At 39.8% G+C, this 243,793-nt stretch overlaps 2 protein-coding genes and 1 pseudogene across 2 annotated transcripts in view; 2 read left to right on the forward strand and 1 right to left on the reverse strand.

The window, feature by feature from the left end:
- The window catches only part of FJX1 (four-jointed box kinase 1), a 71,319-nt gene extending 62,783 nt beyond the window's left edge, over positions 1-8,536 (forward strand). Inside the window, exons 2-3 of the mRNA XM_031943567.1 lie at positions 5,664-5,737; positions 5,930-8,536. Of these exons, the coding sequence (XP_031799427.1) occupies positions 5,664-5,737; positions 5,930-7,585 (1,730 nt within the window). The 3' untranslated portion in view covers positions 7,586-8,536. The remainder of the gene's footprint in view (positions 1-5,663; positions 5,738-5,929) is intronic.
- Positions 8,537-68,280: 59,744 nt separating this feature from the next.
- TRIM44 (tripartite motif containing 44) lies at positions 68,281-242,922 on the forward strand. The gene is made up of 6 exons (XM_012552572.2): positions 68,281-68,967; positions 91,346-91,423; positions 132,748-132,987; positions 147,090-147,109; positions 229,285-229,417; positions 241,531-242,922. The coding sequence occupies exons 1-5, from the start codon at positions 68,602-68,604 to the stop codon at positions 229,370-229,372; spliced, it is 792 nt and encodes a 263-aa protein (XP_012408026.1). The 5' UTR covers positions 68,281-68,601; the 3' UTR covers positions 229,373-229,417; positions 241,531-242,922.
- Positions 120,853-121,652, reverse strand: LOC105750946 (annotated as a pseudogene).
- Positions 242,923-243,793: the final 871 nt, after the last annotated feature.

The following is a 243,793-nucleotide window of genomic DNA, read 5'->3' on the forward strand; positions in this document are numbered from 1 at the left end:
AGCATTTACTTGCTGTGGGCCCATAGGAGCTGCCTCCCTGCGCTTTCATTACTGCTTTGATAAATGTAGTTCCCACACCAGTTTTTTCCAATCAATATCAAGAGATCTTTGCTTATTTGCATGATCATCATCAAAACAATAACAGCAAATTATTTTCATAATGATTTATTATTTACAAAATGCTTGTAAACAATATTCCACCTCACCAAAAAAAAAAACTGAAGCAGCTAATATAAATACCATTACTCTTATTTTACAGATGAGGAAATTGAGTTTTATAGATATTAAGTGACTTGGGCCAGTTAAGAAAAATTACAGAGACTGGAACAATTCAGGGACCAAACACATGAAGCTGTAATGTCTCCCCATCTCCTCTCTCTGGGGGAATAGGGTTGGTCAGATCAGACTGCATTGGTACGGACGCCACAACAATATGAAACAAGGCAGAATCGGAGACAAGTCAATGGGAATTATTTAGTGCTTACTCGGTGTCAAGAACAACTTGACTGAGCTCTGGGGATACAAAGGAAAGAAAGAAGTAAACAAAATCCTGCTCTCAAGGAATTAACTGTCTAATGGCAGACAAATGAAGGAGCAAAATGATCAATTAGAAGAGAAAAAGAATCCATTTGGAGGCAGCTAGGTGCTACAATGGTTAGGTCACTCAGCCTAGAATGAGGAAGATCTGAGTTCAAATTCAACCTTGGATAGTTACTGGGCAAAGATACCAGAGAAATTTGCCATTTCCTTCCCATTTTACAGGTAAGGAACTGAGGCAACAGAATTAAGAGACTTGCTCAGGATCATGCAATTAGTAAGTGTCTGGGGTTGGATTTGAACTCCAGTTGGTACCAACTACCTGCCCCATGGGGGAGGGAAAGTGCACTCATGATTAAAAGACCTTCTGTAAGTGGTGTCTACTTGAGCTGTGCTTTTAGGGGAATTCCACATTCTAAGGCACAGCAATAAATACAAAAATGGAATGTTGTATAGAACAAATAGGAAAATTTGAGCAAGTCACTCTTCATAATGTCTAATAAACCTGGAACGTGAACGAAGGGAGTTTACATACAAGGAGTTCCCTTCACTGCAGAAATCCCAAGCCCACCCACACCCTCATCCCCTGGCTCCCCAGCACTATACATATATTTGAACTGTTATAATTAAGTAAAAGGCAAGACAGCAAGATCCAAAAAATAAAATAAAACGTCCTCTCTTGACCTGTAGCAATGTATTTTTTTTAATGAGGACAACAATGAAATCAATCTGGCTAATCTCATTGAAATGGGAGCAGCAGATAACTAGAAGGCAGAGAAGTGGAATCAGGCTTTAAATGGTATTTAAGTTTTCTATTAGCATCCCTTGCTCTGACATATGGCGACCCCATGGCTATAGGCAGAAGATGGCTTTTAAGAAATATCATTAAAAACTTCTAGGATTCATTATGCAAATGTTTTCCTGCTTTCAACCAAAACAAGATTTGAAAGGGTGCCCTTCAAAGGAAAGATCATTGACGGGGGAAGATGTTAGTGTTGCTTGACCTCCGGTGGGCATCCTCAATGTGTTTCAGAAAAGTGTTTAAGTCCTCTGGAGATCTCACCAACTATGACTCTCCTACTCAACCAAGTCCACTGGCTTCCTATTGCCCCTAGGAGATAATAGAATTTTTTTGTTTAGATTTGAATACCCTGCACAAGTTTACCCCAACTTATTTTTCCAAGAGGGATATTATTCCCCCTCTCCCACTATTCCAGCCAGCCAGGATGGCCTGCTCTCTGTTCCTTGTCCATGACACTCCATTCTGCCTTCCTTCTTGCCTAGAATGTACTTCCCTGAGGGTCCTCCTTTAAAGTGCATCTCAATCGCCATCTTTCCTTTTTCTTCCAAACTACCTTGTATTTAAGTATAATTCTTGTAAACATTGGGATTTAAAAAATTTTTGTTGACACTATATATGTATGGGAGAGAGAGAGAGAGAGAGAGAGAGAGAGAGAGAGAGAGAGAGATGGAAGAAGGGGGAGAGAGAAAGGAAGGAAGGAGGGAGGGAAAGAAGGAAGGAGAGAGAGAGAGAGAGAGAGAGAGAGAGAGAGAGAGAGAGAGAGAGGAGAGAGAGATGGAAGAAGGGGGGAGAGAGAGAGAGAGAGAAGGAAGGAAGGAAGGAAGGAAGGAAGGAAGGAAGGAAGGAAGGAAGGAAGGAAGGAAGGAAAGAAGAAGGAAGGAGAGAGACAGAGACAGAGACAGAGAGAGAGAGAGAATGTGTATGTATGTGTGTGCAAACATGTACTCAAACACACACTAAGGAAGATCAGTCTTCCTGACTCCAGGCATTGCGCCACCTAGCTGCTCTATATATGTGTACAACTGTATGTATGTGTATCTGTGTGTAAATATGTGTATTATATATGTATGTGTGTATGTATATATAGGGCAGTTAGGTGGCACAACAGATAAGAGTGCCAGGCCTGGAGTCAGGAAGACTCAACTTCCTGAGTTCAAAGCTGGCCTCAAACACTAGCTGCATGACCATTGACCTGTCACATAATCTTGTTTACCTTAGTTTTGTTATAAAATGCAAAATAGGGATATAATGAGTTGGACACAATTGAAAAAATAATTAAACACACACACATATACATATATATATATATACTTTTTTAAAAACAGGTGCTGGTGGCTTCCTCCATTGCAATGTGAGTTCCTTTGGAGTAGGGATCATTTATCTTTGCCCTTCTCTCCATAGCCGGGGTCTGGAACATAGAAGGCATCAAAAGTAACTTTCTTTTTTAAAATTAATATATTTATTTTTAATGCACATTGCTTCATGAATCATGTTGGGAGAGAAAAATCCAAACAAAAAAGAAAAACTATGGTGGGGAGAGAAAAACAAACAGAAAAAAGAAGTGAGCAAAGGATGTGTTGATTTACATTCAGTCTCCTTAGGTCTTTTTCTGGATGCAGATGACATTTTCTATCCAAAGTCTATTGGGATTGCCTTGGATCACTGATCCACTAAGAAGAAGCAAGCCTTTCATAGCTGACCATCGCTCATTCTTGCTATTACTGTGTACAATGTATTCCTGGTTCTACTTCTTTTGCATAGCATCAGTTCACGTAAATCTTCCCAGGCCTTTCTAAAATCAGTTTGCTCATCATTTTTAATAGAACAATAATGGTCCATTACCTTCATATACCACATGTTGTTCAACCATTCCCCAATTGGGCATCTGCTCATTTTCCTGTTGTTAGCTGCCACAAAAAGAGCTGCATATGGGGGTCCTCTCCCCTTTTTTATAAGAGTAATTTACTTTACCTTAGAGCAAATCTGGAATCCAGACCGACCCTTCTGCTTCAATCCCCCTTACTAGAAGTATAATTGTGGATGATTTTAGAACTGGAAAAGCCTTCAAAACGCATTCTAGTTTAACACCATTTTAGAGCCAAGGAAACTGAGACCCACAACAGGATCATATGAGTGAGAAGTTAGGATTTGAGCCCACCACTGCCTGACACCAAATCCGTTGCTCTTTCTGCAGCACTCAGTTGTTGAAATGGATTGAATCAGTAGTAGAACTCAGACAAGAAACCATACCTTCTAACGAGCTGTGAGGTGACTCTGGATCTCAGTTTCCTTCACTGTAAAAGGGGAGGGACTAAATTATCTCAGGTGGTTTTCAGCTCTGACATGCTTTGAATTCATTGAATTAGCTGAGGAATGTCTCCATTTGGAAGCAGGAGGAAATCCTGCGGACGGCCACAAGGTGGACACCTTGCTTACAGTTTGCCTAAGTTAAAAGAAAAACTCATCAAAATTTAACCTAACAAAAAGTGAAATTAAACCGCCAAAAGGAATAGCCAGAGAAGAGACAAGCCTAGACTTCTTAGTGTTCAAAATGTCTGAGTCTGGAAATCTGAGGGATGCCATCTAAAATTAAAAAAAAAAAAAGTTCCACGGAAGACTTAATGGGTCAGATTGAGAGACTCTCCACCCAATAAGGAGAAACTATAATTTATTGAAGCATCATATGAACCAAATGTTGATTGGCCCTGATTAGGACCAGAAGGCTACGAAGGGACTTATTTTGAAGTGCTTCCCCAAAGGCATAACCCCTAGAAGAAACTGAACCATCAGGAGCTGGTTTTAAAACTGGCAAATCATTCTAATATAATCAGATGAAGAGTATATATAGAGAAATACAATATGTGTATGTATCTTACCACGAAGAAAAGCTGCCCTTGGCTCTGATTTAGGGGGAAAAACCAACCCAAGAAAGGAGAAAGATGACAAATTCAAATCTGGGTGATTGAGTTCTCTAGGGACCCACTGGGGTGCAGGGAAGGAAAAGGGGAGATAGAGCTTTGATTTTTATTCACGAAGTGTCAGAAACATCTCGATTTTCCGGGAGGCCAGCAGGGGATTTTGTTGTTCTAGTTTTCTCCTTTTAAAAATAAAAGAAAATCTAGTGAGGCGATATTGAAAAAAAAAAAAAAAAAACCCAGCTTTTTTTAAGGCACTTTCTAAGGGTAGTGCAGTGTTGGATTTGAAAGCAGAAGACTTGGGAGATCTCTGACAAGCTATTTAACTTTTCTAAATTACCTTTTTCCACAATCTATAATCCTAAATTTCTTCAATTTCCTGTCCCTCAGTTTCCTCATCTGTAAAGAAGAGGATGGATTAGATAAACAATCCCTGAAATCCCTTCCAGATCTAAACGTAGAATCGAAGTCCCGATTTTATTGGCGCATCCTTCCAATTAGTTTCCATTAATTTATTCCCCTATAACAGTAACAGTTCACATATAGGTCTGTGAAGCCTTCATACCGACTCTCTCACTTGAAAGCTCTAACAGGCCTGTAAGGCAGACGCTATTATAACCTCCGTTTTATCTAAATGATGAAATGGGAGTTCGGAGCGGTAACATAATCGGCCGGGGTCATCAATCTAAGTGTCTAGAAGAATAATTTGAAATCAAGCCTTCCTTACTAGCCGGTCCAACCCTCTGCTTGTTGGATTGCTTCAAGGAAATGGAACTCCTTGAGGGCAAAAGCAGTTTGAGCGGTGTCTATACGTTCTGGGAGTTCTGGGCTTGGTGTCGGGACACAATGGACGCTTACTAAACGTTTGGTAGAATTGAAGCAAATCACAAATTAGATTTCGAGACGACGATAGTTAAGTGTGGGGGGAGGGAGGAGGGGGATGTGGTGTGGTGTGTGTGTGTGTGACTTTCCAGAACTGGGGATGGTCCCTGGCTGCGGGATGATGAGGTGGGGTGGGGGAGGGCTTTTCCGACGTCCACACGAGAGCCACAGCTCGCCCTTGCTCACTCACTCGCCCAAAGTTCTTTACGATACAGCAGGCTCCGCCACTGGACGCTCCTCATCCTCAGTGGTTCTGGGAGGATTCCCAGCCAGTTATATAAGGAAGGGAGCGTGATTCACTCATCAGAAACTGGAGGGGGAAATGGGAGCCGTCGGGAGGACAGGGGCCGGCCGTGCACTTTAAACCTGCCTTGGGAAGGGGAACCAGAAGCACCAACGTTTCCCTCAGCGACAGGGGCAGGACTGGAGGACAAAGCCATCTGTCGCCCGGGAGAGAGAGTCGGAGAGGGAGGGGTCGGCCGGCCCCCTCCCTTCGGCCTCTGGCTACTGTCTCCGGCCCCGCGCAGCCCGGTTGAGCCGGGAGCCTCCCCACCCGGAGTCCCTGCGCCAACGGCATGTGCCCCCGGTCCCCGAGCTGGGCGTGGGACCCGCCGATCTCGGCTGAGAGGAGAGAGTCATCGCCGCTTTAAGGAAAAGGGGAGAAGGGAGGAGGGCGGTGAGGGGCGGGAGAAGCAGGAGGAGGAGGAGAAGGAGGAGAAGGAGGGGGGGGATATCCCCGCTCTCCCACGTGGTCCCGGTGCCTGTGAATCGCGCCTGCCGGAGGGTCTCACAGCGAAATACAAAAGCGGCTGCGAAGCGGCTGGGAGGAGAGTTCCCAGCGCTCGGCCCAGTCGGAGCGGGAGCCGGAGCGGGGCCAAGCACCGCCGCGGCGGCAACAGTAGCAGCCTCAACCTCGGCAACAGCAGCAGCCTCAGCCTCGGCAACAGTAGCAGCCTCAGCCTCGGCGGCGGCGGCGGCGGCAGCGGCAGCGGCAGCGGCGCCGGAGCCCCGCAGCCACCATGGGGCACAGGCGCCGCGGGCCCGGCAGCTCCCCGGCTGCTGGGGAGGCGTCCCCGCCGGGGCCCCGGCCCCGGGGCTCGGCTTGAAGCCGCGGCACCAGCCCGCCCCCGGAGCCCCTACAGGCTGGAGGATGCGGGGGCCCGGCCGCGTCGCCGCCACAATCGGGCTCTGGCTCTTGGCGCTGGGTTCGCTCCTGGCGCTGTGGACCGGGCTCGCTCAGCGGGCGGAGCAGCGCCCCTTCCCCGGGCTGGGGCTTCTGCGCTCCGGGCGGAGCAGCGCGGATCAGGCGGCGTCGCCGGCTCTGCACCTCCCGCGTCCACGGCTGAGGGACGCCCCCGGCGGCCCCGCGAAAACTTTCCGGGCGCTGCTCACCGTGCCGGCCGCCGGGGAGAGTCCGCCCCGGCGCCTCCCGGAGCCGGCGGAGCGCGGGCAGCCGGGGCACGTGGAGGAGCCCCGGCGGGGCGGCCCAGCCGCCGTGCAGGGGGGCATCTTCTGGAGCCGGGGCCTAGAGGAGCAGGTGCCCCGCGGCTTCTCGGAGGGGCAGGCGGCGTCCTGGCTGGAGGCGGCACGCGGGGCCCGGGTGGTGGCCCTGGAGCGCGGGGGCTGCGGGCGCAGCTCCAACCGGCTGGCCCGCTTCGCCGACGGCACCCGCGCCTGCGTACGCTACGGCATCAACCCGGAGCAGATCCAGGGCGAGGCCCTGTCCTACTACCTGGCCCGGCTGCTGGGCCTCCAGCGCCACGTGCCCCCGCTGGCGCTGGCGCGGGTGGAGCCGCGGGGCGCGCAGTGGGCGCAGGTGCAGGACGAGCTGCGCGGCGCGCACTGGGCCGAGGGCAGCGTGGTGAGCCTGACCCGCTGGCTGCCCAACCTCACCGACGTGGTAGCGCCCGCGCCCTGGCGCTCGGAGGACGGGCGCCTGCGGCCCCTGCGCGGCGGCGGGGGCGAGCTGGCCAACCGCAGCGAGCCCGAGCTGGTGGAGCTGGTGCAGTGGACGGACCTGATTCTCTTCGACTACCTGACGGCCAACTTCGACCGCCTGGTCAGCAACCTCTTCAGCCTCCAGTGGGACCCGAGGGTCATGCAGCGGGCCACCAGCAACCTGCACCGCGGCCCCGAAGGGGGACTGGTCTTCATAGACAACGAGGCCGGCCTGGTGCACGGCTACCGGGTGGCCGGCATGTGGGACAAGTACAACGAGCCGCTGCTCAAGTCCGTCTGCGTCTTCCGCCAGCGCACCGCCCAGCTGGTCCTGGAGCTGCACCGGGGCCAGGATGCCGCCGCGCGGCTGCTGCGCCTGTACCGGCGGCACGAGCCGCGCTTCCCCGAGCTGGGCGCCCTGGCCGAGCCCCACGCGCAGCTGCTGCAGCGCCGCCTCGACTTCCTTTCCAAGCACATTTTGCACTGCAAGGCCAAGTACGGCGGACCGTGACTTGGGACCCGAGCTGTGGGGGGGGCGGGCCCGGGAGGGAAAGGTGCCGGACAGCTGCGCTCTGGATTGATGCTTGGATGGGCCGTCTGGGAGCTTTTGAGCCAACGCCCACTGAGTGACCCGAGCCGGGAGGCTTTCAAAGATCTCTCCCGGTCCAACTTCATCTCGCTGTTTCTCTGTCTCTGTCTCCTCTCTTTTTCTCTTCCTCTCTCCGTCCTTCCCTGTGTTCTCCCCTCCTCGACCTCCCCAGTGCCACACTTTCTCCTTTAAAAGTTCTCCACGAGTGGACTGTGGCTAAAAACCTTCTCTTCTCCCTGCTCCGTTCGGGACCTTAGGCTCTTCCCGTTTCCCATCTGCAGATCGGGGTTAGCCACTGAGTACGGGGGATGGATCGAACTTCGACCTCAATTTGGGAGCACGAACCCCCGAAGGGCTCCGTTGGGGTGATCGGGATTTGTATTTGGTTTTCTTTTTCTTGTGTCCTCCCCCTCCCCACCTTTTACTAAAAACGGGGGCGGGGGCTGGACGGGGCATTTCCTCCCAAATCGAATTCTGTCATTCACGTAGCACCAAGGAGGCGCTTGCTACTGGTCTCTGGAGTAACCGACATGCCATTACACGATGCAGTTCTGTTCATGTGTGCATTCTTTGTTCTAAGGATGTAACCGCTGTTAATGGCAAGGCTTGGCGGATGTGGAGAACAGAGATCCCAGTAACTCAGAACAGCCTCCCGAACAGATTCCGTTCCTTCCACCCATTTGTTAAAGCGTCGTTTGGCCCGAAAACGACAATACCGAACGGACCGGATAAACCCAATCAAAGATAATGGATTTTCCTCCCTCTTGGCCCCCACCCCTCTTACCCCCAGCAAACCTGCCGAGATGTTGACAGTGACCAGTCTCAAAGAAAAGAAAAAGGGGGAGGGGGGAGAAAAACCCAGTTTCATGCACTTTACTTTGCTTTTTTTTTTTAATTTTTTATTAAAATAATTTTTTTAATTTGACAGATTCTGCCTTCTCTGTATATATGTGCATAAAACGTTGTGTAAATATACTAAACAAACTTATATTTCAATAAAAGGGGATTTAAAGTTTAGAATTTGGACAGCTTTAACTGTTTGAGGCACCTGATCTCCCCTCACCCACCCTGAGTTGAGTAGGTAGCTGAGCTGAATTCCTTCTGATAAACATCCAGTTCTGTAGAAATCTGTCACAGTGACCTCAAATGCTTGTAAAAACAAAGGGATTTCCAGCAATGTAGGTCATTTTAGGGAGAATTACTGAGAATTTGTCTTTTCTTTGTTCAGCTCTTACCCATTCTTCATTCAGGACTGAGAAACAAGTTCTCCAAGTTCAGCCTGGGGAGTAAAGGGGAGAAGGAAAGAAAGCTTTCTATTTCCTGACAAAGAAAACTTCAATAAAAAGGATTTGAGTGGAATATATACCTGTTTTAATCATGTGACAGCCGTGACTGAACCAGACTTTCAGGTTTAAAATTTGATAGATTCCCTTAAAAAATAATGATGATGTGTTAAAAGACTGTTTTCAGTTTTCCAGTTCTCTTCCCATGGAAACACACAGATAATACAATCAGCACATACTGTAAATGTGAGGAGGGAAGAACTAATAGGAGCCATAAATAAATCCTCTTTAATCTCTCGGTATGAATTCTAAATTCACCAAGCCAGATCATAGTTTCTTCATCATCCGCCTAAATCCTGCTCTCTTGAAGGGACAGGAAGTGCTGTTATTGAGCATAATCTTGTCTTCTCAGGGAAGCAATGCTGACTCTTGAGCTTGAGAAGCTAGAAATCGGCCACAAAAGGCAACATGGCAATACTTTCCTCAGATCTCCAAGCTTGCAAAGCCTTTTTTAGGGTTTGGTATTCAGCTTTTGTCTTGTTTTGGTTTTTAATCAAAAGTAGAGTGTTATAATCATTTTGTTCTTTATATTTTTGGCTGGAAAGCTTCTTGGAGTAGTTATAGAGGTCTGGTCTTAATTTTAAGACTTCTGACTCAAACTGACTGATGACCCTGGTCAAGTCATGTAACCCCTCCAATGCTCTAGACTACTTTATGAGACTTTTAAGATGCAGAAAAGGTGTCAATCTGCCTTCCGCCCTCTCAGCAGGGATTTCCCTGCATCTGGGAAATTGTAGCTCTAGTATTGATCCCTGAGTTTTGAAATGCAAGGAAAGATAATTATCCCAACTACTTTTTACAGAAGGATCTTTGCTCAGAGATAATTTTCAGTCGATGAATTGTTTTAAAGTCTTATTTTGGGCTTGTATTTCGAACTCAAAAGTTTTATCAGAGCTTGGTGGGACTGAATTCCCTCCCAGTTCTCTCCCACTGGGACTCATGTACAGGTGGTATATATGTTCTAGGCCCCATTGTCTGGAGAATATTGGCCAGGATGGTAAAGCTGACAGAAACCATGTGTGGCCATATGAAAATTCATGAAAGTGAGGAGATTTAACTTGGAAAGAAGAGATTCAGAATAGACTGGTATCATATGGCTCCTTGGGGATAGGGATCATTTCATTGTGGGCTTTCCTATCCTTATTGCCCAAGACAGTCATGTTGATAACCACTGGCCACTAGAAAATAAAAGGCACGTTCAATTAACAATAAGCATTTAATAAACGTTTGTTGATTGATTTATTATTTTTGCTTGACAGTGAAGTGTATCCTTCAGTGAATAAAAGTTAACAGGGAGTCATATTTGGAGGTAATTCAGATTTGACCAGTAAGGATGCTTGAAACTGCTCAAATCCCAGTACTGAAAACCTGAGTGACCTCAGACAAATCCCTTTACCTCTCTGGGTTTCTGTCTTTCTCTGTAAAATGTGGAACTTGGATTAGTTAATTTGTAAACCCCTCGCCCCTCCCTGATCTAAGATAAGTAACTAGATGATACAAGGGATAAAGCATTGGACTAGAATCAAGGAGATGTGAGTTGAAATTTGACTCCAGAGCTTGGGCAAATCACTCAACTTCTGCCTTGATTTCCTCATCTGTAAAATGGGCATGATAATAATTCTTCCCTCCCAAGGTTGTCGTGAGGATAAAACGAGACAGTATTTGTAAAGCTGAAAGTGTTACCTAAATGCTAGCTATTAGCCTATGAACTATTTCAAATGTTACCTAATGAAATGCTGCAGCTAAGCCATCAAGCCCACTGGCACAAGTGTGAAATCCACTCATGTTGAAAGAATATAAGTGGGGTTTTCCTCTTCAGTAAATATCTCCACATCAGCCCAATCACAACAGCCTTTACAAATGGCCAATATGTCTTCTTCAAGACCTATTTAGAGTCAGACCTCAGATGATATATATTTTTTAATTCTCCACCATCAGTGATGAAAAAAAAAATCTTTCCCTAGACCTCATCTTCAGAAAAGTAGTGCCAGGCAACGATGTCTTCTCTAAGGGGATTTATTCTAAGAGCAGGAAGTCCACCCAACCCTACTGATGTCCAGATTTTCTTAAGTAATTGCTGGAGGATCTTTTACTGGGTATCTTTTGCAAGACACACACTGTAAAATCTCCGCCTGAATTCCCCTCCCTCTACCTAGGAAACCCTCAATCCGGGCGGCGGAGACTGGTGAATTCTGGGCTGGCAACATTCTTGGCATTCCTTGCAAACTTGTGACCCAAGTTCAGACTCGAGTCTCTCCAAAGATACTGTTCGCTTTGTAGCTTTGGAATCTCTTGCTTCAGCTCCTGCAATTCAACAAACAATAACCAAGCTACAGTTTCTATGTGTCTTTACACATAAAATCTGGGGAGACAAAGGAAAAGACCAAGCTGTTCTTTACTTTCAATCCACCAGTCAATGGCCATTGATTAATTACTCATTATGGACCTACTATTGGTCGAGGAAAAAAATATATATAGCATGTTTGGCAGAGAATTAGAAAGGCTCTTAGAGATCCTATAGTCTTTTGCAGATAAAGAAACATATTTACTTTGGGGAAAAAAGTGATTTGCCCAGGGTCTCAAAAGGCAAAAGTGAGGTAACAAATGGAGTCTTCTAACTACAAATCCAGTGCTCTTCCCACTGAACCACATTGTGGTTGATCTAAATTTGCACCCACCGATCTGGAGAAGATTAATAAGCAAGATTAACCAATTAATTGATCAGAAACATGAGCTGCATCTCTCTGATTATCCAAGGAGTTTATCAGGCTGATTCTTCTCATAATTAAAAACCTTTTCCACATAGAAAACATGTTATTCAATATTTGGCAATCAAATCCTGACTCTCCCAACTACATCTGAAATTGGGTGAATTATTTTATCCCTTTGAGCCTCAGTTTCTTCATTTGTGAAAAGGAGGAAGTTGGATTAGATGGCTTCTGAGGTACCTTCCTTCCCTAAAGCCATGATTCTGTGAGTCTCAAAAGCAGAATTCCTTAAGTAGATACTCTACCCCTTTGGCCTTGTTGGAATGAGTTAGCCAAGAGATAAATCTGACCTTCACAATTAACTGCTGGAAGTGATGATAACCAAGTCTAGTTGAAAGATCTAAGGATGATCTCCCCACTAGCAGAAAGAAATGTGAGACTTTGGGTTTGGAACATTGCATATTAGGCCCAATTTGGTCAATACCTATATTACTCTGGCTAAATTGTAGTTTTTTTGTTCTTTATCAGAAGAGATGACTCTGGGGGGGGGGGGGGGAAAGAAGGAAAAATTCATTGGGAAATGTAGGTGTTAAAAAAAAGAGAGAGATACCCAATAAAAAGGGCAAAGAAAAAACTCACATTAAGAGAGGGAAATGGTATTCTTGAAAAAGAACTCTATTTTGAAATCAAAAGATCTAAATTTGAACACTTAGTGTGTTACTTCTATGCTATTTAAAAAGTGAGAGACATAGTTTCTGGATAATTAATCGTTTTATTAATATTGCTAGCATATTATTAATAGAAGGATGGTCGTTGACACTCCTGAATACAGAGAAAATCATAGTGATGGGCTCTGTTTACTTAATAATGAGAGAATGACTATTACAGTAGGACTTGGGCTCATTCTAATGAGGGTTTTGGGGGTAGGTGACTTGGATCACCCAAGTCTTGGTTAAAGAGACATATCAATATACATATTAAAGAAAGGAATCCACTTTTACCCCAGACTTGTCTGACCAAAACAATGAATGAGAATTGGCAATTCTCTCAGCCCGGTTTTCCCAATTTCCTACAATGTCTGATTTCTAGATAAGGGAAGTGGAAAACCCACTTCCCTTTCTTTATTCTAATTCAATAACTGGTTATTAATGTAAGAAACAACGATCATTTTCTCTCATTATTTCTGTGAACTTGAGTGGATCAAGTTCTCTTTGTATCCACTTCCTAATTAAGCCATATGGATTTTGGCTTCCTATCTGTAGAAGGAGGAAAGTTGGAAGCAGCTCCAAACCAAGTGGCTTCTAGGGCTCCTTCTAGACCTAAATCTATGACTCTGTCATCTTTAAATCAACCCAAAGGTGTTAATTAAGTACTATGTTTGAGACACTGTGTTAAACAATGAGGATACAAAGACAACACTGAAATAAATTATTCCTGCCCTCAAGGAGTTTACATAAGGAGTTGTAAAACAAGATGACTGGACAAGACAATCTCTAAAGTCCTTTCCATACTGAAATTCTGTGATCAGAGCTGGGTCAGTTTCGTCTCCCTGCCTGTGTCTGTCTCATAAATGTGTGTGTGTGTGTGTGTGTGTGTGTGTGTGTGTGTATACAGAGAGAGAGAGAGAGAGAGAGAGAGAGAGAGAGAGAGAGATAGTATTGTATAATACCAACATAGTTCATTTTTAATACCAGATTAATTCAGACTTCTTCTGTGGTGAGAAGAGAGAACCAAAAATCTTTATTCTGATTTTCTAGCTAATGGGACGGACTACCCATCACCCCTGAGATGTAGACAATGATTAGTGGATTGTGAATCGTTAGAATCTTAGTACTCAAGTACAATGTCCCTTCCTCTAAACCTGTCTATTCCAGGAAATCATAATTAGGGAAGCTGACACACATACAGCTCTTTAAAGTTTGCAAAGCACTTTGCAATGATCTCTAGTACACATTACATGACATCCCTTTAAACAATCTAAGACAGTTACTTAGTATCTTATTCTTGCTCAATTTTGAGGCCCAAAATTCTGTGAAAGTGGCTTATTTCTCTCTCATTAAGAGAAAAATGTGATACTCACAATATCTGTTAGAAATCAGTGTTATTACTATACCCATTTTATAGGTGAAAAAACTGAGACTGAAAAAAAGTTGTGGCTTATCAGCCCAGCATCCCGCAGCTAATGTCTCCTTTGAGATTGGCTCTAAATCCAGCACTTTTTACCAAACTACCTAGATTTAACCATTTACTGAATTGAACCCATCTCCTTCATCCAAGATTGTTATCCATTTAGCAATCAGTACTTACTAAATTAGGGAATAAAATGACTTAAATGTTTAATATTGGAGAGGCACCCAGAGTTTCCTGACCCAGTGCAGAGATTCTACATCTTTATGTGTTTAGGTTGTGGACCTTCTGGTAAAGACAATGAACTTCTTTTCAGATTTTTAAATATATGTACACACATACATGTGCACACACATATACATATACACATGATATATACATACACATGTATACAAACATGTGTATGCACACATAAATGCGTAGTTACATAAATTCACATGTATACATACACATGTATATATACATATGAACATATATGCATTTATATACATATTATCAAATTTTATATATATATAAAATATACATTGAGACTAGAACCCAAGTCTTCCAGCTTTGTGACCCAGAGCAAGGCACTTGGATTCCTAATCAATAAAAATATTTAAAGTTGATGACAGTGGAAATGATGCTACTTCTTGACACTTTCCTCACAGCTTTGTCCAGAAGATCAAAAGAGATCTTTGGAGTGAAAGAGTTTGGAATAGAATCTAAGGGTTTTTTCCCACAGCAGCTATATATACATACGCAAAAAAAAAATACTTTTCCCCTTTACTTGCCTCTTTTTCCCAGAGGACCCTGGGATGGAAATGACCCAATACATCACAGCACCTAAGAGATTGAGTCTCTCCAACAGCCTTGTTCCAGTCTCATTTTAGGCTGTTTTTTAGGCTACATTTGCATTGGAGTCAGGGCATGCACTGGTACCTCCTGCCTGGTGTTCTTAAAATGCCTGCTGGGAAGTCCAAAAAAGCAGCAGCAGAGTTAGGTATTAGGCAGTCCCTGCCCAGGCTCAGCAGGAGCTTTCTGTCTCAGTCGGTTTAATTGCTTCTGAATGGGCAGAAGAGAATCACAGGACCACGGATTCTCAGAGTGAGAAGGGATTTCAAACCAACCTGTACCTGAACAGGATTTTCCTCAACAAGTAGTCATTGGCCTTTGTAAGAGGGCCTCAGGCAGGAAGGATCCTCTGTATTTATAGCCACCCAAAACTGCTTTCCTGGAGTTTTATAACCACTTTTCCTAGTGATGCTACTCCCTGGAGCCAAACAGAATCAAACCCTCTTCTACATGACAGCCCTCCCACTACCGGCCATTCCATCTTGAATCTACTCTAGTTTCCTTTCTCCTGATATTTTCCATCTTGAGTCTTCTCTTCTCCAGGTAAGAGATACCCAACTCCTTCACCTGACCCTCAGTTACACAATTGGGGTTTTTGCCTGGGCCTTCAGGCTTGTTATTCATCCTTCTTTCTCCAGGAGGATCAGTGACATCAGGAGGGTGATGTCTTGCCAGTGAATTGGGTTTAAGTGAGGCAAGGCTAAGCAAAGTCATCAGCTTTTTTCTTTTCTTCAGAGTCATTGGAATCTAGGGGCAAGACATAGGTCAGGATGCTCACTGTGCCTTCCATCTCTGGGAAAGGATCAAGAAAGGTTTCCTGTAAGAGAGAGCACCTGAGTTGAGGGACTCCAAGAGTCAGGGAAGATGAAGATGAATAGAATAGAATAGAATCTGTGAAAAGACAAAGAGATGGAATGGAGATGGAACAGCATCTTCAATAAACAGGTGCATCAGCTGGCCTCCAGTGTAGACCATGTTAGGGAAGCCATGTGAAATCAGTCCAAAGACAGACTGGACAACAGGTGGAAAAGCACTTTAAATAACAAAAAGAAATGTTTGTGATGTTATCTGGGGAGTCTCTGAAGATTCTTGAGCAATGAAACTCCTTTTTGGTCTATCAGGTTGGCTTGTGAGCTCCTTGAGAGCTAAGATATTTTATATTTGTGTCCCTAGATACATAGTCCCTATCTATCCACCTCAGGGCTCCTCAAACTTTTTAAATAGGGGGCCAGTTCATTGTCCCTCAGACTGTTGGAGGGCTGGACTATAGTAAAAACAAAAACTTTGTTCTGTGGGCCTTTAAATGAAGAAACTTCATAGCCCTGGGTGAAGGGGCTAAACGTCCTCAGCTGCTGCTGCATCTGGCCCGTGGGCTGTAGTTTAAGGACCCCTGCAGGGACTGGGCTTGGAGCTAGGAAGACTCATCTTCCTGAGTTCAAATTCAACCTCAGACACTAGCTATGTGATTCTGAATAAATCACTTCATCCTGCTTGCCTTGGTTTCCTTATCTGTAAAAATGAGCTGGAACATGAAGATCCACTCCTGGATCTTCAAGGAAAAAAGTGAGGAGTGATATAAAATTCAGACATAACTGAAATGATTAAACACACAGTAGGTGTTTAATAAATGTTTGTTGATTGATTGGTAACTGGACAACAGAGATATCAAACAGAAATGAAAACAGGGGCCACTAAACCCTATACAACTTAACTTTAAAAAGCACATGAGCATTCTGTTAATTCTATTCTATTTGTACTTACTTTATGAGATATTTCCCAATCACATTTTAATCTGGTATTATAGACCACAGGATACTTCCTTTGCAAGAGATCACGGAGGTAATTTTGTCCACCTTTACATAAAGGGTACATCACTGCTTTTTCTGTGATGACCCTTGGGCAACTGGCTGGGAAAACCCAAGAACCTCTTCTCAGAGTCCTGTTTTTAAAAGCATAAAATAAGATACACAGACTTGCAAAAGAAATCAATTTTCCGATAGCAGATTAAAAATTTGAATTTAACAATATGTTGCTTTCAGGAAACACTATAAAAATGAGAGATACACAGAGATAAAATAAAAGGCAGGAATATAATTTATTATGTAAAAAAACAACAACAAGCGTGATCATAGACAAAGTTAAAGCTAAAATAGATTTAATCAAAAGAGAAAAATGGGGAAAGTATGCTATCTGTCAGCAATATTATTCAATATTGTTTTAGACCATTTAAAATAACTAGACAGTGTAAAATACTCGAGTGTATAACTGCCAAAAAAGACACAAGAACTATATGAGCATAAGCATAAAATTTTTTATGCCGATAAAAAGGTCTAAAAAATTGAAATAATATTTATTGTTCATAGGTAGGGAAAGTCAATATAATAAAAAATGACAACTGTACCTAATCAATCTATTCAATGCCATCCCAATAAAATTGCTAAAATTATCTTGCTGGATTAGAAAAATAATAACAAAGTTCATTTTGAACTTTGAAGAAACCAGGGGGGAAGTAAAGGAAATCGATTCAGCAGTATGAGATCTTAAACTATATTATAAGTTGAAAGCATTGCTGATTTTGATTATTTAATACAATATTCAACAATTTAATATTCAAAACATACAATAATTTAAATTAAAATTTTCTTACGTAAAAGAAACCTCTAAAGCCAAGAATTAAAAGAGTGCAGAAAATTGGGGGGGGGGAGGGACTTTCGTAGACAATCTCTCAGGTAGGATGTGATTGGGTTGGAATATTTCTGTGGTGTAGGAAATGATGAGCTGGTTTATTTAGTAAAACGTGGAAAGACTTGGACCTGTTAAGGAAGATGCTATCCACCTTCAGAGAAACAGATGATAGAAGGAAATAAGCATAGTATGCTCTTACATATATATATGTATGAGTATATGTGTAAATTTTCTACATTTGTGTGTGTATGTGTGTGTGTGTGTGTGTGTGTGTGTGCACTTAATGGTGGTAAAAGAGGACAAAGGGAAATAAAGTAAAAAAAAAAGTGTACAGCAAAGAAAAAGAAACATACAAGGAAATAAAGGAAAGCTGGGCATCTTTGAAAACAATAGCAGCATTTATATACACATGAGGGGAAAGGTCCATGACACAACTACTGCCTATGGTCCTCCTGGGTCTCTGGGGAGTATCTGCAGGTCCCTGTCCTTGGCATAGTTTGAGTTTTCTTTCTTTTTTATTAAATCTTTTTATTTTAGAAATATATGCTTGGATAATTTTTCAACACTGATCTTATAAATCTTGTGTTCTGAATTTTCTTGAAATGGGCATTTATTGTTTGTATTGAATTGACATTTTTTCTTATTTTGTATTTAAGTTTAAAATCAACAAAAAATTTACAATTTTTAAAAGAAATAATTATCAAAATGTTTTTAAAGCAAGTTTGTGGACCCTAAGTTAAGAACTCCGAAGTCAGAAATCGATTCAGAGCATGAATCTCTCCTTAATGACCCTCCAGAGTGATATAAACCACCATGGATACAAACATGTATGTACACACATGTACACACACCCTTTCTTAGGAAGGGGACAGCAGGACTGACAATTGAGACATTTCTTTCTTTGAAAATAGGCATTCAAGTTCTGATGGAACACTTCCAATGATGAGGGACACCCTGCTTCATGTGGGAGCTGAAACTCACTTCCTTGTAATGGCCCATCCTATTGTTGCTTCAGAGACTCAGAGAAGAGTATTTTTATTCCTTCAAGGCTCAATCCAAGAGCCACTTTCTCCCTCTGTCCTACGGGATGCCTCCCACTCTCCCCTCCACAGACACTTGCCAGTCACTTTGGGCCACCTGAACAAATTTCATATATATATGCATATATATATATATATATATGCTTTTTGTTTTTCAAAATACATGCAAAGATCATTTTCAACATTCACCCTTGCAAAATTTATGCTGAACAAATTTTTTTCTTTACTTTGTCTATTTTTGTAGCATTATCTGTCTCTTTCTAAACCCATCTTCACATCCCCACAAATTGAACAAAAATTTCTTGAGGACAGGGATGGCTTTCTTTTTTATATTTTTGTTCCCAAAGAAGCATGATGTTTAGCATGGAGTAATTGCAATTTACTAGTGTTATTTACAGTAGAAGGATGAGAAATTAAGAATAACTTAGTTTGACTAAACTGTGTCAGTTCATGAAGGACATTTTTAACCCACAAGGCAAAGGAAATAGAGATATGATTAAACTTCTATTTCAAAGTAAAATTATAATTAAATTCTTATATCAATTGAAGGGACTGGTCCTTCAAGTTTAATTAAAAATTACTTGGATTCACCATCAGAATTCAAATTCCTAATGAATAAATGATTGAATGGCTAATCTTTATCCCAAATAACAGCCCTTTAAATATTCCAGGAAACAACCCTTCAATATTTCACTCTTGTTCTTGCTTGAACAAAAGCTTTTGCAAACTGGTCTTCTTTTCTTGTATCATGTTCAAGTTTTCCAACAGGAATATATTTACCAAAGTACTTTATTTTGAAATGAAAGTACTTGGGGCTTATGGGGAAATAGAGGAAAGAGACTATTAACATTCCCAAGTCAGATCCTATAGACCCACCAGAAAAATCTCTTGGCCTTTTTCAGTCCTAAAATTAAGCCTAAAAGAAGCCTCTCTTTCTTCTTCTTCTTCCTTCTTCTTCTTTTTCTTCTTCTTTTTTCTTCTTGTTCTTCATCTTTCTTGTTGTTGTTGTTGTTGTTGTTGTTGTTGTTGTTGTTGTTGTTCTTCTTCTTCTTCTTCTTCTTCTTCTTCTTCTTCTTCTTCTTCTTCTTCTTCTTCTTCTTCTTCCTTCTCTTGCTCTTTCTTTCCCCCATCTCCTCTTGTCTTATTTCTTCCTTCTCTCTCTCTTCTTTCTCTCTCTCTCTTCTAGCCTATTAGCATGACTCCCTATTTAGTTAGTACAAGGAAGGCTTTCAGAGGATACAACTTTAAATGACTTTATGTTCCTACTGCAGACCGAGGACGACTTTTAGGAAGGCCATTTATCTTCAGGTGAACTCAGGAAGATCAGAGAGAAGAGTCATAATTTTTTAATGAGACTGTTTTTACCGGTTTCTCCTCTTTTGGTCCTGCTGTGGGGAAAAGTGCACTAATAAACTCTCTCCCCACTGCCAAGGTAGAATTTTCTTCTCTGTGTGATTCCTACCGAGCCACGCTGAATGCCTGCTCATTTTATTTATTTCTCTCCAAAGTTTTTTGCTTTATCTTCTTAACATTTCTGAAAATTCTTAATAGCACCTTATTTTTTTTGCAAAGAATGGGGAATCAATCTAGAAAAGCCCATTGTCTGTGCAGTTGCCATCTATCCAATGGAGACTCAAGCATTTGCTGAACTGTGGGTCAATGTGGGATTACTAATGAAGAAAGGTTCCATTATTTGGGAAAGAATTGGGCTCTACATTAGGTCTCCACCCTCATGAAGATAGTTCATGGTGAGGACTACTTTCTGTTATTGTTAGTTTAAGCTACTGCTTAAAACTTCCTGTCTGGTGGTTGTGAAGAGCTGAAAAGAAATGTCACTGAAGGGACTACTTGTGGAAAAGACTTCAGGGGTGGAATGCCATGGACCCTAAGAGAAATGACATTTATAGGCAAATAAGCAGAACTTGAACCCAGATCTAATTTTCTCTATATACCTGGAGAGACAGCATTGTGAAAAAGAACATGGAAAGAGGAGGAAGTCTCTGACTCTGGTCAAGTGTTTAATATCTGTTAGCCTCAGTTTCCTCATCTGTAAAATGGAAATAATAGTACCTACCACATACTTAGCAGTGTCTGACATAATAGGCACCATATAAATATTTATCATTTGTCTCTGTCTCTTTCCTTCTCTTTTCTTCTCCCTCTCCCTTTCCCTCCCCCTCTCCTCTTCTCTTCCTTTTCTTGTTCTTCTTCTTGTTGTTCTTATTGTTCTTGTTCTTCTTCTCCTTCTCTTCCTCCTCCTCCTCCTCCTCCTCTTTCTTCTTCTCTTCCTCCTCCTTCTCCTCTTCTTCCTCCTCCTCCTCCTCCTTCTCCTCCTCCTCTTTCTCCTTCTCCTCCTCTTCCTCCTCCTCCTCCTTTACCTTCTCCTCCTTCTCCTCCTCCTCCTCCTTTTTCTCCTCCTTCTTCTTCTCCTCCTCCTCTTCTTCCTCCTCCTCCTCCTCCTCCTCCTTTTCCTCCTTTTCTTGCTCTTCATTCAGGAGAGAGTGCACTAGCAGTGAAGAGGATCAGGATTCTCTGTGGACTTCTCCAGAGTCCTTGTCCTTGGAACAATTTGAGACTCCCCTTTGCCCTCTCCTATCCCACCCTTCTATGTCACAGTACTCTATAGTCTCCCTTAATGCTATCTACAAATCAGCAAACACCTTTCTTGATCCTCTTCACTGCTCGTGCCCTCTCTCCTGAATGATTTTGAATTTATTTTGAATATATTTATTTTGTATATGCCTAAGATTCATTGGAGCAATCAGAGCTGTAGCCCTCTAGTAAATGGATCCACTTGTGGTGTTCTCAGTAGTTATGGCAGTTGACAATGCTCGAAGGAGCTGAGAGACACACTACAAGAAAAGCAGTTTCAAGATTCTAAAAGGGCTCTGACCCTCAGAGCTCAAAGAAGAGCCCTAAAGGGAATCTCCCAAGATTTCTACAAAAGGAGAAAAATAACTTCCAATAAATAGAAGGTATAAGTTTATCCTTTGGCCACAAATGCTTTCTAAGTTTAATTCCACTTTCCCCAGGGATGTTTCTTATATAAAAAGAGAGTACGCCCCTAGTTTGAAAAGATTTTTTTCTATAACAACTGTCCTTGTTATATCGACTTAATAAACACCCTTTCTAAAAGCTAATTACCTCTGACTGATAATCAATGGGAAGTATATTGGATGGGGGATCATGAGCTATATCTTTGGGGTTAGTTCTAGAATCCTTCTGGGAGAAGTAAGCTTTTTGTAAACCCAGCTCAAAAATGCAAGTCGGACTTGAATAGGTGCTACATTTATATGTTAATATATTTTTTTCACCCAATAGAATATAGGGCAAGGGTTATTTCATTTTTGTCTTATTGTCAACAGAAGAGCACAGTTCCTATAACAGTTTGAGTTTAATGCTCATTGACTGAGGATCCAAGGAATCCAAGTAATTTCGATTTATGAGCCTAAATATTTTTGCACTTTCTGACAATCTCAACAGCCAATTAGCTATAATACTATTAAAGTACTTGCTACCCTGGGTTCTCCTCTGAGCCACACCTGTATTTGACCTTGTGCTAGCCACTTATGCTGTCTGCCATTTACAATCCTGTTAATGACCTTGTTCCATCCTAACTCGTTAAAAAAAAAAAAAAGTCTTCTTGATGTCTTTTGTATATTACTTTCATTGTTGGATATAGTTCCCCTTCCCTTCTCTCCAACTATGCACTGGCTAACCAGTTAAGCATTTATTAAGCACTTATTGAACTAAATGGCAGAAAGACCAAAATACAGTCCATGCCTTCCAGGAGTTCCCATAAGGATTCTCCCATGTTACCCAAACAACAGCAACAACAACAACATAATAATCATGTCTGATAAGAGTATGGAAAAGCCCTTTCCCCCCACCTTTCTACGGAAATGAGGCAGGTGTTCTTTAATCTCTTCCCCTGGCTGAGAGTGGTCATTAACTCACTTACTTAGCATTCAGAATTGCTTTAGTGTCCTGCTTTCTGATTTAATTTGCAAGGTATTAGAACCAAGCCATTCAAGAATCAGATAAAACGGGTTCAATCAGGTGGGTCCTTACCAGCACAAGTGACAAAAAGAGCAGTCAGACCATTATGGACTCTTCCATCAGGAGACAGAACTATTGTCCTGGAGTGTCATCTCCCTCTTGAATTTCATGTTGCGTAGTTTCCTCCCTTTTGCAGTGACAAGTATCGGTTCTCTCCCTCCCGCCCTAAAGAAAAGTCATTAAGAGCTCCTGTATTCAGGGAGATGGTCCCGACGATGCCAGAGAAATGAGGTAATCACCCACAGGACTGTGAAAAAAAAATCACCTTGGCTGAAATCTCTCAAAACTCGGAAGCAGAGGAAGGAAAATGTCTGTTCTTGTCACATTTTCTAAAGCCCCCACAAGCATTTTTGGCAGGTTCATAAAAGACTTTACTGAGTGCTTAGCTGATGTCCTTTAGAAAGTGAGCAAGACCTAAGAGGAAGAGTGGATGGGTCTCTAGACTGATACAAATCAACTCCTGATGCTGTCCCCAGATTATAGAGCCCTGGGGATATGCCGGAGCTATCATTCCATTAATCAGCCTGCCTAGGAGCCACGGAAATTTGAGATGAAAAGGGCCTATTAAGTTATTAAAATCCTTCCCCAGAGATCACCCAAGCACAGATTACTCCCTGCAGTCAATCCTTATGGATTCAATACACTTTTGAATCAGTCAAGCCAAGAGATACAGAGCACTTCCCTGGAGGAAATTCTTCCAGAGGGTGTTGGGCTGAGTAACCTCCTCAGATCCAGAGGTCAGCTCCCCTCCCGGATCTCGAGAAATACCAAGGACAGCTCTCCAATCTCTAAAGGAGCCAGGGCCTGCAGACGTGAGGTACTTAGCTAATCAAAGATACTTAGTAAGTGTTTAAGGAGTGTCTTAGATACAGGGGACACAAGTACAAAAAAAGAGAAACAATTCCTCCTTGGAATGAGTTTACATTCTAATGGGGCAGGCAACAAGTGCTTATTAAAGTAGAATGAATATGAAATTAAATAGGTACACACTTTATATAGACGCACACATGCATACAAAGTAGTTATAAAGGTAAGTAGGTTTAATGAGGTTATTTAGAAAGGAGAACACTGGCATTTGGGGATCAAGAAAAGTTTCATGCAAACAACAATGTTTTTAAACTCTTTTATTTTATTATAGATTTTTATTTACAAAACATATGTATGGGTGATTTTTCAACATTGACCCTTGCAAAACCTTCTGTTCCAAATTTTCCCCTCCTTCCCCCCATCCCCTCCCCTAGATGGCAGGTAGTCCAATACATGTTAAATATTTTAAAATATATGTTAAATCCAATATATGTATACATATTTAAACTGACTCTTGAAGGAAAAGAAAGCTGCAATAAGGAAGGAGTAAAGAAAGAGTGCATTTCATGCTTGGGGGAGGGCAGCTCCAAAGGCACAGATAAGGGGCTTGGAATTCAGGGAGTGGGAAAGAGAGACAAGCCAGGGGAGGAGTAATGTCTAAGAAAGCTCGAAAGAGAGGGTGGGGCTTTGGAAACTCGACAGAGTCGTTTATTGATTTTTTTTTTTTAATACACAAGGCAATAGGAAACTACTGGATTTCGTTGAGCAGGAGAATTACATGGTCAAATCTGTGCTTAAGAAAAATTGCTTGGACCAAAGTATGTGGGGAGACTTGAGGCAGGGAACCCAATGAGGAAGCTGTTGCAGTAATCCAAGTGAGAGATGATGATGAACACCTAAACTAAGAGGGTAGATCTAAGAATAGAGAAGAAGGTTGATGGGAGAAGAGCACCAGGTCTAAGAAAAGGAAAAGAAATTAAACATCAGATAGACTCTCAGGCTGAGAGCTGGAAGGAATCTCAAGAGCCATTCAGTTCAACTGCCTCTTTTTGTACATAGAGAAACTGAGGCTCAGAGGGAAGAAATTTCACCTTCCATCACAGAAACAGAGCCAAGAGTAGTTGTGAGAATCAAAAGATAGAAAATTTGTAGAGGACTCATAATAATGCTCAATACATAGTAGGTATTTAATTATTTAATTAATGCCTGTTTTCTTTCTTCCCTTCCTTATATGTAACTAATTATATAGCTATTGGTCATTCAATTAAAATATGAGTTCCTTGAGGGTAGAGACTAAAAAAAAAAACTTTCTTTCCATCCTCAGTGCTTAGCACAATATCTGGCACAAATTAAATGCTTAAGAAAAAGCTTGTCAACTGATTGTAAATGCTAAATGTAAAGTGCAAGATAAATTCTATTTAATGTTATTCCTCTTAAAACCATTGTGCATTATGGTGTAAACACTTAATATTTCCACCTTTTCATGGAGCTTTTCCTGAACTCTCCCAGCTGCTCATGCCCTCTCTGCTTCCCCTATCAAACCGCACTTTATCTTGAAATTTGCTGATATTTGACATATATTGTTTTATGCACCTATTGTAAACCCAGTAGTATTTAAACTCCTCAAGAGTGGGCTTTGTTTCTTTTTTGTCATTATATCCACAGGGTCTCATGTGATTCAGAGCACACTGTAGAATTAATAAGTGCTTATAGTTTGGTTGATTGATTTGTGCATTTGTATGCCTTCTTTATGACCCCAAATAAATATAAAACCTTAAAGTCAAGAACTTATCTTTTTATGTCTTTGTATACCTAGCTCAGTTCTGTGTCTAACACATATTAAGAGTTTAGCAAATATGTCTTGAGTGGAATTAAATAAATTAGAATGTAACAGAATGGATAGAACAGGAGAGACTGAGATGGGCTGGTTAGAATAAGATAGAACAGGCTAATGGATAGGATAGGGTAGAGTGGGATGGATAGGATGGGATAGTATGGGATACAGTGGAATGGGATAGTTTAGGTTGAGATAAGATGGAATGGGATAGGATAGGATGGAATAGAATGGGATACAATGGAATGGGATAGGATAGGATGGAATAGAATGGGATGGGTTAAAATGAAATGGGATGAGATGGGATAGGATGAAGTGAGATGGAAGAGGATAAAATAGACCTTCCCTTTATTTTAAATAGTATTCATAAAACACAAAGGCTTTAGAGAGTGAGCACCTGGGGAAAATTACCCTAGGGCAAGGATTGATTCCTCTAAATTCATTCTCTGGGGGTGATAAAGTCTTGAGGCAAGGAACTCTCCCTCATTCAAACAGGTCTTGGGTGGTAGAGATACACAAAGGAGGTACTTATTTTCTTGAATTAGGAAATTAGATGAAGCAGAGACTAAGCTGTCCTACTAGTTTAACAAGTATGGTAAGAGTTTCTTTTTCCATCTGATCTAGTGGGAGTGCACCATTCAACACAGCATTGGACCTATATTTCAACTTGGCTTTGGAGCCCTAAAGCCAGGGATAATAGTACTCCAGACTATTCTCTGACTAGAATATCTGGTTCTCTTGCAATCCCGACAGTAACTGCTTTTCTACATCCTTTTTGAAGTACCCCTTACAAGGGATGTGTCTTATTGCTATGACTTCTACAACCCCTATCCAAGGGAGCCAATCAGACCATAAACGGCTCATTGCTTTTGCCCTCCAGTGTGTCAAGAGGGAAATAGAAACCCATCAGAGTCGAGATTTCCTGAGAAGTTATCATTGTTCCTGTCTAACATCAGCTTTATCTGGACAGAGCAGTATATATCCAGAGGCCAACTTTAGCCCCTTTCCCTGCTCCTTGCAAAAGATAAAACCTAATCTTTCTGCTCATTCTGTTGGCCCTGTGGTGTAATGGAAAATGAACTGGAATCAGAAAGCCTGAGTAGGTGTCCCATATTTGTCATAATAATGACAGTGACAATTACTCCAATTCACATCTAGTAAAGTTTTATAGGTACAATATCATTTACATATATTGTCGTCATAATAGCTGTGATGTTAGATGGGTAGCCTGGTGTAGAGGTAATAGTGCCAACTTTCAAATCAGAATCCCGGGTTCAAATTCTGACTGCCATTGTAGTTTTATGAGTTTAGGGAGTTTATTGCACAGAATTGGAAGTGATATCACTGATTCCACCTGGACATGAATAAAAATACTTCTGCAACCTACCTGATCAATACCTATCCAGCCTTTGTAAGAGAGAAATCACTATCTCCCAATCAGCCCAATCCAGTTTGTATTCCAGCTCTTTGTATTAGGACATTTCTCAAACCTAAATCTGCCCCTTTGCAACTTTTACCAATTGGCTCTAGTTTTACTTTCTGAGGTCAAGCAGGACAAATTTATTTCTTCTGCTTGACCACTCTTCAAATACTTGGGATACTAAGTTGTTAAATGACTTGGAAAGATAAGTATCATGAGCATTGTGACTCTGCTAAATCTTCCTTTCTTATGAGTCTTCAATTCCCACCTGAGTATGCTCTTCTCCATCTTTCCATGCTCCCCGAGCTTCTTCCTCCTTCACTTTAGCTCTGGAACTCAGACATCATCATTGTTACTATTTTCATCAGTCCCCTTGGCTCCTGGCACTCTCCTTCCCTCTCATTGAAGGATGGAGAGCAGAGAGCTTCCAGAACCTCCATTTAAGGAGGGCTCCCAGATCATCAATCTCTTCATTTCCCATAATCCTGTGGACTTTCCCATTTTATCTAGCAACAAACATTTCCCCTGTATTCCCCATCCCTCTTTTCTGTTTCTTTTTATTTGTTGTTCCCTCCCCCCCCCAATAGATTGTAAATACCTTGAAGGCAGGGACAATTTTTCCTCTCTTTGTTATCTCCAAGGCTTAGTACTTTACAGGGATACAAAGTAGATCCATTATGTTGATTAACTTATCAAGTCTTCTTCTGGATAAATATCCCAAGGTCCTTTCAATTGATTCCCTTATGGCATGAACTCAAGAGTTTTTATCACCCTTCTCTGTCACTTCTCAGTTTGTGGGCACAATGGGATATTTCTCTAGTCGTGATCTAAGTAAGGAAGTTAATTAGAAGGTGCTATCATCCCCATAGCATTAGACACTGTGCTCCTCTCTATGTAAACAAAGAATATATTAGATTTCTTGGCTACCATGTCATGCTACAAAATTTTCATATTGAAATTATAGTACACTGTACTCTATATCTTTTCATATAAATTACTCTCTAACCTTAGCTTCCCTATCTTTTCCTTGTTAAATTGAAAATTTGCAATCTAAGCATAGGAATAACCATTTATCTATATTAAGTTTCATGTTACATTTAGCCCAGTGTTCTAGCATGTCAAACGAAAATTAACAAACATTTATTAAGTACCTTCCATGCACCAGGTACCATGTGGTGCTAAGTGCTGGAAATACAAAAAGAAGCAAAAGGTAATAAAGCAAGATTTTTTTTTTGGAATCATAACTTTCTCATGCAGTATATTAGCTATCCCTTCAAACTTTGTGTCAACTGCATAACTGAAAAATCCATCTCATTATCTAAGTCACCGATGAAAGTGTTCAATGGCACAGAACCAAGCACAGATTCCTGAAGCACTCCACTGGAGACTTCTTGCCAAGTTGATATAAAATCATTACTGCCTGATTACTCTTGAAGTCCAGCCATTCAACCAGCTCTAAATGTACCTAATTGTGTTATTGTCTAGTGCACATCTCTTCTTATCTTTCCCACAGGGACAGAATTAGAGATTTTGTCAAATGTTCTCCTAGAATCTAGGTCAATTATACCTATGGTGACTAGTGGAAAGAAGTAATGGATTTGAAGGCGAAGGAACTGGGTTCAAATCCCAGGTCTCTTGCTTAATAGCTACATGAACTTGGGCCAATCCTTTCACCTCTCTGTGCATCAGTCTCCTTATTTCTAAAATTCAAGTAGTAGGGGGGAAGTTGGATCATTTCTAAGGTCCCTTTGGAGTCTAAATACTCTAATGATAATCCAGTGATTCTGCCCATCAATATCAACCAATGGAATTAACTTCTGCCTTTCAGAAACACTCTCCCTCTCTCTTCTAAGGATTGTCTATCGACTCCAACACTTTTTGCCAGATGTAGCTGAAGCTCCCCCCCCCCTCCATCCTTTACCTCCTGCGCTAAGGGGAGGAACAGATCACATAAACCCACAGGTAGCAGTATCTGATCTCCTGATTGGGCTCTACCTCTGTCCTTTTTCCTGTTACTACTCTGGGGGTACAAGACTACCTAGGTGAGCTCCCTTATGGCCCTGGAGGTTTCTTGTTGTGTCTGATGCCTTCTCATCACAGAGTTGCTTTACACCTGATATACTGGGATTTCTTGACAGGTGTGATATGGAAAACGCATCCTTGTCACTGATGATAATAACGCTCATCACTGTCTGTCAGCTGCTCAACAATTGATGTCAGAGGATGACTGGCAGCTTTCACACTAGCTCAGAGCTTAGAGCAGGCTGCTGAAATTGCAAAACCTCCCTGGGAAAGCAATTTCTGGTAGACTCAACAAGGGTTAACACTCGAAATCCACACTCCTTAGCAATCTCTGGGCTTCATATGGAGAGGAGGGGGTGGGTTGGGGGTGGAAGATGTGTCATATTCAGACACATATCTATAGCAAGATGGTAGAGAAACAATTTTAAACCTTATTGTTCCCATTTCTGGTTTGCATACTAATATTCTTTGGGATTACTTATCCTGATTTTGGCATCTATCAAATGTAACAAAGAATGGGAGGGAGAAATCTGAGTCTAGTAGCAAATACATGCTGGATGGTATGGGACTGTTTTTCTCAGTCTCAGTTTCTTCATCTATAAAATGGGGATAATAATAACACATTATTATTATAGGGTTATTGTGATGTAATTGATAAAGCTCTTTGCAAACACTTTGCAGATGATAGTTATTATTAGCCTTCCTAGATGACAGGAGAGAGAATGGAATTGCTGATTTCTCAACATTGCTTCTACCCTAACAATGACATCATTTCCCCACCATTGGGAAGCATTTTTATATGCTCTTCAGATTGGGGAATGACTGGACAAATTGTGGTCTGTAACAGTATCATAGCATCATAAGAAAAATGAATGTAAAGAACACGAGAAACTAAGAAAGATTTATGACAACAAACAATTAAAGCCTCTCATTGGAGATACAAAAATAAAAAAGAAAACATCCTCTGTCCTCAAGGGACATATATTCCAATTAAGAGCAGGGGTGGTATAAAGAAACATGAAGCATGCATATGATAATTCGAGAAAGAATAGGGGAAGTAGGAGTCCCCCCTCCCGATTTTCTGCATTTCTTCTATTCTCAGGTACATAGACTTTATTTATACAAGAAATTTTGTATTTAAAATAATTGAAATGATCATTTTTTTATACTTCAACAATGCTCTCATCTTATAAAAAAGTTTAAGGTTGGATACTGCTGAATTTACTTCCTTTAAATCTTTTCTCTCTTGTTTCTTTGAAGCTCTTGAACTTTTGTTCTTCCAAATGAACTTTGTTATTATTTTTTTCTAACTCAGTAGCTAAGACTATCAAGAAAAAATTTTCTAAGAGACAGGACTGAACTGATCCTTGAAGGATGCTGGGGGTTAGAATAACTCGAGGGAAGAAGGAGAAGACATTTCAGGTGGAATTCAGAAATATTATGCTGAACACTGGAAATGCCCAAGTGAGACCAGTATGGCTGGAACCTCGAGTGTGTGAAGGAAAGGAACATGTAGTATACCAAGGAAGGTAGGTTGGAGCCCGATGGTGAAGGTCTTTGATCACCAAGATGAAGAATTTGTAGTTTCTCTTAGGAGTAAAAGGGAACCAAATGAAGATTCTTAAACCAAAAGATGACATTGCAAGACTTGTACTTTAAACGAATTAGTTGGACAGCTGTATGGAGGATGGATTAAAGAAAGGAAAGACTGCAGGCCAGGAGGCTATTGGGAATAGTCCACAGGAAAGGTAATGAGGACGTCCACTCTCATGGTAGTTCTAAGAGAAAGGAAAAGGGGACAGATGTGAACTATAGTTTGACAGGAAAATCAACAAGATTTAACAGCTAATGATATATGGAGAGGGGAGATGGAATATACAGGCTAACTATAAAAATGCAAATGAAAACATACCTAAAAAGTAATAAAATTGAGGATTAGTGTAATGTCTAATGATGATTCCTAATAACTAATCATGGATTTATAGATCTAGAAGAGAAGTCAAAGACCATTTACTTCAACATCCTCATTTTGCAGACGAGAAAACTGAGGTTTAGTGAAATTTAAGTGATTTGTTTGAAGTTCTACAGAAAGGTTTGAACCATAGTGTTGTGACTCCCAATCCATCACCCTTTTCCCAATATCACTCTGTCTCCTTTCTTTTCTTTTTTTTTTGGGGGGGGTATTTATTTTATTTTCAGAAAGGACTTTTATACTTTTTGTAATTTTTTAAAAAACTTAAATACAAAATGAGAAAAGAAAAAAAATTGCCATGTACACAGAAGATTGTAAGAAAGTATTTAACATGATAATAAATTTTCAAGAAAACCTGTATAATAGCTATTAAACATTGTTATGTGTATGAAAGCTACCCAGCTTTTCTTTGCTTCCTATTAAGTTTTCTTTTGTTCTCTCCTATACACTTTTTATTTTACTATTCCTTTCTCCCTCTCTCTACCACTTTAAAGAAGGCTACAATTTAGCATCAAATACATAGATATCTACAAAAATATATCTATATATACACTCATGCACATGTATATAAAATTGTACCATGCTTATTTCCACCTGTCATTTGTTTCTCTGAAGGTGGATACGTCTTCCTTCATAGGATAGGTTCAAGTTTTTCCATGCTTTTCTAAATAAATCAGCTCATTATTTCCTATATCACAGCAATATTTCAATCCAATCACATCCTATCTATCTGAGAGATTGTCTCTTAAAGTTCCCTTCCCCCCAATTTTTTGCATTCCTCCTATTCTTGGTTACATATTTATACAAGAAAAATTTTTATTTAAAATAATTGAAATTATTATTTTTACACTTCAACAATACTCTCACCTTATAATATAGTTGGATACTGCTGAATCTTTATATATATATATATATATATATATATATATATATATATATGTATTTTTTTTTTTTTTTTGCTGAGGCAATTGGGGTTAAGTGGCTTGCTCAGGTTCACACAGCTAGGAAGTATTAAGTATCTGAGACTAAAATTTGAACTCGGGTCCTCCTGACTTCAAGGGTGGTGCTCTATCCACTGTGTCACCCCTCTTTATATCTTTTCCCCCTTATTTCTTTGAAGTTCCTGACCTTTTGTTCTTCCAAATAAACTTTGTTATTTTTTTTAACTCAGTAAAAATATTTTTAGTAATTTAATTGAGATGATACCGAGTAAATAGATAGTTACATAAGATTGTCATTTAAAAATTATATTGGCTTTACCTACCTATGAACAATAAATATTACTTCAATTATTTAGATCTAAGTTTATTCACATAAAAAGTGTTTTATGTTTATATTCATGTTCATATAGTTCTTTTTTTTGGCAATTATACACAGGTATTTTATACTTTCAAATTATTTTAAATGGTCTATAACAATAGTGAATAATATTTTTGACACATTGTCTTCTTTTTCTATTTTTCACTTTTGATTAAATATATTTTAACTTTAGCTTTGTCTGAGATTATGATTATTATTCCAGTTTTTCCTATTAAATTCTGTGTCTGCTATTTATCTTTGTATCTCTCGATTTTATAATTTCCTCCTTTATTTTCCAGAGAAAGAACTGATAAATAAATGTATATATAGAATGAATTTGTGAGTCTGTGTGTGTGTTTGTGTGTTTGTCAATGCATGTATAGTACTCATCTCTAAGGCATAGTGGAAGGAAGGAGGAATAAAAGGGGACAAAAAGAAAACTACATGATAATTTGATCATATATCTAAAAGGAATAGAAAGTTGTACATAATAGATTTGCTATAATCTTTTTTTCTATTCTATGATGTTGTTTTACTTCTTAAGTCCAGAATAAAATAAATATATATGTAAAAAAAGAAATGGGAAATTATGGTCAATAAGAGTGCTATATTAAAATGATTTTTAATGCAAAGGTGTTATAAGTAAAAGGTTGTTTAATAGAAAATGATTTATGAATCAAATTCATTGCAGAACAAAACAGTACCAAGAAAATTCTCTTAAAGGTTTCATAAAGATGGTAGGGGTCCACTTTGAGGCTCATAACAAGTTTCTGTGTAAGGAAAAAGAGGCTTAAGGCCAGTCATTGAAGGAAAGCTGATTTTGGATCATAGATAGCAATCTGTCACTTCTGGTGTTATCCTGACCTCTGTCATGTGAATTATTGCTCTGGCAGTTTTCACCTCAGCTCATTCTTGATTTGTTATATCCAATGAATTTCTCTTCTCACTATCTAGTCTATCATCCATGCTTTGAGGCAGTTCTAATTGTGAGGAAGGCTTTCTTTGCATTGAGATGAACTTTTCCTCTCTAAATTCTACCCTTTGCTTCTGGGACCACACCAAAGCAAATCTTTGACCTCTTCCACATGATAGTCCTTCAAATAATCTGAGATAGACCACCATCATCCCTCACCATCTTGAAAATGTACAAAACATCACTCTATTGTTGTTCCATTATATCCAAGTCTTTGTGACCTCATTTGGGATTTCCTTGACAAAGAGAGTGGAGTGGTTTGCCATTTCATTCTCCAGCTCATTTTACAGATGAGGAACTGAGTTAAACAAGGTTAACTGACTTGCCCAAGAGTGTCTGAATTCAAGTCTTCAGATTCCTCTAACCACTGGACCGCCTTGCTGCCTGGAATCACCACTTTACTAATATGTTTTTGCCCCAGACTCCACTCAGGGTTATAGATCCAGTAGGGACCTCAGAGATTGTTTAGTCTAATCTCTCATTTTCAGATGAGGAAATGGAAGTAGAGAAGATAAGCTCCTGAAGAACCTTAGTGAGTATCAGGGGACCCATTTGATTCCTCAAAGCTCTCATTTGATGAACTTTGCATCCAATATCCTTTTTATTATGCCATATACAAATTCTCCATCCCTCCCAATATGCCCTTTCAAACATAGGAGAACCAAACTTTACAATGCTAATGACATGCTTAAGTTGGAAAAGTTAAATTCCTACAAGGAACTAAAACATCCAGATTTCTCTGATCATGGTCAAATTAAGTCAACATTAAATAAACTCCTAATCAAGATCTAGCTATTCATTTCATTTCTCCCCCCCTCTTGCTTCTCCATGGCCCTCAGGAAAGACTTCTTCTTTGTACTTAACGACACCAGAAATTAGAAATCTATCTTACTTCCCTTACTAGAATGAGTCTGACTTCATCTTTAAATCTTACTCCCTCCTCCAGTATCTGGTATATACAACTGATACCTCTTAAATGCTTGTTCAGTTGAATCAAATGTAACATTTGGTTTATAGGATTTGAATAATAGTATCTGAATCATTCTGTCTTGATAAAGAGCTCCTACGAGGCATGAATTGTTCAGGTAATCTCACAAACCATACGTTATTCCTCCCACTACCAATGAAATCACATGTTGTTGATAGCCATTTTATCTCTCTTCATAGATGTTTATATATTTGTATATGTTTATATGTTTGCACATATACACATGTTGTTCAGGCATTTTCAGTCATGTTCATTTCTTAATGATGCCATTTGAGATTTTCTTAACATAGACACTGGAGTGATTTCCATTTCCTTCTCCAGCTCATTTGACAGAGGAGAAAATTAAGACAGAGTTAAGTGACTTGTCCAGGATCACATAGCTAGTAGGTGAGCTCAGAAAGGTGAATCTTCCTGACTTCAAGCCTGGCTTTTTACCCACTATACCACCAAGCTGCCCTATATACACATATATGAGTGTATATTATTTGTAAATTTGAATATCTTATATATCTTTCTAAAGGGAAAGTCCAGAGTCATATATATACACATATTATATAAACATATGTGATGTTACCATGTATGGTTCCCTTTGCAATGGGAGCATCATATGGTCCCCACTACACTTTCCTTCATGTTTCTGGATTCCCCCTTTGCAATGGGAGCATCATATGGTCCCCACTATGCTTTCCTTCATGTTTCTGAACTCCCCCTTTGCAATGGGAGCATCATATGGTCCCCACTATACTTTCCTTCATGTTTCTGGATTCCCCTTTTGCAATGGGAGCATCATATGGTCCCCATGACGCTTTCCTTCATGTTTCTGGACTTTCCTTTGCAATGGGAGCATCATATGGTCCCCACTATGCTTTCCTTCATGTTTCTGGACTCTCCCTTTGCAATGGGAGCATCATATGGTTCCCACTACACTTTCCTTCATGTTTCTGGACTCCCCTTTTGCAATGGGAACATCATATGGTCCCCATGACACTTTCCTTCATGTTTCTGGACATCTCCTTTGCAATGGGAGCATCATATGGTCCCCACTACATTTTTTTAATAGATCTTTCAAGCTCAGAGTCGAATATATTCCACACCCAGCACTGGCTCTATCAGCCTGATATTAGCACGTAGATGCGACAGAAAGCACCACATACCTTCAAGATATACATCACGGCAGCTGATTTTTCCAAACTCAATTGAGATGTGGAACAATGCCCAGGTCCCACCTCCCTCCATGTAGACCTGTTTCTCCTTGAGGAGAGAAAGGGGGACTGGAGAGAAGGCAAGGAGTGGGAGGTGAACAAAGGTGGCTTGGCTCCACATGTAAGCATCAAGCGTCCTCCTCTGGTACCAATTACTGTGATAAATTGAAGGTGACAAGTTATTTTATGACATAAATGCAAATCAGTGCACACTTCACTGTTATTTTCCAATGCACTGGCATTTTAATGGTCCCCATAAGTTTGCTTCACTTGCAGCAAGTATAGGTCTGGTTGGAGTCAGCGAGCGAATTTATTTTTAGGTGGGGAGTGCAATGAACTGAGCCCACTGGGCTGACTTAGAAAAATGGTCACATCCCCCTCCACAAATTATTCACGAGGCTAGTTAGCATTTTAGCCTTTGTTGGTGAAATAACACAATAAATATAGATTTGCCAGAAGGAAGCATTTCTGCTTCTAAGCCTCGGATCTCTAAATATTTAGCATTTATATGATATTCTTGGTGATCCAAGACCAACACCTGTCCAACAAAACAACGAGCAAATGTTAATGGGTGGAGCCATTAACTCAGTGTCCCATATAAGGGGATGGAGAGAGCTCTCCTTGAGCGGTGAGTGTTTTCCAGAAGTCTGGAGTTTAGTCCCTATGATACCAGAGGTTGTGACATAAGGAGAGGTAAAAGGGGAGAAGTAAAATTCAAATCTTACTTGTTGTTATTTAAAATTCAATCAACTTCTATTGAGCATCTGCACTATACAAGCCACTAGACCGGCCAGTGGAAATGCTCTGTTACTCTAATGTGTCTGTTGTCTTATTGATACTAATTATTATCAAATAGGGTATTCGATTTGTCAATGAACAAGCATTTGTTAAATACTTACAAAGTGCCAAGCATTAAACCAAGTAATATAAATACAAACATGAAATAGCCCCTGCCTTCAAGGAGTTTACTTCTATTCAGGAAACTTGTGTATGTATATATGTATATATATGCACATAATATATACACATATTACCACATGTTTTGTATCCATATCTATATATATAATTTATGTGTTCATATATCCATGTGAAATATATTCCAAATCAATCTAAGGTAATTCATAGGAGGGTGGAAAGACACTTGTGTATGTGTATATATATATATATATATATGTACATATATATATATGCATGTAATATATGCTTATATTACCACATATTTTATATACATATCTCTATATATAATGCATATGTCCATATGTCCATGTGAATATATTCCAAATCAATCTAAGGTAATTCATAGGAGGGTGGAAAGACATTTGTGTATGTGTGTATATATATATATATATATATGCATATAATTTATACTTATATTACCACATGTTTTATATACATATCTATATGTATAATGCATGTGTCCATATATATATGTGAAATATATTCCAAATCAATCTAATGTAATTTATAGGAGGATGGAAAGACACTTGTGTATGTGTATATATATATATATATATATATATATATGCATGTAATATATACTTATATTACCATATGTTTTATACATATGCATGTATTCATTTATCCATATGAAATATATTCCAAATCAATTTAAGGTAATTCATGGGAGGGTAGAAGGACACTTAGCTGTTGATGGGCAAAGGTCTCATGAAGATGTTGATCAAAGGAGATGCTTGAGCTGAGCTTTGAAGGAGGCTAGATATTTAAAGAAATAGAAGATAGGAGGGAATGCATTCTGGGTATGGAGGATAGTCTGTTTAAGGCATTGGCGATGGGGAAGCAATGTGTGAAAAGTAATAAATATGTCAATTTGGCTGGAACATAGATAGCATGAAGCTGAATAAAGTCCAATAAGCCTGAAAGATAGACAGGAGCCAGGTAATGACGGATTGTAAATGAAATCACAGGGGATAAGCCAATCAAACATAATGCTAGGATTTCTAATTTGCAAGAATGGTAGCATGGATGGTTAGAAATAGGGAAGTTGTGAAGGGGTTCTATTTCTGTGATGACTCCTATCCGTCAACAACTCTATGTCTCTTGTAAAGAAAGTAAGCTCATTTTAAAAAAGATTTTACCTTTTAAAAAATAGTGTAATAGCAGACTTGCACTGACCAATGGAGTCTGAAAATGCCCTTTTCTACTAAAAGGCTCTGGCTCTGGGCTGCTTCAAACTCAGGGGACCCTGGCTTCTAAAAAGAAGAATCAGCTTCTTTTCTCATTGTCTCTGGCTCTTTAAGACCTGACCCTGATGTTCTAGGGAAAAACCATTTAAAGCTTAGATTTGTCTCATATCTAATCAAAGAGGATCAAAAAAGCACTCATTGTATGATGCTGACTAGGCAAAGGAGAGTCATTTATTTTGTCCACTACAAAATAAATTCTCAAAACATACACGTACACACACTCATAATAGTGCTTTGACAAGGACTGCAAACATCAAAGACTTTAAGTCCTATAATATTCTACCAAAAGGTTAGTAAATAAAACATAATAGCGTGAGTCATTTTGTGGTGTTTTCAAACAGTCATTTCGTCTTTACCTTGGCTCTGAACTTTGCAAACAATTCTTTCTTTGTGTACATCTTCTAGGAAGTCGGGCTTGTCTTTAGCCACTTCCTGGAAGTGGTTTTTTTTTTTTTCAAAGAAAGGTATAGTTACAGAAAGTTCTTGCTACCAATCAGGTCTGACTAAAAAAGCCAAGAATTCTGGACTCTACAACTCATGAGGTTGGAATATGGATATTGAAATCTATCTTACCCTGAAAGAAAATAGGGGGGGGAAGGTGATATGCGAAAGGGGGAGATTGAAGAGAGGACATTGGAGGAAGGGGTAGTCAGAAGCAAAACACTTTTGAGAAGGGACCAGGTGAAAGAAGAGAGAGAATAGCATAAATTTGGGGAGGATTAGGAGCAGTCATTGTGAAAAGAATTTGGAAGCAAGTTTTTCTGATTCTCATTTCTCAAATGTAGAGGGCACTGAGTTAAATTTATTTTAAAAAAGAGCTATTCCCCAATTGATAAATGATCAAAAGATATGTTTTCTGTCAAGGGGCTATAAAAGCATGCGTACCCTTTGACCTAACAATATCACTACTAGGCATATATATCAAAAGAGATTTGTTTTAAGTCAAAGGATCTATGTACAAAAATATATTTTAGCAACTCTTTTCTCATGACAAAGAAATCGAGGGGATGCCCATCAATTGGGACGCGAGTGAGTAAATTGTGGTATGGTATTATGATGCAATACTATTGTTCTATAGGAAATGATGAGCAGGATGCTCAGAAAAATCTGTAAAGTCCTCCATGGAGTTCATGAAAAGTGAAGTGACTGTGTACAAAGTAATAGTAATGTCGTGGGATGATCAGTTGTGAATGACTTTGCTATTCTCAGCACTACAGTGATCCAAGATTACACTGAAGGACTTATGATGAAAAATGCTCTCCATTCCCAGAGAAAGAACTGATTGTGTTTGAATACATATTGAAGCCTCCTTTTTTCCCTTGAATTTTTTTTGGGAGAAATTTATGTTTTCTTTCACAAGACATTTATAGAAATGTTTTGCATAACTTTACATGTGTCTTCTCAATGGTGGGGGAAGAAGGAAGGGAAAGAATCTGGAATTCAGTTTTTAAACTGGGAATTAGGAAAATAAAATACTAAAAAGGTAGAGGGGAAAAGAGCTCATGGGGTGGTCTCCAAAGCTAAAAATGTCTGTCTCAAGATCACTGTTCAATGACCTATGCTCAGGTAAAGAAACAGGATAGAAGAGGCAGCCAGGGTCCTGAAGTTCAGATTGGGCTTTCCTAGGGGTACATGTACCTTCTACCATGTGTGAGCACTCAACATAGCTGCCAGACAGAAAGGATCAACTCCTCACTCCCCACAGTGGAGGTCGAAGATGTGATCTCACAAAGTCCTCCATACCCTTTGCAGATAGAAAAAGAGACCAGATACCCTTTGATCCAGCAGTGTTACTACTGGGATTATATCCCAAAGAGATTATAAAGAAGGGAAAGGGACCTGTATGTGCACGAATGTTTGTGGCAGCCCTTTTTGTAGTGGCTAGAAACTGGAAACTGAATGGATGTCCATCAGTTGGAGAATGGCTGAATAAATTGTGGTATATGAAAATTATGGAATATTACTGTTCTGTAAGAAATGACCAACAGGATGATTTCAGAAAGGCCTGGAGAGACTTACACGAACTGATGCTGAGTGAAATGAGCAGGACCAGGAGATCATTATATACTTCAACAACAATACTAGATGATGACCAGTTCTGATGGATCAGGCCATCCTCAGCAACGAGATCAACCAAATCATTTCTAATGGAGCAGTAATGAACTGAACTAGCTATACCAGAAAAAGAACTCTGGGAGATGACTAAAACCATTACATTGAATTCTAATCCCTATATTTATGCACACCTGCATTTTTGATTTCCTTCACAAGCTAATTGTACAATAATTCAGAGTCTGATTCTTTTGTACAGCAAAATAATGTTTTGGTCATGTATACTTATTGTGTATCTAAGTTATATTTTAATATATTTAACATCTACTGGTCATCCTGCCATTTAGGGAGGGGGGGGGGTAAGAGGTGAAAAATTGGAACAAGAGGTTTGGCAATTGTTAATGCTGTAAAGTTACCCATGTATATATCCTGTAAATAAAAGGCTATTAAATAAAAAAAAAAGAGACCAGAAAGAGAGAAACAGAAGGCAGAGCCATTAGTTTTAAAATCGCCTGAGTGAGTGGCTCTTCCTATTAAGGATCCAGTCCTCTCAGAACAGTGTTTGTCAAGTCTGGATCAGTGATGCTCATGAGTTTTCGCATATACTTTAGCAAGCAGCTGAATTCCCTTTCCCATTCCCTACAAGACTACATGATCTCATGGGATTTCTTCTTCTCTGTAAAATGGAAGGATAATGGCATCTAACTCAAGTCACATCAAACAAGAATTTTCTAAGACCTACTATGTTACAGGTACTACACTAAGTGCAGGGTTCTTATTACATGTGTATCCCATGGACTTAGAATGGTGGTTGGCACATAGTCAGTGCTTAATGAATACTTGAGGATTGATTTATATTTGAGTTATGTGTTTATAGAAAAAGTAACTTTTAAAAAAGAAAAGGAAGAAAAAGGAGGAAGGGAAAAAGAAGGAAGGAAGGAAGGAAGGAGAGAGGGACAGATGGAAGGAGAAAGGGAGAGAGGAAGGAAAGGAGAAAAGGAGAAAGGAAGGAGAGAGAGAAAAAAGGAAAGGTAAAAAGGAAGGAATGAAGGAGAAAGGGAGGGAAGAAGGGTCATAAAAAGCAGAAATAATCACTCAGGACAGCGATTTCACACCAAAATGCCAACTTGACCTTAGAGAATCTCGAAGGGGATTTAAAATCATGTCGTTTTATTCTCTCATTTTATAGAACACAACATTGAGGACGGGTTTAGTGACACCTACAAATTCATTTCCAAATCTCCCACTGTTTCCACTGCAGCATGTTATCTCAGACCTGAAAGCACCCTTAAAGAACATCTGGTCTAATGACCTCATTTTACCAAGGAGGACACTGGGATGAAAGAAGGGCAGAGTCTTGTTCAAATTTTCATAACCAGCCAGTTGTAGATCAGGTACTTGAACCCGGTTCCCCTGACTTTGACTCCATGGCTCCCAAAGTCAACATATAGTTTTATTCCCTCCATCAGCTGACTGAGCATCTTTAGCTCTCCTCAGGCTGCTCAAATCAAAAAGGGGTCAGCCTAGAGTGCCACTGCAAAGGGCACCCCCCCACACATAAATGTTAACATTAATAGGCAGCTGATGCTATTAAATACACGATCAAATTAATTGAAAATACAGCTTCAGAGAGACAACTCCTAATTGTTTAAAAGGGCTTTTATTAGGGCATAAAGATAATCACAAAATTAAGTCATTACAGGTAATAATGAAGCAGGTAAACCTGGGAAGGGGAGGGAGTTAGCGGGGATCTCCAGACTAACAAATGGAGTTCATTCTTAAATGTCACCTTTCCAAGATGGATAGTTTCATCTCCCAAATAAAGCCCCATATGTGTTTTTCCTTTTTGAGCACATGTAGACTATTTTGCCTTCTGAATTTTGCTTTGTTTCTCTGTTTTTTCTCTGGGATTGCTTACTGGAAATGCTTGAAGTTTTGTTATTGTTGTTGTTTGTTTGCTCAGTATTCCTGGATGCGGGCAGAAATCAAGGGTGGCAAAGGTGGCAAAGGTGGCCTGGGCAGCAGCTAACCAAGCCCTTCCCCAACGCCCAAGAGCTCTCTGTCCTTTGGCCAGAATGAGGCACTTTTTACTGACACACTCTATTTGAAGGCAAATTCTCCCTTTCTCCAGCCCCCAACTAGGAACCTGACATCTCTTCACATCAAGTATTAATTTTCTTTGTTGGAAATAAATTGGTATGTAAAATATGTGTTACCATGGATGCGAAACCCATGGAGCATATGGGGGGTTCATAGAGTGATACATTTGAAGGCGCCCAGCTGACATGTTATAGGTTCAGACAGAGGAGGGGCTGGAAGCCTCCTACATAGCATCTTCTCTCAAGGGAAATGTTTTCTTCCAGAGGAACCAGAGGAAGGCTGAATCATGGTTAGCGATCCTGCCTTCGAGTCAGGGAAGACACACCTTTGACCAATCCAGACTGTGTGACTCTGGTCAAGTCAGTCCCCTGAAACCAGGGGTCAAAGTTATAAACAATTCCTGGTCCACATTGGGAGAGAGAATTTCCTCTATGAGAGTTCCCTAGACACGGGAGTGTCTGACTTTGAAGTTGAGAGCTGAATTGGAATCCCAGCTCTGCTACTTATGAAATGTGTAGCTTTTCCTCATCTATAAAAAGAGGTAATTGAACTTGGGGCAGCTAGTCAGCCCTGAAGTCAGGAGGACCTGAGTTCAAATCTGACCTCAGACACTTAACACTTCTAGCTGTGTGACCCGGAGTAAGTCACTTGAGCCCAATTGCCTCAGAAAAAAAAATAGGTAATTGAACCAGAAGTCACTTCTACCTAGGGGATGTTAGTAAATATTTAACAACTGGCTTTTGGAGGGGGAAAGAAAAGGGTAAGAGGCACACTTTTTAGGTTAATATATATTATTAACACTTTAAAATTGTAGACAATTGAGAAAATAATGATAATATAAAATAAATAATAATAAATCAAACTGTTAACATTTGAGCATTTCTGAGGTATAAATGATCACAATGGAAATTTAACAATCAACTCTTGCCAAATTCAAGCTGGCTCTAGCATATTACTGTTTTTAGACCTATCTCTGTGATCTTCAATTCTAGTTGGGTCAAATAAATAAATAAAAGGAATACACACCATTAATAAGGTATTGCCAGAAATCATCCAAAACTAGGTGTATTTGGGCTTCAAGTAAAGTCAGACTAAGCTATTGGTGCATTAGCTCTCTCATTTGTGAAATGGGGGTCTGGGTTAAACTAAAAGAGGTTGAAGATCTTTTCCAGAAGAGGCAGGATGGTAAAGTATCCAGCTTCTTAAACTATATGTTGCGATCCCATATTGGGTCTTGTAACTGAATGTGGGGGGTGTGAAATTATGGTTTGTTATCAGCAAACATCTGATTTATATACTGGATATATATATATATACACATATATATATATAAAGATATATATACACACACATACATACACACACAGTATAAATATATATATATACATACATATACATGCTATATAAATATAATATATATATATATTTCTCTCTATATGTATATTCAAGGATATGTAAAAATTTCTTGACTGAAAAGAGGTTGCAAACAGAAAAAGTTTAAGAAACCTTGGGATAGTAAACAGAGGGCCAGAATTAATGTTGGGAAAATTTGAGTTCACATCCTGCCTTGGTGAATACCTTACTTAACCTTTCGGTGCCCTCATAGCTGTGATCTAAAATTATCAATGAAAGGGGAGTTGCCAATCTGCCTAAGTGGGGAGAATTTCCATATCAGGAGTCCTCTGAACTGATGAAATGGGAGGTTGAGACCCAACATTTCTGGGATTGCTGCTTGGGGGTGGACCATCTGAGGCACCTCCCACTCTGAGATTCTAGGGTTCCAAACTCCCAGAAGGCAGTTTGCCCTGTCAGCTATGACATAATCTGCCTGTTTTTTTTTTACTTTTCTGAGGAATAATTGGTTGGAAGCAGCAATCAGTTAATCAACAAGTATTTATTAAACACCTAGAGTGTGGTAGGCACTGGGAATCCAAGTGCACAGAATGAAGCCATCCCTGCTCACAATCACTTTATGAGCTAATATAATGAGCTCCTAGAAAGCTACATGACAAGCCTGCTCTGGCGAGCTAGTCCAAACCTGCCAACAAGATGTCGGAGGCACGGGGCCAGTTGTCTTTGCAAAAACTGGCAGAGAAAGTCAACAGCAAAAAGCCAATTGGGGGAGAGCTGGGCATTAATTGAGTGTCTTCACTAACTGTTCCTATTTTCATTGCCTATGGGGAAAGATATTTGGAGGGTAGGATGACAGCAGAAGTGACCCAGGAGAAGCCAGAGTAACTTAGCAACCTTCGTAGCCTCGGGAGGCCTTCTTCTCATTATTACTCCCAGAAAATAGCATTTCAGATCCACAAGGTGAAGAAAAGGGCCCATTTCCCCCTCCGAGACCTTGCCTGATATTGAGAGGATGCCTTGACCCTTTTTGAAAAGTTAATTTTCTCCACTTAATCAGTCATTTGTGTCAATGCCACGAGTGGTCAGAAAAGGGGCACAGGAGTTTCATTGTGAGAGGGGGTATTATGATGCAATCAGGGGGAAATAACCCAGCGCCTGCTCCCGGAGAGGATGCTTGGCTAGCCTATTCCGTCTTTCTAGGTTCAGTGTGGGAATCTAGAAATATTTATTTAGGTCTAGCCCCTAAGGATCTGATAGTCACAAAAATAAAGATGGAAGAATCCATCAAAGACAGAAAGCCCAGCTCTGTCTGGCAGATGAGGAAACTGAGTCAGAAAGGGATAATAGCCTGCCCAAGGTCACACAGCTAAGAAATGATTGAGTTATAGAAGAGAGTGGGAGTGCTGCCCCAAACTCCAACAACGGGCTTTTTCTGACTCATGCTGAAGCTTGCTGGGAATCCTCCATGGTCCCAGAGGATGCAAAGAATTCCATGACTCAGCCCATGGTGGGCAAATATTTGTGTTTGAGCCAGGCAGCAAAAGCCCTTGGTTCTAACTCCATACTGAACCAGTCATTGATTTTTCCCTAGTTCTTTGGGACTTGAGATCTCTCTCTGTCTCTCCATCTCTCTGTCACTGTCTCTGTCTCTGTCTCTGTCTCTCTCTGTGTGTCTCTCTAATCTTTGTCTCTCTCCTCTCTTCTTCTTCCTTTCTCTCTCTTTTTGTCTTTCTCTGTTTCTATCTCTCTCTGTTTCTGTCTCTCTCTCTTTCTCTCTCTCTCTCTCTCTCTCTCTCTCTCTCTCTCTCTCTCACACACACACACACACACACACACACACATACATATACACACAACATTTTGACTATTGTGGCTATTTTGATTGCTGTCCTAATATTTACAAAAAGGAACCTCCAAATATAAATCAATTCCAATCCTGCCTCAGACATTTACTAGTTATATCTGGGCAAATCACTTAACACTTTTTGCCTCAGTTTCTCCATCTGTAAAATAGAGAAATAGCAAACTTTATTGTTGTTGCTCAGACATGACCAACCCTTTGTGATCATTTGGACCTTTTTTTTGTGGCAAAGACTCAGAGTCCAACCTTCTACAAGGAGCTTTCTCCAGTCTTCCTTAATCTTAGTGCCTTACCTCTAATACTACTCCAATGTATCCTGCCTCCCTCTTCTTTGTACCTAATTTATTCATGATCTTCTTAGAGAATTAATTCCTCCAGATTGTTGCCTTTCTTTCATTCTTAGCACTAGCATAGTGCCTGTCACATAGTAGGGGCTTAATAAATACCAGTTAACTGACTGACTTAGTGAAGAACAGAGAAAATGCCAATTTTTCTGACTACAGAAAGTAGGAAGCAGTCTAACATGTAATAAGCTTCAAAAGACAGTTGACTAGATAGTGAAACCTTTAATGGCCAAACAGAAGAATATGATCTGAAAGGTAATTGAGACCCACTGGAGTCTTTTGAGAAAAAGAGTGACATGGTCAGATCTGTACTGGAAATTAAAATTCAAGCAATAACGAGGTTCTCCTTTCCACCTATCAGATCGGCAAATATGACAAAAGAGGAAAATGACGAATATTGGAGGGGATTCGGGAAAAGTCACATCAATGCACTGTTGGTGCAGCTATGAATTGGTCCAGTCATTCTGGAAAGCAATTTGGAATGGTGCCCTAAATGCTATTAAATTGTTCATATCTCGTGACCCAGTTATACCATTACTAGACATATATATGCACACACATATTCCCACAGAAATCAGAGAAAGAAGAAAAGAATTTACTTGCACAAAAGTGTTTATAGCTATTTTTCATAACAAAAATAGAAACAAAGGGATTGTTCTATTGTGGAATGGCTAAACAAATTATGATATATAAATATCATGTAAATATTATTATAGAAATTGAATAATCTCAGAAAAACTGAGAAGACACCTATGAATTGATAGAAAGTAGAATGAGCAAAATAAGGGGAACAATTTCTACATTGATAATAAAACTTTTTTTTCTTTAAAAAAACTTTAGAAAGCTGATCAATACTATGGTAAATTATGAGTTGAGAGAATTGAAAATGAAACACAAAGTCTATCTCCTACCAGAAAAGGTGAGGCTTGAAATACAGAATGAAATATCTGTTTTTGGACATGGCAAATGCATATCTTATATGAAGATTTGTTTTTCTTTTTATTGTTCAATTGGGAAGAGGATGGTAGGAGGGAGAGAGAATAAATGCTTGTATAAATAAAATGGTACTTGAGGTTTTTTTATAGAATGGTAATACTCAAGAGAAAGAGAAAAGTTCAGATGAGGGGGGAGTTTGGAAGGAAAGATGAGGAATTTTGTTTAAGAAATGTTGAGTAGGAATTATCCACTCTGCTATGGCTAAATATATAAAATTGATTGTCATCCTCTCCAGATATCCAGCTGTCACATGGGCCATCTCACTAAATACCTGCTCTACCCAGCCCCTCCTATCACCACAACCTCTTCCTCCACATCTCCTCCAGCATTGGACCCAAAAACTGGACTTGAATTCATGTGCCATTCTTGAGGAAGCCAATCAATTAATGTTTGGAACTGTCACCTCAGAACCCAACTCAGTCAACTGAGTGTGTGACAACTAGCCTGTTCAGGCCCCTATATTTATCTATTGACTGTGCTCACCCACAAATTCATGCTCCAGGTTTGAAAGCCATCCAGATCATTTACAACTGGTTCTACCAAGAATATAATTATGATCCTTGGTTATCTCTCACCTATATCTATTATTTTGTTCTTTTAAGATGTAAATTCCTTCAGAGCAAAGTGTCTTTTTTTTTTTAAATAATTGCATTCCTGGTGTTTAGCACTGTGTCTGATACATTATCATGTGCACTTAATTTTTTTTTTCATTTATTTATAGAGATAATTAAAAACCCTTGAGAGCTGATTAAATCACTAAGAGTGGGGAAGATGAATTGTGGTTTGTCCATTCTGGAAGAGGACCAGGACATCAGGAAAGTGATGTCATGAGTTGCAAGTGACTTGGATTTAAGTGTAGGAGGGCTGTGAAAAGTCACCAGCCTCATTCTCTCCTCCAGAGTCATCTGGGCTCAGTGGCAAGATATAGCTATAGAACGGAACAACTAGAAATGGCCCCAGAAAGACCATTTGAAGTCATCCAGCCCATCCTTCTTTGTTTCACAAAGACCCAGGGGAAGGAAGTATCCTTCCCAAGATCATGGTTAGTTGTCAAGGTAAAACTAGAATCCAAGTTTCCTGATATCTGGTCTAGTATGCTTTCCAATATATTAAATTTTAAGACATGGTAGCAATCATTAAAGCTCTAGAGAAAGGTAACTAAGTTTATCAAAGGAATGGAGAGATATCATCACAAACAAACTAATTTAAAAAAATCCATCTTCTTGAACTGAAGAGACCCAAGAAAGAGTATGTAATGCTACCTATCATTAAAAGGGATTTGTATGCTAAATCCCAATTACTGTGTAACACATTGTTAGACCCACAAAAGAATATTTGCTCTGAAACAAGGAGAGTTAGATCTGCATGCAATATATCCCTGCCCTCACTCTCTCTGAGTATTTTTTCTTTGTTTCTCAACTAGATGAATCCTCACACTCAAAGACCCTCAATGGGAATTCAAAAAGCACCTATTAAGCATCAAATATGTACAAATCACAGTGCTAGACCCAATAGATTTTTGTTTTTTTAAAAAAGGAAAGTAGTCTCTGCCCTTATGAGGCTTATATTCAATTGAAGAAGGAAAAAACCTTTACTAAATAAATGTATAAGATAGTTTAAGGAGGGAAAGATCAAAATAACTAGAATAGGAATTCTAAAGTTGAAGTTAATTAAGGAATCTGTAAACAAACTTTAGGGGATCTATGAACTTGGATAAGAAAAACATGTAAGCACACACACACACACACACACACACATATATATATATATATATATATATATATATATATATATATATATGTCTTTCACTAGCCTTTAACTGAAATTTATTGTTTCCTTCCATTTTGGATGTAAACAACCAACCATTATTTGGAGTAGTGGATGCTTTGCTACCAAAAAGATCCATGACTAAAATAAATAAATAATAAGTCTGAACTAGGGGAAAAACTAGAGTGGGAAAAAAGGAAAGATTTTCTTAGAAAAGAATTGAACCTTAAGGGAAGCTTAAGTTTCTAAGAGGTGATAGAGGAGGGAGTGTCTTCCAATGACAGGGAACAATCTGTGCCCAAACACAACAACAGATGACAAAATTAAGAATTTAGGGAATGGAAAGTAAGGTTTCTAGAATGTAGAGTCCATGAAAAATGGCTAATGAGGCTGGAAAGGGAGGCTAGGGTTAGACCAAGAAGGGATTTTGTGAGGAATCGGTATTTTGTCATACAGGCACTGGGGAGCCACCAAAGACTATTGAGCAGGCGAATGACACAGTCCAATTTGTATTTTAGTACAATGGTTTTGGCAGCTGTGTGGAAGATAGATTGAAGAGGTGAGAAATTTTCCAGCATCTCCTTCTTTATGAAGCCCCAAAGTCACCTTTACCTGGCAGGCACTCAATAAATATCCCCTGATTAGTTCATGCTCCTTTCAGAAAAAATATAGCATAGAAGAGAAGGTAGATATGAACAGCACAGTGCTTCTTAACATCCATCTAAGGTTCATGAAGGGCAATAGGAAGCCTTTTGAGCATGTAAGGCCTGAGTTCAGGTCCCATTGTGACATTTTGTACTAGATGTTGTGACTGATCAAGTCTCCTAAACTTTCAGAGCTCCAGTGTTCCTAAAACAGGTATAATAGACATCCACAGGTGTAACTTAAGTACCTTATATACTATGTCTATATACTCACACAGATCTTTCTGTCTCTATCTCTGCCTCTGTCTCTGTCTCTGTCTCTCTGTCTCTCTCTCTCTCTTATTCTCTCTGTCTGTGTCTCTCTCTTATTCTCTCTGTCTCTCTCTCTGTGTCTCTCTCTCTCTCAGTCTCTGTCTCTATCTCTGTCTCTGTCTCTCTCTCTCTCTGTCTCTCTGTCTCTCTCTGTGAGACAGAGCATTAGTGAGAAAGAATCACACTGCAGAAGAAACAGCATTGGATTTAAAGTGAAAGATTTGGCTGCCAGCCCAGTGTTACCATACACTCCCTGTGTGATCCTGGGACTCAGTTTCCATTTCTGTGAAACGAAGGACCTGTATTAGATTATGTCCAAGGGTCCTATTACTTCTAATCCATAGTCCTGCCATTATGAAAATTATATCTTGAGTGTTCCACTACACAAGCCTGGAGATATCCTGCCACAGAGAAAACATAATCCTGTAGGTCGGGAGGCTGACTAATAATTTTTGCCTCAGCTACTAGTTAGTTCTGTCACCTTCAGCCAAGTCACAATGACTCTGGACCTCAGTTTCCTCATCTCTCAAAAAGGGGGTTGGTTTTGATGATCTCAAAGGCCTTTTCAAGCCCTAAATCTACCCTCCTGTGCAGAGCTTTAATTAGAAAGTTTTGCACGAAGGGCGAGCAGAATGAAACACACTGGGGGAAACCAATGGTGTGGCCACGCTAGGGAGAGTCTCACCTAATATAGGGCTGGGAAATTCTGGGGAAAACATGAGCCATTTTCCACTGTTAACTTCTTCTTGCTAAAGAGGCATCTAAAGCCATAGAGAGTCAGCAGGACTTGTGTTCAAGTCACGTACATACTAGATAGAATTAACCCAAAGAGGGTGGGATGGGTCCCCAAAGGGATGACCCGGCTCAGTTTGGAAATAGAGCAAATTCCCAGCATATTAGAGGAATTGGAGCCCTGGGTAACCTCTGCATTTCCATACAAGGCAAGATACACAGCCTAGATAGACAGATAAGATAAAAAAGAGAAGGAGAGAGACAGAGACAGAGACACACAGAGAGATAGAGAGAGACAGAGAAAGAGACAGAGATACAGAGACACAGAGAGAAACAGAGAGACAGAGAGAGACAGAGAAAGAGAGGAGAAAGAGAGAGAAGAAGAAAGAGGGGAGAGAGACGGAGACAGAGACAGAAACAGAGAGACAGAGACAAACACAGAGAAAGAGACAGAGATACAGAGACACAGAGACACAGAGAGAAATAGAGAGACAGAGATACACAGAGAGAGACAGAGAAAAAGAGAAGAAGAGAGAGAAGGAGAAAGAGAGGGGAGAGAGAGAACTAGAGAGTTATAGGTAGTGAGTAAAAAGATAACCAGATAGAGAGGTAAGCAGGAGATAAATAAGATAGGTAGGCAGTATTTAGATAACAAGAGAGAGCTAGTAGGTCAATAGATAACTGGATAGATCTGATAGAAACTTAGTTGATAGATAAACAGATAAATAATACCTATTTGGATGAATGGCTCAACAAATGAATCCACTAAAAGTTGCAGAATGGTTGTGAATCTCCATTGTTAGAGTAAGTTTCCTCATAAGGAGCTCCTTCTACCAATGAAGTTTCACATCTATAACTCTCCTCCAAAAAAAATCTCCAAAACAAAAAAATTAGTTTCTAAGTTTTGTTGTTTTTGCCATTTTGGAAGACTGGAGTCTGTGTCCTCTGGGGCAAAATCCTGCTTTCCCTGCCCTCTTTATGGCTCTGATCCTGGCTCTAAGATCTCTAAGGCTCATTCCTACACTAGAGTATGGAGAGGGGATTCTTTTACTCAATAGTAGCTATTCTTCCTATTTAATGCTGCTCATATGACTAACAAAAGCCCCAGAAATTCTCAGTTAATTTCCCTGTGAGTCATGTGGAGGCCCTTTGTCCGGGCATAATGTATTGCGTGGCCCCTTGGCAAGGCAAGTTCTGTCTGTTTGCCTCAATGAGCCATGGTGACAGCCCTGACCTCCATCCTCCACTGATCTCCCTGGAACTTATATCCTTTCCCTCCCCCTGAAGAATGAAGGCTAGCTCTCTCAGACCCCCACGAAAGCCATTTCAGTCCCCTGAAAATTATCTCTTCCACCAAAATGGGGTGATTTGTTGTGAGCCATGGGTCCTTTCTCACAAAATCCTCCCCCTTCCCTTCCTCCACCCAGCCGGCTTTAATTCAGTGTCCATCTCTTTGTGAATGGGTTGGGGGGATTTCGGATCAGTGCCTCCTAAAAAGATATGTGAGGATCAGGAAGGGAGGAGGAGACATCAAGGGCTTTGTCCAGAGTTCTTTTGGATGAACAGAGAGAAGGGTCATTATCTGTTTCCAATGACTGGGGAACTAAGGAGCTCCTGGGACTGAATTAGCAGAGTATTGAAGCAGACTTGGTTCCTGGAGTGAGGGGAGAACAGAGCAGGGTGGGGGTACAAGGGCAGCCCGTCACCCTGTTTTCTTTGTGAAGGAGTCTTTTTTTTTCCAATGGGGCCCCTTAGCCTCTCATCTCCCTCTCCCCCCTTCCCCTCCCGGCTCTGGTGGCAGTCTAATTCATCTTTCCCTCTAAGTGAATCACAGTTTTAATAAAGCTATTGTATTTGACCACAGGCTTAGCAAATGGTAATAAACCATGGTAAGGGAAGATCATTAAGGTTCTCCAATGCCGGCATTCAGTTCCTTCATCTCCAGGGTTCCCAGGTCTTTGATAAGAAGTAAACTCTCTTTCTCTTTTCTTAAAATTAAAATCTAAATAACAGTAAAGTTCACTTTTCATTTGGTTTCCAGTATGTTGCCTGGGAAGCAGGCAGGCGGGGCTTTCTAATTTCCTGTCTCCATTACAAGGGACTAAGGCAATGGATTTTTATGCTTGCAGCGGGCTATCCTAGCTGCGGTCCAGGATGGATCTGTAGGGTTTGTTCATTAGAAGGAGGGGACTGGTTGGGGAAGAGGATGGTCAGAGGAGGGTATCAGAAATGATTATAATTATAGAGATGGATTCATAAAAGACAAGAACAAAATGAGTTCATAGAAAGGGAAAAGCACTGACTAGAAAAAATGACTATAAATATACAGTACAGAAGAGAGAGGACAGGCTCTCTAACAAGGAAATATGGGTTCCACTCCCCTCACTAATACTTCCTATCTGTATGACTTGGGACAAATCACTTTACTCCTATGGCCGCGGGTTCCCTAGATGTAAAATGTAAGAGTTGAAATCTTTTTGAAGTCTGTCCAACTTCTGGATCTATGACTTGATGCTTTTGTACAACTCAGAAGCAAATCCCTTCCCCTTTTTGAGTCTTAGTTTCTTCATTTGTAAGATATAGGGACTGGACTAGATGACCTTTTAGATCCCTTCCAGGACTTATTATTTACATGATCCAAAGGCAAACCATTTCCTCTCTTTATACTCCCATATGTAACACAAAGTCATGGAATTAAATGATTTCTAAAGAAGTTTCCAGCTCTAAATCTGCTATTATTACTTACTAATCATATGAGTCAGAGACAAGTGACTTCTCTTTTCTGGGACTCAGTTTCTTCATTTGTAAAATGGGGACTGGGCTAGATGGTCTCTTAGGTCCCTTCCATTCTGGATCTATAAGTTTATAACCTCTGGATATAGAAGAAAAACAGAAAGGAAACAATTAGTTTGAAGAACATCCAGGGAGGATGAAAGGAAGACCACTGGACCAGGCAATCTGCTTTGGATAGAAGAGACGTCTCCAAAGCAGATGTCAAGAATACACAAGACAAAAAACCCTTCTCTTTATCACCATTTCCCCATCAGGACCACTTGGGTAGAAATCATGGATCTCTAGGACCTCCAGGGAATATCAGAATAGCATTTATATAGCTCTTTAGAGTTTGCAATGACCTAAGGAGAGCCATGATGGTGCAATGAAAAGAGCCTTGAATCTGGAGTCAGAGACTTGCTATCTGCATGATCCTGAGGGAATGATTTCCTCTCACTGGGTTTCCTCCTCTGTAAAATGTTCCCTGAACATCTCTCTGCCTCATTCTGAGATCTCATGTGATCCTTACTACAAGTCAATAAAGTATTATATACATCTTAGATAGGAAGAAATAGAGATTCAGATAGGTCAGGTTCTTATTCAGGTTCACATCATGTTTGAGGCAATATTTTAATCAAGGTCTTTAAAATGACAAGTAACCTACTTGTTTTTCTTGTGTTCTCTATTGGGAGCATGGGAGTGGGATTGTGATGGGAGGGTGAGAAGACAGACCTTGGATGATTAAAACAAATAAAATATTCAGAAGAAGACATAACAAACAATCCAAATGAAAATAGAAAGATTCATGAGAGGGTAAATCATGCTATTAAAAGATGGCTTATGTAAGTAGCATTGATAGAGATCTGCAAAGAAATAGGACCAGGAAAGTAATGAAGATGAGGTATAACAGATTCTGAATGACACCCTGAAATATTATAAGAACTATTGGAGAGTATCCATCATACCTTCATGCTTCCATATTTAGATGGATCATCAATCTCATCATTGTGGGTAGCTCCCACCAATAATGCAGCTCCGACATCTGTCTTTATTGAAGAAATGATGAACGCTGATAACATTCTAAGAAAATATTAAGAAATAGAATTAAAATTACAGAAAATCCCATGTGATATACCATAACATGGCATATATATACATATATATATATATATATATATATATATATATATATATATATACTGCAATATGTCATGAAAATAAGGAAACCTACCCGGGAGTTAAAGATAAACATGTGTTGATCACCAGGAAATTCATCTTATTCAAATATTATTGAAAACCAAAGGGCTCCAATCAAGGCAATTCTTAGGAAAATCTACTGTTCCTCAAAGATACTTAATATCTTCAATATCCAATGTGATAAAAGAATGGTTTCTCAGTGAAGAATTAAAGAATATGTGGAATATGTAATTGATATTTTAATGTTATCACAGAAGGTCAAGACATCTCAATAGAACCAATTAGTAAATCTTAAGGAATTTTTCTTAAAATGTGGAAACATCTTCAATCAATTGGGAAGGATTATGATGTTTTATCCATAAGATTAAGGAAGATGACACAGCACAGGAAACATCTTGCAATTGGCTAAAGAAATCAGATTATTTCTAGGTCCATGTATAAGAATAATAATTAGTTCGGTGATGAACCAAGCTATCAGAAACCAAGTTTGGGAACTGAAGTTTCCACTTTGAGAACTGGAGCCATGACTTTAAGAGAAAATCATTCTTGAGGGAAGGAGGGAGTTTGTCATTTTTCTCCCTTCTTTTATTCATCATGTTGTTATAGAGATTGTACTAATACAAAACAACATATCCAGCCAAGAGTAGAATTACACATTGAAAACAAAAGATGGATAAACATAGTCATTCAAGGGAGGAGATAGTTTCAATAAAAGATTTAGAGGCTATAAAATATAAAGAATTATAAATTTCCCCTTTGCTACATGTGTATCACATACATTTGATTCATACCATTGAATTCAAACTTTTAGCCCATTCTTCTCATAGACTCATGTATGTTTGTGAGAAAATATGTGCCTCAGGCATTTTTGTTAATCCATTGCATTATCCATTCTTATTACATCACCTTAAGAAAGCCTTTCTTTAAAAAAAATTCCAATGGAAGTTACTGGATTTTTGTTGAGGGGAAACACACTAGTGGGGGCTCATGATAGTATTAAAATGATAAGCTCCCCAGGATTGCCCCTAGAATTCTGAGTGGAGTAGTAATTGCCCCTTGGGAGCACTGTATCTTAATTACCAATGCATGCTAAGGGAGTGACTCCAGAGAAGATGCTACATGAGTCAAAATCTTGTGAATTCAATGCCAAATTATGTGATATAAGTGACTGTAGCAAAAGGAGGACATATTGACTATACATATCAAATAGTCAGAATTTTAAATCACAACTTAATTCCAAGTAATTTGCATACCACCATATTCTTTGTATACCTACACATGCAAATGTTTATCTCTTCTGACAGAATGTAAGCTCCTTGGGAAGAGGAGCTTTTTAATTTAACTATTTTTGTCTTTGTATCTCTGGCATCTAAAATAATGTCTGGCACTCAGCAAACAGTAAATGCAGGCTGATTGATAGATTTATATCTATAAAATACATTACACATATGATATGATTTAATTCCCACAATAACCCTGTGAGGAAGATAGTGCATGTATTATTATACTTGTTTTATATTTACCAGTTGTGTGATCTTTGGTAAAAAGCTTTGCCAATCTGGGGGATCAGTTCCCCCATTCTCATGATTCTATTCTATATAGTATAAAGAACATAATTACTGGAACTATAGTTTGGGTTCTTTTTACTTTTCATTTTTTATTAAAGCTTTTTTATTTTCAAAACATATGCATGGATAATTTTTTAACATTAACCCTGGCAAAACCTTGTGTTCCAATTTTCTCCCCTTTATACAATTATCTTGCTGCATAAGAAAAATCAAATCAAACAGAAAAAAAATGAGAAAGAAAATAAAATGCAAGGAAACAACAGCAAAAAGAGTGAAAATGCTATGATATGTATCACAACTCAGGAGTTGGAAGACTAGAATTTAAACTTGACCTCAGATCCTTAACCCCTAACTTAAACACTTAACTTCTGTTTTCCTCAGTTTCCTCATCAAGAAAATGGGAATAATAATAGTACCATTTCCCAGGGAAGGTGAAATAGTATTTGTAAGGCATTTCCCAACCTTAAACTGCTACATAAATCCCAGTTATAATTAACATTATTATTATTATTATTATTATTCCTATTGCTACTATCCCTAAGCTAATACTGAAATAGAAAATTCACTCTATACATGTGGCACAAAAGTATTTATTCTCTACTTCATTCTCTGTTAATTTTCAATGACATCACTGAAGGGATGAAAAGAGTTTTCCTTTCTTTTTAGAGCTAAACTATAGATTTACTGCCCTGTGTCTCCTTCCTGGACAGTATCACTTCCCAGAATCCAAATCACACATTTCTTCAGCAAAAGGGCAGAATATATTTGACACTAGTGTGAAGAATCTCAGGGCATATTAGACTGGGAAGCAAATTAAAGATACCCAGCACAAACAGCAGGACCAAGTTCAGCTTTGTATACAGTTTCACATTGTCGTCTGACTTTTTTCTTGAGATTCATCCTGCTTCATACCTAGGTTCTCTCTTGCAACTTTCAATCTCTGAAGAGGCAAGTTCTTTTCTGGTTCTTCTGGATAACCTTCAGGTTTAAGCTGGTTTGGTTGTTATTCCCTCAGAAGTATCTGGACTTGACCTAAAATGATGACCAAAGAAAAAGAAAGACTTGGATATATGGATCTTCCTCTTGTTGACTCCAGATTCTTTCTTTCTTACAAGATTTCACAACAATCTTCAAATGACAGAACCCCTTGTACAGCATTCCCAACAATTGTTCATCCAGCCTGTACTTGAAGACCTCCAAAGAAGGGGAACCAACCAACTTCTAAAGTAGCCTACTACTTTGGGGCAGCAAATATTGCAAATTTACTCCTGAATCAACCCCAAATCTGCCTCTCTGAGACTTTCACTCATTAGTTCTAATTCTGCTAATTCTGTAGAAGTTGAGGGAAATTATATGTAATACACTCCTGTAATGTAGTAATCTTGCAAACTTCTGCCCTAAGGCCTTGTGCCTTGCTCTACTAAATGAGTCTTTAGACCCAATCACCATTTTTCTAATTAATTTTTTTCAGTTATCATCTATTTCTTTTTCAAATATTTTTTTTCTATTTGTCACATCCCTCCTTAGTAACAATAAACATAGGTAAATTGATAAATTATGAAAATTTATGAAATGAGGGCAGATACATCCAAGTCTTTGGGTACTCTCTGGGAAAGGCCATTACTGGGATCAGGGAACAAGGTGGAAATCACATTTTAATTAAGCACAGAAGGTATAAAGACCAAAATTACATGAAAGGAGAGACAAGCAGTGAAAGGAATAAAAAGGCAGAGAGTATAAGAATAGAGGATGAGATGATGAAGGGAGTGTGGGGAAGAGGGGAGAGACTGATAATATCATTCATATAATCATGGATTCAAGTTGGGAACATGGACCCAATGGGGAAGAAAGAGTGTTGCCAGGCAGCAAATTGTGGTATCTCATTTTATAGGGTTATTTTTTTTTGGGGGGGGGAGAAGGGAAGAACTGTTATCTATGTCACCTTGAGATTAGTTCATTAACACATACAAATCAAGAGACAGAGCCAAGATGGTGAAGAAAAGGTAAAAAAATGGGGAAATGGGCAAGCAACAGAAAAAAATTCTGATTATAGAAGATTATTACAATGATAAGATCAAAACATACACACTCAGAAAAAGAAAACAAAGTCAAGGTCCCCTTGTCCAAAGCCTTCTAGAAAAACATGAATAAATTGGTCTCAGAACATAGAAGGGATCAAAAAGGATTTTGAAAGTCAAAAGAGATAGAGGAAAACATGTGAAGAGAAATGAGAGTGATGCAAGAAAATCACGAAAAAAAAGTCACAGCTTGGTAAAGGAGATCCCAAAATAGTAAAGAAAATAACATCTTAAGAAACAGATTAGGTCAAATAGTAAAAGAGATACAAAAAGCCAATGAGGAGAAGAATACACTGAAAAGCAGAACTGACCAAATGGAAGGAAGGTACAAAAGCTTAATGAAATAAATAATTCCTTAAAAATTAGAATTGAACAAGTGAAAGCTAATGACTTTATAAGAAAACAAAAACAAATGAATGAAAAAATAGAAGATGATGTGAAATATGTAACTGTAAAAATAAATGATCTGGAAAATAGATCTAGGAGAGATAATTTGAAAATTATTGGACTACCTGAAAGTCATAATAAAAAAGAGCCTAGAAATCATCTTTCAAGAAATTATCAAGGAAAACCCCTGATATTCTAGAATCAGAGGATAAAATAGAAATGGACCTTGTATCCCAAAAGAGATTTTTTAAAAAATGATAAAGGATCTATATGTTCAAAAAAGTATGTATGACATCTCTTTTCTGATGGCAAAAAATTGGAAATTGAGGGTATATCCAGTGATTGAGGAATGGCTAAACAAATTATGGTATGTGATTATGATGTTATATTATTGTGCCATATAGTGATGACCAGGATGCTCTCAGAAAAACCTTAAAAGACTTACAGAAGCTGATGCAAAGTGATGTTGTACTGTGATAATTGTAAAATGATCAGTTGTGAATGACTATTCTCATCAATACAATAGTCCAAGACAACCCTGAAAAACATGATAAAATATAAGAAAGAACTGATGTCTGATTACAGACTGAAGCATATTTTTTATTTTATTTTTCTTGAGGTTTTTTTGGGGGCATTTATGTTTTTTCCCCATGCATTGTGTAACTACACATGTATAACCTAGATAGAATTGTTTGCAATACTAATGAGGGAATGGGGAAAAAGAAAGTGAGGGAATTTGGAATTCAGAGTTTTTAAAATGAATGTTAAAATTGTTTTTAATGTAATTGGGGAAAAACAATAATTAACAAATAAACAAATGAAATCATGCAACAACAAAATAACCCATAATGAAATTATTTCAGAGTTGTCAATAAAACTTTAAATTCAAAATTATTCCACACCATATGGTGTTCTGCTACTCTTATCACAAATGCTTGAAACTGTCCCAATACATGGGCACCCAATGGGTGCCCAATACATAGAGACATATAGATAGACAGGCAGATATATAGAGATACATAGATAGACATATAAATAAATACATGGATAGACATATAGATAGAGAAATAGATACATAGATAGACATATAAATAAATACATAGACATATATAGATAGATAAATAGATTGACATAAATAGAGATAGGCATATAGATAGATAGATAAACATATAGATAGATAAGCATACATATAGATAGACATATAGGTAGATAAATAGATATATAGGCAGAAAGACATATAGATAAATAAATATTAATTTAGATAGATAGACACATAGACAGATCAACAAATAGATAGACAGATATAAATAGACAGACGGATAAACATGTAGACAGATAAATGGACAGACAGGTAGATTTAGATCAATAGATAGATTATATATTTAAATCTATATATATCTTTACAAATATATATACACACATATATTTCTCAGGACCTTTTCCTTTCCTTGTTGAGGTATAGGCTGGGTCAGTAGACATTCACAGTCTAGTGGCTTTGAGGGTACAGTGCTGACTTGTTTTTTGAGAGTGGCTATACAAATTCATAACTTCAATGACTTAAAAAAATTCCTGCCACATTTCTTCTAGGATTTCTGATTAATCTTGTGGGCAGGCTTTGCTTTTCTGTAAGGTTTTGTCTGTAGGTATTTGAGAATTATTCTCTTCTGGGTTTGTATCTTGAGCATCCCTAGCATTGTGATTGCTCTGTATCTTTTTCTTTGATTGACATATTTTTCCAGTGGCCAGCTCTGAACATCCCAGGGTTGCCAGCATAGCTGAGAGCTCTGGGTGCTCGACTTGGGATTGCAGACCCTCTGGGAATGCTGTCCTGAGTCAGGGATGGAGTCCTCTGTCCTCTCTGTTGTCCTAGCTTAGAGTTCTGGATTCTGAATCTGTGCTCTTGCTTTCTCCCTCTACCCCCTAGGTCTAGGTCTGGCCTAGGTCAGAGTTCTAGGTACTAAGTCTAGGAGCCTGGCCCAATCCTGTTCCATAGTTCCTGCCCTGATTACTTGTCTGCACATCAAATGTGTGATCGTGGGCTGGAGAGGTGATCTATTGTTGCTTCTCCCTTGATTTCCTGGTCATTTCTGATCTATTCTTCTTAGATCTTTTGTTAGGGAAAATATAATGGAAATTGGACTGCCATCTTTCTCCTACCATTTTGGCTCAGTCTTCCCTGAATGCATTTCATGAGGGTCCTCAACTTTTACTTCCCCTGTTCACTTCCCTCTTATCTCCCCTCACTCTTATACTCCTCCATCTCCTTACTAGCCACATTATTTGGGCCTGGCTTCCCTGCCTCCTTTCCGATGTTAAGAGTTATTAAGAATTTCTTTGAACTTGTCTTTTTGAGTTGCTCTATTTAACACTGAACCCAAAGCATGCAGGAGGGCCTATGTCAGGGACTAAGCCCCTCCTCTTCAGCCCTTTCTAATTCCTTTTTAGTAAGATTTTCAGTTGCTCATCAGTCATTTGGGTTTTTGGTTCAGGATTGGGATTTTTGGTTTTGGGGGGATTTTTTGGTTTTGGGTTTTTTTGTTTTTGTTTTGGCAAAAATTCTAGAGTAGTTTGCCATTCCCTTATCTAGCTCATTTTACAGATGAGGAAACTGAGGCAAACAGGGTTAAACTTGGTACCAAAAGTCACCTAGCTAGTATCTGAGGTCAGATTTGAACTCAGGAAGATACGGCTTTCTGGCTCCAGGCCTGGCACACCATATGAAATGGCACCTCTTATTTTTACTATAAGAAATGTAAACTCTTTGAGGAAAGGGACTGTCTTTTTTCCATGTATTTATATGACCAGAATATAGCACAGTACCTGGTCCATGCTAAGTGCTTGTCATTTTATTTATTTACCTACCTACCTATCTATTTTTTTAATCAGAAATAAATAAAGGAGCTTGGTCTGGCTTGACCTGTTCTTGACAAAGCCATACCAATTCATTGCAATCATCACTTCTGTTTTGAAATGTTTGGGTAGCCATCCTGAAATTCTTCTGAAATTTTAACCAGGAAGTAAAGTCAGCCTCATCAGCTTACACTTTCCAGATTTCGCTCTCTTAACTTGGAGGGGGAAAATGAGGTTTTTTCTTTCTTTCTTTTAATTTAATAAGATTTTTTCAATTACATAAAAATACAATTTTCAACATTCATTTTTTGGAAAGATTTTGAGCTTCAATTTTTTTCTCTCTTCCTCCTTCTTTCCTCCTTCTTCCCCAAGACAGGAAGGGATCTGATATAGGTTATACATGTGCAATCATGTGAAACATTTCCATATTAGTCATGTTGTAAAGGAAGAAACAGAACAAAAGGAAAAAACCATGAAAAAAATTGAGAAAATTATGCTTTGATCTACATTCAGGCTGCATCAATTCTTTTTCTGGATTCAGATGGCATTTTCATGAGTCTTTTGGACTTGTCTTGGATCATTGTAGAAGAACTAAATCAATCATGGCTGATCATTGCCTCACATTACGTTACTTTGTACAATATTCCCCTGGTTCTGCTCACTTCATTCAGCCTCAATTCATATAAGTCTTCCCAGCTTTTTTCTGAAATCTTCCTGTTCATCTCCTTATAGCCAATAGTATTTCATTACAATCATATACTACAATTTGCTGGTTATTCCCCAATTGATGACATCCCCATAATTTCCAATTCTTTGCTACTACAAAAAGAACTGCTATAAATATTTTTGTAGCTGTAGGTCCTTTTCCCTGTTTTACTATCTTTTTGAGATACAGACTCTGTAGTAGCACTGCTGGATCAAAGGATATGAACACTTTAAAGCTCATTAGACATAATTTCAAATTGTTCTCCAGAATGGTTGGATCAGTTTTCATTTCCACCAACAATGCATTAGTGTCCCAATTTTCCCATGAAAGATAAGTTCAAATCCTGACTCAGACATTTACTAGCTCTGTGATCCTGAGAAAACCCTCCCTGACTTTTTTCCCTGAGCCTCAGTTTTCCCATCTGCATGAGAGTTTTTGGACTTGATGGCCTCTAAGATTCCTCTAACTCTAAATCTAGATCCTTTGGGGAAAATTAGGATGATGCTCTAGTCCTGTGACCCACTCCCATTCTTCATGATCTTTCAAAGCTCAGTAAACTAATTGACTGATTCTTTTAGTCACCTAAGTTATGAGTCATAGAGCCAGCTGATCCAAACTCACTTGTTCCTTCTTTATTGCTGAAAGGAAATCAGAGTTCATCAAGACCAACCTTCCCCTTTTATAGGTGAGGCAATTGGGGTCCAGAGGGAGTGATGACTGATCCAGAATCACATTTTTAGTAAGTGATTGAGATGAGATTTGAAATTAGATCTTCTGGGACTTCTTCCCAATATACCACAGACTGCCAAGTTCTCTCATTATCTCCTCACTTCTTATGAGTTTCAGCTTTTCTATTGGTCTTTCTTGTTCCATTTTATCATTTCAAACTTGTTGTCCTTGGAAGAGAATATAAATCAAGATCTTCCTTCTGTAATTATCCCAACTATTCTGAGTAGTTGTGTATTCCTTAGTTGTGCCTCCTATGTATCTACATTGAATCTCTTTGGACAAATACTTTTTTCTGCTGGTCAGAATTCCTTAACTTTTTAACACATCCAAACCCAGAATTCAGTCTCACTGAATCTTAGAGCTGGGAGGAAACTCAGGGACCCAATAATTAAATTCATGCATGAACAAAAATTCTCCTTTGAGAATGGGGACCACTTGGGTTTTGAATGCTTGTAATATTTCATTTGTTTTTCAGGCATCTATGGCTCTCCCTGACCTCATTTGGGGTTTTCTTGGCAAAGATCCCGGAGTGGTTTCCCATTTCCTTTTTTTACAGGTGAGGAAACCGAGGCAAATAGGACTAAGTGACTTGTTCAGGGTCAAATAGCTAGTAAATGTCTGAGGTCAAATTTAAACTCACAAAGATGAATCTTCCCGACTCCTGGGCCAATGCTCTATCCACTTTGCTATCCAGCTGCCTTGCTTGTCACATAATAAGCACTTGATTAATGTTTGTTAATTAATTTATAAAGGGACACCTATTCCCTTTACAGCAAAAACAGTCAAGTGGACAACTTCTTTCTTGAATTAGGTCTATCAAGATGCTCACTCTACTTTGTAATTGTTAGAAAGTTATCTGGAGTACCTCTCCTCTATCCCCAACAAGGCTAAAGTTGCCTTTTTGTAACATCTACCCATGGATCCTATTTCTTCTTCCTGGAACCAAATCAAGTCGAACAAGTCCATGCAAACAAAACCCTGTCTTACCATCACTTCCACTTGATTAGCCTTTAAATTCTTAAAGACAATTGCTATACCCTACTCCAAAGCTTTCTTTTTGTTTATTCTTTTCTAGGCCTGTGACACCTCTGTGATATAATCTTTTTATTTCATCCCATTAAACCCCTGGCTCATTATGAAGTTATCTCAGGTGTATATGGTATAACTGTGATGTTTTCATGAAAGCTATTTCTTAACAAAATTATGGGGGAATGATGAAAAGCATGATTTTATTATCCTGAATGGTAAGTGTTTCAGTGACTAGAGAATTAGGTAAAAGAATCATATATTTTTGAAAGGGATAAAACTTTTAACTTTTAAAAGAAAGGAATTATAGGTTTACAGGAACAGATCTAGGAAAATTTTAGTGGACCCCAATTTCAGAATAAATTGTAAACCTGGTAGTGTTATATGGCAACCTAAAAAAGCTAATTGGATTAAGAAAGGCAGAATATGCATAATATTAGAAGGGATAATCACTTGGTCAGCTCATATCTGTAGTCTTGTGCTTTCCTCTGGGTAGCAGATTTTTGGAGGAATATTGACAAACTTAAGTGTCCAGAGGAGGGTAACCAGGTTGTTGCAGGGCCTTGAGACTATGTCCTATGCAGAATGACTGGAGATATTGGGTCTGAAGGAAAAAAGGAGTGGGGGAACATGATCACTGTCTAAATATTTGAAGGATTGTCACATGGATGGGGGATTAGGCTTATAGAATTAGCTCCTTGAGCACAGGAACTACTTTTTTTTTATCTTTGTCTTTCTGTCCCTAGCATATAGTACAGTATCTGACTCATAATATTTTGTTTATAGTAAATCATATAGACTCCTTGATTCCAGTGTTGTTTCCTTCTTTGTATCTTCAATCTAGCATAGTACCCAGCACATAGTAGGTACTTAATAAATGGTTGTTGACTGATAAATCATTCTTGAATTGACCTGACTGAATTCTGTTTGATCCCATGGAACAGAATCAGGAACAAGGGATAGAAGTTGTAGAGAGATAGATTTAGACTTGACGTCAGGGGCAACTTCCTAGTCCAAGAATGGAATGGAATGGATTGGGGAGTAATGAGTTTCCACTCCCTGAAAATCTTCAAGGCTGATCATTTGTCAGGAATGTTTTAGAGAGAATTCTTGCACGTGTAACTGTTAGACCAGATGGTCTCTGAGATCCTTTCCTATTCACAAATTCTGTGGTTTTATGAAATACCACATCCTCTCTGAAACCTTCATTAACTCTCCAGCTGAAAGTTATCTCTACCTCATCTGAAAACTTTTTTTTATAAAGAAACTATCTCACGGTGTTTATCATGTTTTAACTTGCATTATAGTTATTCGTGTTTATCTTCTCTTCCCTAGATGATTAAATACACCTGGAAAGTAGGGGACTTTCAATTTCCTCCTAGTGCTGAACACAAGGCACAGAAAATGTTGTGTTTGAATGAATGTCTGGGTAACTGGATGAATGGATAGATGGATGGATGAATGGATGAATGATGAATATTGCCGGCTTCTTCTGGGAAGCTTAAGCAAAAGGAAGGGTAGAAAGATAAGTACATAGCCATCAATTGGGTAATGGCTGGATAAATTGTGGTATGGAGATATAATGAAATTGGGCTGTGAGTCTGAGAAAAAAAATAGTTTCAAAGATACATGGAAAGACTTCTTTGAACTGATGAAGATTAAAATAGGCAGAACTGGGAGAACAAATTATATACTATGACATTAATATTATAAAAAACGAGCAATTTACAAACCAGCAATTCTGACTTTGACAGAATTATACTTTTGGAAGGAAGATGAATCTGGCTGTATAGAATAGATTGGAGGAACTAGAAGGGAAATGAATAAGAAGACAGATGATTACCTAGGCTAGAGGTAATGAGAGCTTGTACTAGGGCAGTAATAGAAATGGAAAGGGAAGGAACAGGAGGGATATTTTGAAGGTAAAATAAGTAGGATTTGGTGAGTGATTAATCATATAGATTTGGAAAAGAGAAGATACAAAGATGATTCTGGAGTTTTGAATATGAATGATTGGAATAACGGTGGCACTATTGAAAGGAAATGAAAAGTTTCGGAGGAAGAAAATGCTATGTTTTGGTCATGGATAATTTTGAGCCGGGTTAGAAGTTAGAGATGAAAAATTAAAATTTTGATTCTTTCCCCTTGTGATCTCAAGTCAAATCCAGTTGAGTTAACAACATTAATGTTGTCACTATACTAAGTGTTTGGGATACACAAAAAAAGAAAAAATTAATTTTGGTCTCCAAAAAGTATATACCATAATATGGAAGAAAACACGAGAACGGTTATGTACAACTAAGACATATGGGATAAATTGAAGGAAATCTAAGGGAAGGTTTTAGTCTTAGCTTTTGTTTTTTGTTCCTATTCTTACCTACCATATAGAATAGGTATAAGAACTAGACTTGTTATGTTATTGATCCAGGGAATTAACTCCCTCTCCCTTCTTTGCCATTTAGAGGGTTTTTTAGACCACAGAGATTAAATGACTGACTCAGGGTCATACAAACAATAGGTAAATTAAAACCGAGTATTTTGGACTCCCAAGCCAGCTATCTAACCATTGCATCATGATTTTGTGTCTCCCACCTGGGAGACCAAGCAGTATTCAATCAATTTAATTTAAGAATCATTTATTCATGAATCATTTGGCTTCTCTTGGCCTTAATCTCTTTAGCTATAAAAATAGGTGTTCCATCACAGAACCTCAGGGGTCCCCCTTGGTCTCTAAATCCCTTTCTTTGTTCCTCTGCGTAGGAGGCTGAATATCTGAAATGTGGAGGAATGAGAATCATGTTCTCTACTCCAGCTTTACTGGTCCCTCAGGAATGCTGATCCCAGGACAGATCATAAATAACTTGGCTTTCATTCCCTGCATCCCTTCCCCATTAACTGTCCGAGCCTTGCCTAATAAAAGCATCTCCAAATATAGAAACTTCAGAAATATGGCTTTGCCAAGAGTCCGAGTTCTTCAGCTCATCAGAAGAGAGGGAATCTCTGGTCTCCTTTTACTCTGCTCTCTTTGATTCTAACGACCTTCCCTCTTCCCAGCCACGTACCCATATAGGCCAGGGCTCCCAGGAACTGGGTAGGGATTTTATGAAGACAAATTGAACCAAAAACCTGGATGCATTGGGAGTGAGGGAAACGGTAGATATGTGAACACAAGGTACATTGATTGCCGCTATAAGTCAACATCCACGACAAATCCCGGAAATTTTTTAGGGAGAGCAGGATGAAATGAATATAATTCACAGAACCTGAAAAATGGTCTATTTGGTGTATAAATTTTTGTTTGGAGTCTGTTTCTTTCTTTTTCTTTCTTTTTTTTTTTTTTGGTTCTGTTTTAAGGAACATTAAAAATTCACCAACAATCAGAGCCCTGAGTTGATATAAATAAACAGCTACCCTTTATTTAGGCTTTGTTTGTTACTAAGGTCCCCCCCCCAAAAAGTCACTGGGGTGTTAGGAAGGCCTTAAGAACATGAAAAACAGCTGAGTGCAAAGTACTCTTTATTCTCTTTGATAGACTGGAGGGTACCAGGGATGTCATATTTCACTGTATTGATTCTAATTGGATAAGATGTTGGCTAATAAAGGAACATCATGAAATGAGATGTAGGTGATCTCATGGGCCTGTGGAGGAGAAAATGAAATCAGTCACAAAAGTGAACGTGTAATTATTGGGAAATGTATCCCTCTGGCAACTGAGTTCAATTCAAGAGGCATTCTTATGCCTTGTAATCGAAGTGACAAGACTTGAGTTTGAATCCTACCTTTCCTGACTTACTACTGTGCTCAATTTGCTTAAACTTTCTCCAGACCTCAGTTTCCTTATCTATAAAATGAGGAGCTTGGATATATGGCCTTTAAGATCTCTTTCAGCCCTGGATCCATGGTTCCCAAACCCCCCAAATCTGATGTCAGCAGCAAAGTTTTTGACTGGGGGGAGAAGAGGGAGAGAAAACGGGGTGTTCAGAAGTAAGAAGGAGATTGGCTGAAATCAATTTCCCACATGGAACAAATGTATAAATTCAGGGGTAGAGGTAAAAAGGTCAGATGGACAGTAGGGTTCTCCCCTCTGTGGCAAGAACAAAATTAATTCCCCTGGAAACCCTATTTGTATTCCTGAGTAGTCTGTTGTTAGAGAAAGAAAATGATTTGCATGCTGGTGCTACTGGGAGTCCCTGAGACTAACAGATCTCTCTCCTTTTCCTTCCCCACCTTTCCTTCTCCCTAGTTCAACCACTGTCATGGTGCCTGAGGGCAGGTGAGGACACAGGTAAAGTCAGGGACCTCAGGGAGCAAAAGATGCAAATGGTGTGTGTGTGTGTGTGTGTGTGTGTGTGTATTATTATTAGATAGTTGTTCAAGAGCCTCAGTATGGAGCTTCAAGGAAAAAACACAAATGCTGTGTGCTGAAGGTTTTAATCAATTCTGGGCTTTTCTTTCTTTCTTTCTTCCCTTCCTTCCTTCTTCCATTTTTCTTCCTTCCTTCCTCTTTTTTTCCTTCCTTCCTTCCTTTTTTCCTTTTTTCTTCCTTCTTTCTTTCTTTTCTTTCCTCCCTCCCTCTCTCTCCCCCCTCTTTCTCCAGCCCACTTGTCCTGGCTTCCATTGTAGAGTCCTGAATAACAGACAACACTGCTAGGAGATCAAGCCATACAAAAAACAACAGCCTTAGGGGCTTTCAGAAAGAGTGTCCTCAAAACCTCCTGCAAAACTAAACAATCAGCCTCCAGAAATCCCTTCGTGTGAATTGTGGAGTGTTAATCCACTTTGCTCCTTCACCGGAATAAAAATCTAGGTCTTCGGGGAGGGGGTTGGCAAGGAGCTACCCAGTCCCGGCCTCCTTGGGTTCTTGGGTGGGGGGAGAAGGAGAAAGGGGGAGAGCAGCAGCAAAGAGGAAGGGGAAGGGAGAGAAGAGGACCATTGCCTTTTTAAAGGATTTAGTGGAAGTCTAATCTGACTTGAAAAGTGAAAGTAGAACATGTCCACGGTTCTGGGGGCTGTGAGGCATCCTAACCCCCAAATTAAACTGGGGGTCGAAATTAAAGTTGGGAGTATTTGGGGTTTTTGAAGAAAAACAATTGAAAGGAAGTAGGGGAAAGGTTGAGAGAGAGAGGGAGAAAGGCAGACAGACAAAAGATAGCTAGAAAGAGAGGGAGGTGGAGAGAAAAGGTAAGTGACAGAGACTCAGAGGGAGAGGAGAGAGATAGAGAAAGGAAGAAAGAGGAAGAGGGGAAAGAGGGAAAGAAACAGAAAAAGAAGGGAGGGAAAAAAAATATATATATATATATATATAAAGAGAGAGAGAGAGAGAGAGAGAGAGAGAGAGAGAGAGAGAGAGAGAGAGAGAGAGAGAGAGAGAGAGAAAGAGAGAGAGTCTCCAGGCTCGAAATAGAGCCGGGCGGGCAGAGGCAAGGACAAAGGCAGGAGCTGCAACGCAGGAGGGAGGAGAGGAGGGAGGGAGACACCCAGATAGAAGGAGGGGGTGCCGGGCCGGCGGCCGAGCCAGGAGGCCAAGACCACGGGGCCCTGTTGGGGGAACGGAGCGGGCAGCGGAGCGAGGGGCTGCCGAGCCTTGGGGCGCTGGGGGCCGGGGCAGCCTCGGGGCGGGGAGCAGCAGCCGCAGTCGCAGCCGCAGCAGCAGCAGCTGAAACGTTGCTGCATGGGAGCCCGGGAGGAAGGCTTCCCCCGGCAGGAAGCGGCCCAGCAGGGGGGAAGGGGGTGTCGGGGGGAAGTGGAGCCTCTGTAGAGGCTCTCATCCCGGGGCTGGGAAGGGAGAGTCTCGCCAGGGCCTGCAGGCTTCCTCCCCGGCTCCGGCCCGCGGCTGGGGGTGGGGTGGGGTGGTCATGGACAGAGCTCGCGCGGGCTGGCTCCAGTGATGCTCTTCTAGGTCGGCCCGGCCCCCGAGCCTCCATCTGGCTCCCAGGCCACGGGCGGCATGGCCTCGGGAGCCGGCCCGGCCCTCGAAGACCTCCCCCACGACGGCACGTGCGACGCCTGTGAGCCCGACGAGGCCGAGCGGGCGGTGCAGCTCTGCGACAGCTGCGGCTTCTGCTACTGCCAGCCCCACGCCCGCGAGCACCGCCAGAGGTACCGCAGCCACCGGCTGTGGGACTACGGGGGTCCCGACGGCGGCCGCGAGGAGCCCGAGAAGCTGGAGAGGAAGAAGTGCTCCGAGCACGGCCAGGAGCTGAGCCTCTACTGCAAGGAAGACGAGCAGATCATCTGCACGCTGTGCGCAGTGGCGGGCGCCCACCAGCAGCACCCCCTCAGCACCTTGGACGAAGCCTACGAGATCATGAGGGTGAGGATGGGGCGCTCTGGGGAGCAGCTCGGGGCCAGTCGGGGGTGGGACCCCAACCTTGCCCCTTTCTCCCCCATCCCCCCAACTGAGAGGTCAGGCCTGGTGGGGACCCCTTCCCCAAGCTTAGAGAGGACCTTGAAACCATGGGGGGTAAATATGGGGTCCTGGGGGAGGAGGAGGATCTCAGGCCAGACAAGGGTTGGGGACCCCATCCTCATCCCCCTATTCCTCCAGTCTACATAGAAGCAAACTTCCTGTGATACTGTCACCCTGTTATCATGAGGATGCAGACAGGATCCTAGCTAGGAGGTATCAGGGCGCCCAGAGGCCCGTGTTTAGCTCTGGTACCCATCAGGCGTTTGGGCACCAAGTTCATCCCTTCCCGCTCAATCCATTCTTCATATCCAAAGAAGCTATGGCTTTCTAGCTTGTTTCAGGGACTCATTTAGATCAAGAGCAGTAGGATGGAAGATCCTTCATTTAGAGCCAGAGAGGAGACTCCAGGGATTACTTAGCCAGCCCTATTTTAAGGATGAGGAAACCCAAGTCAAGAGAGACTTAAGTGACTGAGGATTCAAGGTCTAGAACTGTACTGACCTTAGATGCCAGTCAGTTTTATTGTTACAGATGAGGAAACTGAGTCTCAAGTGACTTAGGATGCTAGATTTAGAGAATCTTAAAGGCCGATTAGCCCAGACCCCTCATATCTGAAGCTGGAATAAATGATGTCATATCACACAAATATCAAGCCCACAAGACAATGGAAGAAGAAAAGGGTTGACTTGTTCCTCACCTCAAAGAACCTTCTCCTAAGGTCCTACACCAGTGATTTATGATGATCTTTATTTAGAAAAGAAATCATCCCAGTTTTGGCTTTGAGTCCCCAAAACCTAGAGCACATAGTAGAGGCTTGATCTGTGCTTGCCTGTTGTTGATTGAGTCCTTCATTATAGAGATGAATCCTCCCTCTAGATGAATACAGGGAGAAGACCTACCTTGCTTTTTGTAGCTGGTTCTATGAGCCAGACCTTTTATGGATTTGAAGCTGGACGGCACCTTTGAGATTAACTGATCCACCCTCACTTTTACAGATGAAGAAATTGTTATTAAATTTGTGATCACCCATACTTGAGGTCTTTTCCAATTATTAGGGGACTTTTAGAGTTTATGTTCCCATGGTATTAGCCTTTGAGAACCCAGCATCAGCTCCCAGCTATGATAAATAATGGTGTAAGGCTGTAGGAGAGAGAACCTAGAATTGAGGGAGTTAGAAGCAGAAACAATTTAATCCCTTTTGTGAGCTTGGCTTATGTGTGATTTGACTCAAGAATCAAATGCTCCTAGCTGGATGATCCTGGGAAAGTCATTTAACTTCTGCCTGCCTCAGGTTCCTTCTCTGTAAAATCTTAAAAGCAGCTAATTATAGGGTGATTGTGAACATCAAATGAGATAATGTTTATAACGCTCTTTGCAAACCTTAAAACTTGGTAAAGATCGTAGCTGTTGTTGTTGTTGTTATTTTTATTATTCCTGGGGAAATAAAAATTAATAAAGAAACAGGCTTTGCCCCCATGTAGTTTCCATTCTAGTAAGGAGGATAATACCTGTGCAAAAGTAAATCTGATTTGAAGTGTAATGTGATGTAGATAAAGGCACAAGTGTGGTGAGAAGTTTAAGAAGGGAAAGGTCTTCTAGTTGAAATCTCACTTTTTATAGTTAGAAATTAAGACTCAGAGTGATTGGTAAAGGCAAAGACCAGGGTAGCCAGAGAGATTCAATGAATGCCAAAGGAAATTGATAAAGTATATGTGGAGCTCAAAGTGCAAAAAAGAAAAAGATGCCCATGGTCCAAGTGGTTTAGGAGTCTGCCTCTGAGCAAATAGAAAGGAAGAGAGAGAATGCAGAAAACCAGAAAGATTCTCCAAGAGTACATCAGTCAAAATGGGTCTTCTACCACCTAAAGGTGGTCACGAATCCAAAGGTTGAAAGGAATTGGGCCAACATCCACATCTTCTAATAACTGAACTGTGGATATCTCAGGACCGTGAAACATAGGGTTATTCATAGTTTTAAAGCTGAAAGGAACCATCTGATTCAAACTCCTCATTTTAAATTGGCGTAAACTGAGATCTAGAAGATCATCAGAGGCAGGATTTGAATTCAGTTTTTCTGATTCAAGAGCTGCTATTTCCAGAGTATCTCACTGCCACTGCTGTTCATTTGCTCATGTCATATTTCTGATTGGCATTAGGCATGAAAACTGTGGGGTTTTTTTCTTGAAAACAAGATTGTGTGTACAACTTCAACCTAGTGTCTTCTCTTCCTCTCTTTCTGTACTCCCCAACCCCAAAAGGAAAAGGAATACATTGAAAAAACATGAGAACTGAAGGAAAACTTAGGTAATTGAGAAAATGGCTCAAGTAGTCAAAAATGTTTAATGAACACATCTACCAAATGCCCAGTGCTTATACCAGGCCCTGGGAGGGAAGTGAAGAAGAAAAAAAGATGCATTTGACCAACCAACATAAACTTGTTTTTATTTTCATCTTGAGGGCATCCTTGAAGGATAAGAGTGGGAGGGAAGAGCTGCCTTGGTGGAAACAAGATGGGGGCGGGGGGCATCTTGAAAGTAGGTGGCAAATATGCTGGGAACATTTGTGATTTGGAAGGAGGTGGAAGAATTTTAAGTGTGCCAGAGGAAATCCCTACTTCAGGTGCAATTTTGACTCCTCTCAGAAGGCAGGGAAGGGAACCCAGTTCTCAAAGGCTTTGCCAACAGAGAACATAAGTTCTTGGGGTGGTCTGAACGCCCTATTAAAGTGGGAAGATTTTCAGGTGTCTGTTCTTCGAGTTCCAATAAAACCTAAGTTTCATGAGGGCAGGATCTCTGCTATTCTGTTTTTATATCTCCAGTGCACTTTGGCATAGTGCGTTTCGTGTAGAAGGTACCTTATAAATGCTTGTGGATTAATTGACTAGCGTACCTTAAAGCAAAGCATGCACCTCTCCAAAATGGCTTTAGAGCAATAAATTTTTTGGTTGGACAATTCTTTTTTTTTTTTTAATAGCCTTTTATTTACAGGATATATGCATGGGTAACTTTACAGCATTAACAATTGCCAAACCTCTTGTTCCAATTTTTCACCTCTTACCCCCCCCTCACCCCCTCCCCTAGATGGCAGGATGACCAGTAGTTGTTAAATATATTAAAATATAAATTAGATCACAATAAGTATACATGACCAAAATGTTATTTTGCTGTACAAAAAGAATCAGACTCTGAAATATTGTACAGTTAGCTTGTGAAGGAAATCAAAAATGCAGGTGTGCATAAATATAGGGATTGGGAATTCAATGTAATGGTTTTTAGTCATCTCCCAGAGTTCTTTTTCTGGGCATAGCTGGTTCAGTTCATTACTGCTCCATTAGAAATGATTTGGTTGATCTCGTTGCTGAGGATGGCCTGGTCCATTCAGAACTGGTCATCATATAGTATTGTTGTTGAAGTATATAATGATCTCCTGGTCCTGCTCATTTCACTCAGCATCAGTTCGTGTAAGTCTCTCCAGGCCTTTCTGAAATTATCCTGTTGGTCATTTCTTACAGAACAGTAATATTCCATAATATTCATATACCACAATTTATTCAGCCATTCTCCAACTGATGGACATCCATTCAGTTTCCAGTTTCTAGCCACTACAAAAAGGGCTGCCACAAACATTCGTGCACATACAGGTCCCTTTCCCTTCTTTATAATCTCTTTGGGATATAATCCCAATAGTAACACTGCTGGATCAAAGGGTATGCACAGTTTGATAACTTTTTGAGCATAGTTCCAAACTACTCTCCAGAATGGTTGGATTCGTTCACAACTCCACCAACAATGCATCAATGTCCCAGTTTTCCCGCATCCCCTCCAACAATCATCATTATTTTTTCCTGTCATCTTAGCCAATCTGACAGGTGTGTAGTGGTATCTTAGAGTTGTCTTAATTTGCATTTCTCTGATTAATAATGACTTGGAGCATCTTTTCATATGACTAGAAATAGTTTCAATTTCTTCATCTGAGAAGACAATTCTTTTTTTCTATAATAGCTTTTTATTTTCAAAAGCCATGCAATGATAGTTTTCAGCATTTACCCTTGTTAAACCTTGTGTTCCAAAATTTTCTCCCTTCCCTCCACTCCCTCCCCTAGATAACAATCTATGTTTAACATACACAATTCTTCTATACATATTTCCACATTTAGCATGCCATGCAAGAAAAATCAGATCAAAGAGGGAAAAAAATGAGAAAAAGAAAAAAAGAAAACAAGCAAACAACAAAAAAGCTGAAAATACTCTCTTGTGATCCACATTCAGTCCCCCCAGTCTTTTTAGAGTCAGATGGCTCTCTCCATCACCAGTGTATTGGAATTGGACTGAATGACTTCATTGTTGAAAAGAGGTATGTCCATCAGAATTGATCATCGTATAATCTTTCTCTTGCTGTGTACAATGATTTCCTAGTTCTGCTCATTTCATTTAGCATCAGTTCATATAAGCCTCTCCAGGTCTCTCTGAAATCCTCCTGCTGATCATTTCTTATGGAACAATAATATTCCATAACATTCATATACCACAATTTATTCAGCCATTCTCCAACTGATGGGCATTCACTCAGTTTCCAGTTTCTTACCACTACAAAAAGGGCTGCCATAAACATTTTTGCACATATGGGTCCTTTCCCTTTTTAAAGATACAAGCCCAGTAGAGACACTGCTGGATCAAAGGATACATTTATCATTTTAATTTTAATTTAATTTATCATTTTAATAACTTTTAATTGAGAAGCCTTTGGGTCAATTCTGTGATAACAATGAAACCTCAGCCTTATTTTTTGACATTTCTAAATTTTCTTCTTTTCTTCTTGAACTCTGACAATTTGTGAAATGCTGTGGCCTTTTAAAAATCTTGCATGGTTCCTTCCTTTATTTGTTCAGCACTTACTAAGAGGTCTGGACTTGGAGCCATGAGAGATTTGGGTTCAAATCCCAACTCGACTGATACCAGCTGGGTAACCCTTGGCTTAACCTTGCTGTCCCTTAATTTCTCTATTTGTAAAATGGGGATGCTGAAACAAAATACTTGCAGATCTTAAAGTGTCAGGGACATATAATTCACTACTTGGAAGGAGTGTGAGAGAAGAACTGGGACAAATCACCTGAGTTCTCAGTGTCTTTATCTATAAAATGAGTAGATGGGGTGGGATGGCCTCTGAGGTTCAAGCCGACTGTGGACCTGTCTTCCTGCCTCTGGACCAGTGCTCTGTCTGCTCTCCTTAATGGGCAAAGCTTCCTGAGAAGCTTTGGAGAGAAAGGCTGGGCTACAGGGCCTTGATGACAGGACAGCATCATCTGCCTCTCACGGCACTAGGTAGCCCTCTAAAACTCATCATAGAATAGTCACCAAGTTTCATGTACATCCACAAAATCACAGGTCTATACCAAAATGCACCCAACTCCTTAACTCACGTAAAATGGAAAATTTACAAATCTCTGTCTCTGTCTCTCTCTTTCTCTGTCTCTGTCTCTGTCTCTCTCACTATCTGTCTCTGTGTCTCTCTCTCTCTCTTTCTTTTTTTCTTCTCTTTCTGTCTCTGTCTCCTCTCTTTATTTCTCTTCTCTCTCTCCCCTCCTCTCCTCTTGATGACCTTGGACAAATCCCTTCTCCTTTCCTGGGGCTGTTTTCCCGTCTATAAAATAAAGGAGTTGTCCTCTAAAGATCCTTTCTGCTAGATATCTGTGTTCTTAGGAGTGCAGGCTTCCAAAAGGAGTGAATAAGTGAGGCTTTGGGAGCACCTGGAACAGTGGGTGCCTGAGAACAGGTGAAGTGTGGATTCTGTCCCTTTCCACCTGACTTGTATGCTTGGGGGCGGCCCCTCCTGGGAGCAGAGGAGGCCAGGCTGGAGTCCCTGCTCATGCATTTCAATGAGTTAGTGTGTCTGTGTGGGTGTTTCCTCCCTCCCACCCCCCAATATTCTTCCAAAAAAGGAGTTGGTTTCTCAGAATTGCTCTTTAGTATTAGAAACAATCTTTTCTCAGTGTCAAAGATATGATTTCAATTGGAAACCACTTCAATTTTTAGGAAAGTGAGTTTGTTAAGCTCAATATTTTAAACAGTAAAAAATTTAAAAGATTTCAGAGAGAAAGAAACAATTTGGAACAAATTTAGCTTCTGTTGGTGGGGTATATCTCCTTGGTGGAGAGGGTCTATCATTACCATTATGATACTATCCTATGCTATACTATTCTATACTATACTATCAGAAACTTCCTGATCTCCAGCTAGGAGAAAATATCCTCTCCTGGAAACTGATGGGAGCTTGACTCTTCCCATCAGGGATCTCCATCAGAATTAATAAGTCCAAATAAAGTAGTGGATAAGGCATTGGACATAGAGGCCAAAAGACTTGGATTCAAGTGGCTTCATGATCCTGGACAAGTCACTTAGTTTCTATCTGTCTCAGTTTCCCAAACTGGAAAATGGGGTTAATAATAGCCCTATTTTGCAGGGTTGTTGTGATATCATAAGTTATTTGTGAAATTTCTGGCACATAGTAGAACTGTATAAATGCTTATTTCTTCATTTCCCTTATATAGATCTCTATTGATCTCCACACCAATTCTTCATCTTCCTTCCTCTCCCACTTTTTTAGAATTTAAACATTGAATTTGGAGGAGCCCTAGAGATTATCTCATCAAACCCCTTGATTTTGCATAGAAAAACCCACCTTGATGACTCTGGGGAAGCCAAAGAGGAGATTGACTTGTTCAGGCCTAAGGTACTTTCCAACTGCAAATCGGTGATCCTTGGAGACCAAAAGGAGTGAAAGGTGGATATTGTGGCTCTACCACTATTTTACTGTGTGATTTTTTTGGGCAAATTGCCTTATTTTCAAAATGAAGGTGCCTGAAGGGTCCTTCTCTCACTGAATCCCGATTTGTTTATCTGCCCATTTAGGGGGCTCCAATCCTTCAATTGCGTCATACTTGCCAAACCCACAAGAGACTGATTCATGAATCAGAATGACAACTTAATTATGTTCTTAAGAAAGATAATGGGTAAATGAACCACAGTTTCCATCAGCCAGTCAGTACATTTGATTTTCAGAGAGATGGAATAGGAATTAGATATGGAATTTCTGCGATATAGGGAATTCTCAAATGAGGAAACTCCCTCAGTGGTTACAGATTGACACCTTCTTTACAACTTAGATTTTTAAAGAGTTACTGAGGGCACTAAGAGGTTAATCAATTTGTTCAAGACAGTCAGGATATGTCTGAGATGGGTCTGAAACCTAGGTCTCCCTGGCTCCTAAGCCAACCCTTTTATCTATTGAGCTAACTCAGAAACTCATATATATATATATATATATATATATATATATATATATGTGAATTCCAGTGAATTCCATTCCAGTGAATAAATTCACATGTATCTGCTGTCCTGTTTGATTACTTCTGTTCTCTTCTATGAATTAAAAATGTTTCAATGATCATATTTTTTTAAAAAAGGAGTTACCCAATTTTCTTTCTCACCTCTCCTTTCCAACTGCCAATGGGGAAAAAAGAAAAAACAAAACCTTCATAGTTAATGTATATACTGAAGCAAAACAAATCCCCATATTGACTCTATAATCTAAAAATGAATGTTTTACTCTGCATCTTGAGTCCATTCTTCTCTCTGTCAGGAAATGGGTAGTATCCTTTATTATTGGCCCTCTGGAAGAATAGTTTGATCATTGTTTTAATTAGAAATCTTCAATCTTTCAGAGTTTTATTTTGTTTTATTTTTAATATCATTGTAGCTATTTTGTAAATGCTTCTGGTTCTGCTCACTTTTTCCTGCGTCAGTTCATACAAATCTTCTCATGTTTCTCAACTTCCTGTGTGACAATGAGCAAGTTGCCTCATTTATGAAATAAAGGTATTCTGACATCCTTTCCTTCATAAAGTGAGATTTATTTATCAGCCCATCTATATGCCACAAATTGTTCAGCCATTCTCCTGCTAATGGATGCGCCCTTTGTTTCCAGTTATTTGCCACTATACAAAGAGCTGCTCATAAATATTTTTGTCTATATGGATCCTTATTGTACTTCTTTGATTTCTGTGGAATGTTGACCTAGCAATGGTACCACTGGATCAAAGGTTGTACACAGCTTAGTGCCTTTTAGAGAATTATTCCAATTTGCTTTCCAAAGTGACCAGGCTACTTCACAGCTCCATCAACAATGCAACAATGCGTTAATATGTCTGTTTTCCCTCAGCCCCTCCAGTGATTATTAGTTTCCTTTTTGTCATTGCTGATCTGGTGACTATGAGATGGAGCCTCAACATTGCTCATTCATCTTTCTCTAACTTAATTATTAATGACTTGAATAAAATTTTCCATATGATTACTGTAGTTTGGATTTCTTTCATTGAGAGTTCATAGTCTGACCGTTTTATCTTTTGGGGAATGATTCTTCTTACAAATTTGAATCAGTTCCTTATTTATCTTGGATAGGAAACTTTGACTAAAGAAACTTCAGCTTCTTTCCTAGTTACCTATTGACCTTCCGTGATTTCTACCAACATCTACTGAGGGTACCACTAGATCTCGCTCTTATCTCTTAAATTTGGCAGGTGGCCACCATCCAGTAATTCCTGGATGACTTTGTTAACTTGTTTTCTTCTTTAAAGGCCCTAATCTACTCATACCCACTCTGCATTTTCCCAGTGCCTTTGAGATATTTTTATTTCTTTCAACATGTTGTATACTATGTCTAAATTATGTACAGCACATTTCTTCTAAGGGAACCAAATTAAGATGGGAAAATGAAAAGAGAACTGGATATGGAATTGGGAAACTTCAATCTGAATTCTGTCTGTGACTCTTGCTGATTAGTTATGCATTAATTCTGATTCCGTAAAATTTTTCATCTTTAAAATAGGGATGATGACAAAAGTTCTTTGGAGTCTACCAACCCCAAAGTCTTGGTAGGGAAGGTTCATGATAAATCTTAAAGCTATATGTTATTACAAGTTGCTATTAACCTGAGAAGAAGCTCAGATTGGCAGAATAAGAATGTTAGAATTAGGGGGAAGAAGATTTAGACTTTAGTATTGCCTCCCACAGTAGCGTTTTGAGGAATCAGGGGCAATGATTTGCAAAGTTTGGCACTGGTTTGAAAGTCTTAGAACACAGCTCTTGAGCTGGAAAATACCTCAGAGACCATCTAATCCCACCACCTCATTTTTACAGGTATGGAAACTGAGGCTCAATGATATGAAATGATTTGCCCAAAGTTACACAGAGAGTAACCAATAGAATGGAAATTGAATCCGGTTCCCCTCATTCCATGTTAGCACTCTTTCTACTATAATTCACTGGAGCATCCATAAGGGTTTGTGTTCTAATGCTAAACTTAATATTGACTCCTTGGGTCTCAGTTTCTTTATCTGTAAAATGAAGGAATTGGATTAAATGACTTCTCATGTCCCTTCTACCTTTAAATCTATGATTCTTTATCTTTTCAGAAGTCAATTAACCATCTGAGTCTTGAACAACTAACTTAAGACCTTTCTATTAAGTTATAGAGAGGTGGAGATAAAGGGTATATTGATTTATTCATTCAGTAAGCACCTACTGTGTGGCAGATATTGTTAGGCACTAGAGAGACAAGGGGAAAAAACAGTCCCTGACCTCAAGGAGATTATATTCTACTTATTTTTAAAATTTTTATTTTTTCTCAATTCAATGTAAAATAAATATATATTTTTTAATCTTGAGTTCTAAATTCTCTCTTTCTGTATACTCCTTCTTCCTTGAGAAGGCAAGGATTAGCTATAGATTATACATGTACAGATGCATATCCAGATGTATACAGGTATACATGCAAAACAGATTGTTAGCTATTACATTCTATTTGGAGGGAAACTATATATATATATATATATATATATATATATATACACACACATACACATATATATGCAAAGTTAAATACAAAATTGATATTAAGCATATATTTCTACCATGTTTAACATATATTGGACTACTTGTCATCTAGGGAAGGATGTGGGGAAGGGTGGGGGGAAATTGAAACACAAGGTTTTGCAAGGGCTAATGTTGAAGAATTGTCCACACATGTTTTGAAAAATAAAAAGCTTTAATAAAATAATAGATATTAAGTAATTTACTGGGAAGACACAAGCATCTGGGGAGATCAAGGTGGGCTTTCTATAGGAGGAGATACTGCAGCTGAGTCTTGAAGAAAGTTGAGTTCAATGAACTAGAGATAAGAAGGGATGGCATTCCCTGTAAGGAAGACAGTCCATGTTAAAGACTTGGAGGCTAGAGATGGAATGTCCTGCATGAGGGTCGTCAGTGAGGGAAAATAATTAAACTCTCTTGCAGAGTCATTGTAAAGAAAGCTTTAGTCTTAAAATCCCCTCTAAAGGTCAGTTGTTGTTATCTGGTGTTTAATAATACACAATAGGATCTTAGATCAGGATTCAAAGGGACCCACACAAAAGTAACAATTTCCCTTAGCTTTGACAAAATGCAGTAAAACTTGCCTTCTTTATTAGATTTCTCCCACTTTCCTTATGTATCTTTTCAGGTCAAAAAGCTTCAATCACTAATTGACAATGACTAGGTAATTTAACCCCTTCATTTTATATTTTGAGGAAACTAAGTGGGAGTGACTTTTCTAAGGTCACACAAATGGCAGTCATCCAAGACAGGATCCAAACTCAAGTCTCTTGACTCCAAATACAATGTTCTTTGCACTGGACTATGTGACTTATTTAAGTTGTGTATAGCATCAGAGGAAAAGGAGTGACAGATCTCCATCTCACTAAGATGTTCTGATCCCCCTTTTTTCAAAAAAAGTGGTCCTAGAATTGTCTCTCAGCCTCCTGTCACTGTCCTCATAATTTATGACAAGTAACAATTTCCAAGATTACAGTTTTTCCTACATTTAGTTAAATGTGATGGCGGATGCTTCCTGGCCCCCATAATCTCCTGCATAAGCCAAGTCCAAATCACAGAGTAGGATGGGTAACAGCCAGTGTTCCCCGCCAGGCTGAGTGTTCTCAGCCACAGGGGACAAAAATACCTCTGCCCACTGCTTGTATTTGTTCTTAAACAACGAAAGTAAACAGAGCAGTCCTGGGTATGATTATAAAAGAAATTTGTCTTTACTTCCCTCCTCTTTCTGCCCTTTCTCCTTCCCCCATTTAGTGATTGGAGTGAGCTATCTGGGTAACCAAGACCCAGGCCCTGACTCCTGTTGGCTTGTTTTTGTAGTCCTAAAATTTGGCCTAGTGCCTCATAGTTAGTGTTTAGTAATTGTTTTACCTCCACATCTGTGAGTTGCAAAGATCTTGATCTGCATTGATAGCCAGTTAACAAGCATTTATCAAGTGCTTACTATATGCTAAGCCCAGGAGATACAAAGAAAGGAAAAATAAGATCCCTTTCCTCAAAGAACTCTTTAATGGGGGAAACAATATGCAAAAATCATATATATATATATATAGAGAGAATATATATATATATAGAACATATATATTTTGCATATATATATATGTATATATAGAACAATAGAAGGAATTTCCTCACCCAGGAGTTCCCTATAATAATGAAACCAGAGGTCCTGTCCCAATTCCTTCTTCTCTTGATTCCTCTTATATCACCTCTTGTTGCTATTCAATCATTTGTGACCCCATTTGGGGTTTTCTTGGCACAGAACTGGAGTGGTTTGCCATTTCCTTCTCCAACTCATTTTTACAGATGAGAAACTGAGGCAAATGGGTTCAAATGACTTCATGATGCCATTTTGTGATTTCCTTGGCAAAGATCCTGGAGTAGTTTGTCATTTCCTTTTCCAGTTCACTTTACAGGTAGGGAAACTAAGGCCGATAGGATTAAGTGATTTGCCCAGGCTCACACAGCTAATAAGTGCCTGAGGTTGGATTTGGATTCATGGAGATGAGTCTTCCTGATGTTAAACTCAATGTTTTATCCACCTAGCTGCCCTTTACATCAACTCTCCCTTTTTCAATTCACTTCAAAAGTTTATCTTCATATTCCTTAATTGTATATGCACGACTGGTATTTGCTAAGTGCTGATCAATTCTCCTTGAATTCAAGCAAGTAGCTAAGGGATTACCAGCCACTTACTCCCTCATCTCTTTCTCCATCCTCATAAAACAGATGTATCTTCCAGAAGATGGAAGCTCATCCACTCCAGGCTTGGGACAAGCCTGAAGAAAGTCCCTGGAGTTCCATCAACCCCATCTGCTCCTGAGGGCAGTCTGCTCTAGGGAGGCAAGAGTCTAGCCCAAATGGGAGGATGAAAGACTCAGAGAATTGAGACACTTGGATTCCTTCAGCAAGGAGTAGCATCTAGTTAGCAAGAGTGATTGGTTAAAATAAGAAGCTCTCAGAGGGACTACTTTCTCCTCTCTCTTCCCCCGTGAGATGACTCTATCTTCCAACTTAAAGCATTTTCCCTGGCTGTCCCTTATGCTTATAAATCTCACTCCTCACCTCTACCTCCTGGCTTCCTACAAGACTCAGATAAAGTTCCATCTTATTCAAGATACCTTTTCTGGTATTTTTTAATCTTGGGACTTTCCTTCTGTTGGTTTTCTTCCATTAGGAGCTCTTAAGGTATTTTTATTTTGCTTTGTTTGTCTGTTTTTGGTCTCACAGACATAACACAAAAGCAGGAAGACTATGCTATAGCCCATTCACTGAGCACATTTCTCTGCAGTTACAAAATGACACAATCTCAGAACTTAGAGGGGCTTCAGAATTCCTGTGATCCAAACCACACTCGAGTAATCAGAGATATTATTACATCTTTGGTCCAGGCGTGTGATTTCATCAGTGCTGGGAACTTCTGGTGTGTAAGGTCCCTCTCCTGAAGTAGACTGGCAACTTGTCTTCAACTCAGCTGTAGATCAGAAATTCTTTTTAAATTTTTAAATTTTATTTTATTTTTCAGATCAGAAGTTCTTAATTTTGGTTTCTTAGTGTCATGGCAATCTGGGGAAGTCTTTGGACCCTACTTCAGAATAATATTCTAAATAATTGAAGAAAATATGAAAGCTCTTCAATTATTGAAGATGATCTGAACAGTTGAAGATTAGTGATAATAAGTCATGCAATTTCCCACATCTCCCCCCGCTCCAAGTTCATGGTCCCCTAGAAATCTCTTATCCATCCTTAGGAGTGTGTAGACCTTAGGTTAAAGACCCCTGCTCTCTAGACCCTCTTCTAGGTTAAATTTCAGAAAAGCCTGTGGATACTTGCTTTCTTAGGGGTATAATCTTATCATCCCTCCTTCTGGTGAGTAGGCAGACAAGTGAAATATTGAGCACGCCCAAGAATTGCTTCTCCAAAGGATGTGACTGCTTCACATTTCAGTGTCCTGCTGGTGCAATATAGGCTAGCTAACCAAAACACAGCTGGTAGGGCTAATTTTAGGCCCACCAGGCTTGCGGATTGTCCTCCGGATGATATTCTGTTTCTCAACAGCCGGGAGAGGAGGAGGGGATGGGGTGGGGGGGAGGCTCCTGCCCTTCATTTTCCAGTTGGGACTTTGTTGGTGCACTTTTAAAGCAGATGGTCCCAGCTAAGACTGTACACTCTCAGCCCTAGTCTCTCTTGTTCCTCCTGCCGAAAGCATATAAAGATAGTAGGGTTTGCATTTTTGGAGAAGTCGGGGAACCCGGCCAGATTAGGGGGATGTCTGCAGATGTAAGAGTTAATCTGGCTCTTCTACAAATATAGAGAATGACTTTAGACAAATGGCTTAATCTCTCCATACCTCAGTTTTCTATTCTGTTAAAAGAGGATTTTATGAGAAACTGTTTGGCCACTGTGTGCTATTGGGGAAAATCGCTTCTTTCTCTGTGCTTCAATTTCTGTAAAATAATAGCTATAAAATAAGATGATTTTCAAGAGTCTTTTTAGCTCCAAACTTATGCTCCCATGACCAAGTGGATCTATTTTCTGTTTCTTGAATCCCACGTGCCTTTTCCATCTCTGTCCTTTTGCAATACCATATTTGGGGTGCTCTATCCCCACATTTCTGCCTCTTTTCTCTTGCTTTCCTTAAAAAGTCAGTTCACATCCCATTTATAAAAGGAAGTAGTTCTCCATCTTCCCTCTTGTCTGATTCCTTCCCTTATGAAATTGCTTTTATATATCTAGTCCTTTCTTGGTAGCATCATTGCTTAGCACTGTGCCTCATGCACAGTGGTGTTTAATTGTTGATTTAACTTAAATTTACCAGTTTAATGTTAATGTATGAAAGGAAAGGTCAGGTATCCTCCTGATAAGGATATCAAAAGTCTTTACCAGACATACAAGTTAAGGAAAGCCATCAACTCCAACTCCATTGAATTTTTTTTCTGAAGGGGAAGAAGTAAGGGTGGTATGTTAAAATCAACTTGGAGTCAGAGGAACTGAGTTTTAAACCAGGTCTGCTACTTGCTTCCTATGTGACTCTGGACAAAGTAGCTTCCAGCTTTCTGTCGCTTGTAAAATGAGGAGATCAGAATAAATGACTTCTTAGGTTTCTTGTAGCTCTAGGTCCACGATGCTTATGGCCAGCCTACAAGAGTCCAACCTCATCTGAATAAAAAGCCAATTTTCTGAGCCTTGGCTTCTGTCTATGAGAGTGGAATAAAGGGAGTTGTTTTTAGCTGTCTGGGAGATGCAGCCTGCTATCTAGCACTCACCTGAGTCAGGAGGAAACATCTTTCTTATTTCAGATCCTCCTGACTTTTAATATCTGTAGGTGTTTAATAAACATTGTTTCAGGCAGAAACACATTGTAAGATTGGCTTCCCCTTATTCGATACAATCTTACCCCTCATAAAAAAGGCGAACAAAATATTTTGATTTCTCTTTCTTAAGACAGATTGACATCAGCAGATTGGCCACTAGATGAGGAATTTGTTTTTCCAAATACAGCAATTTAACAAGCTCTTCTATTTAGGTCAGGGGTTTTTAACCTAGAGATCTCTAAGAAGGGTCCATGGGTGGATTTCAGAGGGGGTTATAAATTTGAATGAGAGGAAACCCTCACATTTTTTCACTGACCTTTGGTTTCCTTTGTAATCTTTTATTTTGTGGGGAGGAGAGAAGAAGTAAAGAGAAAAAGCTATTCCAATTACAAGATATATTGATAAATATGAATTGCTACAGTGGCTAAAGGATGCTGATAATCAGGATATGAGCTGACTGTCTTCCTTCTTCTCTGTCCCAGTTGCTTGGTTCCATTCATGTGGAAGATGGGGACAGAAGGGGCAGAGCAACCTTTTCCCAGAGCTAGAGGTTGAGTCCATGTGACCTAGTATGGTTAATACTTACTATTTTTTTTATCTAGATCTTTCACGTCAGTTTTATCTAGATTTTCCACCAGAGGAAAAGGCTTGATTTCACCAGAGGGTATTTTTTGGTTACTGACTGAGTATGTTATTAGAGACAAGTCTGTGTATTTTTCCAAGACTTGAGGTTTCTCTTCTATAAAATGAGAATAATGAAATCTGTCCCACACACCTCATAATATTGTTTAATGAAGATTCAATTCATTATAGATTTATTGATCATAAACTCTATGCTAGATACTATGTCAATTCCTGGGAAGACAGCATAAGAGTCATTTTTTGAGGGGCTTTTGGTTTAATTGTCAATTTGGCAAAACAGATTAGAAAGCTCTTTGAAGATCATGGACTATCCATGAATCATAGAAAGAGTTTTGTTTAGGGGAGCACCCACAGCCTGGGGCCTGAGTCATCCTCAGAGGGTTGTCTGTCAATTCAACATGAGCCCCTCTTTACAGCACATTCCAAGAATAATAAACAAAATCTGTCCTCCACCAGCTTCCCAGGGCTTGGAATGCTCCCCATGTCTATGTTTCTTGACTAATTAGTTATGTTTGTCCCAAGCTCTAGCAGAGTTGTGAAGCCACCTTCATCACTAAGTTATGGGACCGTGTCTTTTCTCAGTGTGTGTGTTCTTCATGGAACTCAACTATGGGACTCAGTTTCCTCATCTGTAAAATGAGGGGTTGACTTAGGTGGCTTCTGAAGTCCCTTCTAACTGTAGACCAAATTATTATCTCTTTGAATCTCACTTTCCTTAACTGTAAAATGAGAAGATTGCACTCCATGGCCTTTGAGGTCCCAATGATTCTCTGATTCAATGAACACTGGATCTTCATAGAATCAAGATGGCAGATGACCCAGGGGGCAGAGAGGAAGTTCATGATTGGTATGGTCAACTGAAAACAAAAAGGGGTATTGATGAGTTACTCCAGGATTTAATAGGACAGAAACAGAGGTGGGTCCAGAAAGAGAGCTGATGAATTCTTATTGCATACTTTTAAATTTTTCTTTATGTTTCTTGTTTTTTTTTGGGGGGGAAGGGGCAACATACCCAATATGGACATTTATTTTTCATGATTTCACATAACTGATATTATTTTTTGCATTCTTAAGGGGTGGGGGAAGAGAAGGACAAAAAAATTGAAAATGCAATTTTAAAGTTAAAAATAAATTTGATTTAAAATTAATAATTTTATTTAATTAAAAATAAAATTTTAGAAAGAAAATAATATAGACAGAGGTGGGTTGGTCAAGTGGCAAGAATGAGATATGATACTATCTTATATTTCTATAGCATTTTAAGGTTTGAAAAGATTGTTCATTTTAAAGAACCTGTGATTGGAGGAGCTGAAACACTGTTATCCCTATTGACCCCAAAGAAGAGATGTGAGAAAACACTTCCCCACTCCCTTTGTAGAGATAGGGGAGCAAGAGTGTGGAACACAGCCTATAAGCTCACACTTTTTTGGTGGCAGATTTTGTAGGAGTAGGAGTTTCCCCTCCCACCCTTCCTTGTATTATTTGTTATTATAAAGCAGAGTTCTCCCCTAATACAGGGGAAGGACACATCAGAAGCTATTATTAACAAAAAACCATAAGGAAATCAAATTGAATTTATGCTACCGATATTCCATGAGTGATGGATGGAAGCCCTCGTTGCTTATTTTTTGAGAAGTCCAAACCCTGTTCCATTTTATTCTGGGAGTATATTTCCCTAGGAGTGATGGATGCTGATTCTTTGTGTGTGTGTGTGTGTGTGTGTGTGTGTGAGAGAGAGAGAGAGAGAGAGAGAGAGAGAGAGAGAGAGAGAGAGAGAGAGAGAGAATCCATGACTGTTCTCTGGGAGGAGCCGGAGGAACTCAGGGTCCCTTCTCTCTCAGTGGGAGCAGAATTGGCAGAAAGACCCCCCCAGTCCCCTTGCCGGCACTCCCTAGGATTCTCATTTTTCTTCTTCTTGGGGCTTGCAGGGTACAGTCTGGCACATTGCAGTTCCTCACTCCAGAGAAATGAGAGGGGCTGAGGGGAGGCAATAATAATAATAATAACAGAATGGCCTTATGCTGTAGGGTGGAAACTATGCCCTAGCAGCTGGAAGGTGGAGGGGTGGGGAGGATGGAGAGAGCTTTCTGGGGACAAGTGACCTGGTTGCTCAGCCAATGGAAGGAGGACTGGAGGGGTGACATCATCAGCCAAGCTCATTGTCTGCTCCTCTCTGGGAATCGGGACCCTGAGTCTGGCAGCTTAACCCTTTCCTCATTGCCTCAGGGCTTAGCAGCCTGCAAGGGCCTTCCATTCCTAGCTTCTACAAGTGAAGCATCTGATTAGCCGCTTTGGCTAAAGTTGCCACCCAATTTCTGTCCCCCAGCTAAGTAGAATAGGATAATAGATAGATAATTATTATATAGATTTATGCAAATTATTCATGAAATATGAATTAACCGAATGTAAGCTCAAGAATCCCTGCTATTTATTTAATCTGTATATAGCATACAGTAAGCACTTAATAAATGCTTATTAACGGTATTTCTTACAATAAATCTTACTCATCAACTAGCTTTCATTATGCACCTACTCTATGCCAGGTACCGAGCATTCAAAGACAGAGTGCAGTGAAAAGAGCACCGCCTTATGGAGTCAGGAGACCTGAATTCAAATCCTGCCTCTCACACTTATTACTTGTATGACATACAGGTCAGGCTCCTCAAGCTCTTTGATTCTCTGTTTCCTCATCTGTAAAAATGAGGACATTAGATTAGATGGCTCCTGATTCTAGCTCTAGTGTTATGATGCTTTCACGAACTCAAACAGTCCCTGCCCTCAAGAAGCCTACATCCATGTCATATAAATGCATGAGAACAGAAAAGGTGAATTTTAAAGGAGAGGAAATAATAGTTGGACAATCAATCAATCAATCAATATGTATTTATTAAGTACCTATGAGTCAGACACTACCCTTAAGCATTTATTAGATGCTTACTATATGTCTGCCACTGTCTATAAGCATTTATTAAGTGCCTACTATGTGCCAACCTCTGTCCATAAAGACTTATTAAGTGGGCTGATTGTTGTTCATAAGGATTTATTAATTGCCTGCTGTGGACCAGGATCAAAAGGCAGCACATTGAAGAGGTAACCTTGCTATAGTATCCCCAGGTTAATAGGATCAAAAGGACTTTAGATATCATTTAGTGTGAGAACTTCATTTTGTAGACAAAGAAACTGAATCTCCAGAGAGGGAGAGACATATCCACATGTGGAGAGAGATCAATCTTTTGTTTTATGCATCACTTTTATTTCTAAATTTATCCATCCCTCCTGTGACAAATTTCACCAGCTAGGAAGATCTCTCTAGCAATGCGGAGAGTTGTCTAGAGTATAAGAGTTAAGTGGTTTATCCAGGATTATACAGGACTTGAACCCGCCTCACCCTGCCTTTGAGCCTAAGTTGCTTTGCTATTTGGACTTCCTAAAAAGGAAGAAAAAAGGGAGGCAGGAAGGAGAAAAGAAGAAAGGAAAGAAGGAAGGAAGAAAGTAAAGGAGAAAGGGAGAGAGAGAGGAAGGGAAGGAGGAAGAAAGGAAGGAAAGAAGGAAGGAAGAAAGGAAGAAAGGAAGGAAGGAAGGAAGGAAGGAAGGAAGGAAGGAAGGAAGGAAGGAAGGAGGGAAGGAGGGAAGGAAGGAAGGAGGGAAGGAAGGAAGGAGGGAAAGAGGGAGGGATAGAGGGAGGGAAAGAGGGAGGGATAGAGGGAAAGAGGGAGGGAGGGAGGGAGGGAAAGGAGAAAGGGAGAGAAAGAAGGAATGAGGGAAGGAAGTAATGGAGGGAGGGAAAAAGGGAGGAAGGGAAGGAAGGAAAGAAGGAAGAGGAAGAGACAAAGGAAGGAAGAAAGAGAAAGGAAGAGAAGACAGACAGACACACACAGGGAGAGAGAGAGAGAGAGAGAGAGAGAGAGAGAAGCAGTAAAACTAGCCAACATATCATCTATGGAGTTTGACTATGTCTAAAATATCCCACACCAATAGTCTCCAACTCTGACAAAAAACGATGTTGGGTATGTCTTCTCAAGAGGATAAGGAAATTTCAGTCCTCCATTAGACTGTGAAGCTGCTGCCTTCTTGTAAGAGCATCTGTTATTTAGGAAGAACCACATTGTGATTCAAGGTCCAGAGAGCCCCTTTTCTGACCCCAGCTGCCTTGGGGTTCAGAGATGGTCTCTGTGCCAATCATCAGTTCTACTTGTACCACAGAAGACTTAAGAGGCAATTGATCCATTTGGTGGATAACATCATTTAGCTTGTGGTATAAAACATCTGTTGCTTCTGTTGGGACATAGAGACATTGCACAGGTTCCAGTTCAGCAATCGAGGTAATGCTACTTGGTTTTGGAATCAAAGATTTCACTGATAAATATGTTCAGATGCAGCTGTATTTAGAGCTGGCTTAGTAACTCAGCACTTTTGCGTTTACTGCCCTCGGGAGCCACGGAAGGTTTTATGAGTAGGGGAGACACGTGGTGAAATCTGTGCTCTACAAACTTGATTTTGATAGACATTGGGGATGTGACATGGCAGGAGCAGAGGGATCCCTTAGAAAATTTGTAGAGGATCTGGGGGAGGGGTCATGAAAGCATCGCTGGATTGATGGATGGGTGAGTTGGAAGGAAATGGCACACTTTGAGAAACATGGAGGGAGAACCTATGAGACCTGAAAGGGGATCGGAAGGGGAAGAGACAAAAGTCACTTAAACCTGGGTATCTGGGAGAATAGTGAAATTATCAACAGAAACAGGAGGAACAATTTTAGAGAGACAGGGCTGGATTCAGTTTTCATTTATCTAATAAATAGAAATGGAAGGTATGATCTAATGAGTGAGGAAATTCCCTCCATTAATGTCATTTGTCTTAGAGAGTTTCAGAAAGCACCGACATGTTATGTTACTCCCAAGGTCACATAGCCAGTATGTATCGAGAGGAGACTCATACCCGGGTCTTCTTGGCTCTGGGTCTGGCTCTACACCCCCTTAAGGAGAGCCGAGTCTGCCGAGATACACTAGCTAGGAATAATGGGTATAAAGTGCTTTGCCAGCCTTAAAGAGCTTTAAAAATGAGAGTCATCATTTAAAAAAAAAACACTGTGCAAGTAATTTTTAAATGTTGTTGGAATAAATGGAAGTCATTATTATCTTCTTTTGCAAAATAGTTTTTAAATGTTAGTGGGATAAATGGTAATCATCATTATTTTTATTTTGCACAGGTAAATTTTAAATGCTGGTGTAGCTATATAGTGGGAAGCCAGAGATGAAAGACTGAAGTTCGGGGAAGAGATTAGGGCTAGAAATAGAAATCTGAGTGATCTGTAATGATAATAATAATAATAACTAGTAATTAAAAAGAGCTTTGCAAAATACCCTACCTAGAGTAGCAATTTACAAAACTCTTCATGATACACATAGGATCTCTATAAAACACATGTAGGATCTCATTTGATCCAAATATCAATCCTGTGAAGGAGGTGCTATTATTTCTCCCATTTTGCAGATGAGAAAACTGAGGTACAGAGTTAAGTGACCTTCCCACAGCCATATACTCTGGAATAGTGATCACCAATGCTACAGGATTGAAGAGACCCATTATGGAAAGAGAAGACAGGGAAGGTAGAACCTTTGAAGATAGACACCCTTAGGAGATAGGAGAACAATGGCGATCCAGCAAAAAGGGCTGAGAATGAACAGTCAGGCCGGCAGGGAGGAAGGTGCCAGGACAAAGTTTCAGATGTTCCAGAAAGGGTAGGGAAGATGAAGACCCAGAAAAGGTCATTCGTTGGATTTTGCAAGTAAATAGACACACATGGCCTTGGGAGAGAGAAGTTTCAATAGAATGCTGGGCTCAGAAGCTGTACCACAGCCGCCCTTCTCCGACACAGTGGATGGTGTGGGGTTTTCTCAGAGCGTGATTTGGGGTGACAGCAAGGAGAATGAGGGGGGGTGGAAAGGGAAAATGAGTACTCTGAATGGGTTGGAGAAAGGACCTGCTTCCCTAGGCTGGAGAGAAGGAAGGAAAGACTCATAACCTCCCCAGGAATTACCCAGAAATCAGGAGAAACATGTTAACCTTGGCTTTGCCACCAAATAAACCGTATGACCTTGGCTCTCGGTTTTCAGTTCTGTATGAGATAAACTAAAGGGTCCTGTGGTCAGAGGAGTTAGGTTCAAATTCTGCCTCTGATGCTTTCTATCTTTGTGACCTTCACCTCCCTAGGTTTCCTCAGTTTCTTCATCTGTATAAAAATGATTGGGGGGGAAGAAGGAAGGAAGGAAGGATGGAAAGAGGGAAGGAAGAAAGGAAGAAAGAAGGGAAGGAAGGGAGGGAGGGAGGGAGGGAGGGAGGGAGGGAAGAAGAGAGGGAAGGATGGAGGGAGGAATGGAGGAAGGAAGGAAAAACTAGATGACCTGGGAGGGAGTGTCCCCTTATCTCTAAGTCTCTGGCTCTTTGGGGCTTCTCCTTGACCCACTTCCTGGTCCCCTCCACCCTTAACCCTTCCACCCTGACAGTGCATCTTCTTGGATATGGTACATTGTGCTTGGGAATTCTACAGCATGGTTCTGAATCATGATGAGCAGATCAGAGGCTGCCCTCCTGCCCCTCACCCCTGCCTCGGGCCTCCTGCCTGGGCCTCCTTCTGGAAGCCCATGAGCCCGCCTGTCCAAGTGCATCCGCTTTCACCCCCACAGATATCCCAGGTCACTAGGCAATGTCTGTTCTGGCAGAGAAGTGGGGGGGAGGGCAGAGCTGCCAGCCCTGGCCGCCCGGGGCTCCCGGCTACTGGAGAGAAATAGAAATAGCCTTCTCTCTCCTTTGTCACCCCCTCACATGCTGATGGTGCTCACGCCACATAGTAGCCTCCACGTCGCTGCCCAGTGACCCTTCGCGCCTTCTTTTTTTCTTCTAGAATAGAGAACCGGTGGATCTGAAGGTGGCCATGTTAGAGATGGTGGAGAGGCTGAAATTCAAGTGCGGGGACCCCAGAGTGAGTATTTTTGGGGGACTGATGGGGGGCTGGAACTCTGGCGAGTTTCCCATTCTCCTTGAGCCAAGTACAGGCTATTGCTAATGACAGCCAGCTGATCATTGCATTAAGATCTAATTAAGCCTGCCTGTCAAACACAGAGCAGGGTCTCTACCATGCTTAGAGATAAAGTCATTTATTTTCTCCCCGTTTTCCATTTATGACTTCCAACACATAATCATTCATTGTTGTCCCTAAGTATAGACAAGAGTATTTTAAATCTCCTTCTGCTGTGTCTTTGAAGCTGATGTCTTCAGTGACCATTCAGTTCAGCAAAAATAAATAAATGTAAATGGACACACAAATATATACACAGAAGTATACGTACATGAATTCATGTGTACCCATAAATGTATGTATATCTGCAATTAACACAGATAAGCATAAGCCTGTATAAATCAAATGTAGACATTCACATATATCTGTTTTTGTACTTGTGTGCACAAATGCGTATTTGAATAGATGTATATCTATAGACATGAATATATATGCATTAAAATGTATATGTATATTTTCCTGAATTTAATGTTTGTTAAATACATAAACATGTATATATAAAATATGATATATTAATGTACACATACATATATAGACACATGTATGTATGTGTGCATGTGACTCTAGTTGTATGAATATAAATGTGCACATATGTGTGTATTGGGAGGGAGAGAGGGAGGAAGGAAGGAAGGAAGGAAGGAAGGAAGGAGGGAAGGAAGGGAAGGAAGGGTTTACTGGGTTTAATGCCCATCAAAGACATAATACAGATGTTTATAATAGAAAAAGAATCAAGCATGTATATGTAAATATATATATTATAAGTGTATATATATATATAATCTGCATATACAACATGCAAAATACATGTGCACATATACCTATTGTGTAATATATATTAGATACTAAATTAGTGATTTTTCACGCACACACACACACACACACACACATTAGACATGAATCAGCCTAATGTCTCAGGCTGGCCAGGAATCCAGCCTCATCCAGTTGGTGCGCACGGGGAGAAGCTTTCTCTATTTACAAGGAACCAGCTGCCTCCAAGAATGCTTTTGTCCCCATGACCCAGAGTCTGGCGAGGGGAAAACGTTAAGCCTCCAGAACGGTTTTTTGCAAGATATTGGGGGATGGAAGTTTGATATTCTGGGATGGCATGCCAGAGTGGGGGCAGACTAGGGAGCAGAACATGCTGCGGGGATTAGGAGTAACCCTGCCCTTTTCTGACCCAGACATTCATTAGGGTCTGCCAGGTGTTTGTGTCAGCTGTCTGTGCCGGGGAGCCGGTGTCTCGGAATTAAATAGAAAAAGAACCCGGATTTGGGGGCATTGGGGTAAAACCCAAGAATCCAATTCCATTTTGTCAAATGATTAAGTTCAATTCAAATTAACTCAGCTCAAGTTATTCTGATCCAATAAGTCTTTATTCTTTTTTTTTTCTGCTGAATGTAAGCTCCTCAGATTTAGGGGCTATTCTCATACCCCTTCTACTTAGTACAGTGCCTGGCACATAGTAGGTCCTTAATAAATGTTTGTTGATTGATTCATGCTAGGCAAAGAAAACATGAAAAAATAGCTCCTGCCTGGATAGAAAAGATGTATCTCCTACTGAGGCTATACATCATTTGGAAGGGTAAATAAATATATACAAGTATGATTTGGGGGGAATGAGAACACAGACAGACAAAGAAGGGGGAGGGGAAGGGCCGTATATCATTTTCTTTGTATTTATAAGAATGTTTTTGTCCACATGACCCAGAATGTAATGAAGGGAGAAAGGTTTGGTGATGAACCTGAAAGTCTCCTTATCTTCCTATTATTCATTTATTTAGTTCTTTTCATTTTTTTATTTTTAAATTTGTTTTTAATAAATTTCAATTAATTAATATATTTATCATAATAATATCATTTGGATGTTAAATATATATTTATATAAATTAACGTAAATATGTAAATAAAATAAATACAAAAATGAATACATTTTAGTAAAAAATTATTTTTTCTTTCCACTCAGGCAGTAAAATAGTGCAGCGGTTAAAATACCAAGCTTGGCTGTGTGACTGAACAAATCACTTAACTACTGTCTGCCTCAGTTTCCTCATCTGTAAGATGGGATGATAATAATGCCTATCTCCCAGAGTTGTTGTGAGGATCAAATGAGCTCATTGTAAAGTAGTTTGTGAATCTTAAATCTCCATATAAATATTATCATATGCCCCTGAGGTTCAGTGATCGTAGGCAATACCAATAAACTTTGGATTGAAAACACCATCGGCACCCAGAAAAAGAACTGTGGAGATTGAATGCAAATTGACACATGCTATGTTCATTTCTTTTATCTGTGTTTTTTTTTTCCTTTTCCATGGTTTTCCCATTTTGTTCTGATTTTTCTTTCCCAACATGATTCATAAAGCAATGTGTAGTAAATAAAATAAAATATAAAAAATATTAGCCACTGAGGCAGAGAAGTCTGGAGGGAGTGAATCACAGAGCAGATATACATGTGTATTCTGTTTCCCTATCCAATACTCCCTACTAATTAGGCGGAGATTCAAATATCATCAAGATTCTTACAAAGTAGCCCTAGACATTAATGATGATAATAATAACTCCCATCCATAGACTGACTCAAGATTACAAATTGTTTTCCTCCACTCAACCCCTTCCAGGTGGGTCCCATTTTCCTATGTTTTACACATAAGGAAATCAAAACTTTCCCTGAGGGTTGAGCAGTTGATCAGTCAGAGGAACAGAATTTGAACCCGGGTCTTTTAAGGCTTTTCTTAGAACCACCCCCATTGCCTGGAGTTAATTAAAGAAGGATTCCCTTGGGTCCAAAAGTCTGTGGGTCTCAGGCTCAGCTACATCCTAATCACCATCACCAGCATGGTCTCAGTAATAGTCATCATAAGTCACATTGCTATTGCTCTTCGAGTTGTACCGGGCTTTCCTTACATGATTTCATTTAATTCTGAGGGCCGCCCTCACAGGTCGGTAATAATCATAATAGCTCACATTTATACACCGTGATACGGTTTATAGAGTGCTCTCCCTGTAACAGCCTTGTTCGGTAGGGAGGACAAGGGTTATTATCTCTATTTTCTGGCTGAGGGAACTGAGCCCTGGAGAGCTCAAGACATTTACTCAAGGTCGCACAAGTCATAGTCGGGACTTGAACCCAACACTTAGCACAAGTGCTCAGTGCAGGATGGGCTCTTGATAAAGGCTTGGTGACTGATGGAACCCAGGTTCCTTCTAGCATGTTTTTGCTAGCACACCATGATTTCCTCGTAAAAGCAACAAGATGGGGACCAGCCTATTTAAATCAACCAGCTTTTATTAAGCACCTATTATATCCAAAGCACTGTGCTTGGTGCATAATGGTCTCTATCCTACAGGGCCATAGTGATCTGACTTTTGGGAAGTCTGGTGAAAATGAATGTTTTGGGGTTTCTAATTTAAAATAAATACAGAATTTATATGGAGATTTGACCTTTGTAATATGCTCCTCACAGCAACCCTAGGAGGTAAGATCCTATAAATATTCCTATTTAATAGATCAGTAAACTAAGATTAAGTGACTTGCTTGAGCTCACAGAGTAGGCAGGTATCGAAGGCTGGGCTTCCTGATTCTAGGTCTAGCCCTCTACCTTCTGGGCTACCCAGCTGCCTTTTCTGCCTTGAGTATGTGACATGGATGGGGAGAAAGCGGTCAAGGCTGTCTGTCACTTTCCCTAAGGGGTAGGATTTCTCTCTTCACATTGATAGCATCCTCCTGTCTTCATACTTTTGTTTTAGGCGACATTGCCAAGTAGCATCTGAATTGGTCTAACTCCTCCAAGCTGTGGACTGAGTCACTGAACATGAAACAAAGGGAATATAGGGAAGTACAGGGGGTCAAGAAGACATTTACTAGCTCTGTGAAACTAGACAAGCCATTAAACTTTTGCCTCAGTTTTCTTATCTGTAAAATAATAATAAATATAATATATCATAAATAGACATATTTACATGTCTATTTATATAAATAAATAGATTTTATATATAAGTATAATATATTATAAAATAAATATAATAATAAGCAGATTATTAAAAATAAAATAATAATAGTACTGATCTTCAGATGCTTCTGGGAGAATCAAATGAAATAATAATTGTATTTAGCATGTGTTTGGCACATAGTAGGTCCTACATAAAGTTTTATTCCCTCCCTTATCCAACCTTATTATGTTCTAAGATAGGGATTCTGGAACTTTTTTGTGTCCTGCACCCCTTTGACAGACTGGTGAAGTCAGTGAACTGGTCTTCAAAACTGCATTATGAAACGCATCATAAAATGTATCAGACAACAAAAGGAAACCAATCAGATTGAAATAAAGATGTAATTGCTATTTTTCCCCAGCCAAGTACATGAACACTCAGGATCCTAAATTAGAAAGCTCTCCTTGTTCCAGAGACAGGATGCCAAAAATGACCAGAACTAAGCACTCAGATTTAGGAAGAGCTGGATTAACCACCTTTGTGATGCCCAGGACAAGTGATTCAGTCGCTCAGCTTCCATTGTCTGGTTTGTAAAATGGGGCAATTCAGGGCACCTCCACAGCATTGTGAAGCCACAATGCCTCCAAAGCATTGTGAAATCATGCATTCCTTCTCAGCCTCCATTATCTCATCTGTAATAATGGAGTTCTTCATAGGATCTCCCTCCCAGGAGGGTGGTGAGACCAAATACTGAAGTCTAGATCAAGTTTAAAGTATTTAAGAATAACTTAATCCACATTTATTTGAAAGTTTCTGGAGCTACCTACATACTCAATTTTCTTGCTATGGATTTTGCAAGTACAGATAGTAATAATCCAAATAGTTAGGGTACTTTAAGGTTGATAAAGGGGTCTCCCTCCTGCAACAATCCTTCGTGGCAAGTTTTTAAGCCCATTTCCCAAAGGAAGAAACTAAGATTCATAGGAAGGAAAATAGCTTCCAAGGCCCCCTAGCTAGTATATAGTGATCTGGGATAGGAGCCCTGACTCTGGGCTTTTAAGCTCAGGACTTTTTTCCCATCCTTCCTGGTCAGGACTCCTGGGTTTATAAAATTGGACTCAAGTTCAATGCTCTTGTCACTTCCTGGTTCCACCGGCTCTCTCACACTCATTTCTGCTGGAGAAAGCTGGGGGAACATCACCTGTCTGTATTTTTATTTTTTTAGGCCCTTTATTGCCGGTCTTGTGCCGCTTGTTGGTAGCACTGCCAGCTCTGCTGAGTAGGGAAGGAGGTGTGAAGACAGAGTATTTTAAATCCACCTTTCCTCAGCAGAGACATTTGGGGCAGCCTCATTTCTCTAAGATTGAATCAATCCTTTTCCCAGGAGGCCCTAGTTTCCCTCCTGCCCTACAGCTTAACAAGACACAGCAAGGCCTGAGGGAAGGTCCCTGGACAGGTAGACCCTTTGTGGGGGGCAAAGATAGCTCCAGAACCCACATCTCTTGGGAGGCAAGTCAGGGACCCCCTCTCTGGGATTTGCTCCTGTGTAAAGTGCCCCTCTCTGCAGAACATCAGTTCCCTCGGAATAAAGATTGTTTCGTTCTTGGTACCCAGGACCTAGCAAAGTCCTGGCACATGGTGGGTACTCAATAAGTACCCACTTGTGTTAATAATTAATAATATTATTTATTAATTATTTATTTGTAATAATTAATAATCAATATTATATATTAATGTTAATAATATTTTACTAATTGGACAAGAAAGATTGGATGGCCTCGAATATCTCTGACACCTTCTACTTCCATGTTCCCTCCTCCCTTTAAGTCAGTTTGTGGGAAAGGGCAGTCTTCATTTTTTGGTACTGTATCATTTTTTTTCACGTGTCTGACTTATCCAGAGGCAGCCATCGAGTCATGGAGGGATGAATACTCTGCTGTCTCCCTTTTGCTTCTCCTGAAACCTCCTGAAGCATCACCAGGCTTGATTAGTCCAGACATTTGAGTCCCAATGGGAACCCACTTCACTTTTACCTTTGAGCTAAGCAGACAGGAGATGCAAATGACTCATTTTTGCCGAATACAGTTTTTAGACCCACGTTTCCTTGCCAGTTTGGATGATTTTTTTTTTTTTTTGGAATTCTCTTCCTGCAAAAGGTCCAGGGAACCAGTTAGGTAGGATATGCAGTATGTCCTGGCTTAAAGAAAATGAAATCCTTGAAAGTGCAAAAAAATGGGGTTAGGGTAGAGAGTAGGGAGGGAAGCTAGGGATCTGGGGTGGGATAACTTTTTTATACCAAAGGAGCCTTGGCTTTGATTATCTTTGATGAACAAAAAAAGAACAGAGTTCCTTGGGCGTCAGATTTAGAGACCTTTGGATCCAACTCCCTTATTTTACTTTTGAGGTGACTGAGGTCCAGAGAAGTGATTCACTTCTGCTACTGTCAGAAGCAAGATTTGAACAGCCTTCTAGATTTCCAAGTTCAACACTCTTAACTTTATTCAAATAGCAAATACCTATAACTTTTATGTTACAAATGATAAAAAGTATCTTTGTATCCCCAGTGTCTTTGTCTATGTAACTTTGTAAAATTTTCTGTGTAACTTTTCAGAAAGACCCTTGGCAACATCTAAGTCAGAGGATCGGGATCTGGATTGTATTAGCCACATGATCTTTAAAGATTGATTGATTTATTTATTCTCTTCTGTGCTCAGTGAGGTTGGGCTAGACTATCTCTAAAGGCAATTCATGGAAAGGCAATTTCTATGGAAAGAGACCTTGTTTATGTAACTTGAATTCATAGGGACAGATGTTAGAGGTTGTCTATCTATCGTCCCCTCCCAGACACACCTTGTACAGATAAGAAAAATTAGGTTGGGCAGCTAAATGGCACTGGGATAGAGCACTGACCCTGAAGTCAGGAGGATCCGAGTTCTACTGTGTCCTGAGACACTTAACACTTACTAATTGTGTGACTCTAAGTAGGTCTCTTAACTGCAACTGCCACATCCCCCTCAAAAAATAGGTTTAGAAAAGTTGACTTACTCAAGATCATGCAGTCTAATAAATTCACAAATCCACAACCTCTAATTCCAAGTATTTCTACTGTCGCATTCTTGGTGCCTCTGGTTCTCCTACTTGTGAGATCTTGGATGAGTCAATAAGTAGTCTCAATTTCTTCAACTGTAAAACAAGCATAATATTTGTTGTAACCTGCCTTAGAGGACTTTATGGAGAAAAGTATCTTGTAAACCATCATGTTGGGCTGAATGATTTTTTTCAGCTATAATGGCCATGATGAGTCAACAGTGTTTCAAAATGGAAAATGTACTGACTCTGGAGTTTGAGATCTTAAGTGCAAATCTTGCCTTGGTTCTCTCCTGCCTGTCTAATTTTGGGCAATTAGCCATTGATAAGGATTGAATGAGCACTTTAAAGTTTGTATTAAGCACTTTGTAAAGTGTTCAGAGATTCTTATTTAATGCTCTTGCTGAGAGCTAGGATACAGAGAAGGGTGGTAGAAGGCTGTCACTTATCCTGAAAGAGAACACTGTGTAATAGGAGAGATAATATGCAAACCCCTTGTTCATATTTATTTATTTGTTTGTTTGTTTATCTATGGATAAATGGGAGAGAATCCACAGAGGGAAGCCTCTTGTAAAAGGTGTGATTTGAGGTGAGAGGTAAAGGAAGCTGGGAGGTGAAGATGGGGAGGATTAAGGGGAGCATTCCATGCCCTAGGGACAGCCTGGGAAAAGGCCTTCAATTAGGGAGTCCCTTGTTTTAGGATCAACCAGGAGACCATTATTTCTGGATAGAGAGGGTGGAAGGAAGTAAAATTCAAAGAATGGAAAAGTAGCAAGGAAATCAGTTATGAAGCTTTGAATGCCAATAAGGAGCTTATATTTTGATGAATACATATACCAGTAGGTCTTGCCAATTACTCGCTCTGGAACCTTGATCACTCATCCTCTCCGACCTTGAGTTTCCACATCTGTGAAATGGGTTTGGATTAGGTAGCTTTGGAGGCTCCTTTTGGCTCCAGATCTAGAATTCATTGATAGAGGACTGGAATCAGATCTTTCTCTTCACATGCTGAACTAGTTTGATTGTACAAGTCAGTCCACATACATTTAAGTGTACTAAATACAAAGGACACCAAAAACAGGTCCTGCCCTCAAGAAACTTGTTCTAGAGGGAATATGCAAAAAGATAAAAATAGCTAGTTTGATTATGCAAATCAATCCAGAAACATTTAAGTGTATTAAACACAAAGGAAGCCAAAAACCAGTCCTGCCCTCCAGAAGCTTAATTCTAGAGGGACCATGCAAAAGATAAAAATAGCTGGGAATTAAAGACATAGACTGAGTAGATGGATGGCTATTTGAAGGGGAACTGAGGAGGATCCAGAAAGGTTTCCTTGAATGAGATGGGATTTAAACCAAATGAAGAAAAAAGCCAAGGAAAGTGATAAGATTTCTTTTCCCCAATAAGTCTCAATTTTCTTTATCTGTGTAATGGGATTCATAATTTCTGAATTATCCTAAGGCTCTTTCTACATTATCTCTAAAACCCAATTTAAAAAGACCTGACCTGATGATTATTCAAGGCAATAACAGAACAATAATAAAGGCTGAGCTGGCCAACCCAAGCCTGTATAAAAGAGTCAGAGTTCCTTTCTCTTAATTCCCAACCCTTATAGAGAGGTGGGTCTTACCAGAATACTAAACAAAATACTGCTTAACAACGTAAAATGAATTCAATAGAGCTCCGCGTTTCCTCTCGTTACTTATTTTATTATTTTTATTTAGCATTTATATAACATTTTATGATTGCAAAAGAGCATTACAATTACTTTTAATAGCTAATCTTTGAGGCATGGAACAGAGCCCAGGTCCTCTGCTCTCACTCAGGGCTAATCAGTCTCTTTTGTCAACTTCTAGATTTGGAATTTCACAAATTGGGGGGGAGGTGATTATAAAGGAAACCTTATTAGAATCCCCTTTGCCAGCATCCTGCTGTTTACTTAGCAGTTGGCTGTGGAACCCTTGGGGGACCCATGGTAACATCAAGCTGGGGTTTCTGTGTTAAAGGGAAGCAGAAATTTAAACCTTTTTGTCCTTGAACACCAGAAGAAATGAATCAACTCAGCACTGCCTAGAGCTATCTTGGGTGGGTCAAGAAAATAGCCAGTTCTCAGACTTTCATCCTGGTTCCCGAGAGATAGAAATCCAAGCAGTGAATATTTAACCATATTTCCGGAGAAGAGAGCACCAAACGAAGAAACTGAGTGAAAACTAGCCACGGGCTGGGTGCTACCCAGAAGCTCCAAGACAATCCAAGTCCTTAGAGACCATTCTAGTGGGGATGGAGAGAGGAGTCAGTATCTTTTCTTCCCTTCCTCTAAAATTCATCTCAGACATCAAGAGTCCCCGAGGGCTTGTCTGTCACCCACTAGAATGGTCGTCGAACCCAGGAAGTTGTACCTGCCCCCAAATTAATGACAAAAGCAGATTTTCTCAGCAGAAGGTTGGAGAGTAGTGGAGGTGGGTTTGTTTTGTTTTTGAAGTAGGCAGAATGTGGGTCTGGTCACCCATATTTATTTAAAACCCTTGAATCACTGGTGGAGCTAGAAGAGACCTCAGAATCCATCTGCTGCTACCTCCTCATTTTTCAGATAGGGAAATAGGCTCAGAAAGGGGAAGCAATGTGCTCAATGTCCCACAGTTTATTAGTGACAGAGTCCGGATTTAAACCGGGCTCCTTAACTCCAGCCTTGGAGAACTTCCCATTTTCCTGCTTCCTTAATATAAAAACAGTACATTGAGTATCTAGTATTGCCCTAAGCTCTTCGGAGACAAGGACCAGAATGAGACAATTCTATCTTCCCTTACAAAATGGAACCCGCTTATAGAGAGGACAGGTGCTAGATCATTTCCCAAACTTGGTCATTCTCTCTCTGTCTCTCTGTCTCTGTCTGTCTGTCTATCTCTGTCTCTGTCTGTCTCTCTCTCTCTCTCTCTCTCTCTCTCTCTCTCTCTCTCTCTTTGTGTGTGTGTGTTTGTGTTTTTGTCTGCCTCTCTCTGTTTCTGTCTCTATGCATCTCTCTCTCTCACACATACACAGTGCTCTCATGTAACCTCAGTAGATGAATCAGGGAATGGAAGAGACCTTTTTAGAGATATCTGATGGAATCCCCTTATTCTGTATATTAGCAGAGTCTCAGAAAGCTTAGGTGAGCCCCAAAGGAGCCCCCATTAGGAGGTCATGTTCAGTGCTGCATCTAAGGCAAGGTGGGACAATTGGGGCTCTGTCCCAGGTGCCAATACTTGGGGAGCACACATCTCCAGAATCTGCTTTTTGAAATCCCAGTGTTCATCACTGATCATCACAGGGGTGGTCAGAGGGAAGCTCCAAGAAAGATTTGGCCCTGAGGAGAATGGCAACTATCATTGGACTATCTCTATTGGGTTTTCTCTGTCTGGGAGATACCCAAATCACTTACATCTCCAAGACCCCCAGGGGTCTACATTGCCCTTTGGGAATAATTTCCCATTTCTATTCTGAATCTCTTCCCCTCCCTTCTTGCACCCCCATTTACGAAATTGTACTGGGTATCCTCAGGGGTTGTTATTTCCATTTTTTCTTTCTGTTCTTCAACTTCCCAAATGAAATCTCCCGGAACACTAAGAGTTAACCCTTGAACCCCGGCAAGGCTGGGACAGTATGACAGCTCCCGGGCTCCAATCATGCCTTTTTTCAGTGAGACTTCTGCCTAAGGAATCATTTTTTTTGACACTTTCCCTCAAGTGTCAATGGTGACTAGACTTCTCCCCGATTTCCTTTGGCACCCACAGATTAACTGTCAGGGATCCTAGCTCAGTCTCTGACAGGCCACAACTTCCTCATCTCCCATGGAAGTGTGGGAGTCTTTCCATGGGGCTCCCAGGGGCTGTAGCCTAAGGGGAGGATGTGAGGGGTAGCTTCCCCCGAGGCTCCCCTCATCCCCAGCTCAGGAGACATTCACAGGCTCTCTGAGAAAATAAACTCATGGTTATAAATAACCTTCTTCTGTATCTTGATCAATTAACACCTCCGAAGATAAGGGACGCTTCTAAGATTGCAGGTTTAAAAGGGGCATTGGAGCCCCCTGAGAGTGCTAATGACATCCAGAGGATTCGGGCGAGCCTGCAGCCCCCTTGCCCTGGAGCCACTGTTTAGTTAAGCAGCGTGGGGTCTGTGTATCTGCCTTGGGAGCCTGCAGTCTCGTGCCCCATATCCCCAATATCTACAGGAAATCGATGTGGGCAAAGCAATTATAGTTACTGTCAAGGAGAAAACCAACTCTCGAGGTAGGAAATCTGCCTGGGGCTCTAAAAAATCTGTGAGACAGAGGGCAAGATTCAGAGTCGGGAATTGGGTTCAAATCCTATCTCTGTCCTAGTCTGCCTCCAGCCTCAGTTTCCTCACCTGTAAAGTGAGGGGTTTGGAGATGATGTTTAAGATTCCTTCTAATTCTTTACCTATGTTCTTATAATGACCAGGGTCTTCTACCTCTGCTAGCTAGAACCAACTTTCTCTGTTTCTGTCAATTAAAAATGAGGAAACATTTGCACCCGGAGGGAGGACTATGGGAACTGAATGTGGATCACAACATAGTATTTTCATTTTGTTGTTGTTTGCTTGATTTTTGTTTTCTTTCTCATTTCCTTCCCTTTTTGATTTGATTTTTCTTGTGCAGCGTGATAATTGTGGAAATCTGTATAGGAGAATTGCACATGTTTATCCTATATTGGATTACTGGGGGAAAGGGTAGGAGGAAGGGAGGGAGAAAAAAAAATCTGGAACACAAGGTTTTGCAAGAGTGAATGTTGAAAATTATCTATGCATATGTTTTGAAAATTAAAAAAACCCATAATTAAAAAATTAAAAATGATGGATTGATGGATAGATGGGTGGATGTATGGATAGATGGGTGGATGGAGGGTGGGCTGCTACTGAATTTTAAAGGGCTGGATGAAATCAATGGATAGTGATACTCATCTTTCCTCCTCCTGGACAGTGGAATGCCCCAGAATGCTTCTGCTAAAGCTGGTGATGAGGCTACCTCCAGAAGCCCAGTCAAGCTCCTAGTCTCTCCATGAGCTTAAGGGTGAGATGGTACTTGACATTTTATTTGCAGCTACCATACCAGTTGTAGATGGAAAACATCATTGTGATCATAACCACTGAATGACCTCTCCACTCTCATCTTCTCCCTTTCCTTCTTGAAAGGGACCAGACTCTGATTCAGTAGTCCAAGAAGCAGCATGGATTAGTGGTTAGAGCAACTTTGGGATCCTTAAGCAAGGGCAAGTCCCAGTAGAACTGGAACACTTACATAGTGACTTGAGAGTTGTAAAACACTTTATCTGTGTAATTTCATTTATCCTCACAATAACCCTGGGAGGCAAGGACTGTTATTTCATTTTACAGATGAGGAAACTGAGGCAGAAACTGTTGCTTGCCCAGGATCACACTGCTAGATTTGAACTTCTGACTCCTAGTCCATTCTTTGTTTACTATTCTCTTCCAGCTGGCTCTTCATATTCATCAAGATACCAAGGCTTAGCTAATGTCACCCATGTATTTCTCACTGCCTTTTTACCTCCTTCTCACCTTTAAAATAATATTACATTTATCTATATATTAAATATTATATTATATAAACATTATTATTATAATGTGAATTGTACCATTGCTCCTGGAAAGGGAATGTGTCATCCCAATCATGTTTGAGATAACTCCTTTCCCTCTAAGTGCTAAATCTCCCTATTAGAATGTAATCCCTTGAGGACAGGGGCTGTCTCATCCCCTACACTTCACATAGTACCTGCCAATGATCAGTACTTAATAAATGTTTGTTAATTGATTATATGTCACCCATTCCACAGCAGAGCACGATGGGGTCATGGGCTTAGAGTAAGACGTTCCTTGGAAGGACATCTATTATTCCAATCCCCTCATTGTACAGAAGAGGGACTGAGTCTCGGAGATGTGAAGTCGATGGCCAGTGTCACACAGCCAGGAAGCATCTGAACAAGGATTTGAACCCAGAATTCAGAATTCAGTGCAATAAACATAATATGGATCCAGAAAGAACATTTAAATCATTTGACAAAAATCTTCTTGGACCCGAGGCCCCAAACAGCTACGTGGAATCATCAGTCGCAGTTCCCATTTTTAGATATGAAGAAGTTCCGAGGAAGGAGAATTTGCTATTTGCTTAAACTCCCAGGAGGAGAAAAATATTCCTACACGGCTTTTTCTTCTTTTCTTTTCCCAGAGCAAAACAGAGCCAGTGTTCTGGAGAGCCCATGTTTTCTTTGTTCTTGGAGAAAAAATCGTTTGCTGTTACTTCCCCTTGAGGAAAATAAAAAGGAAGGTGTATTCAATTGCCAAGAAAACTGGTTGAAGGATGAGAAGACCTCGGGTCCCGGTGCCCACCAGATCTTTGCCAAGCTGGATAACCTTGGTAAACACCATCATCCAGCAGGGCCTTTCTAGCTTTCAACCTGGGGTGGTGCTGGTTGTTCACACATTAAAATAAAACCCTAAATCAAAACTGACCTCTGGGTAATTGGAATAGCCACAAAGAAGAGATCAGAGGTGGGCGACTACAGGTGTGGAACACCTTATATACTGTCTCATAAGGAGGCTGTCTTGGCTGGTTTTGCTTTTTTATTATCAATTTCTTTATCCTTTTTTGTTATAGGGGATAGCTGCCTAGGATGGGGAGGAGGGTGATGTCAAAATAAAGACATAATTTTTAGAGAAAAACAAAAGCCTTTTAGACAGTGAAGGTATCTAGAAGAGGAGACACATTTGGAGATCAGCAGTGTCTCTGGCTTGGAAATTCTGAGGTCTGAGTTTCCAGGGCAATGAATGCTGTCACCACAACTCTGAGAACATTTGCAAATTTCCCCAAATAGTCCAGCTGGAAACAAACGGGACCCTAGCCTTATCCATTTGTTCCGGTGATTTAGGAAGGTCTGGAGGGAAAGTACAGACTTTAACAAGAGAGAAAAGGAGGAGGGGGGTTCTGAAGCTTAGCAGCTGCCTAGGAAGAAGGGGGAAGGAGGGAGGAGAAGAGAGGCAGAAATTGAGAGAGGCGGGGCACGGGTGTGGGAAGGAGAGGGACAGAGAAAGAGAGACAGAGACACACAGAGACACACAGAGAGAAACAGAGACAGTAAGAAAGACAGAGACAGAGAGACAGAGACAGAAAGAGAGAGACACACAGAGAGAGGGACACAGACACAGAGAGATACAGAGAGACAGAGACAAAAAGACAGAGATAGAGGGACACAGAGAAAGACAGAGAGAGAGAGAGAGAAACAGAGAGAGAGACAGACAGACAGAGAAAGAGACAGAGAGAGAAATCAGGAATCAATGGAGAAAAAAGGGAGAGAGAAGAGAAAGACAGAGATGAGAGGAATAAGAAATTAATGGAGAAAAAGAGGGAAAGAAAAGAGAGATGTAGAGAGAAGAAAAAGACAGAGGATAAGACCAACAGAGAAAGACAGAGAGACAGAGACAGAGAGTTGAGAGAAACAAAGACAGAGAGAAGAGAAAAATCAGGAGTCAATGGAGAAAATGGAGAGAAAAGATAGATGGAGAAACACGAGAAAGACAAAAAAAGAGAATGAGACAGAGAGACAAAGAGAAACAGAGAGTCAAGAAAGAAAGAGACAGAGAGAATAAGAAGCAGATTTCAGTCTCTGGAGTTCCTGGGAATTTTTTTTTGGTGCTTTTTGCTCTTGTCTCAGTGAATTGTTTTAAGATTTAAGTTTTGCTGAAGTCAGATGTCATCAGACAGAAAAGGAAAGCACCTACTCCTTGACAGTCTGTGTTTATTTATTTGCAATGGATGAGAGACATCCTTGGCCATCATCTGACACCTGTAGCCTCTGGACAAAGTCATTAGACAGCCTTTCCTACCTGGGCACATTCACGGGAGAGAGTGTTCTAGGCTCTCCAGGGTGCAAGCCTGGTGTTCTCCCCTGAAGAGTTCTTAGGGTCATTGAGGATCCTTGTAAGCATCTCTTAATTTCTTTGGAAGATCAGAGAGCTGTGGTTCCTGGCTTGTCTGCCTGTGGAGCATGTGTACAGAACCTGCTTTCATCCACTCAAAATGGACTTCTTACATGGGAAGGAGCCAGATTCCCAGAAGGTCATGCATCCCAGAATTGTCAGAGTACTCAGTCAATCAATCAGCGTGCATTTATTAAGCACCTAATAATATGTACCAGGTACTGTGCTCAACATTTGAGAAGATAGAACAAAAATGAAAAATTTTAGAAGACAGATGAAAAAAAAAAGAAAAACTGAAAATGAAAATACCTTCAAGGAATATATTTTATCAGGGGAGACATTATGTATGTGAATAAATATAAACAAATCCCCTTTTCCCACCCCCAGTATCTAGGAGGGCTTGAGAAAGACTCCATATGGAAGATGTAATGAGCAGGATTTAAAAGAAAACAGACTCTCAGAGGAAGAATTGAGGAGGGAATACATCTAGACATGGGAGACAACCAGTACAAAAACTTGGAGGAGGGAAAAGGAGCAAGAAGAGCAAGTTTAGAAAGGGCAGCAAGGCAGGAATAATGAGACTTCCAAAAATTTTTTGAGGCTAGGTTGTAAGGGGCTTTAAAAGCAAAGGAAAGAACTTAGATCTGATCCTAAGAAGCAATAGGGAGCTTTTGGAGTTTATTGAGGAGAAGAGTGACATGGTCAGGATTTGGAGGCAGAAGGTTGCTCACTATCTATGTGACTTTGGGCAAATCATTTCCCTTTGGGGAATTTCTTCAAGGGTAAAATGAGATGATCCTAGGATCATTTCTTGCCCTGAATCTATTATAATTATGTTATCTCAGGGACCTTAGATAATGTCTAATTCAACAACTCATCCTCTTCCCAACTTTTCTCCCAAAATGGTCATCCCATCTTTTATCTGAAGCCTTTAGGGACATAGAACTAGGAGGCAATTTAGAGGTTATCTATTCCAATCTCCTTTTATAAGCACCCTGAAAGTGGACATTGGGCGTGAATAGGATACATGGTCTTGGAATCAGGATGTTCTAGGCTCAAATTCTGTTTCAGATGCTTGAGCAAGTCACTTTACTTCAGTTTCCTCACCTGTGAAATGAGAATAATGGTCCTAAGTCTCTAATGTCTTTTAGCTCTAAATCTATGATCCTTGACCCACAGAGATAAAGAGATTTACTCAAAGCCAGGATTCAAACCTCGGTTTTCAGTTCCAGAACCTAAATTTGCCTCTTTGTAATTTCTACTCTGGTGATTATCTGCCCCCTGAGAATTAGAGTTCCGGGATCCTTAGTTTTTTCTCTTCTGCTCTTAGAAATGGGTGTAAAATGACTTTGTTGCAGCATTTTTCTGGATCATGCTGGAAGGTGAATCTTACAGAGACTCACGGATTGTCTGAGCCAATAAAACCTTTATTCATAGTGTGAAGAAAGGGGGGATTATTTGAAGACTGGAATCTTGCCTCTGTAGGGTTTGGGGCAAGTCATCCAAACTAGCTCTGGTTTTCCTCAGGTGTAAATGTCAGGGGTTCGATTAGAACAGGATTTCTAAATATGCGTGTGTGTGTGTGTGTGTGTGTGTGTGTGTGTGTGTGAGAGAGAGAGAGAGAGAGAGAGAGAGAGAGAGAGAGAGAGAGGAGAGGGAGAAGGAGAGGGAAGAGGGAGAAGGAAGAAGGGAGAGGAGAGAGGGGAGAGAGATGGATATCTTTGGCAATCTAGTTAGTCAACTAGCATTAATTAAACTGCTCCTAGATGACACACAAGTCCACTTCTAGAATTTTATAAAGCCTAAATTTCCCTTCTCAGAATTTTCAGTGCATAAAATAAATATATGGGGTTATTTTTAAATACATAGGATTAGTAAGGAAGCAAGTTATATTGAAATACAGTGATTAAATCATTAATAAAACAATTTCCAAACCTATGAAATCTGTCTACCAGCTAAGAACTCAGATTACCTGAATATGGTAAAGCAGGGTAATCTCTGCTACCTAAAGGGAAAGCTGAGGCTGGATCACTTGAGACTGGGAGTTCTGAACTGCAATAAACTACATCAACTAAGTCTGATACCAATATGGAGCCTAAGAGCCACCTAAGGAGAGGAACACCGGCTCATCAGAAATGGAGCAGATCAGAGTTCCAGGGCCAGTTAGTAGTGGGATTGAACCTGTGAGTGGTTGCTGCCCTTTCAGCCTAGGCAAGATAGGGAGAGCTAGTCTCAAAGACAGCCAAAAGGATTAGAGCATCTTTAAGGTTCTTAAAGCTCTTATATCCTACGAGATCATATAAACTTGCTTATCTGTATGGAAAGAGGAATAAGCATTTATGAAGTGCCTACTATGTGCCAGGCACTGTGATTAAACACTTTACAAATATTGTTATTAAATATTTGATATTTAATTATTATTATTTACAAAAATAAAATTAATAACAATAGCAAATATTGATACAGTACCTACTGTGTACCAGGTCCCGTGCTAAGTATTTCACCGTTATTATCTCACTTGGTCCTCCCAACTCTGGGAGGTGGATGCTACTCTCAGACTGAAGCAGAGAGAGGTTAAGTGACAGCTAGTGAACGTTTGAGGTCAGGCAGCAACTTAGATCTTGATTCCAAGCATGGCAGTCTGTCCACTGTGCCACTGAGCTGTCTGCTGGTGAAGTTCAAGCTCAGAAAAGTGATATCTAATCCCAAATTACCCAGCTTTCTCCAGAATCTCTGACTGGAGACTTGAAACTTCCCATGCCTGTGTATCCACTTGGCAGGAGCTGAACAGGACCAGAGATAAGACATGTTTTTAATTTGATTTCACCTTAAATAGAGGGAAAAAAAACAGACTTTCTCTCTATACAAGTCTAAAATATTTAAAAATAGGGTGTTTCTGAGTTTAGGGCCCCCTCAAACTTTCAGTGTCACTTTCCACCACCCACTTCCTACTTGATTAATTCTAGAGCAGAAGCAGTGTTTCAGATGCAGTGTTTCAGATGCAGGTTGGGGTTGGAGAGAAAGAAAGCTGAAAATCAAAACACCAGCTATTCCTCTTAAACAATGCCTGGGGGAAAACAAACAAACAATCACCAGACTTGGAAATTGGGAAGCTGGTTCCATGTTCAGCTGGCTTTTCTTAAAGCCCCTACTAAGTGCCAGGCACTAGGGCAGGATTCTAGGAAAAGAAAAACAAAAATTAAATGATCTCAGCTCTCAATGGCGCTTGGGCGTGACTCACAACAGGAGGTCAATAAATAATAATAACAATGGCTCCCATTTGTGGAAGTCTTTTTTTGCTAGTTCTTGCTTTGCAGTAACCTTGAGTGATAGGAAGTACAAAGAGCAGCATCCTCATTTTTATAGATGAGGATATGGAGAATAGCATGTCTTAGAGAATGCTGATGTTGAGGTAGGGGAGGGAGGGAGGGACAGAGATAGAGACAGAGAGACAGTCAGAGATAGTCAGAGAGAGACAGAAACAGAGACAGAGAGACAGCCAGAAACAGAAACAAAGAGAGACAGAGACAGAGATCTGAGAGACAGTCAGAGATAGTCAGAGAGAGAGAGAGAGAAACAGAGATCTGAGAGACAGTCAGAGATAGTCAGAGAGAGAGACAGAGAGACAGACACAGAAACAGAGAGAGACAGAGACAGAGATTTGAGAGAGAGAGAGAGAGAGAGAGTCAGAGAGAGAGAGACAGACAAAGACAGAGAGCTGAGAGAGAGACAGACACAGACACAGAGAGACAGTCAGAGATAGAGAGAGGGAGAGAGACACAAAGACAGAGACAGAGAGTTGGGAGAGAGACAAAGACAGAGAGACAGAGAACCAAGTCAGAGAAAGGCAGAGACAGAGAGACAGAAAGAGAGGGAGGTAAACAGACAGAGATAGACAGAAACAGAATACACACAGAGAGACAGAGACATCCAAAAAGACAGAAAGAGACAGAGACAAAGACAGAGAGCCAGGACAGAGAGACTGAGAGACAGAGACAGAGAGAGAAAGGGAGAAAAGGAGGGAGACAGAGATACACAGAGACATACATAGAAAGAGACACACAGGGAGGTTGACAAGAGTCAGACAGAGAGAGAGAGATAGAGAGAGGGAATGAGGGAGGTACAGAGAGGCAGTGATGGAGAAAAGAGAGAGAAGAGACAGACAGACACCATCAGACAGAGGAGAGGGAAGGAAAGGAAAGGACAGGTCAGGAGAAGAGTCACATGTGTAAAGAGTTTTGCAAACCTTAAGGTGTTATCCAAGTCAGCTATTATTACATGGATGTTAATGAGAGACACTGCCTAGTACAGAGTGGAAAGCTGGCCTCAGACCCTGAAAGAGCAGCATTCATGTCCCACCTTTGACACAAATTATCCGTCCCATCCTGGACAAGTGCTTCAAACCCTCAGAATTCGTTAAGACTGTAAATTGTAGAGAAAGCATTCGTCTGCCTAAGGAGGGAGAGTTTTCTCATCTGGGATTTCCCTCTATCAGAATCTCAGGTCCAGGTCTTCTTCCCATCCTTGATATTTATAATCAAATGCCCATATTCTCTATTGTTACGTCCTCCAAGTATTCTTAGTGAGTTTAATGACTTATTTACTTGGTATATAAAGGATTATTCCTGTTAACAGCCTTATGCAGTCAGAAATGAAAATGTTATTTCCATTTTATAGATGAAAAAACTGAAGCTCAAGAAGAGCAAATAAATGGCAGAGACAACATTTGAACCCAGGTTTCCCAACTCAAGTCCGCAGCTCTTTCTGCCATTCTCCACTTCCTTTCTAGAGTTCATTTCAGGGAATATACAGAGAGTCTTTGGGGCTGCTCAGACACAGTGGTGCTTCTAAGTTTGCAGCAGTGGTTCCTTATTGTCACCCTAGGGGTTGAAAACCAAGAGGCGTCTCTAGCCTGACTGTCAAATCAATAAAAAGTTAGTCCAGTGTAGCCTGTAAATTACTGGTCTGGTAAATTCAGTTCAGTAGCATGTCACCTCGTTATCTATTAAGTTGTCATGGCAATAATGTCCTAGCTGCTGAGGGCTTGAATGAGTGGTCTCCGGAGGGATATTTAACTGTGGAAAGGATGCCTGAACTGGACTCACAAACTCTAGGTTCAAATCTCAGCTCTGTCAGTTACCACTTGGGCAAGATGATTGATCTCTCCAGACTTCAGTTGCAATTTTCTTATGTAGAAAATGTGAAAAACGGAATGCATTTCAGAGACCATCTAGTCCAACCTCACAGATGAGCAAACTGAGACTTAAGAAACTGGAGATTCATCTAAGTAAGGTCTTAAAAGTAATACGAATGAGAGTCAGGATTTGAACCCAGGTCTGCTGATGAGGTTCAAGAAGTCATGAAGTACTCTTTGATCCAGCAGTGTCTTTACTGGGCTTGTATCCCAAAGAGATCTAAAAGAGGGAAAAGGGCCCAGATGTGCCGAAATGTTTGGGCAGCCCTTTTCGTAATGGCAAGAAACTTGAAACTGAGTGGATGCCCATCAGTTGGGGAATGGCGGAATAAATTATGGTATATGAATGTTATGGAATATTATTGTTCTATAAGAAACGATCAGGAGGATGATTTCAGAAAAGACTGGAGAGACTTCCAGGAAATGATGCTAAGTAAAATGAGCAAAAATTGTATATAGTAAGAACAAGATTATGGGACGATCAACTGTGATGATCAATTCTTTTAAACAGTGATGTGATTTGAGGCAATTCCAATAGACTTATGATAGAAAGTGTCATCTACATCCAGAGAGAGAATGATGGAAATTGAATGTGAATCAAAGGATAGTATTTTTACCTTTAAAAAAGTCACCAAGTTGGAAAGTCAGCCAAGGGAGAATTCACAGGCTCAAGCCATATTCCAGTCAAGGGGCTAAAAGCTTTAATATTAAGCTTTAACAAGCTGGCAAAGGGGGGAAGTGGGACCTATTATAGGAAAGGAATAACCTTAGGGGTTGACATCTCTTTAATCCTGTCAATGGAAGAAATTCAACAAAGTTCCTCTCTAGGAAACGCCTTCCCTATGGCATACCTAGCTACTAGGGACCTGGTCTTTTGCTGAGGTCTTATTCACCCTATGGATGACATGCAAGTGAATTAGATTGAAGTGAGGGAGGGCTGTGCAAGGTCCCCTGCCTCACTTTCCCCTCCAGAGTCATCTGGGTCCAGTGGCTAAATATAGAGCAGGACGACTGGAGATGGCCCTGGCTGCAGTGGGAGACCTTGGGCGTTTTAAGCTATGGTCTTCAACAGGTCTGGGTTTGACTGAGGCAATATTCATTCAGTGATTAAGGCTGTAAGAAATGAAGTAAAGAACTACCTTTTTTACCTAGTCAAAAAAACCAAAGAGGGGGACAAGGAATCATTCAGGAGGGGAAAAACCTAAAGGTTTCTGGCCAAAACAGGAGCAATTGCTCTGCACAATTCACCTGGGGTCAATCTGGGCCAAGTAGACTTGACCTGGGACCTTTTGTTAGCAGATGGGTGAGAGCCAGAATGATTTAGCTTTAAGACAAGATCCTTAGGAAAGAAATCTAGCTAGTAATCACTGATTTCAGACAAAGTCAAACTTAAAAAAGATTCATTCAAGAGAGAAATCTACATTTATGTCAGTCATATTAATATTGTTTTAGGTGCATATTTATGTATGTGTATATATGAGTATATATATAAATGTGTGTATTATGTAGGTGCATGTATGTGTGTGCAGGTGTAGGTGTGTATGTATAAGTATTTATATATGTATCAGTGTACATAACTACAACTGTGCTTTACTGCAGCCTACTTGGCGGAAGGGGACAGGGAGGGAAGAAAAGGGGAAAGAAAGATTAAAGTAAAAAGCATGTAACAGAGAACAAAAGAAAACCTACAAGGAAGCAAAGAAAAGATAGACAGTTGGGAATACAATGTGGTCTATTATTCCATATGCTTTTTTGAAATAGAAATTTATTGTTACATATTTTGAATCCTCCCTGATGTTCTGCTGGGCACATGACAATGTGTGTTCTGTTGTTGTTTGTTTTATTTTGTTTTTTTTTTCTTTTTCTAGTTATCTCTTTATATTTTACTTTTTCTTATTTTGCATTTAAGCTTTAAATACATACATACATACATATATAAAAAGAAAGATATCTAGCCCATAAACTTTAAAATAGGAATGAAGGAAGGGAGAAATGAAAAAAGGAAGGAAGGAAGGATGGGGGAAGGAGGAAGTAGGGAGGAAAGGAAGGAGAGAATGATTAAAGAAGAGGAGGGAAGAAAGGAGACAAAGAATACAGAAAAGGAAGGAAGGAAGGAAGGAGGAAGGGAATGAGGAAAGAAAAGAAGGAAGAAAAAAGGAAAGAAGGAAGGAGGAAAAAAGGAGGGAAGGAAAGAGGATGATTAAAGGGGCGGAGAGAAGGAAAATAGAAAAGGAAGGGAGGGAGGAAGGAAAAAAGGAAGGATGGAAGGGGGAGGAGGAAGGAGGGAGGCAAAGAAGGAGGGAAGAAAGAAATGAAGGGAGAAAAGAGGATGATTAAAGGAGAGGAGAGAGGATAGGAGAGAAGGAAGAAAGGAAGGAAGGAAGGAGAAGGAAGGAAGGAAGCAAGGAAAGAAAGAAGGAACAGAGGGAGGAAGTAAAGAAAGAAGAAGGAAGGGAAGAAAGGAAGGAGGGAGGAAGGGAGGCAGGGAAGAAAAGAAGGAAGAAAGGCAGATTTTTCCAAGGTCTTACATGTAGTGAGCACTGAGGGAATGTGATACAGGAAGACAGGCCAGCCAGAAGCATTTACTAAGTGCCTTCTAATTTCAAGGCATGCTAAGTGCCAAGAATACAAATATAATCCATAGGGAAAGACAGTCCTTAGCCTCAAGGTGCTTACATTTTAATGGGGGAAAACAACAAATAAAGGGACCAGGAGCTGAGTCCAGGAAGAGGAAGCTGGCCAGGAGGGAAGTATTCATATACTGAATATTAGGGAGGTCCAGAGAGTGGGAAGCCCAGAGCAGTAGATTTAGAAGTAGGGGACCTGGGTTCAAGTTCAGCTTGAAGGAACTTGCCCAGAGAATAAGCAAAAGAGGAAGGGAGTCTGACTTAGGTCCTCTGCTACCAGATCCAGTCTCCTTTCTCTTCTACCATGTGGGCCCTGTACTAGGCCCTAGGGAGGATATAAAAGACACCAATAACAGACACGTGTGTGTGGAAACAGTTAAGAACAGTATGAGATAATACAACCTAGTGGTGCTGGGGGTTTTGGACAATTAGTGCCAGAGGAAGAGATTGCTTAAGCCTGGAGCAATCTGACTTCCAAGGGAAGGGATCTAGATTTGGACAAATTCAGGGGGAGATGCTGAGGAAGGAATGTCAAAGAAAAATGGTCTAAAATTTAAGGGACCCTGTGAACACTCTAAATTTAGTCCGATGAGGAGTTCACAGACTGTCCAAAGGGTGTGTAGAAAGATTTCAAGGGGACCATGAACTTGGATAGGGAAAAAAAAGAAATTACATCTTTATTTCAATAGAAGTGGTTTCTGCTATCACTCTCTGTATTTAGTTTTGTGCATTTCAATACGTGATTTGGAGAAGGGATTGATAGGCTCCCCCAAGCAGAAGAAGGGGATTGATGACTCTAGAACATTAAGAACCCATGATGAAGTGGAAAGAGACACGTTCCTAGAATCTTGGAAACCCAGAGGACCTTGGCCATGTTCCACGTTTCCCTTCCTGGCTCTCAGTTTCATCTTCTGGAAAACGGATGGTTTTCAAGGTCCTTTTCCAGCTGTAAATACTCTGGTTGTCTCTGGGAGACCACGGCTTGGTGAGACTGCTTCCACTAGTACTAATGCTCAGTAGGATTCCTTATGTTTAGATTGTGTTGCCACAATAACAGCTAAATTGGGTCTCATTAGGTTCCCCCAGGCCTCTCCCATAGCTTTGTACATCTGGTGTTTGATATCTTTGCTAGAGTTGCTAGAACATGAGCTTGAGAAAATTGGGGTCCCAGGATTTTGAGCTGAAAGGAACTTCAGGGATTATTTAATCCTTTTCTTTTTATTTATTTATTATTTTATTTTATATCTTCTTTTTAGAGATGCCCAGATGGGTTGAGAGATTCACCCGGTATCAGAGGTTAGGACTAAAGTCCATATTGCCTTCCTCGAGACCTGTTTTCTCTTACACTTTTTCTCCCCACAATCCTTTTTCATCTGATAAATTTCTATGTGACCCTGGGTATATAAGTATATAAAAAAGTTATACAAATCAAACATTTACTGATAATAAATCATAATTTTGCAACCCCCACATGAGGTCTGGCCCACTGTTTAAGAAGCTGGCCTCTCAATGCCATATTTCTGTGTTTCCTCCTAATTCAGAATCTCCATTTCTGCAGCTCCTCAGGTGTGCCAAGTGAGATGTTGGAACACCAGACCTGGAGTGAGGAAGGCCTGAGTTCAAATTCAACCTCAAATAACTCTTGTGACCCTTGACACCTTTCTGTGATCCTGCCTCAGTTTCCTCATTTGTGTAACAGAGATTATAATAGAGATAATAGGATAAAATGCTAACTAATACTGTGATGATGGTGATATGAGATGTCTTACTTGAGTGAAAGCCTCTAGAAAGAAAAATGAAAATCAGAGAGAAGGAAAACTGAAGAGTGAATTTGTGAACAGCAGGAGCAAAAGGATTTTGACTTTCTTCACTGCTCCATCACTTTGCCTTAGGACCATAAAGGGAATGGTTAAGTGAGAGCTAAACCATTTTGTTATCACAAAATGTTTGTGTTATCACAAAAAGGGGGAATCTGATTGGTCAGGGAAACTCTGGTGGGGTTGGGAGGGATGTGAACTGAAACCACTGAAATTAATGTTGGAGACTGGATATCCACTCATAACCTTTCACAGATCACAGAATTCCCAAATAGGAAGAGCCTCAGTGACCATCTCATTGGAAGATTAAAGAAGAGGAGGGAAGCATGGTTCTGGAGTTGAAAGGGACTTCAGAGATGATCTGATCCAACCCCCTCATTTTACAGATGAGGAAACTGAGGCTCACAGTCACATGGGATTCACACCCAGGTCTTCTGATTCCATATCCATCTCTCTACCATATCATTTTCCCTCTACATTATTGGTCCTCCAGTCTTTTTCAGAAGACCTCACATGTACTGTCTTTTCCAATTAAATCCTTGGGGGCAAAACAATGGTTTGAGTCATTTTTTTGTTTCTCCAATGCTTATCACAGTGCAGTCAGGGGTCCTCACTAAATCTAGAACCAAAGTGACTGGGGCTTCCAACCTGCCTAAGAATAGGTGAACTGGATTATGCTAAAAATGGAGCAGGTCCAAGCTTCCATAATGGTTAGCTTTGTGAGTGTCTACTACCTTCTCCTCCTGGTCAAGATAGGGACACCTGGTATCAAAAAAAAATAGCATTTCTGTGTTGTTTGCTTTCATGGGAAGCCTGGGATCATCAGTGAAAGAGCTTTTCATTTTATGGTTTTTAAAAGGCTTTGCCTGTATTATCTCATTTGATCCTCAGAACAACTCATCATTGTATAGAGGTCTTGAGAGATTAAATAAATGACTTGCCCATAACCACACCGGTAGTAAGTATCAAAAGTGAGATTCTAAATAAGGCCTTCTAGACGCCAAGTGTCAGACAGCTAGGAAGTGGATTTCTTGATTTTGAAAGGAAGGTTTCCTCTCCACTTTTTCTCATTTTCCCTCACTAATTCCCAGAGGACATTCTTTCCTTCATCCTCTCTACCCTTGTGACTCTTTGGATTTCTTCCTTCACCTTTCCCCAGCAGCCTCCTCCCTTTGGAAAATCACCTGCCCTGGGGCCCCTTCCTTTGAATGGTCAATTCCTCCTGGAACTTCCATCTTAAGAATCCAAGCCGGTCTCATTCCCTTTTTCATTCCACTTCTGACTCTCTGTTCTTCTTTCTCCACCATGTTCCCTTCATGAGCATCTCGATCTCTTTGCCAGTACCTTTTTATGAATACTTCCCCCCAGACCCCATTAGAATTCAAGCTTCTTGAGGAAAGGCACTGACTTTCTAATTTTTTCATTCATAATATAATGTAAGTCTGGAACTTATATTAGCAAGTCTGTAACAAATGCTTATTGATTGACTCGATAGTCTGGACACATGGGCAGAATCCAGGACACTGAATCAATTAAAAAACACATGTTAAGTGCGTATTATGTGATAAGCTTTGGATATACAAATACGTAAAGTAAACCATGGTTTTGCTCTTGAGCATCTCAATGGGAAAAACAACACATGCAGGCACTGAATAAAAACAACATATGTAGGCACTTAATAAAGTAAAACTGGGGTATCCAGGCTAAGTCATTGGGGGTCTCAGTCATCTGTTTTAGCTGAGATAGAAATTCTTTGGTGCTTTAATTCAAACACAAGCTGGTGTAGGGAGAGAGCTGGTGAAAAGTGAAGGAACTTGGCTGGGGCCCACAGAGGAGCATGAGGAAGGCTCAATTTTAGTCCCAAATGGCTGATGGGACCTTTGAACCCCATTCCACAGCTGAGCCTAACAGCCCTGTACATTTGGATGCACAGGGATCTTTCCAACACTTCGCAGAAAATAGGTGACAGGGTCAAAGCGAGCGTTTCCCACCTGCTTCCAGACAGCTGTTTCCTGAGGTTGGTTATTAGGGTTTGGTGCTTTCCCCCCGCCTTAACCAGGTGAGTACAAAGCCAGATTGTCCAATCCAGGAAACTCCTGGTGCAGTCATCAAGAAAATTCTTCATTTCTCCAGGAAACCCATCTGACTGTGTGGAATAGGAAGATCCTAGAGACTGAGCCATTGCAACCCCTAGAGAAAAATCTGGGCCGAGGATGGGGGCCCCTGCTTGTGGGAGTGAGGACATCTTGAAATACCTTGAAAGAAAAATCCCCTTTACGGCTCTTCTTTCTCTGAACAGTGGCCGGCTCCTCCGTGCCAAGAATGAGAGCTTAGGGGGCTCCCCTTTGTAACTGGATTCTTTCAGCTTCCCTTTCTGCCCCTCCTTTGGCTCATCTTGGGGCCTGTTGTCCCAAAGTGTTGTCTGGTCGTTGGGATCAGGCTCTCTGAAGTGAAGGGTCGGCTTGCACTTCTGATGGGCCGCAGTTTTCCTCCCACGTTGCATCCTCTCATTCACCCCAAGAACCAGGCTTGGATGGGATTCCTCCCCAGACCGGAGACTCTCCAGGCCTTTGTACTCCTGTTAGCTATTGTAGCCTGGGCCTGATCTGGAACAGGAATGAAACCCGGGCTTAATGGCTCCTAGCCCAGAGAGAGGAAGCACAGGGTGAGGGAGGTGTGCTGTTCTGGAGTGCAAGCTCTTAATTCAGGGTTTTATGTACTTAATTATGGATGTCTAAAGTGCTCATTGGAGAGCCCCTCGGGTTTGGCTAGCTTGGAGCTGTTAAATCCAAGAAAGGAAGGAAAACTAGGGAATGAGATTTAACTCTTTGAGTGCAAATCTGGCTCTCCAGGGCTCGTTTGGAGGTAGGGAAGAAATGATGCTGGATGGTAGGTATATTAATCAGAGGAACTTTGAGATTGAGATCTATTGACTGGATGATTTTAGAGTAGGTAGGGGAGATTATAATGCTCTAGAAGTGCCAGAGGTTAAGCTTTCTATCTTCCTGGTGACCCAGGAAGAATTTCCACTGTTTCTTAACTGGCTGAGGGATCTTGGCTAAGCCCTTTCATGTTTCTGAGACTCATGTGCAAAATGAAAAGAGGGGTTAGGTTCATGGTTAGGGTATTAGATAAGAATATCTGGGTTCAAATTCTGTCTCAGACATAATCTTTGTGATCATGAGGAGTCACTTAGTTTCTCTATGACTCGGTTTCCTCAAACATAAAATGAATTCTAATTTCTGCATCCCCTTGGCAGCAATATGGTGGTGGTGGTTCCAGGGACTGACTACTTTCATCTCCCCTTCTTTGCCTGTAAAAATTGGAAGGTCCCTTTGAACTCTAAATCCGTTATCCTTTCTTCCACTCAGTTCTTATGTGGTGTAGTTTGTTAGTCTCTATCTTGCCTTCCCCAGATTGTGCATTCCCTCTTTCATTTTATTTCCATTCAATTCAACAAATATTTATTAAGTTTTTCCTGTGTCCCTGACACTGCTTTAGGGGCTGGGGACTTAAGGACAAGAATGAAACAGCTCAGGCTTTCAAAGAACTTACATTTGATGCAGAAGTTTATAATATGATCTTTTTCACCTTCTGGGCCTCAGTTTCCCTCTTTTGGGAAATAAGGGGACTAGACTATTACCTGTAAGACTTATTTCAAATCTAAATCTATGATCCAAAGTAAGTGGACTTGGAGGGGAGCTGGAGGAGGGAAGCACATAGGCCCAGCTACCACACTGTAGTCCTCAAAGTCTTAGAGACTTTAGGGAAGAATAGATCCCAAGAGAGCCCAGAATCTCCCAAAAGCTGTAGCAGTGACTCTCAGGATAGTAGAATGAAGTAGGGTGCCCCCACTTGCCTTCAAACGAACAGTGGGAGATTTCAATCAATTCATTTTTTGGGGTCTTATGGTAGTGGTCGACTAGTTACTTAACTCTGGGCAAATCACTCTATTTTCCTCTACCCAGTTTTCTCACATGTAAAATGAGATGATTGAAATAGATAGCCTCTGAGATCCTTTAAAGCTGTAGAACTGTGATGCACACCAAGAAGGAGCTATGGAGCCATTGTGATCTTTATTGGCCCTTCCAGAGAACCAATTTGACCTCACCTTATCTTCCCATCTCACCTGGAATCTTCCTACTAATTTGATGAAAAAATATTTCAGAATCACTTTTTTTGAGGTTGCTGATGCCATTTATTTTTATCTTTCTTTTTTTTATTAAAGCTTTTTATTTACAAAATATATGCATGGGTAATTTTTCAACATTGACCCTTGAAAAACCTTGTGTTTCAAAATTTCTCTTCTTCCCCCCATCTTCTCCCCTAGATGGCAAGTAATCCAATATATGTTAAATCCAATATATTTAATACATATTTATATAGTTATCTTGCTGCACAAGAAAAATCAGATCAAGAAGGAAAACAAACTGAGAAAGAAAACAAAATGCAAGTAAACAACAACAGAAAGAGTGAAAATGCTATGTTGTGATCCACCCTCAGTTACCACAGTCCTCTCTCTGGGTGTAGATGGCTCTCTTCATCACAAGATCTTTGGAATCGATATGAATCATCTCATTGTTGGAAAGAGTCACGTTCATCAGAATTGATTATTGTATAACCTTCTTGTTGTCATGTACAAAGATCTCCTGTAAATCCCCCCAGGCCTCTCTAAAATCATCCTGCTGATCATTTCTTATAGAACGACAATATTTCATAACATTCAGAAACAATTTTATGCTTCAGTTCATTTTGACCTCTTCCTATTAGAACATAGGAAGCTATTTTTACTAATTTATATTAAAAAGAAATGGAAGGAAAATGGAAAGAGTCAAAATTAGGTCTGATATAAGAGAGACAAACTCCTTTTTATTCATTTTTAATAAAGATTGTATTTACTGACCAACAGAGTAGTTCTAAAACTAAAAAAGCTAAAAAAAAAGCTCCTCGAAAAACCTCTTGTTTTTTTGCCTGTCTTGTACCTTTCCTCAAACTTGACCTTCACCTCCCTCCTTGCCTTACATTTTAGCTCAGGGTCACCAAACACATCCTTGTTGACAACTGTTTTGTCCAGTGGGATATGCAGAGAGTATCTAGTGGGCGTAAGGTGGTTGTAGTTATAAACTTTCATGAAAGACTTGATTTTAGATCTCTTGGTCATTTTCTTTTTGCCCACGGCTGCAGTTGCTTTGCCAGGGCAGTGGTCAACACCTGCCAACAAGGTATGGCTGTAATATCTGTCCAAGGTCCCATCATCAATGTTCTTCAGGATGCTGGCTTTGTGTCCAGAGTACCACTGGGCCAGAACCAGCACCAACTTCCAAGGATTTCATGAACTTGCCCATTCTCATGCGAAGCAGGCTATTCCTGGAGCCAAAAGGAAGACAGCATGCTTCCCAACAAATTCCCTTTGATCTAATTCTCCAAAAGTGAAATCGACTTCCTTGTGAGTGGTTCCTTTCTAAGTTTTGATTAAATTCTGGAGGACCATTTGTCAGATGTGTTGCATCAATTATGTGCATTAGAATATACACTCTTGGAGGGAAGGAGTTGTTTTGCCTTTTTATATTTATCTATCTATTTGTCTATCTATCTATCTATCTATCTCTATCTAGCTATTTTTCTATCTATCTATTTATTTATTTGTTCATTTATTATTATTACAATGCCATGGCACTTAGAGCTTAATAAATGTTTATTGACAAACTGGATTGAATTAAATAGCTTCTCCAGGTCCTCTAATTCACAGATTCTATGAATTGGTGGTATTTAACCTGGACAAGAGAAGATTTAATAGACATGTGATTCTTATCGTCAAGTGTTTGAAAAGCTGTCACACAAAGAGTAGATCTAGAGTACTCCTCCTCCCAGGAAGGAATATGCAGGAGCAATACAGTTTCAGAAAGACATGTATGGGCTTCTCCAAAATAAGGGATGCCCCAAAGTGAAATGTGATGCTTTCAGAAGTAGAGAGCATCAGTCACCAACTGGATGACCCCTCTCGTAGATTGTAGAAGGACTCATTCAGGAAGGGATTGGAGCAGATGGAGCACAAGGTCCCTCTTAGCTTTGAAATCCCTTTATTCTTAGTAAAGAACAGGATCAGGAGGAAGATACATGAGTATAATAGCACCAATTTCTCACCCTTCAATTCTCTTTTCTCCTTCTCTTGACATTCTTAAGTGTTTCCTATTGAAATAGTCATCTAGGCTTAGCAGATACAAAACAGAGTATTAAAAAAAGCTTACAATACATCTTTCTTCATAGATTCTGGTCTGACTGTTCCACACTTTTCTAGATTATAATGTTGGTTTAACTAAATTCATATGTGTGTATGTGTGTGTGTGCATGTGTGGTCTGGTTAAATAGTCTATCCTTTACTTTTTAAATTTTCATTTCTAATTTTAATCAGTTGGAATAGTGAATAGTTATAAAGATTTTTTATGGTTTATTGATGTTCTTTTCTCTTACTTCCACCATCTCTCTAACAAGGAGCAGACCTGCTTCACCATTCTGTCCTCTGAAATTCTTATTAGTCTCTGAATTGACCAAAGTCCATAAGTCTTTCAGCTATTTTCCTTTGTATATCATTTTGTGTATCATTTACATATTATATTATGTTGCTATATTATCTTATATTTTAGTTGTTCAGTTGTTTCAGTCGTGTACAATTTCTATATTACCTTATACATGATATCGTGTCATGTCCTATATTATTAACACTGCATCACATAATATATCATATATCATATTATAGATCATATCATGTCATTTCATGTTATATTACATCATCTCATATCAATTATATTATATATAATATTACAGCAGGTAATACCATGATATAAGTTGATTTTCTAGTTCTGTTTATTTTAGTCAGTATCAATTCATGTGAGTCAGAAGGTTTTTTTGAGACATTTAAAAAAGTTCTTCTGTAAGCTAAAATTCTCTCTGTTGAGACGTTTCCTTACTAAGAAACGATGTTTAATTTATTTCAAGGGTATATAGCCTCTGATAAATCATCACTATAAAACATAACAGCCCTGAAATTGTCACACTAAAAATAAAAAGGCCTTTTAAAAATAAACACAAATCACAGTTCTCAATCTGATATGGAATTTGCAGGGACATTAATAACACTTAACACTTTCTCCCCCCTCATTTCTTCACTATGGAGGTCACCTGCTCTGGGTGGATGGATTTCTGAGGGTCAGGCTTGGAGTGATCATACATGGCTTGAGCTTGGAGTATACGTTAAGAGTTCTTATTTCATGGTAAGATTTTTTTATCTTGTTGTTACACAAATGTGTGTACAAATCTCCATTTTGTTTAAAAACAAAAAAAACATTAAAAATCATTTGTTAAATCTACCTTCTTGCTCCCCCTTAGTTTTCTTAGGAGTATAGAATTGGTGGTGAAAAGAGACCTTGGGAATCATCTAGTCCAACACCCTCACTTTATTTATTTATTTATTTTTGAAGTGACTGCATTTTATTTTATTTATTTATTTATTTTTAAATAACTTTTTATTGACAGAACCCATGCCAGGGTAATTTTTTACAACATTATCCCTTTCACTCACTTCTGTTCCGATTTTTCCCCTCCCTCCCTCCACCCTCTCCCCCAGATGGCAAGCAGTCCTATACATGTTAAATAGATTACAGTAGATCTTGGATACAATCTATGTGTGCAGAACCGAACAGTTTTCTTGTTGCTCAGGGAGAATTGGATTTAGAAAGTATAAATAACCTGGGAAGAAGAACAAAAATGCAAGCAGTTTACTTTCATTTCCTAGCAACACCCTCACTTTATACATGATTTTTCCCCCTATTCCTTTTTTTTTTCTCTTTCCCTCCAATTTCTCTACTTTCTGTGCTTCTATTCTATAGTAATTGTTGATAAACAATAATAAAACATTTCTATAGAGAGAACACTTTACAAATATTATCTTGGTTGTTCTTCAAACAACCCTGTTTTAAGATGCTCTTAATAGCCCTATTTCACAGATGAGGAAACTGAGGCAGAGTGGTTAAATGACCCTCCTAGATCACAGAACTAATAAGTAGGGTACAGTAGGCAAAGTGTTAGAATTGGGGTCAGGAAGACCTGAGTTCAAATGTGGCCTCAGACACTAATTAGTTGTGTGATCCTGGGCAAGTCATCATCCTGTGTCTATCTCAGTTTCATCAGTTGTAAAATGGGGATAATAATAGCACCTACCTCAAATATTTGTAAAACACCTAGCATACAAGGTTTTATGTTTTTTTTTTGCTCCCCAATAATCAGAAATGGAACTCAGGTCTTTCTAAGTCTAATGTTCTATTCATATTCATTAAACTATCTGCTTCTAAAACCTTGGGAAGCAGAAAGTAAGTTCTGTGTGTAGACTGGGAGAGAATTTTAGCATCCCTAGAATTGGGATTGATTGATTAATTCATACTCTCAGAGAATTTCCTTATGCATCAGTCCCAATCACCCACCATGTGAAAGATCTTTAGTAATGGGGACCTCACTACCTTTTACAACAACCCCTGATTCTACAAAATTGATTGTATTTTTAATATATTTCTATTTTTAAAATATTCTCCAATGACATGTAAAAAATTTTTAATGTTACTTTTTTTTTTTAACAATTTGAGTTCTAAAATTTCTCCCTCCCTCTTACCCTTTCCACTTCTTTGAGAAGCACAATTTGATATTGATTTAAATGTGATGTTACCATCTCCTTTCAACTCATCCCCATTCATTCCTACTTCTCTGTTACCAATTGAGTATGTGTGTGTATGTGTATACACATATACCTACGCACATATCTATATCTATATTCTTCTTTGAATTAATTTAGATGTGAGCATTTAAGTGTTGTCTGATGTTCCTTTGAGGATTCTTTTATTTGAGATAATTTTCTTCAAAATTCCTCTCTCTTTCCTTTTGCTCCGGACATCCCCTTTTCTTGCTATATTTTTATATCATTTCTATATAATCTATTCAGTCCTATACCATCTTTCTATGTAGAATTCTCCTAATTGCCCTAATAAAGTGCTTAGAAATTAAATATATCATCTTCCCTTATAGAAATGTAAGCAGATTAGCCTTGTTGAGTCCCTTATGATTTCTTTTTCATGTTTACCTTTTTATGCTTCTCTTGAGTCTTACATTTGAAAGTCAAATATCCCATCCTGCTCTTCTCATCAGTAATGCTCAAAATTTTTCTTTTCATTAAATATCCATTTTTTCCCTTGAAAGATTATACTCAGTGTTTCTGGGTAGTTTATGTTTGTTTGTAATTCCAGCTCTTTTGCTTTCTTGAATATCGTATTCCAAACACTCCCCTCCGTTAACATAGTGGGTAGCTGCTAAATCTTGTGTGATCTTGACTGTGGTTCCACAATATTCGAGTGATTTCTTTCTGGCTTTCTGAGGTACTTTCTCTTTGGCCTTGGGAACTCTAGAAATTGGCTATAATATTCCTGGGAGGTTTCATTTGCAATCTCTTTCAAGTAGTGATTGATAGATTCTTTTCTAGTTTGTTGTCTTGTTCTTACACAGTAGAATAGTTTTCCTTGGTAATTGTTGAAATATAATGCCTGGGCTTTTTGTCTGATCATAGCTTTCAGGAAGTGCAATAATTCTTAAACTATCTCTCCTTGATTAATTTTCCTAGTCAGTTGTTTTTCCAGTGAGGTATTTTACATTTTCTTCTGTTTTTTCATTCCTTCTATTTCTTTTCAAAGGAGTTTGCTTTATTTTTTCTTGGTGTCTCATAGAATCAATTAGCTTCTAATTGCCTCATATTAAGGTTTAAAGAATTATTTTCTTTAGTGTGCTTTTATGTCTCTTTTTCCCCCCATTTGGCCCATTCTGCTTTTTGAACGAGTAATTTTTCTCAGTGAAGTTTTATATAACCTTTTGCATTTGGCCAATTATGTTTTTATGGTGTAATTTTCTTTAGTACTTTTTGTGTCTCTTAGCAAATTGTTTATTGTCTTCATAATTTTTTCCTTTGTTCTCATTTCTTTTAAAAATTATAAAGCTTTTTATTTTCAAAACATATGCATAAATAATTTTCAACATTCACTCTGGTAAAATCTCTTGTTCCAAATTTTTTTCTCCTTACCTTCCTCCCATCCCTCCCTGAGACAGCAAATGATCCAATATATGTTAAATATATGTAATTCTTCTATACATATTTCCACAATTATCATGCTGCACAAGAAAAATCAGATCAAAAAGGAAAAAAAAGAGAAAGAAAACAAAATTCAATTTGTCTCATTTCTTTACCTATTTTTCTTTTATCACTCATATTTGATTTAGAATATTATTTTTAGGTCTTCTGGGAATTCTTTTGAAACTTTTATCCATTCCACATTTTGCTTTAAGGTTTTGCTTGTAGTTGTTTTGAGTTCTATGTCTCTTGAGTATGTATCTTATTTTTCATATCACCATAGTAGCTTTTTATGGTCAGCTTCTTTTTGGTGTTGTTTGTTCATTTTCCCACTCTATTTATGAATTTTGACTGTTTCTGGCTTCTTGAAGAAGTAGCATTCTCTCAAGCTTCAAGCTTTGTCCAAAGTGCTGTTTTTAGGATCACTTTCTAATAGTATAAAAGTTTTCAGTGCTTCCAAGGTATTGTGATCTGGGGGGAGATGTGGTCACTGCTCTTTTAGTCTGCACTGTGTTTCTTTTGTGATCCCTTGGAATTGCAACCAATACTGCTCCTAAGGTCCCTGCTCTGTTTAAAGCATTTCTCAGACATCTTTCTCCCATGAACTTGCACATGATACTATTCTTCAGGCTTCCTGAACTCTTGTGATCCAAAAATGATATCGCTCTTCCTAACAGAAAGTGCTCCTTTCTATCCTGGAATTTTGTACCAAAGGTGAGTATAGGCAACGGATCTGCCAAACAGTATTTGGTATTGTATCCAGCGCTAGTACTCTTTTTCTGCCCAGTTTTGCCATCTCTGGCTCAAAAACACTCAAAGCTGTGGCCGCTTCCATCAAATCCCCCCTTATCATGCATATGGGCTCCAAGTCAGCCATTCTGTTACAGATCTCTCTTTCCAAACTCCTATATTGTCTTGAGATGAAAGGATGTCTCACTCTGACTTTTTGTTGGCTCTGCCCCTCTGAGAATTGATTTAAGGTATTATTTTAAAGTTGTTTAGAGCAGAATATTGGAAGAACTCAACTGAGAGTTTCTCTACTCAACCATCTTTAATTCAGTTTTTTTAAAAATAAATTTTGTTAATATCTTTCATTTTTTAATCTCCCCCGAATTTCCTCCCCTTTTCCTTCTCAGAGAACCATCTGAACATGTCAAAGAATATTTTTTAAAAAGGTAAAGAAAAAGAGAAAACCAGAGAAAGAAAAAAACCAAAGCATCAAATACATTTCTTAAGATATGCATATCTTCCACACCCAAGGACTCCTCACTTTTACAAGGCAGGGGGAGGAGCTGTCTTCTCATTTCTTTTCCTTGGGGCCAAGCTTTGTAATTTTGCAGCATTACTTTGTGGTGAATGTTCTTTGCATTTATACCATTGTGGTCACTATGTATGGCTTTTTCTTGGTTTCTTTCAATTCTATCGCCATTAATTCATGCAAGTTTTTCCAGTGCTTCCTGATATTCATATTTGTTGTTTCTTATAGCACAGTATTCCATTCATAACTCAGTTTGTTTTGCTTTTCCCCAATCAATGGACACCTACTTTCTTTTCACAAAAAAATAGTGCTGTTATAAATATTTCAATATATATTAAAATTTTGTCAGTGACAAAATTGAGGATATCTTCCTGGCAGTGGAATTTCTGGGTAAAAAGCAATGGACAGTTTACCCACCATATTTACACAATTCAAAATTGTTTTCCAAAATGGCTGTACTAAACAACAATGCTTTAGTGTCCTTTCTCCAGTCCTTTCAATGTTGACTATCCTCATCTTTTTGGGATTTTTTTTTTTGCCAATTTGAGGAAGAAAAGAGGGAGAGATGAAAGGAGAGTGGGGAGGAATACAGAGAAAAAGAAAGAGAGAAGAGAAAACGCTTAGACATTACCCCGACCCAAGTCTTTCATTTCACAGATGAGGAAACAAGCCCATTCTTACAGATTACACAACTAGCAAAGGGAAGAACTGGAATTTGAACTCAGGTCTTCCAACTCCACGGGCAGAACTTTCATGTTGTACTAACTAGCATAATTGGAACAAAAAGTGCAAAGATTATTTGCCTCATTTTATATATAGAGAAACTAAGGCCGTGAAATTGACTTGCCTGAAGTATTAAAGCTGTCAGGATTTGCACCCAAGTCTTCTGCTTATTTTAAGACACAACCTTGGTTCTATCTATCCACTATCATCTCTCTTGACTACTTCTCTCCATACTCTTATGAATAAGTCTAAACGGTCTGGAATAAGGATGGATGCAGATGCAATTTAGACTTTACCAAAGCTTTCATTTCTCTGATTTCTCATTTCACTGGCCTTTAGTGCCCTTCTCTCAGTCACATTCTGTGCACTCAGTATCATGTCCAGACCCTTTCCACCTCTTCCTAGCACTCCAGGAAATTCATCTCACTCCCCTGGCCGCTTCCTAGCTCTTGCTAGCACCGGCTAGCCGGAGGCCAAGTGGACTTAATGAATGCACTTTACTTTCCTGATCCCCAGCCCTCTTTCAGGCCAGTCTCTATGTATTACCTAACCCATTTTCTCACATCTGACAGGTGTCGTGAGGATGATTTGCCCACAATGGAGGCTCCTGGGGAAGAGAATAGCTGCTGCAGAGCCCCTTCCCTAAACTCTAGGAAGAGGAGGGCTGGTAAACAAACAAAAAGAAATCATTGAGAAATGGGTCAGACATACAATCATGAGAGTGAAGTTAGTTTTCAAAACTCAGAATGGGATGCTGGGGAAGCAATTTTCACTTGCTTGATGACCTAAAACCAATATTGTCCATTTTGGGGGGGATTAACATGCCCTGAGACTCCTAGAACCTTGTAGCAGACCCATCTCTCCCCCAAGGACACAGAAGAGAGGGACTATTTTATTTTTGTCTTTATGTGTGTCCCTAAAACCTCTACAATATCTGGCCCATGGTAGGTGATTAATCAATACTGATTGATTGATTAATTAGATTAGGTGGAATCCAGAGTACTACAGAGATATGACATACTGTTACTATTAATAGTTAAAGGATGTGTGTATTAGACTGGGAGCCCTTTGAAATAATTCTCTGTTAATGAAATAACTTTATGGATTTATAGATGAGTCACAACCTTAAAAGAGATCCTTAGAGAAGGGAGATAATAGGACATATTTTTGCAATTGTTAATTTCTGCCAGATCACCTTACTCTTATTCCTAAAACTAATTTGAAGGTCTTTGATGTAAAGCCAAAAGGAGACCTCGGGGGTCATGTAGTCCAATCCACAAATTTTTTTTTTTTTTTTACATATGAGAAAACTAAGATCCAGAGATGAAATGGCTTGCTCCAGGTCACACAAGTTGTAAATTGCAGGTGTGGGAATCAAGCCCAGTCCCTCCACACCCAGCATTCTATGCACGGCTACTTTTTAGCTTTCCAAAACATAGCACGGTTGCCTTATTAGGTTCATTTTGGTAGGTGAAATTTTTTTTTGGGGGGGGTAATCTCTGCAGCACATGCTTTGTAACTAAATGGAGTCTCTCACTGGGGCTTTTCTGTTTCTTCACCTACCCATTTTCAGAGCCTCTGTGGCTGAATGAGGTAGAATAGATTAAAATGCAAACAAGGTTAAAATGCAAATGAATGGCCAACCTGCAGAAGCCCCTGGAATTAGGTGACCTAATCATAAACCCTATATCTATTTAAAAGAAATTCTCTTTTTGGTCTCGTTAAAACTGAATGAAAAAGCACCGAGAGAAACTGGATTAGGTTTTGGTCGTTCGTCCTATTTAGAAAGTGTAAATTTATGCAATAACTATTCATTTCTTGCTCAGAGGAAGCTGAGTATTCTTCTGGCTTAATAAGATTTTCAGCAAGGTAGGTTTAAAATAGCTGGAGAGGTCTTGCCCCTTCCAAGGTGGTCCATGGAGATCGGCTGTGGGGGGGTTTAAAGGGAGATAGAACCTATTCCTTGCATGCACTGGGGTTCCAGGTTTTCGGGTCTGTAACAGTCCATGGTCCTGAATCTCTAGAGCCAGAAGTGGCAAAAAACAAGTGATTGTCAACTGATGTAGCTGCAGGTGTATTAGATGTGGAGTCAGGTAGACCTGGATTCAAATCTCGGTTGAAACTCAATTTCTAGATGACCATGAAACAGTTGACTAAGCTCTCTAAGCCTCATATTTCTTCTCTGTAAAATGGGAATAGGGCTAATGATCCCTGCAGTATCTACTTCACAGGGTTGTTGTGAGGTTCAAAAGAAACTATATATAAATATACATATACATACATATCTGTGTGTATATACATATATGTGTGTGTATATATGTACACACACGCACACTGCTTTATAAACCTTAAGGAACTTTCTCTTTCTCTCCTTCCCTCTCCCTCTCTATTTCTCTCTCCTTTCTTCTCTCTCCCAATCCCTCTTCTTCTCTCCCCTCTGTTTCTCCCCCTTTCTCCCTTTCTCTCTCTCTCTGTCTTTTCTTTTCTCCCCTTTTTCTCCTTCACTTTGTCTCCCTTTCTCTCCTCATCTCCCTTTTCCTCTATTTCTTCCTTCCTCTTTCCCCTCTTCTTTTATCTCCTCCCCTTTCTCTTCCTATCAATCTTTCTCCTTCCTTCTCTCTTTCTCTCTTCCCTCCCTTGAGATAGATGTACACACTTGTATATATGTATTTGTAGACATATAAATATAAATATATGTTTACACACACATATATATATATATATATATATATATATATATATATACACATACACATGTATTATAATAATTGTGTGTGAGGAGGTGAGGAGGACATAGAATCCAGACTCTTTTCAGTAATTTGGGGAACTCTGAAACTGAAACCTGCCTGCGTGGATGCACACGGGCAATTTTTCCATGATTTGCAACTTTAGGAAGTTGCCCAAGACACTAAGCTGTCATTCAGAAATGGATTTAAGAGATCACCTAGTCCAGTTCATGAAGTGGAAAGAACATGTATTTGGCAAAGTAATGTGTATCTTAAAGCTCATTAAGTATCAAAAGCAGGATCTGTCATCCAAACAGCCAGTCCAATCCATTCTCTGTTGGTCCATACTACCTTTCTATATTCTTTCTAAAGTCTCTTTCAACATTCAATCTTTTGATGGAGACTGACCTTGGACCATATGGAGCCATATTGGGAAATCTTGTGCTGCTGCATCTAAGCTTAGATTGGCCTTCTTACCTTATGTTCTTCACACATCTTTCTCAGTCTCCCAACCATCTCTTCACCTTTTCACAGGCTATCTGTCTCCTGTGCCTGGAATATCATTCCTTTTCACCTGCACCTATTATAAACCTTCACTTAAGCTTCACCTTCTATTTGAGACCTTTTTAATGCCTCAGTTGCTAGCATCTGTCCCCCCAAATTATCTTGTATTTATGTATGTATATGGTATAATATCAGAATATTATGTGTATATTTATTTTATATATACTATATATAATATATATGTATATTGTATTATATTATATATATGTATATAAAAATAAAATACACATATGTGTGTATTTTGGTCTCTCTCTCTCTGATACAATGTTAGATCCTAGAGGACAAAGGATGTTTCCTTTTGCTCTGTGTACCACCAGCACCTAACCCAGTGTCTAGCATACTCCTTCCTCATGTCCACTTCTTGGCTTCATTTATTTCTTTCAAGATCCAGCTAAAATCCCATCTTCTAGGAGAAGCCTTTCCTGCTCCCCCTTCCTTGATGGTAGTTGTTGTTTTTCTGTCATTCTGGTCATGTCCAACTCTTTGTGGTCCCATTTGGGGTTTTGTGGCAAAGATACTGAAGTGGTTTGCCATTTCCTTCTCTAGCTCATTTTACAGAATAGAAAACTGAGGCAAACAGGGCTAAGTGACTTGTCCAGGGTCACACAGCTAGTGTCTGAGATCACATTTGAATTCAGTAAGATGAGATTTCCTGAGTCCAGGCTTGATATTCTATCTACTGCAGCATCTAGCTGCCCCTTCAGGATAGTGCCTTCCCTCTAATCATTATCTCTATTTGATCTGGTTGTTATACCGGTTGCTTTTCATGATTTCTTCCCCATTAGATTGTACTCTCTGGAGAACAGTCAGTCTTTCTCCATATCCCAGTACTGTTGCCCAGTGCCTAGTAAATAGTAGGCACTTAATAAATGCTTTCTATCTTATTAGGGGGCTGATCATTGGTTCATTTCAGGCTTCATGAAAATGATATTACAGTATAATTCTTTGGTTTCCTGTTTTTTTCTGATATCAGGACTCTAAGTCTGGAAAAGACCGAGGGGAACTTGTAGGAGATGTTGGTAGAGTGCTGTTGTTGATTTTTAAAAACATCATCTGGAATTCCCTGTTATTTTCTCCTGGTAAAAGGGATAAGGTCAGTGTTCTGCCTCAAGCTCTCCTCTGTATTCACACTCCTCCCCTTCCCTCTCTCCCAGGTGAGCCGGAGCGAGATGAAGATCTGTATCCAGCAGGAGTTTGACAAGGTTCGGAAGCAGGTCTGTGAGGAGGAGCGCAAGGCTCTTCACCTAGTAGACCTCCAGGAAGCCGTGGCCACCGCTCATGTGACAGAGGTCCTGGCAGAAATCCACGTCCACATGGAGAAGTTGATGGCTGAGATGGCAGAGATCAGACACCAGCTCGACGCCTTCAATGAACTGGCTTCCATGAAATCAGAGGTAATAGGGAGGAGAGGGCCCAGAGAGCTAGTAGCACGGGGACCGAGGCAAACAATTGGACCATCTCTTGGTTGGTGGTGGCCACTTAGGGACCCGAGAGGATAATTCTTCTGTCAGAATTGAAACCCATCTCCATAGCAGAAGCTAAGAGGTCTCATAAGTACAATCTGCCCACATAAGCATGTAGAAATTATACGATCCCAGAGTCACAAATCATAGAAATTCAGGGTTGGAAGAGACCTTGGAGGCCTGCTAAGCCATTCAAACCTGGCCAAGAAAGCCATCTACTCTGGCCCCAGCAAGGGGTCTTTGTTTGAAGGCACGTGATTTTGGATGGAATTCAGATTTAGCAAGTGTCGGCTTCCCCCTCCCTTCTTCATGTGATGGGTGGATTGTAACAACAGTGAGAGAGTCTTGTGGAGTTTCATGGCAGCATGAGGAGGGCTGGCTCAGGACAGGAGGGCTCTCCTGCTGATCCTTCAAAGGCATTGTAGTGCTGAGGATGGCCAATCCCTCAGGGCATCCCGCTGAGGAGTGATGCAGGAATGGGAAGAAAGTGAATTCTGAGAGGAGACACTGGTACCCAGGAGGCAGATGTCCCTTAAATGATCCTGGCAGGAAGGAGGGCTTCCTTAATACCTTTCAAAGGGTTGTTGGGAGGATAAAATAGGATAATGTTTATAAAGAGATTATCATATTTACAAATATTAATGTTTATAAAGAGTAGCGCATAGTAAGTTCTATATAAATTCTAGTTATTATTATTGGTTGTTATTAATAATAATAGCTTTAATTATTATTACTATTAAGAATAATAGCTATGGGGGCAGCTAGGTTGCACAGTAGTTAGAGCACCAGCCTTGAAATCAGGAGGATCTGAGTTCAAATCTGGTCTCAGACACTTAACACTTCCTGGCTGTGTGACCCTGGGCAAGTCACTTAACCCCAATTGCCTGGGGGGGGGGAGGAAAGCTATGCTTATTGTTACTATTATTAGTGTTATTACTATTAGTAATAATAATAGCTATAGTTATTGTTACTATTAGTTATGATGATGATGAAGATGTTGCTGGAAGAGGCTTTAAGTGAGATTTAAAGCCTCATTGATATAAAAGGGCCTTTAAGAGTCACACAATTAATATCTAAGACTGGAGTTGAATTCAGCTCTTCTTGCTTAGCAGGTGACCACTCTGTGTGATATGCACTCAGAATAAAGCCAGAATCAGCTAGAAATGTAATAGGGTAGTATTTAGTAAAATAAATAAAAATGCAATCCAACATAGATAATGTTAATATGTGGTTTTCTGGGTCGCTGTGTTGGGCAGGGTTCCTCATGGATGGTCTAATGGCCTCCTTTCCTTTTGAGTTTGGTCTCAGCCCCCTCTCTCTAGTCTCAAAGTAGAATGATGATGAAATTGTTTTTAAAATGAAGCTTTTTGTTCTATCTTGGGAATCAGAAACCCCAGGTTCTAGCTTGCTCTTTCTGTTGTTCCTCAAACTAGCAAGTAATTCCCCCCATCCTTCTCTATATCTCTGTTTCCACATCTGAAAAATGAAAGGTTTGGATGAAGTGACCTTATTTTCTCATTGATTTAGAACTGGCAAGTCTTAATATCATTTAGTTGCCTTTCTCCTTGCATAGAAGAAGAAACTGAGGGCCAGGAAGGGCCAGAGTTTTGCCCAAAGTCATCCCATAGGCCCTGAGAGATTCTGGGATTCCCATGGATTTTCGTCTGCCTCTCTTGTTTTTTTCTTTAGTCATCCTTTTAAAGAACCCAGTTCCTCCCTAACATTAGGCATCCATTTAGGGTCTCCCTACTGCTTGTTAACCCAGTTTGAATCGCTCTTAGCCAGGGAGGGGTGAGAAAGCCCTCAGGAGCCTGCTATGCATAAAATAAGCCATTAGTAACAATAAGCAGCGTTTAGCTGCCAAAGGCCTCCACAATAAACTGGTGTGCCTAATGGCCTCCTGTTCCAGCCAATCTGGTAACTCATTGGTCAGAGCAAATTTCCTCCACGTCTCATGTACTCAATGGAGAAATTCAACAAAGACTCCAGATCAGAGAATCTTATTTTCCTATGGTATGATAGAGGATTAAAAATATTGCCAGCATTGGGAAACCTATTAAAAGGGGGCAGGGTATGTGTGTGTGTGTTTGCTTGTGTGTGAATGTGTGTACGTGTATATGTAAGTATATGCTTGTGTCTATGTATGTCAGGATATACACATGTGTAAATTCAAGGGTATGTGTGTTATGTATGTGTTTGTATGTGAATTGTATGAGTCTGTGTGTGTGTTCATGTTTGTGTGCGTGTATGACATTAGAAGAGAAAATATGGATATCTATTTAAGTATACGTTATACGTAATTTATAATAAGAATGTATTATATTATGCATTGATATAATTATAATAAATGCAAGGGTTCGTAACCTTGTTATTTTAAATGTCTTAATAACTGTATTCAAATAGAATTTATGAAGTTTCCTTTGTAATCTTACATATTCTGAGAAGGGCTCCTCCGTAGACTTTCCCAGGTTGCCTCTGTGTTTGTGTGTATTTATTCCCTTTCATACTCTCCTTTAGAAAGGTATTGTGGGAATAGTGGATAAAGGACTTGCTTTGGAGCAAAGAAAACTTGGTATGACGTCCTGCCTTTCACACTTTTGGCTGATTCTGAAGAAGTTATTTTCCATCTCCATGGCCCAAGTAACTCCCCATGACTCTTAAGTGGCAGAGAAATGGCCAAGCTGAGACAGTGAGGAGTACAGTGGGATCATCACCTTTCTGTTCATGGAGGCCAGATTCACTTTTTTAGTTCCTAAACTGCTGAAACATGTTGAGCTTGTAGTCCACTAAAACCGCCAAGATCTTTTTTAGATAGCAACAGCAGCAGCAGCAGCAAGAGCAAAAATGTTGTCTATTCATTCTTCTTCTACTTGATAATTGAAGAAATTATTTTTTGTACCCAAGTGTGAGAGTTTACATTTGTTCCAATTGAATGTGAGCTCATTAGACTCAGCCCTCAGATCCTTTTGGATCCTGACTGTTATCCAGAATGTCCCCTGTAGATTTGACAAGCACACCATCTACATCCCATCTCAGTGGCTGATTATAATGTTATATATTGTTATATATTATAATGTTAAAATGCTCAAGACTAAGCACAGATCCCCTAGGTGATATTGAACCATTTTACTCTTAGGGCATGATTAAGTTCTGAACTTTTCTGATTCTATCATCATGCCATCTGTATTTCTGCATATTCTCTGCAAGAATAATGCTAAAAATCCAAAGAAAAAAGAGAAACAGATCCTGCCTTTATGGAGCTTATATCCAGAGCCAACAATAACAAAGTACACTCATATTAGGCACTTACTGTTTACCAGACACTGTACAGATATTATCTCATTTAATCTTCACAACAACCCTGAGACATAAGTGCTATGCTGTTATTATCTCCATTTTACAGTTAGAGAAATAGGGAGACAGAAAAAGTGGCTTGCCCAAGTTCACACAGCTAGTAAGTGTCTGAGGCTAGACTTGAATTCAAGTTTTCTTGACTCCAGGCCTAGAACTTTGTTCTTTGCTGCCTACTGGCTTGGAGCCAGTTCTCTCTCTACAATGATATCCTGCTTTTCATAGATTCACATATTTGTGGCATGGAGGGATGGACAGATAGACAGATGGATGGATGGATAGATGGATGGATGGATAGATGGATGGATGGATGGATGGACAGATAGATGGACAAATGGATGGATGGATGGATGGATGGATGGATATAGATAGATGGATGAATAGGTGGGTGATGGATGGATGGATAGATGGATAGATTATTGAACAAAGAGATTCTTTGATTAGGCTTTTGCTTTGACAAAACAAGACAAAGAGACTTAAAAAGTTTATTAAAAATATGTCAAGGTAGCAACATGGTAATGGGCTGATCTGGGGGAGTCAGCAATGGCTGCAAGATGGAACTAGGTTTTATTGATAACTTTCATAATGAGATAAAGTTAATTCAGATAGATTCAGGTCAGCAAAAGGGGATAGGCCATTGCTCTTCCACTTCCTCCCAAGATAGCCTAATATCTTTTTTATTATATGATTATAACAATATATTTTATAGTATACAGAATTGATATATTTTATATTATACTTTATATGTATAATATATCTAGTTTATATTATATATGTGTAACATATTTAATATTATACAATATAACCTATTTTCTTTTGTTTTATATATATATAATACAGCATATTTATATTGCATATTGCATATGTATAATATAAGCACGTTTATATTATATATGTGTAACATATTTAATATTATACAATATAACCTATTTTCTTTTGTTATATATGTATAATACAACATATTTATATTGCATATTACATATGTATAATAAAAGCACGTTTATATTATATATGTGTAACATATTTAATATTATACAATATAATCTATTTTGTTTTTGTAATATATTATACATACAATATAATATATTTTATATCACATACATATGTAGTCAGTTATATTGTATAAACATATATAAAATTTATGTTATATAACTATATGATATTAATTATGTTATATTTTTATAAAATCAATTCGGAGTGAGATACATGCAGGATAAGTAGCAAATAATCCACAGAGCAAAAGTGCCAGAGTGAGGAGGGCCTGGGAAAGGCGGACAGTGATAGAAGGGATTCTCTTTGGATGCAGGTTGGACTCATCGCTTTCTGCCATTTGTCTCCATTGCCACAGGCCCCGATCCCTCCCCGGCACGGAGCCTTTAGATCAGTCACCGCTGAGGTTTTCGGGCCGAGGCTATTTTCAAAGGGATGTTTTGCGTCTTCTTGCGAAGATGCTCGGGGCGGCTTTGAGGCTTCACCCCAGAGGGCTACACGGAGGCGGGAGGGGGGAGCGGTGTCCATCTCAAAAGCATCGTTGAGCCAAGGATGGGCTAAGGGGCGAGCCGTCGGGGCCAGGCTGGTAATTGGCTCCTGCTGCCTTCCGGGCTAACAGCGCGGCCATAAGCTTTGGAAGCTGCTCGGGCTGCAAAGGTCACATTATTCCTGGGTCTGACAAAGGCGGGTCCGTGTGTGGGGTGTGTGTGTGTGTGTGTGTGTGAAAGAGAGACAGAGACAGAGAGAGAGAGACACACACACACACAGAGGCAGAGAGAGACAGAGTCAGAGACAGAGAGACAGAGACAGAGAGAGACACACACAGAGACAGAGAGACAGAGACAGAGACAGACAGAGACAGCGACAGAAAGAGACAGAGACAGAGAGACAAGGTCACAGAGACAGACAGAGACAGAGAGACAAAGAAAGACACATAGAGAGAGACAGAGACAGACACAGAGGTACACAGAGACAGAGATACCCAGATACACACACACAGAAACAGGAGAGAGACACACACACAGAGAAACCACCCCTGGGTAATCAAGAGTGTGGAGAATCATTGAAAAATCAATGACATTCAAGGATGTGACTGAGAAAATTAAACAGGAAGAAAGGAAACAGACTTCACTCAAGGGAACTTGTTTTGATGTATGATGCTGGTAGGGGTGTGCTGGAAAATATTTAATAACTAGTTTTCAAAAAAAAATTCAACATACCTGCAACAATTTTTACATCTAATTATTTTATTTTTCTCAATTACATGTAAACAAAATTTTGATCTTTTTTTTTAAATTTTGAGTCCCAGGTTCTTTCCTTCTATCCTTCTTCTCCCCTTTCTATGAGAAGGCAAGCAGTTTGATATAGGGTATACATGTGCAGTCATGTACACTATTTCCACATTAGCCATCTACAACACACTTTTAAGTTTAATTCATATTGTTAACTTTTCAGTCTAGACAATCATTAAAAATAAATAAATTAAGCTGTGATTTGTAGCATTTTGCCCATTTCCAAGGTGTAAATGCTCACACTCAAAATTTAACCATTGGCTGAAGCCAGACCCAGCTTTTCCGCACTATTGGCTGCTGGAGAATTAGAGATACTCTGTCTCCCTTGAGCTTCTAACTCCTGAATACTCTCTGCCTCTTGTAGGGAAGAGAATTAGCATGGATACTAGATAGATAGAATAATAATAGATTTATAAAAAACTTTACATAATATTGTCTCACTTGTTCTCACAACAACCCTGTCAGATGGTTAATTCTATTAATTATCAAATAATAATCATATCATAATTAATAGATTACAGATAAGAAAACCGAGGCTAAGAGATCTGCCCAAGTCACATCGTGTTTGAGTTGAGATTTGAATCCAGATTTTCTTGATTCCAGTCTCCATTTTACAGATGAGGAAATGAGGCAAAGACTGTTAACTGACTTGCTCAGGGTCTCATAATTTGTAGTGTCTGAGGCTGGATTTGAACTCACAAATATGAGTCTCTGGGCATCTAAGCCCAGTGTTCTGTGTACTATGGCACCCCCTAGCTGTCCACAACAATCTGTAACCTGCATTCTAGCTCAATTATTCTGTGAAATCTGGAGATTGAGCATGTTGGAGATTCATCCTCTTTAAATTCCACTTTGATCAGCTCAGAATAAATAAATGAGGGAATAAATGAATGAAAAAGAATTTCTTAAATATTTAGTTTCACTAAGTACCGTAATAAACTCTCAAAATACAAATTTTAAAAAGTAAAAAAATATGTCCATTCTCTCAAGAATACTCTCATTGGGTGAAGGCAGGCAGGTATATAGAGCGCTGGACCTGGAGTTAGGAAGACTTATCTTCCCAAGTTCAAATCCAACACTAGACACTTATTAGCTGTGTGACCCTGGGCAAGTCACTTAATCCTATTTGTCTTGGTTTTATCATCTGTACCCTCATGTGAGCTGGAAAAGGAAATGGCAAATGGCTCCAATATCTCTGCCAAGAAATCCCTTAATGGAGTCACAAAGAGTCAGACATGACTGAAAATGACTGAACAGTAAACCATAAATATAGAAGGTTTTCTTGTGGGGCATATAGGAATGACCAGAGATTCTATGGATGAAGCAGCAGGGCAGACAGCAAGGTCCAAGAGCATTTAGTCCACTTCAGGAACTTAGATGGAAACTCCTCATGGGCCATCAAGGCATGGAGGCAGGGCAAAACCTTCAATGGCTCACTATTGCCTGCCATATCTTACCTAGGACCGATCTAATTTGATTGTATTGTCCCTCAATAATAGGGCCCCCTGGCCAGCACTTCCTGCTGCCAACAGGCTAATCTTTTTTCAATACCTCATAATCATCCTCCAGTCAGTGAAGGGGGAATAGTATGGTAGAAAGGACGCCGGACTTGAATTTGAATCTTACTTGTAACAAACTGTGTGTCCATGGGGCACTTCATTCAGGCAGGGCTATTGGAGCAAGATTTCAGAAGCTTGGGACTGTCAGGAATGAGTTAGGTTTAAATTTAATTACAGAAACAAAGGAGAGACACAGTATATTTTTTAGAAAGGCAGTGGGAATGACTTGATCACAGCAAATTTGAAAACTTGTTTGGGCAGCAGTAGAAAGTACATCCTATAGAGGGAATAGACTGGAGGCAGGAGAAGCAAGCGGTCAGGGGCTGTTCGAAGTGTCTAGACAAGATGTTCAAAAGGAAGTAAGAAACAGGACTGGAGTCTGGGCCAGAGGTAGGAAATGCAGATATAGATTTGAGAATCATCTCTGTAGGAGTGATAATTGAAACCATGAAAGTAGATGAGATCACCAAAGGAGATAGTTGTAAAGAGAGAAAAGAAAAGGACCTGGGAATAGAGGGTTCAGGGGAAAACCCATCATTTTAAAGGGGCAGGAGGAAATTCTCAAAAGAGATAGAGAAGGAAAAAGAAATAGGAGGGAGACCATGAATCTCATGGAAACTTAGGTAGAAGAAAGGTACTGAATAAATAGTAGTCATCTAATAAAAGAGGGGTGAATTCTTTGGGTCCCTGTTTGTAGTTCGCTGGATAAATTTATGAAACATATCTGCTAGATCTCTGAAAAAAATGAAGGGAAAATGTTTGTTGGTGGTGATTTCTGAGGACATGGAAGATTAGTACATCTGAAATATTAACATCCACTTTCCTTGTCTACAGAAAATTTGACAAGGGCATATGATATAGCAGAAAGGATTTAAATAATGCAGGGAAAAATTCAATTCAACAAGGATTTTTCCCACTTCCTTTTGCTTACTTATTCATTTTTCTAATTTTTATTATCATTAGTAGTATTATTTTTTAATTTATTTCATTATTTCCCAATTAATTTTTTTAAAAAGAACATTTCTTTTAAAAATTTAGTTTCAAATATTTTTCCTCCTCTCTCTCTTCCTTGAGAAAGCAAACAATATATAAATTAGACATGTGATGTCATGCAAAACATATTTCCATGTTGACCAAGAAAACACATACACATGTGTACATGCACAATACACACGGAAAATCGAGAACAATAAAGAAAGTGAAAAAGTATGCTGGGATCTGCACTCAGAGTTCATTAATTCTCTCTTTGGAAACAGGAATTGTAGATTCTCTTGCCAATATTCTGTCCATTTTCCATCCATCCACATATTACCCAGTGTAGCCAAATGTGACTGTGCATCCCTCCATGTCCGGCAGAATGATGGTGGTCCTAGAAAGTGTGGTAGCCTTTAGATGTCTAAAGGCCCTAGAGCTAGTAGGACTTGAGTTTCTGTCATGTGCCATTTTCCTTCCTATGCCCTCATAGCTACTCTGGGTCTCTTTTGATGGCTGTTCATTCTCCTTCCTTCTCTTAAATATAGGCTATCAGTTTTTCCTATCCTAGTTCCCTTCTTCCCCCTTCTTTTTCTCTTTGTGCTTTCTCCCTTGGACCTAGAAGGGAATTTAGAGATGATCTAATTCAACTCTTTAGTCTTACAAATGAGGAACCTGAAGCCTAGAAAGAGCAGTAACTTGCTTAAAAATGACATCAGGAGGAGTTCTTTTTAGCAAACAAACACCAGAAACACATGGAAATCAAGTAAAGTTTTGTGGCTCCTCCTTGACCCTTTCTGCAAAAGTCATTATTGATAAGTTCCCAAGAAAATGGAAATGCCTATCCGTAAATAGGATTTGTTCTATCTACACAAGGAAATTTCTCTAAAGTATCTGCTGTTCTCCATGGCTACTACATGCTTAAACAACCCACGTGATTTAAAACTTGTGTTGAATTTTAATGACATCATTGATAGTCAGGTAGTTTGTAGGTGATGTAAGAGCCTCTTGCTAAATGAGTCCTCCATAAGGTATTCCGTTAAAATTTGAAGGAAGCTTCTAAGCAATCAATGAATCAATAATTAAACACCTATTGTATACTGAGACGAAATGGGGTGTAGTGGATAAAGTATTGGACTTGGAATGTGGAAGCCCAGAGCCCCAAGTCTCCCTTATAACACATCTGGCTATTGGATACGGGGCAGATCAGTTATCTGGATCAATTGTGTCAAAGTAGGAACCGAGTGGCCAAGCCACACATGAGGATTCCTATGGGTCACATATTGCCTCAGAAGCCCACAGATTAATATTTTCTATTTTTTATTGTATTTTTGCTTATTTTATTTCAAATTATGGCTTAATCTAGTTCTGGCTACACTCAGGAATATTGCAGGCTGACGTGGCGCCGGGCAGTGTGTTTAGTACCTTTTCTAGAAGACTCTCTAAAACTCTTCAGCTGCAAACAAGGAGCCAGTTTGCATTACTAAAAAGCATTTCTGTAGCCGAGAGTTCCCTGTATCAGAGAAGTCACAGGTATAGTCTGTTGAGATTGTTCCTGGTAACTAACTACCCGTCTAGTGGCCTCTTTCCACTCTAATTTCCAGCTTGCCAACTATTTATAGTGTTAAAGAGAAGAGTTTGGGAATTGTTTGTTTTCTGAGTGAGCTGTTCTTTTGGTTTTAGACCTGAATTCTGTTAGGAAAAAGCCCAGCCTTTGTTTTTTTTTTTTTTTAATCCTTGGTGAACCACCCACATTTGGGGGAGGGAATAGGGGAAGAAACATGCTTTCTTCAGACCCACTCATCTAGTGTAGCCCAGATGGAGGAAATGAAGGATGCTTTGTCACCCACCCAAGCGGATGGGTGAGCTCCTCCAGGGGAAGACTGGAGAGCTAGATGAAAAATCTCTCTCAGGAAAGGATCCCAAGGGGAAAAGTCATGTAATCACTTTGGAGCCCCAGGAGAATCTGATGTGATAATTGAAAGTACTAAGAGTGGACTGCTGGAAGAAATAATAACCACAGTTTGAAAGGGTTTTTTTTAAGTGATAGAGAAAGAGAATATTTTATAGAAATGTTTCCTTTTTTCTTTAAACTCTGGTCTTTGCAACTTTAGTCTTGCAAAAGACTAAAAGGTTATCTAGTTTATATTCTCCCTGAAAGTAGCATCCCTTGTTTTTTTTTTTTTACTTATTAAAATTTCTCCAATTAGGAAAGTGTATATTCTTTCATTTCCATCTTCTTCCCCACCTAGCACTGAAAACGAAAAAGTAAACCTTTGCAACAAATATTCAGTCAAGCAAAAATAAATCCCTACATTGGCCATGTCCAAAAAATCTATCTCATTTTATACCCTGAGACCATTACCCAGACCTAACCAGGAGTCACCAGGCTTTGCTTAAACATCTTCAGTGGAGGAGAACTTAGTAGTACTTTATGACAGGGTTCTAATTGTTAGGAAAGCTAAAGTCCAGTGTCTCTCATCTCACCTTCTGGAGTCAACAAATCTGATCTCCCTGCAGATAATCAGACAACTATCATGTCCCCATCAAGTCTTGCCTTTCCTCTCTTCCTTTCTTTTCCCTTCCCTTCTTTTCTTTTCTTTTCCCTTTCTTTCTCTTCCCTTCCCTTCCTTTCCCTTCCCTTCTCTTCCCTTTCCTTCCCTTCCCTTCCCTTCCCTTTCCTTTCTTTTCATTCCCTTCCCTTCCCTGTTCCCTTCCCTTCCCTTCCCTTTCCTTTCTTTTCATTCCCTTCCCTTCCCTGTTCCCTTCCCTTCCCTTCCCAGTTCTCTTCCTTCCCTTCACTTCTATTTCCAGTTCCTTTCTCTTCCCAGTTCCCTTCCCTTCCCTTCACTTCTATTTCCAGTTCCCTTCCCTTCCCCTTTTCCTTCTCTTCCTATCCCTTGTTCCTTCCCTTCCTTTCTATTCTCTTCTCCCCTTTCCTTTCCTTCCCTTTTCTTCTCTTCCCCTTCCCTTCCTTAACTGGTCTCATTTTTCTTAGCATCTTGAGTCATCTACCTCCAGATATATTCCATTTTGTTAATAGTCTTCTTCAAATATGGCACCTGGAGACAACCCATTACTCCAGATATGATATGATTAGAAGAGAAGATTTCACAGAAATACAAAGTGTCAGAGACTGGAAGAGACCTCAGAAACCTTCTAGCCTGACTCATTCAACATCCCTAATAATAAGGAATCATTTACCCATCATATGAAAACCTCTCCCAGGAAGACCCCTCCTTATTGATCCCGCCAGACTACGGTGAATTTATCTGCTCCCTCACATTGGACACTTTGCTTCTTTTAAAAAAGGGAGCAGACCGTGTTTAACATATATTGGATTATTTGCCATTTAGGGCAGGGGGTGGGGGCAAGGGAGGGGAAAATATTTGGAACACAAGGTGTGAATGTTGAAAATTTCAGGGATGAATGTTGAAAATTATCTATGAATATGTTTTGAAAATAAAATGCTCTAATTAAAAAATAAAAAGGGAGCAGAGCATAGTAGAAAGAACACTGTGGTTGGAGCCTCCATATTCTGGGCAAGTCACTTCCACTTTTTTCATCTGTAAAATGGGGCTGTATGGGCAGTACCTACCACAAGGGGCATAGTGAATAGAGACTTGGCCCTGGATTCAGAGACCTGAGTTCAAATGTAGCCTCAGATACTTATCAGCTATATGACTCTGGACGTCATCTCAAGTTTGTCTCCCTCGATGTCCTGAATTGTAAAGTGGGAATAATAGTAGCACCTACCGGCCAGCGTTGTTGCAAAGATCAAATAAGATAATCTTTATAAAGTGCTTAGCTGGTACATAGAAGGCACTAAATAAATGCTAACCACTGTTACGTAGCCTTTGAGACACTTAAATATGAGAATAATGTCAAGTGCTTTGTAAACTTTCAAGCCCTGTACAAATGTCAGTTATCATTTTAATGAACGTGGGCCAAGATGATGTTAGCATTTACAGAGTAGCATCCTTAGCTCTTGCTTGAGCTTCTCCCAGATCCCGATTCTATTTTAACTAATAGTTGTTTCTATGCATGACTTCTCTCCCGGATCAAACACAACATATAATTTCATCTTTGTACCCATAATGCTTACCGCATTCTTTGTTTACAGTGGATACTTGGACTTTTTTTTTAACTGAATTGAATTTTTAAAAAATGTTTTCTCTTCTGATAGAATATAAAATCTTAAATCAAGGAAAGCAGGAGTAATATTTGATTTTATCTTTGTATCCCTAATGCATTCTTTGTATACAGTAGGCACTTAATCTTTTTAAACTGAATTGAATGTTTTAAATTGTTTCTCCTGGTAGAATATCAACTCTTTGAGGGTGGAACCTACTTCAGTTTGAGTTTTTCTGTAGTATATAACATAATGCCTGGGACATAGTAGGTGTTTAATAAATGCTTACTGATTAAACTAAATTGGACTGGATTGGCTTGGATTGAATTAAATTCTGATTTTGAAATAATGGAATCTTAGGCTTGGAAGGGACATTTGCAATCACCTAATCCTGCTATTCTTACTCTATAATCAGAGGGGGTGGGAGTACAGTGGGTAGAACCCTAAGTTAAAGACAAGAAGACCTGAGTTCAAATCCACCCTGAGACATTTACTAGCAGCAATCTTAGACAAATCATTATGCCTCAGTTTCTTCATCCACAAAATGGGATTGATAATAATAGCAACTGTCTCTCAGGGTTGTTGTAAGGACAAAATGAGAAAATGTTTATACAATACTAGCAAACCCGAAAGCACCATATATAAATGTTATTATTTGCTCAGCCATAAAATGAGAGGGGCTGGACTCTAAGGTGTCTCCCAGCTTTAAATCTCTCTTGGAAGAGCAAATGATAAATAACAATTCTTGTAGGATCCAGTACTTCACTTAGGCTAGAACCCAGATTTCTCTAGGTCTGTTTCAATGGCTTCTGCTTTTTCTTAGGGAGTTGATCCCTTGGAGTTTGGAGAGAAATCCTAGACAGGGAAGGGAATGAATCTCTGAGAAGAACAGCTGGCTGCTCTTGCTGTTGGCCAACCACGTCAGGTCTATTGTTCCTGGGCATCTTTAAACTCCATGAGCTGCTGAAATGACAAGGCACAAACTGGCATTTAGTGCCATTTCCTCCCGGGCTCTCTGCTAGGTCTGGCCATTCAGTCAATCAATCCACAAATACTTATAATAGTGCCTGCGACGTGCCGGCACCATGCTAAGTGATAGTTCCAACTCTCAAGGAGTTCACAGTTTAATGGGGGGAGACAATATATAAGCATCCATGGACAAACAAGATTTATCTTGAATAAATTAGAGATAATCAACAGTGGGAAGGCAGCAGCTTTAAGGGGAATGAGGAAAGGTTTCCTGTGGAAGAAGGGGTTTTAGCTGGGACTTGAGGGAAACCCGGAGGCAGAGATGGAGAGGGAGAGCATTCTGTGCATGAGAACCAAGGAAAATATCTGGAGTCAGGAGATGGAATTTCTCATGTAAGGAACATCTAGGAGGCCATGTCCCTAGACAAGAGAGTAAATTGGGGGTGGAATGGCTGCTTAAGGAGTAAGCTGATTTTGGAAAGATGGGAAGGAGCCAGATTTTGAGCAGGTCAGACATCTTAATTAGCCTTTCCCTCAGTCCCCTGAACACTGCACTGGATATTTTTGATATATTAGGTGTCTTCTCACTCTCTTATACTAAAAGAAGTCCATGTTACAGAGTCTGGCACATAGTAGGTACCTAATAAACAATGATTGATTGATAGTGGGGAGGAGGGATGCAATGGAGAGGGAGAGAAGAATAAAACAGAAATATGTTTCTTGCTGCAATTCTGACCCTGCCGGTGTTTCTTTCTGTTTCTCTTTCAGATCAGAGATGAAGAATTCAGGTAGGAACATATATATATATATTTTTTTTTTTCTTTTTATAGTCTCTTCCTTCTGGAGAGCTGAGGTGCAGTGACATCTGAGGCCTCTTAATGCCCCATGAAATGTGGACATCCTAGAAAAGGCACAGAAATGGAATCACCAACCTAAGCCCTGGGCTTTAAAAATCTTATTTCCTAAGAATTCATCTCCCTTCCCACTCACATCAGTCCACTCCTCGTGCCCTTCAAGGAAAGGCAGATTTAAAAGTAGGCCAGAGGGTAACTTGGTTCTATTTTTCTGCACATTGTCTGTGCCTTGTGAAGTATGGCAGACACCAAATTTAAATTATAATTAACTTATCTGATGGCCTGAACAGAATTAATCTCTGCATTGTTACTTGGGGTATGGGAGTAGATTGTTTCACTAATGAGCTGCTGAGTCTATATTCTTTATTTTGGACCCGCTACATGTTTGAGTCGGATTCATTACACCTAGGAAATAATGTGTTGAGTAAGTATGAAAAAGGACATTTGTACAAGGGAGAAGATGCTTAGCCAAGCCTGAATCCCACCTCTGTGGGCTGGATCAAAAAAGTAGGCATTTAATTAGGGGGAAGCAATATGTCGTCCTGGGAAGAAGGTTTACCTGCTCCTGTGTCTTGGCTTGTGGGGCTGGGTTAAAAAGGGGCATTTAGTGCATCATGGTACAGTGTGCCATGGTTTGGAGTCAGAAGACCTGAGTTCATTATATTACATAAATGACTCTGAGCGAATCATTCAAATGAGGAGTTTGTGACTTCAAAAGCCCTGGATGTCACTAGATCTCACTATGTCAGCTTTGTAGGCATTGGGGTCCCTAATTTCCTTCTGACTCACTTGATTTAAGATCAGGGAGTAAACACAGGACCCAAGACCCTACAGTGATGGTATTAACCAAGCAGAGGGTACTTGTTTGGGCCAAATGCCATGTGTTCTCCAGATGGTCCCAGCCACCTCCAAGGCTCATAAACTGTTAGGGCTGGAAGGGACCATAGTCTCTTCAGACATTCAAACTGGGGATAAGACTAGAGAAAGGTAATGTCTGTAAACTATTTTTAATAAAAATTCTAATAATTATTTTAATAAAATTGATTTTCTTTGTAATGCTAAGTATTTAATGCATTTAAAACATGATTTTAAGGAGTCCAAAATTTTGTCAGACTGCCAAAGGGGTCCAAGATTAAAAAACAAACACCCCCCCCCAGGGATGAATAAATAAAGAACCCTTAGATTAGAGCAGGTCAATACACAATTATCTTATAGAACATAACAGTGGGAGTGTTGTTGTACTTAGCTTTCAGCTCATCATGTGGTTGCCTTAAAAAATGATTTTTAGGGCCTTATATGACCTGCAGACTGGATGGTCCCCACCCTTGGACTAGAGGATCTTTAAGACCAAGAAAGGGCAAATAATTTGCTTATGGTTAATGCTAAAGCCTAAATTGAAGAAGATAAGGATGTAAAATTAATAATAATAATAATAATAAATTAACAATTAAGTATCTTTGAATAGCTTTCTTTTTTTTCTTTTTTTATTTAATAGCCTTTTATTTACAAGTTATATGTATGGGTAACTTTACAGCATTAACAATTGCCAAACCTCTTGTTCCAATTTTTCACTTCTTACCCCCCACCCCCTCCCCCAGATGGCAGGATGACCAGTAGATGTTAAATATATTAAAATATAAATTAAATACACAATAAGTATACATGACCAAACCGTTATTTTGCTGTACAGAAAGAATCAGACTCTGAAATATTGTACAATTAGCCTGTGAAGGAAATTTGAATAGCTTTCAGATCACTTTCTCATATATTATGTGATTTGAGCCTTATAAGTCTGTGAGGTAGGCTGGGCATTGAATTTCAGGACAGTTGCCATAAGCTAGAGAGCATCTAGGGGAGGACAAATCATGACACTGAAGGCTTCTCTAGTCCATATCTTATGAGAATTAGTTGAAAAGCCTGGAAATGTTTATTCTGAGGAAGAGAACTCTACATATGATCTTGGATAAGTTACTTTTCCACCTCCTCTGGGCCTTAATTTGCTTTTCTGTAAAATGAAGGGGTTGGCTTGGATTAAATGGCTTCTAAGGAATTTTCCTGCCCTAGATCTATGATCCTTCAATTGTTCTTTCTTTGATTTGAGAATCTCCATGAGATTCTGTTCTCAGAAAGCACACTTACTTATCTCTTCTCTAGAACCGTCATTGATTTTTCCATTAATGAGAATTCAACTTCCTTTTTTGTAATCTGTTCATTTACATAGTTGTAGTCATTTTGTGTTGATCTCTTGATTCTGCTTAGGGCAGTCTCCATCAGTTTGCACAAACCTTCTTCCTCTTGTTATTTCTTCCTGTTAGATAATATCCCATTAAACTGATGTGTCATATTTTTTTTTCAGCCATTCCTTAATTAGTGGATACTGTCTTTTGGTTCCAGATTTTTTTTTTAAATACAACAAAGAATACTGTTCTGATTTTTTTGGAGGGAAAGGGTATACATTGAATATTTTTTTCTGTCTTTGAGTTCCTTGTATATTCCAGCAAACAAGATCACAGGGTCAAAGGGTATGAACATTATAGTCCCTGGTCTTTCTTCATTCCAAAATTAATATTCATAATGGTTGGATTAAATCACAAATAATATAAAATATTAGAGTGTTTTTCTTCCCTCATCCTCTTTTTACCATTCTTCTGCAATCTTCGCCTACTTGCAGGGCCTGAGATGAAACCTCAGAATTTTTTAATTTGCATATTTCATACTATTAATGATTTGGAGCATGTTTTCAAGAGGTTGTTTGTAGTTTGAAATTCTTTTATTCATATTCTTTAATGATTTATCATCTCTTGGGAAAATGGCTCTTGGAGTTGTACATTTGTGTCCATTCCCTTTATTTTTTGGATATCACATGTTTATTAGTGATATTTGTTATACATATTTTCTCTACTTTACTGTTCCTTTTATTTTTGTCTTTTTATCATAGGCAAAATCTTCTAATTTTAGTGTAATTATATATGTATATGTATATATGTGTTTGTATGTATAAAAACTCCTCTATTCTTTGCTTAGTTAAGAATTTTTTCTGTAGTGTGAAAGGAAAATCGATCTTTTTATCTATTTTTTTTCCAATGCTATGACCTTTAAATTCAGTCACATAGCCATTTTGAGTTCATTGTTGTATTGAAGTAAGATTGTGGTCTTTTCAGTTTTCCTAGTATTCTCATTAAAAAGGGAGTTCATTTCCTTTTACCCTTATTGTTCAAACAATAGACCACTGGTTTCAGTTGCTTATGTTTTTTGCCTTCCAGCACAGACACATATTAATTTTTATTTTTTGACTAATTGATTGATTTCTTATTTATTGACAGTGTTATCTACTGATATCCATGGGTCTACTTTTATGTTTTTTAGCTAGTGTCAAATAGGGTTGATAACCACTGCTTTCTATTGTAGTCTGAGGCTTCAGAGTGCTATTCCTTCCCTAATTTCTTCATTTTGCAGATGAGGAAACTAAGATCTAGTAAATTTAAGAGAATTATCTTAAACTGAGATTAAAAAATCAATTATACAAATATAAAATGGCAGAGAAGGTAGGCACAAAGTCTGAGACTAGGGAAGTGATTATTGTTCAGTCATTTTTTTAATCATTTTTGACTCTTTCTGATCTCATTTGGGATTTTCCTGGCAAAGATAGTGGAATGGTTTGCCATTTCTTTCACAAGCTCATTTTATCGATGAGGAAACAGAGGCAAACAGGGTGAAATGACTTGGCCAGCGTCACACAGCTAGTTGGTGTCTGAGAACAGATTTGAACTTGGTTCTAGTTCTAGCACTCTATGCATCCACTAGGAAGGTGATAGTCTCACTCTGTTCTGTCCTGGAGCATTTCATCCAATTTTGAACAGCATATCTTTTTTATTAAGGCTTTTTATTGACAGAACATATGCATGGGTAATTTTTCAACATTGTCCTTTGCAATCACTTCTGTTCCAACTTTTTCCTTCCCTCCCTCTACCCCCTCCCCTAGATGGCAGGTAGTCCCATACATGTTAAACATGTTAAAAGTATATCTTAAATACAATATATGGTACAGCATATTTTAGAAAAGACATTATTAAAGTAGATGGCCAAGATGGTAGAAGACCTTGAGGAGATCCAGCATAGGAGGATCAAATTAAAAGATTAGTGACTATGTAGCCTGGGGAGGAGAGGAGTTAGGAGGGACTTGATGACTCCCATCTGGCCCTTGGATGGTTTTCCTCCCATGGATGGACAATTAGAGCCGTGCTATTTGTCCCCATGGTTAAAAAACAAAAACTAAAGCAATGAGTACATTTTGGCATAATATTAGGAAAAACTCCCTAGCAATCAGATAGGGGTTTAATTGTTTGGGAAACTCCCAGGGAGGACCAATGCAAGCCACTAACTCCTCTGCATTTTATAGCCTTAGGTGTCTGAGAGGTTAAATAACTTGCCTAAGATTCATAATCAGTATGTGGCAGATCATTCTGGCTCCAGAACCAGCTCTTTACCTTCCAGAATTACAGCTGTCCAAGACGGGGCGGATTGCCTTGAAAGTCACAGAATCATTAGAAGTCATCTAAACCAGAGCTTTTTGAAATTTTCCACTCATAGCCACTTTTTGTCAGAAAAATTTTTATGTGACTCCACGTATATAGGTATGGAAAATAGGTTTACAAATCAAACTTTTACTGATGATGATTCATAAATTTGTGATCCTCATATTCAGTTATAAGACCGATATAAGGTCACAAACCACAGTTTAAGAAACAGGAATCTAGTCTCTCCCTAGTCTACCGCCTGCTCTGCCCTCTTTGTTTACAGAATAGGTAAACTGAGGCCAGAAAAATTATTTGCTCAAGATAACTAGAGGTAATAAATGAAAGGGCCTAAATGTTTATATAACCAGTATAATGATTTGATTTATGTAATATGATCATTTATGTTTGTGGATCATGAAAACCAGTATGATTTTATATCTTCAAAAAGTTAATCAGACAATTTTTTTTCTATTAAAATCATATGCCAGGTTCTATTCTAGGAAAAACAAAAACAAAAAAACAAATCGAAGGAACTCACCTGCTATTAGTGAAGATGTTTACATAGAAATATATACATGGAACTGATTGTTTAAAATAAATACTGGATATTTAGGGGAGGGAGGGTACTAGGAGCTGGGAAGATCAGGAAAGGTTTCATGGGAAAGGTGGTATATGATGTGAGTTTTGAAGGATAGAAGAGAATACTTGAAGAGAACATATTCCAAGAATGATGGCTCCTGAGGAGAAAGGGAGACTGGTGACTTTACACAGCCCTCTCTCACTTAGATCTAATTCACTTGCAAGTCATGATCTCACCTTCCTGATGTCATGGTCCTTCCTTTTGGAGAATGAAGGACAAACAATGAACAATGATGGCATTTATGGTGATTTGCTATATTTGATAACATAGATGAATGATGGCTGATTGGAGATATTATGGAGGCAATCATTTTTTTTCAGGTGTGGGTTGGACTAGTTATGCATCAAGACCCCTTCTATCTAAGATCCTCTGATGCCATGACTCACTAGACTAAAGGAACATGACTCCATGTTATTTGGACATACACACACACACACACACATATAGTCACATGTAGGTACGTGAATACATATATATATATAGATAGATAGATAGATAGATATACATAATGAAGGCTGTAGTCTTAAGTGTCTTAAGGGGAGACTCCTACTGAGAATACAGAGAGTCATCAATTTTTCTTCTCAACCTGTAAATTTCTTTTTGTTGTTGTTTTTTTTTTTTTAATTTTTGTTTTTGTTTTAGTTTTTTCACTGAAGCAGTTGAGGTTAAGTGATTTGGGAGTCACACAGCTAGGAAGTGTTAAGTGTTTGAGACAAGATTTGAACTCAGATCTTCCTGACTAAAGGGCTGATGCTCAATCCGCTGCACCAGGTAGTTGCTCCCAACCTGTAAATTTGTACATCTTGAATCGAATTTGCCGGTATTGAACCACCATTTGGCTCAGCCTTCCCTAATGAATAAATACTTCGGGCAGGCTGTCGCTATTCTCCATCCCGACAAGCCAACAGGAGTCCATTCCAAAGTCTTTTGCATGGTTGGCAATCCTGCATTGGGGGTTGTGATGGGAAGGAGCCAGAGAGGATAAATAGGTCTCTCTTCATGAGGGAGAGGCTGGAAATGGAATTGTTCTCCCTTTCTAATTCTGTTTGGGTAATTAATACCAGCCCAACTCATATCCATTGTGTTCTGGCCAGACAATATGGGAGCAACCCCATGAACAAAAAAAGCAAGAGCTGGGAGTTAGACAGCCCTGAAAATAGCAGAGACTCAGGAAAATGCCTCTTAAGTCTAAACCATCTGGCCAATAATCCACCATTTTTCCCCTCCCATCCTCCTGCTTCATAGATAATTCTGACTAACAGCTGCAATCTCTTTGCTGAACCCTGGGCTCTAGGAGCCATTTGAACTAAAGTGTCTAGACATCGTCCCCATTATTCCAGGATCTTAAGATCATAGGGACCTTCCAGGTCATTGAGTCCAACCTGTTCGTTTTTACAGAAGAGACGCCGAAGCCTGGGCTGGTGAACGATCTGGCCAAGCTTACACAGATAGGATTGTGGATTGTAGATTTCTCTGTGGGAGAGACATAACTAGCATGGGGAATGCTGACAGGGTTAGCCGTCCTTAAGTAGCATGGAAACAACAGAATTCAGTATTCAGTGGAATAATTAGCTAAAACTGGAAGCTGAGTATTAGTATTAGTATTAGGCTGAGGTAGACTTCTTCCCCCTCCCTCCCTCTGACAGTTCCAGTTGTTTTGATCACTTGCCACTGGACCCAGATGGTTCTGGAGGGAAAAATGAGGCAGGTGACCTTGTCCAGCCCTCCCTTATTTAAATACAATTCATTTCCAGATCATGGCATCACCTCCCTGGTGTTATGTTCCTCTTAGAGAAGGAAGGGCAAACAATGACAGTCTCTCCAGATTTGTGCCTCCTTAGCACAAGACAAGGTTGTGCATTCCCCACCTAGAGCTCACTTTTCACCTATTGTCCTGAGTGAAATATCTGGCATTCACTTAGGGAACAAAAATGCTTCACTCTGGCTCTGGGAACTTATAAATATTTTAAGCAAGGCCATCCGCAGCCCTTGAATGGAAACTCTGACCCCATTCCTCTAGGCTGGAGTCAGGAGAACTGGATTCTCCTCCCCGGATGACCTAATTCCCCTAGGAAAGTCATTTCTTCCCCTCTTGTCTGTCAACCCAAAAGGGATATTTCTCCCATCTGCTTGTCTCCTTGGGGTGCCACAGAGGATAAGCCCCAGTGATACATGTAAGAGCCCAGTTGTGCAGAAGCATCAGTGATGGACTCCCAGGCAATCATCAAGACTAGCTCCTTCCTAAGAAAAGAGCTGTCTCTTGTCTCCCCACCTCACTGCCTCCTCTCCCCCACCCCCTGCCACATACAATATCTCATACATTGAAAAAATTCTCAGAGGGAAGACATGGAGGCTTAAACGGCCAGAGGATGTCTATTACCCAGCGCTTAGTCATCTTTTCCTGCAGTTGGGGATGGGGATTTTTAAAGCTCAGGGTGATTTTTTTTTCTCTTAAGATTTTTTTTCTCTTAAGAACATTAAAAAGGGGGAGAAAACCAATTTGCACTTTGGGGAACAATTTTCTGTCTTCACTCTTCTATTATGGGAGATCCTGTGTTCACTCTCTGGGAGACCTTCTTTTTGCTGAAGCCTGCTGAGAAGTAATATAAATTGGAGGAGAGGGGGAGGCAGCTCTGATGTACATCAGCTGCTTCAAAAAGTCCTGTGAAGTGGGAGGGGGCACCATGGAAGAGACAGACGCTCCAAAAGCTCCTTGGTTCCGAGGGGCCGGAGCAGTTTTTGAAGCAGATTTGCAGAGAGAGGGGTATGTATTTATTTGTACTGGATATGGGTCCCCCCTCCACTTTATTGCAAGGTGAATGCACAGGATAGTTTTTAAAAGCACCCTGTGCATTTTAAAAATAGTAACCGCCATACATTGGACTTCCAGAGCATTTTTTTCTTAAAAGCTCCCTCTTATTCAGAAATAAGAAAGTAGCTTTACTATCAGTGTGAGCCTGACCCATGCTGATTCTGTGATCAAAGAGGAAGCTTGTTCTAAAGGTGGAGAAGCTTCAAGGGGAATCAGGAAACTTCAGTTCTGTTATGGACAGTCATTGACCTGCTCTACAACATGGAATAAATCACTTGACTCTTTATACTGCTATGTCAAAATGTGCCATTTACCTGTCTCATAGGAATACACTGATCAAGCAGTGGATCAACAGGCATTTATTAAGACTCTGTGCCAGGTTAGGAAGAAAGAAAGGAAGGAAGGGGAAAAGGAGGGGAGGGAGAGAAGGAAGAAGCGAAATGGAGGGAAGAAAAAAGAAAGGCATTTATTAAGTATCATTATTAAGTATATATTATATGATTAATAATAGCATCTATATAATACCTACTATATATTATGCATTGTGCTATATGCTTTACAAATAGCATCTCATTTGATACTCACAAGTCTGTGAAATAGGTATTATTATTCCTATTTTACATTTAAGAAAACTAAGACAAATAGAGGATAGCTAACTTGCCAGGACGCATGGCTAGTTAATGTTTGAGGCCAGATTCCTGACTCCAGGCCCAACCCTTTATTCACCTAGCTACAGGAAGGAAAGAAGGAAGGAAGGAAGGAAGGAAGGAAGGAAGGAAGGAAGGAAGGAAGGAAGGAAGGAAGGAAGGAAGGAAGAAGGAAAGAAAGAAAGAGAGAGAAAGAAAGAAAGAAATGAAATGAAGAAAGAAGGAAAGAAAGAAGAAAGAAGGAAAGAAAGAAAAGGAAAGAAGGAAGAAAGGAAGGAAGGAAGGAGAGAGAGAGAGAGGGAGGGAGGGAGCGAAGGAGGAAGGAAGGAAGGAAGAAAGGAAAGAAGGAAGGAAGAAAGGAAAGAAGGCAGGAAGGGAGGGAGGGAAGAAAAAGAAAGAAAAGAAGGAAGAGGAAGAGAAAGGGAGGGAAAAGGAAGAAGGAAGGAAGAGGATAAGAGAAGGAAGAAAAGAGAAGAAGGAAAGAAAGAAGAAATAGGAAAAAGGAAGAGAAGAAAGGAGGTAAAGAAAGAAAAAAAGCTGCTTACATTGTTTGTTACCTTAGGCACCTTTATAATCTTTTTGTCTCAGTTTCCTTATCTGTAAAATGAAAGATGGATTAGATCAAAGAAATCAAGTATGCAGCTTATGCCATTCAGTCCCCAACACTCCCCAGTGGGACTAGAGCCAGATTAAAATGAAATTTTAAAATATTTAACAAAATAAATAAAACTATGTTAAACAAGTCATTATATGGCTCATAGGGATCCTTCTGTGCAGTTCAGTGGCCCCCATTTCTATTTGGATTTCTCCTCACTTATTTAAATGATCTGAAAACCCAGAACAAGCTACTTAAATTCTACAGGCCACCATTTTCTCATCTATAAAATGAGGGGTTTAGGTTCCACAGCTTCTGAGGTCACTCCCAGATGGAAATCCCATAATCTTATGATCCTTCATTGAACAGATGGGAAAATTTTTTGAATGTTTTAAACAAAACAGCAAGTGGAGATGGGGCTGGGGCTGTCTATAAGGATAATTTCCATAAACCTTAGTTTTTTTTTTTTTTAACCTCGTGGCTTATAATTCATTTAAAAACAATTTGGAACTATGGCGTGACCCGTTTATTTTATCTCAAACCATAAAACATGCATGCTTAGTTTTGAATTTATCTTCCCTTTGTGTCAGTGCCTTAGTTTGTGGGGACTGGGGCCCGACTGAGTCAGCAGGATGCCTGAGCTTCCTTTGTCTTTCCATGATTGCAGATTCATTGTTCAGTTGTTGGATTATCCCCATTTCACTGGGCTTAGCGGGACGCCAGGGCCAAACAGCTCGATGGGATGCTGTGAAATGGACAGGATGAGATCAGAGCTGTTTGTCATTCTCTCTCCAAGATGCATGTTGGTCTCTTGTATAAAGAGACCCTCATCTTCCACATCTTCTATGTACAGAGCATGGGCTATATTTTGATTTTAGTGGCTGTTGATTTTTTTCCCCTCCCATCCTCCCTTGGGCCAGATGAAAAGTAGAGATGGACGGTGTTTCTTCCTCAATGCCCGTCTTCGACAAAATCTAGCTATCTTCCTAATGGAATTGATTTTCAGATTTTTGCCTTGCATCAGTCACAACTTAATTGTGTTCCATGAGCTTTCAGGCATAGTCTCTCCAGTTTCCTGTATCTTCCCACTGCTGTAAACATAAATTAGGTATGGTTTGTATTCAAACACGTCTGCCTCCATGTTCTCGGTTGTTAATCCCAGGTGAGAGCCCCCATGGTGGCCATCATGGGCCATCCCATGTGATTGTTTAAAAATATATATTGATGCATTTTCTTTTTATGCAACAAATAGCCTCCCTGCAAAATACAACTCCCATCATCTCCAACAGTTTGTCCACAATGAATGAAAGTAGACCTGGGGATCATTCTGGATTTAGACAGAGGGTTTAAATCTCAGCTCTGATGTCCACTCATGTGACTCTGGGCAATTCGACCCTTCCCTGACTCACCAGTAGAGGGAATAAGATAAAAGTAAGTTATCACATTATTTAATCTCTATAGGCTTCAGTTTCCTTAGCTGTAAAAATGAGAGTTTTGAATTCGATGGACCCATTCTATTGATAAATTTATGATTTTATGATTCTGTGAACAGAAAGGAGGGCTGTGTCCCCCTGTGTAAGATCAGGCAAGTCCTTGAACCTTTCTAGGGTCTCAGTTTCCTCATCTTTCAAAATCCTATCTATAAAAATTGGACTCAGCAACCTTCAAATTAATTCTATGATCCATTAGTATGGTGTTGATATAGTTCATTGTACTAGATAGCTTTGTTACCTTTCCCAGTTACTTAACAGACTAATCCTTGGGTCTGTTCTTCTCTTGATTCTTCCCTTCAGCTTGGAATCACTTAACAGAAGTCCTCATGTTTCTCTGAATTCTTTATACACATCATTCCTTCAGGCAGAGTTATGGAGATCCCGTTGCATGCAGCTTCCATTGGGAAGGCATACAGTTTGTCTTCCAGTGTTTTGTTACATCAAATAATGCTTCGAGGAGCATTTTTATACATTCAGGTCTTTTTATTCCAGCCATCACTAACCTAATAGAGATATAGCCCCCAGAACAAAATCTCTGAGTCAAACGACTTAAGCATTTTGAGTAACTTTTCTTGCATGATTCCAGATTGTTTTCCTGAATGGATGAACCGATTCTCAGCTACACCAGCGATAAATTTGGGTGTTTCCGATTTAAATGGCTTCACTAAGTTAACTCCAGCATTGAAGATTTCTTATCTGAAAGACCAAAGATGCTAATCTGTCTTCCAACCAGGCCAGCCCTCTGGGGTTGTCCATCCTGGCTAGAGGGCAGATGGTACAAAAGGGTATAGTCTAGCTGCTAAAGGTCAGCTGACAACAGAAGGCTCAAAAATTATTTCCTCAACATTCTGCCAGATTTCTCCAAAGCTACAAGGTTTCTAGGAAAGAGAAGTGCAGACAATATGTCTCAGCTAGGATGGAACAACGGGTAATTATTATGAGAGTCAGAGTGTCTTGGTGGAGTGTTGCATGTGGAATAAAAATCTAAATTCAAATCTCCCTTCAGACATTTTATTAGCTTTGTAACCCAGAGAAAGTGTTCCAACCTGTCTGAGATTTAGTTTCCTCATCTGTAAAGTGAGGTGAATAGATTGAATGATTAAATAATGTCTAAAGTTTTTTTTTCCTACATCTAAATTTGTAATCTTAGGACCTTGTAGAATCTAGATAAAGCATTTACCAAGTGTTTGCTGTTTTCCAGACATTGTGCTAAGCACTGGCTATACAAATTCCAGTAAAAACATAACCCCTTCCTGTCCTCAGGGAGCTTACATTCTAACAGCTGAGGCCGGATTTGAACTCATCGTGTGTCCAGACCCCTATCCACTGCACCACTAAAGCAGTGACTCTTGGTCCAGTGCTTTATTCATAACCCTCCCTAACTATCCCATACTGCTCTGGAAGATAGGATTGTTCTAACCCATCCAAGCTCAAATCTAAAAAGGAAGGTGGCATGAAAGGGCCTGGAGAACAAGGAGTAAGAAAAAAGTCTCAATGGAGACCCTGCGGACCATGGTGGACATTATAGAATACGTGCTTCATTTCAGGTCTTGCTACTCTGAGTATCGGTTTTTCCACACTCCCATTCAAAAAGGGATTTATTCTTGGAGGTGCAATGCCCTATAGGAATAGATGGGAGGAGGGAAGGGTCCTTTTTGACATTAGAAATAATCTAGATTGTCTCCAGGGGATAGAATCATATTTTCTTGCTGCCTTTTTAGAGGGGGACCGAGCCCACCCCTGCATTATTAACTCCACATTGGTGTAGTGTGGCCCATGGGTAGAGAAGGGGGATGGAGTCAGACACTGCTCTTTTCCAGCTCTTTCTGGTTATATAACAGAGAACATGTCCTTCTCCTTCACACTTTCCCTAGCTTTACACACATGGAGATGAACATATTCCCCTGAGATTTAAGTATTCAAGGAACACGAGCTGCAATGGAAATAGTTTCTTCCTGGGGGTTTCCTCTTTTGATGGAAAAAAACTCTTCTGAAGAAGAACATGACTTTTTAAAACCATCTTTCCCCCAAGTGGGCTTTATATGGATTTTTGTTGTCATTTTAAAATTTTTAACTTGGGCAGGTTGGTGGCACAGTGGGCAGAGCCCTGGACTTGATTTCAAATCCAGACTCAGCCATGTGACCCTGAGTAAGCCATTTAAACTATTTACCTCAGTTTTCTCATTTGTAAAAGTGAGGTTAATAATAGCACCTATCTCCTAGGGTTTTTTTGTGAAGATCAAATTATTTAACATAAAGAAAGTGCTTTGCAAAACTTAGGTTTCTATATCATTATAATTGCTACTATTAATATTACTATTATTACACTGCCTATCAAATGTTGTCATCATTTATTTATTTATTATTACTGCGTTTAACACAGTGTAGGTCACATAGTGCTTAATAAATCTCTGTTGACTAACTGTACCATTCCCTTCCCCCAATCAGAACCGTTTCTAGTAATAAAAAAGAAAATAGCAATAAAGTAATAAAGAATCTAGTAATAAAGAAAAACAAAACCATAGAGAAGGAGACTGTATCCTACGTTCCGTACCTCTGGTTCCCTACCTCTGTAACGGAGAGGAGAGAAGGAAGTCTCCTCAGGTCTCTCCAGGTCCAAGGTTGCTTATTATAATTAAAAAAAAATTAAATGACTTTCACCTTTCATCTTTGTGTTTCACCTCATTCTCCTATCATGATTTTCTTTCCTCTGAATCAGTTCTTATCTCTTCATTATTTGTTTCTTAGGATGCAATCACATTTTATTATTTTTTTCTACAAATCAACACCATGCATTTATTGCGTACCTATTATGTGCCAAGTTCTTGTGAGGATATAAAGAGAAAACTGAAACAGATCTTCCTCAAGGAGTTTACCTCCTAATTGGGGAGACCATCATTAATCAAAGGGCAGTTTTTAGCTTGTTTGATTCATATTTTAATAATAATAAAATGTATCATTTGTAAGACTTTAAAATTTGCAAAACACTCCTTAAATGCCATCTTCTCAGATCCTCACTCACAACCTCCCTGAGTATTATTATCCCCATTTTACAGATGAGAAAATTGAGAGGTCCAGTGATTTGCCCAGTAATATCTGAGGTACTCATACTTGTTCACTGCTCTCTCCACTCTACCATTTAATTGTTTCCAAATATGACAGTTTGGACTTGAAAAAATATAGTTTTCATGTTTCAAAAGGAAGAAATGCCTAAATATCAGCATTGATATGTGTTCCTAAGTTTCAAGAGTGTTTTTTTCCCTTTTTCTTTAAGTCTAGTAGCAATTTTATGCTTTTAAAATGGTGAAGACCAAAAAAAGGAGGTTAGGGCAGGGGATTCAAGACAGACTCCATCCAGAGACCAAGAAGTGGTCCTAAAATGGGATCTGGACCTCTCTGGGGAAGCTGAGACTAAATTCTCCTTTTTATTTTCCCTCTTCCCAGATGTTTCCCCCATAGGAAGGGAGGGTGATAGAGTTTGGTGAGTCCTTCCCTGTTCATTTTCTTTCTTAAAGTGTCATCTTTCATAAAATAAGCTAAGTCTGATGTCTTTGGTTGTACGCCCACTGTTTGGGCCATAAAGTCCAATTATGTTGCTCATCTGTTTTTTATTCTTAGAGGAACTTGTTGGCATTTCCAGCACCCGCTCCCTTCCCATCATCGAGAGGCAGCCCAAAGGTCAATGATTCCATTTCCCCAGCAGGCTTTCAAGGGTCTTTCCTCTCCCTTGCGTGCCCCAGCTGCCGGGAAAGGGCTCACCTCCGATTCTGAGACCAGCAGCAGAAATGGGTTCCAGGTGCCAAGGAGTACCTGCTCATTTGTTTTCCTTCAGGATGCTAGGTACAAAGCTGAACCATTAACCTCTGGTAGCCTTAAAGCAATAGCACCCGGATGTTAACAGTATCACTATTTAAAAGGAGACTGGAAAGTTGGAAGAGAGATGAGCTTGGAAGGTTGGAGGGGGGATACTGATGCTTTGAATTAACACGGGGCCAGTGCAGTGCAAAGCAAATCTTAAGTTAATGGGCTTGTACTCCATGCCATTAAAATTTTTAACCCAAGTGGTTACAGTTTTGCAGGAGAGACAACCCTTTTGCCAACAGGTGGGGTTTTCAACGGAAAAATAAAATAGTTTGCTTGTAAATAATCCCCATTTCCCTCTTCCATTTTTCCATTTAAAGGGATAGGAGGTTAAACACTGAGGGAAAACAGACTGTGTAGAAACAGCTGGAAGCGCTGCAGCCATTGTATTTATTTCTCAGTTGGCCCAGGCAGCTGTCCTAAGTCTGCATCCATTTGGGTCAATTTGACTGAAAAGCTTTCAGATTGGGTTTGGACAGCTAAAATGGATTCTCTGGCCCCATCATTCAGTTCCTAAATGAGGCCAGACAAGCTTTGGCTAAGAGGAGAATCCATCAGCCTTGTGGTGTTCCTCCCCATCACCTGGTCGGCTTCAAGAGAACCTCCCACCATTCTATTGGGGCTGGACTCAGAGAATCGGTCTTAGGATCAAGATTGTAGAGTGGGGAGAAAACTCAATGGTCTCAGTCCAATGGCTTCATTTTCCAGGTGAAGCATCTAGGGAATTAAGTATCCATTTCAAAGATTACACAGGAAGCAGGTCTGGGCTTGAAAACCAGCTTTTGCTTCTTACTTTGGACAAGTCACTTGGAGCCTCAGTTTTATTGATCAGGAAAATAAGCCAGTTCAGGGCAGGGAGGTGGTGCAGTGGATAGAGCACCAGCTCTGGAGTCAGGAGGACTGAGTTCAAATGTGGCTTCGGACACTTAGCATTTACTAGCTGTGTGACCCGGGCAAGTGACAACCCCAATTGCTTTGCCAAAAGAAAGAGTCAGCTTTAAATCAATGATCCTATCAACTTTTTATTCTTTTTTCTATTGTCCTTAGATCAATTACTGAGCATTTATGAAGCACCTACTATTTGCAGGGCAGGAATACAACAAAAAATTCAGTAATGCCTACTCAGAGGAGCTTACCATGATGGGGAGTGGTGGGAACCCTCTACCTCCTCCCCTCTGCCTCTTAGAAACCTGTGTTCAAGGCTCAGCCTAGGTGCCACCTCCTCCAGGGAGTCCTCCCCTTCTCCCCCTGTTCTGGCCTCTAGCCCCAAGGCACTTTGTATTTATTTCCATTTGATAGACAACCTTGAGTTCATGACACATGAGCAAATGAGCTCTATTTAGCCTGTCGAAGACTCAGAAGGAGCCATTTTTAAGCATTTTAAAAGCTTTCCTGTTTATGTGTTGGGGGGGGGGGGAGGTGGTTGGAACTGTTCTGTTTGACATTGGAAGGGAGAAGCAGGAAGCAGGGCGTGGGTAGAAGTTGCAAAGGGGCAAATTAAGGCTTGATGTTAGGAAAAACTTCTAATAATTAGAGTTGTCTCAAGTCTCAAGAAGTGGCGGGTTCCTGCCCCTTGCGAGGATTCAAGAAGAGCTGGCTCGACAGGTGTGTTGCGGTGAGGACTCCTGTGTGTGGGGGGGACTAAATGGACACTGAGGTCCCTCCCGACCCCCCAATTCCGTGAGTCATGCTGTATTCCACACCCTTTCCCTCCCGGGAGAAAGTAAGCTTCTTGAGGACAGGACCCGTCTGGTAGATTGCTTAATAATGGACTATTTACTGATGACTGGGAAGGCTGCGGGAGCAGTAGCTGAAAAATCCTAATTTACCGGGCACAGCCTGTAAGCGGGGCTCGGGGGCGGGACAGGCAGCCCCGATCCCACCGCCCCAGAGTTTTTATGGGGAAACAAGCTAGCTGGCTTCTTCTGCTTTGTTTGTTGTTGTTTTTTTTTCCCCTGTGATTTGTTATTGAGAACAAAGCCTCTGATGTCAAAGTGTGCTTGGCCGGTAAGCCAGGGAGGCCTGGGAGAGGGGATTCTCTTCCCCAGCCACGTAAAGGCGGCGCCCGCTCCATCACCGCACCTCCTCGGAAAGTGCCGCTGCTCACCCAGTGGCAGGTGCGGGCCAGCGGTTGTCATGGCAACGGCAGGAGAGGCAAGCGCTTAATTCCAGAACTGATAATTAACTGGGGGCGGAGGGATAATTGGAGCGGGAGGGGAGCGCGGCAATTACCGGCAAACAGGGCAGATGAAGGCGCGGGGCACAGATGCTGCCGGCCCGGCGGTGGGCCCTCGTCTCTGCTGGGGAGTTGGGATCGCGGGGAACAAAGGGCTGGGCCCCGCCAACCGCCGCCCCTTTTGGGGAGCGCACCTGGTTCGAGAGGGAAGGGGCAGGGGACCGGAGGAGTCAGCCTGCTCGGGTGACCGCGAACTCTGCCAGCAGCAGGAGTCACTCCGGGAGGTCCGGCACGCCCCCCCCCTCCCAAGATGTCAGAGGAGAGGAGAGAAAAAGGGAGGAGAGGAGAGGAAAGAGAGAAGGGAAGAGGAGAAGGGAGGAGAGGAAGGGGAAAAGAGAAGACTGGGAAAAAGAGGAGCGGAGGGAGGAGAAGAAAGGAGAGAAGGGAAAAGGAGAGGGGAGAAAAAGAACTGGGAAAAGAGGAGAAAAAGAGAGGAGAGGAATAAGGAAAAGAGGAGAGGAGGGGGAAAAGAGAGAGAGGAGAAAAGGAGGGGAGATGAAAGGGGAAAGAGAAGACTGGGAAAAAGAGGAGCGGAGGGAGGAGAAGAAAGGAGAGAAGGGAAAAGGAGAGGGGAGAAAAAGAACTGGGAAAAGAGGAGAAAAAGAGAGGAGAGGAATAAGGAAAAGGGGAGAGGAGGGGAAAAGAGAAAGGAGAAAAGGAGAAGAGAGGAAAGGGGAAAGAGAAGACTGGGAAAAAGAGGAGGGGAGGGAGGAGAAGAAAGGAGAGAAGGGAAAAGGAGAGGGGTAAGAGGAACTGGGAAAAGAGGAGGGGAAAAGGGGAGAAAAGGAGAGGAGAGGAGGAATGAGGGAAAGAGAGAGAGGAGAAAAGGAGAGGAGAGGAGAAGAAAGGGGAAAAGAGAAGACTGGGGAAAAGAGGAGCAGAGGGAGGAGAAGAAAGGAGAGAAGGGAAAAGGAGAGGGGAGAAGAGGAACTGGGAAAAGAGGAGGGGAAAAGGGGAGAAAAGGAGAGGAGAGAAATGAGGAAAAGAGGAGAGGAGGGGAAAAGAGAAAGAGAGGAGAAAAGGAGAAGAGAGGAAAGGGAGAAAGAGAAGACTGGGAAAAAGAGGAGCGGAGGGAGGAGAAGAAAGGAGAGAAGGGAAAAGGAGAGGGGAGAAGAGGAACTGGGAAAAGAGGAGGGGAAAAGGGGAGAAAAGGAGAGGAGAGGAAAAAGGGAAAAAAAAAGAGGGAGAGGAGGAGAAGAAAGAAAAGGGAAAGGAGGGAGAAGAGAAGGGAAAAAGGGGGAAAAGGGGAGAAAAGGAGGGGAAAAGAGGAAAGAGGAGGGGGGGAAAAAGAAAGGAGAAAGGGAAAGGGAAAGGGAAAAGAGAAACTGGGAAAAGAGGAGGGAGGGGGAGAAAAGGAGAAGGAAAAAGAGGAAAAGAAGGGAAAAAGGGGAAAAAAGAGAGGAGAGGAATAAGGAAAAGAGGAGAGGAGAGGAAAGGGGAAAAGAGAAGACTGGGGAAAAAGAAAAGCAGAGGGAGGAGAAGAAAGGAGAGAAGGGAAAAAGAGAGGGGAGAAGAGGAACTGGGAAAAGAGGAGGGGAAAAGGGGAGAAAAGGAGAGGAAAAGGGGAAAAAGAGGAGAGGAGAAAAGGGGAAGAGAAGAAAGGGGAAAAAGAAAGCGGGGAAAAGAGGAGGGAGGGGGAGAAAGGAAAAGGGGAAAAGAGGGGGAAAAGGGGAAAAGAGGAGAAAAGAGAGGAGAGGAATAAGGAAAAAAGGAGAGGAGGGAAAAGAGGAGAGAGGAGAGAAATGGGGAAAAGAGAAGACTGGGGAAAAAGAAAAGCGGAGGGAGAAGAAGAAAGGAGAGAAGGGAAAAGGAGAGGGGAGAAAAAGAACTGGGAAAAGAGGAGGGGAAAAGAGAAAAAGAGAGGAGAGGAATAAGGAAAAGAGGAAAGGAAGGGAAAAGAGAGAAAGAGGAGAAAAGGAGAGGAGGGGAAAGGGGAAAAGAGAGGAGAGAAGAGAAAGGAGAGGAGGGGAGGAGAATGAAATGGTGTCTAGTGGGGTGCTAAGCACAATATAAATAGTAAATATTGATTAGTTTCTATACCAAATAAATGGGTTTCTGATTTGTGGAAATGAATATCAGATGCAGGATGCTATTTTCTCATGGATTTTCTTTCTAAATTTGGATATGAGCGCTTTGGGAAGAGGAAATAAACCAATGGCATAATAAACTCACACCTAAATATGCAAGAAATCTTTAAAAATCAAATTGAAAAGAATAATGATAATTTTCTGGTTAAATAGTAGTGTGTGCAAAGTTAGTCACAGAATACAATCTTCTCATGGACTGTCATGGCAGAGGGGAAGTCCTAGTTTTTAAAAACTGCAATATAGAGGATATGATCCCCCACCCCCAAAGCTGGTAAAGGCTGTAAGTACAAACCCTGTGATGATCCATGAATCTGGTGTCTGGGGAATCACACCTGTTAGGATTGGACAGACTTGGGTTAGTCACAGAGGGATGGATTCTCTTTATTCCAAGCCACCTGTGAGACCAATTATTTAATTATAAAGGATTTGCACCAGTAAAGGTAGTACTCACAGTGAAAAACACTGCTACACTCTTGAAGCATTGAACAGTTTGATAAATTACAAAATCAAGATATGGATAATATTGGAAACTGTCCATCATGTTAGACCTGGAGAAGAAATTTAGGATTCCAGATTTTGGACATGTCACAAACAGGGACCTCCCCAGATAAATTTGCTGGTAAGTCTAAGCTTTTTAGCTTTTAAGGAGGGGTGGCTGGTCTAGGATAGGACAAACCCAATTCAGACCTACTAGGCTCAAGAGATCCTTTAGATCCTCAGATAATAACAGCATCTGCCTCCAAGGTTTGTCCTGAGGATCAAAGGAGAGAATACATGTAAAACACTTGGGAAACCTTAAAGGGCTGCATAAATGCACACTGTCATCATTGAGAATTTAGCCATTGTTTGTTTGTACAATGGGATTGTTATCCCAGGAATTCTCTTGGTTCTCTTCACTTCACTGGGCACCCAACCAGCATGCTCCGGGGAAGAGGCAGGGCCCAGCTGGCTTTAGAGCTGGGAAGACCTGGCAAATCACTCACTCCTCTGTGCTCTGGATAACTCTTTAGACCATGACCAAAGAGAATGTAGGAGACTCGGTGGAAAGCAATAGTGAAGCCAAAGGAGCAATTTAGGGAGAGACCTAACAAGCGTGGGACAACTCTGAGTGGTGGACATCACCCCACCCGGTGTGAATTCTCATTTATTAATCCAGTCCCATGAACTGCTGACAGTAGACTTCCTCTGGGCTAAATGCAAGCTTGAAGGGTCCCTGTCTCGAACATCCCAGAGAAATGCCTGGAGCATTACTGTACATCTCCGTGGGAGCCCAAGAAATGAAAGGTGATTTAGCTTGGAACAAACCACTTGGGCCTACTTTTCCAAGTGATGGATGTAGTGCTGATCCTTCCAGGCAGCAGGCAATTCACTCCCTTAGAACAAAAGTCTCCAAATTAGCTCAAGAGTCTTTTGCATTTCAACCCTCAGCTAATCTTATTAAGAGAGAGGTTACCCTGCTCTTTGTTATTGAACAGCACATTAATGAGATCTCCCTGAAATAATCCCACCTCTAATGTGCAGACAAAATTACATTTTCCAGTATAATTGTTGTGGCAGTGAGTACTCAAACTTCAATATTAATTGCTTCATTTGGAAAGGCGGCAGTAACTTGTTGGTTTGTCAGATCATTGGAAGACTGAGGGAAAGCTGCCTTATTAAAGTAAATGGACAAAAATTTTAGAGGAGGTCAGTTGTGTGTATGATGGACTCCCTAGGGAGATAATAGGTTCCCCTTCACTAGAGGGCTTCTAAAAAATATCATGTATTGATTCACTCTTGTATAAATTAGCAGCATTCATTTCCAGTGACTTCCTTTCCTGGTTCCTCCTCCATGACCCTGCTTTATAACAGATAAATAGAGTCAGGTATGGCCATGTTGGAAAAAGTATGCTTTATTTGGCATTAAGGATTCACTACTTTCTCTGCCAAGGACTGGCAGACTCATTATTTCTCAAGGCTAAAACATGGACAGTAGAGACTGTTTCCTATATCCAGAGCAGACCCCTAAAGATTAGATCTGTGACTTGACTTAGATGGAGAACCTGGAGATGAGGAAACTTCTCTGTCAGCACCCTGTTCCAACACCCCATCAATGGCCCACCAAGCCTATTGACATGGTCTCTATGGCTCTATGTTCTCCCCAGTCCCACATAACAAATACAACAACAACCAGCATTTATATAGATCACTTTAAGGTTTACAAAGCATTTTACCCGTATCTCAATTTACCTTTGCCACAATCTTAGGAGATAGATATTATCACCCTTATTTTTATAGATTGGAAAACTGAGGTAGACAGAAATGAAGGAACTTGCGTAGGGGTCACAGAGCTTGCAAGTGACTGAGTCGGAGCTTGAGCTCAGAGTCAAGATGCCTCCTTACAACAGAATTATTCAGCTGCTTGAATAATCTGGTATTATGATTCCTCTGTTCCTTTCCCTGGCTTTCTGAGTAAGGCACCAACTCTTTTGCTTGATATTCAGCATCTTTATAATCTGTACAGACTGAGTTCATGTTGAAGATCTTAGTCTTTTTGTGCCTTCTCACCCTGTGCCATTTTTGTCTACATCTTTCTTCAAATCTTTTTTCTGGAGTTACCACCCAATGTGTTGAATTTTGCTGTTAGTGGGTCTACCTGTCAGTTTTTATTATATCATGGCTGTCAAAAACAAGGTTCTTTATAAAACTACACCCATTTTTTCCATCAGATTTCTAAAGATTTTTTTTTTGCAGTTGGGGTTAAGCGATTTGCCCAGGCTCACAGAGCTAGGAAGTGTTAAGTGTCTGAGGCCAGATTTGAACTCAGGTCCTCCTGACTTCAGGGCTGGTTCTCTATCCACCGCAAAGTCTAGATGCCCCTTCTAAGGACATTTCTTTGAGAATGGGCATTGGATTGAAGTAAAATTTACTTTTCTTTCCCCCTTTTCTTCTTGTATCTTGAGATCTATTTGACAGTGGGTGGTAAGATGCTTAGATGCTCTACTGACTAAACCCAAATTGATACTTTTTCGAGAGAGAGAAAGAGAGAGAGAGAGAGAGAGAGAGAGAGAGAGAGAGAGAGAGAGAGAGAGAGAGAGAGAGAGAGAGAGAAAGAGAGAGAGAGAGAGAGAGAGAGAGAGAGAGAGAGAGAGAGATTTAATGGGTGCTGTCAAGCACAAGACTTTCAAGAAAATTTCCAGTTCAGGAATTCACATGCAAATCCATAAAATATCATCCTGATAAATTGAGACTCTAACTCTTAATAATAACCCTAAAGAGACAGATATGCAGGCATTTCTATAGAGAACAGAACTGGATTCCCTCTCCAGACTTGTGTTTATCCTAGGGATAGCTGGGCCTTCCACAGAACCATCAAAGAAGCATTGAAGCCAGGAAGAGATGTAGGAATGGGGAAGGAGAAGAGAGAAGGAAGCAAAGAGGAAGGCAGAAAAAGAGAGAGAACAGAGACAGGTGGGGGTGGAAAAGAGAGAGAGGAAATGAAAGGGGAGGAGAGGGAGGAATAGAGAGCAGAAAATGAGAAACAAGAGAAGGGAAAGAGGGAAATGAGAGAGAAAATGAAAGAGAAAAAGAAAAAGAAAGGAAGGAAGAGAAAGAAAAAATGAAAAGAAAGAAGGGAAGAAAGAAGAGGAAAGGAGAGAAGAAAGAGGAAAAATGGAAGAAGAGACAGAGGAAGAGAGAGAAAGAGAAAAGACTGATTTTGTACAGCTTTGTCTGCTACTCTGTTCATCAAGAAGGGACTCCAAAGGACAGAGCAAGAAGAGAGTTAGCCCTCAATACTGTGGGGAGAAACTCTGGAATTGTGAAAGTGAAAAACAACAAATGCTGTGCCATCAAAGTCATTACTGTCTAACATATGGATGTAATATATGTGTAAATAAGTATAATAAATGATGGAAAAGCAATGGGAAAATGCAGAAAGCATGTTTTAACAAAATGCAGAGACAATTCGAAACACTAAAAAAGATTGCAGATAATTTTACAAATAATTTTAACAAACAAAAAAGATACTAGATGTCCAAATGCCTATTTTCTATTTTTTTTTCAAATTTTAAAAATGAAAATGGCCTATGCATTCATGCATAGTAGAGGGCAACCTTGATGAAAACATGAACAGGGAAAAGATAGAATATTGTAGATTTTTTATGGATCATATCTTTATGGTTCTCTGACTGAGAATTATTTTTTAAATGCAATCTCTGTGTTTATTGTTGTTTCACCAAGTCATTTTAAAAATCAACAAACAAGTTCTTTTACATATATACGCTAAAATTATACAAGATTCCATAACAGATTGGACCACATATGGTGTGCAGAAAGAGTGAGAAAATCTAGATTCAAATTTCAACTCAATTCACTTTACTGATATGAGCTTCAGTTTGCTCATGAATGAGAGGGTTAGCATGGATGACTCCAAGATCCCTTCCAGCTCAAAATTTATGGGATAATACTTAAGAGATCTTTATTCAGCCATTTTAGGTCTTATTTCACTTTTTGTGACCCAATTGGGGGTTTTCTTGCCAAAGAAACTGTAATGGCTTGCCATTTCCTTCTTCAGTTCATTTTACAGAGGGAAAAAGTAAAGCAAACGGGGGTAAATGATTTATCCACTGTCACACAACTAGTTAGTGTCTGAAGTCAGATTTGAACTCAAGTTCTTCTGACTTCAGAGCCAGTGCTACATCCACTACCCTCCCAGCTTCCTCTCCTTTGATTTTGCTACTCAGTAGATCTCTGAAAATAGAGCCCTGACCCTAGAAATATATCTCTATTTCTATCTCTATATCCTCTATCTGTCTGTCTATAATATATATATATATATATATATATATATATATATATATATATATAGAGAGAGAGAGAGAGAGAGAGAGAGAGAGAGAGAAAGTCCTGGGACAGAAAACACTTTTCCTAAGGCCAGAAACTCTATCTGGGACTTCACTAAATGGAAAATTCCCAGCTGAGGAAATTCCCTCTACCAATGCAGTCTGGCACGTTCTTTGAAAGGTATAATTTTAAAAACATCCAGGAAACAAAGACTAAATGATATAATCTTTCTTTGGACCCAGGGTAAAGAAAGGTTTTGCTGCTTGGTAGAAGTTTATATTTGCATCAAGAATATGTAGTCATGAAGAGGAAGGATGCTATGTACCTTCTGACTTAGTAAGAGACTCGGTGCAGAAGGAGAAATCTGTTCAGACATGGCCGATGAAGGCAATTGTTTTGCTTGATTCTGAATATTTGTTACAAGGGGTCTTTTTATTAAAAATAATTTAATTTTGAAGAAAGAATGGTCACCTCCATGCCGCAGTGAGGCATTTAGAGTGACTACAGAGAGAAATGGAATTGTACATCCAAAATGGAAAAAACCCAACTACCTTAAATAATAATAAATTATTTTAATTTTATTATTTAATAATATTTAATAAATAATAAACTACCTTAAATAATAAAACATCAATAAATGTGCCAGGCACTGTTCTAAGTACAGAGAATACAAAGAAAGGCCAAAAGCAAAAACAAAATCCAAGAAACAAACAAACAAAAGAAAAGCTCAGTCCTGGAAGGGATAACCTTCACCCCATTGGGCAGTTGTGAGGATGAAATGAGATTATGACAAGTGCTCAGCAAGTTGTGTGAATGTCAGGTGTGGTTACTGCTATTATCTCCCAAAGCAGTCTAATCCACATTTGTACAGCTCCAAGTGTTAGGAAGTTTTGCTTTTACACTTGTTTGCCTATTTCTGGGCAAGTAGCTGTCTGCAAGCCTTCTTTAATTAAACTGCCTGCCCTCTTTGGCTCTCAGAGCTGCTGGCTTTGTACATGATGAGATTGGGGAATAGCTGTCTGTCTAAACCAGCAGTGGTACAGGCTGATGTCTGGAAAAGGCAAGGTGTGAACTCACAATTTATTGTCCTGAGACTGGTCCCAAAATAAACAGGATTTTTTTTCTTTTACCTTTTTTGGTCTTTTTGGTTTTTTGCTGACTCCTATTTTTGGGGTTTATGGTTGGCCATTTCCTCTTTGTGTTTTTCAAATGGTCTCTCTGGACTGCTATTTCTTCTTTCTCCCCCAGCTTGAATGATAGGGCTGACATCTGGGAAGGAGAAAATGATTTCTCCCCTTCACAGGTTATGTCTCTTTCAGACCTAGGAGCTATTTAAAATTCAGGCTTTTGCTCTGAAGCTCTTAGACAAGCAAGGGAGAGGGGATTGTCAAAATCAGTTTTATCACGTCAGAAACTGAAACCAGGTTGGGAAACTTGCATAGGGGATCAGCGATAGCCCATCAGTTCATTGAAACCCATTATGTTCTCAGTTCTTCCTTGGTTGCCTTACTAAGTGGAGGTCATCAAGTGATAGTTAAACCCTGGACTATGACAGTTCCTTGTATGAACTCAGAAAAACCTCAGCTTTACCATTTGTAAACTAAGGGAATGGACTGGATTACCTCTGTACTCCCTTTCAGCCCTGGATTCATAAGTCTCACAGTATCCAATCTTATAAATCACTTCATCTCTCCCCCTGGATTAATGCCCACAAAATGAAAGGGTTGGACTGGATGGATCTTAAGTCTCTTCTAGCCTTAGACCTGTGTCCATCCTGTCTAGTCATCGATCCTCTTAAAAGTCTAGTAAGCCCGTGAATCCCTTCTTAGAATAACGGCTTAGAAATAATTCAAGGACATGCCAAATTTCAGTTAGAGATGAGTAAAAATAAAGATGTCATTCCCCCCATCCAAGTTGACTGATTTATCCCCAGACCTCTGGGAGGGAGGGGGATGCTCCACAGACTGCAGGTGGAGAATCCTCATCTCACAGAGGAAGAAACGAATTATGAGCCTTTGGGTTGCCCTTGTAATGAGTCCCAAACCCCTGAGTTGAGTCCAGGTCCAATACCTTTTCTGTCACCCCACACTGCCTTCACAGTTCTGAGGCTGAACGAATCACTGCTCCTTTCTGGGATTTGATTCCTTCACCTTTCCCAGCCCCCTGCCTCAGACTGACTGGCGTGTGTATGTGTCTCTTAAACTCTGTGGGGTTTCAGAATATATCTTTAATCACTAAGTGGCAGGTGAAGCAGGCAGTAGCACATCTGGGCACAGAGGAAGCGGGCTTGAAGCTTGGTCCGTTGGGATGTTTTTATTGTGCTGTAATTCTCAGGCATCCTCCCTGGTGCCTTCCCTGGTATATTTCAAGTGATGATGTATTCTGGGTACCAAACATCATCACAGATGGAAGGGCCTGAGAGAGAGACACTGCGCCAGCCCCTTTACAATTAGTACTGCCTTTCTATGAACCTCATCACTGGGTTTTGCAAAATGAGAAATGTTTTTGTTGTTGTTGGATCATAGATGGAGATCTGGAAGAGGTCTCTAAATGACATCATGTCTAGCCTTCTGATTTTGCATGATGCAGATGGAAACTGAGGCTCAAAAATTTAGTTAGGGTCACATAGCTAGCAAATGTTTAAGGCTAGATTTGAATTCAGGGTTTCCTGACTCTAAATCCAATATTCTATCCATTGTGCCACCCGGCTGCTTGGCAAGGAAGGGCAGTTGGTTTACAGATGCAGAGAGGATAACAGAACTGAACTGAATTGCCCACCCCTCCCTTATTCCACGACTTGCTTCCTGGAACAGTGGTTCCCCTCTTCTCTCCAGCTTGGGGCCGTGGAGTTATTGCAAGGTGTGCATTTCATTAAATGACTCGGTGTAATAAATAAGCCAATGTACCTTCTGTAGAATGAATAAATCATATGTCTCCCATATAAATGCATTTACTCAAGGGCTCCAGTGGATCCAGCATCTCATTAATGTGGATATGCCTTCCCAGGATGTGGCTGACAACTCATTCACATCTGCCCATCCTGGGTAGTTCTTGACTGTGTTCTCCCAGAAGTTTGCCATGATGGGGGAAGGGGGATTCACCAATGTACTGGTAGCCTTCCTTACCTTCTTTTGATATTGAGAAGTTAGGATAGGGCCATAAATATAGATCTGGAAGGGTCTAATTTTGATTCAATTTGGTGAATATTAATTCAATCTAATGAAATATAATAGCAATGTAAGCTACAATAGCATTATTAGATAACAACTAATATATTATTATATAAAACTTAATATATTATATGTAATATAATATATTATATAAAACATATAGCAGTTACATAATAATATATTAATTATGTAACTGTTAATAACTAATATAGTTATATATTAAACAACTATTATATAACTATTAATAATAACATTGTTTTGTAGAAACTTTCCATTCAAAAAAAAATCATCTTCTCTTCCCTATTCATGTCCTTATCATCTTGCAAGATAAACATGTAGTATAAAGATTATCATACATTTCACTGATTAGGAAACAGACTTTTTCAAAGTCATAGAGACATTAAGTTGCAATTCTAAAATTTGAAAAAGTTGAGTGAGCTGGTAGGAGGTAGTTCTAATGTTTTCATTTTCCAGAGCCGCAACTAGGAGTGGGAAACTAGAGTCTCGTCCCAGGGAACTACATATATATATATATATATATATATATATATATATATATACACATACATAGTGTGTCTATATATATATATATATATATATATATATATATATATATAGTATGTGTGTATAGATATATATATGTATAGATAGATAGATAGATAGATATATACACACACACACACACATATATGTATATATATAGTATAGGTTGCAAACAAGTACACAAAGTGCACCTCTGGACAATGGCCAAGGATTTCTCCCCACCAATGAAGCTAGTGTTTGGAGTCTCTTTCCTTTTGATATATTGGGGTCTCCTCATCACCACCCCTCATGATTTGAGAACATATTTATTGCCACTTGCCCCTGGCACCAGAATTGCCAGTTATAACTCTTGTTGTGTTCCCTTACCAGGAAATTGCTACCTTGTTAATGTTGAAGACGCATTTTATCCATCTTGGAGAAAGAACTGTTTCATTTCTGTGTAGAACTCTCTCTTGCTTTGTGTATTGTTTTCTGTTGATGCTGGGTCATCATTCTGTTTCTAGCTGAGCAGGATTCCAGACGGCAGTTGAGATGCTCTCAGCAGATATTTCCTATAATTAAAGACCAAAGGGCTGCTCACTGCTTGCTCATTCCTGCTGGCCCATCCTTGAGCTCTCTCAGTTCTAGGTGGACTTCTCTCTCAGTTTTGCCAGCTCAGCAGGTGTGAGCACCTGTGAGCGCTCGGCACATGGAGCAAAATCCAGCTGAATTAAGCAATCACAGCGTACTCATCTCTTGCCATGGTCCTATATTGTCATTTCATTGTGCCTTCATAAGAATAACCCCTGAATGATCAAGGAAGGACAGAAAACAGCCTACAGTTATAAAGAAGGAATTTGACATCAGAACACATGAGTTCAAATTTTAGAACTGCAACTTAATATCTATGACATTGAAAAAGTCTGTTTCCTAATCTGTGAAATGGGCATGATAATCCTTATACTACATGCTTAACTTGCAAAGTGATAAGGCAGATGGGACCACTTGATAATCCAGGAGTAATAATTCAAATATCTTTGATTTCATGTTATTAAATCTGAACTCTTAAAATATACCCTTAGGGTGCTGAGATGTGCCCAGGACAATAATCACATCAGAAATGAAGTGAAAGTGCTGCTGAAAGGCCTTCTCCACAAAGATTCAACCCTTAATGGAATACCAATCTCTTCTACATTCTACTTATGTGTTAGCACCAGGGATAGGGTCAAATCCATTCATCTTCCAGCTATCTAGTATAAAAGAGAAAAAATTGGACTTGGGGGTCAAAAGGTCTGGGTTCAAATTGTGGCTAAATCAGAACTTCCTTGGACCTCAGACCTAACCTATAAAATGAGAGATATGTGTGGATGAGATGGCCTCTAAGGTTCCTTCCAAATCAAATTCTATGATCCTATGAATATAAACAAGAGATACTCTCATCAGGAAAAATGTAGTGGCGCTCTTGCTATGCCCAAAACTCACCTGGGTATTTTTCTATGAATAATATAGACCCCTTGTAAGGCAAAAAAAAAAAAAAAATGGGCCAACCTAATTAAATACACTGGTTCCAGTAAAAAGTTTTCTCCTCATTAAATATCCTTTGTACAGCTGCCCCAGGATAATGCTATAATACTGTTTTCCATTTCTAGACAGAATTACTTAGCTACTGTTTGCTTCTTCACAACTGCTGGCCATGGTGCTGACACAGATAAGTTCTCCATCCTGCCCCCCACCTATGCAGATGGCTGCTGCCCCTGTGCATTAGTGGAAGGGTTCACAAATAGTGGAAGGTTGCCCTGTCTGGTAGAATTTATCATGCTCTAGTGATAAGAATTTTCATTCTTATCGAGGCTGATCCTTGTAAAACAGACATATTATCTGTCACTGTGCCTACACTCAAATCATTTCCAGATAAATAGGACTTAAGAGAGTTCCTCTAGCCCAGCCCTGGAGAACCCACTATCATTTCTATGACATGATGAGAAATGAGAGGTGGGCTTTTGTGGAGGATGAATGTAATGTAAAGGTCTTTGTCATCATAAAACTCCATATAAATGTAAGATGGCATTGTTTTCATTTCTCAATTCATTCTACATGCATTTATCAGGTACCTGCTATGTAATCATTAACTGTATTTTTAGTATCAATATTCTTCCAATGATGTTATGTGGCCAAAAGCCAAGAAATTTCATAGTCCTGAAGAATTTAAGTAGCAGATCACACAAAAGGCAATGGAGAAACAAAACGGGAACATGAGTAGACTAGAGTGTATGTAGCACTAGTGAAAAATTGCATTGGAAGGGTAGCACAGAGGATGTCATAAAGTATGCATAATCAATCAATCAACTTTATTAAGTGTCTGCTGTGTCCCAGGTCTTGTAGGAATCCCCTTGCTGGGGATACAAAAAAAGGGCAAAAACAGAGCCTTCCCTCAAGGAGGTCAAACAGGAAAAGGAGGTGGCTGGTCAGCTGATGAGATAGAACAATTATCCCAATGATATTGATACAATAGTAAGAGTTCTGAAGAAAGAAACTTTAGACCTCTTGGATTTACTGAAGAACACAGCCATACTTCTTTACAGTATGAGAAGGCATGGATGAGGTACAATGTCACATGACAAAACAACCATATTGATGAGAAGTCAGTATTCCCTTTTTCACTGATAAGCTCCTTAAGGGCAAGGGGTTGTCTTTTGTCTCTTTTTGCATTCCAGAACTTGTCACATAATAGTTGATTAATAAATGCTATTGGTTGATTGAGATATCAGAGTACAATGGGAGTTTCAAAGACATTTTCATGGAATTATAATAATTCAGAACCTGAAGATCAAATCTGTAAAAGGTCACATACCAGCCACCTGACTGACATTGATCTTAATAAATATTGATTGATTACATATATATATATATATATATATATATATATATATCTTATGACATCCTTCATGCTTCTTCTTCAATACAGTTCTTCAATAATGATCTTTAGTTAAAGAAGTTGAAGGATGACTGGCCATTTTGTGATTGTCCATGGAGCACAAGAAGTGATGGATAGAGAGTCCCACTAACCCCTGTGTTTGAGAGTCTTCCTCCTTAGCTCTTGACATAGGACGTGGTTTGTTCTAAGATTTCTAAGCTCATCATGTCTCAATTTATCCATCCCTGAAAGCAGAGTGAATTTAATTAAAAATGTGAATTTACTTGGATGAAAGATATTGTGTTAGGTAATTTCTACACACTCCTATGTATAATGTAGCACCTTTACTTTTTATTAATAATTGCATTGAAAGTGGGATAATCACTCTAATGATGTTAAATGAAGTATTACTTGGGGTGTCTCTTTGAGTTAGATGTTAAGGAAGAGAAGAATATATATATCACACACAGTGTTTTAGTTGAGGATCAGTCTGGTGGGAATAGTATTGAATTTGGCATCAGGAAATCTGGTGTTGGAATATTATCCTTGACACATTTTAGCTACGTGATCCTGTGCAATTCATTTAACTTGTCTGAAGCTCTCAGTTTATTCATCTGCAAAATGAGTATAATAAAATCTGTAAGAACTACCTTACCGGGTTATTTTGAGGTTTAAATCAGATAATAGATACAAACTGACATGAAAATTCTAAAGTACTATTTAACTGCTGGCTGTTATTAGTAGCATTTTGGGAATGAGAGAAGTAAATGAGGAGACAATATGGTGTAATGATTTGAATATTGGACCTGGAGTCAGAAAGACTTGTGTTCATATTCTGCCTCTCACAGTAACTAACTTTATGACCCTGGATAAATCATGTTTCTTTTCTGGGCCTCAGTTTCCACATTTGTCAAATGAGAAATTCCATGATCTTTTAGACTCTTTACAGCTATAAATCTGACATCGTCTAGTGGCATAGCTCATTAGCATTCAAGGCCACTTTGTTATGGCAGACCTAAACAATAAGGAATGAGTCTTCCCTTGATATTGGAGCCTTTTGGGGCCATATTCTCAAACTTGAACTTGTTTACATTAATTTTGGACCAAGGTCCAAAATTGTTATTTTCTTCTTTAATATGTAATATCTTAGCAAGTTGGAATTTTTTTCATCTTTTGTACTAGCAAATCTAGCATCTGGTATAGTACCTGGCACTTATTTGGCAATTAATAAATATTGATTGATTGGTTGACCAAATGGCCCTTCTGGCCCTGACTTTCTATGCTCTGTACTATAAGTATTCCTCTCTGAACCTCAGTTTCTTCATTTATAAAATGAAGATAATTATATTTGTACTCCTAACCTTAGGGGCAGTTTCTTCATTTGTAAAATGAAGATAATTATATTTGTACTCCTAATCTTAGGGGCACAATGGATAGAGAGTCCTGGACTTGGAATCAGGAAGATTCATCTTTATGTGTTCAAATTCAGCCTCTATTAAAAAGTCAATCTGTCCCTATCATGCCAGTGCCTCAGTTCTTTCCCATGTCTCACAGCCAGACACAGATCAAATCAGTCCTTTACTTAAAGGTTATTTCTGTCATGTCTGACCATTTGTGATCCCAACTGGGCTTTTCTTGGTAAAGATACTAGAGTGGTTTGCTATTTCCTTTTCCAGCTCATTTTACAGATGAGGAAACTGAGACAAATAGGGTCAAGTGAATTGCCCACAGTCACATAGCTAGTAGATATCTGAGGCTGGATTTGAACTCTTAAAGATAAAGCTTCCTGATTCCAAGCTGAGTACTCTATCCATTGTGCCACCTAATTGCCCCCAAGGAAGGGAGTATAAATATTAATTATCTTTATTTTACAAATGAGGAAACTGAGGTTCGGAGTGGAATCCATATCGTACAGAACATAGAAAGTCAGAGGTAGAAGAATCATTTGGTCAATCAATCAATCGATATTTACCAATTGTCAACTAAGTGCCAGGTACTGTGCTAAATGCTGGATTTGCTATGCAAAAGATGAAATGATCTCAACTTGCAAAAATATTACATTTTAAAAAGGAAATAAAACATCCAACCCTGAGTGAAGTCAATCTGTCTTATACTGGTCCCCTCTTTCTTGAGCTTTGGAGAGCTCTTTGGGACTTATGCATAATGTAAAGTTATTAAACATGCACGTATTCATATGCTAATATTGGAAATCACTTGACACTTTGACATGCTCCTTCACTTACCTTCTTGAACTCTCTTCATCTTTATAAGTTGCCTGTGAGACAGGAAGCGCAGTATTATTCCTCATTTTATTGATTAGAAAGTACAACTAACTTTTCTAGGGTTGCAGGGCCAACTTGTGAGAAATCTAAAAATTAAATTTGTGTCTTCAATATCCTTATCTGGTGTGTGTGTGTGTGTGTGTGTGTGTGTGTGTGTTCTCACTCTCACCATACTATGATCTCCCATTGGAGCACAGATCATTTCTTGTACTTTTATCATACTTCCTACAATATCCAGTCCATCCTTCAGCCCTTGCTTGATAATCCAGGAAGTTACTGAATTACCAAATTCATGGTAGATATTGAATTTTTTTTTGGCTAAATGAACAACTGAAGCAGTGGAATGAAGAATTATGGGGTGAAAGAGGGCAAAAAAGGTAAAGGTGGCTGCCAGCATCTTCAGAAACTACCAAGGGAGTCAATTCTGATGGGTTTTAATCACCTCAGTTTTAATGAATGCAGTGTGAGGGATGTTCACATGGGGACAGATTCCAACTCCCCAGTGATACTAGTTCAGTTGTTTTAACTTACATTTCTCTCATCAATAGTGATTTAGAGCATTTTTTATATGATTTGATTGTTTGAATACTGCTGTGCAGGTCCTTTGATCATTTATCAATTGAAGAAATTTTTTTATTTTTTTATTTTTATAAATTTGGCTCAGTTTTCTGTTTGAGAAATACAATAAACTTCCCATAAAATTAGGTCATTGCCATTAGATCATCACCAGTTTGCTATAAATTGATCTGAGATTGAGACAATAAATCTGTACCTGTAGTAACTTTTAAAAAATCTTTTTTAATAATCATAGAATCATTTAATAATAATTTATTTTTCCCAATTACATGTAAAATCAATTTTAACATTCTTTTTTTTAAATTTTAAGTTCCAAATTCCTTCTCTTTTTCTCCCTCTCCTCCTCATTGAGAAGATAAGTAATTTGACACAGATTATACATGAAGAATCATAAAAAACACATTTTCATATTAAGTCATCCTGTGAAAGAAAACACAGACAAAAAAAACATAAGAAAAATAAAGTAAAGAAAAAGTGTCTTTGATCTGCACATTGACCCTACCAGTTCTTTCTCTGGAGATGAATAGCACCTTTCATCATAAGTTCTACAGAATTGTCTTGGCTCATTATATTGCTGAGAAAAGTTAATCATAGCAGATCATCATAGTATATTGCTGCTACTGTGTACTACTCATTTCACTTTGCATGAGTTCATGTCTCTCCATATTTTTCTGAGAACATTCTACTCATCATTTCTTAAAGCAAATTATTCCATCACAGTCATATACAACACCTTGTTCAGCCATTCCCCACTTGATGCACATCCCCTCAATTTCCAATTCTTCGCCATCACTAAAAGAGACATTATGAATATTTTTGCATACATGGGCCCTTTTCTTTTTTTTTTAATCTCTTTAAGATATAGACCCAGTAATGGTTTTGCTTTGTCAAAAGTTATATGCATGGTTTTATAGACCTTTGGGCATAGTTCCAAATTGCTCTCTGGAATGGTTGAATTAGTAGAAAACTCCAGTAATACTGTAGTGTTTTAATTTTCCCACATCCCATCCAACATTTGCCATTTTCCTTTTCTGTCATGTTACCCAATCTGACAAATGTGAATTAGTAGCTCAGAGCTGTTTTAATTTGCATTTCTTTCATCAATAGTAACTTAAAGAATTTTTATATGATTATAGATAGCTTTAATTACTTTGTCTGAAAACTGCCTGTTTATATCCTTTGACCATTTATCAACTGAGGAATGGCTCTTATTTCTATAAATTTGACTCAATTTTTTATGTGTTTGAGAAATGAAGTCTTTATCACATTGTAAATTTTTTTCACAGTAATGATTACCAACTATGTATTTCTCTTCCTTTTTATTTTCTCCATTTATTTGTCTCTTCTTTTACCCTATCTATTCTCAAAAGTGTTTTGCTTCTGATTTTTATTTTCCCCATCCTACCTTCTGTCAGCTCTTCCCCCTCCACCTTCTATTATATCCTTCTCTTCCTACTTTCCAGTACAGCAAGATATATTTCTATGCCCAATTGAGTGGGTATATTATTCTCCCTTTGAATCAATTCTTTTGATAATAAGGTTCATGTGCTCCCCTTCCCATTTCCCCTATTTCCCCCTCCACTTTAAAATCTCTTTCAGCCCTTTTTTATTTCAGAAAATTTATTCCATTCTACCTTCCCCTTTCCCCTTCTCCCAAAGCATTCTTCTTTCTCATCCTTTAATTTTATTTTTTAAGATAATCATACCATCACATTCAACTTATATCTCTACTTTCTATATTCACTCCTTCTAACTGCCCTAGTAATGAGAAAGTTTTTAGGAGTTATGTGTCATTTTCCCATATGAAAATATAAACAATTTTACCTTATTAAATCCCTTATGATTTCTATTCCCTCTTTACCTTTTTATACTTCTCAAGAATTTTATATTTAAAAGTCAGTTTTTCCATTCAATTCTGGTGTTTTCATCAGGAATGTTTTAAAGTCTTCTATTCCACTGAATATCAATTTTCCCCCTGAAAGGAATATATTGTTTTGCTGATTCTTTGCTATAATCCTAGTTCTTTTGCCCTCCTGAATATCATATTCCAAGCCCTTCAGTTATGTCTTATGTTATCCTGACTATCACTCCTCAATATCTGAATTGCTTCCTTTTGGGTTTTTGGAGCATTTTCTCCTAGATCTCAAAGATCTGGAATTTGCCTATTAATGTTCCTGGAATCTTTTTCAGGAGGTGATCAGAAATTTTCAATTTCTTTTTTGCTCTCTGGTTCTGGAATATCAGGACAGTTTTCCATTGTAATTTCTTGGAAGATAATATCTAGGCTCTTTTCTGATCATGGCTTTCAGGGAGTCTAATAATTTTTAAATTATCTCTTCTGGATATATTTTCCAGGTCAATTGATTTTTCAATAAGATATTTCACACTTCTATATTTTTTCATTCTTTTGATTTTGTTTGAGTGTTTCTTCATATTTCACAAAGTCATTTCTAACTTTTAAGAAATTATTTTCATTGGTGAGCTTTTATACCTCCTTTCCCATTTGGCTAATTCTTTTTATTTTTTAAGATCTCCTGACTTTTGTATAATTTTTTCCCCATTTGAACAATTCTTCTTTTCAAGGCATTCTTCTCTTCATTAGATTTTTGTAACTTTTTAAGCGTTGATCTAGTCTAATTTTTAAGGTGCCATTTTCATCAATATATTTTGTGCCTCATTTACCAAAATGTTGACTTTTTTCATGATTTTCTTGCACCATTCTCCTTTCTCATTCCAATGTTTCCTCTACCTCTCTTTTATGATTTTTTAAATCCTGTATGAACTCTTCCATGACCTGAGACCAATTCATATTTTTCTTTCAGGCCTGGGATGTAAGAATTTTGAGTGTGTGTTTTGATCCTTCTTGTTACAAGAGCCACTTTCTATGGTCATTTTTTTTCTGTTGTCTGTTCGTTTTCCAGCCAACTTATCGACTTTTAAATCTATGCTAAAGTGGACTCTACTTCCCAAATGAAGGGAGCATTGTCCCAAACTCCAGGATTTTTGTGCAGTTAATTTGCAGAGATAATTCTGGAGATGAGTAAGTTTCTGGCTCTTCCAAGGTTGTATGGGATATGGAGAGAGGTGTTTACTACATTTCTGACCTGTGCACTGGTTTGTGAGTAACCAGAAGCACTCTTTTCAACCCTGCAATTGCAACTGGTGTTCCTGCTCCCCTCCAAGCAAAAGCTCTTCTGTGCTATTGCTCCTCCTTGGCTTGGGACTGCCATCCAGATCCAAATATAGGCAATGCAACAGAGCCCTGGGGCCCGCAAAGCCCCCTGTAAATCTCCTTCTGACCTGCTCTCTGATCCCTTGACCATTTGTGGACTGAGAGCTCTGGAAATTCCATTACTACCACTAATTCAATGGCCCTAAGGCCTGTGCTGGATTGAGTTTCTCTCTCTTGCCCTGATGCAATAGACCTTTCCTGCAGATCTTCTAGGTTGTCTTGGGTTGGAAAATTGTTTCTCTCCATCTTTTCATGAGTTCTGCCAGTCTAGAATTTGTTTTGAGTCATTATTTAAAGGCATTTGGAGGGATGTAGCAAAGAGCTCAGGGGAGTCCCTGCCTTTATGACTCCATCTGCCCGCTTCGCCCCAATTGTAGTAACTTTGCCCAGTTGTTGTGAAAATGTGGTCAGGGCTTCTCTGGACGCTCTGGTATATCAGGATGAAATGAGTGTTCCCAAACCAGCGGGAAGTGCTTCAAGAGACTGGGGAGATTGAGAGGACTCTTTCTGCCTCTTTTCCTTGGGCCTTCAGGAGACCCCTTCTTTAATTCTCACACTGTCTAGCTTCCTGCTTTTCCTCCCCTCCTCTTCAAGGCTGTTCCTGAATTCAGCTAGAATGTCCACCTTTCATAACTTAGGGCATCTGCCCTCTAAGATGGAGAAGCTCCATATCTTGCCCTCTGCCTGGGCACTCTCCTCAAGTCTTTCTGGCCTTGTCATCTGACTTATGGACCTGCCTTCTGTCTCCTCACTGTAACCTCCATCCATCATTTCTTCTTCCTTTCTTTTTTCTTTCCTTTTTTCTTTTCCTCTTCTCTTCATCCTTTTGTCTTTCCTCTTTTCCTCCTTCCCTTTTTGCATTCTTTCTTTCCTTTCTTCCCTCTCTTGACATTTCTGACCATTGACCCTGCTTCTAACCTTCTCTATATTGTCTCCTTCAGGTTGAGGGAGACAGCAGGAATTGTCTCATTTTTCTGATTATATTCCCATAGCAGCTCTTATCATGATATTTGGCACATGGCAAACAAAACAAAATGGAGAATTCAGAATTGGTGGGGGAGGGAGGAGTCAAGGTCATGTCAAAAATGGCATTTCAGGAAAGTGGAGATTCTAAGAAGGACGTCCCATGCCTGAGCATGAACAGGGAGGGTGACCTAAAAGAATGATTGCCTCTGCTCCCTGCATGCCTACTGGAGCCTACTGAGAAAAGGGAGCTTAGGTAGTAAATCCAGAACCACCAAGCTGCTGAATTAGCACAGGAGAGTTTTCCTTCTAACCCAGGTGGACAGGCAGATGTGCTAGCTCAGGCCTTCCAAGCCAGTGGGTTCCCCTGGGCAGCCTCAGGCAAAATGGAGGGGGATGGAGGAGCTGGACTGAGCCACAGGAAGAACATAGTGATTCCCATGTGGGGCCCTTGTGCAGGGGAGAGCGTTCCTCAGCCACTGACTCCACCACCATGATCCTGTAGATGTAAGGATCCTGTGAACATAGAGTTGGATGTAACCTTTTCCTACTGAGTTCCTTCCCATCCTTTTAATGACCAAGGCAAATGGTCTCTAGCACCAGGTGGATAGACTGTCAGGTGAAAAAGGAATTAGACTTAGTCCTGATTGACTACAGAGGCAAGACTATGGACAATAGGTAGAAGTGCAAAGTTTAAGAAAGCACAAAGTGCAAAAAGCACTCTCTTTGTTTCCTATTTTTTTTATCACCACAACAAAAATATGTTATAAATGTTTTGGTACATAGGAGTCCTGTTCCTTTTTCTTTTTTAATTTTTCTTGAAGTTCAGGCTCAATAGTGGTATAGTTGGGTCAAAGAATACACATCATTTAGTGATGGGGGATATAACTAAAATTATTTTCTAGGACCTTTGAACCAATTTGCAGCTCCACCAACAATGACTAAGTATGCTTTTTCCCCATAGCCTCTCCAACATTTCTCATTTTCTTCTGTTATTGGCTTTACTAATCTGATGGGACTGATGGAGAACCTCAGAGCAGAATCTCTTTAATTTTTTATAGATTCCAATCTTTCTTGAGCATCAAGATGACTGTATAAGTATGTATACATACATTGCATTTAACACATACTTTAACATATTTAACATGTATTGGACTACCTGCCATCTGGGGAAGGAGGGGAAAAGTTGAACAGTGTTGAAAAACTACCCATGCATATGTTTTATAAATAAAAAGCTATAATAATTTTTATAGATTTGCGCTTCACCTAAGAGAGAACTTTATAAGAATGAAAGTTGACTTTATGAGTTCCCCTTCAATAGAAGTCTTTAAGAAAAGACTCAATGACTCATTGTCAAAGGATACCTTATGAAAAGGCTACTTACTTAAAACTGGGTTGAATCTGTTGACTTTCATTCAAACTGAGTGTCTCACCCATCTCAGAGATGAGAACCCTGAAGTCTAGAGATGTTAAGAGATTTGCCCAAAATCACGGAGAGTACATAACACAGCCCGGGATACAAACAAATTGAACTCTCTTGTCACTGTATCACAGCTGCCCAAGCCTGCTGATTCTGATGGACCACTGGGATTTTGGAGATATGATGTAAGGAGCTAGATCCTAGCAGATGGGAACCGGGCAGCCGCTCTGCAGTTTGGTCAGAGAGGTTGTTGGGACTCCTGGCTTCTTTTTGTCTATCAGCCCATTTGGCTAAGGAAAATGAAGACAGGAAGAGGTGGGGGCTGGGCCATAGCTGGAGATGATGTAGGCAGAAAGGGATGAAAAGATTTCCAGAAAAAGGAAGGGGGAGGGTAAAATGGGAGATCTATGTAGTCTTTATTGTATTACAATCTATTGTAGCATGGAGTTGGGAGCCAGAAGACCTGGGTTTAGATTCCAGTGCTTGTACTACTTGTGTAACCTGAAGTGTCTGACTTTTTTTCTACCCAAGGTCACAGACCTCATGTATTCTTTCCTTGGATCTTTTTATTAATAGTTTAATAGTATTTTTCTAAATACATGCAATGATAGTTTTCAACACTGACCTTTGCAAAACCTTGCGTCCCAAATTTTTCTCCCTCCCTCCCCCAGAATAAAAATAATCTGATATATAGGTTAAACATGTGCACTTCTTCTAAACATATTTCTGTGTTTGTCATGCTGTGCAAAAAAAAAAATCAGATCAAAAAGGGGGAAAACATGAAAAAGAAAAAAGCAAGCATACAAGCAACAACAAAAAGGTGAAAATTCTATGTTTTGGTCCACATTTAGTCTCCATAGTTCTCTCTGGATATGGGTGGTATTTTCCATCACAAGCCTTGAATCATCTCATTGTTGAAAAAAGCCAAGTCCATCATGCTGATCATCCCATAAGCTTGTTTCTGTGTACAATGATCTCCTGGTCCTGCTCATGTCACTTAGCATCAGTACATGTCAGTCTCTCCAGACCTCTCTGAAATCATCCTGCTGATCATTTCTTACAGAACAATAATATTCCCTAACATTCATATACCATAACTTGTTCAGCCATTCTCCACTGGTGCCACAAACATTTTAGCACATGTGGGTCCTTTTCCCTTTTGATGATCTCTTTGGGATACAGACCCAGTAGGGAAGTGTCTGACTTTCTCTCCCCATCTGACAAGACATCTTATCCAGCTGTTGAAGGGGTTGGTCTGTAACATCCAAGGGCCCTTCTAAATCTGACATTCTGTGGTTCTCTGGGGCCAACTTATTTTAAAATACATTTTGGGAGCAAATAGATTGCACAGTGGAAGGAGCATCAGCCCATGGAGTCAAGAGGACCTGAGTTCAAATCCAGCCTCAGATACTAACTGTGAAATCTTGGGCAAGTCACTTACAAGAGAGAGAGAGATACAGAAACACAGAGAGACAGAGACAAAGAAAGAGAGAAACAGAGACAGAGAGAGAGACACACAGAGAGACAGAGAGAGAGAGAGAGAGAGAGAGAGAGACAGAGGCAGAGAGACAGAGAGAGAGACAAGAGGCAGAGAGAGAAACAGAGAGCCAGAGAAAGATGTGAAATAAGAATATATACTCTTTGTGTGTGTGTGTGTGTGTGTGTGTGTGTGTGTGTGTGTGTTGTGTGTATGTATGACAGAAGAAAAAAGGGGAATTGGACATAGTATCCCAAAAGTCATAGTATAGTTTTAAGCTATTAATAAGTTATTAAAGCTTCAAACTTTGCTAAGACTTTTGGAACACTCTGCATTTCAATATAATTGGTTTCCTTTGTAATGCTAAGTATTTTATTTTATGCTTCTTAAAACATTATTAACAAGGGGTCCCTAGGCCTCTGCAGATTGGCCAGAAGGGCCTATGAAACACAAAAGATTAAAAATCCCTGCTCTCAAGAGGCGCTACTGATGACCACACAGCATCCTTGAGGCAAAGGGACCTTGAAAAGCACCCCCATTCCCCTGTCTCCAAATAGAAGGGTATGTTTCATTTTAAATAACTCTAGGAACCAGATGCTCTAACTCCCTACAGTAACACACTCAGGCATTCAGCATCCTGAGATGTTAGGGAATTTTTCCTGAATCCTCTCTCTTTTTGTTTTAGTCTTTCCCCTCAGGTTCTGCTCTAAGGGATGATAGCTATCTACCTGTGTATATAATATCTGTTTTAGAGGCTTTCTTATGACATGAATGGCTCAGTCCCTTAAAGGGACTGAGTAAAAATTTTCTTACTCTTTAAGCTCATAATCCCCACCTAGGAAACCTAGGAGAATATATGCACCCGTGCCCTTCCAGAAAACTGATACTGACTTCCCACTCACAGTTACACAATTCACATTACAGAAGGTTTACTAAAGAAGAATAAAAACAAAATAAAAATTCTTGAACAAGGATTTAGTCCTTTAGTCCCAGAGATAGAGGTAAATCTCCAAAGTCAAATAAACTCCCCAATATGAGAGCTACTCTGGCTGCTATTCCCTCTCCTTTATGCCTATCTTGGAGTACACTTCCTAACTGATTGAAGTTGGAGGATGCATTTTTATTCTCTCTCTCTCTCTCTCTCTCTCTCTCTCTCTCTCCTTCTCTCTCTCTTCCTCCTCTCTCCTTCCTTTTTCTGTCTTCCTTTTTTCTTTCCTCCCCATTTTTTCCCTCCCTCCTTTCATTTCTTTCTTTTTTCTGCCTCTATCTCTCTCCCTCCCTGTTTCTTGTTTCTTTCCATCTGTCTTTCTCTCTATCTCCCTTCTTCCTTCACTTTTGCATTCCCCTTTGTTTCTGTCTCTCTCATCTGTCTGTCTCTCAGTCGGTCTCTCTTTCTTTCTGTGTGTACCTTTCTTTATGTCTGTTTCTCTGTATGTCTCTCTCTCGCTCGCTGAACTGTCTCTCTCCTCTTGTTCTTTCTCACTCTGTCTCCAGTTTTTGGCTATTTCCCCTGGCACCATCAGCAGTCCAAGACAAGGCTAGATTGAGTCTCTTGTGCCATTTCCTCCTATACACTTATGGGATTGTAGATCACATTCATAGGATCCTAGATTTTGAGCTGTAAAGAAACTTTCAGGCTGTTTAATCACAGGATCTTAGGGATCAGGCTTAGAAGAGATCTCAGAGATCATTTAACACAATCCTTTATTTTAACAGGTGAGGAAACAGGTCTAAAATAGGTTAAGGAACTTGGCCAGAATCACACTAATGCTGTCAGTCAGGATTTGAATTCCCATCCTTTGCTTCTTGAGCTAGCAATCTTTCTCCTGTATCATGCTACTTTTAGCAGATGAATAAAATGAGCCTCAGAGAGGGAAAGCCCCTTCCCCCATGTGACATAGCTAATAAATACACACTGAGAGCAAATCCCTCCAGAATCTTTCTCTTTTTTCAGGGTTATCCCTCAGGTCTTCCTCTCTTCATCCTTCTTCAGTCTCCTTCCAATCCCAAACCCACCTCTCACTATCCAGACCATGGTGTGGACATAGATTTTACGTCTTCCCCATCCACTTTTGCTCAAATAGATCATAAAGGGAGAAAGATTGGGGAAGATAATCCCAGGGGGAGCCATATGTTTAAATAAAGCAATTTCTTTGTACGAATATTTTTAATGCAAATTAGACCTTCATAATGTAGTAACTTGTTTGGACTCCTTAAAAATAGAAGTTTCTAGTCAACAAAAATAAATACATTTCCACCCTAGTTTTTGTTTACTAAACAGTTTGGGCAAAAATGCAAGGGAATGCTGATGAAATGCTGACTGTCCACAAGCCAGCTGTTGTGCTGGACAGATGCAGCCCTCTCCCTGTGCCAGAAGCCACTGGTCTGCCCAGCCTCCCCTGAATCTTGTAAAAGCACATGAGAAGGTGCTGACAAGAGCACTTCAGGCTATGACTGATCTCCCCCAGGGCAAAGATACATCATCTGTCCCAAAAGGCATAAAGGCAAGGAGCCCAACAGCAGGGAAGCAGGACATCAGCTCCTGCTCACTTTGGCTACCCACTGATGGATGCATAGACCATGACTACTGGTAGAGCAAAGAAAAAGACAAAACATCCTCAGTTCTGAGCGAGACCCTGCCGCTTCTTCTAATTATTAAATTAAGTTTTATTTTGTCGCACAGCATATTTGACTTAATAGAATGATTTAAAACTGTGTTTTCTCCTTCAAATTGTGTACATTTAACTCATACTTTCTTTACTTTTCATTCATTACCAATATTACCATATTGCCATATCATGATATCATCACATCAATAGCAATCCTACCCAATCAGGGCAATGAATTGAAATACTTTAAAAAAATATTTTTGGTAGCAAGAAGATGTAGTATATTTTGACTGTTGCTCTCCGGCAGTGTGGTTCAGTGCCTGAGTTTTAATTTAGAGCGACACCAATCTATGGCAGACATCACCATATACAGCTGGAACCAGCTCAAATGTAATTGGTAAATATTTAACAAAAGAAATAAAGAGACAATAAAATAAGCTAATGTGTAGTTTTTCAGAGATCCTTATGTATGGCTTGGTGGCCCTGTTTCTTTTTGATATCATCTCTCCACAGCAATAAATTATATTGAAATAAATGGGGCACATTATAAATATCCCGTGTTGTTATTATTTTTAAGCTGATCCATCCCTCCCACTATCACTGCCCCTTCTATTGAATAAACTTTCAAAAATAAAGGAAAATTTAAAATAAAGCCTTTAATACATAACTACTTTTTGTTCAGTCATTTCAGTTGTGTTCAACTCTTTGTGACCCCATTTGGGATTTTCTTGGCAGAGATACTAGAGTGGTTTGCCATTTCCTTCTCATCTGGAGAGCTGTCCAAGGTCACACAACTAGTGAATGTCTGGAGATAGATTTGAATGAGGATCTTCCTGACTTGAAGCCCAGTGAATTATCTATACCACTAAATGACCACATAGTTACATGGTCCCTCATTGTTCTCGTTAGGTATATCTTTCTGCATTTTAACTTCATCACCTCTCTGACAATTCCTCAGGAACCTCTAGAGGTCGGTGGTCAGTTTTTTCTTCATTTTTTTGGTGGTTTTTTGTTTTATTTTGTTTTTTTCTTTTTATCCTTTTGTATTCATAGTTTCTCACTGTGCTGATGGGAATTCAAAAGCTTTTCAAAGATGTTTTTTTTCTTTTGTATAATGTCACTGTATACATGATTCTCCTGGTTCTGCTCTTTCATTGTGCATCCATTCATACAGCTCTTTTTAGTTTGCTCTGAAACTCTTCATTTTGACATATAGCCAGGCAAGATTTCATTCAATCATGTAACACAAATGGCTTATCTATTCCCCAAGGAGAATACCCCTTTACTTTCCAAGTTTTGGCTACTTAAAAGAACTGTTATAAATATCTTTGTACATATAGCTTTCACCTCTTTCTTTGATTTCTTTGGTTCATTAGATTGTAAATTCCTTGAATACAAGGAATAGTCTACTGCTTCTTTTTGTATCTTCAGTGCACAGTGCCTGGCACTGTGTTTAATACATGTTTATTGACTGATTGATAGATTGATTATAGTGATATAACTATGTATATAGCGATAGTGATTATAAATTTGCACCTTGTGCTTCTTCAGGAACAGAGACAAGATGGTGGGAAATGATTCTCAGATCTCTCTGAGAGAGTTCTCAGAATCAAATAATTTTTAGATTTTTAGACTGGACAAATCATTTTACCTTGAAGTCAGAGTTCTAGGCAACTCTCTAAGACTATTAAGTTGTAGAGAAGCCACCTACTTGCACTGGCAAAGGAAGTTTCCACCTCTGAGAGTCCCCAATATTGGTGAAATTACAAATCCAATTCCTAACCTTACTCCTCTTATTTCTAACAGATTATGGTGCTTCAGGTGGGAGATTCCCTATTCAGTAATCAGTGAATCAATATAATATAATATATGAAATAATAACCAGTGAAATGATAATATTATTTATTTAACATTTCTCAAAAACACATACTGTCTTCAACACCACAATATACTATCAGATGTTAAGTTTGGTTTGAATAGCTCAGTTGTCTTAGAGGTATTACCATGTCTTAGATATGGCCCAGCAGCGAGAGAGCTGGATTTGGAAGAAAGAAGATCTGGGTCCAAATCCTTATCTTATTCTTTCTAACTCTGTGACCCTGGATAGTTTAACCCCTCTGACCTTCAGATTTCTAGTATGTAAAATTGGGGATGGGATCTAGATAGTTGAATGAACCTAATGTTTGCTAATGTCAACTCTAATTGTATGATGTCATAGACCTTATTCTTTTAATTAGATTTTCATCCCCTTAAGGGCAAAGGGTGGATCTTCTGATTCTCCTATATAAGCAATCCTATGGATAGCTGACTCCATAAATGCCTCCCAAGCTGCTTACCCCCCCCCCCTCCACACACACACACAGAGGAACTCTGCTAATTCCTTCATTTGGATATTAACAGTCCCTTACTATCTATCTATCTATCTATTTATCTATCCACAAATAGATAGATAGATAGATATCTTTAGACTATAAGTTCCTTGAGATCAGGGATTTTTTTTCTTTTATCTTTCTTGTTCTCTTCATCTCTTAGCATACAGTAAGTGCTTAATAAATGCTTAATGACTGACCAACTTGCCAGTGGCATTTTCTTGATTTCAGAGGCCAACAGTTGATTAGTTAATTAGATATGTTGACTGAGCATTTTGTTAATGTTGCATACTTCCTCCTGTTCTAGGGGTGGGGAGGAGGGAAAGGGGCTTTAGAATCTCAAAGACCAACCTATAACTGAAAAGGGGGTCTACTACATAATGTAGAATTTGGGGAACCTCTATAGAAGGGGAGCTTACTATCTTTCTAGGCTCCCATTACTTTCTTATCTACCTCTGATTGCTAGGAAAATTTTCCTTCCTAAAAAATAAAGATAAGGAAACAGTCTGAGTCAAAGTACCTTTTTGAGTGTCTATCATAGAGCAGCCTTGAGTCCAAGGACAAATAATAGATTTATGCAACAAAATAATAGATTTAGGAGGGGGAGGAAAGTGAAGGGCAGAGAGAAGTTGTTTCAGTTAAAAGTCCATCAAGACTCCAAACTCCAGATTAGTTGTTTTCCATCCAAATGATTTTCTAAATATTATTTCAGAGTGCTGTTGTCACAAATATTATTTTACTTTGACCCTCACATTAATACTCTCCTCTATTGCCTCATTGGAGGTGAAGATGACCCTGGAGTCTCAAAAGTTGTTCCATTGGGACCACAAAGTCTGGCATAAAACAAATCCTTGTTCCGCTTTGTATCTCCCACGGGGCCATGCTAGGTGCTTCATAAATGTGCTGAATGGTGGAATAAAATGTCTTTAGAGCAAGGGTCATGTTAGTGGGACTGAAATAGCATCTGTGAAATGATGGGGTTGGGCTCTGGGATCTCTAAGTCTCTTCCAGCCTGGGATCCTATAATCTATCTTAGCTCCAAGGTGACCACAAGGCTCCTTTACAAGTAGCTGGGTGATATATAGTATGCTAACTTCCTAAAAAGAATCCTCTACTTGGCTCCTCCTGAATAAGAAAATATTTGTTGTTTTGCTTTATAGTTGAGAAATGGCTTATGATTATTTCTTTTGGATACTTGGGACGTTATAGAGACATGAATGAACAAGTAGGTTTCATAAAGGGAGAGGATATATTCATGTGTGAGGTCTGGGAACCATACTGTTTGAGGCAGATGAGTCTCATGGGACTCTGATTTAGAGTAATCATGGGATATTTCTAGTTATTTCAAAGGATCAATCATCCAAATAATGCACTCATATAAGTTCAGTTTAACTTGAAATATAAATGTGCCTCTTCCCCTTCCACTATGATATAGAAGTAGAGAGGGCATATCGTGAAATTCAATAAGGATGGGAGTTATAACTTCCAAAAGGTTGCTAATCACTACCTAAAGCAAGGGTTCTTCATTTGGAGTCCATGGATATATTTCAGAGAGTCCATGAACTTGGATGGGAAAAACTTTATTTTCATTTATCTTTACTTGAAATTTACCATTTTTCTTGATTATTTAAAAACATGATTCTGAGGATTCCATATTATTATTTCCATTTCCAAATGAAGAAACTGAAGCCCAGAGGAGTCAAGGGATTTCCCCACAGTCACCCAGTCACGAAGTGTCAGAGGTCAGATTTGAATCCAAGATTTTTTGGAATCAAGTCTAGTTCTCTGTCCACTATGCCATTGTCATCTTTCTTTCATGTAGCCCTGTTGTCTCTTCAAAACTCTCCATTCTCTCTCAAAATTGTACTCATCTTGTATATAAATATGTAGATGTAGATAAATAGGTAGATAAATGAATAGCTATGGATAGAGCATAGGTAACAAAAGATGGATGGATGAATAAATAAAAAATATATAGTGGGTAGGTAGATGTAGATAGATGATACACATATATAGAATGATGGATGGTAGGTGATGGATAGATATGGATAGATGATGGATAGATAAATAAAAAAAGATTGATGATAGATATGGAAATGGTGGATAGGTAATAGATAGACAGATGGGAGATAGACAGGGATGAATAGATAGAAAAGTAGAATGTATGATCATTTACTAAGTTCTTACTATTTACTGGGTTCTAGAGATACAAATATAAGCAAAAATTATACTTTCTACCAAGAATGTGCTGGAGCCAGCTCATCATGGATCAGGAGTCAGTTGTTAAATTTTCGTTGTGAGCATTTAATAGTTTAAAAATTTGCAAATGCTACAGCCTAGGGCTTGATTGATTGTTTTGCTGAATGTCTAGGTTTGAGAAGGCAATGGAAAAGATGTTAATAATGCAGACTAAACCCAGAAGTGTATCATACATATGCTAGTTGCTGCACATTTATCAGGACACCACTTGTATCTGCCCTCAGGGAGCTTACATTTCAGTGAGAGAAGAGATAGCACATAAAATGCAGCTGGTAAAAGTGGGGGAAGGAGGAGAAATGTACCCACAAAGGAGTGAAGTTTCTGAGAAGATGGTGAAAGGTTTGGAGGGTAAAGGGCAGAGCCAGGAGGGAAGTAACCATGGATTGGACTCCTTAGGAAATGGCAGTCCAGTTCAAGGACTAATCCAATAGAAAAGATTTTCATACTATAGTGGTACCTCCAGGGTGAAAAGATTGCTGGGGAAGAAGTAGAAACTTCTATGGGGATGAGGGAAAAGAGACAGAGACAAAGACAGAGACATAGAAAGGCAAAGAGACACAGAGAGAGACACACAGAATGGAGGTGAGGGAATGAGAAAGGAGAGAGGAAGAAAGGGAGGGACAGAGACAAAGACAGAAACAGAGAGTCACACATAGAAAGAGATAGAGACAAAGAAAAAGAGAGAAAGAGAGAGAGAAGAGAGAAATGGAGAGAAAGATGAGAGAGAGAGAGAGAGAGAGAGAGAGAGAAGAAAAGGGAGAGGGAGAGGGAAAGGGAGAGGGAAAGTTAAGGAAGATGGGAGGGAGGGAGGGAGGGAGAGAGGGAAAGAGACAGAGACAAAGAAAAACAGACAGAAACAGAGAGACATAGAGAGAAACAGAGACAGAAAGAGATGGATAGAGATAAAGGAGTTTCTACTCCACTCTATTGTGTTTATGATTATATGAAGTATTTTCACCTTTTATTTTGCTTTCTGAAAAGGGCAATACCTTATGTTTGTATGGGGATTTGCTATATTACTAGCTTCATGAGGGCAGAAACTGAGTTGCCTTTGTTGGTGCCTCGCTTTAAGAAGTCCTTAATAAATTTTTGCTGACTGATTGAAAATTTTCCCATCTAATTCTTCCACTCAACCACATAAGGAAACATAAGGCAAGTTTACTCTTCCTGCATTTCACCCATGGCTTTAGAATGTTAAAGACATGAGGGCGCTTGGAGATCAGCTAACCGGGGAGGAGAAACATCCGGCCTAGGGTCACATGGAAAGAGGATCCAGGTCTGCTAATCCGCAAACAAAAACAACAAACAACAAAACAAAAACAAAAACAAAAACAAAAACAAAAGATCTTGATCTTGTTGAAGAAACGTCCAATTCTGCTTTGGAAATTATGACGGAACTTTGAACAGGATGGCAACCAAAGCTTCATTCCCAAGGCCATCTTCCTGTGTCCTTGGAAGGTCCCCAAGTGGCTGGACCCGTGGCCTGGCCCTGAAGTGGCCCAGGAGCAGCCTTGACCTCCGGAGGGCCTCCTCCTCCACGTGATCCATTCCCATCCCTCATTATAGCTTTTATAGACACAAAATCCGGCAGCACATTATTTTAAATGTCCTTCCATTACGGATGCATTTGCCTCCGTTGTAATAGCACCGAGGATAATGAATACATTTTGTGTTCCCGCAGATGTCACCACCGTTGCCGATGTTCCCTTCTCATTTATCTGAGTAAATGGATACTTAAAGTGTTTCCTGGGCTCCCATTACTCCAGTGGGTTTGAGGGATGGAGGTGCCCCGTGGACGTGGTGTGTGTGCACACATGTAAGTCTGCGATGTTTAGTTTGCGCCGAGCCCAGAAGCCATGGTGGTCCCCACTGGAAATGTGTGCATTTGTGTATGTCTGAGACCCAGCCTCGCTCCTCACTGGGAGGGCCCGGCCAGAGCTAATTTGCTCCACGTATGAAGGCGGTGTCGCCGTTAATGCCCTAGGTGTTCCGCGGTGATTTCGCGCTGGGCCCCGGTTAATGGGGCAATTACCATATTCCAGCACATAGGTCTCATTAGGCAGGCCCCCTTTGGACTCACTTTCACCACTGCCCTCCCTCTGGAGGGGTGGTCCTCGCCTCACTGATGGGGAAGGCTGTGGAGGCTGCCAGGAAACATTCAGGGATGCTGGCAGGGATGCTAGCAGTCAGCTGCGGGGGGTGCAACCTTCTCTGAACCGTGAGGGTGACTAATCAAGAGACAGATGCCTGCGAGAGAGCAAAACAGACTCAGCTTGAGAGAGATTATCTGAGTCAATGGATGCAGCGAGACGAGATGCAGGAGGATGGGAACAGAATGATGATGGAGACAGAAATCCTAGACCTGGGATGTTCAGTTTTGTAAATTCTGAGCTGGGAGGAGGAGATCTCCACTCTGAGGCCCTCCATCCCGCTTGTGACTCCCTCTCCAGGGCCGTTCTTTTAGGAGAGCCCCTAGCCCGCTTCTTTTCACTCCTACCTGGACTCCTTCTGTTTGTGGTTGCTAGCTTGTGTCCCTGAACCTCCTCAACTCCCAGCACCTCATCTTCCATTCCACGACATCCTAAGATGACCACTGCGATTTTACCCCCAAATGTCAGAACTCTTAGTCACCACACTGTTGGAAGATCATAGATAATTCAAATCAATTCAGCTTTTATTTGTTAAAACCCACTTTGTGCCAGCCACCATGGTAGGGACATAAAACTGAAAGAAGACAGTTCCTGCCGTCCAAAAGCTTACATTCTATTGAAGTGATAGGGTTGGGGACTGAGGAGAGCTGTGGAGCAGTAGGATAAAACATGTTACAAATCAATTAACCCAGACATTAGCTCCAGGCAATTTCTCTGGCATTTTACACCACACCTGGAAAGTTCTCCCTCTTCAACTGCTCTCTCTCTCTTCCTTAAAGTCCCAACTAAAATTCCCACCTTTCTGCAGCCCCTCTATTAATTATCTCCCATTTATCCTGAAGATAGCTTTGCCTGTTGTCCTTGTAAACTTGTAAGCTTCTTGAGGGCAGTAGGGGTTTAATAAATGTTTGTTGGTTGGTTGCTTGAATGATTCAAGGGGAAGAAAGAACATTAATGATCAGGAGAGAACCCAGATAGAAGGTGACATCTGAATTGTACTCTGTAGGAAGTTGAAGATTCTAAGAGACTGGGCTGAGCAGAGTGTCCATTTCAAACATGGGAGACATCAACACATAGTCTGAGGGCAAATTCTAATTAGCTCTCTTGGGAAGGACAAAAAGGAAAAAAATTTCCTATAATCATTGAAGGCTATACAGGATGACATGTCCTAGAAAGAGACAGCCTAGTGAAAAGGCATCTTTGAATCCTGTCTCTGACACTTATTGCTTGTATGATCTTGCAATAAATTAAATTTTCCTCTTTTAAAGGTGATAGGACTGGGACAACTAGGGAGTGCAGTGGATAGAGCACCAGCCCTGAAGTCAGGAGGACCTGTGTTCAAATGTGACCTCAGACATTTACCACTTCCTAGCTGTGTGACTCTGGGCAAGTTATTTAACCCCAACTGCCTCAGGAAAAAATAAACAAACAAATAAATAAATAATAAAAATAAAAAAATAAGGGATCGGAGCCAGAATCATAATCAGGGACCCTTTCACCTGACACAGAGCACAATTTGAATGCAGGTTCAGTAGTGTTGAGAGAGGAGACATCCATCCTTTATAGATGTGCTTGAGGATAAGCACATGAGAAGTGCTTAAATCCTGGGGACAGAGGGTGAGAGACTTAACCTTGGTACTGGAAAAGCTACTGATGGGTAGGGCTGGGGAGATGCTCATCTGGGGTCATCCAGAGAGGATAAGACCTGAATCCTTAAGGGGGAAGTTTGACCAGAAGTGTTGGTCCAAGAGCTCCGATGCCGACTACTTGTGTGGTCTTTGATAAATCATTTAATCTTTCTAGGTCTCACTTTTTTCAGCTCTAAAACAAGAGGATTGTCTCAGAAGTCCCTTTCAGCTGTAGGTCTGCAGTTCTGTGCCAACGGGCTATGTGGTCGAGGCTTGGCAATGGAATAGGGCCATGAAAGGTGACAAGTTTCCAGAAGACCAGGAGGCACAGGGATGGCTGTCTCTGAAGAATCTCAGGGAGAAAATGCATGTCCCACCCCTTACCATGCCATCAGCCTAGAGCAAAGCCCTGCTCACCCAATCCTAGTTATAGCTCTGATGAGATCTTCTCATAACACAATTCTCTTTTCTCTCTATACTTTCTTACTTATATCTATGTTACACATATAAGTACATTTTATCACACTTGGCTAGATTATAAATACCTTGAAAACAAGAACCATTTCTGTATTTTTCATTGTATTGCTAGTGCCTGGGCATAGGAGGTGCTCAATAAATGCTAGTTGGTAGGCGTGGAAATCAGAACAGCTTAAGAAAAACAATTTCTGTTTCTTGAAAATGCTCTTAAATTCTTTCATGTCATTAAAAATGGAGAGCAGAAGAAACAATGAAGTTGAGTTTATTTAACTAGACTGTCCACACTCACAGCACAAGCTTAATCAAGGCAATATCACAGGCAAGAAAGGTGTGGACCAGTCAGACTGAAGCTTGTGAAAAACGTTGTCTCTGGTGGGTTTGGTATTTTTTTTAATGTTCTATGATATTCCTGTTAACCTCAAAAAGTGTTTCAGTATGAAATCCGTTTGGCTATCAAGGCAAGGAGGAAAGAGACTTCAGGGTGGGAAAAGTTGCCCTATTATATTCAGAACTGTAAGTAGGGCAGGATGTGGGGAAAATGAGATGTAAAGGGTGCTGACAATACTTGGAATCATTGAGCTTGGTAGCAAGTGATTAAGAACTAGTGGATTGCTGCTCAGGTCTTCTTTCTCCCCAAGTGACCCCACATGAGCGACTCCCCAGCCCTACCTACCAGCACTAGCTTTTTCAGCACCAAGGGCAGGTCTCACTCTCTCTCCCCGGGCTTTGAGAACTTCTCCTGTGCTTACAACCAAGCACATCCTGGTACAAATATGGAGAGATGAGTTTGTCTAACAACCAATTAAACAGCAAGCATTTATTAAGTACCACATGCTAGATTTGGGGGCTATAAAAAACAAAAACAATTTAAAAAAAATACATCTTGTTTCCTCTGATAGAATGTATGCCCCTTGAGGGCAGAAGTGGGGCAAGAACTAGAGGTGATGATTGTTGTTAATTTGGTTTTTTGGTGTTTGTTTTGTTGTTGTTGTTTTCCCTCTGAAACAAAAGTGCTCAAGTAGATAAAGAACTGAGCTCAGAATCGGTAAGACATTCAAATCCCACACATCTGGCTCAGACTTTCTACCAGGGAGAGAAAGATTCCTTTCTGGAGAGTTCCTCCTCACATCAATGGAATTGTGAGTCTCTTCTCCCCCTCCCCCTGAAAAAAATCCCCAACCCAGAATAATGCTTGATGAATAATAGGTGCTTAATAAATGCTTGTTGTTTGTTTGATTGATTATACTCCCTTGTGTTTCTTTTCTCTCTGTTCTCCATCAAAAGCAGAAACTAACAAATGGGTATTCTCTGACCAGTAAGAAGTGTTGAAATTAAATTCACAAGAAATATTGAAAATGAATTTGAAGACAGCTGTATAAATTTACAACATCTTCTCCAGCTGCTAGTGGCTTCTCCCCTCCCCCAAATTCATCTTATGTTATGATATATGTTTATTTACTAGAGAAAGAAACATCTAAACCCTCCACTAGTTCTGCCAAGAAAACCCCATGGACAGCATAATTCAGGGAGACACAAAGAACTGAACAATAACAACAACAAATTTACTTACCTATCAATTTGTATATTAATCAATATATTTGTTTACTTATTTTTGAATTTATTTAGTATTTTGTTTTTCCCCAGTTACATGTAAAAACAATTTTTTAAAATTTGTTTTTAAAACTTCCATTTGTTTAAAAATTTGTGTTTAAAATTTGTTTTTTGTTTTCCTCCTTCCCCAATCTCTTTCACTGAGAAGGCAAGTAATGAGATATAGGTAATACATGTGTAGTAATGAGATATAGATAATACATAAATAGTTGTGAAAGAAAACATAGACCAAAGGGAAAAATAAAGAAAAATAAAGAAAGTTTAAAAAGTATATTTAATCTGTATTCAGACATCACTTCCTATTCTGAAGCTGAATATCATTTTTCATCTTAAGTCCTTCATAGTTGTCTTGGATCCTTGTACTGCTAAGAATAGCCAAGTTATTCACAACTGATCATCTTATAATATTGCTGTTACCTTGTACTCAGTACATCACACTTTGCATCAAGTCCTGTAAATCTTTCCAGGTTTTCTCTGAGAGCATTCTGCTCATCATTTATTTCTCTTAGCACAATAATATTGCATCATAATCACATAACACAATCAGCCATTCCCCAACTGATGGGCATCCGCTCAATTTCCAATTCTTTGCCACCAGAAAAGAACAGCTATAAAAGTTTTTGTACATTTAAGTCCTTTTTCTTTTTTTTTAATCTCTTTGGGGATACAGACCTAATGGTGGTATTTCTAGGTTAAGTAGTGTATTTCCAGGCATGATTTTATAGCTCCTTCGGCATAGTTCCAAATTATTCTAAAGAATTGTTTGGGTCCTCAATGACTCAGATTGACTATAAATACCAGTCATTTCTGCTTTTGCCAGAAACCCTAAGGGTCTTTCCCTCCCAGATTTATTCATTCACTTATTTATTTAAATTTTTATGGACCAAGCTAAAAAGGAGATTCTTGCCTCCAGTTGCTACCTAGCCTTAATCATAGTATATATATGTATGACCTCAGTCAAACTGGGACCTGTTGAAGACCTTAGCTTGAAAAGGCCAAGGTCTCCCATTTCATCCAGGGCCATCTCCAGTAGTCTTGATCTATATTTTGCTACTGGACCCAGATGTCTCATAGGGGAAAGTGAGGCAGTGGAACCTGCAAGTCTTCCTTCACTTAAATTCAATTCACTTGCATGTCAGGGCATCCCCATCCCTGGTATCATGATCCTTTTTGAGAATGAAGGACAAAAACAAAGAATGGTTGAATCAGTTGACAACTCCGCCAACAATGCCTCATTTCTCCCCACATTCCTTCTTGCATTTGTTATTTTCCTTTTCTGTCCTATTATTCAGTGTAATAGACATGAAATAGTCTATCTAAATAATTTTATTTTGCATTTCTCCAATCAATAGTGAGTTACAGTATTTTTTCATGTGGATATAGATACCTTTGATTGCTTCATCAGATAAGTGTTCATATATTTTAATTATCAATTAGAAAACTGGCTTTTATTTTTATAAGTTTGACTCAGTTTTCTGTTTGAGAAATGAGACCTTTATTAGAGAAACTTGCTTGTAATTTTTTCAGTTATTATTGTAATCTATATTTTCCCATCCAATTCCCCCATCCTCTTTATTATATTCTCTTTCTTCTTTCACCTTGATCCTCCTCAAAAGTCTTTTGCTTCTGACTACCCCTTCCCCAATCTGCCCTCCCTTCTATCATCATTTCTCCCCTTATCCCCTTCCCCTATTACTTTCCTGGAGAATAAGATAGATTTCTATATCCAATTGAGTGTGTATGTTATTCCCTCTTTGAGCCAATTCCAATGAGAGTAAGGTTCATTCGTTCACTTCCCGCTCCCCATCCAGCTCCGGTTCTCCTCCACTGTAAAAGCTTTTTCTTGCCTCTTTTATGTGAGGGTAGGAAATTATTTCACCCCATTCTTTTGTGGGTTCTGCTGCTCAGGAATTGTTTTATGGCATTATTTAAAGGCATTCAAAGGGATTTTTCAGGAGAGCTCAGGCAAGTCACTGCCTTTTTTCCCGTCTTAACTCTGTTCCCGACATATTTTTTTTACTTATGTTTATTTATTTGTTTATTGTATGCATTTTGTCTTCCCTAATAGACTACAAGGCCCTGAAGAGCAGGGGCTGTTGTATTTCTGCCTTTGCCTCCCCAGGGCCTAGTATTATGTCTGGTGTATAACACATGCTTAATAAATGATTATGGATTGAATGACTGATTTCTGCCATTTTACTTATTTTCTCCTACAAGTTGGGGAAATTTGCTCTGGAACATTAGGAGTTAGGTGGAGAGGGATAGCTCAGGCTATCTTTCTGAAAGGACGGTACAGTACAGGGTCAGTCATTTGGTCAATAAATAAGTGCTGGGGATACAAAGAAAAGCAAAGATACGGTTCCTAACCTCATGGAGATTATATTCTAATGGGGGAGATAGCATGCAAATAAACATACAAGATATATACAGGAATATAGTGGTTACCATGTTCTTTTCTATTTTTCTCTAGAGGACTCAGTTTCCTCAGTTGCAAAATGAAGGACTTGAGCTGTCCCTCTAAAATATATGATTTTATTTCGTATCTACCAAATTTCTTATACTAATAATATATGTGGAAGGAGCCACAACCAGCAGTTTTTTGTATTTTGTGAAGTTTCAATCCCACATGCAGTGGGTGACTGATACAAGCTCTTCAATTGCTAGCCAAGCAAAAGACTACAACTGCTATCAGAGGCCTCTAAAATTAGCACCCTGAGATAATACTCTTTCTTGCTATACCTGTCACTTAGCCCTCAAGGGGACTTGTGCCTAACTTGTATTGAATTGGTTTAGGTTCAAAAGGTAGTCTGTAGGTACATTAGAAAAGATTTTGCCAGGTTTCCCATAACATTATCTCTCAGCTCAAGGGTATTTGGGCAGATGAAACATGTGCTATTGTCTCAAGGACAAATCTACTCTTTGGAAACAAGATGACTTTTTATATGATGGTTTTTTCTCCCCTCCCCTCCTCAAAGGGCAAGCAGCCGGCACAAGGAGCCTCCACTAGACTTTCTCTTCTTCTCTCATCCCTGATGTCTGTCCTCTGCTTTAAGTGATTTTTTTAAAGTGTTTTGAATGGCTGCTTGACACCAGGATGACATTGTCAGCCATGAGCTCCATTTGTAATCTGAATTTGTTGCTTGAGTTGAACTTGTGGGGTGACCTCTGCAAAAAGAGTTTTTGTGAAAGGGGGCTGGAGAAGGGGGAACAAGGCTCTGGGCTGTTGGAGGGAACCAAGAGGGTATGTTGATAAAAGGCAAATTGGTCTGGAGCTGGAGGAGTGTTCTCACCTGCAGCCTCTTTGGTCCTCTGTGTCTGCAAGTAGAATTTGTAGTTAGTTCATTATGATCTAAGGGAACTCCCACATGCTTCAGGGAAGGAAAAAACAAAACAGATAATGAGCCCAGAGTAGCTAGATCTCTCCCCAGGACTAGGCTCATTTTTCAATGCTGGCTATGTGCCTTGTCATCTTGGGAATGAACAAGCAGCTTGCCTTTGAGGAAAGAAACTGAGTACTTAGGGCAACTCTTAATTATGTAGGCATTTATATTCCTGGGCTCTGAGACAGCCCCCTCTCTTTTTAACTATTTATTTAGTAACATCACCAAAGGAAACCTGGGTAGGAACCAAAAAGGGAGATAAAACTCAAACCATTCATTTGTTTATTTGGCAAATATTTGTTCTTTTCAGTTCCATAAAATGTAAGTGCTTTCTGTTGGACAGAACACCAATTTAGCCATTGGAGATAAAACAACAAAAATGAGTCAGTGTCAACCCTCAAGAAGCTTATATTTTATTGGAGGGATACAGTATCTACAGAGGAAAAATACAAATTATAAACAAAGCCGAGGGACAAAATGTGCCTAGCAAATGAATAGCTGTTTTGTTAGGACTTAGGAAGACCTAGATTTAGATCCTATTTCTGACATATGCTAGCTGGGTGAATCACTTTATTTTTCAGTGTCAGACCAATGATATCAAACTCAAAAGGGAAAGAGTCAGTAAACCTGAGAGCTACATATTAACTTATAAACCACATGTTAACATCATCTTTGACGCTATTTTATTGTCTTGTCAAATATTTCCCAATTATATTTTAATATGGAATTTTAATTTAATCTGGAAGTGTTGACCCATTAGCATGTTGCACTCCTCTGTTCTAGGCAGCATTATTAGAAAGAACATCCTCACATGGAAGTTCTCTATACCAAAGAAATCCTAAGTGAAGTCCCTATCTCCATCCCTATATTTATCTATCCCTACCCCTAGACTCTGTCTCTATCTCTTTTTCTTTCTCTATCTGTATCTCTATTTCTTTATCCCTATTTCCATCACTATCTCTTTTCTCTATCCCATCCGTATCTTGATCTCTTTATTCCTATCCCTATTTTCTATTCCTATCTATCCCTATCTCTAGTTCTATCATAATATGCTTAGAGCTTGACAATAGGTGGTGGGGGTAAAAAGATAAAGTGAGGGAAAATCTCTGTCCTCAAGGAACTTATATTCTGCTAGTACTCTACAATAGATGTCAAAAGCATGGACAGCAAAAATCAGGAGTATCACCAGATCCAGGCTAAAATGTAATTGGGAAATTAAATGTTTAACAAAATAAATGAAAACACAAAACAACATGGAAAATGCTATTTTTTTGCTTTTCTAAGTCAATTTACCGGCTGCAGGGATCTGTTTCTATTCGAGTTTGATATCACAGATCTATCTGCGTCATTCTTGCCCAATCTTTCCCAAAGAAATAGTTTTCAAGGACAATTTTATTTTTCTTCTATATAAGTAATTCGCCATCCAAATCTAGAATGTTTAGCATCTTCTAGAATCTGGAATGACTTAACTATGCATTTGGCACATATATAGCAGTCAAAAGGTCCCTGATGTTTGGAAAAACTGTATATGCCCCCATGAGATGGGGGAGCATTGCCCTGATATGCTATCCATAGATATCTACTTCAGGTCTATTATGGGCACTTACTTAGAATGTAAATTTTAATAGAATAGAAACCCATGGAGGGTAGAGACTGTTTAATCTTTTTTATATATATATATAACAAGTGCTTAATAAATGCTTATTGAAATCAATTATCAAATTACTGAGATTGTGCTGGGATTATAGGGGCTTCTTATCCTCCAGGAATTTATTATCTAGTTAGAAAACCTTATCCTCAGATAACGATGACCTGAATTTTCAAGGGTTAAGCTCTGTCCTAGTGATGGAAATCATCAGAATAGCCTTTCTGCTTTTCAAGGACCAGCTTGGCTTAACATAGAAATACTTGCCACAGGAGATGGTCCATTTGGTGATGAAGTCTTTATAAATAAGACATATATAATAAGTCTTTATAAATAATATACATGTAAATAATAACCATGTTTACTTCTTAGTTGGATGGATCTGCGATCTTATCAATCTGGATGCTTCCCTCATTCCATGTTACAGCCTTTCTTTCCACTCTGCCCGTTCAGGAGTAAACAATTAAAGATACAAGAGACGCCCCAAAGCAATGTATGATTAAACATCAATTAAGTGGTACAAGAGTTAAGTGTGATGAGTCTGTCAAAAGGAGAGAGCACTGGAATGATCAGGAATGATTTCAAGGATAAGTCAGAGCTCAGCTTAGAAAAATAGGTGAAATTTCATGGCCAGAAAGAACATCCCAATGGGACACCAAAGGGAACATTCAGGGGGAAAATCGATATGAGCTGAGGCTCCTAAGACCACATTGTTAGGTACTCCAGTAAAATGTTTGGCTCATGGTGGCTGCTGAAATGTAGGGTATAAATGAGATTTAGAGAATGTGTAGATATTAAGTTCAATTCAGTAAGTATTTTTAAAACATCTCAGGGAGCTTACATTCTATTTAAGTTATTCAAAGACAGATTCTTTTTCTTTTTTTCCCTCTCTCTCTCTAGCATTTAGCCCAGTGCCTGACACAGAGTAGGTAATTGATGTTTGATTGGTGTCATTCCCATTTTCCATTACCACAGAGTACTGACCATATTAACTTTGATGGAAAGCCATTGTGGAATCTGTGAGGGAGAGGAGGATGAAATGTGCTCATTTATTCAATATTTAATTCAAATTGGTTAATATTTATTAAGCACCTACTATGTGCAGAGCACTAGGATAATCCCTGAAAGATAAAGAAAAACTAGATAGGACATGATCCGGTCCTCATGGAGTTTATAGTCTAACATAGATAGCATAATACACACCCTTACATGGATAGTGAGTAAAATAGAGAGAGATGCAGATTTTAAAATTACTTAAAGTTGAAGGGAAAGGCCATTGTTGACAGAGATCAAGGAAGACTTCATGGAAAAGTTCACGATTCATTCTCTAAATGAAGTTTTTCCTGATCCTTCCAGCCCATCCCCTAGTATTATATATATTATATATGCATATATATGTATCTACATAAATATACGCATATAAGTAAGTATATGTACTGTGTGTATACATTATTTCTCCTGACAGAATGTAAGCTTTTTGATGGTAGAGACTATTAGGTTTTTATATTTCTATCTCCAAAGTCTTAGTACAATGTGTAGCATATAATGGGCCTTTAATAAATGCATATTGATTTATTGATTATCAGATTATGAAGGTCCTTCTTAAAAATCTAGACAGTCAACAAAATAATAAATCAAGCTCCAATTGCAGATATCTGAGGTGTAAATTCTTCCACTGAATATTTAACAATCTACTCTTTGGGAGCTGTTTTAAATAAACTCCTGTGTGAGGCTTCTGGAAATGATTTAGACAATTAGCCTTAGAAGTCAATAGGAGCAATTCATCTTCTTTGTCCATGGGGAAGGAAAGAATGTCTCAATAATTAGTTAAAGGAATTGGGAATATTTACCCTGGGGAAGAAAGAGATTTGGAGTGGGGGAGAGAAAGGCTGGAAGGATACAATTTCTATCTTCAGATAATTAAAGATCTGCCCCATGGAGGAAATATTAGAGATGTATTGTTTGGTTCCAGAAAGCAGAACTAAGTTCATGATATAGAAAATGTAGGCCTGACATAAGTAAGCAAAGACAAATGTATTAAAAATTAGAACTATCTCAGAGTAGAATATGCTGATTCTATGTGATCATCCTATAGAGTTATATTTCCATATAGGGATAAAGACTTAGAGAAAGGTCATGTCAGCTGACCGAATTAGTTGTATAATGTAAGATATTGAGTGGCTGAACTGATAAACTAATAAAATCACCCCAAAACAAGAAGTGAGTGAAAGGTAACTGCAAGCACTAACTGTACATGCTTAATAGGTTAATTATTATTAACTTCTCTCCAAAGGAGGAGTTTTCTGCCATTTTAAAATGATTTAAATGATGAGGGAAGAAGAACATACAATGGGAGGACCAAGAAGTCCCCCAACCAATTGGGGGAATGAGGGAGGGACTTTGCAGTTCAGGATAGGAAATAAAAAGCTCATTTCCAAGTCTATAAGTTCATATCCACACATGGACTGCCCTTTGGAAGATACACTCCTGACTTCCTTTTATCTTTGCAACATATTTCTAACATTCTCGAAGTTGTGAGTCCACCATTATTAGAGGGCTTCAAAGAAAAGCTGGATCCCGCTTTGACTATGTTGTAGAGAAGATTCTCTTCCTGTGTATGTTGAACTAAATTGCTGCTAGCTCTCTTTCAATCTGAAGTTTTATAACATTGAATTATACAGATGTTTTTATTACAGGCTAAATTCCAAGATACTGTGCTCCAGACTTTCTTGGTTCCACTAGAATTTCATTGTAATGGATATCCTAAAATTCTGCATTGAGCTCAAGAAGATTTGAAGGATGGAGGAAGCAGACAGAAGATGGCCCCAGTCTCCTTAATTCAGTGCCTCTAGGCCATAGAATTTTGTTTAAATTAGCATGTTTTGCTTAATCAGGAAGGTGAAATCAGATCTGGGAGGTTAATTCTTTTCTCTTTCTGCACAAACAATTGAAGCCTTCCACGAATAGAGGTAAAATTTCATGTAAAAAAAGGATTAAAAAGGGGCCAACTGTGGTCCAACTCTATAGATTTATGATCATGACTTTCTTCTAAGATTAACTCAGGTACCAGGCATGGGACAACTACTAGAATGAAGGATGATTGGGAAGGTAGCCAAGAACCACTGGTGATTTGCCCAGTCACGGAGCTGGTATGTGTCAGAGAGAAGAACTGACTGACCCACTAGGGTCATGATGCTTCTGGACTTTGGGTTATAGTGCCAGGTTATTATCTAAACCTCCTTGACACAGGAACTGTTTCAGATCTGTCCTTGAATCTTCATTACCTAGAACAATTATTTTGTTTCATACTAAGGGCTTCATAAATACTAGTTGAATTGAATTCTTGGAGGTATCCACACATTCCCCTTTGCTTTTATTCCATTCCAATTTTTCATCTTTTTCCTCCTCATCGGTTCTCCTCCTTTCTTGTTTTCCATCACTCAGCTCTGGCTGGGGAGTTGACTCATTCAGACCAGAGAGCATCCAGCCAGGAGGGCAAAAATCTCTCCAGAAACCATCAAGTGACAAGCTATCAACAATCTCTTAGAGGTCACATCCCTGGGGAAGAAATGCTGCCTTTGAGATCAAGAGAGCTCAGCCTCTTTGGCCCACCTGGGCTTGAAGCAAAAGTCAGTGTTTTTGAGGCAAGAGAGAAGGGGTGAGAAATAGGGGAGATTTCTGATTCTGGCTGTCTAGAGATTGTACTTCTAGGGTCAGCCCCCATTTCCCTCATTTTAATATGTGTGTAGAAATCATGCTGATTGGTTGTGAGATTGAAAAGGATTTTAGAGATCATCTAATCTAATCTCTGTATTTTACAGAAAAGGAAATTGGTACTCAGAAGATGGAAGAAAATCATAGAATATCAGAAATAGTAGAAACCAAAGGGATAATTTAGTCCATTCTCTCATTTTACAAGTGAAGAAGCAGCTTAGAGAAAGGTTAGGGATTCTAAGAATGGCATAACTTGGAGGTATCTTAGAGATACAGGACAGAAAACTGTTACCCAGAGGGGAGAAGTGAAAAGAAGAAGGAGAAGGAGAAGAAAGAAGGGGAGGAGGAAGAAAAGGCAGAAGGGAGGAGGAGGAATGGGAGGAGAGAAGAAGAATCCCATTCTATTTCCAAAGTAACTCCAAAATATCACGGACAGAGAAACATGAAGGGGAACAAGTTGAGCCTAACTGGTCAAGCTTGGCTTGTCCCCATCATCTGTGGTGGGAATGAAAAGGCATTTGATCGGCAGCCAAACCCCATTGGTCCTACCAGACCCAGTAGCAATAGCAGACACCAGACCCAGGGAAGGGGAGGGCAGAGACGCAGTATATGGAAGAAACTAGCTTTCTCTTTCCAGTTGAGTATGAAATAAATCATTCTGCAGGCTTGAACAAAAAATAAATAAATAACTAAATATAAAAGGAGTGTTAATTCTGAGTTCTAGAGCTTTCCTGCATTTACAATCCAAGGGTACTAAAAATAGTTTGATAAAAACCTTTATTGTTTGCACTTTTGTAATATCTTTATATTGAAAAACAAGCCCTCAAAGAATGCTCTTGTCCTTTCCTCTAAGGAATTTATTGTGATGTTTATTTTGATAACATCCCTCCAAAGCCCCCAACTCCCCAATCCCCCTCCCTTCTATACCAAACCTTGTTAACACCAGTGAAGAGAATGGTGATTTTGAGTGCTGAGTGGGTGGATGGGTAAAGAATGAAATATATATATATGCTTTGTTAACCTGCCTTCTAAGAGGTAGGAAAGCTACCCCAAAGAAGAGATGAGTGGGAATGAGCTCTCTTTGTCCCCTTAGTCCAACTTTTCCTGTACAAAAACTAATAATCCTTATTGTTTCTGGGACTCTAAGACAAGCTGCATAGGCACATAAATTGCCAGAGCTGGAAGAACATAGATTAGTCCATCTAAAACATATAAGTGTGAGAAATGGAAATGACCTTGGAATCTTCAATGTCAAGAGTTGGAAGGGGGGCTTACAACATAGAAAGGCAGAGCTGATAAGATTGAACATATGCTTATGTATGTATATACTCTTTCCATATATTTATTATATTCTCAGGATATTTATTATATTCATATTTTATATATTCATAGATTTCATGTTATATTATCATTTTCAGATGGTTTCCTCATTGATAGATTAGAAATAAAACAATGAATATTTCATTGATCAGGACAATTCAGCCTTCTACTAAAGTGTAGTTGGAAGAGGTATCCACATCAATCCTTACTACCTTTCCAGTGTTCCTCCTTTCAATATTCTCCACGATCCAAGGAATCCAAGGATCCAAGGCTGCCTTATTGTTCCTTAAACAAGAGCCTCCATCTTCTGATTCTATATGTCACTCGCTTGTGTCCCACTCCCGGCACTCTCTCTCTTCTCTTCCCCATCTATTAGCTTCCTCCTAAAATCCAAACCTCTTCAAGAAAAGAAAGATGTTCCTGCTCCTTAATATCAATACCTACCCTCTGAGACAATTTCCTCCCAGTTTATCCTGTACATATCTTGTTTCCACATAATTGTTGATGTGTTGACTTCCCCATGAAGCTGTGAGTTCCTTGAACACAGGGACCATATTTTTGCCTTTAGCTGTATCCTTAGAGCTTGGTACTGTGCCTGGAACAAAGTAGGAGCTTAATAAATGCTTGTTGATTTAACCTGATTTATATAGAAACATCTCCTTACTTGAGGAGGGGTTAAAAGGATTTGATGACTTTAGAGGAGATGAAGAGTTTCTTCATGGATTATTTCATTCATCTAGTCTAGGGAGCCAGAAAGAAAAAGGCCACTAATAAGGATTATCAAAATCTCTGTCAGAAGGCATTAGTGGAAGAATGTGACACAGAAGAAAAAGAGAGTACCCAGCAGACTCTGAGCTATTTGGGAAGTCTGCAGTTCTTCCTTTGAAGGTAAATCCATTGCTTTGGAAGGACTATCTCATGCTCCTTAGGGCAATAAGGAAGATGTGGATATGCAAGGTAACCTGTGATTGTCCTGTGGTAGAGTGTATAGGATCTGAGTCTCAAGGTATTAGCAGCTGAAAGAAGCAGTAGGGCCCCTTATTTACTCCCCCCCTTTTTTTTACCAATAATGAAAGCCTCTAAACTAATCTATGACAGAACTAAATTGTAGACCTGAGATATGGTGCTAATCCAATACTCTTCCCTTTACACTTATCTTCCTTTCATTTTGGTGAAGATTGTAAAGGTGATCATAAGTAGGTCAGATGGAGCCAACTGGAAGTTGTTCTGTCTTTAGAACAAGGGTTCTTAATCTGTGTGTGTGTGTGTGTGTGGACCCCTTTGACAGTCTGATAAAGTTTATAGAACAATTCTCAAAATAATGCATTTAAATACATAGAATAAAATACATGAAATCATAAAGAAAACCAATTATACTGAAATATACATATCAATTTAAGCAAAAATTATTTAAATTTAAATTTATTTTATTTAAATTAATCAATTTAAGAAGAAAGAATTCATGGATTCTAGATCAAGAATCTAGAGGGAATATTATGACTGAGAAGTTGCCAAGTGATAAGTGACACTTCTAGTGATTGATACGGGAACAGATGGTACCGCAAGGAGAAATTTTAAATTTGTCATAAGATAATAGATTTTAGGACTAGAAGATGTCTTAGCAGCTATTGAGCATAACCCCTGTATTTTATAAATGAATAAATTTTAAGTTACTTGCTCAGGTCAGTCTGTGAGACAGGAGTTGAACGCACAAATTCCTGATTCCATTCACTATGCCACCCAGTTCTGACGACTTTGAAATTCTGTGTAGGTACGGAAAGACCCAGAATAAAAGGTGATGTTTTCACCTCTTCTATTCTATATTAACCTTCCTGCAGATAAAGAGAAATTATTTAGCTTGTTTCTGGGAGCTATAATGAGAGAATATCTATTCATTGCAACCCAGCAAACATTTATCACACTCCATATAAAGTTGAATGCAGCATAATTCTCACTCCTAAGGGTCCCCTCTTACTATGAAAAATATAACAAATAAATGATAATACAGCACAGAATATGATATTTATCCTCCCTTCCCAAACTACTTCTCATTCACATCTCTAATTCTATGGAGGCTACCATCACCTTTCCAGCCACCCATGTTTGCAAACTTGGAGCCACCCCCAACTCTTGCTTTCTTCTAAAATTGATATGGAATGAATAGTCAAGTCTTGTCAGTTTTGCCTTTACATCTCTTGATTCTATTTTTCCTCCCTCTACTCATCACCTCTTTAACTAGACTACTCTTACTATCTCTTAATTGTTTTCCTTCCATCTAGGTTCTTCCCTCTTCCTATCCACCCTTTATGTGGCTGCCAAAGTAATCTTGTTAAAGTTGAACATCTGACCGTGTTACTGGCTCTCTGTTATCTATAGGGCATTATTTAAAGTCCTTCACAATCTAATTCTAACCTGTCTTTCCAGTCTTTTTTCCTTTTACTCTCCTCACACACTCTATGACTCTCCCAGCCAAACCAACTGACTTGCTATTTTCTGAACTCAACATTTCAGTCCTTCCCTCAATCCATCCACACTGTCTTCTCTACCTGAAATGGCTTCTCTCCTCACTTGCATGTCTTAGAATCCTTGGTTTACTTTCAGGCTTCTCCAAGAAGCATTCACTGGTCACCCTTTATCATTTATGCTTTCTTCCAATTCCAAATATTTTGTGTTTTCTTTTCTGCTTATTTGTTATAACTTCTAGTAAAATGTATGCTCCCTGAGAACAGACTGTTTTTCTTGTCTCTTCATATCTCCAGACCTAGTTCTGTGTCTTAAATATGGTATCCTTTTTTTAAAAAAAAAATATGGTATCCTTTTAAACCTATATAACTTTAGCATGTTTAGTAAATGATTATCAAATTAAATTGGATAAGATAGAATAAAACTAGACCGAATGGAATGGAATTGAACTGAACTGAATTCAATTGAATTCACTTTAATTGAATTCAACTAAACTGAACTGAATTCAGTTCAATCTAATTCAGTTTGATTGAGTTAAATTCAGTTGAATTCAGTTTAATTGAATTGAAATGAACTGGGTTGAGTTGAAAAGCTATTGTATGAATGAAGGAAAAGAATGATTCCAAGTTGTTCATTCAGATAGAACTAGAATCCATGGGAGGAAGTTATCAGAAAGGGAGATAGCAGTTCATAAAGTCCTTCCTCATAGTGACCAACTAGTCAGCTTGTCTGCTCATAAAATGAGATACCTATATCATGAGTGGTGAGCAATCCATCAGTGAAAGTGTTCAAGCTGACATTGGAAGACTTCATTTATTCCAGAGTATTATAGAAAGAATTGCCATCCTAAGAGTGAGCTTGCACCCGACAGTATCTAAGGGCTTTTGCAACACAGAGTTTCCCTAATGTCAAGGGTCTAGTGTTCAGTGTCTCTCTCCCTTTTGATCTTCCCAACTCTTAGGAAGGTAGAGGGGGTAGAGTGGATCGAGCAAAGGCTTTATTATTGGGAAAATGGAAGTCTGAATCCTCCTTGGTGACTCTGGCCAAGTCTTTTATTACCCTCTCTCCTCAGATATAAAATGTGGAAATAATAGCATCTAATCTATGTAAAGTGTATGTAAACCCTAAAGTGCCATGTGAATGCCAACTGCTATTATTATTGGTATTTACTTAGTTGCTTATTTGTTGTATCCTCAATCAGAATGCAAGCTCCTTGAGGGCAGACAGGGGCTGTTCTTCATTTTATTATGTTTTTATTTTTTATTTTTTTGTTGCCCCCTCAAGGCAGTGATTCTCCACCTGAAAATGATAAAGCAAGAGAGGAGAGGGATGATGGGTTTATGGACCACAGAGCCCCTTCTTGCCTGGCTTTCCAAGGCCTCCTCCAGATAGATGCTCCCCAAAGGGGCAGCTTCCCCCTTTTCTGTGAGGCCTGGGTGCTTCACTCTGCACCAAACCCTTCAGGAAATGCTGTGCCTTTTCCCTGCCTCGGTATTGGATCATCTTCATCTCTTGCTGCCAGAGCTATTATTTCTATGCAGGGAGCACCTTTTGGGAATTCAGAAAAACCTTCCGGTGTGGTTTGATGAAGTCAAATTAGATGTGACACTCGTCTCTTCAGCTGTCGGGGCTGTACAGCCTTTCTCGTGATAGGGGCAGATTCATATTAACCAAATCTGACACATCATCGTCAGCCATTAATGCACTGGATTGGGGTTGGAGTTTCTATGGTTTTTTAGTCTTTTCTCAATTTACAGGCAGTCGGTCGTGTGACCAGAGCTTCCTCTGCCTCCAGGACAAGGCCATTAGGAAGCAGACACATGGGTGAACCCAAAAAGAAGGAGGACACACGCTAACCAAATGTTTCACATTTGCAAATATTTCTGCCTCCTCTGTGGGATTGCTTATGATAGAATGATAACAGCTAGCATTGAGACATCAAATCAAGTCTCTACTACTTATTCTCCGTGTGACACAGCAGTAATAATAATAGCTTACACTCATGGGGTGCTTATTATGTGCCAGACTTGGTGCTGAGGATTTTTGCAATTATTGTCTCATTTGATCCTCGCAATAACCTTGGGAGGTAGGTGCTCTTATTATCCCCATTTTATAGATGAGGAAAATAAGGTAAACAAGAATTAATTAAATCCTATAAAATAATAGTCGCTATCTTATAAAGAAGGGTGTAGTGAGTATTGGATGAGATAATCTTGTGAGGTAGGGTCCAGAATCAGAGGAAAGAAAGCTGGATTGGAATAGAGAAAACATGGCTAAAAAGACTCAGGTAAAAATCATGCTTTCTATAGTAAATAGCTAGATCTCTTTCTGCCTCAGTTTCCCCATTTAAAAATGGAGGAATTGAACTGAATAGTTTTTAAGTCCCCTTAAAGCTCTAAATCTATAATTTGAGTTAAAATATGGACTCTATTACTATTTGCCATAATCCTTAGGCTATGATACTGTGTTGCATATAATATTCTAAGATTTGCAAAAATGCCTTACACAGAATCATAGATTTAGGGCCGGAAGAGACCCCAGAGGCCATCCAGTTCAAGCCACTGATTTTACAGATAAGGAAACCGAGGCACAAGCAAGCAACTTGCCCACGTTCATACAGGTCAGAAGTAGAATTTGAACTCCCAATCCAATACCTTCTTATTCTCCTGCCTGGGACTTTGCTGCCACTAGACTTCCCTGCTGTCTCAGGAGTGCAGGGAGCAAGCCCACACATGAGCCAAACAGAAAAGAGTCTGTTCTCAGCACTACCTGGAGGCAAACAGGCACCGTGCAGACTTCTTGCTTGGACTGGCAGCTGCATAACCCATCGTTCTCGTCCTGCCCCCAGGTGTGAGCAGATGATATAATCACAATCGAGCCTTCCTCTTGGTGTCTGAGAATCCCCCACGCAAGTTCTATATTCGGCTCTTTTTGGCTTGGATTTTTTCCCCCTAAACATCTGTGTTTGCTGCCTGGGGGAGCGTCGTACTGAACATTGCTCACTAATATTTTAAACTAAACCCTTTTTCACTTGTGTTGAGTGTTGGCAATGTGCTAGACACCCTACTGAGTGGGGAGGTCCACATGCGTGTTTTCTTCTCGTTTCTTTTAAGTAAAAAAACTTCATTTCTGACCCAGGGTAATAGAAAGAATCCTTCATTTCAAGCTGGAAGTCCAACTTCTTTATTTTCCAAAGGAGGAAGCCGATACCCAGAGATGTCAGTTACTCAATATCACAAAGTAGTCAGTGTGATTGGGATTAGAACTACCTTTTGAAGGAGAAGATGCTCCACAAGGAGCTGCTGAAAAGGAGCCAGTTTCTCTCTGTGATATGAGTTCTATGAGAAAAGAGAGATTGTATTCTGGTCTTGGCCACCCGAATCCAGCTGTTTCCTTAGGTTCAACCCTGCCAGGGTTGCCAAATGGTGCTCATGAAGCAGTAATGGACTGGTAGGAGAGGCGCATGAAGAGAGTCAGGTGGAATAGGGAAATGTGGCTCCTTTTCCCTTGGCAGACCAGAGAAAGAGAACGGAAGCAGAATGAGCAACACATCATCAGTGAGTCAGTGAGCATTAACCTCCATAGCCAGTAGAAATTATGCTAGGTGCTGAACATATAAAAACAGAAATCATGTGGTTCCTGCCTTCAGGGAACTTACCTACTAAACCCCCCTCCCTTCCTATGTGGGTAGGATGGCATTAGGAAATTTTCTTTGTTCCTTTTCACTTTTAGCTGGGTGTCACCTAATTAAAAAGTAGCAGTTGCCTTGAAAAAGTATGTGATATATAGCCTAATTAAAAAGGAGAAACCAAAGAAGCCTGACCCAGAAAAGCTGCTGTAGCCCCATTGTATGTCCCTGGGGATAGACCAGCTCTCCCAGTGTCTGGCACATTTTTGCTTGTAAGGGGCATTTATGGGGCACTTCTGGGTCAATGAGGTAAGTGATGAGCCCCAAGATCAGGGTCCTGATAGAGAAAGCCAGGACCAGTGCCATGGACTCAGACAATTGTTGCACAAAAAAAGAAAAGAAAAAGAAATCTGATTTTTCCCATTTTTTTTAAAAAGTTAATTTGCATGAGATTCATGCCTTTGTAGCAGCAAAGAAGGTTTAAAGTAATTGAGGCACATGCATCCTACTGGTGACTGGATCTTGGAGAAATCATTTAGAAACCCGCTTGCTCAGTGACAGCCTCCTGCCTGCAGGGGCTGGATCTCCACATTTGTTAGCTGCCACATGTACCAGGTGCCTGGACCCTTGAGACAACCCCATCCCGATCTTTATAAAGCAGGATGGCTTCTTTTGATTTTTACTAACAGTGCTCTTTGTGGGGCTTTTTGGCCTACAAAGTACCTTGATTATAATAACCTTGAGAAGTGGGTTGTAATATTAGCATTAATAGTGCTTATTATTACTACTAATACAAGTAAAATAATAATGTCATGTGGCTTATCAGATATGGAGTCAGACTATGGAGACGGGATGCTCCAAAATCGCACTGGGTGACTACCAATTAAGCAATCAACAAATGTTTATTATTACTTACTATGGGCCAGGTATTGTTCTTAGTAAGGGTGGGAGAACCAAGCAAGACCAAACCATTGCTCCTCCCTTCAAGAAGCTGACGTTACGTTCTGATAGAGGAGATATTACAAGTTATTTGTTTAGTTGATCAGTTGGTTGTTGTCCTTCGTTCTTAAAAAGGTCCAAGACAACCTCATTATTGTTGGGTTCAGGGTACAGTGTGTCCAAATGTAATATAATATAAGCTTAGAACACTTTGCTACAGGCCACATACAAATAGTCCACGTGAACAAGTTATTTACAATGCAATGAAAGATAACCCAGGTAGGAAGCCACTAGTAGTTGGGAAGGTCAAAGGCAGATGGAAAGACATCTTGAAGAAGGTGAGTTTTAAGGAATCCAGGAGGCTGTGATGAAGAGGGACACCATTCCAGGCATTTGGGATAATCAGAGCAGAAGTAGAGAGGTGGGCATGGAGCATCAAGGGATGAAAAACAGCAAGGAAACCTAGAGCTGGATCATAGAGTATATGGAGAGTGAGTCATGTATAAGAAAAGTGGAAAGGTAGAAATGGTCTAGGTTATGAAGAGATTTTAATGGCAGACAGAGCACTTCATAGCTGATCCTAGAGACCACAGGGGCCCATTTATTCTAGTAGGGCAATAAAACATGAACTTTAGGAAGATCACTTTGGCAACTAAGTGGATCGGGGATTAGAGTGAAGAGAGATCCACCAGCAGAATACTGCAATATTATAATCATGAGATGATGAGGGGAAGTATTTAGGATTATATCTGTGAGAGTAGAGACAAGGAGACATTTATGAGATGTGAAGATAGAAACAATAAGATTTGGCAATGAGTCCTTAAGGGGAGGAGAATACAAGTGAGAGGCTAAGGATAAAATATAGGGTGTCATAACAACAATAATAATACATTTAGAAAAGGAAAGAGTTTTTTTTGGGGGGAATAAGTCCTGCTGTGGACATTTTAGATTTGAGATACCTACATGATATCCAATTCGAGATAACTAAATGAGAAAGTGGATCTCAAGAGAGAAACTAAGGATGAATATATGAATCTGGGAATAATGTTCATATAGATGAAAATTGAACCCATGGGAGCGAATGAGACCCCAAAGCAAGATAATAAAGAGGAAGAAGGGAAGAAAGAAGTCCTTGATCAGAGACACTGAAGGCACCCTTGCTTAATAAAGAGAGACATGGATGAAGACTCAGCACAGAGGAGGAACAAGAAGATAGAAAAAGGAGTGGAAAAAACCTTAATATAGTATCTATAATATAAACACTTATAATATAGATGCTTATTAAATGTCTACTATGTTGCAGGCACTGGGCTAGTGCTATGCTAATCATGAGAGAGCAGTATCATGGGAATTTAGAGAAGATACAATGGGGAAAGAGTGAATGACCATATTGAAGGCTATAGAGAAATTAAGAAAAACAGGGATTGAGAAAAGACCATTAGATTTGCCAGTAAGAAAGATCATGGTGACTGGAAAAAGCCATTTAAACCAAACAGTGAGGTTGAAAGCCAGATTACAGAGGGTTTAGAAGAGAGAGAGAGAGCTGAGGAAATAGAGGCACCCATTATTATTAGCTTTCTCAAGGATTTTGATTGAGAAGGAAGGGAGAGATGTGGGACCATAACTAATGGGAGAGTAGGATCAAGTGCATTTTTTTAAAGAATGGGGGAGACACAGACATGTTTGTAGACAAAAGGGAACAAGCCATTAGTTAGAATATTGAAAATTAGAGCGGGGATGATAGTAGGAAGTTGTGGAAAATAGAGGATGCAAGATGTATGCAAGTAAAGGACTTGTTCTGGGTACAGCAAATGAGAAAGGGGTGAAGGAACTGTAGCATCTCTCCTAGTGGAGAAGGCATCTTCATGATGTGAGATGAAGAAGAGAGAAGAGGGAGCTCTCCACAAGCCTCAACTTTGGAGGATGAATTATAAGGCAAGATTCAGTGGAGGGGTGAGGAAGGGGAGTCATGGAAACTTAGGAAGAGATGCTTTAAAGAGTGGGTGAGTAAATGATGAGTAAATTGATTTCTGGGAAGTGGAATGCTTTGCTGCTGTGAGGGCCCAATTGAGATTAGGTGATGTAAATACATAGGGGACCCAGTCAGGTTGGCTTTAGGCTTTCTGCTCAGAGATATGTGAATGGGAGCAAAGATGGAAAAGTGGAGCGAGTGATCCAACTGAGGTTTGGCTAAAGCTGACAGGACAAGGAAGCAAGAGATTTAAGAGTAGAAAATAAGCCAGAAAACTGGCTCAGTTTAACTGAGCCAGTAAACAATTAAGATAAGGAAGCAGAGACAACATAGCCAAACCAGGAGTGACAGCCAGGGAAAGAACTGAAGGGATCGGAAGAATGGGAAGGAAGGTTTAGAGGTCATCAAGCTTTGGGAAAATGTAATAACAGAAGATTATGATCAGATAAAGAAATTTTTGACTTCACAAAAATGGAAGTGGACCATTTCTGAGTGATTCCAAGAGCAAGGATTTGACATCATGTTAGTAGTAGTAAGAATAATTCTTAATGCTGAGAATGAGAGGCAGCATGACTTAGCGAATAGAGAGCTGGTCTCTGGTTGTAGTCATTGTGATCTGGGGTTAAAACCTGGTAGCATGAACCTGAATAATTTAACTTCCCAGGTTCCCAGACAATTCTCTAAGGCATGAAGTTGGAGAACAACTGCCATTCTAAATGGGGAGAGAGTTTCCCTTTGAGGGCTCTCCTAAACTGATTACATATCGGGTCCAGACCCAATCAAAGAAAAAAAATAATAGTACAATAAAGACAGCGTAGAATAGAGCCTGAAAGATCTGATTTCAAGTGCTTTCTGTGTTCTGTACCAATCTGTGACCATGGCGGGTCCATTAACTCTCTCAGTGCCCTGGCAATGTCTTCATATTAGAGATATGTAGGCGTCGCCAATCTGCATCAATGAAGAGAGTTTTCACACTGGGCATTTCCCCATACCAACAAAATCACCACTTTGGATGATAATAATTATAACATCTGCCTTTTGTCCATGTCTCCCCCATTCTTTAAAAAAATGCACTTGAGAGTTTGTGAACTCTCAAATTCACAGAGTTTGAGTTTCATACCAATCCTGGAAGATAAAGTATTGAAGAGTTATTATTTATTTTGTACATTAGGTTAAATGACTTAATGTCACAAAGGATCAAAACAGGGTCTGAAACATGAACCTTTTATTTGGTAACCCCAAAGATACCCCGCTTCTAGCCTTGTGCTTGGCTTCTGTCCCAGTTCCTAGCGACCTCATTAAACAATTTTTAGACCTCATTTTAGGGGAAGAGAGGCCTTGTGACAGCTCCCTCCCAAACCAGAGGAGAGGCGAGTATAAAAACGTTTTCTCCTGTCTTCAAGATCCTGGAAACTGATTTGTCTAAATGCTGGCTTGGCCCCCCAGCTTTCCTCCCTTGAGTGCATTTGCAGAGCAGTGAATGGGGGTGGCTTGTAGGTTAGGACCCTAGAAAAATCTCTAATTGGAGCATCTCCCAGCTGGACATGTAGCTCAGTAGGCTGCCATGTGAGCAGCTGTTTTATAGGGAAACCAGATGAGAAAATCCACTCATAGAGATGAATGGATTCCGCAAGGGTCCTCTTTGGGGAACACAGGGGGAAGGAGAATGAAATGCCACTGCTTCTCCATGGTTGGTTGTTGGGGAAACATGTTATGGCTCCAGCCAACCGGGACATTTTTCCTGCTAGTCGGTATCACCAGTGGCTTGAGCTAACCTCATTAGCAACAAAGTGTCCCCATTTAGGACAGTAGCTGCTCTCAGCTGTCTCATTTCCATCAGCACCCATGCCTGTGACAGTGATGTGGGCAGGTGTCTGGTTGGTTATTCTCAGGCAGAGATGGGTTTGGCTATAAATGGTTTGTGTTCACCCACAGAGTTATTTGTAGGGTACAGGAGCAAAAGAACACTAGACCTGGAAGCTGGGAATCTGAGTTCAGATCTCAAATCTATTTTTACAGGACCATGGATGATTTGACCCCAGTGGAAAGCTATCGGGTGTGCCTCCTTTCTTTCTCAATTGAGAATACAGAATTGGTGAATTTCAATGCTTTCCAAATTATTTCCAAATTTCTATTAAGTAGAAGAGTTGGATGTTTTTTATTAAAGCTTTTTATTTTTCAAAACACATGCATGGACAATTCTTTAACATTAGCCCTTGAAAAACCTTGTATTCCAATTCCCCCCTCCCCCATGTCCTTCCCTTTATATGCTAAACATGGTAGAAATGTATGTTAAATCCAATATATACATACATATTTATACAATTATCATGCAACACAAGAGAAAAAGTGAAGCAAAATAAAATGCAAGCAAACAACAACAAAAAGAGTGAAAATGCCATATTATGAACCACACTCACTTCCCATAGTCCTCTCTCTAGATGTAGATGGCTCTCTTCACCACTGAACAATTGGAATTGGTTTGAATCATGAAGAACTGGAATTTGAACCCTAATTCTAGGTTAAGTTTTCTTATAGCTAGAAATAGGTCCTTATTTACTGTGTTCTTATTCACTAAGTGACAAGTCATTCCACCTCAGTTTCTTATTTGTAAAAGGATTAGATGAGCTCGAAAATCCTATAATATGAAGACCATCAGAGTCCTCAGGCAGCAAGAATATGGTTCATAAGTACACAAAAGACCCAAATTTCTGACACACAATTCACTGCTGTAGAGGGCACAGGTTATAGATACAAATATATTATTGATCTGTATCTGTGATATATGTATCCCACTTGTCAGGTTACATTGTAGTGGAGATCTCTTTCATGTATGAGTTGCCCTAGCTGACTTTTGGAGTCCTTTCCAACTCCTAATTCTGCGGTTTTGTCCGGAGTGGTACCCAGAATCATATAGAGGCAGGATTTGAATCCAGGTGCCCTGGCTCTTTATCCAGCTCTTTCCACCACACCATGCTGGAGAGGGAATATGGAGGGCATTCTACCAAAGGGAGGTCCAGTGAGGGGACCCTCTGTGGGAAAGCTTTTCCCACACAGGCAGTGCAGCCCACTTGATGGTGGACAGTAAGTAGGACTTTTGTTCAAGGTCACAGCGAGACTTGAAGCTCCTGAAACTGGTTCTCTGGTGCTGAATAAGGCCACCATTCATGTTGAGATTAGAGATTAGTGTCTAAAGCTGGGTTATTTATTGTTTGCTCCCCTCTCCCCCTCCCCCTTGCTAACTACCAAGATAGAACAGCAGAGGCAACAGGAAATTTGAAGTCCAGCATTTTATTAAATCTTCTCTGTGTGATTTCTGTAGAAGGGAAATGGCTTCAGAGAGATTGAGTTTCCATTATTCACATGCCAAGACAAGATGAGGAAACTGGGTCGAGGAAGATTTTCTGAACTTACTGAAAATGGGGAAAGTAAAAAGCCAGAGCAATTTCCCCCACTTGTGAAAGCCCAGAAAGTGTTGGTCAGCTATGTCCAGAGGCTGTGGGAAGGGTTAGGCTTTGGTCCCTATAGGGAACTGAGTCTCGGGAAGGGTTCTCTCTCCAAATGCTTCTTCTTTGGAGAGGCCAAAAGTAAAAAGGGAAGGGCAAACTTTGCTTTTCTCCTGTCATTTTCATTTAAAACTCAGCAGGAAACCTAGTTTCATTTTCACATTCATTTTCTCTGTTGCATTTTTTAAAATAAACTTTGCACATTCAATTTATTCTATTTAAAATTTTCTCATTGATATCTTTTGTTTTTACATCACCTTCCTTCTCCCACTTTTTTTGGAAAAAAAAAACAACTCCCTTTTCTACCATGACCCAAAGAACCTTCCCTTATAACAAAGAATCTCTTAAAAGATAGACAAAAAGCGAACTAATCAACACACATTAATCAAGCCTAACAATACACACAGTGTTCCACATCCACAATCCCCATTTTCAAAGAAGGGAAGGAGTTATAAGATTTTTATATCTGTTCTTTGTGACCAATTGTGATCATATAAATCAACTGGAAATAAAAGCAGGGCATGTACCTACCCCCCCCCCACACACACACATACACACATCCCTCAAGAGTCTTGAAAAATTGTAATATTCTGTGTCTAACTGCGTAGGATTGAAAGCTGATAAAAGGACATCAGGGACCAGGTGGGACTTTCATATATCATCCATCTGGCCTATTACTTCCACTCAAGTAAGTTGCTTTGTCAGTCACTGACAGGGCATGCTTGCAAGCCATACGGTCTTTTGGATCCCCACCCGAGGGGATGGAGGAAGCAAAAAGGACAGATGTCCAGTGAGCCATACTCTGCATGGGGGATGATCATGAGGTGCCATGTTGGAAATGGGCTCAGTGAGTGGTCCAGGACTTGCTTGAATTCCAAATGAAACAGTTGTGAGGCATGAGATACACAGTAGAATTAGGAACATTTCCAAGTCTTACCCATGGATCATGGGATTCCAAGTGAGAAGGAACCTCAGAGGTCATCCCAGTTCTGCAGTAGACCTACTACCTATGGTATCTTGGGCAGGCCGTATCGTTTATCCAGGTCTCAGTTTCCTCATTGTGAAGATGTTAAATGAAGTGTCTTTCCAAGTTCCTTTGAGTTCTAAATCAATGATTTTAGGATTGAATTCAATCCATGCATTTTACAGATGAGAAAACCGAGGCCCAAGGAAACGAAATGACCCAAGAATATACAGGTGATAAAAAGGAGAGACATCATTTAAACCCTGACCTTCTTACTCCAAACCCAGTGTTTGTGATCTGTAGGAAAGTTTAGCCCAAGGGAAAGAGATGATACTAGGTGGAGTACATCTAGGTAAGCAATACAGGGATCTCCCTTGATCATCCTTTTCCTCTTGATGAGAGGGGAAAGGTGAACTGAGGCTAGGGACAGATCCTTCTGGGGAACAATCAGTCAATAAACCTTTATTAAGCTGTTCAGAGAATACACCAAGAGCTGGAGATGCAAAGAGGCAAAAGACAGTTTCTGCCCTTGAGGAACTCACAGACTAATGGGAAAATTCAATATGTAAATAAAATATATACAAGAATAATTGGAAATAATCAACAGAGAGAACTAGGAGGAATCGAGAACCTTCATGTAGGAGGTAGAATTTTGGCTGCAACTTACTTAAAAAATGCCAGGAGATAGAGAGGAGGAAAGAGAGCATCCAGTCATGGCAGACAGCCAAGAAAGACACCAGGAGCCAAGAGATAGAGTGTCTCGTTTGAGAAACAGCAAGGAAGCCAGTGTTACTGGTTCAGAGTGGACATGGAGAGAGGGAGGATGAGGGAAGGGAAAGGAAAGGTATAAAAAGACTGGGAAATTGTGGTGGGGCATATGAAGAGTAAACAGTAGCAATAATCTTGGATCGAATGGGTACAGAGACAGTCACCAAACTTCTTGAAACTCTATGGCTTGGAGAGAGGTGTTAAACCAATGGATCACTAAATTAGCAAACATTTATTGAACTCCTAACTCCCAGACATTATGTTAAATGATGGGACTGCACAGACAAATATAAAATAAATAATCCTTTATCTCAAAGAGCATATATGCTAATGAAGGAATGTATAAGTAAATACAGAATAAATATAAAGGGAACAAATCCAAGCTATATGGAGGGAACTTGGGGTGGGGAGCAGGAAAAGCTTCATGTAGGACAGGAGTTATTTTAGGCTTTTTAGTATCATGTACTTCTTAGACAGTCTAGTGAACCCCTTCTCAATTTTTAAATTAATCCATTCATAGGATTACAAAGGAAACTAATTAAATTGAAATACACTTATTTTCAATATTTTGAAAAAAAAATTCCCACAGCCCCAAGTTAAAGAGCCCTGAGAGGTGGTACTTTGAGTTGAATCTTGAAGGGAGTAATGTTCATTGCGGGCAGTGGAGAGGAGGGTTCATTGTGGGCAGTGGAGAGAGCCAGTGCTAAGTCACAGAGACAGGAGATGGAGTGTTATTGGTAAGGAAGAAAGAGAAAGCCAATTTAGCTGGACCACAGAGGTTAGGAAGGAGACTAAGGTTCAATGAAATTCTAAAATTGAAAGAAAGTCCCTGACTGTGATCTATGGTGATTGTCCGGACTAATGGGGGAGGATGAGCATGTATAGATATAAGGCAGGGGAAAAAACACTTGGAAATGAAAGAAAATTTGTGAAATTTTAAAAGCAATAGAGCTGGGAGGATTTGACTGATGACTTTGTCCAATAGTTCTTAACCTGAAATATATGACATTTAAATCTACCTACTTCCACACTATACACACATATATATGTTGTATATCTTTACATATTTGATAACCTTTGATATGATTTGTTTATTTATAATCCTATATATTTTATTTTAAAAAATATTTTGAGCAAGACAACTCCACCAGACTGCTTGAGTTTTGCTGAAACAAATTATATGATATGAGGTTAAGAATCTTTGATCTGATCTAACAATCCTTACATCCATTTCACAGGTATAGAAACTGAGGTTCATTCCCTCCTGCTTCCCATAGGCCCTTTTTCTAGTGACCATCTGCTCTATCTTAAAAAGTCTTCAATTTCTTCCTGTCTAATGTCTTCTTCCCATCTCCCTTGCCTTGTCTCCCCCATCTAAAAAAAGCTTTCTCTTGGTACTTCTGCCCTCTATAGCTACAATCCTGTCTCTCCCCCATTCATTGTGAAACTACTTGAACAAAAGGTCATCTATTCCCCATGTCTTGACTTCTTCAACCCCTTGTGGACTGGACTGACTTCCCAGCCACCCCATCCCCCTGAAAAAGTCAACAGTGATCTTCCGTCCCCATATCCAATGGATATTTTATTTATTCTCCATTCTGCTTGATCTCATTGATCCCTCACTAATCAAAAGAGTCACTTTTCTTGGATTTAAAGAGGTCACATTTTCCTTACTTTCCTCAAACTTCTCTGAATATTCCTGTATCTCCTCCATCAACTCCTCATCTCCTTCTTGACCCATAACGAGAGCTTCCTCTTTGCTCCTCTAGTCTTGTCTTTTCATTTGTTCCCCTTTGATGGTCCCATTTACTTCCATGGCCTTCAGCTATCACCTTTGGGCCACTGGCTCCCAAATTTATGCCTCCATTTTAAACTCCCCTTTAAACTCCACACTGACATCCTCAGCCTTCATTGCCACCTCAAACTCATATGCCTAAAACCAAACTAATCACCCCCCCTCCCCCAAAAAACCTCTTCTCTTTGTTCACATTTCACTATTTTTGTCTGTGACGGCCCTATTTGCCTTAGATAGCATGCTGGGGGATTTATTGTTGTTTTGTTTTGGGAGGCAATCACAGTTAAGGGACTTTCTCAGAGTCACACAGATAGTAATAGTCTGAGTTTGAACTCAAATCCTCCTCACTCTAAGGTCAATTGCTCTAGGTGTTCTACTCACTGAACTACCCAGCTGCTCCTGCTTTTTTTTTTAAACTCTCTTTCTCCCAGGTTTATTATCTAATCAGTTTCTAAATCCCATTGATCCTACCTCTTCTGACCTATCCTTTCTATTTTAGCCATCACTTACCTGTGAGTTCTTATTTCTTTCATTAAGAAAGTAAGCTCCCTGAGAGCAGATGCTATTTTTGCTTTTATATTTGAGACTCCCTGCTTAGCACAGTGCTTGGCAAACATTAAATCCTCAAAATATGCTTTTTCATTCATTCACTTATTCAACTCTCACTGCTACCTTCATAGTTCAGTTTCCTCAACTCTTAATACGTCCTCTGATTTCTGTTGCACCCTCCCATGCATTCTTCAAACTGCTTCCCAGAATCATTTTCCTTCTGTCACTCCTCTGCTCAGAATTCTCCATGGCTCCCTATTTTTTCCTGTGTACAGTTTAAAATGTATTTGCTTGAAATCCAAGGACCTCCGCAATCTGCTTTCCCTCCCATCTTGGATTATTCCCCAAGATAGCTCCTGAGCAATGGCCAATAAAATATTACTCTCCTCCAAATGTGTTCCCTATAGCAGGAATGGTTCATCCTGTGAATTTCTAGCCACCCTTCGAAGCCCAGCTCAGTGCCTCTTCTTCATGAAGCTCTCCTGACTCCTTTAACCTATGGTCTCATCTGGCTCTTGGTTTCCTACTTCTATAACATTCATTTGACAAACATTTATTTAGCACCTGCTGTTTACAGAACCCTGAGTTTGGGGAAAGGGGTGAAAGAATTAGAGAATCATTTCTTAAACTGACCTCTATGTGTCCCATTTCTTTCTTCTAGACAAGTAGAATAGAAACTGTGTCATAGCTAAACTTTGTATTCCTTTGTAGCTCTCATCTTGTTGTTTTGTTGTGAGGAGAATATTTGTCAAGTGCTTAACGCAATGCCTGGCACATACTAAGCGCTATATAAATGCTTATTCCCTCCTTCTCTCCCTTCTCTTCCCCAATTCCTAACAAAGGGTTTTATAAAGAGTAAGCACTTAATATATATATTTAATATTATATATATTATATGTGTAAGTGTATACACACATGCATAATATCTCATTTGAGCTTCACACCAATCAATAGTACTAGGTAGTATTATCCCCATTTTACAGATGAGGAAACTGAGCATCAATTGCTTTGGACATAGCCAATGAGAGTCAGAGATGAGATGAGAACCCAGATTTTCTGCCCACTCTACCCTACCGCCCTTCATTGGATAACAGTATAAATGAAGTTGGTAAATGCTTAAACGGCTGATCCCATAAAATATTTAGAGGTTCTAAATTTATCATTTGAAGTTTTTTTTATTTCAAACGTTGACCTAGCACCAACTAAGTGAGGTGCGAGTATGACTCGGTTACAGATTGTTCTCTCCCCTGGCCCACCCAGGAAAGTTTGGAGATCATCCTGTCTCATTCTGATGCCGAGAAAATTCTATTCTGGTTCCTTTCTCATAGAGTGCGAATGACGTTTAGACCCTAATTTAAAGAATATTAAAACTTTTATTTTAGTCTTATCAGTGCCTCTCTTGCTGATCCTCCTTGACTTCTCTATCCTCTTGTGTTGAATCATCATTTTACAGCATTAATTAAATATTGAATTAATTAATAGCCAAGGACTTAGAGGGGGCAGGAAAGAAGCACCCTTGTCCAATTAAGATGTCATACTCTCTTTCAAAAATCTATTGAATCAATGGAGGCCAGAAGTAGGGCCGTCTTTTTCATTAACTGGCCTTTAGCAACATCTCGGGGAATGAGGTGGGGGAGAGAGCGAGCAAGGGGGCAAACTACTGGAGCAGACACTTTACTGTGAGAGGCAAAAAATCATGGTGGAGAGAATGTCCAACTTTGAGTCAGGAAGGCCTGAATTCAAATCCAGTCTTTGATACTGACTGTATGGCCATAAGTAAATGATTTTTCCTCAGTTTTTTTTTCCCTCAGTTCCTCAGTTTCCTCAGTGTGAAATGACACTGATAATCCCTGAAGTATACTCACATGGTTATTTTGAGCATGCTAATATATGTAAAGCATTTTGTAACTATGACTTCCATCATCATCATTATTGCTTATTGCCCTTATTACTTTGGCTCTCAACGCCTAAGATAAAGTCCCTGTGGAGACAGAAGGTTCTTTGGTTATTAACTACGTTAATTAAATACATCCCTAGGATATGTTCTAGATCCTGAGTCTTATGATTGACTGTCATTTCCTTTGTTCTCTGCCAGACTCAATCCTTTCCCAGCCATCCCTCCAAACCGAGGGTCTCATAGGTATGACGATGATGATCCTTCATCAGCCAACGGACCCTTCTGAAAGGTGGACACCATTGTTTTGCTGGATGGAAGAGAGCCTTGTCAGGTATTCACACTGACACACATAGTCAGATACTTGCATGCATTCATTCCACTGCTCTAATTGTTTTTTGTTTGTTTGTTTGTTTGTTTGTTTTTTGAGAGGCAATTGGGGTTAAGTGACTTATCCAGGGTTGCACAGCTAGTAATCAGTGTTAAGTGTCTGAGACCAGATTTGAACTTAGATCCTCCTGATTCCAGGGCTGGTGCTCTATTCACTGAGTTATGCCCACTGTTCTAATTATTAAAAGGTGGTATAGTGGCTAGAGCTCCAGATTTAGATTCAAGAAGAACTGAGTTCTAACCTCAATTACTTACTAGCTGGTTGACCCTGAGCAAGTCTTTTTATGTCAGTTTGCCTCTGTTTCCTCATCAGTAAAATGGAGATAATTATAACACCTACCTCTAGGATCAAAAAAGATAATAATTATAAAGCTCTTAGAACAGTTCCTGGTATATGATAAATGCTATAAGAATATTATTATTATTATCACAGTGCTGGTACATAATTGGTTGTATATAAATTTGTTATCATAATCATATATATGTACATATACATATATATGTATGTGAGTAGAGAGATAGATAGATAGATAGCAAGGCAATTGGGGTTATGTAACTGGCCCAAAGTCTCACAGCTAGTAAGTATTTAGTGTCTGAAGCCAGATTTGAACTCAGTTCCTTTTGACTCCAGGGCTGGTATTCTTCTACTTCACCTATTATTATCCAGCTGCCCCTATTATTACAATTTAAAAAAATCTATCCTAAAATCAAAGCTATATCTGGCAAATAGTAGGTACTATATAAATTTTTAGCAATAATCATTATTATTCCTATTTAAAAAGTCTGTCCTCAAATGAAAGCTAGATTTGCCCCTTCATACTTTCGATTCATTGTATTTAGTTCTGTCCCTTGCTACCAAATAGAACCATTTTAAACAAAACTTTTAATTCTTTTTTTAATTAACAAGTATTTTATCTCTCTCCCATCACCCTCATTGAAAAGAAAAAGAAAGACAAGGCCCTTGCAGCAAATATGCATAGGAATGAGGCCCTAGCTAATTAAGCTTCTGTTCATCCTAGGATCCTAAGATGAAGAGCTGAAAGAGATCGTAAAGCTAATTTAGACCAATCTATGTCAACCAACTGGTAATAAGTAAGCATCTACCGTGGGCTAAGGGAATAGAAAAATTAAAATGAAACATTTCCTGCCCTCAAGGAGCTTAAATTCTGTCATGGGAAATGACAGCTTATCTAGATGTATATTTAAAAACATACAAAATAGATGGGAAAAGGCCCAGAGAAGACATATAACTAGTCCACAGAGTACATTTGAACACGTGCTTTTGGATGGGCAATGTTCTACCCATTTAGGAGGAAATTCTTCTCATTTTAAAGTGGCAAATTCAGCTTGGATTTCAGGATAAACTTTCTCATAATTAGAACAATCCTAAAGAGAAATGGGTTGGCAGCATTAAGTCCCCTTTCATGGAAATCTTTAAGCAAATGATGGTTGACGATTTGTCAGGTCTGCCCTACTGAACTATTAAATCAAAGCCCACTGGGAGGGACTGGTCAGGATTTGAATTTAGGTGCTGTGACTCCAAACCCTGCCTTCTGTCCACTCTCCTCACTCCCCACCCACCACTGCCCTGTCCCATTCACACTCAAACTTAAAGAAATTGCCATACAATTAAGTGAGAGCCTTTTTGTCAGGCTGCCAAAAGTCAATGGTCAATCTGGGGTACTCTTCAGACATCGTGACCCTCTGTCTCATCAATTAATCTGTAAGCATTTATTAAATGCCTTTTGTGTATAGTTCAATGTACCTGGTGGGAAAAGGGACACAGATTTACATAAAACACTCCCTGCCCTCAGGGAGCTTACTTGAAAGTAAACCTAGTATTGATAATCTGGAGAAGTGGAAATCAGTGGAGCAAGGTACTTAGTTACTGCTCCTTGGTTGAACAAGACTAATGTTCTTACATAATGTTCTTTATAATCTATAAAACACTGTAAGATTTGCAGACATTTTACATGTTATCTCATTTGCTTCTTGAAGCACCTTGTGTGGCAGGCACTATAATTATTATCCCCATTTAACAGATAACTTGCCTAGAGCCACACATCCTCTCTGTTTCTCTCTATCTCCCTGTCTCTCTCTCTGTTTCTCTGTCTCTATCCCTCTCTGTCTTTGTTTCTCTCTGCCTCTCTCTCCCCCTTCTCTGTCCCCTTCTCTCTCATTCTCTCTGGCTCTATCTGTTTGTTTGTTGTACAGTTTGAACTCAGGTCTTCCTGTCCAAATCCAGGACTCTCTCCACTAAACCATGTAAGTCAAATGAAAAACTTGACATATTTCTTTGTTTATTCAATACTATTTTATAAGCTCTTAGGCATAAGGGATACAAACATAAAGGAAGTGTATTTTCTGTTTTCCTAGAGCTCACAGTGTAGAAAGAGTAAGTGACTGGACATGCAAACAGATGGCTAGAATACAAATTAGAGTTCATTAAGTGCTTTGAAATCAGACAAGCAAAAGCAAAATCACTTGTTGGGGAAGAGGATCCAGGAAACTTGGTATAGACAAGATGCACAGCAAAGGGTCAAAGGTTTGGAGTTACAAGGATTGCCAGAGATCATGTGATCCAACACCCACTTAACTAACTATTGTTGTCCTTCATTCTCGAAGAGACCTTGACATTGTGGAGGGGATGCCATGAAATGTGAGGGAATTGGATTTCAGTGAGGAAGGCCGGGCAAGGTCACCTGCCTCGCTTTTCCCTCCAGAGGCATCTGGGGCCAGTGGCCACATATAGATTTAGGATGACTAAAGATGACTCTAGATATAATGGGGAATCTTAGTCTTTTTAAACCAAGGTCTTCAACAAATTTCAATTTGACTGAAGCAATGCCCTTTCACGAATTAAGGCTAGGTAAGAAATGAAGCAATTTTATCTAGTTATCTAGTTTTATCAGTCTGGGAGAAGATGATGCTTAAGATTTCTGGTCAAAATAGAAGCAATTGCTATTTACATTCTCTCTGAAGACCAAGATGGACTTGGCCTGGGATCTATATTTAGTCAATCACAGAGAGCCAGTGATTTGGGTTTAAGGCACAGTGCTTAAGAAAGAAATATACCCTGTGAACCCCAAGATATCTTGTAAGGTTTCAATGATCAAAATCGGCATTCCTTTGAACTGAGGAAAAATAGAGAGACAGATGCAGAAAATGTGTGTGTGTACATATGTGTGAGAAAGAGAGAGACACACACACATACAGAGAGAGAGAGAGGCAGAGAGACAGACAGACAGAAAAACAGAAAGAGACAGGGTGATAGAGAGAAAAAGAGAGGATGAGAAAGAGAGTCAGAGAGGGATTTTCATAAAGAGAGGAAAAGAAGGGGGAGGGAGAGAGATAGAATGAGAGAGAGAAAAAAAGAAAGAAAGAAAGAAGGAAGCAAGGAAGGAAGGAAGGAAGGAAGGAAAGAAGGAAGGAAGGAAAGAAAGAAAGAAAGAAAGAAAGAAAGAAAGAAAGAAAGAAAGAAAGAAAGAAAGAAAGAAACAGAAAGAAAGAAAGAAGGAAGGAAGATAGGAAGGAAGGAAAGAAGGAAGATAGGAAGGAAGGAAAGAAAGAAAGAAAAAGAAAGAAAGAAGGAAAGAAAGAAAGAAAGAAAGAAAGAAAGAAAGAAAGAAAGAAAGAAAGAAAGAAAGAAAGAAAGAAAGAAAGAAAGAAAAAATATACTATTTTGGAAATACCACAAAAGGTAGCACAAAATCCTCCCAATCCCTACTTTCAAAGAGTCTAATAGTAAATCAGTGCATTTTGATATGATTGTTCTAATTGCAAGAAAATGTATCCTAAAATCAAAGCAAATGTAGCTTTTTTCCCACCTTCCACTCCTTGCTCTTGGTTCTGTCCCCTGGGGCCCAACAGAAGTGTAAACATTTTTTATAAAATTTTAATTTTTCTTTATTAATGAATATTCATTTTCTCTCTCTCTTCCCCCCCCCCCCAATCACTAAAAACAAAAAGAACAGGACCCTTGTCACAAATACTCGGAGTCATGCAAAACAAATTGATAGCTTTCTAAATGTTTAATATCCTCTGCCATAGCCTGAGTCTTCTCCAGACTAAATATCCTCAGCCCCTTCAAACACTCCCTTATATGGCATGAACTTGAGACCTTTCTCTTCTCTGGTTTTCTTCCACTGGAACCTTTTAAGCTTATTGATGACTAATGAATATGAAAGGCAGGTGGATGGTACAGTGGATAGAGCACCAGCCCTGGAGTCAGGAGGACCTGAGTTCAAATCTGCTCTCAAATATTTACCAGCTATGTGATCTTGGACAAGCCTCTTTACCCCAATTGCCTCTTAAAAAACATAATAAAAGAACATAGGATTCCAGCTATGAACAGGGGGCTGGATCACCTCATTCTTTCACACCATGCTTTCCTTAATGCATTACAAAATAATCTTAGGGTTCCTGGCTGCCATTCTGTGCTGTTAACTTTAAATTGGAGCTTATGGTCTTCTAAACCCTCCAGATCTTTTTTTTTCACATAAATGATTGAACACTGAAGTCCCTTCCACCTCTAAATCTCATAATTACAGGCAGTATTTGAACCAAGATCTAACGATTTCCTGAGACATGTTATGGAAACAAGATTTTTCTAGGGTTCAACCATCCAATAAGCGTTTACTGAATGTCAGGTACTGTGTTAAGTGTTGGGGATACGAGTAATAGAGAATGAAATAATTCCTATTTGCATTTCATTTGTTCAAAGACATAGTTATTGAATACCTCCCGTGTGCAAAACACAGTTCTGGACAGTAGGTAAGATACCTGTGATTTCTAAGATCCAATCTTTGACCTCCTAGGGTTAATATTCTGGTTGAAAAGCTGTTTATGTTTGCCCAGATCAGATAGGGTAGAACATACTGAAGGTTACCTTGCCCAGGAAGCCTTCCTCCCAGCTGCTAGTACCTTCCTTTCTGAGGGCACCTTCTATGTCCTCTGTATGTATATTGTATGTACTTGGATCTGTAAGTCCATGTTGCCTCCCTTCCTTGTAAGGGAGACTCCTTCCTTGAGGGCGGGTACAGTTTTTGCCTTTCTCTGTGTCCCCAAATACTTAGCACTGTGCCTGGCACTTAGCAGGAGTTTCTTAAATGCTGGTGGACTAATGGGTTCCTGGTCCCCCTCCTCCATTATCATCTACACCCTTCTCCCCAAGAGACCTTTGAATTCAGGCAAAGCTCGTCCCCATGGCGGACGCTGCCATGATGTCGCTATCCAAATCACTCATAACTGGACTCTCAGAATTTCTAACTCACCATCTAGCGTATTGTAACAAAAAACCAGGGGTAATTAGAAAGGACTCTTGAGAACAGCAACAAAATGGAGAAAGAAATGAAAATCATTGATAAAAATCAGAGGATTTGAGAGTCAGAAGAGACCTCGGGGGCCATTGAGTCCAGCCCAGACATGAAATGAAACCCTCCAAAACAAATGGTTATCTATTCCTTGGGGCAGGATCGGGGGAGCATGAAAGGGGAGAATAAGACTTAAATGAGTTCAAATATCTGTTGGCCTAGAAGAGCAGGGGAAATTTAGCTCAGTCTGGGAGCTGTAATGAGAGAAGTCCCCAGACCAAGAGAAGGGGGGCTGTGATTGCTGTCTTCCAATATTTGCACTGCTTTCATGTACAAGAGAACCAAAATTAATTATTTGTAGCCCCAGAGGGAGATGGATTTTGCCTCAATATGAGGCAGGCCTGAGTTACAATTAGGGCTCTCTTATTATATAAGAGACTGCCCGTGAGGTAGTATGTTCCCTGTTCCTGGGGCAAGTTTGGATTAAAAGTTCTCTTAAGGTTCTTTCCAACTTAAGTCTGATTCTGGGCATCAAAATAAGCTGTACCTCTGGGAATAGTCCAAGAGACCATGAGACAGGGTGCGAGTCTCTTACGGGACATACAAACAAAAGACCTCAATGGAGCATCTGCAACTTAGTTTTCTTCCTTTATACAATGAGAGGTCCTTTCCAGTGTTCTGATTTTCTTCGTTCTAAGGGTTTTTCCAGTGCTAACATTTTGTGTTCTCTCTCCCTTCCACATTGGGTTCTAAGGTCCATTCCAACTCTAACATGTTCTAAAATCCCTTCCAGTTCCAACATTCTATCTTCTGCTTTGTAAGGTCTCGTTCAGTTCTCACGTTCTGTGCTCCGTATTCTAAGATCCCTTCCAGTGACGATGTTCACGTTCTAAGGTCACATTTCATGGTTCTATAACTTAGTTGACTATCCTAAAGAAATGAACCCAAAGCTTGGGCAGAGGGCCCCATGAGGCTCCAGGGGCCATACATATTCAGGGCCAGAGTTTCCTCCCCGACTTGGTACAGTACAGATGAAACCAGAACAATCATGTCTTGATGAGGGTTTAATTCCAAGTGGGAGGATAGGGCCCCGGTTCAAGCTTAGCCAACCTCCTGGTGAGAAACTTTTACAAAAGACACTCTGTTCCTTTCGGGACAGATGCCACCAAAAAGTGTGGTTCATTTCTTAATGATTTTTTTTCCAGGATCCGGGCCTTCCCAACATACTTTTGGATGCTGTAATGCAGTTTGCTTGGGCAGGCCCTCTAGGGGATGGTCCAGAGAAGGGGAGTTCAGGACTAAAGACTGGCTTTCCCTGCATGGTCTAGTGAACATCACAGCATTAGCTCTCTGGGGGCTAGGACAGACTTGGCTTAATTTATGGACCTCATTTAGAGCCTTCCTTCCCTTTGGCCAAAGAGCTGGAAATCTGCTCCCTGTGACATTTTCCCTAAACTCTTTCCCAATTGGGTGCAAAAGAGCACTGATTTTTCTATAGAGATAGATAGTTCTTTATGAAATGAAAATTTCTGGTTCATAGCCAGGGGCAAGACATTCTTATTTCTCCCATTCCTCCCCCCTCTTCCAAGAGAGGAGATTTTTGACCTCAAAGCCCAGCCAGGCTGAAGCTAAGAAAAGCCTTCTTAAGCTCCAAGGACAGTGACCTTCAGGGTGAAGATAAAGGAAGCTTTTTCTGCTCGATTTACTGTTGGCCCAGCTGAGTGCTGAGTGACCTATAACATCATCCAAGTTCTGACTCAAGTTTTTTAGGGAAGAGATGCCCACGGGGTGTTAAAGCTGAGGACCTTCCACATCATCTACTCTAACCCTCTTTCACTATCAGAAAAGGCTCTGGACAGGGAGACAAGTGAGATCAGTCTTGGAAGCCTGGCTCTAGCCCTATTAGCTGGACAGCTGAATTCTCCTCCTCTGTCAGTATCTATCTTTTTAAAAATGCGTCCCCTCATCTGTAAAATAGTGATAATATATTTCCTCTCTCTCAACTTCATTTTCTTATCTAAAATGTTTTAATGTAGCAATTGGGGGCAACCCCATTACACACATGGATGCTACAAGAAAAACCACCCCAGAACTGACTCGGGGCATTTACATCCACTGAAAATCCTAGTTTGTGAGCCCCCAGTACTGTGTTTACCTTTTATCATCAGCCAGACGGAACAACTAGTTCAAAGCAAATGCATTATATAAAATAACATAGTGTGAAAAGTAGGACATAGAATGTTTCTCACAAAAACTCGGGGCACACTCTCCCACAAATACAAATATTATTAGTTGGAAGAGTGGCCAAGCCTAACGTGAATGGAAAAACATTTATAGAGGAGGTGCATGTGGCCAAGACGCACATATAGAGAACACCTTTCATTCCATATCCCATCCCTTCTCTGTCTTTCTCTGTGTGTCGCTGTCTCTCTCTATCACTTTTTCTGTCTCTGCACCTCTCTGTCCCTCTAACTCTATTTCTGTCTCTTTCTCTGTCTCTGTCTCTCTTCTCTGTCTCTTTTCTGCCTCTGTCTCTCTTTATCTTTTTGTCTCTATCTCTATTTCTCTCTGTCTCTCTCTCTCTCTTGCTAACTCTGGCTCCCTTCCCACTGTTTTTTCTCTGACTCTTCACTTCCCCCTGGGTTCTCCCATGCATATGAAGCCGAGTCAGGGAAGGAAATTGGGAAGATCCAAAAACAAAAGTAAAGCCTCTACCTCAATCCTTTGTTCCAAATTCTGATTAAGTGGACAGTTAGATGATGCAATAGATAGAGTTCTGGGCCTGGAGTTAGGATGATCTGAGTTCAAACCTTGCCTCAGACACTTAATTGTGTGACCTTGGGCCAATCATTTATTGTCTCTTAGCCTCTATTTCTTCATTTGTAAAATAAGGAGTATGGGCCTGACATCTATGGTCCCCTTCCCTACATCTAAGATCTCAATATCTGTTGGAACATTTTGCCAAAAAGAGAATAGCTAATCATTGCATAGTAGCATAGATCTAGACCAAATGACTGGACAGGGATGTGACCAGTCCAGAGTCACACAGGAAATAAGCAGCAGAGCTCATTTCCAGAGCCTCTGAGTCCAAGTACAGCATTCCTTCTATCTGCCTTAGTGATAATCTCATGCTTCAGAAGGTAAGAGGGAACAAGGAGAAATTTTATTCTAGATCTGGTTCTCACTCAGGGGGAAGAATTAGTTGTTGGAAATGGCTATAATGAGAACATAGAGGAGAAGTGACTATTCCATATTAGAATTTTTGACAGAGGAAACAAAAACTGGAAATTTATTTTGAAATGCAGACGCCCAAGATTTGGGGAGAACTGGTTTCAGAGGGTTCAGGGGAAGAATAGACAGGAAATTATGAGCAAAAACTATGTAGAGAAAGAGGCCAGAAGGTATGGAAAGAGTTCAAGAATGAAATTCTGAATATGCACAGAAACAAGTCAGATGAAGAAGAAGAGGGGAAGTTGTCTAAAGAGTTTGATAATTGAGGTGGGGAACTCACCAGATCAACTTAAATTTAAATGACATGAACAGAAGATGGAGGCAAGGGTGGATGATGGAAGGTAGATACAAAATCAAAGCATTGCCCAGTTTAAGAATAGGATTGTGAGGGATGCAGTGCAGAAGTGACTCATGGAGTCAAAGAAAGAGGTCAGAAATCTAGATTCGAGGCCCAGAACCCAGGTAAATGAAAAAAAAACTAAAGTCTGCAAAGAGTAGGTGATCACATGGACACAGCACTGAATCTGGATTCAGGAAAACCTGAGTTCAAAGGCAGCCTCAGACTCTAGGGTCTGTGATCCTGAACATGTTACTTAATCACTGTCTGTCTCAGTTTCCTCATCTGTCAAATGGGGATGATAATAATACCTACCTCACAAGGTTGTTATGAGGATCAAATAAGATGTGCCTTAAAGCTAATTCGTATTTTTCTCGTCGTTATTATTAGTTACACATTTTATTTTTTTAATCCCCAGCACCTAGCACAGTGTCTCAAACATTGATAAATGTAGGTAAATTGATTTTTTTCTTTATTAAAGAAGTTAGGCATTAGGATATTTAAAAAATAATAATTCACCTGTAAAACCCCATTTCCCTTGCAAGGAAAACTCTAATGTTTTTGCAGCACTTTGTACTACTCAGTATTTGCCCAAGGATTTCCTGGCAATGTCGTGTTGCTAGTAATAAAAGGTGCATGCAAGGAAACTGCTTCTGCCCCCGATTCTACTCAAATCCCCATCTCTGTTCAAGGACGAGAAATTACCTTGGAGAATGACAGGGTCAGAGTGGCTGGTCTGATTTATTTCAGGAAATAATGGGAGAGTTCCTCATTTGTATGGTGGGTGAGTCCTGGGCGACAGGAATCCCTAGGCTTAAGAGGATTCAGGTTCATTAGTTGAAACTTTCCCTTTATGCCCATTATTGGAGATCACAAGCACATCACCCATTTAAAGGGATCACCCCAACCTCAGGTCTGGTCTGGGGAGGCTAAGAGAGAAAAAGAAAGCATTTTGGTCCGGAGAAGGAGAGGAGAACAAATGTAAAAGAACAACTCATCCAGTGCTGTCCGGTACTTCCTTGCTTTTTATTGTTCCTTCTACTACAGAAATAGTGAGTTTCCCATCTCTCAGAGTCTTAAAATGAAGGCTGGATGCTTTAGAAGTTCTTCATGTGGCACAGGTTGCACTAGATAGTCCCTGAGTCTGATGGAGTCCGGAAATCCTGGATCAAACTCTCTTACTGAGACTTTTACTAGCTCTTTGACCCTGACCAAGTCACTTAAATGCTGCCTCCTCACTTTCTTCATCTGTAGAATGGGGACAATAATAACACCTATCTTACAGGGATGTTGTGAGGATTAAATGAGAAACCTAAAGTACGATGTTAATGTTAATTATTATTATCATTTGTTCAGTTATGTTTTTCTGTGTCCGAATCTTTGTCACCCTATTTGGGGTTTTCTTGGCAAAGATACTGGAATGGTTTGCTATTTCCTTCTCCAGCTCATTTGATGCATGAGGAAACTGAGGCAAACAGGGTGAAGTGACTTGCCCAGGGTCACACAGTTAGTATCTGAGGCTGGATTTGAATTCAGGTTTTCCTAACTCCAGGACAGGCACTCTATCCATTGCACCCATGATGATGAGGAAAATGATGTGAATTTTATGATTCCATCCCCACTCTTGGTAGTCCTTTCACAAGGAATCCAAATGGGGTGGATAACTCCTGAAACATTGATAATTTAAAGCTTTGAGACTGCTTCTGGGACTTCTGGACCAGTAAATAGCCAGTCACTCAGAGGTGCTGATTCGCATGTGAGGGAAAGACCTGTGGGTTCATTTTTAAAGTCTCTGTGATGGGAACCACCAATTATACTAACATATTAACAGTCACCCTGTCTTTGGTCAAAGGCCTCAGGAAGGAGGGAACCTGTGACCAACTGAGACAGCCCATTTCTCATATGGGTTAAGTTCCCCTCAGAAAGCATTAATTGTACTTACTATGTGCCAAACATCTTGAATGCAAAGACAAATAGCTTTGGTTGTTACTAGTTTGGGGGGATTCCCCTGGTCTCTTCACAGCTGTCCCCCACTATTCAGGGTCCTACCTTCTGGAACTTAGGGGTTCATGAAGGTGCCTTCAGATATTCAAAGAGCAGCCACGCTGAATAGAATTTAACCTTAGAACTATGGGGTAAAAGTTAGAAAGAGGATCATGTAGAGATAATGTTGAGAAAACTTGCCAACCATTAGAATTGTCCCAGAATAAGATGGCTCCTTGGGAAGTAGTTGTTATGGAGGCAGAGGACTCATTGGTGACCAATGACCACTTATTGGGCCTGTGATATATTGGGGATTTTTTTTCAGTAGTGAATTGGAGTAGTCATCCCCTGAACTTCCTCCCAATTCTGACAGTTTGCCATCTCTAAAATCCCTCTCAGCTCCCAAATCCTACAATCCCAGAGTTTCTCTGACAACCCAGCATTCAACCAGTAATGATTTGAAATCCTTCCCCAATGGTTACTCAGGGGCCCAAGTGAAATGAATTGGAATCTTGACCCAGTTTCAAGTGGAAAATGTCCATGAAACACTAAAGAGGCCATTTGTCCCTTATCTGCCATTATTACTAAGGAGCAGAATGGCTTCAGACTCCACTGAGACCAGACCATTCTAGGATGACAAAGAGAGGAGGGTTGGAGGAGGGGATTCTTTATTCTTGCTTTCCTGCACTCCTTGAGAGGAGGAGAAAAGAAAAGAAACTTCCCCTATTATTATCATTTTGTTGTTCTTGAACTACCCTGGGAATGGATGATTTTAACCTACAGGGAAGATCCTGCCTCTTAATGTTAGCCAGTAATTCATTATGCAAAACTTTGGGAAAAGGGGGCAGAGAGGGGAAATCAGACAAACAGTCCAGGAAAGAGAAAAAAAAATGAAAGAAGGAGCAGGGAAAGAAAAGAAGGAAAGAAAGGAGAGAAAGAGAAGAAAGAAAGAGGGAAAGAGAAAGAGAAGGAAGAACAAAAGAAAGAGGAAGGGAGAGAGAAGGAAGGAAGGAAGGGAGGAAGGATGGAAGGAAGGAAGGAAGGAAGGAAGGAAGGAAGGAAGGAAGGAAGGAAGGAAGGAAGGAAGGAAAAAAGCAAGGAGGGAAGGAAGAAAAAAAGAAAGGAGGGAAAGAGAAAAGAAAATCATTACAAGCTCTCCCCACTGACAAATAAATCCTCTTTTTTGTTTCCTAGGAAAACCCCTCTCCACTCAGCCTACTAAACAGGAAAACATACAGAAGAGAAAAAAAAAAACAAAAAAACAATGAATGCTTGCTTGTTTGTGGCAGCAGCAACACAAAGTCCTCCGTTCTTCGTGTGTATGTGAATGTGTGTGTGTTTTCACCCTCCTGCTTTTCCATGAACTTTCCAACAAGAGCTGCATCCCCAGCCCTGCCACCAGACATGCATCTCACCCAGGCTCTGGTCTTCTGTCTGCCATGTGCCCTCCATTTGGGTCACAGTGGGCATCAGGAGTAGTTCTGTGCCAGGGCCCTGGGTGGAAGAGTCCTTTGTGAAATCTCTGAGAAGCAAGCTGGCTCTGACTCAAGAAAGGCTGTTCTCTAGATGCAAGAAGAACCCAGCAGAATCCAAAGCTATCAGAGGTGGGCAGGGGGTTCATTTCTCCCTGCCTGCCAACAAGAGAAAAATCCACTTTGGTTCCATTGCATCAGGACAAAGTTGGAACCAGTCATGGAGTCCGGGTACTGACGCTCCCCAAAAGTTTGACTCTGGTGTCTTGAAGGGGTGTGGCCATTAATTAAGATGGATGCCTTTGCAATGAAGGAAAGAAATAGCCATGTGAGTCTGAAAGATGCCCAAGTGTTTTCATTGATAGTTAGCCAGGACTTTGGTTTCTTAATTCTGTCCTGGGAGATTAACCCTTGACTTTGGGGAAAGTTTGCTTCAGCTGACTGACACGCTAATTGTCCAAGTCCTCAAGGTCATCTCCTGAAGGTTCTTAGACCCATTTTGTCAGAGCCTGGCTTCTCTTGGGAATTCTGTATGTTCCCATATTACTCATGACCATAAAAAGGCCAGAATAGTCATGAAAATCAAGTGGTAGCTTTGGCGGGGGATTCTGTACTCCTTGTTTAAAAATGAGTAAGCTCCTTGTATCCAAGTGACGTGTTGAGTTGATTTTCCTCCCAAATTTATGGTTTTCTGCCATCTCATAACTCCTAGAAGATAGCCATCCTTTAAGTCCTTTCTACCCAGAAACCTCTAAGGTATTTCCAGCACCCTCCCTTCTCACAGAGAATCACGGACAACCAGAGAAGGACTAGAAGTCGGTTTCTTTGCCCATCTTGGTCTGCAAGCTCACCTTCCTTTGCAAGCTCTGCTCTTTGGGACACAGCACCATCAAGTTTCCTTCTGACTCCTGAAGCCAGAACCAAAGAAAAAAGCCTGATCCCTGAGGATGGAAGCCCCAGTAGACCTGCTGTCTTGTAGCTTGGTGGTTTTCTGCTCTGGGGTGAGGGAGCTGGGAGACTTAAGGGGGTGGGTGGGCAATGGTTTGCTGCAACTGGTACCCAGAGATGAAAATGGAATTTGTTTTCTCTTGAAATTCTGATTTTTGCTGTTGAATCTTATGTGTGGAATGAAATTATTTCTATGTGGAAGGGTCTGGACCAATGTATCCAACATCTCCCCCAACCCAGGATAGTAATTAGGGCAAAGTAAAAGGGTCTTTGCCTCAAGGCAGCAAATTTAAAGTCTCCTGCATTTGGAGACCTGATGATTGTACTCAAATTTGCTTTAGCACTATAGAAACAATAGTAATACATACTAGCATTTATTAAACATCTACTATGTGCTAGGCACTAAGCTAAGCAATTTACAATTATTATCTCATTTGATTTTTACAACAAGGAAGTGCTATTACTCCTGTTTTACAGATGGGGAAACTGAGGCAGATAGCGAATGAATGACTTTCCTGAAGTCACACACTGAGGTCGGATTTTAATTCACGTCTTCCTGATTTCAGACCCAGTGTTCTATCCACTGAGCCCCCTAGCTTCTACAACAGAATTTACGGAGTAAACAAGAATAATAAGAAGTTGTCCAATGGTACAGGGATGAGTTCCTCCTTCATGCCACCTTAAGTCTCCCCCAGCTCAGCCAAAGGCACAAATCACACTAGCTCAGAAATCACAGATTCCTGCTCAGAGTTTTGTCCCCCCTATTCTCCGCCCTGACTCCCCATCACCACCTCCATCTCAGCAATACCGTCCTGGTCCCAGTGGGAACCCTGGCTTAGGAAAAAGCAAACAAGGTTTGGATGCTTCAGCAAGACCATGTTGCTCATCTGTGATCTGCCCACAAGCAGCTAAGCCCACGGCTACCTGCCCATCATTCTAGAGACAAGGAGGATGCTATATTGACCGGGCTCTACCCTGCCACTTGTACCAACAACTCCCCTAATGTAAAGTGTTTTCGAAGGCCATTCCTTAAAAGC

This window comes from Sarcophilus harrisii, chromosome 6, assembly GCF_902635505.1.
Source record: "Sarcophilus harrisii chromosome 6, mSarHar1.11, whole genome shotgun sequence".
NCBI classification, from domain to species: domain Eukaryota; kingdom Metazoa; phylum Chordata; class Mammalia; order Dasyuromorphia; family Dasyuridae; genus Sarcophilus; species Sarcophilus harrisii.

Bases quoted from the DNA above. Each gene is read 5' to 3' on its own strand.
- TRIM44 (XM_012552572.2), top strand. From the start codon at position 68,602: ATGGCCTCGGGAGCCGGCCCGGCCCTCGAAGACCTCCCCCACGACGGC. The intron at 91,424-132,747 runs GTGAGTATTTTT...CCTCTCTCCCAG, and splicing joins TCAAGTGCGGGGACCCCAGA to GTGAGCCGGAGCGAGATGAA. The intron at 147,110-229,284 runs GTAGGAACATAT...GTTCTCTGCCAG, and splicing joins ATCAGAGATGAAGAATTCAG to ACTCAATCCTTTCCCAGCCA.